The sequence below is a fragment of the Oncorhynchus nerka genome, linkage group LG26 (genome assembly GCF_034236695.1).
Source record: "Oncorhynchus nerka isolate Pitt River linkage group LG26, Oner_Uvic_2.0, whole genome shotgun sequence".
Lineage (NCBI taxonomy): Eukaryota > Metazoa > Chordata > Actinopteri > Salmoniformes > Salmonidae > Oncorhynchus > Oncorhynchus nerka.
In genome coordinates this window covers 33161783-33428858 of record NC_088421.1, presented here as the reverse complement: position 1 = coordinate 33428858, position 267076 = coordinate 33161783, and the positions used below count along the sequence as shown (strand labels likewise).

Below are 267076 nucleotides of genomic sequence, written 5' to 3'. Positions count from 1 at the left end.
AAATATATATAAAATAAAAATACAAAATAAAAAATAAATGAGCTTTTTGTCTTGATTTAAGGTTAGTGTTAGGCATTAGGGTTAGCAGTGTGTTAGGGTAAAGGTTAGAGTTAGGTTTCAAATCCGATTTTATGACTTTGTGGCTGTGCAAGCTAGTGACCACTGCAGAGCTGTCTCCAGAACAAGATTCGTGACAAAAAACAGTAACCTGTGCAAAATGACAGGTAGCCTAACACGTTTAGGGCCAACAGAGGAAACATTTTGATAAAGGCCTCTGCGGCATCAATAACAATATATAGGCTATTTTTTTAGGCCTAAATATTGTAGTAGAAAAAAACACAAAGATTGTAGTTTATCACAAACTAAAAGTGCAACAATTGTAGCCGACTCACTTGAGTTCCTCCTCCTCAATGAAGCCGCTGGCGTCGTTGTCCAGGATCCCGAAGACTTTCTTCACCTCCGCGGGACTCTTTTTGGTCAAGCCACACTGCTGGAAGAACTTCTTGCAGTTGAAGGAGTCCGGTGCTGATGGGGTAAGGATGACATGAGAAAAAAATGAACAGGCGTGTTCGGCCTTAGCTCTGGTACAGGTCGTTAACGAGGAAGTGGAGGTAGGGCTTGTGGAAGAACGCGAACACGAACCCTAACCTTTACCCTTTTAGCCACCTATCCACCTAGCTAGAATTCATTACATATCATATGTTTTGCGAATTCCTAACATATTGTACATTTTGCAAGTTCGTAACATACTGCTCGTTTTGCAAATTCGTAACATATAACACGAATTGCAATTAATAACATATCATATGAAATAGTTGATGGACATCCGCAAATGAATGCATACAAAACGAAACGTAACACATCACTCTAAATGGAGTCTCAGATTTACACAAAGAATAATATGAAATGCTCTGAGACCATGTTGCAGCTGATTCAAATAACCAACTAATCTGTTTAGTCTAGTCTTGTTCACTCATAGGCATATCACATTTTGATTTATGCAAAAACTCCATTTAAATTAAGACAATTGTTTGCATTATAATTCTTCCTGATACATTTAGGGACAAAAACTGACAGAGACAACTGCTATCTATTCTGTCCTAAATGCTTTGAGGGTTTCGTGTGAGTCTACGTAGCCTACATGTGTTTTCTCTAAAATAGGCCTCATTTTGATCCACCTAAGTAGGCCTATACTTCTGTTTTTTGTTTGACATCAACAATGGACTACCTTATTTGACTTTATTTAGTGAATCTGCCCATGGCCTAGGCTACCACTAATGCGGTGAAGGAATCTAATGAAGAAAGCAATAATGATATGAGTGGAAGATGATACCTTGGCAGTCCTTCATAGCAGCGTCTATGGCATCAGCGGAAAGGATAGATGAGAGCGACATTTTAATCCTGTCGAATGAACAAAAGTGGTGAATTATTAACACATTTAGTCAGGTAGACTAAACAGCAATGCATACTTCTTATTTGAAGACAAGGCATCGGTTTGACTGGTGCAGAATATTATAATTATTTGGATAGCATCTTTTAAGCACAGTTTCAGAGGCCTATAAAACATAGGCTATATGCGTGTCATAACTATTGGCTAAGGTCTATTGATTTAGCTCATGCACATAACAGTTGTGTTGACATATTTTCTCAGTAATTCCCCAGAGCCTATTGCTTGATCTGAGCTAGGTAGGCCTACTCCAAATAACACTACTGGCAAATTATCTTTAGTCTGCCCTCAGACTCATCTTGGTCGGAATCAATATACTGAAACACTGTAAAAGTATTTGCTAAAACGGATAGCAAAGAATGAATTAGATACTTCCTTAAAATAAAATATGGCACAACTTTGTCTAATACGCTGTTACCGCATCCTTTGCCTAAACATTAAAGCCAAGTAAACTTCTAATTATAAACACAAACGAAGTGAATGATTAAAAAAAGACAACAGTCTATATCTCTCAAAGTGGCAGAGAATGACTGCTCTGAGTTAAGTTCAGAGCGCAAAGTCAACTTACCGCGTTGAGGTTCTTGCCCGGTCGTTGATCCAAAAGAGACGAGTAAAGGCTATGCGGTGACTGGTGTCCGTCAGAGACGATTTATATAGGTCTGATTGAGGTGACAATAGGGAATGCTTGAATTACCTGTCTGAGTATCAAATTTTAACTGCCCGCCCCTGATCAAATTTCTTCTCTAACTAATTAACCTTTACCCTTTATAACGCCCATGGGAAGGAGACTGACTACTGTGAACATCAGTAACGCCCTTGTAAATGGCAAATTAAGTCATCAGTGCATTATTCTATATCCCCTCCTCCCACCCACACCTAACCCAGTCCTCCTCCCCCTCTCCTTCCCTTCTCGAATTATAATACAGTACTATGGTACAAAAATGTGCAGTCTCTCTAGCCCTGTTTATACCTGGTGCTAACATGCGCCCTTTGTCCTGATCTTGTCCACATTCCGATTTTGCCCACATTTTTACACAGGATGATTAAAAGACAGGCACGCATTGGGTCTGGATATCAATCAAGTATTAACAGATCTGCATGGTCAGTCTAGTCTGTTCACAATGCAAACACAGTGGAGGGTACACTGGGTAAGGAAGAAGGGATAAGAGACACATTTTATTCAAATGTGTTGACGCAACACACTTTGATCAGATAGTTATTGGATCATATTGATCAGATCACGAAACTAACATAGCGCAAGGTGTAAACAAGGCTAATCTCTGTCTGTTGTCTTCTCCCTCCCTATCTCTCTATCTCTCTCCTCTCTCTCTCTCTCTCTCTATATATATATATATATCCCCCTCTCTCTCTCTCTCTCTCTCCCCTCTCTCTCTCTCTCTCTCTCTCTCTCTCTCTCTCTCTCTCTCTCTCTCTCTCTCTCTCTCTCTCTCTATATATATATATATATATATATATATATATCCCCCCTCTCTCTCTCTCTCTCTCTCTCTCTCTCTCTCTCTCTCTCTCTCTCCTCTCTCTCTCTCTCTCTCTCTCTCTCTCTCTATATATATATATATATATATATATCTCTCTCTCTCTCTCTCTCTCTCTCTCTCTCTCTCTCTCTCTCTATATATATATATATATATATATATATATATATATATATATCCCCCTCTCTCTCTCTCTCTCTCTCTCTCTCTCTCTCTCTCTCTCTCTACAAGCAGTCACAGAGCTGGTATTTGTGTCACACATACAGTATATTGTCCTCAGTGAAAAGGGTCATTCAGTGAGAACGCAAACTGCATTCAGAGAGAAGTCAAGTTCCAATAAACCAGATTCAATTATAAAGTGTATAACTGGGTATGTGGATATTGGATGTTGAAATCATTGTGGAGGGATACAGTGTGGCCATTGTGTGGTATAGTAGCCCACAGCCCCCTGAGAATGAACCCTCTGGTCCAAATCCCCTGCAAATCTGTCAAAAAATGTGCCCTCATTTGGACTTAAACAGACCCAATTTTTCATTCCCTGCTACTCTGTTGGACCCACCAGATGGGGTTAGATTATCCCCTCCAAATCTAATAATACTCAACAACAGATACACACACACACAACAGGGGTTGTCTATCACGAAATGTCATCATGACAATTTATTTAACCTTCTCTCACACTATTGGCCGGACGGGGTAAATATTGAACTATCATGGAACTGTCCAGCGTTCTGATTAAAGGACACAAGGTTTTTTTTCAATGTCCCACTTGATTCTGCATGATGATTTAATGTCAATTAGGGTCCATACACACATGCACGCACGCACGCATAAACTCACATACACACATGCACGCACGCACGCATAAACTCACATACACACATGCACGCACGCACGCATAAACTCACATACACACATGCACTCACGCACGCCTAAACTCACATACACACATGCACGCACGCACGCATAAACTCACATACACACATGCACGCACGCACGCACGCATAAACTCACATATACACATGCACGCATGCACGCATAAACTCACATACACACATGCACGCATGCACGCATAAACTCACATACACACATGCACGCACGCACGCATAAACTCACATATACACATGCACGCACGCACGCACGCATAAACTCACATACACACATGCACGCACGCACGCATAAACTCACATACACACACATTTGCCTATGGCATCTGTGTTGGAATAGAGTTTTGGGAAATGGAGAGAGAGAGAGAGATTGCATCTTTTCTATTGAGGTCACCCAGGCCATCCCTCAGATATAAATGGTCACACTTCTTCAGTATCATCACTGTAGCTGCTGGCGACCCATAGCGATAGGAGATCTAACAGAGTGATCCATTTAGAACAATGCTTATCTTTGCAATTCTTCACAGTATTATTGAAGCAGTGAAATGAAATACTGCATTTGGGCAGCCTGTAAAATGTGACCAATGGCAGAATGCCTATACCTTCAGAGGACAACCCTGAAACAATGTCACTGTATGTGGAAGTAAACGGAGAGGTCTGCAGAGAGTGCATTAACCCTATCCCTTAGAGGATACCCTGCTTCTGGACTGTGGAGAACAGCTATTATTCATCATTGGACAAGGGGAAAGTTGAAGGTGTGCAACCTGCATGTGGGCTCACTTCTCACTGTAAAGGCGTACATGTGTTAGTGTTAGGGAGAGAGTGCACTGCATAGAATGTCATCAGTGATACAGATGGCATCTGATTTGTGTCCTTTTAAATACAACATCTGCATAAAACGAATTATTTATCAAAATCATATTCTGTTATGATTCTCATCGTTAACGTTTTGAAACAAAGTCTGACATTTAGTCTTGACAATTCCCCGTGTTTAATAACAAGTGGCACCACTCAACCAGAAATATGACACCTTTGAGGTCGGGATATCGCTAAATATCCCCTATAGCCGGAGGCAGACAACAATCATTAACCAACTCCAGCTTGCAAGCAGTTCAATTCCGTGAAGAACCGCGGCGCGCGCGGGTGGGGATTTATAGACTACAGTACTTGGCACCTGCCCACCACAGCTTCAGCAGCGGAAGCAGGCAGCGGTCGAGCGCATCAGCTAGCGACCGCGCGAGCCCTACCCAGACCGCAGGCGTTAGTGTGTTGTGCAAAGTAGGTGGGTAAAGGTCGCTCAAGGACAGGTCAAGTGAACCTTATTTAAACGTACCATGCATATATAGGCTGAATATTCCAGGTAAAAGGCACCTTTAGACTGAGTGTTCTAGCCCCACGATTATTACATTTGTATGTATTGTACTTTTTGTGCACAAATTAATTGCATGACTGCTGAAGTGATCGAGTGGGCACGTGCGCTTAAACGGTAGGAGTAGTAGTAGTAGGCTGGGTCACTGATCCTTTAGGACATGTTAGGCTTGTATTTTCACTGTTTAATATTGCTGCATATTTGGTGGGAGAGTTGGTGTGGATAGTGTGTAGACTATATTCTGCGCTTCCACTAACGCATGAGGAGAAAACATTTCCCTTGGGACCACTTTATGGTCATTTTAATATAAATGTAGTTCATTGATTCAAGGTTTGTAATTAAAATCATTAGAACTAATCCTGCAGGTCGCTCACTCACAGTCTGACCTTTCAAATAATTTTGTGACTTGGCGCACGAACGAGAAATCGTGCGTCTAACGTCTCCATGTCCAATGTCCGAAACCTCTTTCTAGGATTTGGGGCTCCAGCGGCAGATGCACGAGGGGAAACTCAATAGGCTCTCCCTGTCCCTGGTCGTATGTGAAAGAGAGACTGATGAGGACACCGGATCGAGTGGTGCGCTTTACCGACAGGCGGTGATGTCATGCGCCATTCTGATACCTCATCGCCTATACGGTTACTGGCCAGTAATTTATTCATTTACATTTGCTAATTTTCCTTACAAGCTTACGTACCGACATGGGTTGGCTGCAGGGGCAAGCCTTCTCATTGTCCCAGGGCGGGAAAGAGATGCTCCGTTGCCACGGAAGAAACGGTTGTGTGTTGCTTGTTGGGTTTAATCATATAGAAAATTGTGTAGACATATCATATGCAGTTCCAGATAATAGGCTAAATTCATTAATTCTCTGAATTCAGTGTATTATGATTACATGAAATTTTGAACATGGTTCTGAAATTTCTGATCGCAGGGGGTTCCGATAGCCGCTGTCCGTGGTGCTAAGTCATATTTCAATGTTATTAGCGCTATTTTATGTTTGTTTGCACTGGCTTTTCCCTCGTGACAGTATAACTATATTGCCAAATGCCCAATATCAAAAGTAAATGACTAATTCAGACAGCTCTGCCTGACATGGTTATAGTAGTCTAAGTCAATGGCAGTTCGTTTTCCCGTTTTGTGGGTGTATGGTTTAAAAAGCTGCACGAGATGTTGTTTCATGGTTCGTTCTCGGTTTTAATGTGACTCTTCAAACATACATCAGGGGCCTGTGTTATATAATATGCCTACTGATGGTTTGTCGGGACTGATGGTTTCTACGGTTGTGGCTAGATTGAGTACAGCTTCATCTAGTTGTAGCGTCGGGATCACAGTTGTTGACAAGTAGCATTTTAGCTAAGCCTAACCCATACCCTTTAATGACATTCATTCTCCTATCCTGATGCGTTAGTTATCTTAACCTTCTGCGTTGGTTCTCCTAACCTGCTACGCGAAGTCACTTCTTTCCGTAGTTGGGTTAGGTTTAGCTAAAATGTTACAGTTGTCAATGAATCATCAGTCCCGACAAACCATCAGTATCGCAGTACCTGTTCAGGAGAGCGTGACATTACAGATAACGTCCAGATAAAAATTTAATCTATTGAGGGAATCGTATCAGCTTTCATGATTATTATATTCATTATATTATATTTCACTACCCTGAATACACCTCAGTACGCACCTCTGGCTATATTTAGGGGAAACGCTGCCGTGGGAAGATGACTCACTGTCTTTGTGTTTGCCACCATCTAGTGGACTCCTAACGCCAACGCATGGACTATACTCCCATGTGGGGCTGCTAAAGGCTGTCAGTAGGTCAACTGTAATACCGCACATCAAGCCATAGAGACGCATTTGATGAGGGCTTTATACATACATTGATTGACTAAAAACATGATAAAGCTTATTGAAGCATGGGTTTTGTCCATATATACTGTATGTATGCAGACTCTAAGGCAATGGTTTTGTCCATATATACTGTATGTATGCAGACTCTAAGGCAATGGTTTTGTCCATATATACTGTATGTATGCAGACTCTAAGGCAATGGTTTTGTCCATATATACTGTATGTATGCAGACTCTAAGGCAATGGTTTTGTCCATATATACTGTATGTATGCAGACTCTAAGGCAATGGTTTTGTCCATATATACTGTATGTATGCAGACTCTAAGGCAATGGTTTTGTCCATATATACTGTATGTATGCAGACTCTAAGGCAATGGTTTTGTCCATATATACTGTATGTATGCAGACTCTAAGGCAATGGTTTTGTCCATATATACTGTATGTATGCAGACTCTAAGGCAATGGTTTTGTCCATATATACTGTATGTATGCAGACTCTAAGGCAATGGTTTTGTCCATATATACTGTATGTATGCAGACTCTAAGGCAATGGTTTTGTCCATATATACTGTATGTATGCAGACTCTAAGGCAATGGTTTTGTCCATATATACTGTATGTATGCAGACTCTAAGGCAATGGTTTTGTCCATATATACTGTATGTATGCAGACTCTAAGGCAATGGTTTTGTCCATATATACTGTATGTATGCAGACTCTAAGGCAATGGTTTTGTCCATATATACTGTATGTATGCAGACTCTAAGGCAATGGTTTTGTCCATATATACTGTATGTATGCAGACTCTAAGGCAATGGTTTTGTCCATATATACTGTATGTATGCAGACTCTAAGGCAATGGTTTTGTCCATATATACTGTATATACTGTATGTATGCAGACTCTAAGGCAATGGTTTTGTCCATATATACTGTATGTATGCAGACTCTAAGGCAATGGTTTTGTCCATATATACTGTATGTATGCAGTATACTCTAAGGCAATGGTTTTGTCCATATATACTGTATGTATGCAGACTCTAAGGCAATGGTTTTGTCCATATATACTGTATGTATGCAGACTCTAAGGCAATGGTTTTGTCCATATATACTGTATGTATGCAGACTCTAAGGCAATGGTTTTGTCCATATATACTGTATGTATGCAGACTCTAAGGCAATGGTTTTGTCCATATATACTGTATGTATGCAGACTCTAAGGCAATGGTTTTGTCCATATATACTGTATGTATGCAGACTCTAAGGCAATGGTTTTGTCCATATATACTGTATGTATGCAGACTCTAAGGCAATGGTTTTGTCCATATATACTGTATGTATGCAGACTCTAAGGCAATGGTTTTGTCCATATATACTGTATGTATGCAGACTCTAAGGCAATGGTTTTGTCCATATATACTGTATGTATGCAGACTCTAAGGCAATGGTTTTGTCCATATATACTGTATGTATGCAGACTCTAAGGCAATGGTTTTGTCCATATATACTGTATGTATGCAGACTCTAAGGCAATGGTTTTGTCCATATATACTGTATGTATGCAGACTCTAAGGCAATGGTTTTGTCCATATATACTGTATGTATGCAGACTCTAAGGCAATGGTTTTGTCCATATATACTGTATGTATGCAGACTCTAAGGCAATGGTTTTGTCCATATATACTGTATGTATGCAGACTCTAAGGCAATGGTTCCTAACCTTTTTCAGTTAATGTACCACCAACTGAATTTAGCTCTGCAATGGTTTTGTCCATATATACTGTATGTATGCAGACCCTGGTTTTGTACCCCCATGTGCATGGTTTTTACCAGTAGGTCTAAGGCAATGGTTTTGGTCTCATGAGTCTTCTAAGGCAATGGTTTTGTCCATATATACTGATGTATGGCTAAGGCAATGGTTTTGTCCATATATACTGTATGTATGCAGACTCTAAGGCAATGGTTTTGTCCTAGTACAGACCTAAGGCAATGGTTTTGTTGGGAACTCTAAGGCAATGGTTTTGCTCTACGGTACTATATCGAACATAATTGGAATCACTTGAACCCCCAATCATTGTCTCTAGTCTAGGATAGGATGTCAATTATGGATGAATATATTGTTTAACTGTATGTATATATACTGTATGTATGCAGTAGAACATTTATGTTACCTATTTTCATGCATTTTACCAGTATGAGTCTTCTCAAGTACCCCCTGGAAAAACTAAATTGGTGCTTGGCCATGCTGTCATTTGTTTTATTGACTTTTATTGTCTCTAGTCTAGGATCTGTCTTATGGATCTATCTCTTTGTAGAACATTTCTGTTCTCTGTCATCTCTGTATCTCTCTCTGTCTTCATCTGTCATTTGTTTTATTGACTTTCTCTGTCTCTCTCTCTCTCTCTCTCTGTCTCTCTCTGTATCTCTCTCTCTGTCTCTCTGTATCTCTCTCTGTCTCTCTCTCTCTCTCTGTATCTCTCTCTGTCTCTCTCTCTCTCTGTCTCTCTCTGTATCTCTGTCTCTCTCTGTCTCTCTCTCTGTCTCTCTCTCTGTATCTCTCTCTGTCTCTCTGTCTCTCTCTGTCTCTCTCTCTGTCTCTCTCTCTCTCTGTCTCTCTCTGTATCTCTGTCTCTCTCTCTCTTGCTGTCTCTCTCTCTGTCTCTCTCTCTCTCGCTGTCTCTCTCTCTCTCTCTCTCTCTCTGTCTCTCTCTCTCTTACACCTCTGTTTGTGTGTGCCTGTGTGCCTTTGTGTGTAAACTTGTACTTGCACAATGATCGTCATGCTTTTTTTAATCAGCAAAACATGACAAATAGACTATGTGTCATGAATTATTATGTATAATTATTAGCGAATAAAATGGCAGGCGTTTTCTCAATTACAGTTCATATAAAACGGTTCCATTTATGGGTGTGAAGTTAAACTTATGGCATCTGAACTCAGATAAACACATTTGATTAATTAAATAGGAAATAATACAAAGACCTTTTATTCCAAAAGAATATTGATTATTTTTTTATCTATCGTCCGTTCCTGAAAAGTGCATCATAGATTTTACAGCAAAATTCATATAAGACATGAACACATCCGCGCTACATTCACAATCATCATTTTGGACAGTGTGCCGCACAGGAGGAAACTTCTTGCAAGCAAATGTATAAAAAGTATTTATATTCAGATGAAATGGGGAGGTCTTGGGCAATATTGTTCCTTCAGGTGAGTTCTTGGTCAGTTGTTCTTTATTGCTTAACCAATACAGCGAACTCTGCAAAAGAAAAATACAAGCATTAACCCTTTCCAGTGTCTTATAACATGAATTGACTTTCTTAGGCCTTAATATAGATTGACACCAGATCATAAACATCGTTATTAATATTCAAGCAGCGGTGAAAAAAGTGCCCAATTGTCATACTTGAGTAAAAGTTTAAAAAAAAGTAAAAGTGAAAGTCACCCAGTAAAATACTACTTGAGTGAAAGTCTAAAAGTATTTGGTTCTAAATATACATAAGTATCAAAAGTAAATGGAATTTGTAAAATATACTTAGGTACCAAAAGTATAAATAATTTCAAATTCCTAATTTTAAGCAAAGCAGATGGTACCATGTTCTTGTATTTAAAATGTACAGATAGCCAGGGGTACACTCCAACACTCAGACATCAATTTGACAGAATATGAATTTGTGTGTAGTGAGTCAGCCAGATAAGAGGCAGTAGTGATGACCAGGGATGTTCTCTTGATAAGTGCATGAATTGGACCATTTACCTGTCCTGCTAAGCATTCAACATGTAATGAGTACTTTTGGGTGAAGTAAAATGTATGGAGTAAAATGTACATCATTTTCTTTAGGAATGTAGTGAAGTAAAAGTGAAAGTAGTCTAAAATATTAATAGTAAAGTAAAGTACAGATACCCCCAAAAAACTACTTGAGTAGAACTTTAAAGTAGTTTTACTTAAGTACATTACACCACTGTATCCACTGACATTGGTTAAGCATTGATTATCCCATGTATGCTGTGTTTCGTACCATCAATTCCAATCATGCCATCACCATCGGCATCACCAGCCTTGAGGAAAGCCTTTGTCTCTGCATCGGTAAGTACCCTGGCCTTGGGGCAAAAGTTCTGAAGGAACAGCCTAGAGAAAGAGACACAAATATTAGTTTAGTTTCATTTGAATGTATGCAGACCAATGCACCAATGCACCCTGACTTTTACAATGCATGCCCACGGATATAATTGGATAAAGTGGACAGTCTCCTGCATTGGTTTAATAATCAATTGTCTGTTATTTGTACTGTAATGGTGCATGGCTCTTACTTCAGCTCCTCCTCCTCAATAAAGCCACTTGCATCCTGGTCAATGACCTTGAAAGCCTTCTTGACGTCGTCGGCGGACTTCGAGGCAAAGCCAATCGTATGGAAGAAGGTCTTGAAGTTGAAGGAGTCGGCGCCTGTAACGCAAATATGAAGAATATATGCCTATTGTGTAACCTGCAAGTAAACACACAATGCAACTACAGCCTAGAGAGGTAATAGTGTGTTCATATAGCTAATTTCACATTTATCATACAACATACTTGTGTTGAAAGGGCTTTTTAGGTGGAGGGGGAAGTAAACAAACTAGGGCCTACCTTTGCACGCTTCCAATGCGGCTTTGATGTCAGCCTCCTTGCACAGATGGGCACAGGCCATTTTGAGCTGAATGTTGAAAAAAGGGAGAAATTGTTACTTTAATACAACTTTGATTTAGCATTTCAACGTTCTGTATTTAGCATTGCATTTAATCTACAACATGTTTGAGAGGTTATTACCAGGCAAGTACTAAACTATTATTATATTGTGCAATACCAGGGCACAACAAATAATGATAAAAAATAGGAACAAATCACCAAACACTCAGACTTTCTACCAAACAAAATTTCAGCACGACTCAACCCATCTTATTTAATTTAAAATAGATAATCCACTTCATTACGCAGGATGTCAAACAAATATTTCAAACCGACCAGCCACTGTTTACCAACATCTGGCTGGTGGTCTTTTGATAAAAGCAGAGCCCCTTTCACCATCCGTGTGATTATAACGCAATGAGACAGATCAAATCAAATGTGTCAAGCTGCCCTCAAATGTGTCTGTCTCAACCAATGGGTGTAATTTGGGAATTCATATCAAATCCAATTGAAACGTTTTTAGTGGTTCCCAAAAGGAAAGCCCTGATAGTTAAGGCTGCACATGTTGGTCTTTGATAAAGATGTTGATGTGCATTCCAAACGTTCCATCTGAGAAACTGATTTGCAATTGTCCAAATCCGTCCCGCTCCGGGGTGCGTCCAAATACAGAAACAAAATCTCAGCCTTTGGGTGTTTTGGATGACACAACGGCGTGCAGTCCCACGTAAATTGTAAAGAGCGCATATGATAAAATGTACAGCAAAAGCCTGGATGCTGTTGCAATTTTCTGGATCCTGGATTCCTGTACTTCCTTCGCACCGCACTGAAACTCACCTCTGACGTCTTTGGTGAACGGTTGATAGAGAAGACTTCAGGCGACTGCAGCGAGTGGTGTTCCCATCGATACTGCTGACCTTATATACTTTCACTCAACCGAAATTCGAGGCATAATGTAACCGACACCGGAGGGGGTGGGGGGATTGTCCACTGGCAAGAGATCCGATCTATTTTAAGTTTCATAAATGAAGATGCTTAAAAGGTGCGTTTGAAAAAAGTCCATAATATCCCCCATTGCTATGAATATGTTCTGCTGAGTGACAGGGATGGAATCGACGGTTGCTAAAAAGATTCTGACCGTTTATATTGAGAGGTTATTGTAGCCTATGGATATCAACGCGGTCATTGGTGAAGTTTCTAAGGAGGGTTGTAGTGTTCATGTAATATGCATGCATATGCTGGACTTGAGAGGTCTGTTTAAAACGATGTTGTGTTACTCTGAATGTCTTTGTAAGAGTTTCCAGTCATTCGTTGCATTAAGGTGAAGTATTGGATGTGCGTAAACCGTGTTGGTTTAGAGAAAATATGGTGCTTTTATGATTTAATATTTTCATATTATAAGAAATGAGGCTACACTAAACTTTTAATATTTTACATGAGAGCAATTTACTTGCAACATTCTTATGATTGCCTAGATTTTATCATGCAATGTCTCGTGAAAGCAAATTTACGCATGATCCCAATAATCTTCCACATTCATTGGTGTATCCCGGACTAAACGTGCATAGCCAAAAAGTGTCTGCCGCTTCTGTAAGCCTATAAATGTAATACGATCATGTGGAGTAGCCTACAGTAAGTTGTACTATACTTCATGTCTAGCCTATACTGCACGCTCAAGTCCTTTGCATTTGTATATTTTTGTTACCATTTATATCGCTCAGAGTACTTGGAAAATAAAGGAAAATATGACCCAAAACAAACGTCGATATACTGTGTATTACTTTCACATGGTTTGGCTACTGGATAGAAAACAATGCACCATTCCACCATAATGTTTAACTGTTCATTACGCAGTTTTACAGCAAATGTATGTTAAAGATTATAGCGAGCGTTATATTTTTTCTGCAGGTGGCATCACTGTCCTATCTTTGACTGGAGGTGGGGGCGGGGATAAACTATCACGACACCTATTTTTCTGTCTGGAAAATGAATTGATTGCGGCACGCTTATGTCGCAAAAGTGTTGCGTGTTGTATTACCGGATACATTACTTAGTTGGGTAGTTACTACTGAACACAGTCTGTGTACATGTTTTGACTGTTAAATGAGAGGATATGGAATTAATTATCTTAGATAAGCTATAATAGGACAATTGTTAGTTATCTACTGTAAATTATTTACTGTAAGTAACTTTTAATTATATGTCAAATAAACAACCTACAAATATATTGCAAGATGTGCCACAAGTTTTCAAAATGTATGCAGATAAACACAATCTGACATGACTGAAAATACCACCATCTCCTTAAGTATTTATAAGGGAACCCCACACACTGGTTACACTGTATTTAACATGTATTTAAAATGTCCCGCTGACTCAACATAATGACACAAGGCTATTCTTGGCCATTCTGTTGCAGTGTCAGTTTTCTCCTGCACGTTGTCCCGTTCACCAAAGAGGAAGTGCCATCCAGAGAGGGAGGATCCATGAGGGGGCAGCAGGCGGGCAGACCTGCAAGGCTCTATCAGAGTAATATGAAATATATCCTCTGCAAATCCCTTAGGAAGTATACCAGTGATGCCCAAGGACTTCCCCCACACTAGAAGCATGCCAGGACCTGGTCCAAATCCTACAGGACTCCCCTCTCCGATCTGGGCGTTATTAAAACAGGTGCACGTCTCTCTCTCTCCCCTCGTAACCCCTCACACTAGCAATGACCTCATAGATAAACACACAGGATACATTTGAAAACTCCTCAAATGTTCCCTCAAAAGCCTGAGTTCCAGATCTGTTTGTGCTGTCTTGGTGTGATAGTGACATAGGAGTTCACAAGACAGCACAAACATTATAAATCTGGAACTCAGCCTTATTTCTCACCACATTGGTTTCGAACGCATCGAGGGGCAAAGCTGGAAAGACAATGTTTACACCAAAATAGTATTTATTACTGGGTTTTCACTATTCCTCGAAAGTGTAGATACGATTGTACAATTTTCACAAGCCATTTTCAGATCATTATAACACATCCAAATACCATTAACAATACACTATAAGGACATTGTGCTCCATGTTGAGAAATATAGTCTGCATAAATAAATACAAATATGAATTTAGCTGAAAGTTAGTGATTTTGGTTCCGTGAAAAGCGGTGGATCTTGGTCAATGGACAATTATGCCTTTACAAGGGCAAGAAACTCTGTGGAATGTGGATAGAGTAAAATTATCATTAGTATTGTGCAAAATATGCTCAACCAAGAATATTGACCTTATAGTTCATGTTTGAATAATATGATGCAGTCAACAAATCAGAAAATCAGTGTCCGCCTGCTGCAGTTGTACTGAAAAAAAAAGACAAAAACCTCTTGCTCTTATACACACAAGGCAGTCAATGTAGCAAATCTCCTCTAGTGTTGTTTTTCCTTGTTAACATCATGTGGTCAGGAAAAACTCTGGGTCCCAGCTATATGTCCAATTTCTTTGTTACCAGTACACCAATATATCATCCCTGCAGTGTCCCTCAACCATGATGAGCTGGGTTAAAGTTCTCTTACTGTCAACTCCAATCTTGCCATCACCATCCTTGTCTGTGAGTACTCTGTCGCCGGCAGAGAAGTTCTGCAGGAACAGCCAGAGAGAGAGAGATGATGGAGGGAGGGATGTTGGTTTAGTGTAGCTTATAAAACGTCTACTCAGACCAGTATTACTGTTCCAGCTGGCTGATTGTTACTTAGTGTAATGCATTTTGCACAGAGAATTTTCAACCAACATTTTCTTGGTGATACTTCCTCAATTCCCGACCATGAAGACAACGCATGTCTTTTAAACTTCCATGTCTAGTTGCAGGTGGTTCGTTTGAATTTAGAAAATGCTCCATTATTAAACAAAATCCTTTTTTTGCTCCATAAAGTAATCCAGCAATGTGTAAGACGCCACCTTTTTCAAATCTTCTCTCAGGTGCCGCATGTCATGAGCGCAACTCAGAAATGAAGTGTTGCGTTGAATGACACTCACCTGTCTTGATCAATGAGAAGATTTGAAATAAACAAGATGGCGGCACACACATTGTTGAATAACTTCATGCAGAAAAACCTGAAACGTTTTATTTGAAAACATATCCAAACATCTGGGATGCGTACAGAGTCATTCCCCACCCCCACTTCGCCCAATCAGATCATGTCTCCCTGATTCTACTCCCTGCATACAAAAACCTACTGAAGAGGGAGCCACCAACAGAGAGAATGGTGAGACAAAGGATGGATGGAGCAGACTCAATTCTCTAGGAGTGTTTTGAAAACACAAACTGGAATTACAATGTGACACACAATGCAAGCAGCAAGGACTACAGGCTATTACAGACTACAAAGACAAAGCCAGCTGTGTGATTCCCACCAATGCCTCTCTCCCCGATGAGCTCAACAAATTCTATGCTCGCTTTGAGGCCACCAACACTGAGCCATCCAAGAGGACCCCTGCTGCTCCGGACGACCAGGTTCTTATGCTCTCCGAGGCTGACATAAGGGAAACTCTCCAGAGAAGGAATACTCAAAAAGCTGCAGGACCAGACAGCATCCCCGGCCACATCCTCAGAGCATGGTCTGACCAGCTGGCAGGCATCTTCACAGACATCTTCAACATGTTCCTATCCCAGGCTGTAGTCACCACATGCTTCAAGTCAACCACCATCATTCCAGTGCCCAAGAAAACCAAGGTGACATGCCTAAATGACTACCATCCTGTTGCACTCACCCCATCATGATGAAGTGCATCAAGAGGTTGGTCATGGCCCACATAAAGGCCAGCAGGCCAGGCCCACTGGACCCACTCCAATTTGCCTACTGATCCAACAGATCCACGGAAGATGCCATTGCTATCCATATGACCCATCTGGACAAAAGGAACACCTACAGTATGTGAGAATGCTCTTCATTGACTACAATTCAGCATTCAACACAATTGTTCCCTCCAAGCTCATCACCAAACTCAGGGCCCTGGGTCAGGAAACCACCCTCAGCAACTGGATCCTGGAAGGTCTGTTATGGAAACTGCTCCGCTCTCGACTGCAATGCCCTTCAGCAGGTGTTGAAGACGGCCCAGTACATCACAGGTACTGTACTCCCACCCATACAGGACATCTACTCCAAGCGATGCCTGAGGAAGGCCCTCAACATCATCAAGGACCCCTCACAACATCATCAAGTACCCCTACTATTCTATTTTATTGTTTTAAAGTTTTATTGTTTTAAAGTTTTGTAAATATTTGTATTACTGTTTCTTTAGCCATTTACTTTCTGCTATGTTTGCTGCAGTGTTGACAGGTGAACCTGCAGGTCAGCATTTAATTCACTGTGGACTCCATGTATATCAGTTGTACGGTATGATGATGAATAAACCAACTATAACGCCTCAAATGTGTACCAAATATACAAATGTGTTATTGGAAATTGTAAATAGTCCGGTGGCCATTTGATGAATTGTTCAGCTGTCTTATGGCTTGGGGCTAGAAGCTGTTAAGGAGCCTTTTGGTCCTAGACTTGGTGCTCCGGTACCGCTTGCCGTGCGGTAGCAGAGAAAACTGTCTATGACTAGGGTGGCTGGAGTCTTTGACAATTTTTAGGGCCTTTCTCAGACACCGCCTGGTATAGAGGCCCTGGATGGCAGGAAGCTTGGCCCCAGGGATGTACCGGGCCGTACACACTACCCTCTGTAGCACCTTATGGTCAGATGCGGAGCAGTTGTCATACCTGGCGGTGATGCAACCGGTCAGGATGCTCTCAATGGTGCAGCTGTAGAACTTTTTGAGGATCTGGGGACCCATGCCAAATCTTTTCAGTCTCCTGAGGGAGCCCTCTTCACGACTGTCTTGGTGTGTTTGGATCATGATTGTTTGTTGGTGATGTGGACAAGGAATTTGAAACTCTCGACCCGCTCCACTACACTACAGCCCTGTTGATGTTAATGGGGCCTGTTCGGCCCTCCTTTTCCTGTAGTCCACGATCAGCTCCTTTGTCTTGCTCACATTGAGGAAGAGGTTGTTGTCCTGGCACCACACTGCCAATTATCTGACCTCCCTATAGGTTGTCTCATCGTTCTCGGTGATCAGGCCTACCACTGTTGTGTCGTCAGCAAACTTAATGATGGTGTTGGAGTCGTGTTTGGCCCCGCAGTCGTGGGTGAACAGGGAGTACAGGAGGGGACTAAGTACACAGCCCTGAGTGGCCCCAGTGTTGGGGATCAGCGTGGCAGACGTGTTGTTGCCTACCCTTACCACCTGGGAGCACCCGTCAGGAAGTCCAGGATCCAGTTGCAGAGGGAGGTGTTTAGTCCCAGGGTCCTTAGCTTAGTGATGAGCTTCATGGGCACTATGGTGTTATCTGTCTATGCTGGTGATATATTGAGCATCTGTTCTGGCTCTATTATGCACTGTAGAAAGTATACTATACAACGAGTACTTTGTGAAACACACAAGTGAAACACAATCTGACATAGTAGGTTTGAAGTGAAGAAAAATTGGACCTGCTGATTTTTGTTGACAAACTGGTATAATTCGTACCTGAGCATGTAGCCAGAGCTGCGTCACATCAGCTGCAGTGAGAAGTGCGGCCATTGTCTGGGAAATTATAATGTTCTTACATTTAACTGTTAACACTGTCAACACTATAGGGGTCACATTTAGACGTTGTTTTCAAGAGTGAATAACCCACGAGGTTACATTAAGGTTCAAATTAAGATGAATAGAAAGACAAGATATATATTTTTAACGTTTTTAAATGAGTTTTATCATATTTTATTTGCCACTGTGGGAAGAAATAGATGCCAACTCTGTAAATCGATCCAAACGTGTGCGTCATGCGCACAACTCCAATTTGGCGCAAAACATGCAGTGCTAGTTAAACAGGCTTCACAGTCGGTTCGGCCACAGATTTGGTTTGACTAATTACCAATTTCTCAATCTTTTCAGCGTGTAGAAGCATTTATAATGTAATCTTTTTTTTCATCACTTTGACAAATTAGTGACATGTGGGGAAATAATGTTTTTAAAGCTACATTACATTGTAGCCCTTTATATTCACACCTATATGGATTGAAAATTGCACATTTGGGCACTGATAAACTCCTAAACTGGAAAGCAGTGGCTGTACAACATGCTATACATGACGTCAAAGCTCTGACTCTGCGCTTCACAGCACTGTATGTTTTTATTTGACTTTGACTGACAGCTGTTCTGAACTTGTGTTGGAACTTGAGCACCTCATACGACAGTTGCAGCCTGGCCCCATCACTCCCGCTAATTGGGAAACTTTTGCAAATGTTTTGTTGTCTGAGTGAGGAAAATGCTGTAAATTATGAAGACTCTATGTATTTTTGAAAGATGAGACGTTGAAGATTATAATAAATACCACTGTCATATAAGCAAGCCAAACACCCATGAGTCCAAATGTGCACTTCACATTTTCATATCCTAAAACCCATGTCACATACAGTGTCAATGTTTCTGATCACTTTGTTTGATGCACAGTTAGAATATGAGATTTCGTCTTACCCTGCGTTGTTCTGAACATAATGAGCCTATGTTTGTCTTTTGTGAAGAAAATTAGCCGCGGAACATGCACCAGATAGCACTAATGACTCCTTTCAAAGCGCACCAAAATTATGATATTTTTCCCTGAATTGCATTGTGAAAGCCTAAAACTGTAATATCGTGTTGGCAACAGAACGTGCTTTTAAATCATGCCCGCCTGACCCAGATTGCAATTTATAATGGACTGTTTTTGGATTTCGTAAACAACAACAGTAATTGTGTGATGGCAGGGATGCAGGGTTGTGTTCCTCACAAAATAACTATGTGTACTTGCTCTAGGAGAGCTTTAAAAAAGCACGTTATAGTTGAAGACTCTTCTTTGAGTAAAATGACTTAGGAACTGTGCACAATTTGGAGAGGTGTGTGTCCACCTGGAGACACCAGGTTGTCCTTTCACTCAAACCTTGTCATTTATTTGTCTTATTTTGCACCTAACCCGCATTTTCCAGGAATGTTCGTGTCATGTTACTGAATGTATCCATAGTATTTTCAGATTTCGTTATCAACAAATGCCGCGAGAAGTACAGTACATGTAAAATGCACATAAAATCAACAACGTAATGTTTGGATTCAGTCTTGTGTCAGTCAGGTGAACCGTTGTGTCTAATCATTTCCCATCATTTTCAAACTGTTCCCTTTCAATTGCTACCATTGTTATGCATATGATTTTCATATTTCTTCTGCAATAAACATTTCAATTTATCCCTATTCATATAAGCCAATAATTATAGGCATACTGTTTATGTGGTAAATATAGGCTACTATTTTTTGGGTTTGCTTGTAATACGAGTGTGTGATATGAGTCAGTAAATGGAATTACATTCACGACATCTGTAACAGAATCACCCTCTATTTCACGTCTATCAGAGGCAGGTAGACAATGACCCCCATCTCAGGAAACACAACTTTTCAAGGCATAGCTTTTGGTGATTATCTCTTTTGAGTAACATCTGGCATTTGTAAAAAATAAAACTATTAGTTATTCCATTACTCTTTATTTTTTCTCTATTTGAAAGGAGGAGCTTTACAAGCCTCGTTTTGTTTTTTTACCTCTCCATACACGCTGCACGTGTACTTCTCTTTTGTCTTCTAATTATCATAATCTTATTGTTTTGCAAATAAATAAAATAAAGAGGAGAACAAATCAGTGACTAATGATTATAACGGATGGTAAGAAGCTCAGTGTTATCCACCTTCACAACTGCTGTCCATAAATGATCAAGTTTGCCTCTGCTGAAAATTGTCCCTAAAATGTTTTTGATCCATTTTTACTGAGAGGTCCAGTGCTCCATGTAAGATTTTGGTTCCATATTCACTATTCTGATGTATTCCAATTCAATGCCCCCATCTGAGATCCCTTTGCGCACTGAAGTTCCTTCGGAGAGCGCACATCCTACTCACCTTTACGCTGCGTGAAGGCAAGTGAAAAACAGTGGATAACTCGAGTTGGCTGGCCCTAACCCCCTTCCTTCTGTTTTGTATTACCGTGACCCGGTGCGGTGACCCACACCATTTATAGGACTTTGAATCCCCGTTACTATATCAGCATCGGTTTTGCAAAAAAAATGCTATTTTTAACATAACAAATTAGGTTGTTCAGGGGCTCTGAGTTAGGGCCACGTGTGTGAGTGCCTAAAGACGTGGCAAGGTCATAGCCGCCTTGAAACCAAAGTAGGCTAGGGAGTGACTTCATTGACCAACCATTCAAGCATCTGGGCAGATAAAAGAACATCTGTTGTTTGGGGATATCAATTCTCAGTCGCAGGCCAACCCTATTGATACAATGTAAAAACATTTTAAGATCATAAAGTTACAAAATATTTGGTTTCTGTTTCCAGGGTAGAATGTCAATATCATGATAGCCTATTAAGATATGTTGCTAAGGGTAGACCCATGGTGGAAAGGAACACTTCAGCTCTTCATGACTTCATGCTTTTTCGTGATTGATCTAATTGATTTATTAATTTACACAAACACAGCTAGGCATATTATGCACGAAACATTTTGATATAGTCACTGTAATATGCATTCTGACCCTTCTGCGACTCCCCTGCATAGAGGACCATTAACAATTCCACGCGGGTTAACTGTCCACAGATTCAGTAAATACATTTTTAAATTAAGCCTCTTACCACCTGATCCTTCTTTATAGGCAATGAGTTTATATAATGCCGGCAACCTTTACGCCCATGTGTGTGAACTAGGCCTGGCTACAAAGGTTGAATGCTATGCTCCTACACCAGCTATATAGACACTCCGAACAGTTTATTAGCTCTCAAACAACTTCACCTTGACATCGTGTTTATACCTGGATGGAATGGTAGAAAGAACGCCTTCCTTTCTCAATGCGACACTGCACTAACGGGAATAGCATGTCACCTGTGTGGTGTTGGATATAGAGTATCCGTCAGTCCGTTGGGAGACGAAGACAGATGGAGAGGGTATGAATGGAATTCGACGTGAGTGTCCTCCATCACCTTTTACCGCCTGAGAAAGAAAAGCCTTCGATCAATACAACTATTTACGAAACGGCTAGTTTTGATTTACATTTGGTTGAGTTGTCAACTAAAGTGGAAATCTGTCCTTTGGTCTGATGAGTCCAAATTCGAGATTTTTGGTTCCAACCGCCATGTCTTTGTGAGACACAGAGAATGTGAACGGATTATCTCCGCATGTGTGGTTCCCGCCGTGAAACATGGAGGAGGAGGTGTTGGGGTGCTTTGCTGGTGACACTGATGGTGATTTATTTATAATTGAAGGCATACTTAACCAGCAGGCTACCACAGCATTCTGCAGTGATACGCCATCCCATCTGGTTTGTGCTTAGTGGGACTATCATTTGTTTTTCAACAGGACAATGACCCAACACACCAGGATGTGTAAGGGCTATTTGACCAATAAATAGAGTGATGGAGTGCTGCATCAGATGACCTGGCCTCCACAATCACCCAACCTCAACCCAATTGAGATGGTTTGGGATGAGTTGGACCGCAGAGTGAAGGAAAAGCAGCCAACAAGTGCCCAGCATATGTGGGAACTCCTTCAAGACTGTTGGAAAATAATTCCAGGTGAAGCTGGTTGGGAGAATGCCAAGAGTGTGCAAAGCATAGATCAAGACAAAGGGTGGCTTACTTTGAAGAATCTAAAATCTAATATATTTTGATTTGTTTAACACTTTTTTTGGTTACTACATGATTCCATATGTGTTATTTCATAGTTTTGATGTCTTCACTATTATTCTACAATGTAGAAAATAGTAAAAATAAAGAAAAACCCTTGAATGTGTGTCCAAACTTTTGACTGTTACTGTATATCTCTCTATTATGTGTGGAAATACTTTGGAACAGATTTCGGCCCGCGGGATGCCAGTTGGGGAACACTGCTATAGGCTCCAGCCTACTCAAATGACTATATGTAGACTATAAGTGTAGCCTATAGGCTATAGCCTACCCAAACATTACGCATAATTGTATGCATATATCAAAATGAATGCTGTCGGCTTTTTCGTTTACAATAGATAATACAATGCTATATTTTATTCACATGATTCTTCATGGGCAAAGGCAGATGTTAACACATCTATTGAAATAGGCATGTTTAGGTCTGACAAGTATTCATTTAAATTATCTCCAGCAGAAGGCGGTGTTAGTCCTGATATGGACACGCCATACGGGGAACACAACATTGCATGAGTTTATCAAATGTTTTTATAATTTTTTCGACATATTTTGTTTTGCTTACATCTAACCATATTTAACCTGTCTGGCCTCATTGCAGACTGACGTATCACTGTCAGTACAGTATAAGTCGATTAAGATGTATTTAATTGATGCTTACAATAGGCTACTCATCTCATTGTCTTGATGAATGATCTCTCTTGTCGCCATCTACTCAAGAGGTTACCGTCACTTTGTGATGGACTGTAGTTGGCATCGTCCGGACTCCGAGTCTTGTCCATGGTTGCGTGCTGTAGGCACGCAGCCTCTCGCTTGCTTTATACTGCATCGGAAATGCAGCCTGCACAGGCCATGGGCACTTTGCTTATATCATCACATTTAGAGCTGCGTTGTCTCTTGTAGGCCCATGCAGAACACACAATTAAAATGCACTGGGGTAATCAGGCTAATAGCTTAGACCCAAATACGCACTGAAACGCTAACATAACCTTGGGAACTGTAGTAAGACACACGGACATCATATCTACGTTTTACATCCTTTATTAAACCATACCAGTTACCCAATGGATAGACTGACACTGACTTATACACCTAATATCCACAGCTACGAACTTATGTGCCAAGATGCACCATCAACCGGGGAGAGGACCAGCAGGCATGTAAATAGAGTCGCTGAGGTGGGCATTTCCCTCCAGACTTGCTGAATCTGGGCGTTTTGGGTTCCAGACGTTGTAAAAAGTACCAAAAGAAAGGAAAAAAGAGACAGCCCTGATGAGGAGTGAAAGCTTCATTTCAGCAAAGCGCAGAACTCTGCAAGGGAACAGAGAAACAGAGCGATGACAAAGAGATATAGTGATCACCTGACGTGTGACCTCACAGCCAAATCACATTGAAAAAGCTTGCATTTATTTACAGTTTCTTCCACTATGCCTTTGCAGCATTCCTTCCTTCCTTCAGATGCAATATCCCCTATCATCTGGAATAATATCAAATATAATGATATAATACTGATGAAGATTAAACTATTATCAAGATGATATTTTGTGTCAGCATTGGACAGTCCCTCTGTTGCTCTCCTGTCAGTTGTGTGTAGTGCTTATGTGAGTGTACTGTAACCTGTACCTTCCATCCCTATCTTTCCATCCCCGTCTCTGTCTCCTGCTGCTAGGAGAGATCTGGTCTCAGCATCAGTCAGCTCCCTGGCCCCTGAGGAGAAGTTCTGCAGGAATAATCTGGGGATCGACAAACAAAGAGAGGAGAAGGAGTGAAGAACTACACCTACATCTCATGTGCCATTGCTGCTTCATTGTATTGATATATAATGTATAGATCAAAGATCTTACTGAGGTACAGTTCATATTAGGAAATCAGTAAACTGAAATTAATTCATTAGGCCCTAATCTATGTATTTCACATGACTGGGAATACAGATATGCATCTGTTGGTCACAGATACTTTACAAATAAAGGTAGGGTCGCGGATCCGAAAACCAGTCAGTATCTGCTGGGACCACCATTTGCCTCATGCAGCACAACACATCTCTTTCACATAGAGTTGATCAGGTTGTTGATTGTAGCTTGTGAAATATTGTCCCACTCCTCTTCAATGGCTGTGCGAAGTTGCTGGATATTAGTGAGAACTGGAACACAATCAGTTGATCCAGAGCATCCCAAACATGCTCAATTGGTGACATATCTGGTGAGTATGTAGGCTATTGAAGAACTGGGACATTTTCAGCTTCCAAGAATTTTCAACAGATCCTTGCGACATGGGGCCATGCATTATCATTCTGAAATGTGACGTGATGGCGGCGGATGAATGGCATGACAATGGGCCTCAGGATCTCGTCAAGGTCTCTCTGTGCATTCAAATTGCCATCGATAAAATGCAATTGAGTTCGTTGTCCATAGCTTATGCCTGCCCATACCATAACCCCACCGCCACCATAGAACACTTTGTTCACAATGTTATCATCAGAAAACCGCTTGCCAACATGACGCCATACAAGCTGTCTACCATCTGCCTGGTGCAGTTGAAACCGCGATTCATCCATGAAGAGCACATTTCTCCAGTGTGCCAGTAGCCATCGAAGATGAGCATTTGCCCATTGAAGTCGGTTTTGATGACAAACTGCAGTCAGGTCAAGACCCTGGTGAGGATGACAAGCAGGCAAATAAGCCTCCATGAGAAGGTTTCTGACAGGTTTTGTAGAAATTCTTCAGTTGTGCAAACCCACAGTTTCATCAGCTGTCCAGGTGGCTGTTCTCAGACAATCCCTCAGGTGAAGAAGCTGGATGTGGAGGCACTGGGCTGGCGTGGTTACACGTGGTCTGCTGTTGTGAGGCCGGTTGGACGTACTGACAAATGTTCTAAAACGACGTTGGCTTATGGTAGATAAAGGAACATTAAATTCTCTAGCAACAGCTCTGGTGGACATTCCTGCAGTCACCAGGCCAATTGCACACTCCCTCAAAACTTGAGACATCTGTGGCATTGGGTTGTGTGACAAAACTGCACATTTTAGAGTGGCCTTTTATTGTTTAATCAGCTTATTGATATGCCACACCTGTCAGGTGGATGGATTATCTTGGCAAAGAATAAATGCTCACTAACAGGGATGTAAAGACATTTGTGCACAAAATCTGAGCTAAATAAGCTTTTTGTGCGAATGGAACATTTCTGGGACCAACCCCTTCATGTGCACCTCCCTCCCTCCACACACACACCCTCCCTCCCTACCTCCCTCCGCACACACACACACACACCCTCCCTCCCTACCTCCCTCCACACACAGCCACCCTCCCCAACTCATATCATACTTCAGCTCCTCTTCCTCTATGTATCCACTCTGGTCTTGGTCCAGAACTCTGAACACCCGTTGGCCCTCTGCTTCTGACTTGCTGGTCAGTCCCACTTGTGCAAAAAACAACTTGAAGTTGAATGCGCCTGGAGCTAATGGAGAGATGGGGAAAGCGATCAAGAGAAATGCGGAGAGATGTCGAGAGGAAGTGAAAGAGTGTGAGGAAAGAGAGATCCGACAGCATGACAAGAAGAGAGAATGGAGAGGGGGATGAATAGAGAGATGTAACATTCTCTCATGTGCTCAAATTACTTTCATTTGACTACTACAGACATTCACGATCACAAACACAAACCCTTTAGCATTTTAATGCCACTGAGCCCTGCCAATAATACGGTAGTTAAGGACATTATTATACAATCTAAACACACAGATTCACAGAACACCTCAGGGAACCCATTCTAATGTGAACGTGTGACATTATGCTACAGACCAAATGTTTAAATCAATACATTTTTATTCACAGTTTATGCAGTTACAGAGAGTCACTCAGGTCATTATGAAAACCAAATGACTCATAAAGAACAGAGAAAGAGAATGATGGATCAAGTCTGTTTTGAATAATATATTATACACCACAAACAGTTATGCTGATGATATACTGGAACGTGAGTATACAAGCATTTCCATGTGGGTGTATTCTGGATGGTGTGCTTGAGTCTGCCCTCTGAAGCAGATGTAATGTGTAGCTAAATAATTAAATGCTGGTGGGCTGCAAATGAAGCCTGCTTGACTGGCTTGATTTAGTCTTCTCTTCAATGCTCAGCATAAACACTGGTATCTGGGTGGTAACTGCTCTGCTGCTCCCCAGCCCCCTGGCTGCCTGGTTACCTGGATCCACCCTCCAACCTTCCCCCAATATAGGACCGCCCCTGGGAGTGGGACTCTTGGGTGTGTGTGTGTGTGTAATGGCGTGTTCACGTGTTTGACTCACCTTGACAAGCCTTGACGGCAGCCCTGATGTCCTCCTCTCTCAGCAACCCTGTAAACGCCATGGTTCTCTGTGCCTGAGGGACACGTGCTTACAAGAGGGAAACACATCACAATAAATGGAAGTGACACAGTGTGTTTTCCTGACACAAACAGTCAAGGTGTGTTTTTTGTAAAGCATCAGACAAATCCCTCATCAGCCTATCCTCCTTTAGCTTCAAGGTACTATATAGCTACTGTTTCTATGGAATTTATTCAATGACAATTGCTTGATTTTTCAAGCTGTGGCACTATGAATAAAACACTAAATACATTTTGCAAAACAATTACAAATTTGTCCAAAGTCTTGACGATGCAACTTTAAGGACAATATTTTGTCTCCAAGCGAGACCGTGGGAGGTCTGCGTCTGCACATGTCCTATTTTTTGTCTCCGAGCGAGACCGTGGGAGGTCTGCGTCTGCACATGTCCTATTTTTTGTCTCCGAGCGAGACCGTGAGAGGTCTGCGTCTGCACATGTCCTATTTTTTGTCTCCGAGCGAGACCTGCACATGTCCTATTTTTTGTCTCCGAGCGAGAGAGGTCTGCGTCTGCACATGTCCTATTTTTTGTCTCCGAGCGAGACCGTGAGAGGTCTGCGTCTGCACATGTCCTATTTTTTGTTGCATTAGACCAAATTACATTGATCACCTTTAAAAACCCTGAGATGCACAAAAACACTCATGAATACACAGAAAGATACATCAATCCCTATAGAACTGCAATAAATAAATAAATCAAGGCATAATATATCTCTAAAGCCTGGCTGGTACTAACCGTTATCTGGGTGAGGTGCTGTCCGCTCTGTAAGCCAGTGATGTGCAGATCTCTGCCTCTCTTGGTTTTTGCCTATTACCCAACACCACTCTCCTCCTGCAGCTTTGTGATCCAGAAAGCAAACATGACGTTTCTCTGTCCTCAAACCCTAGGAGATAACATCGCAATTGGAACTCCTCCTCCCCCTTCATTAGCTAATCAGAGCAGAACATTTTTCACAACTATTGTCAACTAACTTGCAGGGGGTAGAGCTTACAACCCAGCCTGTCAATTGGCTTGATAGGAATAAACAATGCCAAACTATCCCATGGTCCATTATTGCATAATGGGGGTTTTCCATGTAGAAATATTAAGGGTTGACTATGATCCACAATGATGAGAAAAGATGCTAGGTTATATTTATCTCTTTGGGGAGATAAAAGTCCCAGTCAGAATTTCACATTTTCTACAGATGTGAATGGAAAGAACCTGGGTGCCTCTGCAGAGTACAGTCCACTTCAGAGTCAACATCTACTCCATGTTATGCATTTTGTATGGATTATTAATAACCACAAATGATACATCTGAGTGAGTGTAAAGTAACAAACATGACATGGAATGAAAACACAGCAGTACAATTAGGGTCTTCAAATACTTAATGTGTTCAGTCCATAAACCAACAAGTACACTGAATACTGTCAACACAGGATGTGTCATTAATAACAGATTTTAAAACTCCCATCACACCTTCTTACTATAGGCTATAGAAGCAGAGTTTCTAAGGTTCAGTCAAAAGTAATCAATGTTATCCCTTTGCTTGGATATGAAGGATGTGTCCAACTCCTTACCTGGCTCCCCCTGCCATATTCGACATAGATGCAAAACAAATTGATGTGAAAACATAATGTAGGCCAATAGGTCTACTTAGCTATATTGTGGCTTATGTGCCATCTTATCTCATGTCAACTGGTTTCAGTTCAAATTGTTGCTATTGACCCCTTTATTATTTATTTCTTTGTTGCAGTTTTTTTTGTACTGGTTCTATGCACACCCATTTGACTCCACCCACAAGCTCACATACTACACTGACACTCCAGCACACACATACTACATAAACTCACACATACTACACTGACACTCCAGCACACACATACTACATAAACTCTCACATACTACACTGACACTCCAGCACACACATACTACATAAACTCACACATACTACACTGACACTCCAGCACACACATACTACATAAACTCACACATACTACACTGACACTCCAGCACACACATACTACATAAACTCACACATAATACACTGACACTCCAGCACATAAACACATACTACACATAAACTCACATAAATACTACACTGACACTCCAACACACACATACTACATAAACTCACACATACTACACTGACACTCCAGCACACACATACTACATAAACTCACACATACTACACTGACACTCCAGCACACACATACTACATAAACTCACACATACTACACTGACACTCCAACACACACATACTACATAAACTCACACATAATACACTGACACTCCAGCACACACATACTACATAAACTCACACATACTACACTGACACTCCAACATACACATACTACATAAACTCACACACATACTACACTGACACTCCAGCACACACATACTACATAAACTCACACACACTACACTGACACTCCAGCACACACATACTACATAAACTCACACATACTACACTGACACTCCAGCACACACATACTACATAAACTCACACATACTACACTGACACTCCAACACACACATACTACATAAACTCACACATACTACACTGACACTCCAGCACACACATACTACATAAACTCACACATACTACACTGACACTCCAACATACACATACTACATAAACTCACACATACTACACTGACACTCCAGCACACACATACTACATAAACTCACACATTTACATTACATTTAAGTCATTTAGCAGACGCTCTTATCCAGAGCGACTTACAAATTGGTGCTTTCACCTTATGACATCCAGTGGAACAGCCACTTTACAATAGTGCATCTAAGTCTTTTAAGGGGGGGGGTGAGAAGGATTACTTTATCCTATCCTAGGTATTCCTTAAAGAGGTGGGGTTTCAGGTGTCTCCGGAAGGTGGTGATTGACTCCGCTGTCCTGGCGTCGTGGGGAGTTTGTTCCACCATTGGGGGCCAGAGCAGCGAACAGTTTTGACTGGGCTGAGCGGGAACTGTACTTCCTCAGTGGTAGGGAGGCGAGCAGGCCAGAGGTGGATGAACGCAGTGCCCTTGTTTGGGTGTAGGGCCTGATCAGAGCCTGGAGGTACTGAGGTGCCGTTCCCCTCACAGCTCCGTAGGCAAGCACCATGGTCTTGTAGCGGATGCGAGCTTCAACTGGAAGCCAGTGGAGAGAGCGGAGGAGCGGGGTGACGTGAGAGAACTTGGGAAGGTTGAACACCAGACGGGCTGCAGCGTTCTGGATGAGTTGTAGGGGTTTAATGGCACAGGCAGGGAGCCCAGCCAACAGCGAGTTGCAGTAATCCAGACGGGAGATGACAAGTGCCTGGATTAGGACCTGCGCCGCTTCCTGTGTGAGGCAGGGTCGTACTCTGCGGATGTTGTAGAGCATGAACCTACAGGAACGGGCCACCGCCTTGATGTTAGTTGAGAACGACAGGGTGTTGTCCAGGATCACGCCAAGGTTCTTAGCGCTCTGGGAGGAGGACACGATGGAGTTGTCAACCGTGATGGCGAGATCATGGAACGGGCAGTCCTTCCCCGGGAGGAAGAGCAGCTCCGTCTTGCCGAGGTTCAGCTTGAGGTGGTGATCCGTCATCCACACGGATATGTCTGCCAGACATGCAGAGATGCGATTTGCCACCTGGTCATCAGAGGGGGGAAAGGAGAAGATTAATTGTGTGTCGTCTGCATAGCAATGATAGGAGAGACCATGTGAGGTTATGACAGAGCCAAGTGACTTGGTGTATAGCGAGAATAGGAGAGGGCCTAGAACAGAGCCCTGGGGGACACCAGTGGTGAGAGCGCGTGGTGAGGAGACAGATTCTCGCCACGCCACCTGGTAGGAGCGACCTGTCAGGTAGGACGCAATCCAAGCATGGGCCGCGCCGGAGATGCCCAACTCGGAGAGGGTGGAGAGGAGGATCTGATGGTTCACAGTATCGAAGGCAGCCGATAGGTCTAGAAGGATGAGAGCAGAGGAGAGAGAGTTAGCTTTAGCAGTGCGGAGTGCCTCCGTGATACAGAGAAGAGCAGTCTCAGTTGAATGACTAGTCTTGAAACCTGACTGATTTGGATCAAGAAGGTCATTCTGAGAGAGATAGCGGGAGAGCTGGCCAAGGACGGCACGTTCAAGAGTTTTGGAGAGAAAAGAAAGAAGGGATACTGGTCTGTAGTTGTTGACATCGGAGGGATCGAGTGTAGGTTTTTTCAGAAGGGGTGCAACTCTCGCTCTCTTGAAGACGGGAGGGACGTAGCCAGCGGTCAGGGATGAGTTGATGAGCGAGGTGAGGTAAGGGAGAAGGTCACCGGAAATGGTCTGGAGAAGAGAGGAGGGGATAGGGTCAAGCGGGCACATACTACACTGACACTCCAGCACACACATACTACATAAACTCACACATACTACACTGACACTCCAACACACACATACTACATAAACTCACACACACTACACTGACACTCCAGCACACACATACTACATAAACTCACACATACTACACTGACACTCCAGCACACACATACTACATAAACTCACACATACTACACTGACACTCCAGCACACACATACTACATAAACTCACACATACTACACTGACACTCCAGCACACACATACTACATAAACTCACACACTACACTACACTGACACATACTACATAAACTCACACACACATGACACTCCAACACACACATACTACATAAACTCACACACACTACACTGACACTCCACTACACATACTACATAAACTCACACACTACACTGACACTCCAACATACACATACCATAAACACACACTACACTGACACTCCAACACACACATACTACATAAACTCACACATACTACACTGACACTCCAACACACACATACTACATAAACTCACACATACTACACTGACACTCCAACACACACATACTACGTAAACTCACACACATGCATAATGATAACACTCACACACACACTGCTACTACGCTGTTATATATCCTGATTGCCTAGTCACTTTTATCACTAGCTACCTGCCAGTACATACTGTGTTACCTCAATTACCTAAACTACCTCGTACCCCTGCACATTGACTCGGTACAGGTACTCCTTGTATATACCCTCGTTATTGTTTTTATTGTGTTACTATCTACTTTTTTATTTAGCAAATATTGTTCTTACTTTTTAAATCTGCATTGTCGGGTATAGGCTCGTAAGTAATCATTTCACTCTAAAGTCTACACCTGTTGTATTCGGCGCATATGACCAATAAAATGTGATATGATAGGCATACCTTTCCAAGACCTTTGCACCCCACTAAGAAATAACAATTATAGGGGAAACACTGGATGTATAGCCTACAAGTCCATTAAATCAGGCAGGTAGAGTAGTTAATCTTTCATAAAGCACCGGAACATTGCTCGCATACCTCACATGTCAAGTGACTGGTCTAAAAACGCATCTCTCTTTACGTTTGACACAAAGTAATGGATGTGGACAGGGAATTCGAAGAATGATAGTGATTGGTCATATCAGTACATTAATACAGATTAATGGGTTGTGATTCGCTATTGTATATGTCTCAATATGCACGCCCCCATGCTATGACGTTGTAGGAACATGGCGCCTCTGAGGAGAGGTGGTGCCTGACAGTTTGGACTATTGATAAAATATTACGTGTGAATAAATGTAGAGCACTGCCGGCAAAGCGTATTTATCTAAATATTATTGTTCTAGAAAAGTAATAGACATTTTCTATTTTTCATGGATAATGAAACGGCATTGTTTGAGGCATTGATAGCTCATGTTAGCTTGTCGTTGCTATTGACGCTAGCCAACGCGTTTAGTCATAATACAATGTTTGCGGTGCGGGCATTTTCATTTAGCCTGTAGCTATAGCTATATATTTAACTTATTATCAATGAAATTGACATTTTATTTCGTTTATTAGTATTTAGTTATAATTTGACGATTTTGGATTCTCATTAGCTAGTTAGCTAGCTAAGCTAAAAAGGATGGGGAACCGTCATGGATTTGTGTTGTTGCTGGCGACTGGAATTTTTCTGTCGGCGTTATTTCTGGCCGAAGGTGCTCCGCTTCCGTATTCTGACACAACAGGTAAGATGACTAAATATATTTTGTTTACCATGTCACTGAATGAACTGTTACCACCAGTTATTTCCAATTAGTTTCAGGCAAATGCCATCATGCTAGTTAGTTACTTAGTAAGAGGAATAGTGTAACAAGCTAGTTAACTAGTAATCCATATCGCGCTAGCGACTCGCTCAACAAGCTAGCGCCAGGAAGATGGGCAGCTATTTAGATAGTTAGCATTGGCAAGCTAACTGGCTAGTTAACGTTCAACATAGCCAGACAGCAACCGCTGAGGGACACGAAGGGGGTATTTTATTGCTTGTTATAGATTTGAGACGCGTTGAGCTAACGGTAGTATGTCAATGCAATGTAGATGAGCTATTTTAACTGACTTGCTAGATTTTAAGGGTAGTAAACTCAGTACTCACCATACACCTGGCCAGTCCATTTACAACAGTTTTATCCAGTGCAGTTGTGCTTAGTAGTAGTAGTATCAGTTCATAACACAATTTGCCTTCAACAGTTCGCTCCTTGCTTTGATAGTTTGACAACTCTAACACTGGTTCTGATGAAGTGATTCACCGAATGGCAATGTGTGTTGACAACCATAACATCTGAAGTATAACTGGAACATCATTTAAAGTTATGTCTGATGAACCAAACTAGCCTTATCAAAGAAATACAGTGCATTCGGAAAGTATTCAGACCCCTTGACTTATTCCATATTTTGTTACATTACAGCTGTATTCTAAAATGTATTACATGTTTTTCCACAACAATCTACACACAATACCCCATAATGACAAAGCAAAAACCGGTTTTTAGAAATGGTTGCAAATGTATAAAACATTCAAAACGAATACCTTATTTACATAACTATTCAGAGCTTTTGCTATGAGAGTCAAAATTGAACTCCGATGCATCCTTTTTCCATTGATCATCCATGAGATGTTTCTACAACTTGATTGGAGTCCACCTGTGGTAAATTCAATTGATTGGACATGATTTGGAAAGACATACACCTGTCTATATAAGGTCCCACAGTTGACAGTGCATGTCAGAGCAAAATAAAGCCACGAAGGTTGAAGGAATTGACCATAGAGCTCCGAGACAGGATTGTGTTGAGGCACAGATCTGGGGAAGGTTACCAAAAAATGTCTGAAGCATTGAAGGTCCCCAAGAACAGTGGTCTCCTTCATTCTTAAATGGAAAAAGTTTGGAACCATCAAGACTCTTCCTAGAGCTGGCCGCCTGGCCAAACAGAGCAATTGTGGGAGAAGGGCCTTGCTCAGGGAGTTGACCAAGAACCCGGTGGTCACTGTGAAAGAGCTCCATGGTTCCTCTGTGGAGATGGTTGTGCTTCTGGAAGGTTCTCCCATCTCTGAAGCACCACCAATCAGGCCTGTATGGTAGAGTGGCCAGACGGAAGCCACAGTAAAAGGCACAAAACATCCCAGACCATTCAGACCATGAGAAACAAGATTCTCTGGTCTGATGAAATCAAGATTGAACTCTTAGGCCTGAATGCCAAGCATCACGCCTGGAGGAAACCTGGCACCATCCCTATGGTGAAACATGGTGATGGCAACATCATACTGTGGGGATGTTTTTCAGTGGCAGGGACTGGTAGTCAGGATCGAGGCAAAGATGAACAGAGAAAAGTACAGAGATCCTTAATGAAAACCAAATCAGAACCTCAGACTGGGGCGAACGTTCACCTTCCAACAGGACAACGACCCTAAGCACACAGCCAAGACAACGCAGGAGTGGATTTGGGACAAGTCTCTAAATGTCCTTGAGTGGCCCAGCCAGAGCCCGGACTTGAACCTGATATCTCTGGAGAGACAAGAAAATAGCTGTGCAGCAATGCTCCCCATCCAAGTTGACAGAGCTTGAGAGGATTTGCAGCGAAGAATGGGAGAAACTCCCCAAATTAAATTTTGTTAGTCACATGTGTTGAGTACACTTTGAAGGAGAGTTTGTTGTCCTGGCACGACATGGCCAGGTCTTTGACCTCCCTATAGGCTGTCTCGTCAGTGATCATACCTACCGCTCATCGGCAAACTTAATTATGGTGTTGGAGTCGTGCCTGGCCGTGCAGTCATGAGTGAACAGGGAGTACAGGAGGGGACTGAGCATGCACCCTTGAGGGGTACATGTGTTGAGGATCAGCATGGCGGACGTTGTTACCTACCCTTACCACCTTGGGGCGGCCCGTCAGGAAGTCCAGGATCCAGTTGCAGAGGGAGGTGTTTTTGTCCTTAGCATATTGATGAGCTTTGAGGGCACTATGGTGTTGAACGCTGAGCTGTAGTCAATGAATAGAATTCTCACATGGGTGTTCCTTTTGTCCAGGTGGGAGAGGGCTGTGTGGAGTGCAACAGAGTCATCTGTGGTTCTGTTAGGGCGGTATGCAAATTGGAGTGGGTACTTCATTGCTACTGACATGAAGTGAGTGTAATGAGTCAGTAGTCATTTAAGCAGGTTACCTTAGTGTTTTCGGTCACAGGGACTATGATGGTCTGCTTAAAACATGTTGGTATACAGACTCTGACAGGGACAGGTTGAAAATATCAGTGAAGACACTTGCTAATTGGTCACTGCATGCTCACAGTACACATCCTGGTCGTCCGTCTGGCCCTGCGGCCTTGTGAATGTTAACCTGTTTAAAGGCCTTACTCACATTGGCTGCGCAGATTGTGATCACACCAGTTGAGCATGTCTGGTATGCTCGTGTCACTGGGCAGCTCTCGGCTGTGCTTCCCTTTTGTAGTTTGTAATGGTTTGCAAGCCTTGTCACATTCGATGAGCCTTCGGGCGCTGGTGGAGTGCAATTCTATCTTCTTAGTCATGTATTGACACTTTGCCTGTTTGATGGTTTGTCTGAGGTGATAGTGGGATTTCTTATCGTACAAGTTAGTCCCGCTTCTTGAAAGCGGCAGCTCTACCCTTGAGCTCAGTGCTGATGTTGCCTGTAGTTCATGGCTTCTGGTTGGGGTATGTACGTGCGGTCACTGTGGGGATGACGTCATCGATGCACTTATTGATTAAGCCAGTGACTGCTGTGGTGTTCTCCTCAATGCCATCGGAAGAATCCCAGAACTTCTGCTTCATCTGATCGTTTTTTAAAAATTGACCGAGTCACTGGTGCTTCCTGTTTTAATTTTCTGCTTGTAAGCAGGAATCAGGAGGATATAATTATCGTCACATTTGCTAAATGGAGGGCAAGGAAGAGCTTTGTGCGCATCTCTGTGTGTGGAGTAAAGGTGGTCTAGAGTTTTATTTAAAAATTTTTTTATCCTTCTTTCTTCCCCCCTCTGGTTTACATTTACATTAACATGCTGATACAAATTTTGTGAAACAGATTTGTTTCCCTGCATTAAATTCCGCGGCCACTAGGAGCTGCGCCTCTGGATGAGCGTTTTTCTGTTTGCTTTTGGCGGAATACAGCTCATTGAGTGCGGTCTTAGTGTCAGCATTGGTCTGTGGTGTTATGTAGACAGCTACGAAAAATACAGAAACTCTCTCTCTAGGTAAGTAGTGTTGTCTACAGCTTATGAGATATTCTACCTCAGGCGAGCAAAACCTTGAGACTTCCTTAGAATATCGTGCACCAGCTGTTTACAAATATGCATGGTCCCCCCCCCACACCAAACGCCACTGTTCTATTCTACCAATACAGTGTATAACCAGCCAGCTGTATGTTGATAATGTTGTCGTTCGGCCATGACTCCGTGAAGCATAAGATATTACCGTTTTTAATGTCCCTTTGGTAGTTTAATCTTCCATATAGGTCGGTCGATTTTTATTTTCCAATGATTGCACGTTAGCTAGTAGAATGGAAGGCAGGGGGGGTTTATTAGATCGCCTATGAATTCTCAGGAGACAGCACGATTTTTCTCCATCGTCTCTTCATGCAAATGACGGGGCTTTGGGCCTGTTCCCGGGAAAGCAGTATGTCCTTCACGTCGGACTCTTTAATGGAAAATGAAAATAAATCTTCTGCCAGTTCGGGGTGAGTAATCGCTGTTCTGATGTCCATATGTTTTTTTCGGTCATAAGAGACGGTAGCAGCATCATTATGTACAAAATAAGTTTAAAAAATAAAAAAATAAGTTATGAACAAGAAACACAATTGGTTGCTGACGTTTTACGTGTTCCTAATCTTCTCTGGTGCTGAAATAATATACAATACAGGTGTGCCAAGCTTGTAGTGTCATATCCAGGCTCAAGGCTGTTATCGCTGCCAAAGGTGCTTCAACAAAGTACTGAGTATGTAAATGTGATATTAAAGTTTATTTATGCATTTGCAAGCATTTCTATAAACCTGTTTTTGCTTTGTCATTATGGGTTATTGTGTGTAGATTTATTTAAGGAAAAAAATAATTTAATTAATTTTAGAGTAAGGCTGTAAGGTAACAAAAGGTGGAAAAAGTCAAGGTGTCTGAATACTTTCCGAATGCACTGTAAACGCTGGGGTCATTGTTATGGGATCTATTGACTGATGAGCAAGCAGAGTCTGTCATTACCAGTGTTTGACTTGGGCAGGACCTAAGCGGAGCAGAGTACCAGCACCTCAAATGTACAGTTGAAGTCAGAAGTTTACATACACCTTAGCCAAATACATTTAAACTCAGTTTTTCACAATTCCTGACATTTAATCCTCGTAAAAATTCCCTGTTTTAGGTCAGTTCGGATCATCACTTTATTTTAAGAATGTGAAATGTCAGAATAATAGTAGTGATATATTTCAGCTTTTATTTCTTTCATCAACTTCCCAGTGGGTCTTTAGTTTACATACACTCAGTTAGTATTTGGTAGCATTGCCTTTAAATGGCTTAATTTGGGTCAACATTTTCAGGTAGCCTTCCACAAGCTTCCCACAATAAGTTGGGTGAATTTTGGTCCATTCCTCCCGACAGCTGGTGTAACTGAGTCAGGTTTGTAGGCCTCCTTGCTCGCACACACTTTTTCAGTTCTGCCCACATATTTTCTATGGGATTGAGGTCCAGGCTTTGTGATGGCCACAAGGCTTTGTTGTCATTAAGCCATTTTGCCACAACTTTGGAAGTATGCTTGGGGTCATTGTCCATTTTGAAGACTCATTTGCGACCAAGCAAATGTCAAGTTGAATTACTGGACCAGACTCCAATGAGTTGGACACAGGCTTGCACCTAGCAATCGGTAGGCTACGTGTTACATAGTTTTAAGGCACTTTGACTTATAATTTAAATTAGAATAACGATTGAGCCTACTTATCATTTGCTGCCTGAATAAATAATTAACTTAGTTTATTTAAGAACTCATAATGGTGAAATAGGCATGTTATTCTTTAATTAATGCATAAGTGATGCGCTTATAGCGCACTACATGTTGATGATCATGTTAAATGTATGTTAATATGTAGGTGTAATAATCCTATATAATGTTGGAGTAGGGCTGAGTGATATGGCAAATAAATTATCACTATCTATATATTTTTTTCATTCGATAACGATAATTATCACTTTGTTAACCTCTTGCCTCTACTTGGGACGCTTGCGTCCCAACTAGAGCTCTGGAAATGCAAATGCGCTACGCTAAATGCTAATAGTATTAGTTAAAACTCAAAAGTTCATTAAAATACACATGCAGGGTATCAAATTAAAGCTACACTCGTTGTGAATCCAGGCAACAAGTCAGATTTTTAAAATGCTTTTCGGCGACAGCATGAGAAGCTATTATCTGATAGCATGCACCAATACACTTCAACACAAAAGCACAGCAGGGGACGTAAACAAAATAATTAGCATTTCGGCGTTACACAAACCGCACAATAAAATAGAAAACAGTCATTACCTTTCACCATCTTCTTTGTTGGCACTCCTAGATGTCCCATAAACACTATTGGGTCTTTATTTCGATTAAATCGGGCCATATAAAGCCAAGATATCGTTATATGTAGACTGTGTGATAAACGAAAAAAACAGCGATTTCACAACGTAACGTCATTTTTTAAAATTCAAAAAGTAGACGATAAACTTTCACAAAACACTTCGAAATACGTTTGTAATGCTACTTTAGGTATTAGTAAACGTTAATAAGCGATAAAAATCATCCATAGGCGATGTCAAAATCATTAGCTGTCGTCTTTCACGAGAGAGCTCTTCCGGAATGATCTGGGCGGAGACCGGAGGTAAGTGGTGCCCCTGTTTCGGTTCAACCAAGAATCAAAGAGGATTCAATTCACAAGACTCTAGACAACATGGGGATGCTGTGGGAGTTGAATGCTCGGTCTTATCTAATTCGGCTCACTGTTAACAATTGCTGGAAGTGGCGCAAGGATATTTATTTCCATTTTCTGTGATCAGGTTTTCCTGCGCTTTCCGATGTAACGCACGTTATGTAATAGCCACAGTCGTGATTTAACCAGTTTTAAAAACGTCCGAGGGTTTCCTATCCACACATTCTAACCATATGAACGTACTATATTCCTGGCATGAGTAGCAGGGCGCTGAAATGTTGCGCGATTTTTAACAAAATGTTCAAAAAAGTAGAGGGTAGGAGCAACAGGTTAATCAAATAATGTTTAAAAGGTGCATATCTGCTTCAAACTCAAGAATGCCTTAAACCATGGTTAGAGCGTTGGGCCAGTAACCGAAATGTTGCTAGATCGAATCCCCAAGCTGACAAAGTAAAAATCTGTCGTTCTACCCCTGAACAAGGCAGTTAACCCACTGTTCCCCGATAGGCTGTCATTATAAATTAGAAGTTGTTCTTAACTGACTTGCCTAGTTAAATAAAGGTTACATTTTTATATATTATGTTAGTTACCTATAAAATTATACTTGAAGGAAAATTGTTCCATGTTTGCGGCCAGGGAGCACGTACTTGAGGTCAATTAAATTGATAAGCCTCTTGAAACGTTCCTTTTCGACTGTGCTAATGTCCTTAGATATGCAATGCATAATAGCATTTGTGATGTCTTTGTCTTTTCAATGTTTGCTTGTAGGGCATAAACGTTGTCTGTGTTGACTGCTTCGGGCAAACATCCCTAGATTGGCTGGTGCTTGAGGGGCATTTATCAATACCGTGCTGCAAACTCAAACTTCCTGCATGTTCCAAAGAGTGATTTTGCTTCAGATGTTGAAAAAGGTTTGTTGTATTACTAGACTTTGTAGCCACCTGTCTACTGCACAATTTGCACCGAACATTGCTCTGCTCTTTGTCGGACTTCAAAAAGCCAAACCACTTCCAAATTACTGAAACAGTGTAACCCTTTTTATCAATAATTTCTTCGTTTGAAGCTTCTCCTTCTCCATGGCTATCACTGCCACTGTTTTTGACTACATCACTCATTTTTCGTGCTTAATAGTGGCTACTCCATCACTCAAGGTGCTAAGTGGTTTTTAGTGGGCGTATACCTCTCCACGTGCATATTGTCACTTCTCAGCACATTCCTGCTGCATCACAGAGGTGAAATGGACTGCTGGACCTAATTATTCTATTTCGACATTATCGAAAATTAATAAACGTTTTTATATCGTTATTGAGGGAAGTAATTACCTCTTATTGATTCATCGCCCAGCCCTATGTTGGAGATATGTTTCATTTGGTTTTGTATTCAGTTAGCACAGTATGTATTCATTGTTTCATATGACCTCATTTTTACAAGTGATGTCCTCTACCTTGACACTTGTTTTAACAATGCCTGGTGACATTACCAAGTTTTCACCGAAGCGTTTGAATGTTGTGATTCATAAATGCAAAATCTGGCCCCCAAAAAAATCACAATTAGAGATTTTGTCCAAAGCGTGCAGCTCTAATAAATAGGCTAAACTATTGTCATTTCAACAACCATTAGGCCTCACAATGTAGTAACAAATGATTGATCACTTATGTTGTGATGACATATTGGTAATTTCCATTGTTGTAAAGAATTCACACAATTCACTTGGTGACGTAAGAATTCAACAGTACAGTGCTTGCTATGTAGCAGCACAATATGCATTAGCAGTGCTTGCACATTTATGACATAACTGAGTGAGACTCGTATGGACGTGATAAACAACCACACAGAGGAGAGCAGATGAATGGCCTCCCTTTTAAACCTTGCATTGTGCTTTCCTAGAGCACTGGACTCACTGATAATGACTAGGATATGAGTAGCCATATGGGAAAAAGGTAAACGGTGCGTGCATTGCATTCTAGTGATGCCCTTGTAGGCTAATATGTAACCTCAAACATCCCATTATCAGCACAGGTGAATCATTTACCTTGGCGTTGTTTTAGTTTTATTACAGTTCACCACACAACATACAGTAAGATGTGGCGCAATGTTGGTTTTACTGATGGAGACAAGGAAACTGCTAAAATTAACTCCTATGGTTTGCACAAAACCATTTAAGCAACAGAGATCTTGTTCCAAGAGGGTGTTGAATGTGTCTTCTGTAACCAAGAAGCTTGATCTAGACACTTAGCTAGCCAATTAGCAAACCAAATGCATAGCTGGAGCCCTGAGCTAGAGGTCTTCACAGCCCCAAAAAGTTGGACCCATTCCGAAATGGACCTGGAGCTTTCCCACCCAGACCTGATATGCATAAATATATTTTAAATATAGAGACACGTTCCGAATAAACCCAAGGACAACTAGACCTGTTCCTTATAGACCTGGTCAGATCCAGACCCGGTTCGATCAGTTCTGAGTGAGGGACGCAGCAGAAAAGCCTAAAAAATAAATAAAAGCTACTTTATTAACTGGAGTTGATAAAGTGCGAGGGGGGGGGGGGGCTGCTCCAGCAGGCGGGGGGAGGTGCTGCTCCAGAAGGTGGGGGGAGGGGCCGTACTCTTAGGGAGTGAAGCAGGTACAGGTGGATCCGTGAAGATCTCTTCCCTGAGCTGGATGTAATTTATTTGACACATCTTGACACATCTTTCATGATATCACACTTGCAAGATACAACCTTAAAGCTACACTTGTTGTGAATCTAGCCAACGTGTCAGATTTCAAAAAGGCTTTTCGGCGAAAGCAAACAATGCTATTATCTGAGGATAGCACCCCAGTAAACAAAGAGAGAGAAGCATATTTCAACCCTGCAGGCGCGACACAAAACGCAGAAATGAAGATATATTTCATGCCTTACCTATGACGAGCTTCTTCTGTTGGGACTCCAATATGTCCCATAAACATCACAAATGGTCCTTTTGTTCAATTAATTCCGTCGATATATATCCAAAATGTCCATTTATTTGGCGCGCTTGATCCAGAAAAACACTGGTTCCAAGTCGCGCAACATGACTACAAAATGTCTCATAAGTTACCTGTAAGCTTTGTCCAAACATGTCAAACTACTTTCCTAATACAACTTTAGGTATTTTTTAACGTAAATAATTGATCAAATTGAAGACCGGATGATCTGTGTTCAATACCGTGCATTTCAGGTCACGCGCCTCTAACAAAGAGTACACTAGACTGGAGCCTCATTCTGAACAGTGTTACGTCTTCATTTCTCAAAGGAATAACCTCAACCAATTTCTAAAGACCTTTGACATCCAGTGGAAGCGATAGGAACGGCAGGAAAGTCTATTAGAAATATGGATTCCCAATGAAACCCCATTGAAAAGAGTGACCTAAAAAAAAAAACTGAACCGTTTGTCCTTAGGGTTTTGCCTGCCAAATAAGTTCTGTTATACTCAGACATGATTCAAACAGTTTTAGAAACTTGAGTGTTTCCTATCCAAATCTACTGATAATATGCATATCTTAGCTTCTGGGTCTGAGTAGCAGGCCGTTTACTTTGGACACGCATTTCATCCGGACGTGAAAATACTGCCCCCTGTCCCAAAGAAGTTAAAGGGTATATCGCCCAAGCCTATACCGTTCATGGCTTTTCAACAGTCCGGAGTACCCAGCACATCATGCCACATTCAGCATCTGAACAGTTCCTTTATCATAGGGATGAGTGAGGGGGCCACAAAGAATCTGACCCCCCTTAATTTGTTTGTTTGTTGATTTAACCTTTAACTAGGCAGTTAAGAACAAATTCAACAAAAGGCCTCCTACGGGGGCTGGGATTAAAAATACAAATGTAGGACAATACACACATCACAACAAGAGACACAACACTACATAGAGACCTAAGACAACACTCGCGAGCAAAACATTTCAACTGCCCCCCTCTTGACAGCAGAGAGAGAAACTAACATTTCAGTTTCTTGGCAATTTTTTGCATGGAATAGCCTTCATTTCTCAGAACAAGAATAGACTGACGAGTTTCAGAAGAAAGTTCTTTGTTTTTGAGCATGTAATCGAACCCACAAATGCTGATTTACATTTACATTTAAGTCATTTAGCAGACGCTCTCATCCAGAGCGACTTACAAATTGGTGCATTCACCTTATGACATCCAGTGGAACAGCCACTTTACAATAGTGCATCTAAATCTTTTAAGGGGGGTGAGAAGGATTACTTTATCCTATCCTAGGTATTCCTTAAAGAGGTGGGGTTTCAGGTGTCTCCGGAAGGTGGTGATTGACTCCGCTGTCCTGGCGTCGTGAGGGAGTTTGTTCCACCATTGGGAGGCCAGAGCAGCGAACAGTTTTGAGTGGGCTGAGCGGGAACTGTACTTCCTCAGTGGTAGGGAGGCGAGCAGGCCAGAGGTGGATGAACGCAGTGCCCTTGTTTGGGTGTAGGGCCTGATCAGAGCCTGGAGGTACTGAGGTGCCGTTCCCCTCACAGCTCCGTAGGCAAGCACCATGGTCTTGTAGCGGATGCGAGCTTCAACTGGAAGCCAGTGGAGAGAGCGGAGGAGCGGGGTGACGTGAGAGAACTTGGGAAGGTTGAACACCAGACGGGCTGCGGCGTTCTGGATGAGTTGTAGGGGTTTAATGGCACAGGCAGGGAGCCCAGCCAACAGCGAGTTGCAGTAATCCAGACGGGAGATGACAAGTGCCTGGATTAGGACCTGCGCCGCTTCCTGTGTGAGGCAGGGTCGTACTCTGCGGATGTTGTAGAGCATGAACCTACAGGAACGGGCCACCGCCTTGATGTTATTTGAGAACGACAGGGTGTTGTCCAGGATCACGCCAAGGTTCTTAGCGCTCTGGGAGGAGGACACAATGGAGTTGTCAACCGTGATGGCGAGATCATGGAACGGGCAGTCCTTCCCGGGAGGAAGAGCAGCTCCGTCTTGCCGAGGTTCAGCTTGAGGTGGTGATCCGTCATCCACACTGATATGTCTGCCAGACATGCAGAGATGCGATTCGCCACCTGGTCATCAGAAGGGGGAAAGGAGAAGATTAATTGTGTGTCGTCTGCATAGCAATGATAGGAGAGACCATGTGAGGTTATGACAGAGCCAAGTGACTTGGTGTATAGCGAGAATAGGAGAGGGCCTAGAACAGAGCCCTGGGGGACACCAGTGGTGAGAGCGCGTGGTGAGGAGACAGATTCTCGCCACGCCACCTGGTAGGAGCGACCTGTCAGGTAGGACGCAATCCGAGCGTGGGCCGCGCCGGAGATGCCCAACTCTGAGAGGGTGGAGAGGAGGATCTGATGGTTCACAGTATCGAAGGCAGCCGATAGGTCTAGAAGGATGAGAGCAGAGGAGAGAGAGTTAGCTTTAGCAGTGCGGAGCGCCTCCGTGATACAGAGAAGAGCAGTCTCAGTTGAATGACTAGTCTTGAAACCTGACTGATTTGGATCAAGAAGGTCATTCTGAGAGAGATAGCGGGAGAGCTGGCCAAGGACGGCACGTTCAAGAGTTTTGGAGAGAAAAGAAAGAAGGGATACTGGTCTGTAGTTGTTGACATCAGAGGGATCGAGTGTAGGTTTTTTCAGAAGGGGTGCAACTCTCGCTCTCTTGAAGACGGAAGGGACGTAGCCAGCGGTCAGGGATGAGTTGATGAGCGAGGTGAGGCAAGGGAGAAGGTCTCCTGAAATGGTCTGGAGAAGAGAGGGGATATAGGGTCAAGCGGGCAGGTTGTTGGGCGGCCGGCCGTCACAAGACGCGAGATTTCATCTGGAGAGAGAGGGGAGAAAGAGGTCAGAGCACAGGGTAGGGCAGTGTGAGCAGAACCAGCGGTGTCGTTTGACTTAGCAAACGAGGATCGGATGTCGTCGACCTTCTTTTCAAAATGGTTGACGAAGTCATCTGCAGAGAGGGAGGAGGGGGAGGGGGAGGAGGATTCAGGAGGGAGGAGAAGGTGGCAAAGAGCTTCCTAGGGTTAGAGGCAGATGCTTGGAATTTAGAGTGGTAGAAAGTGGCTTTAGCAGCAGAGACAGAAGAGGAAAATGTAGAGAGGAGGGAGTGAAAGGATGCCAGGTCCGCAGGGAGGCGAGTTTTCCTCCATTTCCGCTCGGCTGCCCGGAGCCCTGTTCTGTGAGCTCGCAATGAGTCGTCGAGCCACGGAGCGGGAGGGGAGGACCGAGCCGGCCTGGAGGATAGGGGACATAGAGAGTCAAAGGATGCAGAAAGGGAGGAGAGGAGGGTTGAGGAGGCAGAATCAGGAGATAGGTTGGAGAAGGTTTGAGCAGAGGGAAGAGATGATAGGATGGAAGAGGAGAGAGTAGCGGGGGGAGAGAGAGCGAAGGTTGGGACGGCGCGATACCATCCGAGTAGGGGCAGTGTGGGAAGTGTTGGATGAGAGCGAGAGGGAAAAGGATACAAGGTAGTGGTCGGAGACTTGGAGGGGAGTTGCAATGAGGTTAGTGGAAGAACAGCATCTAGTAAAGATGAGGTCGAGCGTATTGCCTGCCTTGTGAGTAGGGGGGAAGGTGAGAGGGTGTGGTCAAAAGAGGAGAGGAGTGGAAAGAAGGAGGCAGAGAGGAATGAGTCAAAGGTAGACGTGGGGAGGTTAAAGTCGCCCAGAACTGTGAGAGGTGAGCCGTCCTCAGGAAAGGAGCTTATCAAGGCATCAAGCTCATTGATGAACTCTCCGAGGGAACCTGGAGGGCGATAAATGATAAGGATGTTAAGCTTGAAAGGGCTGGTAACTGTGACAGCATGGAATTCAAAGGAGGCGATAGACAGATGGGTAAGGGGAGAAAGAGAGAATGACCACTTGGGAGAGATGAGGATCCCGGTGCCACCACCCCGCTGACCAGAAGCTCTCGGGGTGTGCGAGAACACGTGGGCGGACGAAGAGAGAGCAGTGGGAGTAGCAGTGTTATCTGTGGTGATCCATGTTTCCGTCAGTGCCAAGAAGTCGAGGGACTGGAGGGAGGCATAGGCTGAGATGAACTCTGCCTTGTTGGCCGCAGATCGGCAGTTCCAGAGGCTACCGGAGACCTGGAACTCCACGTGGGTCGTGCGCGCTGGGACCACCAGATTAGGGTGGCCGCGGCCACGCGGTGTGGAGCGTTTGTATGGTCTGTGCAGAGAGGAGAGAACAGGGATAGACAGACACATAGTTGACAGGCTACAGAAGAGGCTACGCTAATGCAAAGGAGATTGGAATGACAAGTGGACTACACGTCTCGAATGTTCAGAAAGTTAAGCTTACGTAGCAAGAATCTTATTGACTAAAATGATTAAAATGATACCGTACTGCTGAAGTAGGCTAGCTGGCAGTGGCTGCGTTGTTGACTTTGTAGGCTAGCTGGCAGTGGCTGCGTTGTTAACACTACACTAATCAAGTCGTTCCGTTGAGTGTAATAATTTCTACAGTGCTGCTATTCGGGGGCTAGCTGGCTAGCTAGCTGATGCTCCAGATACTCAACTAGTCTAAAGAAGGCCAGTTTATTGCTTCTTTAATCAGGACAACAGTTTTCAGCTGTGCTAACATAATTGCAAAAGGGTTTTCCAATGATCAATTAGCCTTTAAATCATAAACTTGGATTAGCTAACACAACGTGCCATTGGAACACAGGAGTGATGGTTGCTGATAATGGGCCTCTGTACGCTTATGTAGATATTCCATTAAAAATCAGCTGTTTCCAGCTACAATAGTCATTTACAACATTAACAATGTCTACACTGTATTTCCGATCAATTTGAGGTTATTTTAATGGACAAAAATGTGCTTTTCTGTCAAAAACAAGGACATTTCTACGCAACCCCAAACTTTTGAATGGTAGTGTATGTATGAGACACACAGTTTTTTTGGGGGGGGGTGGGCTTCCCACGGTCTGCCTTTTGCCCCTCCCTGCCCCTGTCACAATCAGAAAGGGTCTCCCTGTAGGCCTAGTACTGTGGCCGTGCTGGCCATGGCCTTCCACCCGACTGAGCACTGATTTACTGCCCATAGATGACCTGGGGCACTAGGGGGATCCTACAGCTGCCGTTACAATATTCTCTACTATGTTTCTGGAGATACGCCTGGGGTTTTAGTCAGGCTTTGCTCAACTGCTACTCTGTCACATGTATTTAAAATCGAGATGCTTAAATTTCACTTCAGTTTACAACCAATTACATGGGGTGACCAGAGTAGGCTACATTTAAGAGCTACTGTTATGGTCCCTGCACAACACTGAACAGCTTTACAAAGCTACATGTTTAAAGTGGTGTATTAATTTATAGATTGACATTGACACAATAACCTATGCAGTCCTTATAGTATGCATACAGGCAAATTAGATTGAGATTGAGCCTAAAACATGAATGTGCATAATGTATGGTCATATTTAGTCTTGATGTTATAATGGAGGTTATTAGGATGTGGTCCACTCCTTCCAAACAAATGATCATACTTGTTCCATGATGACATCGGGAGAGCAGGGGACCTGTCATCAAGGGAGATGTCATTTGTTGTGAAGCAAGTCTGGTCTAAATGGGAAATGACCTAGGTTAACATCATGCATGGTCTGGTGGTCACACTAACCTAAATAAGTGGTTTGATGCATTGCCTTGTATTGCAGTACGTCACATGATAATAGTTGGGTTGGGCTACTTCACCATAGACAGTTTGCGATCTAGGCCTAAAGCAGACAAAACCATCCTCTTTAGTGTAGGAACCCAAATCATGTTGTGTCATCAGCTGTAGGGACTGAGTGCATTGGAGAGTTATACCCCCTGTGAAAATGGGTCAGCCCCTCTGCGAACAAAGATCACTAAAATATGCAGGGAACCGAAATAAGATCTGTCAACTCCCTGTGTACTGGACTGTGGGCCCTACTGAGAAGCAGTTGGATAATTTGGTGGCGGTGCCAAGTCATAATATAAACCCATGACTCTAAGGCTAACGGAGGGAGAGCTGATCCCTATGCTGCCGCCAGTGTAGCGCTGCCTGGCTCTCGCTGCTCCTCTGTCATCACACGCGTACAGCAGGCCAGGGAGACGTACACGGCCTGGAACCCCCTAGAGCGTACGTGGTTGGTGGGTGTTTGCACTGACTGCACACTGGCTGTAGTTTGTGGGTGACACACCACACCAAACATGCTCGCCATAAGGAATTTGCAATAGTGGATTAGACATGGGGGAAGACATTTTATGGGCTAATAGTAAACAAGCCGTGCTTGAGCTTCCAATAACGTAATCACACTTTGTACCTTAAGTCAAGGTGTAGGCTCCTGACTCTGATTGGTTAGACTGTAAACAAGGAAGGAGAAAATAGTTTGAAACATTCCTTGACATATTAAACAACAACTGTTTTTGTTCTGGTTTATCATTAGCCAACGTTGTGTTTTAAAGGGGAAAGGTACAGTGCATTCGGAAAGAATTCAGACCCCTTGACTTTCCCCACATTTTAAAAAGGTTACAGCCTTATTCTAAAATGGATTAAATTGTCCTGCCCCCCCAATCTACACACAATACCCCATAGTGACAAAGCAAACACAGATTTTTAGGAATGTTGGCATATATATCACACACACACACCTAAGTATTCAGATCCTTAACTTTGTTGAAGCACCTTTGGCAGTGATTACAGCCTCGAGTCGTGTTATGTATGTGTGTGTGATGCTACAAGCTTGGCACACCTGTATCTGTGGAGGTTCTCCCATTTACTCTCTGCAGATACTCTCTGCAGATCCTCTCAAGCTCTGTCAGGTTGGATGGGAATGGTCACTGCTCAGCTATTTTCAGGTCTCTCCAGAGATGTTAGATCGGGTTCAAGTCCGGGCTCTGGCTGGGCCCCTCAAGGACATTCAGAGATTTGTCTTGAAACCACTCCTGCGTTGTCTTGGCAAGGTACTAAGGTTCCTTGTCCTGTTAGGTGAACCTTCGCCCTAGTCTGAGGTCCTGAACGCTCTGGATTAGGTTTTCATCAAGGATCTCTGTACTTTGCTTTGTTCGTCTTTTCAGTCCCTGCCGGTGAAAACATCCCTACAGCATGATGCTGCCACCACCATGCTTCACCGTAGGGATGGTTCTGGGTGTTCTCCAGATGTGACGCTTGTCATACAAGCCAAAGAGTTCAATCTTGGTTTCAACAGACCAGATAATCTTGTTTTTATGGTCTGAGAGTCCTTTAGGTGCCTTTTAGTGAGGAGTGGGTCAGGCTAGAAAACGGACTATGGTTACTGTCAGATAAACTTTATGACATTCTTGAGTGAGGCAGCCAAGTTCTGGTGTTTCCAAAGACAAAGGCCTATGACTCAAATTAAATAGCAAGAAACAGTCTAAAAGCTAGATCAACCAAACAAAGCTGAACTTCGTCACTATTCATTCATGAATTCTAGTCACTTTGATTTTGAGCACGCAATGTGTAGCCTGGTCCCAGATCTGTTTGTGCTATCATGCCACTGGAGTTGTCCCAGATCTGTGTGTTATGTCAAGGCTAAGAAAGCATCTCCTTTTACAGATTCCCCAGTACAAACCTCTCTTCTGCAGCACCCTTCTCCAGCCCTGGCAGCTAGGCTACACCGTTTCCTCTCACTTCACTGCACTGACTAGCCTACAAAATGTATTTGTCAGGTGGGGAAAACACTTGTGTTGTTGACCTATACTCAGGATGTATGTAGATGTAGAGCAACATCACCAGGGCCACTGTTTGGATGGCAGGCCCCTGAATATTTTATTCACCATTCATAAATGTTTCACTGCTTCCTCGTGGCTGTCTTTTAGCACTGTACCACAAACGTGTCTCTCTCTCTCTCTGTGGATTATATAAGACACGAAGACATATTCAATTGTTTAGTGCAGTGTGGAAAATCACTTTCACTGACCGACAGAGTGGTGTTCTTCTGTTAGCTATTTTGTATGTAGCTATGACTCTCAACTCCGGTGGGACCACGGGTTCGGACCGGAGTGTCACCTCTTGTTTCTGTGACCTATAAAAGTGAGGTTAGATATGAAGAGGCTGTGTTCGTTGATAGGCTTGCGTGCAGTCGTGCACTGCTAGAGCTACTAGCTTTCTGTGCCAGGCTCATGCCATGCTAGATCTGAGAGGAAATTATCATTAGACACTGCCCAGGAGGTTTATGACGAGGTGGCATCAATAGTCTGTGGCTCACTCAATGTCCTTGTCACATGCAGAAGGAAAGGAAGCCACTCAAAACAGCATCTGTAGATCGGATTGGTACCTGACCACTGTCTCTGCCTCTGTCATTCACCACTACAGTGGTTCTCCAACTGGCGTGCCGGCAAAACACAACAAGATGAATCTGAAGCTTAAACCAATCTATTGTCAATGGCTTTGTAACTGAGATGCTTTTTCATGTGCTTTCAGTTGTAAATGAAAGTGTAGTAAACAAGGTTACACATGTACTAGAAGGGAAGTTCTGTCATTTGTATTAGCAATGTATACTGAACACAAATATAAAGGCAACATTCAACAATTTCAAAGATTTTACTGAGGTAAAGTTCAGTCAAGGAAATCGGTCAAATCAAATCAATTCATTAGGCCCTAATCTATGGATTTCACATACTGGGAATACAGATAGGCAACTGTTGGTCACAAAAATCTTAGTGGATGTGTATCAGAACCAGTCAGTATCTGTTGTGACCACCATTTTCCTCATGCAGCGCAACTTATCTCCTTTCCATAGTTAGTTGATCAGGTTGTTGATTGTGGCCTTTGAAATGTTGGCCCACTCCTCTTCAATGGCTGTGCGAATTTGCTGGATATTGGCAGGAACTGGAACACGCTGTCATACACGTCGAACCAGAGCATCCCGAACATGCTCAATGGGTGACATGTCTGATTTATGCAGGCCATGGAAGAACAGGGACATTTTCAGCTCCAGGAATTGTGTATTGTGCATTATCATGCTGAAACATAAGGTAATGGTGGTGGATGAATAGCACGACAATGGGCCTCAGGATCTTGTCACGGGATCTCAGTGCATTCAGATTGCCGTCGATAAAATGCAATTGTGTTCATTGTCCGTAGTTTATGCCTGCCCATAACATAACCCCACCATGGTCACTCTGTTCACAACGTTGATATCATCAAACCACTTGCCCACATGACACCATACACGCTGTCTGCCATCTGCCCAGTATAGCTGAAACCGGGTTTCATCCGTGAAGAGCACCCTTCTCCAGCGTGCCAGCGGCCATTGAAGGTGAGCATTTTCCCACTGAAGTTGTTTATGACGCTGAACTGCAGTGAAGTGAACACCATGGTGAGGACAACGAGCACGCAGATGAGCTTCCTTGAGACAGTTTCTGACCATTTGTGCAGAAGTTCTTCGGTTGTGCAAACTCAGTTTCATCAGCTGTCCTGGTGGCTGGTTTCAGACGATCCTGCAGTTAAAGAAGCTGGGTGTGGGAGGTCCTGTGCTGGTGTGGGGTTATATGTGGCCTGCTGTTGTGAGAAAGTTTGGACGTACTGCCAAATTCCCTAAAACAACATTGAAAGTGGCTTATGGTAGAAATTCATATTCAATTCTCGGGAAGTAGGACATTCCTGCAGTCACCATGCCAATTGCAAGCTCCCTCAACTTGAGTCATCTGTGGCATTGTGTTGTGACAACTGCAAATTTTAGTGGCCTTTTACCACCTCCAGCACAAGGTGAACCTGTGTAATGATCCTGCTGTTTAATCAGTTTCTTGATATGCCAAACCTGTTGGATGGATTATCTTCGCAAAGAAGAAATGCTTACTAACGGATATAAACACATTTTTTGAGAAATAAGCTTTTTGTGCCCTTGAAACATTTCTGGGCTCTTATTTTAGCTCATTAAACATGGGACCAAATCTCCACATGTTGCATTTTAATTTCTGTTCATTATAAAATGTTTCACGTCCTGACTGTTTGACATATGCTTACACAGTCGCTTCAGAGTGGAAGGACACAGTAAGCAAACACTGATTTACGTAGAACTCACGCCCAGTGTTTGCATGTTTCTGTTTTGCCTGTGGTTTAGTCTACTTGCATACAAGGTGCCCTTAACACATACCTGTAGGCCTACTGGGCAATTACATGGTAACTGAATTATGCGTTGACTCAGATTTTTCAAAGTTTAATAAACCATACAACTCTTTGCACAATAACTACTTTGACCAATTTACACAGAGCATTTTAAAAAACACTGCAAAAGCTGTGCAGATGCAAAGTTTGGTAACAATTACGGTAAAAGTTTTTTTTTTATGCAACCACGTTCTCCAAAACCCTGTTAAATATCTGCTCAGAATTTAGATTTAAAGACTTCTGCAGAAAGGCTGGGGTGTCAGCTATGACATGACACTGAGTTTGAAAACATGCATATTGGTTTTTGAAGAACTAGGTTTACATAATTGAATTACAGTATAGGAATTACATCACGGGCCCCTGATCTGTAGTATACAGAAATGCATAATTATGGATATGAATTTCATTCGCTTCACGGTTGAATAGGTACACAAAGGTAGAAATATATATTTGGGTGTTATTCTACACATTGGCTATTGTAATGAGCTCCGTCCCCAAACACCGCCACATTTGGTTGATCCAGACCAAATCTGAAACAATCAGACATCTGTTTCACAAGTTTGGACATCACAGTAGAGATCAGTAGAGTGTTTAGCTCGGTGCAGTTCTGTACTGTGCTGTCCAAACTTGTGAAACAGATGTCTGATTGTTTCAGATTTGGTCCAGTCAGAGTGAACTGACTAAATTTCAACTACTTTTCAATGTCCATGTTACTTCTGCAAACTTGTATTATCCTCATGAGCGAGAGAAACTCAAAAATATCTTAAAGATATGTATGTTTTTGGAACAAAATTACAAGGCAATGTTTCTTAAACTTACAGAAGGAAACGAATTTGTCCAAAACTAAATATGTGTTAATATTAGTTGGCAGGGGTCTTTAATGATTGTGTTAGGTTGTATTTATGTTGTACATTTGTAGGATGGTAAATGGTTCAAACATTTATATATGCCTTAATATCTCAAATATACACTCTTAGTGTTCATTTGACATCCAATTTGACATTCTCCTAAGAACTTCACATGTTGGTTCTCATGGGTCCTTTACATGGAGATGCTCTACTACTACTACAACACTCTCTGGCAACATAAGCCATTCAGTAATTGTGGGTTAGGCCTATCTTGGAAGTCACTTATTTTAGTAGGCTAGTCTTATTTGGTTGTAATACTTCCTTTTCAAAAGGCTACTGTTGGTGTTGATAGATGGAGAGGATATGTATTGGTTTCCATGGAGACTGGCTGCTGCTAATGGTAGTAGCCTATAGCTAAGGCTACTGTAGTATCAGTTGTAGCGTGGTGAAGTGAACCTAAAATTATGGCTGACACATTGAATCATATCTACTGGTCCCCAAGGCGCTGCACTGATGAGTCTGACTGGCCTGATTGAGTTCTCTGTGTACGGCAACACCAGTTGTTTGACCACTGATGCTACTAGGGTTTCTGTTGGCCAGCTCTCCCAGGCTATTTCCTCTGGCTTATTAAAGCTCTAGGGCTCACTTCATTTAAAATGGTAGTGTGTAGTTAAACACGGAACCATGACAATCCTACCTAAACTAAGTGCATAGGCTATCCATGGTCAAAAGTGGACTCTTATGTTCCCTTCCTCATCTAATTTCCTCAATCTACTGATGTAAAATAACTGGAGAGGTGAAGGCAAAATACCCAGTAGGCATCTTCCATATTTCTTTCACCTGTCCTGTGTGTATATAGTGCTATATCATCATGACAGGTAGGTGATGAGGAGATGATGAAGCCACTTCAGGATATTGACATAGTGAGACAGGAGTATCTGACACAGGGCTGGGGCAGCAGTCAGAGGGTAGCCTGTGTTCCAGATAGAATGTGTGGAGAATCAGATTACTGACATAGAATCATTAGCCTATATCTGGGCTCTCGAGTGGCGCAGCTGTCTAAGGCATTGCATCTCAGTGCTAGAGGCGTCACTACAGTCCCTGGTTCGAATCCAGTCGGTATCACATCCCACCGTGATTGGGAGTCCCATAGGGCGGCACACAATTGGCCCAGCGTCGTCCGGGTTTGTCCAGGGTAGAATTTGTTCTTAATTGACTTGCCTAGTTAAATAAAGGTTACATTTAAAACCTTTACATTTAAATTATTTTTTTAATATAACCTTTAACTATCATGCTGGTGTGGTACTGGTTACTGAGATTGTAAACACTTCTCCATCTTATATGATAGTGCAGGTCTGTATCAGGTCTAGATGAAGTGTATCAGGGATGAATGAGTTGGTGTCCGTAGTTGTTTGTGAGTGGTTTGTTGTGTAAACATGTATTTTTGGAGGAGGATGGTGGTGGTGATAGGGGTCAGTCAGTCCAGCCTCTGTTGATAGGGCTGTGGTGACAGAGTGGTGAGGGGGTGGAGAGAGGATCTTGTCAGCACACTTGACATCTGAACTGCTGGCCCAGCATCTCCAGCAACCAACACGTTTTACTGCTCTGTGTGGACCATGTCAGCCAGTTGATGTACTAATGGGAAGGAGGGTGAGTGGGGAAGGGTTTGAGGTGGCATTGAAATGGTCAAAGAGAAATAGACCTCTCAAGCCTCAGCTTGTTCTGGCCTCTGAGTTATTGTAGAACGTGACACCGGAAACAGGATGTGATCATCATAAGGAAACACCTAGGCCTATATGAATACCAGGCATCGCAATTGAATGTACATTTAGCTTTTTTTGTTAATGTCCATTACTGGCGAGGAACACAAGCCTATCAAATAGAGGCATATCTGCGCTTGCAGCGCTGCATAACACCATTCACTGTCCCAGTGGCATGTACAATACTTATTCTTGATACAGCTTGAACTTTTGAGCTGCTCAGCACAACGCTGTATGGCAGAACTAATATTATTTGACCTGTCTGTTTTCAGGGGAAACTGCAGGTGGCCAGCCGTCTGTCTCTCTACACCTCTCTGTGGTTGTGTCACTGAGTGCCCTGCTTGTCCTGGTGGCCCTGCTGGTGAACTGTGTGACCTGCTGCAAGGAGCGGGAAGTCAATTTCAAGGTGAGATTCTCAGGCACCTGACAACACGTATTAGGCTTAACCTCTCTGGGATATGTGGACGCTAGCGTCCCACCTGGCCAAAAGCCAGAGAAAATGCAGAGCGCCAAATTCAAATAAATGACTATAAAAATCAAACTTTCATGAAATCACACATGCAAGATACCTAATTAGAGCTACACGTGTTGTGAATGCAGCCAACATGTCAGATTTCAAAAAGGCTTTTCGGCAAATGCAAACGATGCTATTATCTGAGGATAGCACCTCCGTAAACAGATAGAAGCATATTTCAACCCTGCAGGCGTGACAGAAAACGCAGAAATAAAAATATAAATCATGCCTTACCTTTGACGAGCTTCTTCTGTTGGCACTCCAATATGTCCCATAAACATCACAAATGGTCCTTTTGTTCGATTAATTCCATCGATATATATCCACTTTAGTGCGTTTGACAGCAGCTCTTCGTAATACTTCAAGCATTGAGCTGTTTATGACTTCAAGCCTATCAACTCGGGATTAGGCTGGTGTAACCGATGTGAAATGGCTAGCTAGTTAGCTGGGTGCTCGCTAATAGCGTTTCAAATGTCACTCGCTCTGAAACTTGGAGTAGTTATTCCCCTTGCTCTGCATGGGTAACGCTGCTTCGAGGGTGGCTGTTGTCAATGTGTTCCTGGTTCGAGTCTAGGTAGGGGTGAGGAGAGGGACGGAAGCTATACTGTTACACTGGCAATACTAAAGTGCCTATAAGAACATCCAATAGTCAAAGGTATATGAAATACAAATGGTATAGAGAGAGAGTCCTATAATTCCTATAATAACTACAACCTAAAACTTCTTACCTGGGAATATTGAAGACTCATGTTAAAAGGAACCACCAGCTTTCATATGTTCTCATGTTCTGAGCAAGGAACTTAAACGTTAGCTTTTTTACATGGCACATATTGCACTTTTACTTTGTTCTCCAACACTTTGTTTTTGCATTATTTAAACCAAATTGAACACGTTTCATTATTTACTAAATGTATTTTATTTTTGTATTATATTAAGTTAAATTAAGTGTTCATTCAGTATTGTTGTAATTGTCATTATTACAAATTTAAAAAATTGTCAGATTAATCGGCATCAGCGTTGAAAAATCATAATTGGTCGACCTCTACTCTGTAGGCCATTAATTTGAAATTGTTTACATTTTTTAAATTATACCTTTAAAAAAAAAAACTAGGCAAGTCAGTTAAAAACAATTTCTTATTTACAATAATGGCCTACCGGGGAAGAGTGGGTTAACTGCCTTGTTTGGTTCACAGGCAGAACGACAGATTTTTACCTTGTCAGCTCGGGGATTCAATCCAGCAACCTTTCGGTTACTGGTCCAATGCTCTAAGCACTAGGCTACCTGCCGTGACCCAGATTTTAGAACCCTTGCTTTGAGATATTGGCTATGATTAATGTAAAAAAGGGATATTTCACCAAAATTAAATAAGGACATTGGTTTCCTAAGCAGTCTATGGTCGAAGTTTGAAAAAGTAAATCCATACTTTGGTTTAGTTTCCCTGGCACTGTTTCCAAATGCTAACGTTTTAGCATTTGTGGCACAAATCCAAATCCCATTCAAGTCATGATATTAGCATTTTTCTCACATGTCCAAGTAATACAAAAGTATCTCAACTAAATGTTAGTCACTTAGATGATTTGAACATGATGTGCAAAAAAATGCTAATATGATAATTCTGTTTTGGTCCAGTTCAAGGATTAAACATGTTAATCTCGCTCTGCCTCATCCATATGTAACACACATACAATTATACCGTATACTGGTGTCAGAAGTAGGATCCCTGTGTTTGGTCAACACAGTTGTACTATTGTGTTTTTCAGGAGTTTGAGGACAATTTTGAGGATGAGATTGACTTCACCCCTCCAGCTGAAGACACCCCCTCCATGCAGTCCCCTGCTGAGGTGTACACCCTGGCAGTGCCCCCTGTGGCCCTGCCTGGACCCCCCCATCTGGAGACACCCCCCCGTATCTCAGGTCAGGGGTCAGACACCCTTACTTTTCTTAGATGCGTAGTCCTACCAGCACACTACACATAGGACCAAGATTTTTTTTATCCTGCCATAACTTGGCATACAGTATCCAGGGTTGTGTTTATTAGGCACCAAACCGACTGAAACAGGAAGGGACTTCCTGTAAACGCACATAAGAAATTAAACTTTTTTTATTTCCTGTTGTGAAACATTTTCAAATTTTCAAACCTAATGAATGTGACCCAGCTGTCTTACTGTATCAGTCAGGCGGAGTTGATAGCGTCATCATTCCCTTTGGACTTTCTCCTCTGCTTTTTACAGGTTGATTGGGATGAGTCTTGTCCTGGAGGCAGAGTAGAGCAGTTTCCGTTAGATGAACCAGACACAAAGTAAAAATGTATAAAAACAAAAATGTGCTTTTTGGTTGTAATTTAAGGTTACGGTTGGGCATAAGGTTTGCTGTGTGGTTAGGGTTAATAACATTTTATGACTTTGTGGCTGTGCCAGCTAGTGACCACTCTGCGGAGCTGCCTCATACATAAATCATCCCAATAAATGCCAACCTGCCTGCTTTTTTTTTTACACTTTAATTGGGACAGTGTCATGCACTGTCTAGGGACAACAACACATCTAATGATCTGGCAGCCTATATCCCTGGGTTTAATACTCTTTCCTCACATGACAAGCCGTATATCAGCCCTGCTTCCAGCCAGTGACATTATAGTGAGTTTATCGTCTGTAAACGTCATCACATGCTCCTTTGAAGTAGACATAAAAGCTCAACTTTATTATGGCCTCCATCAGCCGTTGAGTATTTATGTCATTCTCTTAGTAGGAGTGTTTTCTCTGCTTCTCGTATGCAGTGTGATAGCCTTTGAGCTGTGCCAGTCAGTCATTGCATAACAGGACTGTGCTACATTCTCAGTAGCTCCCCCTTGGGTAGTGGACAGGTGCTAGTCTCCAAACACTCCCAGATGCTGTTGTATCAGGCACACACGATGTTGTGAGAGCGACTCATTCACTTTTGGTTCAATGCATATGGCCAGGGCTTATGTCTTTACTTTATTATGGATTTGTGACTTAATTTGATGGCTAGATGGGATCACTCCATTTAAAGGAGTGATAGGGTGATTATCATAGGGGCTCTTTGAAAAAGAAAATGTTCAGCCCGCGAAGATCAAGATTAGGTCCACAACTGATGCAAAACCATGACTGCATTATCGCACAAAGGCTGTTTCTGTCTGGGGAGTAGGTCAAATCCTTGTAATTTTATCATGTACTATTGTAAAGGATTTACTCAAACGCTTAGCCAGATTATTTTAGTCTCTAAGAGTACCCCCCCACTGATTCATATGAAGACAGGATGGGGCCACATCTGTCTGAGGTGCATATAGGCCTAGAGTTTATATTCTACTTCCTGGTCCGTAATGCATTCGGGGCTCTAAATTAACATTTTTTTATTGGTAGCAGTGGTCCTCTCAACTGAAAAATGTTAGGAAGCACCACATTAAATTTATGAGCACCAGAAAATAAGATTTTTTAAATTGATTGAGATACAGCCTATATTTACAGCCTACACTGTAAAGACATTCGTTTTTTATAAAAGCTAAAATGTTGATAAGTCATTTGTGGAATATTAGTTTTTTTCTACATTGTGTAAAACCAGTACATTTAATTGTACACACTCTTTAAAAATGTCCCATTTGCAATGATGTCATGCAAGATATCTGTCATTCATTCATTGTTATGATCATTGATCTTCTGAAGTAGCTATCCCTTTTCCTTTCTGTGCTACAAAATGTTTGGATAAACTGGCACAGCGGTCTAAGGCACTGCATCTCAGTGCAGGAGGCATCACTACAGTCCCTGGTTTGAATCCAGGCTGTATCACATCCGGCCGTGATTGGGAGTCCCATAGGGTAGCGCACAATTGGCCGAGCGTCGTTTGGGTTTGGCTGGGGTAGGCCGTCATTGTAAATAAGAATTTGTTCATAACTGACTTGCCTAGTTAAATAAGACTTTTAAAAAAAAGTTACCAGGTTGTTAGCTAGCTCGCCAATGAGGTGACATGACTGAACAAATTATAAATGGTTAGTGAATAGTTTTACAATGGCATGGTTTGAATGTAAAATGTGGTTCCCGCTATAGGAAGATAGAAATGTTTAGGCGGTAATATTGGTCAGATCTTTTGACCTTGTTGGGCTACAAGCAAGCAGTTTTTTTCTGTAGTAATGGTGCAACCATGACGCTATCAAATCAGATTGTTTTCTCTAGCACTCGGAAACAACGGTACGGCGAAGCCTTATCATTAGGCTACAACAGTTATTATCTGGGAGATCTTTTCCAAGTCGCACAATGCTCCCAAAATAACATCTCTGGCTGCACAAAAAATAGTTTGTCACATATGTCACCAAATTAGTTTCACTTTAGAGCTCTGAATACTTTTGATGTGAAGTCCCCTCAACAAGGTTTGTTGACCTGATTGTGTAGGAAACCCATGCATAACGTCTGTGTTGGTTTAGTTAGCTAACTTGGCTCAGTGAAGCCACATCTGCCGGCTGTTTTCCTCATGTACTGTAAGACATTTCTAAGTAGATTCAGTGGCATGTGACAGAAATACTGACCCTTGGATATTTCCTTCTGTACTAGTTCCATATGGGCTCTGTGTAAGGTCAAATGTTAGCCTCAGTTTACATGCTCAGGCTTCATATGGGAAGGAAGTAGATTAACATCTTAATGTATGAAGCTTTTGTTTAAACACTCCTGTACCTTTTTCCTGGGAATCCATAATGTGTAACACTGCTGTTGTTTTGCAATGAGTAAATACAGTTCGAACATATCCTGGCCTGAGCATCTGATCTGAATAGAATCCTGCTACTGTGTTTAGATAACTAACACAACTGCTCCAGTTTTCTGTATTGATTGAACTCATGCCCTGGCTGCATCTCTTCACAGAGGAAAAACCATACAGATTAACATTTGATATCATGCAACAGCCTATTTAAATAAAGGTTAAATAAATAAAAATAGAAAAAACAAACGGGTGCCATTGTGTCACCATGGTTTGGTCTGGGACCAGAATGCTGCGTACTACGACATACCTGCAGATCACACACACACACACTAACTCTGGGTTCTTTTTTGTTGGCCACCGCAGTGGGATCCACTGGCCCTCAGGTGGTCCGTCACAGTCTCAGCTACATCCAGGAGATTGGGAACGGCTGGTTTGGCAAGGTAAGACATTTCTTCCTGACGAAGGTCGCAAAATTCTGTTACCTTTCCCAAAATTCCAACCCTACTCCAGACGCTTTAGTCAGTTGTCTCCAGTAGCCTGTACAGTGTGTTTGAGAGGGAGCGACTATTTCACCCCGGGGTTGAGTTTTGGTGTACGTAATAACAAAAGGAGACAGCTGCTCACTTCGTCACAGTTGAAGCTCATTCTCAATGAATCAACATGGTAAATATGACTAGAGTAGCCCCTCAGCCTCTGGTCCTACACCACCTGGCAGTGTGTTCTATGTTGTGATTAATGCTGTCTCTCCATGGCTCCCCTGGCTTTCACCCATCCCGTAGCTACACCCCCCCCCCATCTCCAAGCTACACCCCCGTCATTCCCTAGCTACATCCATTCCCTAGCTACCCCCCATCCTTCCCTTGTTTTCAGAAAGACCTGCCTTCCTGCAGACTACCAGTGTTTTGGCTCGACCCTTAACATGCTTCCTGTGTGTTTCCTTCCCTGCACTCTAACCTGTGTGTGTGTGTCTAGGTCCTCCTCAGTGAGATCTACACAGACCCGGGTGGGGCCAAGGTGGTGGTCAAGGAGCTGAAGGCTAACGCAAGTGCCATGGAGCAGAATGACTTCTTGCAGCACGGAGACCCTTACAGGTGAGCTACTGGCATGTCTGCTGGGAGAGGCTGAAAAGAAGGGGCATTTTGGACATTTATTTTATTGTCATGGCAATTTCAGGGTCATTTTCAGATTTTCAGGAAAATTTTGCCAAAGGCCCAGTTCCAACAATTGGCTAAATGGAACACACCAGATTAATTTAGAAAATGCATTATAGCAAGAATCGAAATAACAGAGTAACGGATCTGTCAGTACTTGAATAAAGTAACTAAGGTATTATAATGACCGCTACGCCTGACTTCTCCTAGTGGAGCAGCACCCTCTGCCTTCTAACTTGGACACTGCAGAGTGTTCTTATTTCACTAGACTTTAGTAACAAAATGGGACTGGAAGAGATGCCAGCTGTAGTCCTCCAGTATTCACATCAGTGATATAGACTACAGTAGATTGTCTTAACCGGTGTTTCTCTTCATAGAGTTCTGGTGCACCCTAACATCCTGCAGTGTCTGGGCCAGTGTGTGGAGGCTATCCCCTTCTTGCTGGTCTTTGAGTACTGCGAGCTGGTGAGTGTCCTCAATTACTATCATTTATGTTTGCATGAGTCAATATACAGTACCTATTATAGTTTATCAGTGAACCCTTTTAAAAGTCAAAACATCAGAACATGTTTTGGATGAATCCCACAGCTGCCACCAAATGATATGTCAACATGCCAGGCATTTTTCTTAACTCATGATCCGAGTGGAAGGGAGTAATTAGACCATCCTGTCGGTCTGACTGTGGTAAGCTCCGCTTGTGGGCAGCTCACACTCCAGTTCCAACGCCATCCAATAAGTAGACATCATTTAGTCTCCCAATCACCTGGCTTTACAAGCACCCCCCTTCCCGGTTTAGCCGTGCATCTTAAATTAGCTTGCCTATCCGTCTTGGGTTATTGGGGAGCTACACTCCGTCAATGCTGTCCATCATGGCCTGATTTATCTAGTGTTTTTCTTGATCTATTCTGGGCCCCTCTTGCCCCTGTGCCCAGGACCAGAGAGCTGCATAGCAGCAGGTTTCATCAGGGACCTGTCTCAACTCACATTCCCTCCGTCCCTCCCTCAACCAGCAAACAGGCTCCATTTACCCCCCATCTGCCCACTGAGCCCAGTCCCACATCCTGCTGTGTTTGTGTGTTTTCTCTCCACACCGGCAATATGTTGGTCCTCATAGTGCTTTTTTTGACAGCTCGTGCTGTGTGCGCGTGTCAGAATGTTCAGTCTTGGTAGAATATACATTACCCTGTTGATTAGGTCCTGCCTGTCTTTAGGATTAGCTGGGAGTTTCAGAGGTATTTATTTCTATGTGTTTCCGTTCCCCCTCTTGGGGTTAGTGTTTCGGCTGAGTCTGTTTCGGGATGACAGGCTGTAAGTCAGGCATGTGAATGGTATGTTCTGATTCAGTTCGGCCAGAGCTCATTTTTCAGTGCATCTGAAAGGCTGTTACCCGCAGTGGCACCAGCCCTCGGTTTAGTGTGTGTACGCGTGTGCTTGTGTGTAAGTGGGGCGTGTTTGATATAGTGTGTGTAAGTGGGGTGTGTTTGATATAGTGTGTGTTTGATATAGTGTGTGTTTGATATAGTGTGTGTTTGATATAGTGTGTGTTTGTCTTGAATGTGTTTACTGTTGGGCTTCGTGTTTGTTTGCATAGATGGAGTTTTACTTTGTGTGTGTGTGTCAGACTTTGTGTGTGTGTACATGTGGGAGCCCTCAAGTGACCCTAACCCAGATTTAGACTCTATGAATCAGACCCTAACCCAGATCTAGCCTCTATAGATCAGACCCTAACCCAGATCTAGACTCTATGAATCAGACCCTAACCCAGATCTAGCCTCTATAAATTAGACCCTAACCCAGATCTAGCCTCTATAAATTAGACCCCAACCCAGATCTAGCCTCTATAAATTAGACCCCAACCCAGATCTAGCCTCTATAAAGGGAGGAGGGATGCCCCCCATATCTCTGACAGAGCTCTCTCTCTCTGCCTGGTACTGTGCCTTGTGACTGACTGGCTGCTACTATAGCAGAGGCCTCTGGTTGTAGGAAGGGGCTGCCTTAATCGACATCCAGAGGACGGAGATGGGGTTTGGCTAATGACTTAATGTTATTGTGGTCGTTAAACAACTTCAGGCTGGAGAGGAGGGTGTGAGTGGACCTTGTAACTGAGCAGGTCATCTTGGCCGGAGGTATTAACTTGATGAGGTAGCTCAGCTCTGATGTCTCTGCAACAGTTTTTGCATCTGGTCTATGGAGGAGCTTTGAGGACTTCTTATTTTGTCAGGTATGGGTGGGGTGATTTGCACCTTTTTTATTGTTAAATTATGTAGGTGTCATGATATTTGTATGGAAAAAATAAAAAACTTCATATCAAACATTGGGGTCAAAATGATTTACACTCCTGTTTTCAATACTTTCCAATACCTCACCTTGCTAGCATAATGGCACTGAGCATTTTTCTAAAATGTTTTATGAGTTGGAGAAGACATTGGCAGGGATCTTAGACCATTCCTCCCTACATAATCTTTCCAGATCCTTGATATCCTTTATCCAACCACAGGTTTTATAGTAGTTTCAAGGCTGGAGACTGAGATGGCCAGTGTAAAATGTCACTTTTGTAGCCAATTAACCATTTCTTTGTTGATTTTTAATGTGTGCTTGGGTTATTGTGTTGCTGGAAGATCCACTTGCAGCCGAGTTTCAGCCTCCTGACCGAGGCAACCAGATTTTGGGCTGAAATATCCTGGTACTGGGTAAAGTTCATGAAGCTGTTGACCTTAACAAGGGCCCCTGTGGAAGCAAAATAACCCCATAACATCAAAGATCCACCACCATATTTTACAGTAGGTATGGGGTTCTTTTCTGCTCATACATTCTCATTTCAACACCAAACCCACCACTGGTCTGCGTGGCCAAAGTGCTCTATTTTCATGTCATCTGACCAAAGTACCAACCAATCCAAATACCAATGCCGTTTAGCAAACGTTTACATTTGTTGGATGACATGAAAAGGGAGCTCTGGGGGAGAAGTTGCGGAGGGGGTCCCCCCAGAGAATTTTTATATTGAAAGATTGAGAAGCTCTGTTCTGGGGACTTTTTACTCCAAAGCGAATGAAAAATAAAATAATGCTCACGCCGTCTAAAATATAATGAGCCTAATAACATACTGGTAAAATTATTTGTTTAACATTTTTATTTATTTATTTTATACAAATTGGACCATTGTGAATATAGCCTATGCATGGTCCATATTTGTATTTATTTATTTTATACATATTGGACCATTGTGAATATAGCCTATGCATGGTCCATATTTGTATTTATTTATTTTATATTTTGGTCCATATTTGTATTTATTTATTTATTTTATACATATTGGACCATTGTGAATATAGCCTATGCATGGTCCATATTTGTATTTATTTATTTTATACATATTGGAACATTGTGAATATAGCCTATGCATGGTCCATATCTTTTAGGAATGCTATTAGCAATAAGCATCATCACCTGTAGGCCAGCTGAAAACAGCATAGTGGCTATAAATAGTCTGAATCTTGTGTTTGCTTATCTGCATTTATCCTATTGATCTAATCATTAGTTAGATCCCAAATGTGATCTTTTAATTAGTTAGTATCTTATTGATGAATTTGATGTTCCAAAAACATGCATAAACACAGCGAACATTATGTAGGCCTGCCTACCTGTTAGGGTAACTTGAGGTCATAAGCCCCCTGCCTGCACTTCTTACAGAAACCACGTCATGTCACCATTTACCCCCCCAACACTATCCCTGGTGGCCACTAGTCTTGCTCAGCAACAAATGTAATCGGTCACATCACAATTTTGAGTCACTCCCAAAAAAGATATTCCAGTGGGGCTGTGTTTTACCCCAAGTTTCCTTCCCATTGACCTGTGTTACATTCTGCCCCACACTCCCCTATGCACTCACAGTGAATTGTGGCATGCTAATGTTCTTAACCATGCCACTGCTAAAACTCTGGGTTTACAATGGTGCAGTTTACACATTTTGAAGATAAAAAGTAGGAATGGAAAGCTCTTTTAAACAAATGGCATTAAAACTGCTGTTGCATTAAGAATTGGCTGCTTGTCCTTCCTATAACACTGTCAACTTGAATGCACCATGAGAGGAACATTTATCTAGCAAAAAACACACAACAACAAGCAGACTAGGTAAATATATCAAATATTCTACTGTGGGGCTGTCTGGATTTTCTAGTCATTAGTCATTGTATTTGCAGAGAAAAAGTAAATGTGGACTGTTATAGCATCTTCAAAGTGCGCCTTGGCAGAAAGATGCTATATATTTTTAGTGTAGCGGCAATGACTTTGCAGTGCCACAGCTAAATGGTTGCAGCGGAAACACTGCCTACTGTAAATTATGATGGTGGACGTTAATGTTTTGGGGAAATTTTTCTTCCACTGTTCCTGGGGGCCCTTGTTAAGGTCAACACGGCATCATGAACTTTACCCAGTACCAGGATATATTTGTCAAAAACCTGGTTGCCTCTGCCAGGAGGCTGAAACTTGGCCGCAAGTGGATCTTCCAGCAAGACAATAACAAGAGTTATGGTGGTTCCGTCAGTAGTCTGGTCTAAGCTGCTTGTAGTCAGTCAGGGCACAGAGAGCTCTGAGTAAACACGGCTGATCCATTACCTTGAGTCGTGTGGATTGACAGTTTTACCGAAAGCTGCCTGTATATTGTATGACCCCGCAGAGTGGCTGTGTTTTCACTACCACATTCCACAGGAGTCCTCTTAGCGCCGGGTGACACAGCGGTCACCTTCTCCAGAGCTCCCCCACCGTGGTGGATCTGATCCCCATACATACCTGGTCCTGCAGCCCTTTTCACTGACTGGCTGTATATAGAAGGACCTTATTGGAGTAGATCCTATCCTTGTCAAGGACCCAGTTGATCTGACTGGCTTTGTATAAGGGACCGATCAGAATGGATCCTGGTGAAGGACCGCCTGGGGGCTAGAGGGATATCATGTGGTGTTCCACAGGGCTCCATATCCATATTGGGGCCTCTACTGTTCCTCGTATTTGTAGGATAAATGACAAAGTAGCAGAGGGTGTGTGTAGCTAAAGTCCTTTGAAATGATACATTATAATGCCCCCTTCAGTGAAATTCCATCCTGGATTAGTGGCGCAGCGTCAAAATAAGGGTGTGGCTTTGTCTATTGTGGTCTTTGCTCAATGTTCTTTCCGTCGTTTGTTTTTCACAACACTTTTTTATTTTAATGGTAAAAGTCTTACCAATGTGTTGTGAAGGTTTTGTCCTTTAAAAGGAGGCTGCACTATGTTGAGAGATGTAGGTGAGAATGCAAGCCTTTCATGGCAGTTCTCAGAGCTTTGAGTTGCCTGCAGGGTGTGAACCACAGCCACTGTTGACACAATAGTACGAGGCAAGCCCCTATTACCTCAGGAGGAGCCTTGTCAGTGAATCCATCAACTCAGACTCATTATCCCAACGTTACTGATCTAAACTGACAGATGAATGCCTTGTACTCATGCCACCTCGGCCTAACCCACATAGTGACGGTTTGTACCACTACAATCAGAGGTCTCTGGTGGGTTGGTGGTTAGTTACATTCTGGCATCAGCCTCAGCTGCCCTCCCCAACATCTGAGGGGTGGGAATTAATTTTGCCACCCTCAACCTATTTCCCCAGACTGTGGGACTCGTTATTCTCACACACCCCTGGCCTGCCCCGTTCACCTCCTCTCCCAAACGGAGCTTTTGACCGTGTGCCCAGAAATGTGACCCTGCCATTCGGCAAGAGTCGATCCACCCCACTGGACGGATTTTGTATTTTAAAATTGCCATGACACAGCATATAGACCTAGGCGTATTAAACAGCTGGGCCCTTATTTGGTTCTACTCCCCCATCAGCAGTAAAACCCTGCTGGGCTGGAGAGAGCTATGCAGTTGGAGGGAGTCTACTGCCCCTGTGTGGATGACTGCTTACAATGCACCTTCAGATAGTCACTCAAGTCCATATTACAGGAGGTTCAAGTTGTGATGTTTCTGTGTGCCGTTTTATATTAAAATAAGGACTAAGCAAATGCTGTTTTGGCATTGAAACTAGTACACAGGTGTTATCTTGTGCATGTGTCTCCATTTCAGGGGGACCTCCGGAGCTACCTGTCTCAGCAGGATTGGATGTTCCGAAATGCTGAGCTGCTGCAGCTGCAGAAGATGGCCTGTGAAATCGCTGCTGGTGTCACCCACCTCCACAAACACAACTTCCTGCACAGGTAGCACTTCTGCTCTGGCTCCGTTTACACCAGTCAGTCACAACTAGACACGGCTTTAGCTAAGGGCACAGCCTTAGCTAAGGGCACAGCCTTCAGATGTCAAACGAGAGTCGTGTTTCAAGGAATTAAGACTTCATCAAACATTTTGCGTAGTACTGTCTGTTTTTACATCTTCCAACTTAAAAATGTTGAGTTACGATAGTATCAGACATGTGATATTAATGTGTCTTTCTCTATCAAATGAAATATGTGGTTTTGGCCTCCCTCATGGCAACTTTCTCTTATGGATACGTACCCCTACTCCCAAGCCAACACTGATCCTAAACAGGGACACTGGGCCTATCCAAAAAGGAGAGTGCTGCAAGGGCCTGTTTGGTTGAACGTTTTACCCGGCAGTGCAGGACATGTAGGCTCCGCTCAGCCCATCCACATGCTCTGTTTTGCATGCTCAGAATAAACCCAAAGGGCTCCAATTACCCAGCTCCCACGCATTGCCACAGTGTCAACTATCAGCCTGTCAGAGGGATATGATGATTCTGCTGTTTGTGTGTAAATGGATAGCCTCATGTTGGCCATTTATTATCCTGTGTTACAACTCAAAAGGAGCCCAAGTACGAGATTCCACCGTTAACAGGGTCGTAATGACAGTCGTAATAAAAAATAGTGCACCGCTTTTCTTTTGGTTGGGTTGCAAAGTTGATTTACTACCAAGGTGTGATGCCCCGCCCACAAAGTACCCGACACAGGGCTGTGGCTAGCACGGTGCCACAAAGCCTTCTGGGACGGTGGCAGTGGTGTGAACTGAAACTATAGCCAAGGCTTAGGGTCTGTGGTCTGAGCCCAGCATGTTATTGTGATGGGGTGGCCACAGCAATAAGATGGCGGTCCAGGAGAACCACTCTGACTGACATTACATAACAACCCTGGGGAGAAATAGCATATGGGGCAGTAGAGGAGAGGGAACTGTGTTCCCCAGTTTTTCGACCAGTGTGACATTCATTAATTTGGTAATTTTACGCAAATGATAGTTTCACTTGACTTGAAAAAAATGAGCAAAATCAGTTGATCTCCTTTTTTGTTGTTGTAAGGTCTTTGTTTTTAACTCGCTAGATCTCTGAACTATATGGATTTTCTGTCAGAGGTTAAGAATCTGCTGATGTGTCTGCACCAAACTGCCCCCATGCCATTTGCCTTGTAGGGATACGACTTTGAATCTGATTCTCTCTCCCTGATCTTCCAGTAGTACTGTAATGCACTGTGTTCGCCAACAGCAGGGAACATCCAGGACAGAAGAGGTTTAAAATATCTCTCAATTTATCTTGCCGATGTTTCAGTGGGCCTGACAGTAGCTCTCGGGGTGTACGAGCACAGACCACTAGTGTCAGCGATGTCCACGGATAGACGGGGTAAAAGAGACGCGCTTGGAACGGGTTGGTGGTGAAATGTTTCTTGGGCCTGGTGGAAACCAGAGCCTCTCCCTCCATGAGGGTCCCAGTCTGAATGAGATACCATCTGTCCACTCAGACAGCCCTGTCCCCCATTATCGCCCTCTCCTGTCCACCCTGCCTCACTGCCACTCTGCCCACCTGTGAGTGTTCTTCCCTGGGAACAATATCCTGGTGCTGTATGAGTGAGTGGGGAAAAGCTCCAGCATCAGTGATTTTGTTACTAGGGGCGGAACAGAAGCAACTGGATGAGGTTTCCTCTAGTGATGCAAGCTATAAGTCCAAATGTGTTTGGGTCTAAAGCCACTGAAGAGTCCAGTCTTTGTCTGGCCCTGCCCTGACCTGGGTCTGTGGTGGTTGGATTTAGAGTCAGGTTGAAGGGGTCCTTAATCACCTGAGACATGGCATTTAATCATATTAGGGTGAGGAAAATGTAATTATTCAAAATTTGTCACTGGGATATTATGTCATCTTGTCATAGGCCTGTACAGTGTATTTAAGGCATGAAAATATACTGTGGACTGTTTATTAGGTACACCACCCCAAAAATACTGGCCGTGGCTTGCTATATAAAGCAGGCAGACCGGCATCAAGGCATTCAGTTACTGTTCAATTAAATGTTAGGTCACTAGTTTCGCCTATTCTAAGTGACTTTGAGCATGGTAAGATCGTCGGTGCCAGCCGTGTCGGTTCCAGTACCTCAGAAACAGTTGGTCTCCTGGGCTTTTCATGCACGACAGTGTCTACGGTTTACGAGAAAGGTGTGACCAAAACAACCATGCAGTCCTGTGGGTGAAACAGCTAGTTGATGAGAGGGGTCGAAGGAGAATGGCAAGAGGCGTGCAAGCTAACAGGCGGGCCACAAACAGGCAAATAACGGCGCAGTACAACAGTGATGTGCAGAGCGGCATCTTGGAATGTACCACTCGTCAGTCCTTGTCATGGATGGGCTATTGCAGCAGATGACCACACCGAGTTCCACTCCTATCAGCTAAAAACAAGAAGAGTCTCGTAAACACTAAACCACCAAGACTGGACAATTTGAGGAATGGAAAAACAATGCCTGGTCTAACGAATCCTGGATTTGGCATAAGCAGCATGAGTCCTTGGCCCCATCCTGGCACAGGCTGGTGGTGTAATGGTGTGGGGAATGTTTCCTGACACACATTAGGTCCCTGAATACCAATTGAGCAACATTTGAATACCACAGCGTATCTCAACATTGTTGCTGACCAGGTACATCCCTTCATGGCTACAGGGAGGTCCGACCCGGTACTCGATGGGTGTACCTAATAAACTGGCAACTGACTGTATATTCCACCCTTTCAATTATTTATTTCCATTGCATGATCACATGAGAGCAGCACAGAGCCAATCTAAATGTCTCTTGCAGCAGCACGGAGTTCCATCTTTTTCCCAAATGATTGATGAACAAGATAAGGTTCAGAGTATTGTTTTCTCTTCAGAGACTACAGTTGTGTGAACTGCAGTGTTTATCCCAAACCGCTTACTTGTGTTCAAACTTGGGTTGGGCCGATATATGATGACATTGATGATATATTGTGATACGCAAGACTATATTTAATTTGAACTTTACAAATCTAAACTGTGCAGTTTAATCAGTTAGTCTGTGCAATATGTTGAAAAGAAAGTCTAAATGAATTAAGTCTTTCTTCGCCACACAAATATTATTGAATGAGAATGTGACTAATATTGTAAATAAGCACAAATTGCACAGTCTGGAGTGATTTTAGTCATTAACGACACAAAACGATTATGTCAGATATCGCGATATTTGGTGTAGCGTGTCGTAGAAGAGTTCTCCCCAAGTATCGCCCAACCCTAGTTCAGAGGGAACAAATGAGAGCTATTTGTTGGATGTAGTGCTGGTAGACTCAACTGGGCCTGTGGCTTGGCACCAGAACAACTGGACCAACTGCCTATTATTTGCAGCCCTGTGATCCATTCACCGTTCTATGACCAACACCAGACCATATTGAACACACAATAAACTCTGTAAATCCTCATGCTTTTGAATCTTCTTTAATCGGTTTCCCTCTCCTTTCTCAGTGACTTAGCCCTGAGGAACTGCTATCTGACTGCAGACCTGACGGTCAAAGTGGGAGACTATGGCATCGGCCCCTACAGATACAAGGTACCAGGGAATTTTCCATCCTGTTTTCCTTCAAATGGAATCAGGGGGATTTTGTTTTACTTTCAGGTGACAGAAGGAAGTGGCATCTGTATGTGTGCTGTTACAATAGTTTCAGTTTAGGTTCATTAACCTATAACCCTTTTCACAATGCTGAGCCCAGCTGAACAGAGAGCTTACACATCCACCAAGTTTCAAAGGATGTCAAAGCCACTACTGTACAGTAGTATAAGGCCTAGTCCGTGTAGTCAACACAATAGTGTAAAAGTGGTTTATTAAGGGGAGGGTAAGTGCTTTCCAGTAGGGGGTTTATATACAGCCTTTGAGCCCAGTCTGGCAGAACTCTGTTTTACCAAAGTGTAACTCCCTACTGCGTTTGTCCCTGGCCTGACTGTCGATAAGGCTAGCTCCGCCCGCTGCATTCCTCAAATAATGTTGAGCTCTCTATTTAGCACGGTCAACAAGTGTGGCCAGAGGTGTTCTGGCTGTATTTATGAGCTTGATTAAGTACTTACTAGGAACTCTGAAAACAACTCAAAGTACAGTCATGTGGGTTAGAACTGAAGGAAAGGCTACCAAACATCCAAATGCTTCTTCGAAAGAAGCCTTGGCAAAACACATCACTGAATTGAATGGGGAAAAAAGGTGAATGTGAGCCTACTGGTTGTTTGTAGAACTATTCTGAGATAGACATCCTATTAAATTACACTTATGTGTTCTGCATGTAATTACATGGATGCCCCATGCTTGACTCTTTCCCTCTCATGTCACAGGAGGATTACATCATCACAGAGGACGACGAGTCGGCGCCCCTGCGCTGGATGGCCCCGGAGCTGGTGGGGGAGCGCCATGGGGGCGTTATCACTCTGGACCAGACCAAGCCTGGCAATGTGTGGTAGGTACCTCCACCTGGTCACTGTGCAATTTACAGGCGGTAGGTGACACCTTCAATGGGGAGGACAGGCTCATAGTAATGGCTGGAACAGAATACATTTAATGGCCTCAAACACATGGTGTCTGTGTAGTTGATTCCATTCCAGACATTATTATGAGCCATCCTCCCCTCAGCAGCCTCCTGGGCATTGTGCTTCACTGTGTTGAATAAAATAAACTCATTAACACAGTGAGTCAACCTGTGTCCTGTTGTGCTGTTGCTGAGCAGTAGGTCAGGGTCTCATTTGAAGATGATAGACTATCTCTGATTCTTCTGTCCAGATAGCGCCTCTCTGAGAGTGTAAATCTTAGCAGGCACTCAGTCTAGCTGACTTCTAAAGGGAAGAAGACGCTGACCCTGCACTCTCACTCGGCAGCACGGCAACACTGGAACCTATCCCTCCTGGCCCCTCCCTTATGACCTCATGGCCCCGTGCCAGTCCGTGTCACAGCTGTAAATCACAACGTTGCATAAGGAGGCTCTCGTTGCAGCACCACATATACCCCTAAATAAGGATATGTTTAGTTCACAGAATATGGGTCATTCCACCAATAGTGCATTTTGGGTAGTGTAGGATAAGTGTACATATTAAGCCCATCAACATCTAAGTTTAGACATTTCTAACATATACTGCCCTAATCTTCATAGGAAAAGTGGAGATACAATGAAATATACATTCCTAATTTTTATGTTTGGACTGGGCTTAATGGCTACTGAATGTACCATTATAAGCCCACCTCTTAAATTATCAATTTTAATTCATTTCCAAATATTCAAAACTGACATTTCTTATGTAAAATTGTATTATATTAATCCCCCCTAAAGTTATTAAAATAAACTGATCATTACTATTCATCAGGAGGGTGTCCAGTCGTATCAACAGAGCTCAATGTGGACTAAGTTTTTGTTCTTGCCAACCACCCGTACACAGCTGATTCAACTAATAAACTAATCATAGAGTTGAATCAGGAGTTAATACTCTGTTAGAACAATAACCTGCACACACACTGGTCCTCTGTGGATAAGAATCCATGCACAAAGAGCAATGGTTTATCTGAAAACTGATTCACATTTCCTGTACTGCTATTCTTGTTAATTAGTTCAACTTGTTTGTCTGAAGACGGTTTCAAATCTACCTTTCTACTGTTGTATTACAAAGGGACAGCTGGTGGACCAAAACACGGAATGACCTGGATGAATGAAGGTCAACAATATGCCCCCACCCAAAAGTCATCATCTTGTCCCTCTTATGTTGTCCTTTTTGTCCACTACTTGTAGGCCTGATTTCCCTCAACCCTGATCTTATTCTTCTCTCTCTGCATCAAATGTCTTGGAGAGAGTACAGAGGTTTAATTGTTTCTAATCTTGATAAAGGCACCATGGTTAGATGCTGTAATCTGAACAAAAGCCACATGTTAATTGAATATTAGGAATGTAAGCTCACTATCCCCATGTGTTTCAATGCAAACCGGCTTAATAGGAACCACAGTGATTTATGATGAAACAGAATAGTAACATCTACTCTTAATATATCTGGAAACCAATGGTTTGGGTTATAAATATACACTATAGACTACAATATTATGCAAAGTTAGTATTGATCATATTGAACAATATGTAATTATTTCCATTGTATAGAAGGAGTGATTTGTCTGCCACTGTACTCATTAAGCCCACTTGAGAGAAAAAAAATGCATCTGTAATATTTATTTAACAGGAAAATAGGACAAAATACATTTAAAAATGGAAGCTGTGAATGCCTGGTCTATTATAGAGGTTAAACAAAAACATTAAGTAGCAGGGTGGACTGTTTGATCTTTAATTGACCATAAATCCCCTTGTGACCGGGGGGTGGAAGCTTGTGTGCAACACTGAGTGGGAATTGAATGCAAGCTTCACAAAAACATTGAAATTGTCTAGCATATCTATGGGTGACAGGGTTGATGTTTTCCACCACAAAACACCAGATAATGGGCAAAAAGAGTAGCACCAGCTCACCTGCTTTTACGCTAGGATTTGACTATTTGTTTAGAAAAAATATTTTCAAAGGAATAGTTTCACCATATTAAAACGAGAGTTCAGTTCACATAACAGGGTTCACCTTAAAATGAATGACAAACGTAAATGAATCACGTGAAATAAATATGAATCCTCAGAAAACAACTAGGGCTTTAAAATGATAACTTGGACATTTTTGAATAGACGCAAAAGGAACTCTAGTCGTGGATTGACCCATGCACTGACTATACAAAACATTAAGATCACCTGCTCTTTCCATGAGACTGACCAGGTGAAAGATATGATCCCTTATTGATGTCACCTGTTAAGTCCACTTCAATCAGTGTAGATGAAGGGAAGACAGGTTAAATAAGGATTTCTACGTCTTGAGACAAATTAGACATTGTGTGTGGCATTCAGAGGGTGAATGGGCAAGGCAAAATATTTAAGTGCCTTTGAACAGGGTATGGTAGTAGGTGACAGGCGCACTGGTTTGTTTCAAGAACTGCAATGCTGCTGGGTTTTTCACACACAACAGTTTCCTGTGTGTATCAAGAATGGTCGAGAGGCGAAAGAAACGCACACCTGGCTAGCGGAGTGGAACACCAAAACAATAAAGGAGAGCCGCACACTCTAGGAGCTCAGATGTAAAAATGTCATGTCCAACTTTGACAGCCAAGCGGTAGAATCAGGGTATAATGAATGGTCTACCACCCAAAGGACATGCAACCAACATGGGCCAGCATTACTGTGGAACGCTTTTGATAACTTGTCAAATCCATGCCCCGACAAATTGAGGCTGTTGTGAGTATAAAACGTGGGGGGCAACTCGGTGTAATCTTTCACTTCGAGGAATATTTGTGTTTTGGGACCTGTTTTTGATTATTTTTATTAAGAACATTATTAATTGTGATGTGAATATGGTTATTACGCTGCAATATGAAAATACACCCCCCCATCTCATTGAGCATTTAATCACAGACCCATGTTGCCACCATGCACATGGGTACAGTAGGTTGATTTGATTTAGGTTGTGAGTTGTAATTATCCCTCCACCAGTCATAAGTGTTTCTCTGATCCCTGTGTTTGCAGGGCCTTGGGGGTGACTCTGTGGGAGCTGTTTGAGAACGCTGCCCAGCCCTACCCTCACCTGTCTGACCGTGAGGTCCTGAACCACGTCATCAGGGAACAGCAGATCAAACTGTTGAAACCACAGCTGGAGCTGCCCTACTCCGACAGATGGTCAGTCCCGCTCTCTCCAATCATACTACACATGACACCAACTGATTCTAGCTGGACTACATGTTATATATGGAGTGTCTCCTGATTTGTTACAAAACTTAAATACTTTACCATAAAGAGAAGTGTATGAATTGCATACTTGACATTGAAACAATATGTTCTGCTATGAAGTCAAACTGTAATTAAAAAGCCTCGGCTCATGCCATAAAGATAATACCTCAACTCTCTCTCCTGTGCAGGTATGAGGTGCTACAGTTCTGCTGGCTGACTCCAGACAAGCGGGCCACGGCCGAGGAGATCCACCGGCTGCTCACCTACCTGCGTATGCAGGGCCAGAAGGATGTGGAGGGCGACTTCCAGCAGCGCTGGGACTCCCTCAAACCCAACCCTGTCACACGCCAGACCACCGTCAGCCACTCCTCCTACCCCATTCTGGAGCAGTTCGCAGATGACGCCCTGCGGGCCGAGGTGGACGAGGTGCTCACCGTCACTGAGACCAGCCGTGGCCTGAGCTTCGAGTACGTGTGGGAAGCGGCCAAGCACGACCATTACGACAGCAGCAGTGGCCATGGACGCTCGGCCATGGACACCACGCTCAACTATCACAGCATGTTCTTCCCCGTGCCCAGCGAGGACATTCAGGCCCACTTTCCAGACCCCGCAGCCCCCAGGACGGGGGGCTCCGACAGCAGGAACACCCATTCGGCAATCCCCGGGATCCTTCCCGTGTTTGACGCTCACAAACCAGCCAATGGAAATGAGTACTACATCCAGTTGGAGGAGCAGGGGGAGAGCACCGTGGAGGAGAACAGGGGTCCGGCGGTAGACACAGTTTCAGACAGGCAGAAATTTGTCACCCTCCAAGACGTCCGCTTGGATGAGTCCAGCACCGATGCAGACTTCTTCCACCACAGCATAGACTCTAAGGACTCGTACCTCCAGGACAGCCACATCTGGTCGTCCAGTGAGCATGACAGCCCCTTCCACACCAACATCTTCAGCGAAGGAGACTCCAGACAGGACTCCCATTCCTGGAACAGGGGCTTCATGGAGCTTCCAGAACTCAACGGAAATGGTTTCCAGAGAGTGGAGTCTGTAGAGGGGCAGGCCCAGGGAACAGAAAAGTGCTTTCGGAATTATTTTTAGGGGAGCGCCATTCAGAGGTCATCCTCCAGGACTCTTTAGAGGAGGCAGAGGGGGAGCGAACCCCGGATGTGATGAGGCTACTGAACACTGAGAAACTAGCGGACAACTTCATGTTCCTCAAAGAGAAGAGCCTGATGAAGGAGGGCTCTGGTTTATCAGGGAAAAGTAGTGGGAGTCAACAACTGGACCTCCTCCAACCTGGTCTGACCCACATCCCCGAGCACAGTTTCAGAATGAACTCTTGGGATGATGATGAGACCATAGATGGCATAAACGTAGCAGAGATCCCCATAAAACCTGTGGAGAGCAACATGTCCCCAGCAGAGGAGGAACTTTTTGACTTTATGAGTCCCAGTTTTGTGGATTTCCTGCAACCTCTAGCAGACCCTAAAACACTGGTGCCTTCAAATACACTGGTAACAGAGGACATCTGTAGCAACCAGCTGCCAATTAGAGAACTGCTGCAGCAGTCCTCTAATATGATGGACTCTGCTTTTGACTTTACCTCTGAGAGGGCTGAGGTCCCTGTTATTAGTTCAGCAAATATCCACCAGTCTCCCACACTCCTCTCTGAAAGTGCCACTACAGACCCCCTGTGTATGGATGCCAAAAACCCCAGCCTTGAAGACCGCCTCAGAGCCTCAGAGGATGACTGTGTTGAATCCATAGGAATCAAAGAGCCAACAGACGACCCGCTAAGCTCTCCCCTAGTCTATGTCAGTGAGATTGCTGTTGACAATGGCCTGACCAGTGAAGGCTTTACCAGTGATGATCTGCTGAGCGACCTGGTTGAAGATGATACAGAGGCCGAAATGGACACCGTCCTCTCTGAGCATGAACATGACAACGAGCACGACAGGTCCTCTCTGCTGGTCTCTGGTCCTTCCATGGACCAGATCAGCCAGGACAGCCTACTGGAGGACAGTGTTTCCACCACTCTGCCCACTGTGGAGAACTCAGCCGAGACACCAGACTCCCTGGACAACAGCCACATGCTGGAGGAGTCTGTCGAAGAGCTAAACACCCCGGCAGCCCCTCACAAGCTCCAGCCCCCGTACAAAACAGCCGACAGCGGCTACGAGACAGAGAACCTGGAGTCTCCAGAGTGGAACTCTCAGCCCATCATCAAAGACCACTTCTCAGAGGAAAACGGTCTGAGTTTGGCCGAGGAAGAGGAGGAGGAGGAGCCAGCAGCGGCTACCATGCTGGTTCCCCCTGAAATCATTGTCTCGGAGGTGGAGACTCAGGACGGTGAGGACCAGCAGGCAGAGTCCATCGCCCCTGGCGAGGAATCTTTCATGGGAAGCAACTACAGAGACTCTGCTTACTTCTCTGACAACGAGTCCGAGCCCGAGAAGAAGTTTGAAGAAGCCATCTCGCCAACTGTGGACATCAGTGGCTGTGTTTCTGGAGGTCCATCTGTTCTTCCTGAAGTCACAGAGGTGGAGCATGTAGAATCTTCTGCTGGGTCACAGTCTCCCATTGCTCGAGAAGCTCTGGTTGATATCGGAGTGGAGAAGACCGAGCCTCAGCCCCTGGAAGGGACAAGTCTCCCTGTGCTGATCCTCACCACAGAGGAGGACTGGGAGAAGACTTCACCTGTGTCCATTGACGGCAGTGTGGACGAAACCGGGACACTGGAGGTCTTCCCTGACTTCAGGACTCACAGTCACTCAGAGTCCAGCGGAACTTCCGAGGACCTGGAAAAGCCTCCATTGCCTGCTGTTGCTACCTCAGCAAAACCTTTTCCTGAGAACATACCGGTACACGCTAAGCTAACCAGGACCTACGCCAGCGAGATCACCCCCAAGTTGAAGGAGCCCGACATGGAGGGGAGGTACCTGGGCAGGCGGGACGGCTCTGATGGGCAGGAGGACGGAGGGGAGGCAGACGAAGAGGACGATAACAGCGATGACTCAGATGATGACATGCGGGCGTACCGGCTGCACAGCTCCAGCGAGGACAGCGAGGACGACACGGTGCACCCGGTTCCCGTTATAGTCTCGGATGACAGTAGAGCACGGAACCTCAAGAGCCTGCTGAAGGTCACCCCCAGTGCCAAACCCTCCATGCCATCAGGGGGCAGTGATTCAGACAGTGCCAGTAGAGCTGTGTCGTTCTTCGACGATGTCACTGTTTTCCTTTTCGACCAGGTAGAGTACCCACTTGTCAACTTTTGCATGCACACAGACATTGTTTCACTTGTATCTAACATTTACAGTGGGGAGAACAAGTATTTGATACACTGCTGATTTTGCAGGTTTTCCTACTTAGGTCTGTAATTTTTATCATAGGTACACTTCAACTGTGAGAGACTGAATCTAAAACAAAAATCAAGAAAATCACATTGTATGATTTTTAAGTGATTAATTTGCATTTTATTGCATGACATAAGTATTTGATCACCTACCAACCAGTAAGAATTCCGTCTCTCACAGACCTGTTAGTTTTTCTTTAAGAATCCATCCTGTTCTCCACTCATTACCTGTATTAACTGCACCTGTTTGAACTCGTTACCTGTATAAAAGACACCTGTCCACACACTCAATCAAACAGACTCCAACCTCTCCACAATGGCCAAGACCAGAGAGCTGTGTTAGGACATCAGGGCTAAAATTGTAGACCTGCACAAGGCAGGGATGGGCTACATGACAATAGGCAAGCAGCTTGGTGAGAAGGCGTTGGTGCAATTATTAGAAAATGGAAGAAGTTCAAGATGACGGTCAATCACCCTCGGTCTGGGGCTCCATGCAAGATCTCACCTCGTGGGGCATCAATGATAATGAGGAAGGTGAGGGATCAGCACGGCAGGACCTGGTCAATGACCTGAAGAGAGCTGGGACCACAGTCTCAAAGAGAACCATTAGTAACACACTACGCCGTCATGGATTAAAATCCTGCAGCGCACGCAAGGTCCCCCTGCTCAAGCCAGCACATGTCCAGGCCCTTCTGAAGTTTGCCAATGACCATCTGGATGATCCAGAGGAGGAATGGGAGAAGGTCATGTGGTCTGATGAGACAAAAATATAGCTTTTTAAACTCTACTCGCCGTGGTTGGACGAATAAGGATGAGTACAACCCCAAGAACACTGTCCCAACCGTGAAGCATGGAGGTGGAAACATAATTCTTTGGGGAGGCTTTTCTGCAAAGGGGACAGGATGACTGCACCGTATTGAGGGGAGGATGGATGGGGCCATGTATCACGAGATCTTGGCCAACAACCTCCTTCCCTCAGTAAGAGCATTGAAGATGGGTTGTGGCTGCGTCTTCCAGCATGACAACGACCCAAAACACAGCAACTAAGGAGTGGCTCTGTAAGAAGCATCTCAAGGTCCTGGAGTGGCCTAGCCAGTCTCCAGACCTGAACCCAATAGAAGATCTTTGGAGGGAGCTGAAAGTCCCTATTGCCCAGCGACAGCCCCAAAACCTGAAGGATCTGGAGAAGGTCTGTATGGAGGAGTGGGCCAAAATCCCTGCTGCAGTGTGTGCAAACTTGGTCAAGAACTACAGGAAACGTATGATCTCTGTAATTGCAAACAAAGGTTGCTGTACCAAATATTAAGTTCTGCTTTTCTGATGTATCAAATACTTATGTCATGCAATAAAATGCAAATGAATTACTTAAAAATCATACAATGTGATTTTCTGGACTTTTTTCAGCAAAATCGGCAGTATATCAAATACTTGTTCTCCCCACTCTACATCAAAACAACAATGATACAAATATTATGGCTATGCATTAGAAATGGCTTGAATGTCATGTGATATTGACGTTTTTTTTGTTGTACCATTCACAGGTTCTCTCTGTGCAATCTAGACCTAGTCTAAATGTTATGAGAATGTACTTTAACCATTGCACTTATTGGTCTCCCCATCTGTAGGAGACCCCACCAAGGAGCTGGGAGACCATTCGTCAGGTTCCAACAGCCAGGTGTCAGAGTTCAGCAGCCCTGTGCCCACGGCCAGCTACCTGAATAGGTTCACCAACTCCACAGAGAGCTCCACAGATGAAGAAGGTAAGTCATCACGATACAGCCAACGTCCATCAGCATAATCAAGGAAGAACCTAAAGGGCTCCATGAAACCTACCTGACAATGTAATACAAATGCAGATGTTTATAGTTTGAACATTTGCTAAAAAAAAATTGTACCTTTTGGTAATTTAGGGGGGGCTCTTTTGGCAATTTAGGGGGGGCTCTTTTGGCTCATGAGTACCTCCAGTGGCAAATGTTCCATATTGCCTCTTAATTGTACCAAATCAAGGTTATAAACAGGTCTCTCTCCCCTCAGGCGGTGGGTTTGAATGGGATGACGACTTCTCGTCCCCGGAGCCCTCGGTGTTCCTCTCCAAGGCAGCTTCGGACCTGGCCGTGTCTAAGACAATGTCCCCTTCGTCTACGGCCTCGCACTACTTTTCCCCTCCCCCTCCCGGGGGCTGCACCCCGGAGCCCAGCTGGAGCAGCTCCAACTACTCCCGCTTCTCCATCTCCCCGGCCAGCATCGCCAGCTTCTCCCTCACACACCTCACTGACTCAGACACCGAACAAGGAGGCAAGTGGGAGTGCACAAACACAAACAAACTACAGAAAACAGACAGGCATGTGCTTTATCTACTTGTACATAGTAATTGAATAGGATCTCTATGATCTACCCTCTCTAACTCTGTATTTATGCCCCCCTCCCTCAGGAAGCAGTGAAGAAGGAGATAAAGACTAAGGTGCATGTGGAAGGGACCGTTTCCCCCCACAACGTCAGGTGAATGTAGGAGAGCTCAACATGCAGGCTAAAGACGGACGGATGATGACACGGTGTTATGAAGGCCGTGGATGCTTCTCTTCTCAGGCAGAACTACACCCCCGCCCCAAGAGGTGGCCATGAAGAGAACTTGAAACAGACTGAGCCAGAGGCTCCAACAGCCAACAACGCCCTCAACAAAATCCCCTTCCTTCCACCAAAAGCCTCTTGGCCTTGTTCTCTTCTCTCCCCCCTCCCCCATCAGTGCAATGCAGCAGGAAGAACAGACAAAACTGACCTAACTTTGTTTGCTTTGAGACTTGTCGAGCGCATTCCAAGTGTTTGGTTAATGTCCTCTCCTGAGGGGATTCTGTTTCACCCCAAAAATACTTTTATTTTGAAGCCCTGATTGAACCACAGCCCCTGTGTCTGCAATCAAATAGGAATAATGAGCTCTTTGGATCAGGCGAACTAAAACAGCAAGGCCCTTGGGCGTAACACTGCGCATTAGCACCTTTGCTACATTGTACGATTATTACAGGAGTTGCCTTTTGGAAATGTATTTGTCAGGTCTACTCATCAAGTGTGTATACTTCAACTGGAGATGATCAAGACTGGAAGAGGTATATTAGGAATTTAAGGAACCAAGTTTTGGTGATTGTCCATGAGCCCCTGCTTGGTTGCTATAGGAACAGTCAGTGTTCTAGTGAGAATGTTAGTGTTATGGAACAGGTCTGACAGCATTAGTTCATTCAGTTAAACACCATCAGTAGAAGAATTGGATAAGGGAACATTGTCACGGTTTGAATTAACAGTATGGGACTTCAAGGTTTGTCCAATTTCTTCAATCAATGGGTCTTATCGTAGTGCCTATTTCATACTGAAAAAAATATCCTCACTCCAGGAATCACATGATTAAGAAGGCAATACATTTTGTCCTGACACAAGCCTAGTGACTGAGTTTGCATTAGGAGACACAGGAGTAAAAAGCTGGTTTGAATTGTTGATGTTTTGTGAAACAAATGTGCAATGAGTACCTTTTGATTCATTTTGTGGGTCTGAGTTTAATAGGAGCAGCCAGTAGGGATGTGTTACTGTCCCACACGGCACCCTAAAGGGAATAGGGTGCTATTGGATGCAGATCATTTCTCTGGTACTGTACAGGGATCTTACATTAACTCAACCAAGACAGACATGCCTGTTCTGTTTGGTTTACTATGTCAAACCAATTCTACACGGGTTATTCTCACTAACTACTGCATGTGAAACAGCCAAGGTAAGGATTGTTGCCATGGCGCCACTCCACGGACTGTCTCCGGTATCATGTATATAAACAATTATTTAGCTGGATCAGCAAGGTGAGCTTTCTGTTCCTGTAGGTCAAACCCTTCTTCCAGACTCAATGGGTTCTACACAGATGAAACCATGTATAGCTCTTGGTTTAGTGACCTGTCAAGGTTTCCCCTGATTTAAGTCCTCAGATACATAAACCTTTTCCTCACCTCCAGTGTTCTAGACGAGGTTAACGTCTACTACCAGCAGCCTGTGTTCTTTCAGTTAAACTTCAACTGTATTTTATTTAAGGAAATCCTGTTTTATTCTACAGTATATACATTTGCTTAATCTTGCACATTTGAGAAGGCTAACTTAATGAACTGTACTGATGTATATAAATGTTTAATTTTGTCTGTACATGGGGAATGATGTAATCAAGTCCTAGGTATGAGGTTATTTTGTCATTTAAAGAGTAACATATCACGGTAAGTGACAACGGTTAAATTAAAGGTGCTACACAAGATTGAATTGTAATTTCAGAAAATGTCCATATCTGCTGTAACAGTAGAATGATATGTAACGGCGACTACCCTGCTAGCGTTTTGATTGCTGTGGAGTTCGTCTGAATGGGAAAGCTGTTCTGACTACCATCTAGTAGGAATCACTAATTCTGGTTGCTCAATTTCAGTTTGAAATATTTTCATGGACCAAAAGCAAGTTTTGGTCCACCAGCTTTAAAGATATTTGAAAATGTAGATGGTACACTTCAGTGGTTGTTGTAAGTGTAGAATTGTAAACAGTCAGAACAGCTTCCCATTTTGACAAGCTGCCACTCCGGCAGGTACATAATACTATTCCACTATTAGCGCCAGACACTTCCTAAAATTACATCAAAACTCTTATTGTGAAGCAGCTTAAGACAAACAGGAAAATCTATTCTGTCCATAACTGTAAATTTTACAAATTGTAATATTTTTACTTCATATTGATGATCATGCTTAGTGTATTTGAATGAAATGTTGAATATGGAAATAAATGCACATTTACTTCTATAGCTTGTCTGATAGGATTGATGGTTGAGTAACACATTGTGCTCAACTAGCCAATCTTGGTAGAACAAAATGTTAAATAGATCTTTACATAACATTTAATGTTTGTACAGGTATAGTGAAACTCCAGGCCCATACAAAGAACACCAAGGTTGCAGAGCTGTTTTGGAATTTATTTCAGTTGTCGGTCCTTGTAAGAGAATATTCACAGCTTCAACAGTCAAGGCCACAGGAATTCAAACGTGCGCAGACATTACGCTGCACTTCTAAAGGTAGCTGACATCACCTAACATCCAGGAAATTGTCATAAGTGTAATGCAATGTAGGCACAGTGCTGTTTGAATCCCTGCCTCAGTATCTGCATGGAATACTGAAGTAATCCACCAGGGACACGTCATAACTAGAGCCTGGAGCTTCTGCAGATCATGTGACGTGAGCAGAACTCCTGGTCCTATTCATAACATTCTGGATGTTAATACATAACACAGCAAATAGATGCTATTCAAGTCTGTATTGTTTTTAACCATCTGAGGAAAAAAAATCTGGTTGTAAATGGATTAAATAATCCTTGTCATGGAAGCCCAGAGCTATGACTATAGTTGATATTTTTAGTTCTGAAGAAAAAGCTACTTCAACCACTCCATTGCAAACATCATGCAGGCCAAACCAAGATGACAGTAAACAAATTCCAAAGCATACATACAAGGTGTGTGTCAACTAGGCAAATGAGAAAGCAAAATCATACAAAGCAAGACTACACAGAGGTCCAAGGGAGTGGCGTGTGTTGGTATGGGACACAGGCTCTGTTCCATTTCTCACCCTAACCACTTCTAGCACCTGCCACTAAAGTTCAGACCGTGGAATGGATAAACTGACAGAAGCACTAATACTTTCAGTGCTGGGTCAAAGGTGGCCAACATGTTTCATCCCAGCACTAAGTGATTTAAATCTCCAACCAATTCATGCTCTTTACATTTAGACCAACATTACCATGTTTGTGCTGGGTTGTATTGGAAATGGAATCAGGCACACAGGGCTGTGGGTAGAGATGGAGGGGCGGGTTAGTAGAGACCCTACAGACCCACAGAGTTCCCGTTCTCCTGTGACAGAGGTATTCTGGCAGGAAGTGGGCTACAGGGGGTGGTGTCAGTAAGGACTGGCCTGGCAGGGAGTGGGCTACAGGGGGTGGTGTCAGTAAGGACTGGCCTGGCAGGAAGTGGGCTACGGGGGGTGGTGTCAGTAAGGACTGGCCTGGCAGGGAGTGGGCTACGGGGGGTGGTGTCAGTAAGGACTGGCCTGGCAGGACGTGGGGTGGTGTCAGTAAGGACTGGCCTGGCAGAAAGTGGGCTACGGGGGGTGGATCCAGTAAGGGCCGGGGTGGCACGTAGAGCCTCTGTGGAGTTCCCTCTCACACTGATGTGCTGCCATCCTCCCTGAAAGACAGCGTTCCTCACATTAACTTACCATCTTAACGGAGGCATTTCAGATACTGCACAATGTCTGGCCCATAGGCCTGATAAAAAGTTATGATTTATTTTGGGAAACTGATGTTTTTGGAGCAGACATCAAAATCAACACCAAGTTGGTAATGACTCACCCCGATGCCGTAGTCCCAGGACTGGCCCTTGGGCTGCATAGGTCCCACCCCCAGCCTGTGACAGACAGCTCCAGGAACAGACAGCTCACTGGGGCAGCCTGGGACCCAGTCTGCTATCACCCACACCTAGACAACACCACAGGACCAGGTATTGAAGTAGAAAATAAGTTAACTTACTTACCACTAAAATTAGCATACACAAAAAAAAGCGTACTGACCTGATCTAGAGGTCCGACTGAGACTTTGGTCACGTTGTTGGAGAGGAGCTCCCAGGCTGAGCCCTGGGGGTAGCTGGGAGTCAGGCCCTGTCTGTACCACAGGTTACCTACACACACACCAGGGGAGAACAGTGGTCAGGAGAGAGTTTCCTAAATATTCCATTAGTTAGGAAACATTGATCCTGCTTGTTGTTTCATCCATCTAGGGATTACAGCTGAAAATGCAGATGGAAATATACGTTTTCCTTATCCAGGCACATTTACATTGATGTGGACAAATGTTGATTAATGTGCACTGTCCCTGTCAATTAAATCAACATTTGTCCATCATTGACTTACCAGAGAGCAGCTCTCCTGCAAAGCAAGCATTGAAAGAGCTGACCCACAGGTTGTGACTACTCACTGTTTTCGTCCACGGCGTAGACAGAGGTTCTCCCTACAGACAGCTGTCTGAGGCTCTGTTTGGGTGGGGAAGGGATGTGGTACCAACACTCTCCTGCAGGACAATGACAAAGGACAACTAAAACTAGTTGACTAACTACAATTAGGTTCAGTACGGGCCAGGAAATGGGAAACATTAAACCTAGTCCTGGACTGAAATATACTTTCAATTGAAAATCTAATTTGATTTGTCACATGCACCAAATACAACAAGTGTAGATCTGACTTACAAACCCCTTAACCAACAATGCAGCAACAAAAAAACCAAGGCTATATACGGGGTTACCCGTACAGAGGCAATGTGCAGGGGTACAGGTTAGTGGAGCTAATATGTACATGTAGGTAGGTGTAAAGTGACTATGCATAAACAATAAACAGCGAGTAGCAGCAGTATGAAAAAGGGGGGCATTTGGTTAGCTGTTCAGCAGTCTTATGGCTTGGGGGTAGAAGCTGTTAAGAAGCCTTTTGGACCTAGAGCTCCAGTACCACTTGCCATGCGGTAGCAGAAAGAACAGTTTATGACTGGGGTGGCTGGAGTCTTTGGCAATTTTTAGGGCCTTCCTCTGACACCGCCTGGAATGGAGTATAATGAGTGGTATGCTTTTAAGTCCAGTACTAGCCTTACAGTGATCTGTGTCTAAGAAACAGGCCATTATGTGCCTTCAAAAATAAATGTATTTGTAGTTGTCCATTTCAGTCATAGAGCACTGTAAGCCATCCGTATCTATCCAGCATCTCAGAAGGACCTCCCCAGCATTTGGGTCTCACCTGCAGGGTTTCTGGCAGACACTGAGCCCCTGTAGAACACAGCTCTGTCCCTGGCAATGGCCCACACCTGGTGACCTCCCCCGATGGAGATGGACTTGAAGGGCTGGTCAGTACCCACGTGGAGCCACGAGGAACCCTGGGATGGTCAGAGATAGCATGAACAATCAACAGGACAGCACCACAGAACGTAATAGAATATTAAATATGTTTGTTTTTAGTATTAGCAACAAAAAGTTGTCAAAAGTACATGGACATGCATTTGAATTCGTGCGTTCAGCTATTTAAGCCACAACGGTTGCTGACCTGTGTATAAAATTGAGTACACAGCCATGCAATCTCCATAGACAAAGACAGTAGAATGGCCCATACTGAAGAGCTCAGTGGCTTTCAATGTGGCACTGTTATAGGATGCCACCTTTCCAACAAGTCAATTAATACAATTTCTGCCCTGCTAGAGCTGCCCCGGTCAACTTTAAGTGCTGTTATTGTGAAGTGGAAAAGTCCAGGAGCAACAACGGCTCAGCCACGAAGTGGTAGGCCACACAAGCTCACAGAACGGGACTTTGAGTGATAACACGTAAAAATCGTCTGTCCTCGGTTGCAACATTCCCTACCGAGATCCAAACTGCCTCTGGAAGCAACATCAGCACAAGAACTGTTAGTCTGGAGCGTCATGGAATGGGTTTCCATGGCCGAGCAGCCACACACAAGCCTAAGATCACCATGCCAAGCGGCAGCTGGAGTGTTGTAAAGTTCGCCACCATTAGACTCTGGAGCAGTGGAAACACGTTCTCTGGAGTGATAAATCATGCTTCACCATCTGGCAATCCGATGGATGAATCTGGGTTTGGCGGAAGCCAGGAGAACATTGCCTGCACAAAGGCATAGTCTGGGGCTGTTTTTCATGGGTCAGGCTAAGTCCCTTTGCTCCAGTGATGGGAAATCTTAATGCTACAGAATACAATTACATTCTAGACGATTCTGTGCTTCCAACTTTGTGGAAGGCCTTTTCTTGTTTCAGCATGTCAATGCCCCAGTGCACAAAGCAAGGTCCATACAGAAATGGTTTGTAAGAATTGGTGTGGAAGAACTTGAATGGCCTGTACAGAGCACAACACCATCGAACACCTTTGGGATGAATTGAAATGCAGATTGCGAGCCAGGCCTGACACCCGACCTCACTAATGCTCCTGTGGCTGAATGGAAGCAAGTCCATGCAGCAATATTCCATCATCTAGTGGAAAGCCTTCCCAGAAGAGTGGAGGCTGTTATAGCAGCAAAGGGTGGGGGTGGGGACCAACTGCATATTAATGCCCATGATTTTGGAATGAGATGTTTGACAAGCATGTAGTGTACGTCCTAGACTCGTAACGTATTCAATTGGGAACGTGAGAAAGCTGGATGCTGAGGTTTGGTCAGAATGCATTGTAAAAAAAGACTGAAGAGGGTGCTGCATTCTGTTATATAGAAGAATAACAATGAACATATTTGTTCAAGCAAAGAGGATGTTATTCTGTGATGTAGTAATGAGTGTCTTTAGTTAAAGTCCCAGGTTGTAAGTTTGGGGGTGTTCCTCACCGCAGGGTTTTGGGGGGTGACCCCCAGGCGACACAGGACGTCCCCCTTGTCACTGAGGCCCCAGACTGAGACCTGCTCCATACTGCTCTGAGCCAGGCACGGCAACACTGTGATGTCACTTAGGAGGATGGGCGGGACTTCCTGCCATGGGGCAGTCAGGGTGATTTTACACTTCCTGTGTGGAAACGAGAAACATCATCATCCTCTTCCTAATGAAATGTTTGAGTGAGTGAGACTATACCTGACCCAGCGCAGACTATACCTGACCCAGCGCAGACTATACCTGACCCAGCGCAGACTATACCTGACCCAGCGCAGACTATACCTGACCCAGCGCAGACTATACCTGACCCAGCGCCGACGCCTGACAAAGTCCTTCAGGCTCTTGTTGCCATGAAACGTCCTACATGACAGAGACACAGAACAGTCAATCAACACACTACTTTTTCTAAGATGAGTGTTGGCCATTATATAAGGTTGATGAAATATGAATGGACATATGCATCTTACACAGGGAAGTCTGCTGCATACTGCCACCCCTCTTTGTCTGTCCCTCCTGAGAAAGCCAAGTCCACAGCCCACTCTGTCACCTGGCAAAGCAGAGACATGTTCATGTTGATGGAGCGGGAGAGTACAACATTAACAACTCAACATACAGTTACATTAAATACAACATTGGGCTGTGTGTTAGCTGTAATAAGAGGTTTGAGGGACTAGGACGACCTACCCAGCTCCACTGAGGCGAGGGAGGGTGGGTGGTGGACTTGGTGCACTCTGTAAAGCCGTGGTCATCACTCCACGGGAACCGGTCTGTGGGGAGAAGCCTGCAAGGGTGGCAAAGTGTATATTACACACACACACACACGTAGAGGAGCAGTCGGAAGTGTCTAGGACATATTATTACAACCCAGCCAACAGTCACGTGAGACAGATAGTTGTACTTGTCTGTGTATCCAGTCACGGGGTTCCATCGCTGGTTCTCATAGATGTACACAGTCCTTCCATCTGTCTGTGTGTGCAGGATACGCCTGTCTCCTACAAACACAGGAAAGGCACAACTCTGCTATAATAAGTCTGATGTTAGAAGTTATTCATCAGTAATAATTGACTATCTAGTTCTCTAATACAGTACTTTGAATTGTTACTTTATCCCTGCAGTTTGTTCTATTTTAATACACATTAGCTATAACTGTAGAAGCAGGTTGAAGATGACAAAGGTTAAAACAAGAGGACTGTAATATCCCAGAACGGTTTTTTCTAAAAGCTTCCACATGGATTCCAAACTTGTCGTAATCTTTGTTACCGTCAACCTACTGTAGGTCGAAGGTAAAGAAGCTTAAAGTGTGAATATGAAAGAAGCTTACAGGGTGGACTAGCAAAGGCCCGGTCTAAGGCAGGGGTGAACAACTGGAGTCCTCAAGAACCGCACTCAGTGTTGGCTACATTTCATCTTTAATTAAGGTCAATCAATGACTTAAGCTACATGGAAGAAATGATTGAAAACCATCACAGGCATGTTCATTAAGGGAAAATGTTTTTTTTTTCCAAAGTAAATTGAAAATAAGTGTTTCTTATTGGACAAGTCTGGGTAGTCCGTTTGGTGCCTAATGAACACAACCCAAGACTGTAGTGGCCTGGGAGACTGAGGGGTCATTCATTACCCTGAGGGGGCTCTTCCTCAGCAGCGCTGCCCGAACCAGAGTAGACCCAGGCGGTGCCGTCATACCCGATCCCCCACACCACACCCAGACTGTTAGACTCTACACAGCGCAGGTGGCCCGGGACCTGCAGCCAAAACCTGTACCAGGACCAGACAGTACAGCTAGCGGTTAGCGGCCAGACAGCGTTAGCGTCACAGGAGGCTGACGAGGGGAAGATGGTTCATAATAATAATAATAATAATAATAATATTGGGAAGGGGGTGGTGTCAGACACATGGAAACCATGTGCTTGATAACATTCCACTTATTATGTTCCAGCCATTAGTATGAGGCAGTCATCCTTAATTACGGTGCCACCACCCACCTGTGGTTAGCATACAGCAAAAGACACTAGCACCAATTGTTAGCAATAAGACAGAAGTTAGAAGTTAGCACTATGCTTCAGATTACCAGAGATCAGATAATTGGTTAGTAGTAGCTAATAGATCTACGTCAGGTCAGTTATGTTAGCCAAACAACAGGGGACATCCCAAGTGTTAGTTATATGGGTGCAAGAACAGAGAAAAGAACAGAGGTACATGGTTGGTTGGCTTCAAAGCAGTGAAGGAACATGCTACACTGTGTAAGTGGCTGTCATTGTTGAAAAGAGCAAGGATGAAAAAAAGGAGAGAACTGAGTGAGGAGGAGACACAAACATAACAGTGTGCGGCATGTCGGTAGAGGTAAAGCTCAGTGCGCGGCATGTCGGTAGAGGTAAAGCTCAGTGCGCGGCATGTCGGTAGAGGTAAAGCTCAGTGCGCGGCATGTCGGTAGAGGTAAAGCTCAGTGCGCGGCATGTCGGTAGAGGTAAAGCTCAGTGCGCGGCATGTCGGTAGAGGTAAAGCTCAGTGCGCGGCATGTCGGTAGAGGTAAAGCTCAGTGCGCGGCATGTCGGTAGAGGTAAAGCTCAGTGCGCGGTATGTCGGTAGAGGTAAAGCTCAGTGCGCGGTATGTCGGTAGAGGTAAAGCTCAGTGCGCGGTATGTCGGTAGAGGTAAAGCTCAGTGCGTGGTATGTCGGTAGAGGTAAAGCTCAGTGCGCGTGGTATGTCGGTAGAGGTAAAGCTCAGTGCGTGGTATGTCGGTAGAGGTAAAGCTCAGTGCGTGGTATGTCGGTAGAGGTAAAGCTCAGTGCGTGGTATGTCGGTAGAGGTAAAGCTCAGTGCGTGGTATGTCGGTAGAGGTAAAGCTCAGTGCGTGGTATGTCGGTAGAGGTAAAGCTCAGTGCGTGGTATGTCGGTAGAGGTAAAGCTCAGTGCGTGGTATGTCGGTAGAGGTAAAGCTCAGTGCGTGGTATGTCGGTAGAGGTAAAGCTCAGTGCGTGGTATGTCGGTAGAGGTAAAGCTCAGTGCGTGGTATGTCGGTAGAGGTAAAGCTCAGTGCGTGGTATGTCGGTAGAGGTAAAGCTCAGTGCGTGGTATGTCGGTAGAGGTAAAGCTCAGTGCGTGGTATGTTAGAGGTAAAGCTCAGTCAGCGTGGTATGTGCTGTACAGAGGTAAAGCTCAGTGCGTGGTATGTCGGTAGAGGTAAAGCTCAGTGCGTGGTATGTCGGTAGAGGTAAAGCTCAGTGTGCGGTATGTCTGTAGAGGTAAAGCTCACATCATGTCACAGGGCAAGGTGTGTGCCGGGGCCTCCAGACAGGGAGAGGGCTCGTGGACCATCACGTCCCCCTTGGAGGTGACTGACCACAGGGCCTGTCGGGAGGGGGTTCCCCTGATCCCTCTGGCCTCGCAGCAGCACCCAGCCAACAGGGACAGCTGCACAGGAAAGACAAAGACACACCTTCAGAGATATGGCCAATGGTACAGTCCAGATGGAGAAAAGTAATATTACTGGACTACATTTACTAAGTGGTTTTAGGTAAAGGCTTTACATTGCATGTGGACAACAGTGAAACTTTCTAGAGTATCTGGTATCCCCTCTTATGATAAGTACTGTGGCTGTGCCCCACATGGCACCCTATTCCCTATGTAGTGCATTACTTCTGACCAGGGCCCATAGTGCCATTTAGGACACAGCCCTGATCTCTCATCTCTGGCAAGGCTACTTCAATTGGGAAGCTACCTTGAAGGATGTTGTAAAATGTGTTCGATTTAAAAAAAAATCCAAAGTCATGTAAAAGATAAAAAAATAAATAAAATGGCATTAGAATATCTATCCATTCAAAACATGTGCTGTTTATATCTGAATGGAAGCCTTTCCAGACCTACCCAGTCAGCCATGTCCTTCTCAGTCTGTGCAGCCAGGATCAGCGGCCATCTTTGTTTTGTGCTATCTGACGTGTACACCGCAAAGGCATGATGGGAGTTTTCCTTGAGCACAGGAACCAGCACCGTCACATCACTTATAAACACATGGAGGTACTGAGAAAGATAGTGAAACGGAGGGAGAGAGAAGATACTTTCTGACCACGGACATCCAATCTACAAATTAAAGTGATTCAACAATTCAAAGCAGTACAGTAGCATAGCGGTATATTCTGAGTAGTAGGCATCTACTCTTTAGATACTGTAGGTGAGAAAGGCCTTGGCTCCACAACATGGCTTTCACCTCTCCAGTCATTTCTATTCAGTGATTACTTCAATGAAGAGAGGAAGGATGGATGCATGTCTACGGAATTTGAGTGTCATTGAGTCTCCCTCACCTTCTTCTCGTCATACTGGGTGAAGTAGATGAAGAAGATGGCATCCCTCTTGCCATTGACGTTGGTGGACTGCTCCAGGGCCACGCCCACATCCACCCAGCGATAGGGCTTCCAGTCCCTCCACCAGCGCATGCTGCCCTTCCTCACCCACACAGACTGACCCGTACACAGTGTTCATTAGACAACTCCATTTAAAAAGTCACTGTCCCTACTTCTAGCACCACCTCAGCAAAATCATGACTCCTAAAAAAATGAGCAGTAACGTTAATAGTTTAACAGTCTTACCGCGCTTCTCTCCACTGGCTCCTTACTGGTGGTGGTCTCGACCTTCCTAGCCGCCGAGGCTTCTGGTTCAACAGGGGCGATGGACAGGGCAGTGGAGCATGGGTCTGGTACACACAGATAACAGACAGGATAGAATAACACAGTGGAGCATGGGTCTGGTGCACACAGATAACAGACAGGATAGATAAACACAGTGGAGCATGGGTCTGGTGCACACAGATAACAGACAGGATAGAATAACACAGTGGAGCATGGGTCTGGTGCACACAGATAACAGACAGGATAGAATAACACAGTGGAGCATGGGTCTGGTGCACACAGATAACAGACAGGATAGAATAACACAGTGGAGCATGGGTCTGGTGCACACAGATAACAGACAGGATAGAATAAACAGTGGAGCAGACAGATAACAGACAGGATAGATAAACACAGTGGAGCATGGGTCTGGTGCACACAGATAACAGACAGGCTAGAATAACACAGTGGAACATGGGTCTGGTGCACACAGATAACAGACAGGATAGAATAACACAGTGGAGCATGGGTCTGGTGCACACAGATAACAGACAGGATAGAATAACACAGTGGAGCATGGGTCTGGTGCACACAGATAACAGACAGGATAGAATAACACAGTGGAGCATGGGTCTGGTGCACACAGATAACAGACAGGATAGAATAACACAGTGGAGCATGGGTCTGGTGCACACAGATAACAGACAGATAGAATAATACAGTGGAGCAGACAGATAACAGACAGGATAGAATAATACAGTGGAGCATGGGTCTGGTGCACACAGATAACAGACAGGATAGAATAACACAGTGGAGCATGGGTCTGGTGCACACAGATAACAGACAGGATAGAATAACACAGTGGAGCATGGTCTGATAACAGACAGGATAGATAACAGACAGGATAGAACAGGAACAGTGGAGCATGGGTCTGGTGCACACAGATAACAGACAGGATAGAATAACACAGTGGAGCATGGGTCTGGTGCACACAGATAACAGAACAGACAGGATAGAATAACACAGTGGAGTCATGCACACAGAACAGGTCACAGTGCACACAGAACAGACAGGATAGAATAAACAGTGGAGCAGTGCACACAGATAACAGACAGGATAGAATAACACAGTGGAGCATGGGTCTGGTGCACACAGATAACAGACAGGATAGAATAACACAGTGGAGCATGGTCTGGTGCACACAGATAACAGACAGGATAAACAAGTGATTTAAGAGTTTGATAGAGATATCAGGACAAGGATTTCCTTAACCATGTGACTTCACCAGGAAAAAGTCCTAGAATTATCCTATTTAATTAGTTCAGTAAAGTTAGGCAGAGCGCAGACACACCGGTACCATTGTCAAACGTTTACCTGCCTATCTCTTTAAGTGTTCACACAGACACTACCTAGCAAGATGACGAAGAAACAATTTAATTCACTCTCCATAATCCCATACTGCCAGTGCCAGCCCATAGCCAAATTTTTAGCTAGCTAGTGTTAGAATATTCGCTAGCACAACATAGGCTAAGATTGCGCCGACGGATGGCGTCTCACCTCGAGCTCCTACAAAACATTGCAGGTTTTACTTTTTTTGGGACATTTATCCTGCTGAATAGCCTCCACTAGTCAGCTAGCGGCTCATCCGTGGACGTTTTTTTGATGGCTCCCCCACATGAGGGTTTGTGCTCTCTGATTGGCTCAAAGTCAAGTTGTTGACCACTGACGATCATTGTGATTCTACAAGTAGAATTGGTAGGTTCGTCGGTACCGGGTCAGCACGCAGCAGGTACCGCTTTTGTTCTAGCAAGAGAAGGAATGGCCTCCCACTGTGATAAGTACCTATCAGCAGTGAGATTCTAGGTGCGTTTCATACTTTAGGTAGGGGTCTGAAATGCTGATAGGCTGGTGAGTGTTCCTCCGTACCTGCAGGCCTGAGCCAGGTCATCTGAGCTGTATGGTCCACATCACAGCCTCCGCCAGAGATCCAGGCCCATACAGGCCCGTCCTCCTCCCCCAAACCCAGAGAGGGCTCCAGACCCAGGGGGTAGGTGGCCACTGAGGTGGGGGGTCCCACGTCCCCTGCCCTGCCAAGAGAAGATGCCTCTCCCTGGGGGCTCTGAGCTGCGTCCAGGTCCACATTGCACATCGGGGCTGGGGTGGCCTCGCTGTCCTTCCCCTGGGGTGGCTTTTTGGGGGAGGGTGTGGGGGTCCTCAGGGGCTCACGGTCAGCCACCAGGCTGGAGATGAAGCTGTCACTGGTGGGGATGAAGGCTTTGGGGGTGTCCTGTGGCCTTGGGGGGTTGGTGGTGAGGAGGAGCTCTGTGTCCCCTGAGTCCTCACAGGTCAGAACAGAGCCATGGGAAGCATTGGTCACCTGTCCCCCGAACTCACAGGCAGCACTGGACAACAGAGACAGAAGGGGGGGGTACCACTCATATGAGTATAAATGCGCCACTCATAAAGACACACATACAGTATGTTTGTGACAGCCAAAGAGTTCAGTAAATCATTTGGTAACATGACAGACAACTATCAAAATAAAACTGCATATCCGTGTACAGTAATTGTTAAGCATAAATGTAGTCTTAAGAACATATACACCAGCGTTCCCCAATTGGCGGCCTGCGGGTGGTTTTATCCCCCCCAAGTTCTGTGCAATAAATAAAACACCTGTGGCTAAATCTAATTACATGGCTATTTATTTTGAGATGTCAGCATACAAAATATATCAAATCTAATACAATGCAAAAACACTGGAAAGTGAGCATTCTCTGTGTGTACTCCGTATGCAACTGACCTGGGTTGGACCATCTCTTTGCTGTGACCCCATTGGGCAGAAACAGGTATCCAGCCCCTACCACTGGGCTCCGATGGGGTGACACCCTTCCTGAAATACAGACCACGGTCCTCTCCAACTCCCCACACCTTTAAATGATAAAACATTTATAGTGGCTTATTCATAAACAAAGTGTTATCCTCAACATCACACCCCCCATTGTGGCTGGACTACTTATTCATTCTTATAAGTCTATTTTTGTTGGCACAAAACTACCTCCATCCTTACATTCATTTGTATGGGTTACCTTTAGATGAGTCCCCTGACACCATGCTCTTGAGTCTCCCCTTTCTACAGTGGGATCATAGTAGTTTGTAGCCCAAACGGTTTGGCCGCTACAGACAAACGTTGTCACATCTGCGTTGAGTCCCATGACACTTGTAAGAACCCCATCGTGTTCGTGAGAGTCTCCTCTTTCTATAGAGTGGTCATAATCATTTATAGGCCAAACCGTTTGGATGCTACAGAGGTTTTGGCGAGAAGACAGATTTTCAGGATGTCTCCTGGTCTGACAGAGCTGTGGCTCTACCACTTTCCACCGCAAATGCAGAAGGACGACAGCAGGAATGAGACGCAGCCCATGCAGATATTTCTTGCATAAATTGACAGATTTTGATGGGGACTTTTATTTTATTGTGTTACTTAGATTGATGCACCAACACATCAATAGTCTCTAGGGGGTTGAGCGTCAAGTTGGTTATATGCCAGAGAACAGTTGAACACAATACAGTAAAAATACAATATGGATACAGTAAAAACCAATATAGATTGACCCAAAGGCCTGCTGTCAAGTGCTACTTTAAAAGGCCATTTAACCCTAGTGCCATCTAATACAAGTGGCATCCAGAACTCTGGGACAGGACTGAAATATGGGCTATGTTGTATTGCCCTACTCAAATTAGCTTGTGTCCAATATGGCACTTAGAATATAGGCCAAGGATATATAAGGCTGGGTTGGGACCGCTGGTTAGAGTAGCGGAGAGAGGCTCCTGTTTCAGAGAGGGGGAAGTAAGAGACAGGAGAGGGGGGTGGAGACAGGAGTGGAGGGGGGTAGGAGAGGGGAGACAGGTGAGTCATTGGGGAAGGGGGGAGACAAACGAGAGACAGGAGAGGGGGAGGAGAAATTAGGCTTTGGCAGTATACCGTATATACTCCGGGATGGTTTTTCAATACAGTTATTATTCAATAACTATTTAAAATGTCTCAATACATTTGAATATTTGTAGCTATTTTTAAGTAGATACCTGAGTTATTCAGTACTGTGTAGCACAAACCAGGTGATCTAGTTACAGTATGTATCAAATTCCCAACTGACAGTTTGTCAGCAAGATATCGTAGAACTATTAAGTGAACCATCTAAATTGTGCTAAATCAGTGGTCACCAACCTTTGAGTCAAGACCACCTTATTTTTTAAAACATGACTTAACGTAAGCCGTTGAAACATTAACCAATTAACAACAGTTCTGTAGCAAAGAGGTGTGTTCAGTAAGCTATAGGCCCAATACATTATCACTGATTATTGGCTTGAATTGTCCTGCCAATGTTGTAATTAGGGCGGCAGGTAGCCTAGTGGTATGAGTGTTGGACTAATAAGCGAAAGGTTGCTAGATCGAATCCCTGAGCTGACAAGGTAAAAATCTGTCCCACTGTTCCTAGGCCGTCATTGTAAATAAGAATTTGTTCTTAACTGACTTGCCAAGTTAAATATAAATAACTTCAAAATGTTAGGTACTGTATATGATCACACTGGTAATAGATCACATTTGTTGTATTACTCAACTTTTTTACTAGACTGATAGCCTGCATTTGACAGTCAGTCAAGTGAGAGGCAACGGTGAGGCTGCCTCTCACCTGACTCACTGTCCCTCCACTCTCGCCCTCTCCCTCCCCCCTCTGCTGAGAAAAGGGGACAGTCTTCCAGCTGATAGCGAAACTAAAGTCACATTGCATTATTTCTGCTTCATGCACCAAATTTGTTACTCCTGACCAGAGAAAGTGAAATATTTATTGATATTAAAAGAGACAAGCCGCTAATAATAACAAGGCAAGCTTATAGAAACACTTAGCTGTACTCCTTCATTACAGCTGCAGTGCTGGTTGTAGTGTGAGTGGAAGTAGGGAGAAAGCACATTTTATGGCTTATAGAAACACTTAGCTGTACTCCTTCATTACAGCTGCAGTGCTGGTTGTAGTGTGAGTGGAAGTAGGGAGAAAGCACATTTTATGGCTTATAGAAACACTTAGCTGTACTCCTTCATTACAGCTGCAGTGCTGGTTGTAGTGTGAGTGGAAGTAGGGAGAAAGCACATTTTATGGCTTATAGAGAAACACTTAGCTGTACTCCTTCATTACAGCTGCAGTGCTGGTTGTAGTGTGAGTGGAAGTAGGGAGAAGGCACATTTTATGGCTTATAGAAACACTTAGCTGTACTCCTTCATTACAGCTGCAGTGCTGGTTGTAGTGTGAGTGGAAGTAGGGAGAAGGCACATTTTATGGCTTATAGAAACACTTAGCTGTACTCCTTCATTACAGCTGCAGTGCTGGTTGTAGTGTGAGTGGAAGTAGGAGAAAGCACATTTTATGGCTTATAGAAACACTTAGCTGTACTCCTTCATTACAGCTGCAGTGCTGGTTGTAGTGTGAGTGGAAGTAGGGAGAAGAAACACAGCTTTTCCTTCATACAGCTGCTTATGAGTGGAAGTAGGGAAACACATTTTAGCTGTACTCCTTCATTACAGCTGCAGTGCTGGTTGTAGTGTGAGTGGAAGTAGGGAGAAGGCACATTTTATGGCTTATAGAAACACTTAGCTGTACTCCTTCATTACAGCTGCAGTGCTGGTTGTAGTGTGAGTGGAAGTAGGGAGAAAGCACATTTTATGGCTTATAGAAAAGTGTTGAACAACTTAAACTTCCTCATAAAAACAGCAGTTATTTGCTGTATTCGTTGACTCTCTCGCTAGTCATGGTTTTAAAATCTGACAATAGCAACTTTGCTGAGCGTTTCAAGGCTTCTTTTACACCGTCCATGGCGAAAGGAAACTGTGCAGACACGGTCATGTGCCATCTGATTGGCTAGAGGTGGGTCAACAGGTGCACTTTATTTGCCCTCTGGGCCTGCCGGATTTACACCTTCAGACACATAAAATGGTTCCAAATGGGAACACTGCCTTCCTGGCACTAGGGCTGCTGAATCAGGCGCACCTACCGCCCGCCAACAGCATGAAAACTAATTTAAAAAAATAGGAAAGCAAGGCTTTATCGTTGGCTTTTTTACAGAGAAGTTTGGTGATTGACTAGGAACGCTTTGGAGGTCGACCAGTCCAATGTTATCAACCGGTTGGTGACCACTGTGGTAAATGTTCTGCAGGTGAATGCACCAATTTGTAAGTCGCTCTGGATAAGAGCGTCTGCTAAATGACTTAAATGTAAATGCAGTTGTGCATTTGGTTTTCTAATTTAGTAGTAAGTTAGCTTCTTTCAAAAATCAAGCGTTGCTTGGTAACAGGTGAGAATCTCCTCCTGGATCAAGAGCCTTGCTGTCTCATCTTTGTTTTGTTACTTGTATAACTTTGAGCTGGGATGTCTGTCCTGCAAATTCTTTAGGTCAGAGACTATAAAAATGTTCGCAACATGCTCGTTAGCATTCTCTATGGGATTTTATATTTACTTATTAGCATTGCTAACCTTTGGATTACAAAGGTATGACAAGCTGGAGCGAAAGGTGGAAGGAGAGAGAGAGAGACGGGAGAAAGGAGGAGAGAGAGAGAGACGGGAGAAAGGAGAGAGAGAGAGAGAGACGGGAGAAAGGAGGAGAGAGAGAGAGACGGGAGAAAGGAGGAGAAGAGGAGACGGGAGAAAGGAGGAAGGAGACGGGAGAAAGGAGGAAGGAGACGGGAGAAAGGAGGAAGGAGACGGGAGAAAGGGACGGGAGGGCAGAGAGAGAGAGGGAGAAAGACTCAGAGGAGAGCCAGAGACCTCCACCCTGACATTAACAGGGAGAAAGGATGGGAAGGAGACGGGAGGCTGGGAGGAAGGAGACGGGAGAAAGGAGCGGGAAGAAAGGAGAAGGCTGAGAAAGGAGGACCTGAGCTAGGGAAGAAGGGGGAGGAGGTGAAGGCTGGGAACGCCAGGACCTGAGCTAGGGAAGAAGGGGGAGGAGGTGAAGGGGCAGACGAGGACTTGAATGGTATGTGAGCAGGATCTAATTATGCTTAATCAAACAGACATGAGAGAATGGCACTGTAATCAGAACTCGGTTGTCACAGAGGATGAGAGCCCCACGCCAAACATCTAAGGTTCTAACCAGCACTCTCCATTAAGAGAGGAGAACAAGCAAGTCTTAGAAAATAGGACAACAAGATACTGATCATTACAAATGTACCTATGTAAATATAACAGATTTGTTTTTGTCCTGATGTGTGTTGTGCAATGATGCATATAAACCCTGGATTGCTGATGCTATGTATTGGCTATTGAGAGACATTGAAGCCACCGGTATGAATGGTCATGAATTGGTACTCCCCAGTAGGAACAGTGCCTCATGGGAATTAATGAAATTCTACAGTATTTCAATTGAAAGGTTAAGGACAAAATTACATGCATTTAATTATTTTGTTTTAGTGGGGACAGTAACCGCAAACTAATTTACTTTAAGGGAATTAAAAAAATATATATTTATGTTAAGCCTACATAATATCATTTTTAAAAGTATGCATTAAGGTGTCTAATAGAATAATGAGGCAAAAACGAATGTAGACATTAATAAATGCATTTCTATACCTTCCAAAATATTTTTTACAATGTGGGGGATTGGCAAAATGGAGGAACGGTGGCTTCAACACAGCACTCCCTATTAGTCATCTAGTGCATTTAAATCCCCTGTGTCGTCTCACCTGGTCATTGAGTCCCACATCCACCATCATCATCTCCCCACCGATGCTGATCCATCCTGAGCCACAGGGGTTATGGGAGTTCACCCCCCGCCGAAACCACACCTGGACACACACACACACACTTTATAGATCTGCTCTGTAGGGTAGGCTACGGTACTGCTCTACAGACTACAACGGGGCCCAGAGTGCTTCCTGGTTAGGAGACAAGTTCAGGAAGGGGTGGATGTTGTCTCACTTTGTAGTCCTTAGTGACAGCCCACACCACACTGACCCCCACAGCAACATGGATGGTTCCGCCCTCGTTTACTGGGGGAGAATCCACCACCACCCAGGAGGAACCTGATAGGGTAGTAAAGAAACTATTTGTACTGTCATTGTGTAAAATCAATAAAAAGACAAAAAATAAAGTTGACCTAACAGGGTTCTCTGGAACTCAGAGTCAAAAGCTTGTGAAGCAAAGTTAGCCAATCTCTCTAGTACTACCAATGGTTTTAGAGGAAACCTGGCGTATAGGACAAAAGCCTAAAACATGCCAAAAGAGCACACATTTTACCTGGCTTCTCATCCAACAAGTCGTTGTCTACATGATCCCTTCCACATAGCCAAATACATCATCAGTATACTAGAAGATGATTGTGTGGACCTAATATCACCCCATACCTGTAGGGCTGTCCAGGCAGACGCCTGTACGGACCAGTAGCTGTCCGTCCCAGAGTACAGCCCAGAGCAAGTCCCCTGGTCCGGCAGAGATCTGGGCCACCTCCCTGGGGGCCTCCACCTGCTCCCAGCACTGGCCCTCGGGGACCTGTGGCAGGATGCCACTCCTGAACCACACCTAAGAGAGGAAGCAGCTCCGCCATGGTTAGTCTGAACTGTTCCGGACTCAGCTTTCCCTGGGCCTTAGTCGTTATCACTATCATGAGTGTGTGTCTACATCACCACTCAAGACTTGCGTTAACTCAAGTCTTGAGGGTGGCAAGAGTTCAGACATTCTGGTTGAAATGCAAATTAAGTTCAGTTACTGTGTGCAGATTCTCACTATAATTTGATGATTAAGAGATGATGAAACAACATTTAGTGAAGGTAGGAATGCAAAGCATTTGCATATAGGCACCTCATATGACTAACTTAGAAAACCGCTGCTTTGAAAGTCTCACATTCACTGATGTAAGTGACGTTGACCTCAGTCCATTATATTTATAGTGGTGTAAATGGAAGATCTGTTCAAATATTATCCCTATAGAGGATAGTATGCTGAGATTCCTGGAATAGCAGATCAAGACTGGACGTAAAAGAGGAAGAACAGTCTAAGACCAAGTTAAGCAATGCATTGACAATGGATGGAGTAATGCTGCCCTCTAGTGGCCAAATGTTTGAACTGCACAATGGTCTTGTGTGCTGTATTTGACACCTCACCAAGTTGCCAACACTGAGACTATGTTATGTTGTCATCATTAATGTATGCAGGCCTGAGTGTGCGAGTTCGTACAAAACATGAAGGTGAACAACATTCCATTTGAAAGGTATTGTTAATGTGTGTGAAGAATCGGTTTGTATGCAGGTGTATTAAGGCACAGGAAACATCATAGCAGAAGAACCTGTGATGGATCAGCCACACTGACCTGTCCTTGTTGGGACACACCCCACAGGAAGTGATATCGCCCGGGTTGGTCACTCATCTCCCAGCCTCCACAGCTAACGTCACTGAGGGGGAGAGGGGGCTGCTTGGGGTGGTCCAAGGGGATCTGAAGGGGTTCAGTCAGGAGAGGAACTGTTAAAACGAGAGTATATTTACTGGAGGTATTGTAATACCTACAGGAGTGCATGTAGCCTTCAGTGGGGGATCTCCTAGCCTGGTCCTAGAACGGTTTGTGCTGTCTTCCCAAATTCTATGGTCATTGTCACATGTGAGTTGGCAAGACAATTAGGTGAAGAGGACCAAATCAAGTCATGTTGTGGGCCAACATACTGTACCTTGGTCCAAGAGCCTCTGGCTTTGTATATCCTGTCTCTAATCCATCGCCTGCGACAAACACACGAGTTCCACTTCTTCTCCCTGGAGAAGTTAGCAGGAAAGTCCACTGCATACTCCCAGCCCTAAACACACAGATGCGCACACTCACGCATACAAAACGCACACAATTAAGCTGACAAGTAAAAGAGTTCAGAGGTCAGCAGTTGGCCCGACTCAATCAACAGCCGTGTGTTTTAATGAATCCAAGGCTTCTGAGTGCACTACTTTTCAGTAGGCCCTATAGGGCTCTGGTCAAAAGTAGTGCACTGGGGAATAGGGTACAGTTTGAGATGCACTCCATAGCTTCATTGAGCACCTCAGTCTGCTACCCCAGACTTGTTGTGTAATTGTTGGCATTCCAACTTCCAGTCTCTCACCCCAGTTTCAACGGGGTCTCCTCCAGCGCAGACCTGGTCCACGTACCAGTCCCCCTCCCACTCCCAGCTGTTTGAGGGCAACAGGAAGCTGTGCAGTGGCTGGGCGGTCCCCCCTGTGAGGTCACTCCAGGCCCAACGGTCAGTAGGCAGCAGCACGTCAGTGAAGCCGTCCACTGGGTTCCACCTCTGAAACCAAACAAACAGTTTGGTAAGGTAGAATTGAACATACAGACACTAAGCAAGCATGTGCAGGCACGCACACACACACGTTTAAATAAGTAAATGTTGGCAGAGGTGACATGGCATTATCACAATACCTGGTTCTCATATGTCTCCTCTCGATAGCGAATTGGCACCTCCCCAGGGTCGATATTGAGGTAAACATGGTGGTCACAGCCAATTCCCCAGCTGCACCTCTGTCCAGCCGTAACACGCTTTAGCTCCAGGAGGGTGTCCTCGTCACGCTCCCAGCGCCCTCTGGTGGTGGATAGGCTGTACACCTTCCCGTATACGTCCACTGCCCATAGGAGCGAGCTGGACATGATGCGGCCTGATGATAAACACGGAGGCAGTGGACGTATACGGGATAATTATAATCCTCTCACCACACTGGCCCGGCCATTACCGTAACACAACATGGCTCTGTGCTGAGCGTTGTCTAGACTCTTAATGGACTGATTAGATTAGCCACAGTTAGAATAATGAGCCAGATATTTCACCGGTTGTATAAATCTGAAGCATGAGGGTAGCGTTTCCACTCCACCAAAATGTGGTGATGTGAGGAAGCCAAGGCAGTGGGAGAAGATGGAGGGAGACGGATTTTGGCCAGCATTCTGCTAACTCTCTCATTGATTAAACATTTGATCGGAATACAGTCCAGAACACAAAACTAAAATCTGTTAAGAACAGAGTGGACTAAGTTTTGTAGAGTTATTGCACTCTTGCACTCCACATAGTAGGCGTTCCCTGACAGAACAATGCAAATATACGCTAGAAAACGCCAATAGGACCTCGCTAGCTCGTGCTTGGCTCTGCTCACCACCTTGTTTGTTCTGCCCACTATGATTCATTTGCTCCCATTGGAAATGACAGTCTGGTCTATCTTGGGTTAGTTATACAGATCTTTGGCTTAGCGGTCAGCAGATTTGTTTTCTACACAGTCAGTTTTTTATTCCAGTAGCCTACCTACTAGCCCACGAATGTGCTCTTAAGTGTTGGCGAGCCTAACGTTACTCCTTAAGGTCCAAGTACCTTGTTTATTATCTGGAGGTAGACTGGCTCTGGCAGCCGAAACAGCCATGTGAATCGATTCTCAATTGTGATATGGTTCTAGAAACATAAAGCCATTTACTTTCATATCAAAAATAAAATTTTTTTAGAAATGCAAAATATACACTTACTGTACACTTGTTTTAAACGGCTTTATCACAGTTGAAGCCTCTAGTATTTTTCAGTTGTAACACGTTTCTCGCAGCCTTCTTCCGTTGGGCCTACACACAAGTGTTTGGAGCACACTACACAGTTAATTACCACAGGTGGTCGCCTTCATCCCCGGTAAACACGTGCTGCAACGTGGAGATACGGCCGTGTGGGAACACTAAACACTATAAATACTGGGAATGGGAAAATTGGATGTGTCATCGGTCCCAATGATATGCTGTCAACGGTGTGGGCAGGCTGCTTAAACATTTAGAGTAGCCTGGTTGTGTGGATTTCATAGCCTATGGCACCGAGGAATAACAGAGTAAGGAACGGCTTGCACCTGAATAACGAAAACCGATCAACGGTTGTCAATGGACACTGATAAGACGCCTCATGATATCAGACACCCAGGTGCGTTAAAACCGGACACCTGCCATGCATGTTGATGCGCCCCAGCCTGGAATGAAATTCAATATCAATAGGAAAATTGAAATAGGAATATTTCGGGCAACCGACTGTGGTTTGAGGTGATGACAAACAGCAAAACATAACTTCAATGCATCTAGTCCTGTCCTGCAAAGTGTCACTGACTTGATAGACTCCACTTTCGTCCTGTCCCCGAACACATCATCCAATATTCCGTTACAACAGCAATATAGAGGTTCAAATGCCCTACTTACGCTCTTTGCCCGTTTTTGTAGGTTTAGCTGCATTTAGTGGGCCAAATCATCCACCCAATTATTCTACTCTATCCGCTTTTTATTCCCATTCTGAAGGTATAACGTCTCGTTCCAAATCCACAACAGGAAATGGAGGAACTGTTACTCGGATTGGCTGACATTCTGCAGGTGTCCCGAATCTCGTCTTTTGATTGGACAAACTGCGTGGGCTTGTATATTTTTCCGACGGCTACAGCTGTTTGACGGAGAAGTGGAGAGACGCGCACATATCGCCTACTACCGGAATCTCAATTATTGATTCCGCACAAGTTAGGTGTAAATAATTAAACAGTAGGTAGGTTTTAGTTGACTCAATAATTATGTATCATAATCACGATATTTGCATGCCCAATGTCTTCAAATAGACCATGGGGCAATATGTGTTATTGTTAGTGAGCTACTACAGTGACATGAGAGTTATTATGTTTTAGGCTACACTCTTTATCAAATTGGGAGGCGATATCAATATCTTTATAGGAATTGTGACAACACAAGAAAAGGGCAGTGGAACTGGCGTCGAGGTCCAGAGTTGAGTTTGAAGGCCATATAACCTTGATATAGGCCTAGTGTTGCCACTCTGCATGAAATTAATTCAATAGGGCATGCCTATTATGTAGAAATAGAATAAGCATTATATTATGAGCTGTATGCCTAACGTTACATTTGGTCATACAGCATGTAATCATTGTTGTGCAGAAGATGATTTAGGTGAGATAAACCAATACTGTTGTGTGGGTCTAATTTAGTACAAAGTTTGAATAATAGCCTAATATGCATACATTTTCCAATACTAGAGAGAAGTTCTTGCTACAGCACAGCGCTGGAGGTTTATATGTTGATGGATTGCCTCTTTAAGAAGCGCTGGGTGCGTTTGAGTGGTAAGGCTAAGGCAGTGGTCAACCTTTTCTATGTCAAGATCACTTTCAAAATGTCAAAATGCCGAGATCTCCGCTCTGATTTTTTATTTACATGACTTAAAAAATGTAAGCCTATGCAACATTAACCAATTAATAGCAGTACTGTAGCAATGAGGCTGTGCGGTAAGCTATAGGACCAATACATTATCACCACATACTGGCTTTGCTTGAATTTGCCAGTGTTGTTCTGGACATTTAAAAAATATATATATTTAAAAATGTGAGGTAGTGTAAATGATCACACCGGTAATAGCGCCATTGTTGTATTACTTGTGAGGCACAGCTGAGTGAGCATGCATTTAAACAATTAGCTTTTTATTTTACTGGGCTTATGGTGCCTGCATCTGATGGTCAGTCTCAGCGGAGGGAGAGAGCAGCAGACTGAGGGTCCGTTTCTCAACATTCCTCCGCTCTCCCTTTCCTCCACTGGCCAAAGAGACACTGTTTTCCAGCTGATGGCAAAACTCGAGTCGCACCACAATATTTCTGCCTCATGCACAAATTCATGTTGTTACTCATATGAACAGAGAACGTGAAATATTCCTTGATATTAAAAAAGACCCAAGCCACTAATAATAATAAAAAAACAACCCAAGCCTATAGATACACTTCCCTCCTCATTCATTACTGCTGCACTGCTTGTTGTAGCGTGGAAATAGGAAGAACGCGCATTTTATGGGTTATAAAAGTGTTGAATACAAAGTGTTGACAGTGCTGAGTAAGAACTTGAACTCACTCATAAAAACAGCAGCTCTTTGTTGTGTTCGTTGACAGTCTCTCTATAGTCCTTGTTTTAAACGTTTTGAAATCTCACAGTATCAATTTTGCCGTAGCATCCTAAAATGCTGTGCAGACTCGGTCATCTGAGCAATCTGATTGGCCAGCGGAGGTATAGTGCACTTGATTTCCTCTCCAGGCCCACCAGGAAGGTAGAGTTTGTACCTTCAGACACATGAAATGACAACAGTTTGCCAACCCGGCGCGCAGGGCAGCTGAATTGGCTGCACCTACCACCAACAGCCCGAGACTAATAAAAGAAAATAGGATCACAAGGCTTTATTGTTTTTTTTTTTTTACAGAAATGTTTGGCGATCGAGAAGTCGATCGCGATCGACTGGTTGGTGACCACTGGGATAAGGCAACCGACTGTAGACGAAATTCGAGGAGTGAAGTCTGGGGAATTGCATCTGCGAAAGCCGAAAGTTGGACACTAATGTGATTTTCCAACAGCAAGGCTCAGATCAACATGACAGTGTTGCCATTATTTTAAAAGGTTTTCTTTATAATGTTGAAATAAACATGTATCTAACCCTCATAGCACACACTCATCAACTGAAATCATCATATAATATTATGTGTGTATATTGTACAGTCAATTAATGAGAGAGAACCTCAAATATCCCATTTATTTGTATACTGTAAAACTTAAATTACACACAGCCACAAATAGCCACCTGTCCCTTTTAATAGCCAGCAGGGCAACTTAACACATTAGAGCAAAGGTCTAAATTAATTGCTTACTAGTTCACCATAAATATTTTGAGGTGTAATGTTTGATTTGTTACATTAAACTAAATTAAATTAAATTAAATTAATTACATTAACTAAATCAGTAAGGACTTTTGCCCTCTTGTGGCGAAAGTAAGAACTGCCGAAAATGCACAGTCAAAGATGATAATTATTCTGTCAAGGACATTTTATTTTTTTTAAAAAAAATAGAGGCAATTTAAGACAAAAGAAACGTGACAAATTGTGTCAATTATAACACATTAGTGCAGGATATTAAGATTGATTAAAATGCTGGAAGTGAACGCTGGAATTAAACAATTAACTATGCAAATATGCAAAAGCAGTGTGCCTGGTTCAAATAAGCACCTGTTGTGTTCAGTAATTTAAGCAAATAAACACCCGGGCTATTAATTGAAGTTTTATGGTATATCACCTGTACACACAACTTGTTAAATATAGGTTCCTGTTTCAGTCATGTCTTTGAACACGTTTGCATGGGTAAAAAAACAACAACATCCAAATGATTGGTTGACCTATATGCAGGCGATGGTTGCATGAAGTTGGTGAAGAACAAAAACGTGCAATCAAAACTTCATAGGCACAAGTCAGACAATTTGTACACCCAGAATGCAACAGACTTTGGTCACCGACTTGACAAATGTGATCTGCTCGAACGCGCCCCCTTTCTCCGCACATAGGCGTTCCGGAGCGCATCACATGATTTGAGTCTTGTGACAATCCAGACAGAAAGGGAAAACGAGTTCACAACTGTTTTTTGTGTGCTCTAGAGTGATTGGAGAGGTTCTTTTGACAAAAAATGACATAATGAGGTGATAAGTTGGCGATATTTTAGACATTTCCCTCTTTTTTAAATAAGCATCCTCCCTTTAGACTGAACAGTCCGCGAGTGTTTCGGGTGGTGCAGTCAGGGACAAAGTTGGCACATGGAGAGAGGCGATAACTTAAATTTTTGCGCGTCGTGTTTTCTTCGTTTTTTTTTACCCATCCGTGCCTGCAAAAGTCGTATGACTCGAGGCAACACCGACTAAGTAAATCCAATTTGTGTGGGAAGAAGAGGGCCAGCCAAGGCAAAGAAAGAGAAAGATAACTTGAGGACGCAAAAGATATGGACAGCAAACCTCTTCTCCAAGACCGTCCTCCCGCTTATGCTAACGTCGTCCCGGGGGCGTATGAATATGGCCAGCAGCACAATTATGGAGCTATCCCCGCCCCAACCCCTGCACCCCCGGGCTTTCAACAGCCGCCGCCATATCAGTACCCCACTGGCCCAGGCAAGTAGATCACATTGTAGGGTTGTTACCTAACGTCCAAAGCCAGCTCCTGAACTATGACGTCGTTACGCGCCGATGTGCTGGAACCGCCATAACGTAACTTTTTTATTTTAAGTTGCATGAATTTGCTGACATTTATAGAGTAGCTTCCACACTGTAGACTGTAATACCAATACACATTTGGGTGGATGCTTATATTTATCATATTTCACACATGTACAAGTGTGTATTAGAGTTGTCTATGCTCTGTACAGGGTACTGGGTTCGTTATTCTACTAGTGGCAAATACTGTATAATCCCTTGCCTCTCTTGGCTGACTGAAACGGAAACTGACTCATGACTTCCCCTTTGTAGTTCAGATCTAGCCTAATTCAACCTCAAACTCCTCTCCCCTTGTCCTACCACAGGGTTCCAAGAAGGCCCCAGTGCACAGATGGGCCCAGCCATAGCCCAGCAGCCCTACCCTGGTACATACACCATCATCCAGCCCTCCGTGGTGGTGGTGGGTGGCTGCCCAGCCTGCAGGTGAGACACCAGCCCCCAACAACACACACATAGTGGGGAAGCAAACCGTATGTTGGGAGGGGGCACAGAATTCAGTACAACAGTATTGTATCTATGGAGGGGGCACAGAATTCAGTACAACAGTATTGTATCTATGGAGGGGGCACAGAATTCAGTACAACAGTATTGTATCTATGGAGGGGGCACAGAATTCAATACAACAGTATTGTATCTATGGAGGGGGCACAGAATTCAGTACAACAGTATTGTATCTATGGAGGGGGCACAGAATTCAGTACAACAGTATTGTATCTATGGAGGGGGCACAGAATTCAGTACAACAGTATTGTATCTATGGAGGGGGCACAGAATTCAGTACAACAGTATTGTATCTATGGAGGGGGCACAGAATTCAGTACAACAGTATTGTATCTATGGAGGGGGCACCGAATTCAGTACAACAGTATTGTATCTATGGAGGGGGCACAGAATTCAGTACAACAGTATTGTACATTTAACATTACATTTAAGTCATTTAGCAGACGCTCTTATCCAGAGCGACTTACAAATTGGTGCATTCACCTTATGACATCCAGTCGAGCAGCCACTTTACAATAGTGCATCTAAATCTTTTAAGGGGGGGGGTGAGAAGGATTACTTTATCCTATCCTAGGTATTCCTTAAAGAGGTGGGGTTTCAGGTGTCTCCGGAAGGTGGTGATTGACTCCGCTGTCCTGGCGTCGTGAGGGAGTTTGTTCCACCATTGGGGGGCCAGAGCAGCGAACAGTTTTGACTGGGCTGAGCGGGAACTGTACTTCCTCAGTGGTAGGGAGGCGAGCAGGCCAGAGGTGGATGAACGCAGTGCCCTTGTTTGGGTGTAGGGCCTGATCAGAGCCTGGAGGTACTGAGGTGCCGTTCCCCTCACAGCTCCGTAGGCAAGCACCATGGTCTTGTAGCGGATGCGAGCTTCAACTGGAAGCCAGTGGAGAGAGCGGAGGAGCGGGGTGACGTGAGAGAACTTGGGAAGGTTGAACACCAGACGGGCTGCGGCGTTCTGGATGAGTTGTAGGGGTTTAATGGCACAGGCAGGGAGCCCAGCCAACAGCGAGTTGCAGTAATCCAGACGGGAGATGACAAGTGCCTGGATTAGGACCTGCGCCGCTTCCTGTGTGAGGCAGGGTCGTACTCTGCGGATGTTGTAGAGCATGAACCTACAGGAACGGGCCACCGCCTTGATGTTAGTTGAGAACGACAGGGTGTTGTCCAGGATCACGCCAAGGTTCTTAGCGCTCTGGGAGGAGGACACAGTGGAGTTGTCAACCGTGATGGCGAGATCATGGAACGGGCAGTCCTTCCCCGGGAGGAAGAGCAGCTCCGTCTTGCCGAGGTTCAGCTTGAGGTGGTGATCCGTCATCCACACTGACATGTCTGCCAGACATGCAGAGATGCGATTCGCCACCTGGTCATCAGAAGGGGGAAAGGAGAAGATTAATTGTGTGTCGTCTGCATAGCAATGATAGGAGAGACCATGTGAGGTTATGACAGAGCCAAGTGACTTGGTGTATAGCGAGAATAGGAGAGGGCCTAGAACAGAGCCCTGGGGGACACCAGTGGTGAGAGCACGTGGTGAGGAGACGGATTCTCGCCACGCCACCTGGTAGGAGCGACCTGTCAGGTAGGACGCAATCCAAGCGTGGGCCGCGCCGGAGATGCCCAACTCGGAGAGGGTGGAGAGGAGGATCTGATGGTTCACAGTATCGAAGGCAGCCGATAGGTCTAGAAGGATGAGAGCAGAGGAGAAAGAGTTAGGTTTAGCAGTGCGGAGCGCCTCCGTGATACAGAGAAGAGCAGTCTCAGTTGAATGACTAGTCTTGAAACCTGACTGATTTGGATCAAGAAGGTCATTCTGAGAGAGATAGCGGGAGAGCTGGCCAAGGACGGCACGTTCAAGAGTTTTGGAGAGAAAAGAAAGAAGGGATACTGGTCTGTAGTTGTTGACATCGGAGGGATCGAGTGTAGGTTTTTTCAGAAGGGGTGCAACTCTCGCTCTCTTGAAGACAGAAGGGACGTAGCCAGCGGTCAGGGATGAGTTGATGAGCGAGGTGAGGTAAGGGAGAAGGTCTCCGGAAATGGTCTGGAGAAGAGAGGAGGGGATAGGGTCAAGCGGGCAGGTTGTTGGGGCGGCCGGCCGTCACAAGACGCGAGATTTCATCTGGAGAGAGAGGGGAGAAAGAGGTCAGAGCACAGGGTAGGGCAGTGTGAGCAGAACCAGCGGTGTCGTTTGACTTGCAAACGAGGATCGGATGTCGTCGACCTTCTTTTCAAAATGGTTGACGAAGTCATCTGCAGAGAGGGAGGAGGGGGGATTCAGGAGGGAGGAGAAGGTGGCAAAGAGCTTCCTAGGGTTAGAGGCAGATGCTTGGAATTTAGAGTGGTAGAAAGTGGCTTTAGCAGCAGCGACAGAAGAGGAAAATGTTGAGAGGAGGGAGTGAAAGGATGCCAGGTCCGCAGGGAGGCGAGTTTTCCTCCATTTCCGCTCGGCTGCCCGGAGCCCTGTTCTGTGAGCTCGCAATGAGTCGTCGAGCCACGGAGCGGGAGGGGAGGACCGAGCCGGCCTGGAGGATAGGGGACATAGAGAGTCAAAGGATGCAGAAAGGGAGGAGAGGAGGGTTGAGGAGGCAGAATCAGGAGATAGGTTGGAGAAGGTTTGAGCAGAGGGAAGAGATGATAGGATGGAAGAGGAGAGAGTAGCGGGGGAGAGAGAGCGAAGGTTGGGACGGCGCGATACCATCCGAGTAGGGGCAGTGTGGGAAGTGTTGGATGAGAGCGAGAGGGAAAAGGATACAAGGTAGTGGTCGGAGACTTGGAGGGGAGTTGCAATGAGGTTAGTGGAAGAACAGCATCTAGTAAAGATGAGGTTGAGCGTATTGCCTGCCTTGTGAGTAGGGGGGGAAGGTGAGAGGGAGAGGTCAAAAGAGGAGAGGAGTGGAAAGAAGGAGGCAGAGAGGAATGAGTCAAAGGTAGACGTGGGGAGGTTAGTCGCCCAGAACTGTGAGAGGTGAGCCGTCCTCAGGAAAGGAGCTTATCAAGGCATCAAGCTCATTGATGAACTCTCCGAGGGAACCTGGAGGGCGATAAATGATAAGGATGTTAAGCTTGAAAGGGCTGGTAACTGTGACAGCATGGAATTCAAAGGAGGCGATAGACAGATGGGTAAGGGGAGAAAGAGAGAATGACCACTTGGGAGAGATGAGGATCCCGGTGCCACCACCCCGCTGACCAGAAGCTCTCAGGGTGTGCGAGAACACGTGGGCGGACGAAGAGAGAGCAGTAGGAGTAGCAGTGTTATCTGTGGTGATCCATGTTTCCGTCAGTGCCAAGAAGTCGAGGGACTGGAGGGAGGCATAGGCTGAGATGAACTCTGCCTTGTTGGCCGCAGATCGGCAGTTCCAGAGGCTACCGGAGACCTGGAACTCCACGTGGGTCGTGCGCGCTGGGACCACCAGATTAGGGTGGCCGCGGCCACGCGGTGTGGAGCGTTTGTATGGTCTGTGCAGAGAGGAGAGAACAGGGATAGACAGACACATAGTTGACAGGCTACAGAAGAGGCTACGCTAATGCAAAGGAGATTGGAATGACAAGTGGACTACACGTCTCGAATGTTCAGAAAGTTGAGCTTACGTAGTAAGAATCTTATTGACTAAAATGATTAAAAATGATACAGTACTGCTGAAGTAGGCTAGCTGGCAGTGGCTGCGTTGTTGACTTTGTAGGCTAGCTGGCAGTGGCTGCGTTGTTGATTCGGGGGCTAGCTGGCTAGCTAGCAGTGTTGATTACGTTACGTTGCGTTAAAAGAACGACAATAGCTGGCTAGGTAACCTAGAAAATCGCTCTAGACTACACAATTATCTTTACACAATTATCTTTGATCAAACAAATCAAAGTACTGTAATGAAATTAAATGAAAATGTGATACTATGTAAGCTAGCTGATGTAGACGTTGGTGGGCGTTAGTGTCTCCTACGTTAGCTGGCTGGCTGCTGGGCAGATACAGTGTTGATTACGTTACGTTGCGTTAAAAGAACGACAATAGCTGGCTAGGTAATAGAAAATTAGACTACACAATTATCTACACAATTATCTTTGATACAAACTGCTATGTAAGCTATGTAGCTAGCTAAGAAGAAATTGCTAAGATTAGACAAATCAAACCGTTGCAATTATCTATAATGAAATGTAAAGAAGAAATTGCTAAGATTAGACAAATCAAACCGTTGTACTATAATGAAATGTAATGAAAAGTTATACTACCTGCAGACCCGAAGTGCGGATGCGACTGCTCACTCCAACCCGGAAGCCCTATTGTATCTACGGAGGGGGCACCGAATTCAGTACAACAGTATTGTATCTATGGAGGGGGCACCGAATTCAGTACAACAGTATTGTATCTATGGAGGGGGCACCGAATTCAGTACAACAGTATTGTATCTATGGAGGGGGCACCGAATTCAGTACAACAGTATTGTATCTATGGAGGGGGAAGTGTCTGCATTTCTGGCAGCCTTCAATTCAGTCATATTGTTTTATTATATTTTAGTAAAGTAACCTTTGACTGCTCAGTTCAAATCACATTTTATAGGTCACATACACATTTAACAGATGTTATTGTGGGTGTAATGAAATGCTGGTCTTCCTAGCTACAACAGTAGCTAACAATTCACAACAATACACACATCTCAAAGTAAAGTAATGGAATGAAGAAATATATAAATATTAAGAGGAGTTGGTTGACATCACAGGATGCACAACATATGATGTCACCAGGTTATGTTATGGTCTATCTTTTTGAGAGAGAAAAAACATAGAAACCTGCTGTTGTCACATATGTTGACATGCTGGAGATGACCAATGAGTTGGGAAAGTGTTGAAATGTTCCATTAAGCTGTTGTCACAGAGCTGAACTCTCTGAAAGCCACAGGGGGGAGTAATGCTATAACAAGCGTGTAACTAAGGTGATTTAGAAGGAAGAACATTGTTTGAAACCTTGAGATGAACTACAGTTGAAGGGGGAACCAGATTTGTAGTCGGTGCATGTGACAAATACAATTTGATCTGATTTGGGAGAAGGTGTAGGGGTCTGCCAAACCAAGACCAATCAGTAGGCTAATCTGCCATCAAGGAAAGCCTTTTCACTGTCCATCAATAGTGTTCCTGTGTTGAACATGTGGTTTCCATGTGTTAAATGACTTATCTTCTGCTCCATCTGTGTCTAAAGGGTGTTCCACAGCATAGCTACATGTGAGTGTCATGGTAACAGCATTACACTGCACTGTAGGCAGGCGGGCAGGCAGGCGGGCAGGCAGGCGGGCGGGCCTAGCACACGCTAAAGCTGCTGCTGTATGGTAAAGCTTCATTTCGAGAGTGACCGCACTGGTTTCAATTTGTCTGATACAACATCCTCTGTGTCCGCTGCTTGGAACACAGACGTGTGACAGGAGAGAGGAAGTTGATTGACTGTATGATGCTCTTGAAGGTCAAACGTTATCATGAGTCAACTTGGTCTTGTATGAAAAATGGTCAGGGTCGTGTTCTTTAGGTCATACAATGGAAAACGTTTGTCCTAATAAACATTTAAATGTTTTGCAACGGAAAAGGAGTGTTTCTTATTGGACAAGTCAAGGTAGTCCGTTCCTGTTTCTGTTTTATTCCGTTTGGTGCCTAATGAACATGACCCGGCAGCTGTAGTGTCCGTCTTGTGTTGATTTAGTAAAAATAAAAAATAGATCACATTTAGTGTTTTTAAAATGAACATAATAGTCTAATTGATGATAGAATAAACTAATGGCACGTTTACATTGAGACTTTAAACCAGTGTTTGGTGTAAATACAGACTTGTTTTCACTTCTGAGGCCTGGACCACAAAGTCAAATAATAGAGCCTGAATTATAGGAGTGTTAGATTGACAGTAGAGGGGCTTGTTTTAGTTTGTCACCACTAGATTGACAGTAGAGGGGCTTGTTTTAGTTTGTCACCACTAGATTGACAGTAGAGGGGCTTGTTTTATTTAGTTTGTCACCACTAGATTGACAGTAGAGGGAGATGGCTTGTTTTATTTAGTTTGTCACCACTAGATTGACAGTAGAGGGAGATGGCTTGTTTTAGTTTGTCACCACTAGATTGACAGTAGAGGGAGATGGCTTGTTTTAGTTTGTCACCACTAGATTGACAGTAGAGGGAGATGGCTTGTTTTAGTTTGTCACCACTAGATTGACAGTAGAGGGAGATGGCTTGTTTTAGTTTGTCACCACTAGATTGACGGTAGAGGGGCTTGTTTTAGTTTGTCACCACTAGATTGACGGTAGAGGGGCTTGTTTTAGTTTGTCACCACTAGATTGACGGTAGAGGGGCTTGTTTTAGTTTGTCACCACTAGATTGACAGTAGAGGGAGACTGCTTGCTTTAGTTTGTCACCACTAGATTGACAGTAGAGGGGATTGTTTTAGTTTGTCACCACTAGATTGACAGTAGAGGGAGATGGCTTGTTTTAGTTTGTCACCACTAGATTGACAGTAGAGGGAGATGGCTTGTTTTAGTTTGTCACCACTAGATTGACAGTAGAGGGAGACTGCTTGTTTTAGTTTGTCACCACTATTTGCATTGCCAGGTTCACTAAAGTGTTCTAGTCCAGTTTGTGACCTTGGCACACTCTGATACTCAGCTGATAAGCAGTGGGAGGTGCAGGCCAGGTGCAGGCAACACACACACACACACAGCAGGAAAAACGTCAAAGTCCACACTACATTTGCGCTCCACCTGTTGTTGCTCACATATTTCTTCTGTCCACCATTTCTTCTAGAAACGGTTCTAACTAGAGGAAGTACAGCTACAACTGGAAGTTACCTTTTTTCGTAGCAGGTTAGGAGAATTAGGTTAAGGTTAGGGAAAGGGTTGGGGCTGGCTAAAATGCTCTCCTAACCTGCTGTAAAAAGTAACTCCTGGTAGCTGCACTCCCTCTAGTCACAAGACTGAAATACAGTGTTTGTCTGATTGGAACACACCATGATGTGGTTGTGAAGGGCCAGTAGGTGTATGATGTGGTTGCGATGGGCCAGTAGGTGTATAGTGTGGTTGTGATGGGCCAGTAGGTGTATGATGTGGTTGTGAAGGGCCAGTAGGTGTATAGTGTGGTTGTGATGGGCCAGTAGGTGTATAGTGTGGTTGTGATGGGCCAGTAGGTGTATAGTGTGGTTGTGATGGGCCAGTAGGTGTATAGTGTGGTTGTGATGGGCCAGTAGGTGTATGATGTGGTTGTGATGGGCCAGTAGGTGTATAGTGTGGTTGTGATGGGCCAGTAGGTGTATAGTGTGATTGTGATGGGCCAGTAGGTGTATAGTGTGGTTGTGAAGGGCCAGTAGGTGTATGATGTGGTTGTGATGGGCCAGTAGGTGTATGATGTGGTTGTGATGGGCCAGTAGGTGGTGTATGTGGCCAGTAGGTGTGATGTGATTGTGATGGGCCAGTAGGTGTATAGTGTGGTTGTGATGGGCCAGTAGGTGTATAGTGTGGTTGTGAAGGGCCAGTAGGTGTATGATGTGGTTGTGATGGGCCAGTAGGTGTATGATGTGGTTGTGAGCCAGTGTGGTTGTGAAGGGCCAGTAGGTGTATGATGTGGTTGTGATGGGCCAGGTGTAGGTGTATGATGTGGATGTGGTTGTGATGGGCCAGTAGGTGTATAGTGTGGTTGTGATGGGCCAGTAGGTGTATAGTGTGATTGTGATGGGCCAGTAGGTGTATAGTGTGATTGTGATGGGCCAGTAGGTGTATAGTGTGATTGTGATGGGCCAGTAGGTGTATAGTGTGATTGTGATGTAGGTGATGTGGTTGTGATGGGCCAGTAGGTGTATGATGTGGTTGTGATGGGCCAGTAGGTGTATATGTGGTTGTGTGGGCCAGTAGGTGATGTGTGGTTGTGATGGGCCAGTAGGTGTATGATGTGGTTGTGATGGGCCAGTAGGTGTATAGTGTGGTTGTGATGGGCCAGTAGGTGTATGAGTGTGATTGTGATGGGCCAGTGGGTGTATAGTGTGATTGTGATGGGCCAGTAGGGTGTATAGTGTGGTTGTGATGGGCCAGTAGGTGTATAGTAGTGTGATTGTGTGCCAGTAGGTGTATGATGTGGTTGTGATGGGCCAGTAGGTGTATGATGTGGTTGTGATGGGCCAGTAGGTGTATGATGTGGTTGTGATGGGCCAGTAGGTGTATGATGTGGTTGTGATGGGCCAGTAGGTGTATAGTGTGGTTGTGATGGGCCAGTAGGTGTATAGTGTGATTGTGATGGGCCAGTAGTGTGGTTGGTGTAGGTAGTGTGGTTGTGATGGGCCAGTAGGTGTATAGTGTGGTTGTGATGGGCCAGTAGGTGTATAGTGTGGTTGTGATGGGCCAGTAGGTGTATGATGTGGTTGTGATGGGCCAGTAGGTGTATGATGTGGTTGTGATGGGCCAGTAGGTGTATGATGTGGTTGTGATGGGCCAGTAGGTGTATAGTGTGGTTGTGATGGGGTGTGGTTGTAGGTGTATAGTGTGGTTGTGATGGGCCAGTAGGTGTATAGTGTGGTTGTGATGGGCCAGTAGGTGTATAGTGTGGTTGTGATGGGCCAGTAGGTGTATAGTGTGGTTGTGATGGGCCAGTAGGTGTAGTGTGGTGTGATAGTGTGGTGTGTGATGGGCCAGTAGGTGTATATTGTGATGGGCCAGTAGGTGTATAGTGTGGTTGTGATGGGCCAGTAGGTGTATAGTGTGGTTGTGATGGGCCAGTAGGTGTATAGTGTGTTGTGATGGGCCAGTAGGTGTATAGTGTGATTGTGATGGGCAGTAGGTGTATAGTGTGGTTGTAGGTGTATGGGCCAGTAGGTGTATAGTGTGGTTGTGATGGGCCAGTAGGTGTATAGTGTGGTTGTGATGGGCCAGTAGGTGTATAGTGTGACTGTGATGGGCCAGTAGGTGTATAGTGTGATTGTGATGGGCCAGTAGGTGTATAGTGTGATTGTGATGGGCCAGTAGGTGTATAGTGTGGTTGTGATGGGCCAGTAGGTGTATAGTGTGGTTGTGATGGGCCAGTAGGTGTATAGTGTGATCACTACAGTTCAACAGCTAGACATATTTGGGTCTATACAATGTAGATTTCCTCTAAGGGGGGTTGACAGATGCATTGGACGTGATGCTAGTCAGCCAACACGTGGAGTCATAAGACCAGACAGTAGTTCCTGCTAGCTGTTAACCCCTGCAGCTCTGTTCCTTCTAGTAGCCACTCTGTTCAGGGGAACCCACAGTTAACTCTCTCCATGTGATTCCCCAGGTCACACAGTGAGACCATATAACAGTGTTATTATTATGTTCACGGCTCCTACATCTAATAGCACTGCATCTCCAACACGATTACCATGGGAACCTAGAAAGCCCAGAGTCACAATGACTGCTAGAAAGTATAGGCTACTTATTATTCTCTGTCATTATTCGTTATTTGTCCTGTGGTGACTTGACACACAACAACAACAGAATGGTTCAATCTCTACACCAATAGGTGCTCCTTTTCCTGCTCCTGGTTTTTGGGAGGTGGGTGCATTGACCAGAGTTTTCTCAGTCCTAAAAAATGCTTTCTGGGGTGGATGGGAATTTAGTTGCTAATTGATGAGTTACATTATTTTTTGCTTGAATGTTGTTACGTATATGATCATTTTTAAATAACTTATCTCATAAACCACACAAATCCTTACTTATTGGCAAACATGTTTTTGCTCAGGTGGCCCTTTTTTGCTGGAGAGCCTCACCAGAGGAGAGCATCACCAGAGGCCAACATTCTATCTCTTTAATATTTGCCTTCATCTTTTTTCAGAGTGGGCGTGCTGGAGGATGACTTCACCTGCCTGGGGATCATGTGTGCCGTCTTCTTCTTCCCCCTGGGGATCCTCTTCTGCCTGGCACTGCGCCAGAGGAGATGCCCCAACTGTGGCGCCACCTTCGGGTAGAAGGACCAACCTGTAGCTCGTCCTCTCAGCCCAGCTGGATTTTATAACTTTGTTGTTTATAATTGTTACACACTGAGAATGCCAGGTATTTTCTATACAAGAATTAAGTAGTCGCCACAATGAACTTCTAGCCAGCCATTAACTCTGATATGATAGAGGTGCATGTGAAAAGCTACATTTGTACATGGTAGAATATACTTTGGTAGTATTATCTAGTGAAGAAGCCTGATCTTTGTCCATCTACTGCTGGTGCCTTTTATTACGCTATAGAGCAGGAAACAGACAGGGGCCATATTCCACAAAGCGTATCAGAAAATATCCTGGATCCTGTTTTAAGACAAAAAAAGCTCCCAGCTCCCAGTAGGTTTTATGAGGAGAAGTTACTGCTCAGACAGACTCTGAGCCAGGAGAAAAATCACCTCAAAAGTTTCTCCGTTGGTAATCACCACAGTTTGAGGTACCGCATAAGAAGGATAGTGATGATGCTCATTGACATTGTTGCAAATGATGAGGAATAACCAATCAGGACGAGGCACTGACAGCTGTACAACACGCTTCAGACAACTACAGGGAATGTTTCAGCGGTCAAACGTGTGATATCATCTGCCTGACACATCGCTCTGTCTACTTTTCATTTAGTCTAATATGTGGCTTTACACATGTTTAGAATAATGTGATGGGAATATTGCACTGAATCAGTTTGACAGTTAAAATATGAACGTTATGTCAGCACTCTTCTGTTCAACACATCTAAGGCATCAAGTCACTTGCCGATAATGTTGCATAAAGTGTTTCAAAAAGGTCTAGTTTTACCCAACACAAAGTTAATATAGGCTGTAGATGCCCAACCCATAGACACGGCTAGTTTTACCCAACACAAAGTTAATATAGGCTGTAGATGCCCAACCCATAGACACGGCTAGTTTTACCCAACACAAAGTTAATATAGGCTGTAGATGCCCAACCCATAGACACGGCTAGTTTTACCCAACACAAAGTTAATATAGGCTGTAGATGCCCAACCCATAGACACTAGTTTTACCCAACACAAAGTTAGTTTTACCCAACACAAAGTTAATATAGGCTGTAGATGCCCAACCCATAGACACGGCTAGTTTTACCCAACACAAAGTTAATATAGGCTGTAGATGCCCAACCCATAGACACGGCTAGTTTTACCCAACACAAAGTTAATATAGGCTTAGATATAGGCTGTAGATGCCCAACCCATAGACACGGCTAGTTTTACCCAACACAAAGTTAATATAGGTTGTAGATGTCCAACCCATAGACACGGCTAGTTTTACCCAACACAAAGTTAATATAGGCTGTAGATGCCCAACCCATAGACACGGCTAGTTTTACCCAACACAAAGTTAATATAGGCTGTAGATGCCCAACCCATAGACACGGCTAGTTTTACCCAACACAAAGTTAATATAGGCTGTAGATGTCCAACCCAAAGACACGGCTAGTTTTAACGTGATATTGCGCTCCAAAGGGATAACTTTAAATGACATGTAGGTTCATGAAATAATTGAAAGAGAACTGTGTGATGGTTTATTACCTAGTGGTTGTAAGTATGAAGGCTGTCATGTGAATGAAGCCCTGTGAAATCATTGTCCAAAGTACAAGGTACATTATTATGGGTTGATCGTATAGAAATATCAAACATTCTTTCAACTCCAAAGCAACAGCCTGTCTATGGCGCAGGAAGCACTGCCCTTTTCTATTACCAAGACCCCTGTTGGTAACTCTAAGCTGGTTAGGACAGCTCACGGGGTCTCCTAAATATCTCTTGACTAGGTGGGGGACTGTTATGACTAAAGAAGCTTCCTGCATAGCTTTTATTGTTACCCATAAGAGTAGGAGTAGAATGTCTCTTAGCACCTACGACCAAATGTTTTACTCTGAGATGCTTTGTGGATACGGCCCCAAGGCGCATATTCAACAAGTGCATCCGAGTAGGAGATCTAGGATCAGGTCCTCCCTGTCCATATAAACCTTGTGCATTATGATTTAAAAGCCAAACTGATCCTAGAGGCTCTTTGTGATATAGGCCCAGAAAGGGATTGTGATCATTATGTGGCTCAAGATGTGGATCAATAACAAATCATTTACTTGATAGAATTCCTTTGTTTTGTCATGTTCAATCAAACGGAGGCACAAGTAGATTTTGTGCTCAATGTTAAATTCCAATTGCGCCACACCTGGGAATTGTTCAGTTCTGCCACTTCTGAAGCGCCTTCTGTTTCATGTAGTCACATTTTAGGATGAATTATGTATTTTTTAAAGGAGACTCATTACTTTGGGAAATGGTGCGTCACTGTACAGGTATATGACTATAAGGAAATGACCCATGGAGCGAGAGCCTCTTTAAGCAACCCTTTTCAACCTCTGTTTTGAAGCCTTTGAGAATGCTGCCCCCACTCAGTCTGGGCCAGTGTCGCAGAGAATATCTTTTCCCAGCTCGACTCTGGCTGGGGGAGGGTTTTAAACGTAACACTGAGACATCAGCTGTCCCGAACTGAGACATGGAAAATTTGTCATTGAGCTGTTGTCTGTTCTGGTTTCTTTTTATTCTGGGGCCATGTCATATTTTCACAGGTATGATTATGATTGATGGCTTTTATATAGGTCTGCAGACCTCAGCGTTTCTTATTGGACAAGACCAGGTAGTCCCTCCCTGTTTGTCCATTTTCTACCGTTTGCTGCCTAATGAATAGGGGTCTCTGTTCCAGTATCCTTTAATGTAACTATAGCATACCACTTAGAATGCATACCATGTAAAAATGTACGTTCTAAGTAGTGTGTAAATTTGGACATAGGTTGAAGCGCCCTACACAGGTTCTGCAGTTCACCCAGGTCAAGTCGGGCACCACGTCTTTGACCTACAACCAAGCAGACTCAGCCAAGGGAGGGAGGAAAAGCATGCAGACAGTTTTTTGCATAATACAAGCAGGTTGACGTGTGTAATCTCTTGATAATCTGTAGCCATTTTAGTATTCTTCTCAGTGACAACTCAGCCTTCTGCAATCCTCCCAACAATAGACAATCAACGGAGAATGTCTCTATGTACCCATATGTCTCTACCACCAGTAGTGTATTGTCTGTCATGTAATAAAATGGGGTCATATATTGGGGGGTGTATTTTCCATGGATCTGCTTTGAAACACTACGCACGCCATCATGATGAGGTCCTTCTTTCTAAAAGAGTTATGGTAAATAAAGAACCATGAGTGCGGTACATGTCTCTGCTGATCTTTTAACTTTTCCTGGCCCGTATTCATAAACCGTCTGGAAGTAGGAGTGCTGATCTAGGATCAGGTCCCTCTTTCCATATAATCATATGGTCTAAACAGCTCAACTGACTCTAGATCAGTGCCCAATCACTTTGTAGAAGACAACCCTGTTCCTGTTCAATTCAACCCCAGTTGTAACTATCCGGATTCAGTTTTTCAACCAGTTAATTAGAATCAGAGCTGACATCCAGAGTTGAACATGAACGTGATCTCTGCAAACATCAGGGAAATTGCCTTTAAAAGGTGTATTAACAGTGTGCCTTGGCTTGAAACCTGGCCTTTCTAGTCATGAAGTAACTGTTATATATTATTGGTCATAACATTTATAATTCATCACGACAAAGAGTTGAAATGAGAAGAGAAGCAAAATATACTGAACAAAAATATAAATACACAACATGCAACAATTTCAAAGATTTTACTGAATTCAAGTACATATGAGGAAATCAGTCAATTTAAGTACATTCTTTAGGCCCTAAACTATGGATTCCACATGACTGGGAATACATATATGCATCTGTTGGTCACAGATACTTTAAAAAGGGTAGGGGTGTGGATCAGAAAACCAGTCAGTATCTGGTGTGACCACCATTTACCTCATGCAGCGCAACATCTCCTTCGCATAGAGTTGATCAGACTGTTGGTTGTAGCTTGTGAAATATTGTCCAACTTCTTTTCAATGGCAATATTGGTGGGAACTGGAACATTCTGTTGCACATGTCGATCCAGCACGTCCCAAACATGCTCAATCGGTGATATGTCTGGTGAGTATGCAGGCCATGGAAGAACTGGGACATTTTCAGCTTCTAGATATTGTGTACAGAACCTTGCGACATGGGGCTGTGCATTATCATGCTGGAACATGAGGTGATGGTGGCAGATGAATGGCACGACAATGGGCTTCGGGATTTCACCACGGTATCTGTGCATTATCATGCTGGAACATGAGGTGATGGTGGCAGATGAATGGCACGACAATGGGCTTCGGGATTTCACCACGGTATCTGTGCATTATCATGCTGGAACATGAGGTGATGGTGGCAGATGAATGGCACGACAATGGGCTTCGGGATTTCACCACGGTATCTGTGCATTATCATGAGGTGATGGTGGCAGATGAATGGCACGACAATGGGCTTCGGGATTTCACCACGGTATCTGTGCATTAAAATTGCCATCGATAAAATGTAATTGTGTTAATTGTCCGTAGCTTATGCCTGCCCATACCATAACCCCACCGCCACCATGGGACACACTGTTCACAACATTGACATCAACAAACCACTCGCCTACACGATGCCTCTGCAGTTGTGAGTCCGGTTGGGCGTACTGCCAAATTTTCTAAAATTAGGTTTGAGGCTGCTTATGGTAGAGAAATTGACATTTTATCTGGAAACAGTTTTGGTGGACATTCCTGCAGTCAGCATGCCAATTGCACGCTCCCTCAAAACTTGAGACATCTGTGGCATTGTGTTGTGACAAAACTCCACATTTTAAAGTGGTCTTTTATTGTACCCAGCACAAGGTCCACCTGTGTAATGATCATGCTGTTAAATCAACTTCTTGATATGCCACACCTGTCAGGTGAATGGATTATTTTGGCAAAAGAGAAATGCTCACTAACGGATGTAAATACATTTGTGCACAACATTTGAGAGAAGTATGTTTTTTATGCATATGGAACATTTCTGGAATATTTTATTTCAGCTCATGAAACATGGGACCAACACTTTACATGCTGCGTTTACATTTTTGTTCAGTGTAGATTTGTTTATTTTCATACAGCAACGTTCCAAACTCAGGGAGTAGGCAAGGCAGACCAAAGAAACATGATAAAATTAGCCACTAGGTTGAAAATGCCTTCCATGAAGCATGAAGTTAAAAGCAAAATGGCTGCACGGTCTATGGGAAGTTATGAGTTCCATTTAACCATCTCCTTTTAACAATGCATGTCCACAGCACTACTGGCTCATATTCATTAGGAAACAATAAGAAACATTCCCTCAAAGGTTTCAGTCTGCTTTCTTCCGTTTGGTGCCTAATGAACATGACCCGGGCTACTTGAATAACAGACAGGTGAGAGACGTTTCACAGAATGATTACTGTTGGTATATAGAGTCAAGGTAAACAGGTCTCACATCTTCCACTAGTAACAGCAGCACTGTATGAACACTTAACTGAAAAACCAATCAGCAAGATGACAATGACACACTCAACCAATCAAATTCATTGTACACTTCTTGGAAGGAGTTGAGGGGAAAAATGATGTGCGCTTCCCTTGAATGAGTATACTTATATTCGACAGTCACTAGCAGTTGGTCTTTAGTAATGATAGCAACAATGCAATTTTACATATCATATTCGAGATATATCAACAATAACGAGCAACACTACCATAAGGACCTCTGTAAATTGTGATGCATAGGTCCTGTATTGCATACATTCATTTATCTACTGCCCTATGGCAACTAAAAAAAATTGACGAGTGATTGAAGCAAAAAAAAAAGAGTCATAAATACATTCTGATATTTCAACGGCCCAATCTCAGGCTTTCCTCGACTCCTTTTCACACACGCCCAGCGAGAACGCATGTAGTATGTCGCCACTCATCATCACCGACAAAAATAGGTCTAGAAAATCTATATATGTGCATCTGTTTACATAAATAAATCCTCCCACCTTCTCAGGGAGAGTGTTTGCAGCAGTAGGGCAACTGTATTAGACAATGTCATTTCTAATGGCATCTGTAGTAGTGAAATTACTGGATCTTCAGCACAGCAGCCCACAGTGTCAAGTTGTCCCGTACACTAGTGTCCGGCCCTGGGTCCATCCGCCTGGAGGAGGGGGGACAGCATGGGGTGATGCCCAGCTGGAGGTGCCGCTCCTGTGTAGAGGTGGACAGGAGGGTGGGTCTGGAGGTTTAGATGGCTGGGCCTGAGCGGTCATTGGTGACTGTGGGACGTAGCTTGACTGCGGTGAACGGGTTCCCTCCCCTAAGGAGACAGACGGGTTAATGCTGGTGTGATGATTTTATGACACTTGGGCCCTATTTGAACCAACCTAACACAATGATAAATCTTAGCACTGGTGATAACGTTACAGCTGTGGGGTGGGTCAAAAATACTTTAGCTATTTTCACAACTGGAATTATGGACACAGTAGGTGGCAGTGGCACGAACAGGCTGGGTCAATCAGAACGTGCTCCATGCCTAAATATGTGTTGCTTCAAGTTTGGTATTTTATGTGTTATGTTGTCATCAACTCCAGTTAGAATGTTAGTCTGTTATAGCCTAGTTCATTAAATAGCCTGCCCCATATTTGCTAAATATATTAAACATGTTTGCAGTCCACATTGTTCTAGTTGCATTGCTTCAATATGGAAAAACATAGTTAAACATAGGCTATAGCTGATATAGGGGCTAGGCCATTTAATATAGGGGCTAGGCCATTTAATATAGGGACTAGGCCATTTAATATAGGGGCTAGGCCATTTCATATAGGGGCTAGGCCATTTCATATAGGGGCTAGGCCATTTAATATAGGGGCTAGGCCATTTAATATAGGGGCTAGGCCATTTAATAAAGGGGCTAGGCCATTTAATAAAGGGGCTAGGCCATTTAATATAGGGGCTAGGCCATTTAATATAGGGGCTAGGCCATTTAATATAGGGACTAGGCCATTTAATATAGGGGCTAGGCCATTTAATATAGGGGCTAGGCCATTTAATATAGGGGCTAGGCCATTTAATATAGGGGCTAGGCCATTTAATATAGGGGCTAGGCCATTTAATATAGGGGCTAGGCCATTTAATATAGGGGCTAGGCCATTTAATATAGGGGCTAGGCCATTTAATATAGGGGCTAGGCCATTTAATATAGGGGCTAGGCCATTTAATATAGGGGCTAGGCCATTTAATATAGGGGCTAGGCCATTTAATATAGGGGCTAGGCCTGCTGTTAATTGCAGTCTGGACATGGACATACCAAAGATTAAATTCACCAGGCTATTGATAAGGCCTAAAAAGACAGTGTATAAAATTAAACAATTTGTTATAATAGATGTAGAGTCCCCTGTTTTGGGGACCTGAGTGGTTCTGGTACCGGTTCCAACCGACATTTATAAATGGATATGTGGACACCATAGATTGAAATATGTATTTTACAGTTATAAGGAAATCTTAGTCGTTGATAAATTGACAATACTATATTTAGAAAGCATATAAGTCATTTCAAGCCTTATTCATACCGTTTTGTTGAATAGGAAATACATCACATTAAATATTTCATATTTGTATCATATTTGAACTGTGTAATTGAGCTTGTGGACTGAGAAGTGACTACACCTCAGCAATTTATAACTACATTTACCAGAAAGGGGAGATTTGAACCTTACTTAGAGTCTGCAGTATTACTAGTTATTGTTTATGGCCCTCTCATACTAAATAATTACTTCTGGAGGAGATTACATTACAGCTTGGTGAATCTCTTTAATACGTTTGGTTTAGAATCAGATTAAACAAAACACTATACAGTTGTTTTTTAAATCAAAAACAATATTTCTAAATAATATTGGGTCAGAAACATATAAATCGCTTCTCTCGTTCCATGGCACTGTTTGCACACGTAGCCCTAAATATCTTTACGCATAACATTCGCACGTCTATACAAAATATTAGGCTCCTGTCAATCGTATCGTTGCTTATGTGCGAGGCAGATTTTTTTTAAAGATCCACTTGTTGATATTGCATTATAGGACGACTAAATAGTTTGGAGTGTGTCTTTGGTAATCGGACAAGGGGGCGTTCTTTGAAACTGGATGGATAGCCATCTGAACAAGTCGAAATGCAGATATGTGAATTGTGAATAATAAAAAAGCATGAGGGCATAAAATGTCAAAGCCCTCTCAGTAGACCATTTAAAACCTCTTTATTCATAGGCTACTTTTGGGTAATTGCCAGGATAAAAGACACACCTATGTGATGCTGGTATTCCAGCGTTGATTAAGGGGAGGGGACGATATGCTTGGTTTTTAATTAAATTAAAGCAATCGTTTTTTTACGTTTCTAAACACGAGATTCACCGGCACAAAAGGCACATCTCTCCTTCCATGGGCTCTCTGTGTCATGGTTGGATAGGCTGTGCTTCCACTCTCTGTGTGTCATGGTTGGATAGGCTGTGCTTCCACTCTGTGTGTCATGGTTGGATAGGCTGTGCTTCCACTCTCTGTGTCATGGTTGGATAGGCTGTGCTTCCACTCTCTGTGTGTCATGGTTGGATAGGCTGTGCTTCCACTCTGTGTGTCATGGTTGGATAGGCTGTGCTTCCACTCTGTGTGTCATGGTTGGATAGGCTGCGCTTCTACTCTCTGTGTCATGGTTGGATAGGCTGTGCTTCCACTCTCTGTGTCATGGTTAGATAGGCTGTGCTTCCACTCTGTGTCATGGTTGGATAGGCTGTGTGTCATGGTTGGATAGGCTGTGCTTCCACTCTCTGTGTCATGGTTAGATAGGCTGTGCTTCCACTCTGTGTGTCATGGTTGGATAGGCTGTGCTTCCACTCTCTGTGTCATGGTTGGATAGGCTGTGCTTCCACTCTGTGTGTCATGGTTGGATAGGCTGTGCTTCCACTGTGTCATGGTTGGATAGGCTGTGCTTCCACTCAGTGTGTCATGGTTGGATAGGCTGTGCTTCCACTCTCAAAATCCCTGCCATTATCATCTGCGTTACTGTTAAGACCTGCTTTTTGGGGATCTTAAAACTTCCTATTAGTGCTATATGAAAATTATCACTTTTGCACTTGTTTTTAAGGACACACCTCTAAAATTGTAACCCCTCCCACTTCAGTGCAAGGGAGCTGATGGTAGACAGGTAAATTGCTGAACTTGGCGTTAGGGCTGGAAAATGCCAGTGTACCTGCTTTTACATGACGAAATTGCAAATTAACGTGCATTTGACACTTGCGCCTCCTTAGCGCCAAAAATAGAACCCTTGCGCTCTGTATGTGGACTACACTGTGGGTAGAGTATATGACTGACTATTTGAAAGAAAGATTGCATGTCCACACGCTATTGTGAGTTTAAGATAGATGTGTTAATATTATCTTCATGATGCATGACTTACCCGAGGAAAAGAGGCGTCTTCCCAAACCCATTCAGTTGGGTTCCCTGTAAACAAACCCAAGAGACATTAGACCAGATATATTGTAAGTCACAAGACCCATTCACTCTCCATGATGGAATCCAACCCAACAATAATTCATTCACTCTCCATGATGGAATCCAACCCAACAATGATTCATTCACTCTCCATGATGGAATCCAACCCAACAATGATTCATTCACTCTCCATGATGGAATCCAACCCAACAATGATTGATTCACTCTCCATGATGGAATCCAACCCAACAATGATTCATTCACTCTCCATGATGGAATCCAACCCAACAATGATTCATTCACTCTCCATGATGGAATCCAACCCAACAATGATTCATTCACTCTCCATGATGGAATCCAACCCAACAATGATTCATTCACTCTCCATGATGGAATCCAACCCAACAATGATTCATTCACTCTCCATGATGGAATCCAACCCAACAATGATTCATTCACTCTCCATGATGGAATCCAAACCAACAATGATTCATTTACATGCAAAAATATAATTTCCATACCAAATGTACCACATTTCTGGGACTTTTTGCATGTGTTGCCCATGGAGACCACACCACAGACCACCCCTCCTCAGACAGGTTTTGTAGGGCAGACTGGTGAGTGTTGTGACTGACAAACAGAGACGACCTGGGTTCAAATGCTATTTCAAATCTTTCAAATACTTTGAGTGAATGCTGGAGTCTGCCTGGAGTGACAAATGGTGTGGTTCGCAACTAGACTATTGAGACGTTTATGTCGGTTCCATTGCAACAGGTCCTCTCAATAGATAGGTGTTGAACCCAGGTCTGGAGAGGAGAATGCTTCAGCACCTCAGAACACTGACACTGGAAAATGGCTCTTCTGGAAGGGACAGTGTATCCCAAGACCAGGATGGGGAAACACTGTCCTATTGTACTGTGTAGAGATGGGTGGGTTGACTCATAACCTGCAATCCCTGTAGTTGTATTGGCGGGGAGGGGTGGGTTTAGGGTCATTCAATATTGGGTGGGTTGAATAAAGAGAAAACAATGCATTAAAAATCCATAAATGTATCATTTTTGTAGAATTCTGAGACCAAAAGGACAATGTCAGAGTTGAATTCAATAAGAGAAATGCTGTGAAAGAACAGCAGGCCAGAACAGTAGTCTAATGTTGGGGAAAGATGTGTGATGACTGAGGTCACAGTCACAACACAGGGACTTCAAAATTGCACATCTTGGGAACTGTACCGTTCAAGATGGGTTAGATAGAATAGTAGTATAAGTGAAATCTGAACAGAGTGTAGGTCTATAACCTCTCACATAGCTTTAATATCAACTCATAGAATTAAGCATTTCTTACAGTGAAATGATACAGCAAATGTACAGCATCATAAAAGCAGGTAGTATTTCAACCACATAAAATATGCACCCAAGCTGAACTGAAATCTTATTTAAAAAAACGTTGGGTCTTTATAACAGCTTTCAATTTTCTTAAAACTGGAGATATTGCATTTTTCCCCCGGTCCCTAAATGTCTTCGCTTTGCAAGAGAAGTAACTTTCCCCTGTCAACTAAATTGAAGCCTTCATTCTATTGATTTATGACATTCTGGTGAGCAAGGGTTTATTTAGTCTTCTAGGGCAACAACTACTGACAGAAGAGAAGCTGCATGTATTTAATTATAGACAACTTGACAAACAGCCTACCAAAATGTCCGAAATTATAAGCAGAAACATAGGCCTATTCAAAAAGGCCAGTCAAAGAATTGTTCCTCACATTTTCTATATTTGCGGGTTAGGATTGAGTGTGGGCCTCAGATTTTCACTTTATCACATATAGTCAGGAGGTTGCGGATGGGTTACTAGCAATTCGGGTAGGTGAACAAACTGCTGACCCACGCATCACTGGTAGTCTCTCACAGCTGTAGTGCTGGGATGCCACCAGTAGAGGACAGCATTGAGCCTACAGAACAACTAGAGAGGGGTAGGCAGGCAGATGTAGCCAGACACACATTGACCTTAGTGACTGCTGTCCTAACATCCTCTTGACATCCTGGACAGATGTGTAGTTTTAATCCTAGTCCTAATCAGACTGAGTGCAGGGTGTCAGCACACACACACACACAGACACACGTCATTTCTCTCGATACTTTCTGATACATTCCTGTAGTACCTCTGCTCTCGCTACGTCAGTCTCTTCTCTTTCTGTGTCTTTAATCCGTTTCTCTGTATTCATCTGCCTCACTTTCTACACAAAGGGCAGAACCAGCAAGGAAGCATTTTTCTCATGGTGACAGAGCATTCCTGTGTAACCCCCACCCCTCCCTCTATCCCACCCTCTTCTCCTTCTAATTCCCTCCCCTCATTCGCTCCCTGCAGACAAATCTGATGAATGGGGAAAAGACTTCTCCCTTATGGCACTGGTCATACCAGCACAATAAAGACCTGGGTCCTGGAGTTTGTAACAGCAGAGTTGTGGGTTTGATTCCTGCAGGGGCCACATATACTGAATGTGTTTAGCGTCTGTTAAATGACCACATTATCAGTATTAAACATGACAAACAGACCTAGTCGTGTCCCAAATGAGATGAAGAGAAGTGAGTGATCCCAGTTATGAAGTAACTATAATCCCATTCACAAGGATAGAGCTATACATGGCTGGTAGTCTGGAATGAATGACTCACCACTATACCATCCCAGCCTCCTTCAAAGACAGCCCTGGAGGTGTGTGTCATATACACACACACACAACAATCTCTTGTCGCATACACACCTACACACAGTCCAGTCACGACACACACACCTACATACACAGAGTTACTCCACTTGTCGTGCTCTCACCTACACACAGAGAGAAACAGGAAGTGTTGTTCAGACTCACCTACACACAGAGAGAAACAGGAAGTGTTGTTCAGACTCACCTACACAGCTAGTTATTCTTTTCATTGTATGGAAAAACATTCACAGCATGCTATTCACCTACCCCCCACCCCCACCCAGTCTTCACCTACCCACACCCCCACCCAGTCTTCACCTACCCACACCCCACACCCCCACCCAGTCTCACCTACCCACACCCCACCCAGTCTTCACCTACCCACACCCACACCCCCACCCAGTCTTCACCTACCCACACCCCCACCCAGTCTTCACCTACCCACACCCCACCCCCAGTCTTCACCTACCCACACCCCACCCCCAGTCTACACCTACCCACACCCCACCCAGTCTCACCTACCCACACCCCACCCCCAGTCTTCACCTACCCACACCCCACCCAGTCTTCACCTACCCACACCCCCACCCAGTGAGTGGCGCAGCGGTCTAAGGCACTGCATCTCAGTGCAAGAGGCGTCACTACAATCCCTGGTTCGATTCCTGGCTGTATCACATCCAGACGTGATTGGGAGTCCCATAGGGCGGTGCACAATTGGCCCATCGTCGTCTGGGTATGGCCGGGGTAGGCCGTCATTGTAAATAATAACTTGTTCTAAACTAACTTGCCTAGTTAAATAAAGGTTCAATAAAACAATACAACAATGTCTTCAGGAAGCACTGTAACTAGCTGGCTTACAATTTGAGCTACAGAGGCATTTGGTATGTTATGAATTTTGAGATATGAATTATGAAAATATTTCAAGCGAGGGGTTTGTGCACAACCCTGCCTACTACACAAACCTCATCCTGTGTGTTCACCTACACTCACCCCACCTCTCACAGTATAACTGAACACATGACTCATAGATAGATTCCCCATCTCCACAGAGTGGGGCTTTGTCCTAAATGGCCCCCTATTCCCTATCTAGTGCACTACTTTTGACCCGAGCACTGGTCAAATGTAGTGGACTATATAGGGAATATGGTGCGGTTTGGGAGCATCCCAGAGCAGTGTCCACCACCTCAACCCCTGCTCTATCTCTGTGTGTTGTTTGATGAATGGGAGCAGAGCAGGCTGGTGTAGTCCAGCACTGTTAAATACAATGTGTTTCATTGGTAAAACATGTTACTATCGATGTTCCGGAACTGATTGTCTGTCTGGCTGACTCATACAGCATGAATGGAGGATAAGTACCTACTAGAATCAGAATCACACACTGGGAGAGAGATGGGGGGCTGGGACAGAGAGAGAGGGAGAGAGATGGGGGGCTGGGACAGAGAGACAGAGGGAGAGAGATGGGGGCTGGGACAGAGAGACAGAGGGAGAGAGATGGGGGCTGGGACAGAGAGACAGAGGGAGAGAGATGGGGGCCGGGCCAGAGAGACAGGGAGAGAGATGGTGGGCTGGGACAGAGAGGGATAGAGATGAGGGGTTGGGCCAGAGAGACAGGGAGAGAGATGGGGGCTGGGACAGAGAGGGAGAGAGATGGGGGCCGGGCCAGAGAGACAGAGGGAGAGAGAAAGAGGGAGAGAGATGGGGGGCCAGGGCAGAGAGACAGAGGGAGAGAGAAAGAGGGGCCGAGACAGAGGGAGGTAGGGCATGGATTGGGGGACAGAGAAACAATGAAAGAGACAGAGAGAAAGTTGAAGAGAAAAAAAAAGAGGGAGAGACATTGAAAGAGAGAGGGAAGTCAGACAGGGAAGTCAGACAGGGAGAGAGAGGGGAGAAGCAGAGAGAGAAAGAGAAAGAGAGAGAGAGAGTGTCAGGTTCCAGGTGTCAGGTTCACCCAGAGTGGAATCCAATGGAGGGCTGGGCCGGAGCCGTGCCACCAGATGTATGTACACGGAGTGTACAAAACATTATGAACATTTCCAGGACAGACTGACCAGGTGAAAGATATGATCCCTCATTGATGTCACCTGTTAAATCCACTTCAATTAGTGTAGATGAAGGGGAGGAGACAGGTTAAAGAAGGATTTTTAAGCCTTGAGACAATTGAGACATAGATTGTATATGTGTCATTCAGAGGGTGAATGGGCAAGACAAGAAAATTTAAGTGCCTATGAACAGGTTATGGTAGTAGGTGCCAGGCGCAATGGTTTGTGTTAAGAACTGCAGCGCTGCTGGGTTTTTCACGCTCAACAGTTTCCTGTGTGTATCAAGAATGGTCCACCACCCAAAGGACATCCAGGAAACTTGACCAAAAAAAATCTGTGGGAAGCTTCAGAGTCAACATGGACCAGCATTCCTGTGGAACGCTTTCAACACCTTGTAGCGTCCATGGCCAGACGAATTGTGGCTGTTCTGAGGGCAAAATATTAGGAAGATGTTCTCAATGTTTTGTACACTCAGTGTACACTGATAGCCAGGCATAATAATGGCCACACACACCCACACACAGCGCACGTGCACACACACACGGCTGGACTCGGGACACAGCAGAGTGTAGCCTAATGAATATTTAACCGCAGTGAAAGAAAAGAGAAGTTGAGAACTGTATGGTCTTTCCCAGACTTCTCCATTCAACCTCTCACACAGGAGGGCCAAACATCACAAACCACAACCTGCCCTCTCTGGGTCACCACTGACCTGTACAGCCACGAGGGCAGCAGCTGCCTCCTGTCGCTATTTCTATGTGTTTGTGATGAACGGGATTTCCAGCCTGTAGGTACAGCTAATTACACTCAAGTAGTCTCTTGTGACGGACGTCATGGAGTAGTGGGAGATGTGATTCTGGGTGCTGACGGACGTCATGGAGTAGTGGGAGATGTGATTCTGGGTGCTGACGGACGACATCATGGAGTAGTGGGAGATGTGATTCTGGGTGCTGACATTACACTAAAAGTAGTCTCTTGTGACGGACGTCATGGAGTAGTGGGAGATGTGATTCTGGGTGCTGACATTACACTCAAGTAGTCTCTTGTGACGGACGTCATGGAGTAGTGGGAGATGTGATTCTGGGTGCTGACGGACGTCATGGAGTAGTGGGAGATGTGATTCTGGGTGCTGACATTACACTAAAAGTAGTCTCTGGTGACGGACGTCATGGAGTAGTGGGAGATGTGATTCTGGGTGCTGACATTCTGTAGTCTCTTGACGGACATCATGGAGTAGTGGGAGATGTGATTCTGGGTGCTGACGGACATCATGGAGTAGTGGGAGATGTGATTCTGGGTGCTGACATTACACTAAAAGTAGTCTCTTGTGACGGACGTCATGGAGTAGTGGGAGATGTGATTCTGGGTGCTGACATTACACTAAAAGTAGTCTCTTGTGACGGACGTCATGGAGTAGTGGGAGATGTGATTCTGGGTGCTGACGGACGTCATGGAGTAGTGGGAGATGTGATTCTGGGTGCTGACATTACACTAAAAGTAGTCTCTTGTGACGGACATCATGGAGTAGTGGGAGATGTGATTCTGGGTGCTGACATTACACTAAAAGTAGTCTCATTAGTGACGGACATCATGGAGTAGTGGGAGATGTGATTCTGGGTGCTGACACACTAAAAGTAGTCTCATGGACATCATGGAGTAGTGGGAGGGAGATGTGATTCTGGGTGCTGACATTACACTAAAAGTAGTCTCTTGTGACGGACATCATGGAGTAGTGGACGTCATGGAGTAGTGGGAGATGTGATTCTGGGTGCTGAGATGTGATTCTGGGTGCTGACATTACACTAAAAGTAGTCTCTTATGAAGGACATCATGGAGTAGTGGGAGATGTGATTCTGGGTGCTGACATTACACTAAAAGTAGTCTCTTGTGACGGACATCATGGAGTAGTGGGAGATGTGATTCTGGGTGCTGACATTACACTAAAAGGAGAGCCAGGGTAGCGAGGGTTAAATCACATGTCACATCGAAGAGGAACTGGCGGCCCCAGGACCAACTGAACACAATGGAGAGCTTCTCCATGTCTTTTAGGGGGTTTAAGGAGTCTGGCTTCAATAGCTGTTTCTGCTTTAGTGAAATGGCATGGAGGGATCCTGCATATCTTTACATTAACTTGGACTTTCACTGCTTGCTTGGTTCTCTGTAGCATTTTGCACAAGGAAAACAGGAGTTGTTTGACCAGAGTTATCTTCTCATCCTCATAAATACACACATGTACATGTTATAGCTTGCACAAGTTTAAACAGGAGACAGAGTCTCTCTGTTTGTATGCCTTCAGCCAAACCAACGCCAGCAGGTGTTTAGGCTTCTTACCATAAATTTCCATTCAGCCAGGATCGGGAAGCACAAACAACCTCGGATTGGCCTTTGCACTTTGAAAACCCACAACTTTGACTGATGGCTTTGAATACATGCAAAAGCAAGAGTTAGTTGAGAGCATTGCTAGAGTGTAGGTTGAGCATTAGACACGCATGGCGTGACCCACAATGCATTGTAACTACTTTACACCTGCAGGTATTGCCAACACTTCTCTGTCATTCAAAACTACTGTATTTTAGCTTAAACAACCTCCAGGCTAGGCCCAGCCCTGTCCTACTCTACCGCAGCCCCTTAGTGGGACAGAGGCTCCCAGACGCAAGGGTGTCCAACAGTCCGGGAATGTATTAATATACTGTATTACTATATTACTATACTATATTACTATACTATACTGTATTAAAATACTATACTATATAACTATACTGTATTAAAATACTATACTGTATTACTATACTGGCTCAAGGGGAAATCCTCTTATCCATGGTCTTATACAATGCTATGATCTGTTATACTGTACCATACAGTAAAATCTTATCCTATCCAATACAGGTTTCACAAATATGAGGAGGCATCAAATACTGTATAGACAACTTTTAGGGAATTAGGATGTGCTAATGGTTTGATGTGGCTTGTAATCAGTAAGTGCTGTTATTAATTGTTTATTAAGTATTGTTACGGTGTTATATAGGTGTTATTAAAATAAACATATTATGTGCAGACAGGAAGCACATGTAAACATCAGCCAACTCTCCTGTTTACACAACTGACAATGGAGAAGGACTGAAATGATCCAGAACCGCAGATAAGGTCAGGTACTTAGTACTATACAGTCACTAGCTATCAGCTCTGGTCAGGTACTTAGTACTATACAGTCACTAGCTATCAGCTCTGGTCAGGTACTTAGTACTATACAGTCACTAGCTATCAGCTCTGGTCAGGTAGCTAGTAACCGTATAGTACTAAGTATCAGCTCTGGTCAGGTAGCTAGTAACTGTTATAGTATCGCCTCCTGTCTAAGTATCAGCTCTGGTCAGGTAGCTAGTAACTGTATAGTACAAAGTATCAGCTCTGGTCAGGTAGCAAGTAACTAAGTATGTATTAGTACTAAGTATCAGCTCTCTGGTCAGGTAGCTAGTAACTGTATAGTACTAAGTATCAGCTCTGGGCAGGTAGCTAGTAACTGTATAGTACTAAGTATCAGATCTGGTCAGGTAGCTAGTAACTGTATAGTACTAAGTATCAGCTCTGGTCAGGTACTTAGTACTATACAGTCACTAGCTATCAGCTCTGGTCAGGTAGCTAGTAACTGTATAGTACTAAGTATCAGCTCTGGTCAGGTAGCTAGTAACTGTATAGTACTAAGTATCAGCTCTGGTCAGGTAGCTAGTAACTGTATAGTACTAAGTATCAGCTCTGGTCAGGTAGCAAGTAACTGTATAGTACTAAGTATCAGATCTGGTCAGGTAGCTAGTAACTGTATAGTACTAAGTATCAGCTCTGGGCAGGTAGTTAGTAACTGTATAGTACTAAGTATCAGATCTGGTCAGGTAGCTAGTAACTGTATAGTACTAAGTATCAGCTCTGGTCAGGTAGTAACTGTATAGTAGTACTGGGCAGGTATAGTCACTAGTACTATGTATCAGCTCTGGTCAGGTAGCAAGTAACTGTATAGTACTAAGTATCAGCTCTGGTCAGGTAGCTAGTAACTGTATAGTACTAAGTATCAGCTCTCAGATCTGGCAGGTAGTTAGTAACTGTATAGTACTAAGTATCAGATCTGGTCAGGTAGCTAGTAACTGTATAGTACTAAGTATCAGCTCTGGTCAGTATAGTAGTATCAGCTCTGGTCAGGTAGCAAGTAGTACTATACAGTCACTAGCTAAGTATCAGCTCTGGTCAGGTAGCTAGTAACCTGGTATAGTACTAAGTATCAGCTCTGGTCAGGTAGCAAGTAAGCTAGTATCAGCTCTGGTCAACTGTATAGTACTAAGTATCAGCTCTGGTCAGGTAGCAAGTAACTGTATAGTACAAAGTATCAGCTCTGGTCAGGTAGCAAGTAACTGTATAGTACCAAGTATCAGCTCTGGTCAGGTAGCAAGTAACTGTATAGTACTAAGTATCAGATCTGGTCAGGTAGCTAGTAACTGTATAGTACTAAGTATCAGCTCTGGGCAGGTAGCTAGTAACTGTATAGTACTAAGTATCAGCTCTGGGCAGGTAGCTAGTAACTGTATAGTACTAAGTATCAGCTCTGGTCAGGTAGCTAGTAACTGTATAGTACTAAGTATCAGCTCTGGTCAGGTAGCTATTAACTGTATAGTACTAAGTATCAGTTCTGGTCAGGTAGCTAGTAACTATATAGTACTATGTATCAGCTCTGGTCAGGTAGCATGTAACTGTATAGTACTAAGTATCAGATCTGGTCAGGTAGCTAGTAACTGTATAGTACTAAGTATCAGCTCTGGGCAGGTAGCTAGTAACTGTCAGGTAGCTAGTAACTGTATAGTACTAAGTATCAGCTCTGGGCAGGTAGCTAGTAACTGTATAGTACTAAGTATCAGCTCTGGGCAGGTAGCTAGTAACTGTATAGTACTAAGTATCAGATCTGGTCAGGTAGCTAGTAACTGTATAGTACTAAGTATCAGCTCTGGGCAGGTAGCTAGTAACTGTATAGTACTAAGTATCAGCTCTGGGCAGGTAGCTAGTAACTGTATAGCTCTGACTGACCGTGTGTACAAAGAGGAGGAGGGAGAGGGGGCGAGTGCTGCTTGCTGCCCGGGAGGACACTCCTCTTGGGGAAGTCGCTGTAGTCAGGTGGGGGGAGGACCATGGAGGAATCATCTGTCTCTGTGTCCTGGTGGAGCAGGTTCACCACGCTCTTACTGCGCATGGGAGGAGCCCCCACACTGTGGAGAGAGAGGGGGAGAGATAGAGAGAGAAAAGAGAGAAAGAATGAAGGAGAGAGAGGAGGGAATTCTGATCAGCAAAGGTCATCAGACTAGGAGAGTAGAGCAAACACTATGAGACAACAAGTCTGGATGAAACCTCTGTGTGTGTGTGTGCGTGTGTGTGTGTGTGTGCGTGCGCCTGCCTGCTTGAGTGGTCCCCTTACCTGTTGTTATTCACTATTGGCTCTGAATATGCCCGGCAATAGGATGATGGAAACCATCCCCTCCTGGAACACAGACAAACAGAGAGAGAGAGAAAGAGAGAGAGGCAGGTGATTACACTCACATCTCCCCAGCTTTTTCCTACAGGCCCCTGAATAACCCTCAGACACTCCTAATACATTGACGTCCACACTGAAGTACACAATCCCCTGGAACCTGCTTCTCTACACACCACTCCATCATGCAGTAGCTTAATAGAATCCCCTTTTCAGGATCCTGTATCATCAACCTCTCTATAGCTGTCTAACAGGTGGTGAGAGAGAACTGAGGCCATTTATGGTAGAATAAGGTAGATAATCATCATAGGCCTCTGAATGGACAAATCATTGACTCCATACAAATCCCTGTGAGAAATGTTAATATTTGTCCATTTGTTCACTGGGCTTCAGAATGGGCAGCTGGGTGTGGCCAGTGTTTAACTAGAATACATAAAGGCTGGGGTACTGTATCAACTTCCATCTTCCCTGTTAAAAGCACCACAGTGAACCATGCTGTAGGGTTTAGGTAGTGATCACATTTCACTAACCTGATCTGGAACCAGGCCAACATTTCAGTCACATGTCTCTCATTCTCTCAGTCTATTGTCTCAAAGGGTATCAAATAATCATAGATGATAGATTTGTGTCATATAGCCTTGTGAACATAATGAATATATGATTCATTATTCATGTTTTCACAGGATATTAATTAAATGTATTTCATTTCTGGCCATGACACTCTTCATCACACTATGGTGGTGGAGGGATACATGTGGATGTTATCAGTGTGTGTTGCTAGGTGACTGACCCAGATCCATCACTCTGGCTGAGGTGTGACAGATAGGTGTCTCATCAACTCAATGACATCACACTGCAGGGACCTCCACAATAACCCTACACTGTATCAATGGCACATATCTAGGTAACATCCCAAAAGCCACCATATTCCCAAAAGCCACCCTATTAGTACACTGCTTTTGACAATATAAGAGTCCATCATCTGTAGAATCTGTAAAGAACATGTACAGCATCACGTCAGGAATACAACACCTTTAGAAAGTTCATTTTGAGCCTTGATTCAGCAAAAACATCAGAGATTCATTTGGCTGTGATTTTCTCCTTTCTCTACTTCTTTCCCCCTCTCCCCCCACTCCTCCCCTCCTGTCTCCTCTGTGTCTTTCTGCCTCCAGCCATGTGCTGATTGTATTCCCCAGTGTGTGCCGGCTCCCAGGCAGCTCTTAACGATCCCAGAGCACGGCGCCCAGCCAGCTCCACCTGGAGTGGTCCAGTTAAGGGGAGCTCAATCAAATCAACATCTAATCAGGACCGGAACTACCACATGCACACAGCAGCTGGCGGTGTGTGTATAAATGCATGTGTGTGCGTTAGGGCTGGGCGGTATACCATATTTTACTATATGCAGGTATTGATGCACGAAACGGTTTGGGTTTTTACTTTACCTTCTATAACAGTATTTGAATGTTTGGTTTTGTTAAATGTGATACGCATCTTTTTTGTTAAAAATGCAACATTTCAAAGTTCATTTTTATAGTTTACTCTGCTACTTGAGTCATAGAAAACCCTCTCTCTCTAAAACTGGTTAAATCTCTCTCCATGCTGTTTACGACAAATACCTCGAAAAAGTCCCACTCCTTCACTCAATGTATTGAGCGCAGAAAATTTGATGCTGTTTGACCATGAGACACTTTGTTCAGTCTGCATGGTCAATGCAGCCCTTCCTGTTTTGCAACAATGTTTGATGACAAACGATGATTTGTTTCCACTTTGATTTTAATATAAATACCACAAGCTTTATAATTACAATATTAGTTTGTGTTTTTACATCTCTAACAGCTAGTTTGTAAAATGGAATTTCTAGTTAGCTGGTGATGTTTAGCTAACTAGCTAATGAAAGTACTGAGTCAGTGTATTTTTGGGGTGCTTCTCAGAGCTAACTAGCAGACTAGCTAATACAGCCTGATACCAGCATTTACAAACTGAGTCAGAGCAAACGTAGCTAGCTAATTCAGCCTGATACCAGAAGTTTGAGTTTTATCAAAACTATAGGTGGCGAGCTGATCAGCCACAGGAACCAAACTAAGAAGTTTTAAATGTGATAGCGTATGTAAAGTTCATTTTTATAGCTAGCTAATACAGCCTGATACCAGAACTGAGTCAGAGCAAACGTAGCACTCCTTCAGCTAATGCACAGCCTGTTTACCAGAACTGAGTCAGAGCAAACAGGCAACAAGTTAATGACAGCCTGTTACCAGGACTGAGTCAGAGCAAACTATAATTACTAATATTAGCCTGATACCAGAACTGAGTCAGAGCAAACGTTAGCTAGCTAATATAGCCTAATGACCAGACTGAGTCAGGCAAACGTAGCTAGCTAATACAGCCTGATACCAGAACTGAGTCAGAGCAAACGTAGCTAGCTAATACAGCCTGATACCAGGACTGAGTCAGAGCAAACGTAGCTAGCTAATACAGCCTGATACCAGGACTGAGTCAGAGCAAACGTAGCTAGCTAATACAGCCTGATACCAGAACTGAGTCAGAGCAAACGTAGCTAGCTAATACAGCCTGATACCAGAACTGAGTCAGAGCAAACGTAGCTAGCTAATACAGCCTGATACCAGGACTGAGTCAGAGCAAACGTAGCTAGCTAATATAGCCTGATACCAGGACTGAGTCAGAGCAAACTGCTAGCTAATACAGCCTGATAACAGAACTGAGTCAGAGCAAACGTAGCTAGCTAATACAGCCTGATACCAGAACTGTGGAGGCTTAAGTCAGAGCAAATCAAAGAGGAATAGGCAAAGCATGAATATGTTGGCTAATACAGCCTGATACCAAGACTGAGTCAGAAACAAACATCACTTTGGTTCCTACAGCCTGATACCAGGACTGTCAGTCAGACCACACTATTATGCTATTATTTAGCTAACCACAGCATTCTATTTCCATGATACCAGAACTGAGTTTTGAACAAGCAAACATTTGGTTAAAAATAAGGCCTAGTAATATTGTGGCAGTGTGATACCAAATGAGTGCAGGGATCAGAGCAAAATGATTTTAGGTTGAATACAGCCTATAAAGGACAAATGGAGAAAGACCCATTGAAATCATTTAGAATATATGTGTTGTCTTACAGCCTAAACCAAACTAGAACTTTCATTCATCAAAAACAGAAAATACCGTCAAAAATGTAAAAAATAATATGATAGCCTATTGCCCAGCCCCAGGACTGAGTCAGAGCAAACTGCCTGGTTTTCTCCAGCTAATACAGCCTGATATCAGGACTGCAGGGTCAGATGCAAACGTCAAAGCTAGCTAATACAGCCTGATACCAGGACTGGGACCTAGGGCCCACTCCTCCCCTCCATTGTCCCTGTAGTCTGGAGAGAGAAGGGTTAATACACAGACATGTACACAGGTCCATGCATGCACCCACATACAAACACACACACCAGCGTCAGCGGGGAGGACATGCGAACACACACATGCATACAAACACACACACAAACACACACACACACACCTGCCACTCTCAGTCTCTCTGGTGACTGAGTTTGTTGTGGGTGTGTCCTCAGTGAACATACTGAGCTTCAATGGGACTGGTCGAATATGAGTCAGAGCGGACCCTAGCTAATACAGCCTGATACCAGGACTGAGTCAGAGCAAACGAGAAGGGTTAATACACAGACATGTACACAGGTCCTGCATGCACCCACATACCAGGACTGAGTCAGAGCAAACATGCATACAAACACTACAAAACACACACACAGCCTGATACCAGGACTCTCAGTCAGAGCAAACGTGTGTCCTAGCTAATACTGGCCAAGCCTGATACCAGGAACTGGAGTCAGAGCAAACAGGAAGGGGATAGTATGAGTGCTAGAATGTACAGTTGTTAGTAGTTAACCTGCCATTGGACATTAGTAGTTAAGCGTTGATACATTAGTAGTTAACCTGCCATTGGTAGTGGTACATTTTTTGTTCTACCTTTATTTAACTGCAAGTCAGAGAAAACTTCTTATTTACAATGACAGCCTGGAACAGTTAACTGCCTGTTTCAGAGCAGAACGACAGATTTTTACCTTGTCAGCTCGGGATTCGATCTTGCAACCTTTCGGTTACTAATCCAACGCTCTAACCATTAAGAGCCATCTAGTGGTTAAAACCTGCCACTGGTAACGTTAGTAGTTAACCTGCCACTGGTACATTGAGTTACTGCCAGGACTGAGTCAGAGTTAAACTGGTACATTAGTAGTTAACCTGCCACTGGTACCAGGACTGAGTCAGAGCAAACAAAGAACATTTATTAATCAAAACAGAAAATACTGTCAAAAACCTGCCACTGAAAAATAATATGATAGTTTTGGCATTATAGTTAACCAGCCCTAGTAGTGTGTGTGTGTGTGTGTGTGTGTGTAGTGTGTTGTAGTTAACCTGCATCACCATTAGTAGTTCCTGCCACTAACTTACATTAGTAGTTAACCTGCCTGGTCTTAGTAGTTAACCTGCCAGTTCTCCATTAGAGTTAACCTGCCCTCTCATCAGGTAATGAGCAGGGTGATGATGTCTCCCTCGTCAAAGCTGAGCAGCGTAGAGTTGGTCCCAGAGGTGTGGGGGAAGATGGTACATTAGGACCCTGGGTCTCTTCACAATGTTGTTGAGTCCTGTGGCCACAGACACTGACCTGGGACCTAGTTAACCGCCACTCATTAGTAGTTCCTCCCCTCCATTGTCCCTGTAGTCTGTTAACCTGCCACTGGTACATTAGTAGTTAACCTGAGAAGGGTTAAGTTAGCTGCCACAGGCATGTAACACAGGTCCATGCATGCGTTAGTAGTTAACCTGCCACTGGTACATTACAGTTAACCTGCCACACATGAGTAGTTAACACCAGCGATTCAGTTAACCTGGGGAGGACATGCAGTTAACTGCCACACTAGCAGTTAACCTGCCACACATTAGCAGTTAACGCATACGTACATTACAGTTAACACACATTACAGTTAACCTGCCACTCATTCAGTTAACCTGCCTCTGGTGACTGAGTTTGCCACTGGTGGGTGTGTCCTGCCACTGGTGAACATACTGGCCAATGGGCTGGTCTGTTAAGCCTTCAGTGCTGGGGCCACTGGGGTGGAACTGTTGTACCCCGGAATATGGAGTTGAACCTGCCACTGACCATAGGAAGTGGAACACAGGAAGGGGATAGTATGAGTGCTAGAATGTACAGTTGTTAGTAGTTAACCTGCCATTGGTACATTAGTAGTTAACCTGCCACTGGTAGTGGTACATTAGTAGTTAACCTGCCACTGGTAGTGGTACATTAGTAGTTAACCTGTCACTGGTAGTGGTACATTAGTAGTTAACCTGTCACTGGTAGTGGTACATTAGTAGTTAACCTGTCACTGGTTGTGGTACATTAGTAGGTAACCTGCCATTTGTAGTGGTACATTAGTAGTTAACCTGCCACCGGTAGTGGTACATTTGTAGTTAACCTGCCACTGGTAGTGGTACATTAGTGGTTAATCTCCCACTGGTATTGGTATATTAGTAGTACAGGTATTACAGGTTTTTACCATTTCATTATTATGATTAAATCAGTGAAGCCAGTGTCATCACAAGGTATCTGTGCTGTGTTCTCTCGCTCTCTCACATTGAATCAGAATGAGATATTCTAATTAATTAATTGTTTTCTAAATGGTTAATGAATGAGTGACTGCCTTCTCACCCTACTCTGTCTCTGGGAGATGGGGGAGGCCTGGGGGTGATGGACACTGGGGTGCGAAGACCCTCAATCATAGACATCACGCTCTCGGGCACGTTGGTGGCATCGCCACACTTGTCCTGCCAGGTGGGCAGCTTCCCGAAAAGCATGTCTCTGGCCTGGGGTCAGAGAAGGAACAGCAGCAGTTATAGTACTGTAGAATGGAGCCTTAGATTTGTGATTTGGTACCCCGCTAGACATTTGTATAATAAACGTGGTACACAGATGGTGGTTATGGTAAATTCATGGAAATAGTCAGTGCGATCTGGTTCCAATTCCACCCCTAGCCTCTAGCCCACATCCCCTTAAAACCCCCATCATTTTAATGGATTGAAATCATGTTCAGGTTTTCTACTGACTGAGAACCTAGGAGGCACTGTAGCATAGTTCCAATACCTTGTCGTGGAAGGCAGCGATCTGATAGGAGAAGGTGCAGTGTTTGTCCACCAGGAAGCAGAAGCGTCTCTTCTCCTCCAGCAGAGCCTCCTTGCAGCCGTCGGCAATGAACTTCTGCATGTCCATCTGCCCTGACCTCAGCGTCTCCAGGCACTGCACAATACAACAGGCCAATGACATGCTGTTATCTCAACTGCAACGACCAATCATACGCAAATATCTTGCTGCACTGACCAATCACATGCTCTCACCTCACTGCAAAGACCAATCACATGCTCTCACCTCACTGCAAAGACCAATCATACAGTCGTGTCTTGCCACATAAACATAGCTCAGCCAATCAGAGCTGCCTAGCACCGTAGGTATCAGGAAGTGAAAGGGCATTGTGAAGAGAGGAGCAGAGATATAGGCTGGACGTTCTAATCTCTGTGTGGCAGGTAGAGACAGAGATACAGAGAGGTATTGTAGGGATACTGTACAAGGGAATGGAATGGGTTTTATTATCTAACATGGCTGACAGAGAAGAATAGATGAGGGCTAGGGAGGTGACAGTAGCAGACATGCTGACAGAGAATAATAGATGAGGGTTAAGGACGAGCAGCAGCAAGATATACTGTGTGTCTAGGAGTCTGAAAGTACATTCAAACTAGGCACGTGATCTGGACAAGGTCAGTCGAAACACTGAGTTTGTATGAGTTTGTTTTGTGTGTCTTTTGCTGCATTTACATAGGGAGCCTTTTTGGCACTAACTGGTCTTTTGACCAATCGGATCAGCTCTGAAAAAGATCTGATGTGCAATGATCTGATGTGATTGGTCAAAAGATCAGAATTGGGCTGCCTGTGTAAACACAGCCTAGGAGTCTTATCTGAAGGCACATTTAAAAACTTGGCACAGGATCTGAACAAGGTCAGTCGAAACATTTAGTTTGTATCGCTGACGCTGAATTAAAAATGTTTAGTGGGAGTGAACAAAGAGCGTGCAGACAATGACACAACCTTCCTTTGTGTGTCTTATCTTCCATCACAGACATGGGCCACTCAGAGGTCAGGGATCAGAGTCTCTGATCTATGTGGGTGTGAATGGCTCTGATAACTTTGTCATTATGGCTAAGTTTATGATCTCTCTACTCCTTTTCACTGTGTTTCTGTGGCTGGCAACTGTCAATATTTACAATCAATACAGTTCTATTGATTTGATTGGAAATGGAACTGAATGGGAGACCAATGAGCATACAGCAGAGTGAGTTGCGATGTAAATATTGATCCTTGCTATCTGGGATCGTTGGTACGTCCCTACCCCATTGAAGTTGACATGTAAAATGGTAAGGGTTAAGGTTAGGGTTTAGGGTCGGGATGTCCCAATGATCCCGGGTAGCACTAACCTGTAAATACTTGGTACAACAATGACAAAAACAAAGACTAGTCAACAGACGTGTAAAATGGATGCCACTATGTGTTGAATTACCAAAGTAGTTTATCTACTGTAGACTGAAGTATAATAGCGGTCTTTAAAGTGTGTGCACTGAAACATATGACATTGTTGTAGATACAGAGGAAAGCGTATCATTGGATTTATTGTTGGGATGAGTATTGAGATGATGTGTGTGTAGTTCATTAGAACTAAGACATACATGCTATTGGGTCCTTGAGCCATATCTCTTAAATGGACCTTGGTATTTATCTTGATTACATTTCATATGATCATACAATGTCCCTGCAGCTCAAATCAATCTAGGTACATGAATCTGTAAGGAGAACACAGAAAAAAAGAGCATTGATTCATTGAAGATTTCAATCAAAGAAAGCTTGACTCAGTTGCTTGCATGTGACATAGCAGCCAGTTTGCAGTATGAGTCTTGGGAACTCATTCACCCAGAAACACCTGGCATAACAACAGACTTGCACATGTGACAGGTGGCTAGAGATATACTCTCACACACACACCCTGTCCTACACCCTGGACACCCCCCACCCTCCCACAGTGGTCATGGTAAACAAGAGTGAGAGCGGCCAGTGAAAGTCGTCATGTTGGTGGTTAGAGCAGCGGGCTAGGAGCCAGAGGGTCGTCGGTGAAAATCCTGAATTTGAAGGAGAATCTGGTGGGGAGGGAGATGGCAACCGAAGGGTTGCGGGTACGAGTATCCTAGAGCCAACCCTGTGTAAAGTCAATCCGTTTCAATATGCTGTTTACCTACTGACATAACACACACACAGTTAAAGGTGGGGGACAGACTAGGGCTGCACGAGTGAGATCCCCATCTCGTCATCACAACACTGCAAAATCACCTTGCAGCCGTACAGCACAGTATGTTACCTGTAACAACACCATGTGACAACACACGATTCAATGTAATCTACCCTCCACACACTCTTTCACCAGCTTCCTGTCCCTATTGGAGATCTTGAGTCAGAGGAAATGGGAAAAGGCTTCCTATGGTAATTTGTTGTGGTCTCCATCCAATTACAGGTCTGTATAATGAATTCAGGGTTTCGTTCAGGTCAAAAGTAGTTTATTATAACTGGAATAGGGGGTCATTCTGGATTGGTGTGTATTATTAGGTATTACTGCACTGTTGGATTGGTGTGTATTATTAGGTATTACTGCACTGTTGGATTGGTGTGTATTATTGTGTATTATTAGGTATTACTGCACTGTTGGATTGGTGTGTATTATTAGGTATTACTGCACTGTTGGATTGGTGTGTATTATTGTGTATTGTTAGGTATTACTGCACTGTTGGATTGGTGTGTATTATTAGGTATTACTACACTGTTGGATTGGTGTGTATTATTGTGTATTGTTAGGTATTACTGCACTGTTGGATTGGTGTGTATTATTGTGTATTGTTAGGTATTACTGCACTGTTGGATTGGTGTGTATTATTAGGTATTACTGCACTGTTGGATTGGTGTGTATTATTGTGTATTGTTAGGTATTACTGCACTGTTGGATTTGGTGTGTATTGTTAGGTATTACTGCACTGTTGGATTGGTGTATTATTGTGGTTATTACTGCACTGTTGGATTTGGTATTATTGTGTATTGTTATTACTGCACTGTTGGATTGTGTGTATTAGGTTATTACTGCACTGTTGGATTGGTGTGTATTATTGTGTATTGTTAGGTATTACTGCACTGTTGATTGATTGGTGTGTTATTATTGTGTATTGTTAGGTATTACTGCACTGTTGGATTTGTGTATTATTGTGTATTATTAGGTATTACTGCACTGTTGGATTGGTGTGTATTATTGGTATTACTGCACTGTTGGATTGGTGTGTATTATTAGGTATTACTGCACTGTTGGATTGGTGTGTATTATTGTGGTTAGGTATTACTGCACTGTTGGATTGGTGTGTATTATTGTGTATTGTTAGGTATTACTGCACTGTTGGATTGGTGTATTATTAGGTATTACTACACTTGTGTATTATTGTTATTGTTAGGTATTACTGCACTGTTGGATTGGTGTGTATTATTGTGTATTGTTAGGTATTACTGCACTGTTGGATTGGTGTGTATTATTGTGTATCGTTAGGTATTACTGCACTGTTGGATTGGTGTGTATTATTGTGTATTGTTAGGTATTACTGCACTGTTGGATTGGTGTGTATTATTGTGTATTGTTAGGTATTACTGCACTGTTGGATTGGTGTGTATTATTGTGTATCGTTAGGGATTACTGCACTGTTGGATTGGTGTGTATTATTGTGTATCGTTAGGGATTACTGCACTGTTGGATTGGTGTGTATTATTGTGTATCGTTAGGGATTACTGCACTGTTGTATTATTGTGTATCGTTAGGGATTACTGCACTGTTGGATTGGTGTGTATTATTGTGTATCGTTAGGGATTACTGCACTGTTGGATTGGTGTGTATTATTGTGTATCGTTAGGGATTACTGCACTGTTGGATTGGTGTGTATTATTGTGTATCGTTAGGGATTACTGCACTGTTGGATTGGTGTGTATTATTGTGTATCGTTAGGGATTACTGCACTGTTGGATTGGTGGTATTAGCTAGAAATTACTGCACTGTTTTGCTGTATTATTGTGTATCGTTAGGGATTACTGCAAATATTGTGTATCGTTAGGGATTACTGCACTGTTGGATTGGTGTGTATTACAATTTTATTTGGTTAAAGTAGTGCACTATTTAGGGACTAAGGTGTCATTCTGGTCAAAACTTGTGCACTATCAGACAAGGCAAGTGTATGCACATAAGAGCACACTCAGTCACACACGAGGACAGTAACACAGCGACATGCATACAGGATCTCTCTCAAAAAAAAGAGGCCATTTTGCAATTTGCTTCACAATTTCCTAATTTCCCAGACCCCACCTCCTAGACTTCCTACAAGAAAAGGGATTACACCATTGTTTGGTGTGTACCTGTGACATTACGCTGGCCTTTCCCATAACATCACTTCCTCCTTATCATGAGTAATTGTCAGCCTATTATTGTGTATCGTTAGGGATTACTGCACTGTTGGAGCTAGAAATATAAGCATTTTGCTGCACCTGCGATCACATCAAAATGGGATGCCACCAACGTCACCTCCTTTATTGGGAGTTAAAGTAGTGCACTATTTAGGGACTAAGGTGTCATTCTGGTCAAAACTTGTGCACTATCAGACAAGGCAAGGAGCCATAAGAGCACACTCCTCCTTATCATGGGAGCCATAACGTCACCTCCTCCTTATCAGGGAGCCATTGCATCACAATTTCCTAATTTCCCAGACCCCACCTCCTAGACTTCCTACAAGAAAAGAGACACACCATTGTTTGGGTGACCTGTGACAACGCTGGCCTTTCCCATAACATCACTTCCTCCTTATCATGAGAGCCATAACGTCACCTCCTCCTTATCATGGGAGCCATAACGTCACCTCCTCCTTATCATGGGAGCCATAACGTCACCTCCTCCTTATCATGGGAGCCATAACGTCACCTCCTCCTTATCATGGGAGCCATAACGTCACCTCCTCCTTATCATGGGAGCCATAACAATCACCTCCTTATCATGGGAGCCATAACATCACCTCCTCCTTATCATGGGAGCCATAACATCACATCCTCCTTATCATGGGAGCCATAACATCACATCCTCCTTATCATGGGAGCCATAACGTCACCTCCTCCTTATCATGGGAGTCATAACATCACCTCCTCCTCATCATGGGAGCCATAACGTCACCTCCTCCTTATCATGGGAACCATAGCATCACCTCCTCCTTATCATGGGAGTCATAACATCACCTCCTCCTCCTCATCATCATGGGAGCCATAACATCACCTCCTCCTCATCATGGGAGCCATAACATCACATCCTCCTTATCATGGGAGCCATAACATCACCTCCTCCTCATCATGGGAGCCATAACATCACATCCTCATCATCATGGGAGCCATAACATCACCTCCTCCTCATCATGGGAGCCATAACATCACATCCTCCTCATCATGGGCGCCATAACAATCACCTCCTCCTTATCATGGGCGCCATAACAATCACCTCCTCCTTATCATGGGCGCCATAACAATCACCTCCTCCTTATCATGGGAGCCATGACGTCACCTCCTTATCACCGACACGTGCGTGCGGAGCTATACTGCAATCATTGTCCCTCCATGTACTGAGATAAAGCCACAGATAAGGTATCATGCCCAGGGACCTGAAACTCGACCAGGATAATTCAAATATTCCTGCGTGTGTGTGTTCCTGTGTGTGTGTGTATACAGTGGGGCAAAAAAGTATTTAGTCAGCCACCAATTGTGCAAGTTCTCCCACTTAAAAATATGAGAGAGGCCTGTAATTTTCATCAGAGGTACACTTTTACTATGACAGACAAAATTAGATTTTTTTTTCTCCAGAAAATCACATTGTAGGATTTTTAATGAATTTATTTGCAAATTATGGTGGAAAATAAGTATTTGATCAATAACAAAAGTTTCTCAATACTTTGTTATATACCCTTTGTTGGCAATGACAGAGGTCAAACGTTTTCTGTAAGTCTTCACAAGGTTTTCACACACTGTTGCTGGTATTTTGGCCCACACCTCCATGCAGATCTCCTCTAGAGCAGTGACGTTTTGGGGCTGTTTCTGGGCAACACAGACTTTCAACTCCCTCCAAAGATTTTCTATGGGGTTGAGATCTGGAGACTGGCTAGGCCACTCCAGGACCTTGAAATGCTTCTTACGAAGCCACTTTTTCATTGCCCGGGCGGTGTGTTTGGGATCATTGTCATGCTGAAAGACCCAGCCATGTTTCATCTTCAATGCCCTTGCTGATGGAAGGAGGTTTTCACTCAAAATCTCACGATACATGGCCCCATTCATTCTTTCCTTTACACGGATCTGTCGTCCTGGTCCATTTGCAGAAAAACAGCCCCAAAGCATGATGTTTCCACCCCCATGCTTCACAGTAGGTATGGTGTTCTTTGGATGCAACTCAGCATTCTTTGTCCTCCAAACACGACGAGTTGAGTTTTTACCAAAAAGTTCTATTTTGGTTTCATCTGACGATATGACATTCTCCCAATCTTCTTCTGGATCATCCAAATGCTCTCTAGCAAACTTCAGACGGGCCTGGACATGTACTGGCTTAAGCAGGGGGACACGTCTGGCACTGCAGGATTTGAGTCCCTGGCGGCGTAGTGTGTTACTGATGGTAGGCTTTGTTACTTTGTTCCCAGCTCTCTGCAGGTCATTCACTAGGTCCCCCCGCGTGGTTCTGGGATTTTTGCTCACCGTTCTTGTGATCATTTTGACCCCACGGGGTGAGATCTTGCATGGAGCCCTAGATCAAGGGAGATTATCAGTGGTCATGTATGTCTTCCATTTCCTAATAATTGCTCCCACAGTTGGTTTCTGGTGTCCTTTGACAGCTCTTTGGTCTTGGCCATAGTGGAGTTTGGAGTGTGACTGTTTGAGGTTATGGACAGGTGTCTTTTATACTGATAACAAGTTCAAACAGGTGCCATTAATACAGGTAACGAGTGGAGGACAGAGGAGCCTCTTAAAGAAGAAGTTACAGGTCTGTGAGAGCCAGAAATCTTGCTTGTTTGTAGGTGACCAAATACTTATTTTCCACCATAATTTGCAAATAAATAACTGTAAAATCCTACAATGTGATTTTCTGGATTTTTTTTCTCTCATTTTGTCTGTCATCGTTTAAGTGTACCTATGATGAAAATTACAGGCCTCTCATCTTTTTAAGTGGGAGAACATGCACAATTGGTGGCTGACTAAATACTTTTTTGCCCCACTGTGTGTGTGTGTGTGTGTGTGTGTGTGTATGTATGTATATATATATATACATATATGTGTGTGTGTATATGTGCGAGTGAAACAGGGGTGTGAAATGTAATAAATGCAACCATCCTGGTTGACACAATACATCTGTCAAGGCTAAATAATGGCTGTTGCTATGGACACATATCTTTAGTTCTGTGGAAACAGGTAGGAAAGAAAGGCGAGAAAGAGAGAGAGCGAGGGAGGGAGATAGGGAGAGTGCGAGAGAGGAGAGAGGGAGGGTCAAGAGAGAGAGAGTGCGTGGTGGGGGGGGGGTCAGGTAAATTACCAGTGTAATTATTGGTCAATGAAGAGACAGTTCCCAGGAAGTGTTTAGCTGTACTGGTGAGTCATCTACAGCTAAGCCCCTGTGTCTCAGCCCAGACGTCAGGCCATCTGTCTGTCTGCCCCAGAGAATGACTGGCATACAGACAGAACGACACTCAGATCACTAGGGAGTCTGACTCAGAACACTGATCCCTCAGAAGCCTGAACAGACAGCAAAACAGGGAGATTGGCCACATGGAGAGAGAGACCGACAGAGAGAGAGGAATGAGAGAGAGAGACCAACAGAGAGAGAGGAATGAGAGAGAGACCAACAGAGAGAGAGGAATGAGAGAGAGAGAAATGAGAGCGAGTAATTGAATTTTATTAGGATCTATTTTAGTTCTTATTTGGACTAATCTCCCAAAAGACCTTAAATATTCAAATACAATTTATAATACAATCACATTTTCAGGTATACCACACTGTTGCAAACAGACATAATACACTGACATATTGACCAGATAAATACTCTAACAGTCTGAAAGGATAGATTGATTCATTCATATACCAAAGTCCTGCACAACCTTCCAATTTATTATATTTAAATGGTTCTAAAGTATTGTTTGAATATATATACTGACATGTTTCTGGTTTGCTCAGATTAATAATTACATTTGTTTATTGCTCTCTTTATTGCTCAGTCTGGATAACACACACAGAGTCGGAAGTTTACATACGCTTAGGTTGGAGTCATTAAAACTCATTTTTCAACCACTCCACACATTTCCGGTCCAACAATTATTTTCACTTATAATACACCATTACAATTCCAGTGGGTCAGAAGATTACATACACTAAGTTGACTGTGCCTTTAAACAGCTTGAAAAATTCCAGAAAATAATGTCATGGCTTTAGAAGCTTCTGATAGGCTAATTGACATAATTTGAGTCAATTGGAGGTGTACCTGTGGATGTATGTCAAGGCCTACCTTCAAACTCAGTGCCTCTTTGCTTGACATCATGGGAAAATCAAAAGAAATCAGCCAAGACCTCAGAAAAAAATTGTAGACCTTCACAAGTCTGGTTCATCCTTGGGAGCAATTTCCAAACGCCTGAAGGTACCACGTTCATCTGTACAAACAATTGTAAGCAAGTTTAAACACCATGGGACCATGCAGCCATCATACCACACAGAAAGGAGATGCGTTCTGTCTCCTAGAGATGAACGTACTTTGGTGCGGAAAGTGCAAATCAATCCCAGATCAAAAACAAAGGACCTTGTGAAGATGCTGGAGTATCTATATCCACAGTAAAACGAGTCCTATAAAGGCCGCTCAGCAAGGAAGAAGCCACTGCTCTGAAACCGCCATAAAAATGCCAGACTACGGTTTGCAAATGCACACGGGGACAAAGATCGTACTTTTGAGAAATGTTCTCTGGTCTGATGAAACAAAAATTGAACAGTTTGGCCATAATGACCATTGTTATGTTTGAAGTAAAAAAGGGGGAGGCTTGCAAGCCGAAGAACACCATCCCAACCATGAAGCACGGGGGTGGCAGCATCATTTCGTGGGGGTGCTTTGCTGCAGGATGGACTGGTGCACTTTACAAAATAGACAGCATCATGAGGACGTAAAATTATGTGGATATATTGAAGCAAAATCTCAAGACATCAGTCAGGAAGTTAAAGCTTGGTCGCAAATGGGTCTTCCAAATGGACAATGACCCCAAGCATACTTCCAAAGTTGTGGCAAAATGGCTTAAGGACAACAAAGTCAAGGTATTGGAGTGGCCATCACAAAGCCTTGACCTCAATCCCATAGAAAATGTGTGGGCAGAACTGAAAAAGCGTGTGTGAGTAAGGAGGCCTACAAACCTGACTCAGTTACACCAGCTCTGTTAGGAGGAATGTCGTGGCAGAATCAGAATCCTTTAGGTAACATTTATAAATAAGAGGTTTTATTAATTAATTTTCATAAGTTATAGCATGCTTATGTGGGAGAAAAGTTACTTGGGCCCAGAGAGGGGAGAGGTCAGGTTAGTCTTATCTGTGAATGTGTCTAACTATTCCTAAACCATGTGAAGGGATGGTGTGATTAATGGGGAACCAGTTAGGTGGCTCCACAATGTCTGTGTGCCAGTCACTTCTCTCTGTAAGCTTGTCCAGGAGGGGTTGTATTTTTATGGGAGTATCTAGAAATTGACAATTGATATATGCCATTGGATGAGGTAATGTCTCGGTCCTAAGTGGTACCAAGAATGAGATAAGAGCTTCGTTTAGGAGACCAAACTGAACGATAATTTATAGCTAATGATATAAATTATGGGATACTCTTTTTTTCTGGTAAAAGGTTCTTTGTGTAATGTTCCTAAGATCTGTTATTCGTCATGTGAGTTTTGATGGGTGTGTCTTGGCTATACATGATACTAAGGACTATTTTGTAAGCACTCTCAGAGAATTCATTTATGGACGCTGAATTGATCTGAGAGTCACAGGGCTATGGTGAAGCTCATATAATTAAAGATGGGCTTTATGATAACTCTGACTTGTGTGTGGTTTGCTCTCTCATGATTTGGTAATACAGGAAATTTCCACGACAGGAATTTGCCAAAATTCACCCAACTTATTGTGGAAGGCTACCCGAAACATTTGACCCAAGTTAAACAATTTAAAAGGCAATACTACCAAATACTAATTGAGTGTAGGTAAACTTCTGACCCACTGGGAATGTGATGAAAGAAATAAAAGCTTAAATTAATTAATTCTACTATTATTCTGACATTTCATATTCTTAAAATAAAGTGGTGATCCTAACTGACCCAAGATAGGGAATTTTTACTAGGATTAAAATGTCAAGAATAGTTCAAAACTGAGTTTAATGTATTTGGCCACGGTGTATGTAAACGTCTGACTTCAACTGTAGATGGTGGACAATATATTCCTAGTATTTACTGAATGTCTGTCTGAATACTGTTGTGAATAGAGTTTTGCCGCTTTAAATGGTGTACATTGTGAAATAAAATAAGCATGTTTTTTTTCAATTATCTTGTTGATTGATGACCAACCAAGAGCATTGAGCATGACTACACCAGAATAACCATATCTCCACCTCAAAACAATCCTTGCTGCTTTGTTCTGTGCAATCTGCAGCCTCCTAATTTCACTTTCTGGTGCATTTCCAATTAATGCTTGGGTTGTTAGCTTATTAATGCTTCCAGGGAAAGTATTTAGCTTTCCTTCTGATCATGCATGCATGCAGTTTTTTTTAAATATATATATTTTACATAGATGAGTTATTTGACAACCATGATAAGCGGTTGTCTAGCTGCACCCCTAGTAGTTTGGTTTCTGCCACTTCCTCAATTTGTACTCCCCCCATACTTCATTGTATCCTATGCTGTGTTGGCCTTTTCCTGGTGGAACAGACCAATATAACCTTGGATTTCTTGGTGTTCACAACGAGTTTGTTCCGGCAAACCCACTCCCTGATATTTTCCAGATCTACTTGTAAAGCTTGCTGTACCCGTTGAACCGATTGTCTTGCTGTATAAATTGTAGTATAATCTTCAAATATAGTAACTTGAGTTTCAGATAAGGCATAAGGAAGGTTGTTGGTGTATATTAAGTAAAGAAGTGGCCCAAGGCGGCTGCCCTGTGGTATACCACAGTTTAAATCATGAGGCGTAGAAAATGACCCATTGATATAGATGGACTGTTTCCTGTCAGTTAGATATGATTGTACCCACTTCAATGCTGCCTTCTTAAACCCATAATGCAATACTTTTGTCAAAAATATTTAATGATCCACTAAATAAATTAGATGATTAGATAGATGTACCAAGTATGCCCTGAACTTTATTCCATACCTTATTACAATCATTTTTACAATCATTAAAATCATTTTTGTAAAATAACGTTTTACGAAAATAAATACATTTGTGGCCTGGTCAAACCCCGTGCATAAGTCATCCAGATAGGACACCGTAGAGCTAGGAGGTCTTTACACACATCCTACCAATAAGGATGCCTGGTGAGGCAGATGTACTTGAGTCCTTAGTGCCTCTATTTGACATACATTAAGGTCATCCCTCCTCTTAAAAGGTATATGATTCTGAATGTACAGTGCTACACCCCCACTATTCCTGTCCCTTCTAAGTAGACATATATAAATGTTCATCATTTACAGATGCATCTGAATGCGTTTCGTCAAAGTTAAAATATGAATATTATTTATGTTGACCAAGTTAAAAACCTGATGTGTTTTGTTAGGAAGGCTTCATACATTAACCTGAGCTATATGCAGCCCTTTCCTTGTCAGGAGGAGATCAATAGAGCATGTATTCGTTATAGTTGAAGTTGTCATGATACACACAAACTCAGATTTGAACATTGGATTAAAATAGCGTCCCGATACAGTTGCCCGTTGATGTGAAGTTTATCCATCACCAAGGAGACTTGTTGAGTCAGACAATGCTTTTCCTTCATGATGGGATACAGTTTTTTCTCCTTTCATTGATCTCCGTGGGCAAGTGATCATTCATTCCAAAATCAATGTTTCGGAGTTCTCTGCCCTTGTTCTTCCCCCATTTCCTTAAAATGTTAAAAACATGCAATAATAGCCCAGGGCCCATTCCCAGAGGCCTTACCCATTCTATGGACTCTGGAGAAAGTGGCATTATGCACAACATCAGTGGGCAGTTTCAGTTGAGTTGACAGTGTCCTCACAGCCTCTGCTGTTGTCTTTCTCCGGTATCCCTGAAAAGATGAGATTGTCCCGCATTGATCGACACTGTACATCAAGCAAGGTTTCTTTAAGTTGTTTGTTCTCCCTTTGCACCACCTCCACCTTGCCATGAATATAGTCTACAGTACCTTTCAGCACTGTGTTCTCTTTCCTTAGATCATCAATCTGACGTTGGCTGAAATCTAGACTGGCACATAATGCATTAATGTCCTCTCGTAGGTTATCCAAAATATCAAGTATGGCCGGCCTTTCATTGATGGATTCAAACAAGTCAACATCCTTATTCATAAACCTCTCCCGACTCTCCACGTGCGCCCTCTTGCTTGGGGAGGTTTTATGACATCGTTGATACCACTTGGCCAACTTGGTTTTGGTTTGTATTGTTGATTGGGTTTGTTGTCCTTAACAGTGATTGAATCCTCTGAAACCAGCGACATGTTTCTTTGAGTTTGTAAGTATCTCTCGTCAATGAATCGTTCAAGCTCTTCAATAGTTACTGAATCATCCAACTTGTTTGCAGGCAGAAAATAACAAAACAACGGATGCATCTTTCTGGACCGGTACAGGACGTGGTAGATACACCCAATATAAATGGACTCCAGCTATGGACTCCGGTCAAAAGTAGTGGGTGCGTGCGTTTTCGCGTGCGTGCATGTCTCTGAGCCTGGGTGCAGTCTGTTGATAGTCTTGTGACCAAACCAGGGATCTGACTCTGTCGACAGTTGTCCGGTTATATTAGAGCTGATCCAGGACCAGATTCTGGGGTTCTACTCTCAAGGTCAATGTTAGATCTACTGTAGCCTGTTCCCAGATCTGTAATACCAATATTTATCTATACAGATGAGCCATCTTAATTTCACCCTGCTTCTCACAGCAGGAAAATAATCTTGCAGCAACAGGTAATATGAATTATTATGTGAAATATAAGTGATGGACATTTTTGTAGGGGTTGACATATTTTTTGTTAGGGCAAATCAAGTCTGAAATGTTAAAGTGGAAATGACAAACTTTAGAAGCCTTTTTAAACCTTAAATACAATTAAACTACAATTTGTATGTCCTGCTGCGCAGGGAAATTCTCTGTGACAGAGCACCAACCTACTGTAGCCTGGTCCCAGATCAGCAGGTAAAACAACTCATCTGAATATTGTTATCATGCCGTTTCAACTTCATGCATCTGTACTGCACGTGCCTCAGTAGGTTAAAGCACATACCTGAGATCAGGGCCCATATTCACAATGCGTCTCATAGTAGGAATCTAGGGTCTAATTTCGGTCTTAAATCAGAATGCATCTGATTATATATGGACAGGGGGACCTGATCCTAGATCAGCACTCCTACTCTGAGCGCTTTGTGAATACGGGAAAAAGCTAGTTTCTTCTCACAGCCGCTGTGCCCCAGCTGGGGTGGAGCGCCCTAGAGCCTGATGAGAGAGACTAGGACCAGGCTAGCGTGTGGAGCGCCCCAGAGTCTGATGAGAAAGACTAGGACCAGGCTAGCGTGTGGAGCGCCCCAGAGTCTGATGAGAAAGACTAGGACCAGGCTAGCGTGTGGAGCGCCCAGAGTCTGATGAGAGAGACTAGGACCAGGCTAGCGTGTGGATCACCCCAGAGCCTGATGAGAGAGACTAGGACCAGGCTAGCGTGTGGAGCGCCCTAGAGCCTGATGAGAGAGACTAGGACCAGGCTAGCGTGTGGAGCGCCCCAGAGTCTGATGAGAAAGACTAGGACCAGGCTAGTGTGTGGAGCGCCCTAGAGCCTGATGAGAGAGACTAGGACCAGGCTAGCGTGTGGAGCGCCCTAGAGCCTGATGAGAGAGACTAGGACCAGGCTAGCGTGTGGAGCGTCCCAGAGTCTGATGAGAGAGACTAGGACCAGGTTAGCGTGTGGATCACCCCAGAGTCTGATGAGAGAGACTAGGACCAGGCTAGCGTGTGGAGCGCCCTAGAGCCTGATGAGAGAGACTAGGACCAGGCTAGCGTGTGGAGCGCCCCAGAGTCTGATGAGAGAGACTAGGACCAGGCTAGCGGGTGGAGCGCCCTAGAGCCTGATGAGAGAGACTAGGACCAGGCTAGCGTGTGGAGCGCCCTAGAGCCTGATGAGAGAGACTAGGACCAGGCTAGTGTGTTGAGCGACCGAGAGTCTGGTGAGAGAGACTAGGACCAGGCTAGCATGTTGAGCGACCGAGAGTCTGATGAGAGAGACTAGGACCAGGCTAGTGTGTTGAGCGACCGAGAGTCTGATGAGAGAGACTAGGACCAGGCTAGTGTGTTGAGCGACCGAGAGTCTGATGAGAGAGACTAGGACCAGGCTAGTGTGTTGAGCGACCGAGAGTCTGGTGAGAGAGACTAGGACCAGGCTAGCATGTTGAGCGACCGAGAGTCTGATGAGAGAGACTAGGACCAGGCTAGTGTGTTGAGCGACCGAGAGTCTGATGAGAGAGACTAGGACCAGGCTAGCGTGTGGATCACCCCAGAGTCTGATGAGAAAGACTAGGACCAGGCTAGTGTGTTGAGCGACCGAGAGTCTGATGAGAGAGACTAGGACCAGGCTAGTGTGTTGAGCAACCGAGAGTCTGATGAGAGAGACTAGGACCAGGCTAGTGTGTTGAGCGACCGAGAGTCTGATGAGAGAGACTAGGACCAGGCTAGTGTGTGGATCACCCCAGAGTCTGATGAGAGAGACTAGGACCAGGCTAGCGTGTGGATCATCCCAGAGTCTGATGAGAGAGACTAGGACCAGGTTAGCGTGTGGAGCGCCCCAGAGTCTGGTGAGAGAGACTAGGACCAGGTTAGCGTGTGGAGCACCCCAGAGTCTGGTGAGAGAGACTAGGACCAGGCTAGCATGTTGAGCGACCGAGAGTCTGATGAGAGAGACTAGGACCAGGCTAGTGTGTTGAGCGACCGAGAGTCTGATGAGAGAGACTAGGACCAGGCTAGTGTGTTGAGCGACCGAGAGTCTGATGAGAGAGACTAGGACCAGGCTAGTGTGTTGAGCGACCGAGAGTCTGGTGAGAGAGACTAGGACCAGGCTAGCATGTTGAGCGACCGAGAGTCTGATGAGAGAGACTAGGACCAGGCTAGTGTGTTGAGCGACCGAGAGTCTGATGAGAGAGACTAGGACCAGGCTAGCGTGTGGATCACCCCAGAGTCTGATGAGAAAGACTAGGACCAGGCTAGTGTGTTGAGCGACCGAGAGTCTGATGAGAGAGACTAGGACCAGGCTAGTGTGTTGAGCGACCGAGAGTCTGATGAGAGAGACTAGGACCAGGCTAGTGTGTTGAGCGACCGAGAGTCTGATGAGAGAGACTAGGACCAGGCTAGTGTGTGGATCACCCCAGAGTCTGATGAGAGAGACTAGGACCAGGCTAGCGTGTGGATCATCCCAGAGTCTGATGAGAGAGACTAGGACCAGGTTAGCGTGTGGAGCGCCCCAGAGTCTGGTGAGAGAGACTAGGACCAGGTTAGCGTGTGGAGCACCCCAGAGTCTGGTGAGAGAGACTAGGACCAGGCTCTCTCACCAGACTCTGGGGCACTCCACACGCTCCACCCCAGCATACAGCAAAACAGTGAACACCATCATGTTCATGAGAACCTCCCCTTTCCACAGTTGGGTCCCATTAGTTTGTAGCCAAAACGGTTCAGACGCTACGAAACAGAAGTTGGCACATCGACGGTACCGACTTCAGACGAGTCTCCTACTTATGGGGGTCATAGAGCAAAACGGAGAACACCATCATGTTTGTGGGATGACTTGTGGTCTGACAAACACCACTCTAGCTCTGCCACCTTTCACCGTAGATGTGGAAGTGCGTCACTAGAGGAAGCGGTGGATTGAGATGCATCCAATGCAAAATATCTCTAGCTTAAACGGACAGATTTCTATGTTTTTCTTTTGTTATTTAGGATAGATTGAAGCACCGGTGCGTCAATAAACTCTAGGGGGTTAAACAGTACTTTAACTTTACCTCAGAATGTATACTAATGACTGTTCATAATTTGGGTCTTTCTCGTCCTATTCGGCAGCAGACTGTCAGAGTTGTGACTAAAGCAGTAGCGGTGCGTGGATAAAATCACTGCAGAATCCAAGCCAGAAGAAAATGCCATATTACAACATATGTGTTGTGATAATTGCGTTGTTTGCTCTATAACCTGTTAGTTCATGTGCCTTGACACTGATCTACAGGCCGAGACTATGAGAAGACACAGTGGCAGAATAAATTCAACCACACTTTTGTTTCATCACAAAACTGGAGAGCAACCTCTGTCTGGCGAAGTCCACAAAGCATACTGCATGTAACAAACAGCTACATTACCTACATATTGGTCAAGAAAGTTATTGTTTCCGACATTTTTGGACAAAAAGAAAACAGGATATTTCTCCACTATTCCAGCACCATTTCAACACCATCAAATCACCTCTGCTTAGTCTAATACAGTGACAACTAAAAGATACCAAAAACAATTGAATCCAATCAACGTGAGCTAAATATGATGTGGCTGTCTATGGTTCTGATGTGTGTGTGTGTGTGAGCGTTCGTGCAAGTAGAAAAACATGTTGACTCACCCTACTTGTGGAGAAACACCAATGCCATTCTGCTCTCTTTAATGTTCAGGAAACGGTCTATGACTCTGTCATACAGTACACGCTGTTAGTTTTTGTTGTCCTAGGCTACCTGGCTAAAATGCTTGCTCTCTAGACTAACTTCCTTTCATGGGCAACGTTAGCTAGTTAACATTAGCCTTCTACATCTAGCTAGCTACATATTGAATGTCCATCTCTCAGTCCAGGGGCACAATGTATGTTATGGTCGGATCAGAATTGTAGTTGTAAGCATTGGCCAGTACGGAGAATTAAGTAAAACCACAAGTCCAAATCCTTATCTCCATCCATGGCTAATTTAGGAAAGGGACAATTTTAGCTAGCTGGCCACCGAAGGACAACTGCACAACAAGGTGCAACAATTCAAGTTGTTTTTAATCGATTACATATTTCTCTGTGATAGGAACAAAGCCAAATCAAAACGGGCTTCCCTTGACACTTTTTTTGTTGTGCGCCAGGACTATTCACAGTTGAGCTCACTCAGTTTAGCTCAATGCTGATTGGCTATTATTTTATACTTTTTTTATCAAGGGAGGCCAAATGCTCGCTGGCTTCCCTTACATTCAATGCTACGGCAAAAATGTCATACTCTATGACCAGACAGCATCAGATAGATGGCCTACACATACAGAGGCAGAGGGGAGCCGTTTCGCTTACTCGGATGCAATGAAAATTAGGAAAGCACAGAAAGACGAAACATACATTATTTAATGTTTTTTCATTTATTTTGGGGTACATTTTTGTGGGAAGCCTTGGTATCCATGAATACACACCACTGGACTAAAGAGGTGTATCTTTCTTTGTCTCAGTCTGAAGTGTGTGTGTGTGTGTGTGTGTGTGTGTGCGCGTGTGTGTAGGAGGCACCGACTGGATCTTCCAGTATAACAACATGCGTGTGTGTTGGTGGGGGAGGGAGGAGGCACAGTACAGAGAGGTGTATTAATGGAACTATCCAGAACACCAAACAACACATAACACACACAGCATACTCATGCATGAGGGCATTGTCTGGAGACTTGGATAATGTTACATTGGGTATGATCGACACTGTCTCGTATGTCGAAGGTGTGTGTGTGAGATTGAGAGCGAGAGTGTGAGTGTGTATGTACAGGTGTGTGTGTATGAGGGCGGCAGGTAGCCTAGTGGTTAACAGCATTGGGCCGGTAACTGAAAAGTCTCTGGTTCAAATCCCCAAGCTGACTAATTGAAAAATCTGGCGATGTGCCCTTGAGCAAAGAACTTAACCCTAACTGTTCTTGTAAGTTGCTCTGGATAAGAGCATCAGTTAAATTACTCAAATGTGTGGGGCAGTCCTCACCTCACTCTCCTTGTTTTCGTACTTGTTGGTGTTCTTGCCCTGGCTCTTCCTCCTGAGTTTCTTCAGGTCAGACTGTGACCTGTCCAGAGAGTCCTGCTTCATCTTGTGCTCTGTCTGGTACCTCTTAAAGGTGGCCTGGATGGGTGGGAGGGAGAGGGGAGGTGGGGGGAGCACCCATGAACACCTGGAACCATCTCTAGACAGTACAAGTAGCATTATAGCAAGTAGATTTTCCTTTTCGAAAAAAAAAACCTTTCAGTAATATCATTAAATGTAATGTCACTAAGTATTAAAATTCTTTGTTTTTAGTTTCATTGATTCAATGGTAATTAGCCTTAAATGCTTTGTTTGATTATAGGCATTAGTAGAAAGGGTGGACACAGGGATTAAACCCCGGTCTCTGCTGGGGAGAGATGTACATGTGCCATATGCTGTGAGCGTTACCACTTAACCACGGCTCTGAACGGCATAAGTCATTGTTGCATGTTTATCCTATTCCCTTCATAGTGAACGTACTACTTTTGGGAACTGGTGAAAAGTAGTGCCCCATAAATGAATGTGGTCACTGATGTAGGTAGGCAGTAGACAGGATTCTGTAGTCATTGTGATGTAAGGTAGGCAGTAGACAGGATTCTGTAGTCATTGTGATGTAAGGTAGGCAGTAGACAGGATTATGTAGTCACTGTGATGTAGGTAGGCAGTAGACAGGATTCTGTGGTCACTGTGATGTAAGGTAGGCAGTAGACAGGATTCTGTAGTCACTGTGATGTAGGTAGGCAGTAGACAGGATTCTGTGGTCACTGTGATGTAAGGTAGGCAGTAGACAGGATTCTGTGGTCACTGTGATTTAAGGTAGGCAGTAGACAGGATTCTGTAGTCACTGTGATGTAGGTAGGCAGTAGACAGGATTCTGTGGTCACTGTGATGTAGGTAGGCAGTAGACAGGATTCTGTGGTCACTGATGTAGGTAGGCAGTAGACAGGATTCTGTGGTCACTGTGGTGTAGGTAGGCAGTAGACAGGATTCTGTGGTCACTGTGGTGTAGGTAGGCAGTCGACAGGATTCTGTGGTCACTGTGGTGTAGGTAGGCAGTAGACAGGATTATGTGGTGTAGGTAGGCAGTAGACATGATTCTGGAGTCATTGTGATGTAGGTAGGAAGTAGACAGGATTCTGTAGTCATTGTGATGTAAGGTAGGCAGTAGACAGGATTCTGTGGTCACTGATGTAGGTAGGCAGTAGACAGGATTCTGTGGTCACTGTGATGTAGGTAGGAAGTAGACAGGATTCTGTAGTCATTGTGATGTAGGTAGGCAGTAGACAGGATTCTGTGGTCACTGATGTAAGGTAGGCAGTAGACAGGATTCTGTGGTCACTGTGGTGTAGGTAGGCAGTAGACAGGATTATGTGGTGTAGGTAGGCAGTAGACATGATTCTGGAGTCATTGTGATGTCGGTAGGAAGTAGACAGGATTCTGTAGTCATTGTGATGTAAGGTAGGCAGTAGACAGGATTCTGTAGTCATTGTGATGTAAGGTAGGCAGTAGACAGGATTCTGTAGTCACTGTGATGTAGGTAGGCAGTAGACAGGATTCTGTGGTCACTGTGATGTAGGTAGGCAGTAGACAGGATTCTGTGGTCACTGTGGTGTAGGTAGGCAGTAGACAGGATTCTGTGGTCACTGTGGTGTAGGTAGGCAGTAGACAGGATTCTGTGGTCACTGTGGTGTAGGTAGGCAGTAGACAGGATTCTGTGGTCACTGATGTAGGTAGGCAGTATACAGGATTATGTGGTGTAGGTAGGCAGTAGACATGATTCTGGAGTCATTGTGATGTAGGTAGGAAGTAGACAGGATTCTGTAGTCATTGTAAGGTAGGCAGTAGACAGGATTCTGTGGTTACTGATGTAGGTAGGCAGTAGACAGGATTCTGTGGTCACTGTGATGTAAGGTAGGCAGTAGACAGGATTCTGTATTCTGTGGTGTAGGTATGCAGTAGACAGGATTCTGTGGTGTAGGTAGGCAGTAGACATGATTCTGTGGTCACTGATGTAGGTAGGCAGTAGACAGGAGTATGTGGTCACTGATGTAGGTAGGCTGTAGACAGGATTCTGTGGTCACTGATGTAAGTAGGCAGTAGACAGGATTCTGTGGTCACTGATGTAGGTAGGCAGTAGACAGTATTCTGTGGTGTAGGTAGGCAGTAGACAGTATTCTGTGGTGTAGGTAGGCAGTAGACAGTATTCTGTGGTGTAGGTAGGCAGTAGACAGTATTCTGTGGTGTAGGTAGGCAGTAGACAGGAGTATGTGGTCACTGATGTAGGTAGGCAGTAGACAGTATTCTGTGGTGTAGGTAGGCAGTAGAATGTGGTCACTGTGATGTAGGTAGGCAGTAGACAGTATTCTGTGGTGTAGGTAGGCAGTAGACAGTATTCTGTGGTGTAGGTAGGCAGTAGAATGTGGTCACTGTGATGTAGGTAGGCTGTAGACAGGATTATAGTTCCAGGGATGAGGCATGGGGGGCAGTTCAGTGATATTTCCATGAGCAGGAGGGAAGACCGTTTCCATAGAATCACATAAGCACACACATTCATACAGTACAGTACTTACTGTCATGTATTTTACATCCATGTCTGTCTTCCTCTCCAATTCAGCTATTATCTCGCTGTGAAACCTCTTAAACTGCAGGTGAGGGGAAAGGGGGATGAGAGGGGGAGAGACGGTGAAGGGAGAAAGGAGGGGGAGGCACACTGATTAGAGAAGGGACTGTTATGATGGAGTGATGGAGGTGCGTCAGTGGAAAACAATACAAATAATGTTGGGAGGGATTTGAGAGCCATCCTTGAGTTGTGTAAGCAAAGGTGTTTGTGTGTTTGTGTGTGTGTGTGCACGGTTGTGTGCCTGTGTGCAAGAAAGAGAAAAGATTCAAGGCTATATGAGTGAGTCATAGCCGAAAAGTAAAGCAGGGATGCCCTCCTCTCTCTCTCTCTCTCCCTCTCCCTATATCCCTCTCTCTCCCTATATCCCTCTCTCTCCCTCTCCCTATATCCCTCTCTCTCCCTCCCTCTCCCTATATCCCTCTCTCTCCCTATATCCCTCTCTCTCCCTATATCCCCTCTCTCCCTCCCTCTCCCTATATCTCCCTCCCCTCCCTCTATCCTCCCTCTCCCTATATCCTCTCTCTCCCTCTCCCTATATCCCTCGCTCTCCCTATATCCCCCTCCCTCCCTCTCCCTATATCTCTCTCTCTCTCTCCCTATATCCCTCTCTCTCCCTCCCTCTCCCTATATCCCTCTCTCTCCCTCCCTCTCCCTATATCCCTCTCTCTCTCCCTCTCCCTATATCCCTCTCTCCCTCTCCCTATATCCCTCTCTCTCCCTCCCTCTCCCTATATCCCTCTCTCTCCCTCCCTCTCCCTATATCCCTCTCTCTCCCTCCCTCTCCCTATATCCCTCTCTCTCCCTCCCTCTCCCTATCTCCCTCTCTCTCCCTCCCTCTCCCTATATCCCTCTCTCTCCCTCCCTCTCCCTATATCTCTCTCTCTCCCGCTCTAATCAGTATGAGGAGGAGTGCAGGCATCTCTTACATCACCGAAGCCTTGTGGTGGCAAACCGACGGTCAACGAAAACCCCACGTCCTCTCACAAAGAATTAGAGACTGTCCCTGCAACCCACGTCTCCTCAGTCCTCTCAAACAACAACCCTGTTAGCTGCTGCTTCAAATCTCTAGGTGCTTTAGTGCAGAGTTTCCCAACTGGTGGCCCCTGGGCCGAATTTGGCCCGCGGTTGATTTTATTTGGCCCGCCAAGTTTTCTGAGCAAAAATATTTTTAAATATAAATCAGCTCCAAGTGATTTTAATTTGGGAAATCTGTTCCCAAGTAGTCCCTCGCATAATAGCCACGTAATCCTATACAAATGTAAGCAAGGTTTGAAATTATTATGTTTTAGTCAAATATTATATCTGTTTGGGCTTCTTGGGTCAATTTGCAGTCCACAAATGATTTGTAATTATGTAAAAATCTGCCCGCGGCTGGATATAGTTAATGATCCCTCCTTTAGTTAAACTGCTCTGCCTTCCATAGACACGCCATGCATGACAATGCCTCCAATCTCCAACTCTTTAATGGAATGAAGGAATTCATATTGTGACTCACACTTTGACTAAACTAAAGCTGCTCTCCGATACAGAGTGGATCTAGGGAAGAGAACAACAGTGACTTCTGGGGATAGAACCAGGCAGATATAATGAATAAAAATGGGAAAAAGCCCCTCAGATCATGGCAATTTGACTGCATCCTCTCTCATGGGTACACTCAATATGGCTGACCCATCATGGAACATTGACTTGAATGGGGAGCCCTGTTCTAGTCATTATATTTGTATGGATATAACTACAGGGAGAAGTAGCTTTGTTGTCTCATGAACCAGTGTGCCAGTGTAGGTAACAGAGAAGGGAACAGGGTTTGAATTACAGGGGTGTCACTACCAAGGGGTGCTGCTGCCTCTACCACATGGGTGCTGAGTGGGCAGGCTGGACCCTCCCCCTAATGGTTAGGGATAAGATTTGGGGAATCTGATCATAGATCTGTGGTAAGAGCCGGAAACATACAAACAGTGACAAAATGCTCTACCTCTCCCCCTGGTTAACCCTTCACCATGGGCTCCCTTCACAGTTAGGCAGGTTTAGAATCAATATACCAGTTGACATGCATGACAACAGTAGTGTCAACACACCCCAGAGGTTCTTGTTCCTCCAACAGGAGCTCATATCTAGAACGTATTCATGACCTGATGACAGCACAGACAAGTTTACATGCTTCCAACTTCTACCTTCTCAGATGAGAAGGTTCCTCAACATGCATACGTACAGGGTAAGGTAGGTTACTTTCTAAATGTAATCCGTTACAGTTACTAGTTACCAGTCCATGATTGTAATCATTAACGTAACTTTTGGATGGCCCAAACTCAGTGAAGTAATCTGATTACAGTTACTTTTGGATTACTTTCCCCTTAAGAGGCATTAGAAGAAGACAAAAAGGATCCATCAAACGCTTCTGGATTATCATCATAGTGGTCTCTGACCTGTGGTCACTGTCTGAGGTGGAACAAACGTAAACTCCCTCCTGCTGAATTGAATGTCATTGAGAGAACAGAAAGGTGCCATAATGTTTTTTTCACAAACATCCTTTCTGAATTTAAAAGTCAATACAAGAAGTAATCATCTAGTTTTTCAAAAGTATCTGTAATCTGACTACAGTATATTTTGCTGGTAATGTAATTGATTACAGTATTCTTTGTAATCAGATTACAAGTAATTGATTACATGAATTAAGTGTCTCCCTAACCTTGTATACTTATGAGGATAAACATTTTTTATAGTTTGTAGAATAAGTAATTGTATGCCAACCATAACTACAGGCCTTGACAAGTGTGACTGTCATCAACAACAGTTCCCAGAGGCCCCGTCACAGGGCATGTTCAGACCTGCTCCCGTCCTATAAACAGGCTGTACACAATAACCAAACAGGTGCAACTTTTCCTCTAGCTTCTATTTGTTTTCTTCTCTTCATCTTTGCTTTTTCTGTCCCTTGATGTTACATAAAGAGAAACACCATCATGTGATTACTAATGGAGAGAGTTGAAGAGGGAAAGAGAAAGAGAGATTTGTGTTTGAGAGGAATTAAAAACGGTAGAGAAAAATAGAGGGAGAGAGAGAGAGAGAGGGCACACTGGGCGAGGCAAGTCATGCAGGGAATTAAACAATAGATGACGCAAACACTCGTGTACACACACACACACCTTGCAGAACCCCCCCCCCACACACACACACACCTTGCAGAAACCCCACACACACACACACGCACAGTACTCACATTCTCCTCTAGCTCAAGGTGAACTTTCCTGTGGACCTCGGATATCTCCATCAGCACAACGCCTGTGGCGAGAGAGAGACATGCACTGATTGGCTGCTTGGCTCGTGGGGGAAAACAAGATTAGGGTTTTGGTCAGATTCTCTACGCTTCTCCTGAAGTGTGCACTATTTGACATTATCTACCCTTCTCCTGAAGTGTGCACTATTTGACATATCTACCCTTCTCCTGAAGTGTGCACTATTTGACATATCTACCCTTCTCCTGAAGTGTGCACTATTTGACATATCTACCCTTCTCCTGAAGTGTGCACTATTAACATATCTACTCTTCTCCTGAAGTGTGCACTATTTGTCATATCTACTCTTCTCCTGAAGTGTGCACTATTTGACATATCTACTCTTCTCCTGAAGTGTGCACTATTTGACATATCTAATCTTCTCCTTAAGTGTGCACTATTTGACATATTATCTACCCTTCTCCTGAAGTGTGCACTATTTGACATACAGTGGGGCAAAAAGGTATTTAGTCAGCCACCAATTGTGCAAGTTCTCCCACTTAAAAAGATGAGGCCTGTAATTTTCATCATAGGTACACTTCAACTATGACAGACAAAATGAGGGAAAAATTAAAGAAGTAGTTACAGGTCTGTGCGAGCCAGAAATCTTGCTTGTTTGTAGGTGACCAAATACTTATTTTCCACCATAATTTGCAAATAAATTACAAAAAAATCCTACAATGTGATTTTCTGGATTTTTCCCCCTCATTTTGTCTGTCATAGTTGAAGTGTACCTATGATGAAAATTACAGGCCTCATCTTTTTAAGTGGGAGAACTTGCACAATTGCTGGCTGACTAAATACTTTTTTGCCCCACTGTATTATCTACCCTTCTCCTGAAGTGTGCACTATTTGACATATCTACCCTTCTCCTGAAGTGTGCACCATTAGATATGGACTGGTGGAAGGAATATGGTGGAAACAGGTAGTCCGTACGATGTACATAGTCTCAAATGGTTGCTTTCCTTCATGAAAGAGAAAAGACATACAGTAAACATCCCTCTGACAAGTGCTGAACTGACAAAAAGGTGGGGAATGGAAACAATGTTGACAACGCCGACAGAACAGTGATTTATTTGTGAGACACTGTCACACTCATTTATCATGTTCAGAGTAGAGCACACCGAAGAAATGTGTTGCAAATGGAAATCCGTCGTTATTGGACAAGCTCAGTTTGTATCTCCTGCGGTTCAGTTCATTTCAACACATTTTCTCCCTACTGAATACAACCCAGGATGGCTTTAATTCAGTTGTAAACTAAAATGGACCTTATTAATATTTGCTAACGTTGAGGAAACAGTGTGTCGTTACCACCTGCAGTTAGATCATCAAAAACAGCTCTAACTGCAGGGAACCAAAAACAATATCACGCTTTGCATGTTACTCAACAGCCAATCAAAAATGGATTAAAACGTAATAACACCATAAAGCAACTGGAAATCGTAACACCCAATTCATGCAGGTAGCCTAGTGGTTAGAGCGTTGGGCCAGTAACTGAAAGGTTGCTGGATCGAATCCCAGATCTGTCGTTCTGCACCTGAGCAAGGCAGTTAACCCACTGTACCCCGGGTGCCGAAGACGTGGATGTTGATTAAGGCACCTCTCTGATTCAGAGGGGTTGGGTTAAATGCAGAAGACACATTTCAGTTGAAGGCATTCAGTTGTACAACTGACCAGGTGTCATCCCCTTTTCCTTTCCTTAATAAGGATCCACCCACATGGCACTTCTGAGTGATTATCATAATATGTGTTGCTAATAAATGGATGAAAGGACATTGTTTTACTGATGCCTCTATCGTAACACGTTAAATCAAGTGACTCATCTTACACAGAGAAACCTACAGTAGCAGTCAAAAGTTTGGACACCTACTCATTCATGGGTTTTTGCTTTATTTTGAACTATTTTCTACATTGTAGAATAATAGTGAAAACATCAATACTGTGAAATAACCTATATGGAATCATACAGTAACCCAAAAAATGTGTTAAAGAAATAAAAATATATTTGATATTCTTCAAAGTAGCCACCCTTTGCCTTGATCACAGCTTTACACACTGTTGGCATTCTCTCATTCAGCATTTCAATTAACAGGTGTGCCTTCTTAAAAGTTAATTTGTGGAATTTCTTTCCTTCTTAATGTGTTTGAGACAATCAATTGTGACAAGGTTGTGACAAAGTAGGGGTGGTATACAGAAAATAGCCCTATTTGGTAAAAGACCAAGTCCATATTATGTTAAGACATGAAGGTCAGTCAATCTGGAACATTTCAAGAACTTTGAAGGTTTCTTCAAGTGCAGCCGCAAAAACCATCAAGCACTATGATGAAACTGGCTCTCATGTGGACCGCCACAGGAAAGGAAGACCCAGAGTTCTCTGCTGCAGAGGATACGTTCATTAGAATTAACTGCACCTCAGATTGCAGCCCAAATAAATGCTTCACAGAGTTCAAGTAACAGACATCTCCACATCAACTGTTCAGAGGAGACTGCGTGAATCAGGCCTTCATGGTCGGATTGCTGCAAATAAACCACTACTTAAGGACACCAATAATAAGAAGAAACTTGCTTGGGCCAAGAAACATGAGTAATGGACATTAGACCGGTTGAAATCTGTCCTTTGGTCTGATGAGTCCAAATGTGAGATTTTTGGTTCCAACCGCCATGTCTTTGTGAGATGCAGAGTAGGTGAACAGAAAAATATATTTGTTTAACACTTTTTTCATTACTACATGAGTCCATACTTGTCATTTCATAGTTTTGATGTCTTCACTATTATTCTACAATGTAGAAAGTAGTAAAAATAAAGAAAAATCATCCTTGAATGAGTAGGTGTGTCCAAACTTTTGACTGGTACTGTACATCAAACTCAATATAATCAAAGCATATAAATCAGCAGGAAGTAAGGGATTCCTTTGTTAATCCCATGCGTATCTCCTGAAACCATCATGTCTATATCTGAGTAGCTACTAACCCATGGAGGAGTGTGTGAGCCCTGTGACTAGACCACTTCCTGGACTGTAGGCCTACACAGTATGGCATAAACCTGGGTCATGTTCATTAGTTTTAAAACGTTTCCAGATGGAAAACTAAAATGAGCATTTCCAAGTCCAAGTATAGTCCCTCCTTGTTTCAGTGTGTTTTCTTCAGTTTGGTTCCCTTTTGAGCAGGAGCCAAGCTGGTCCTCCCTCTGATTAGGCCACCTCCTACTCTGTATGTCAGACTACACAGTAGGCTATATGATGTTCATCTGAGGAAAGCTTTGACTGTCTGTCTGGAGAGAGATTTTCCATTCCATGTCACCCCCAGGCTATAGGCTGTCTGTCCCACAGAGCTAGCAGAGAGACGTGGTCAGAAAGCTCTGATCAAACACCACAACAGAGTAGTTTAATAATAGAAAACAATAGACAGAATGTTCCATACTGGGACACAATGGCAGGGGAGAGGAGAGAGGGCAGAGGTCGACTGGTTCAGTGCATTAAATACAGTAGTGACACACTATACAGGAAGAGAGTTTTAGTGTGGGACTGAACGAATGATGAACGAACTATACACTACTCATCCAGGATTTCCATATTATTCAACTGTGTTTGTTTACAGCAGGTAGTGATGGCTCTGCTCTGAGAGAAATACCCAGAAAGGAAAGTGCTGTTGTGACAGTATGTGACTGATCATTGATCAAACAAACCCAACCCAGGCGTTTCTGTAGGGTTTGACATGAAGCAAGCTTTGTTCACTTACTGTTGAACATTGCATAATGAAGATGAGTCATAATCACATGGCTACACATGAACAGTCAAATGCATTTCATTTCAACATCATTACATGTTCCAAGATAATACATGTGACTAAATGTCTCAATATACCAACAATTAGTACACAGACTTATACATTTCATGAATGTTGTATTCACATGTTATGAATACATAAACTGCTGTGAAATGGTGGAACATACAAATAAACACTGTGTCATATGAGCCAGGCCCAGCTCCACTCGTTATTAACCCCTGGATTACAATAGCTAAACACAGGCCCAGCTCCACTCGTTATTAACCCCTGGATTACAATAGCTAAACACAGGCCCAGCTCCACTCGTTATTAACCCCTGGATTACAATAGCTAAACACAGGCCCAGGTTATTAACCCCTGGATTACAGCTAAACACAGGCCCAGCTCCACTCGTTATTAACCCCTGGATTACAATAGCTAAACACAGGCCCAGCTCCACTCGTTATTAACCCCTGGATTACAATAGCTAAACACAGGCCCAGCTCCACTCGTTATTAACCCCTGGATTACAATAGCTAAACACAGGCCCAGCTCCACTCGTTATTAACCCCTGGATTACAATAGCTAAACACAGGCCCAGCTCCACTCGTTATTAACCCCTGGATTACAATAGCTAAACACAGGCCCAGCTCCACTCGTTATTAACCCCTGGATTACAATAGCTAAACACAGGCCCAGCTCCACTCGTTATTAACCCCTGGATTACAATAGCTAAATACTGTCCTAAAACAGTTCCACTCCCTGTCCCAGTGTGTGCCCTAAGACACTTCCACTCCCTGTCCCAGTGTGTATCCTAAACCACTCCACCTCTCTGAGTCTCCAGCCCCACCCTGCCCTGTGGGCTGTGGCTGGCATACTCACCACAGTTCAAACAACATCGCTGACTAAAGGGCACCAGAACATCCTGGTCAATGTGTCCTTTGTCAGGACATGGAGGGAGAGAAAGAGGGAGGGAGTGTGGTAGATGAGACGGAAACAGATAGTGGGGTGGCACTAGGAGAAATAGGAAGGAGAGAGAGAGCGAGAGGGGCCTGTGCAGGGAGAGAGAAAGCTCTGTGAAAGAAGCCTGTGCATGGCACCATGTTCAGACCCCTGACCTACCATTCAACTTATCCCATTGTTAGTGTCACTTAAATCCAAATATCTCTCACCACAAAATAATTCACCAGCAAAGTATCCATTGACAACACAGCTCCTTCATCTCAGCTAAACTGCTGCTACAATACTTTGAAAATGTAGCTCGCAATGTCCTACTGATTACCACGTTGACTTTTTGTATAACTAAGTTTCAAGAAGGAAAACGTTTTGATGCTGATCCTAAAACTAAGTGGAGCCTGGAAGACATATATTTTGCATATATTTTGCAGTAACAACAACTCATAATTTGTTTATATGCAGTGTGTATGGACAGAATGTTGCCAAGCAACAAGTGTAGCACATGAGGATGTTTAAAACGTACTTATCAGCCTCAAGTGTCCCGCTTGCGTCGCCTCATTACCTAGCTTTTGAGGTGGCGCAATTGGACATACACAAAATAGTCCAAGTTGGTGAGGTGAAATGAAAAAAATTTAACATGGAAAAGTGGTGTGCATATGTATTCACCTCCTTCTCTGTGAAGCCCCTAAATAAGATCTGGTGCAACAAATTACCTTCAGAAGTCACATATTTAGTAAATAAAGTCCACCTGTGTGCAATCTAAGTGTGACATGATCTCAGTATATATGGGTTAATATACATATACACCTGTTCTGAAAGGTCCCAGAGTCTGCAACACCACCAAGCAAGACACCATGAAGCCCAAGGAGCTCTCCAAACAGGTCAGGGACAAAGTTGTGGAGAAGAACAAATCAGGATGGGTTATAAAAAAAATATCCCAAACTTTGAACATCCCATGGAGCACCATTAAAATCATTATATATTTTTTTTGAAAGAACATGGCACCACAACAAACCTGCCAAGAGAAGGCCGCCCACCAAAACTCATAGACCAGGCAAGGAGGGCAATAATCAGAGGCAACAAAGAGACCAAAGATAACCCTGAAGAAGCTGCAAAGCTCCAGAGGACATTGGAGTATCTGTCCATAGGACCACTTTAAGCCGTACACTCCACAGAGCTGGGCTTTATGGAAGAGTGGACAGAAAAAATCCATTGCTGAAAGAAAAAAATAAGCAAACACGTTTGCTTATGGAAGAAGGTACTCTGGTTAGATGAGACTAAAATCGAGCTTTTTGGTCATCAAGGAAAACGCTATGTCTGGCGCTAACCCAACACCTAACACCATCCCACAGTGAAGCATAGTGTTGGCAGCATCATGCTGTGGGGATGTTTTCCCCATCGGCAGGGACTGGGAAACTGGTCAGAATTGAAGGAATGATGGATGTGCTAAATACAGGGACACTTTTGATGGAAACCTGTTTCAGTCTTCCAGAGATTTGAGACTTAGACAGAGGTTCACCTTCCAGCAGGACAATGACCCTAAGCATACTGCTAAAGCAACACTTGAGTGGTTTAAGGGGAACATTTAAATGTCTTGGAATGGCCTAGTCAAAGTCCAGACCTCAATTCAATTGAGAATACGTGATATGACTTAAAGATTGCTGTACACCAGCGGGCCCATCCAACTTGAAGGAGCTGGAGCAGTTTTGCCTTGAAGAATGGGCAAACATCCCAGTGGCTAGATGTGCCAAGCTTATAGAGACATACCCCAAGAAACTTGAAGCTGTAATTGCTGCAAAAGGTGGCTCTACAAAGTATTGACCTTGGGGGGGTGAATAGTTATGCACGCTCAAGTTCTGTTTTTTCCCGTCTTATTTCTTGCTTATTTCACAATAATAAAAAAATTGCATCTTCACATTCGAAAAGTATTCAGACCCTTTGACTTTTTCCTGATATTGTTATGTTACAGCCTTTTCTGAAATGGATTAAATCGTTTTTTTAAATAGTCTACATGCAATACCCCATAATGACAAAGATAAAAACAGGTTTAAAAAAAAAAACGTAAATATCACATTTACATAAGTATTCAGATGCTTTACTCAGTACTTTGTTGAAGCACCTTTGGCAGCGATTAGAGCCTTGAGTCTTCTTGGGTATGACACTACAAGCTTGGTACACCTGTATTTGGGGAGTTTCTCCCATTCTTCTCTGCAGATCCTCTCGAACTCTGTCAGGTTGGATGGGGAACGTCGCTGAAGAGCTATTTTTAGGTCTCTCCAGAGATGTTCTATCAGGTTCAAGTCCAGGCTCTGGCTGGGCCACTCAAGGACATTCAGAGACTTGTCCAGAAGCCACTCCTGCGATGTCTTGGCTGTGCGCTTAGGGTCGTTGTCCTGTTGGAAGGTCTACCTTTGCCCCAGTCTGAGGTCCTGAGCGCTCTTCATCAAGGAGCTATCGGTACTTTGCTCCGTTCATCTTTCCCTCGATCCTGGCTAGTCTCCCAGTCCCTGCCATTGAAAAATAAAGTTCTGAATCTATATACATTTTACAGACACAGTATATTTTATTAGTCATCTTTAGTTTTTAGTACCACCCTTCAGCTCCACTTAACCCCTCCCATCTATCTCTGTACACCATCCATTTTCTATTTTTAACTGTGCTGTGATGGTTCACAAAAGTTCTGAACCCTTCTATTCTCATAGTGTCTACAGACTGTAAATTAAGGATTTTTTTGTTGTTGCTAAAAGTATTATATTATTCATCTATTGACTATGACTTTTCAAATCACCCAGTAGTGCACTTCTTTTTTTTTTTTTTGGTGCAAATAAATAAAATCTCAAGCCTAAACTTTCTGGTGTCGACTCCCATTGCTGAGTATCGAGATTAGATTTCGCCAGGAATTGACTCCTAAGATTCAGTATTTTGTTCAGTATTTTTGGAACGCAGGAGACTGTATTTGCCGTATTTCCGCACACTCGCATCTTTCATTGTGAGCTAGCAAGGGACAGAGATAGAGAGGAGGGGCACAGTATAAGCAGGTTGGCCATCAGGCAGACGGAGTCAGAACCATGTACTAGGCCCATCTACTGTTGAAGTCGGAAGTTTACATACAGTTGTGGCCAAAAATATTGGCACCCTTGCCTTGCCAGTAACTCACAATTTTCTCTAAAAATAAGTTGAAATTGAACAAAGTATTTGGTATCCACAATTATTTATTTTACTGTAAATATTACAGAACCTTTGTTTTTGATGCAGAACTTAATATATCCATTTAAATCAGAAAATAAAGAGGAATGGCATTGACAAAATTATTGACACCCTAGACTTAATATTTGGTAGCACTGCCTTTGGTCAAAATAACTGCAATCAAGCCCTTCCTATAACCATCAATGAGCTTCCTGAACCTCTGTACTGGTAGTTTGGCCCACTCCTCTTGTGCAAACTGCTCCAGTTCTCCCAGATTTGAAGGGTGCCTTTTCCCAACTGCGGTTTTCAGACCTCTCCACTGGCCACTTCAGAACAGTCCAACGTTTTGTCTTGAACCATTCTTGGGTGCTTTTTGATGTGTGTTTGGGGTCAATGTTCTGCTAGAAGACCCATGACCCAGCTTTCTGACACCGGGTCCAACATTGTGCTCCAAAATACCTTGGTATTCTCCTGATTTCATGATGCCATGTACATGTTCAAGGAACCCAGCGCCAGAGGCAGCAAGCAACCCCAAAACATCAATGACCCTCCTCCATGTTTGACTGTAGGGAAGGTGTTTCATTTCTTTGAAAACTTAATTTTGTTTTCTGTAAACATAGAGATTGTGTGCTTTACCAAATAGCTCTATTTTGGTCTCATCTGTTCACAAAACCCAGAAGGGTTTTGGCATGTTCAGGTGTGTTTTGTCAAATTGCAGCCGGGCTTTCTTATGTCTTTCTCACAGCAGTGGGGTCCTCCTGGGTCTCCTACCATATAACCCCCTTTCATTGAGTTGGTGGCAGATTGTGCTAGTTGAAACTGTCGTACCTTGTGTCTGAAGATCAGCTTGAATTTGTGTGGTACTTGACCAAGGTGATTTCTCTACAATTCAAACAATCCTTCGCTGCACAATTCCATCAAGGTCTCCCTTGCGGCCACCAGGGAGGTGGGAGACAGTGGTGTGGGCCACAAACTTCTTGATAAGATTATGTACGGTGGACACAGGAACATCAAGGTCTCTCTTGCGACCACCACCAGGGAGGTGGGCGACAGTGGTGTGGGCCACAAACTTCTTGTTAACATTATGTACGGTGGACACAGGAACATCAAGGTCTCTCTTGCGGCCTCCAGGGAGGTGGGCGACAGTGGTGTGGGCCACAAACTTCTTGATAACATTATGTACGGTGGAAACAGGAACATCAAGGTCTTCTTGCGGCCTCCAGGAGGTGGGCGAACAGTGGTGTGGGCCACAAACTTTTGATAACATTATGTACGGTGGAAACAGGAACATCAAGGTCTTTTGTGCCACCCCAGGAGGTGGGCGCCAGTGGTGTGGGCCACAAACTTCTTGTTAACATTATGTACGGTGGAAACAGGAACATCAAGGTCTCCAGGAGGTGGGCTTACAGTGGGTGGGCCACAAACTTCTTGATAACATTATGTACGGTGGAAACAGGAACATCAAGGTCTCTTGCGGCCACCTCCAGGGGAGGTGGGAGACAGTGGTGTGGGCCACAAACTTCTTGTTAACATTTATGTACGGTGGAAACAGAACATCAAGGTCTCTTCGGCCTCCTGGGAGGTGGGCGACAGGGTGTGGGCCACAAACTTCTTGATAACATTATGTACGGTGGAAACAGGAACATCAAGGTCTCTGGAGATGGACTTGTAATCTTGTGTCTGACCTCAGATAACTCTGTTTTCTTTCTTTCATCCATGTTTGTCAGTACACACAGTTAAACAAAACAATGAGTCATTTTCTCTATTTAAACTGGTTTAATATGTGAGTTTTATACTGCAGGCACCTTCAACTCACCTTAGGTGAGTTCAATTCCAAAGTAAATGAGAATCATCTTATTTTAGGATTTCTTTGTGGAATTAGCAAAGATTCAGTAAATTATTAATGTATTTTGTTTTGTTCAACTGCACACTGAAGACATACATATGTGGATACCAAAATATGTTTTGATTTCAACAGTTTTCTGGAAGAAATGCTGCATTGTTTGAAAAAAGTGCAGGGGTGCCAATATTTTTGGCCACGACTGTACATTTAGGTTGTAGTCATTAAAACTCACTTTTCCACAAATTTCTTGTTAACAAACTATAGTTCTGGCAAGTCGGTTAGGACATCTACTTTGTGCATGACAAAAGTCATTTTTCCAAAAACTGTTTACAGACAGATTATTTCACTTATGATTCACTGTATCACAATTCCAGTGGGTCAGAAGTTTACATACACTAAGTTGAGTGTGCCTTTAAACAGCTTGGAAAATTACAGAAAATGTCATGGCTTTAGAAGTTGGATAGGCTAATTGACATAATTTGAGTCAATTGAGATGTACCTGTGGATGTATTTCAAGGCCTACCTTCAAACTCAGTGCCTCTTTAGTTGACATCATGGGAAAATCAAATGAATCAGCCAAGACCTCCACAAGTCTGGTTTATCCTTGGGAGCAATTTCCAAACGCTTGAAGGTACCGCGTTTATCTGTACAAACAATAGTACGCAAGTATAAACACCATGGGACCACGCAGCAGTCATACTGTTCAGGAAGGAGACGCGTTCTGTCTCCTAGAGATGAACGTACTTTGGTGCAAATCAATCACAGAACAACAGCAAAGGACCTGGTGAAGATGCTGGAGGAAACAGGTACAAAAGTATATCAACATAACCTGAAAGGCCGCTCAGCAAGGAAGAAGCCACTGCTCTGAAACGCTATAAAAAAGCCAGACTACGGTTTGCAACCGCACTGGGGACAAAGATCATACTTGTTGGAGAAACGTCCTCTGGTCTGATGAAACGAAAATAGAATTGTTTGGCTATAATGACCATCGTTATGTTTGGAGGAAAAAGGAGAGGCTTGCAAGCCGAAGAACACCATCCCAACCGTGAAGCACGGGGGTGGCAGCATCATGTTGTGGAGGTGCTTTGCTGCAGGAGGGACTGATGCACTTCACAAAATAGACGTCATCATGAGGACGAAAAATTATGTGGATATATTAAACCAAAATCTCAAGACATCAGTCAGGAAGTTAAAGCTTGGTCGCAAACGGCTCTTCCAAATGGACAATGACCCCAAGCATACTTCCAAAGTTGTGGCAAAATGGCTTAAGGACAACAAAGTCAAAGTATTGGAATGGCCATCACAAAGCCCTGACCTCAATCCCATAGAAAATGTGTGGGCAGAACTGAAAAAGTGTGTGCGAGCAAGGAGGCCTACAAGCCTGACTCAGTTACACCAGCTCTGTTAGGAGGATTTTGTTTTTCAAAATTCACCCAACTTATTGTGGGAAGCTTGGGGAAGGCTACCCAAAATGTTTGACCCAAGTTAAACAATTTAAAGGCAATGCTACCAAATAATTGAGTGTATGTAAACTTCTGACCCACTTATTATTCTATATTCTTAAAATAAAGTGGTGATCCTAACTGACCTAAGACAGGGAATTTTTACGAGGATTAAATGTCAGGAATTGTGAAAAACTGAGTTTAAATGTATTTGGCTAAGGTGTATATAAACTTCCCACTTCAACAGTATCGCAAATTTGGAATGCTGTATCTCCCAATTTCTTGGCTTGCAACTTCAGTGAAGCAGGACCTGTCTATCATCAATCAATCAATAGGATATTCTACAGGCAACAGACTGAACACACACTCGCATCATTACCAAAAAGAAGAGCAGGGGTGTAATCATTAGTGCAAACAGATGGCAACTAAAACAAGAGTTTCTATTGGACAAATTCAGGTAGGTCCTTCTCAGTTTCGTTCCGTTTGCTTCCATTCAGAAACGTTTTGCAACAGAATCAGTGTAATGAATACGCCCCAGGCAAGCCAGCATGAGGGAGAGAGAGGAGAGGGTAAGCAGAAAGAACCATGGGGCGCATATGTCTTAGTAATCTGCATCTTGCATTGTCTTGTCATGCATCCCTCGCAAATACACCTAAGTAGTTGTTATACTTCAACTACACAACTTTCCCCATGGCCTTTATTGCCTATTGTCTAGTTAGTCTATAACACAGAAAATAATGTGTTTGTGATAACAGCACTGTGATTTTGTGGGTGAAAAAACAAAACATCCCTTTTCGGTAAAGGGTTTTTCACAACATTAAGAAACCCCTAAATGGTACCTTATTCCATATGCAGTGTACTTTCTGGGGAATAGGGCCCTATGGGGGCAGCAGGTAGCCTAGTGGTTAGCGCGTTGGGACAATAACCGAAAGGTTGCTAGATCGAATCCCTGAGCTGACAAGGTAAACATGTCATTCTCCCCCTGAACAAGGCAGTTAACCCACTGTTCCAAGGCTGTCATTGTAAATAAGAATTTGTTCTTAACTGACTTGCCTAGTTAAATAAAAAGGTTAAAAAAATGTAAAATAATAAATGGGACATAAGGCTAATTTCAGTAGCAGCCATAAACAGAAAGATTATGTGGGACTATTCCAGGATAAGGAGACTATTCTGTGATGAGGAGATTGGATCAGTAATGGCTGCAGGAAACAAATGCAAATTAGACAGATGACTGTACATCAATATGACTGCAGTGCTCAGTGATATTCATTACAGGTTAGGATGGGAAGTCTTGAAACAGTCACTGGCTTTCTAAAATAAAGCAACATGAATATATCATTTGTTTGAGCAGATTGGTGTCCAGGCAAGTTGAATGCCAATAAGTTACATTTTTGAAGTCTTTGTCCCAAAGTGTTTGTCCCAAAACATAACTTACACAACTATATACACTGAGTGTACAAAACATTAAGGACACCTGATCTTTCCATGACAGACTGACCAGGTGAATCCAGGTGAAAGCTATGATCCCTTATTGATGTCACCTGTTAAATCCACTTCAATCAGTGTAGATGAAGGGGAGGAGACGGGTTAACGAAGAATTTTTAAGCCTTGAGACAAGTGAGACATGGATTGTGTATGTGTGCCATTCAGAGGGTGAATGGGCAAGACAACATATAAGTGCCTTTGAAAGGGGTATGGTAGTAGGTGCCAGGTGCAACAGTTTGTGTCAAGAACTGCAATGCTGCTGGGGTTTTTCACACACCAGTTTCCCGTGTGTCTCAAGAATGGTCCACCACCCAAAGGACATCCAGCCAACTTGACACAACTGTGGGAAGTATTGGAGTCAACATGGGCCAGCATCCTTGTGGAACGCTTTCGGCACCTCGTAGAGTTAATGCCCAGACGAATTGAGGCTGTTCTGAGGGCAAAAGCGGGTGCAACTCAATATTAGGAAGGTGTTCCTAATGTTTTGTACACTGTGTATATTTAAGCAATAAGGCCCGAGAGGGTGTGGTATATGGCCAAAATACCACGGTAAAGGGCTGTTCTTATGCACGAAGCAATGCAGAGTGTCTGGATACAGGCATTAGCAATGGAATGAATATTGGCCATATACCACAACCCCCTGAGGTGCCTTATTGCTATTATAAACTGGTTACCAATGTAATTAGAGCAGAAAAAATACATGTTGGTATACAGTCTGATATACCACAGCATTCAGGGCTCGAACCACCCAGTTTATAATCTGCAGTATGCAATAGATAAATAATCATAATTTACATCTGATAACATCTGGAATGTACACACAAACACACTCACTCCAAGTTGTTTGGGAAAAAGCATCTCTATTGCTTGCATGCAAATCGTCCCACAGTCCCTCCGATGTTTTTGACTGCAGGGAAAAGAATCCTAGCATCAACAGCAGGTGCCACCTGACACATTGCAAAACATGGGTTATCTAAATGGGTTGTTAGCCATTCAAAACACTGGAGCAGACGGCAGTGTGTGTGTGTGATGGGACAGTGGGAACGTTCTCCCAACGTTGTCCCAGCGAGACAACATCCTACTTCACAACACTGGGGTGGACAAAGGCACCATCTGGACGGGCTTTCAGATAATCTGGCCATCCATGGTGACAGGACAGAATAGGAACGCTGTCCAAAAACAAAACTACATTTTTCACAGTGAGACTAACAACTTGCCTCACAGCACTGGTTGAGAAGGAGCTGCCTGGCAGACACATGAGAGGTGACACTGTGCATTGCTGCACTTCAGTTTACTTCTCGAGTTTCAAACCATCCAGAGAGTTGGGTTACATCTCAGAGACAGTGAGACAGAGAGTTGGGTTACGTCTCAGAGACAGAGAACAGAGAGTTGGGTTACATCTCAGAGACCGTGAGACAGAGAACAGAGAGTTGGGTTACATCTCAGAGACAGAGAACAGAGAGTTGGGTTACATCTCAGAGACAGTGAGACAGAGAACAGAGAGTTGGGTTACATCTCAGAGACAGTGAGACAGAGAACAGAGAGTTACATCTCAGAGACAGTTGGGTTACATCTCAGAGACAGTGAGACAGAGAACAGAGAGTTGGGTTACATCTCAGAGACAGAGAACAGAGAGTTGGGTTACATCTCAGAGACAGTGAGACAGAGAACAGAGAGTTGGGTTACATCTCAGAGACAGAGAACAGAGAGTTGGGTTACATCTCAGAGACAGTGAGACAGAGAACAGAGAGTTGGGTTACATCTCAGAGACAGTGAGACAGAGAACAGAGAGTTGGGTTACATCTCAGAGACAGTGAGACAGAGAACAGAGAGTTGGGTTACATCTCAGAGACAGAGAACAGAGAGTTGGGTTACATCTCAGAGACAGTGAGACAGAGAACAGAGAGTTGGGTTACATCTCAGAGACAGTGAGACAGAGAACAGAGAGTTGGGTTACATCTCAGAGACAGTGAGACAGAGAACAGAGAGTTGGGTTACATCTCAGAGACAGAGAACAGAGAGTTGGGTTACATCTCAGAGACAGTGAGACAGAGAACAGAGAGAGTTGGGTTACATCTCAGAGACAGTGAGACAGAGAACAGAGAGTTGGGTTACATCTCAGAGACAGTGAGACAGAGAACAGAGAGTTGGGTTACATCTCAGAGACAGTGAGACAGAGAACAGAGAGTTGGGTTACATCTCAGAGACAGAGAACAGAGAGAGTTACAGAGACAGTGAGACAGAGAACAGAGAGTTGGGTTACATCTCAGAGACAGTGAGACAGAGAACAGAGAGTTGGGTTACATCTCAGAGACAGTGAGACAGAGAACAGAGAGTTGGGTTACATCTCAGAGACAGTGAGACAGAGAACAGAGAGTTGGGTTACATCTCAGAGACAGTGAGACAGAGAACAGAGAGTTGGGTTACATCTCAGAGACAGTGAGACAGAGAACAGAGAGTTGGGTTACATCTCAGAGACTGAGACAGAGAACAGAGAGTTGGGTTACATCTCAGAGACAGAGAGAACAGAGAGTTGGGTTACATCTCAGAGACTGAGACAGAGAACAGAGAGTTGGGTTACATCTCAGAGACCGTGAGACAGAGAACAGAGAGTTGGGTTACATCTCAGAGACAGAGAACAGAGAGTTGGGTTACATCTCAGAGACAGTGAGACAGAGAACAGAGAGTTGGGTTACATCTCAGAGACAGTGAGACAGAGAACAGAGAGTTGGGTTACATCTCAGAGACAGTGAGACAGAGAACAGAGAGTTGGGTTACATCTCAGAGACTGAGACAGAGAACAGACAGTTGGGTTACATCTCAGAGACTGTGAGAGAGAACAGAGAGTTGGGTTACATCTCAGAGACTGTGAGACAGACCAGAGAGTTGGGTTACATCTCAGACAGTGAGACGGAGAGTTGGGTTACGTCTCTGAGACAGAGAACAGAGAGTTGGGTTACATCTCAGAGACCGTGAGACAGAGAACATAGAGTCGGGTTACATCTCAGAGACAGAGAACAGAGAGTTGGGTTACATCTCAGAGACAGTGAGACAGAGAACAGAGAGTTGGGTTACATCTCAGAGACAGTGAGACAGAGAACAGAGAGTTGGGTTACATCTCAGAGACAGTGAGACAGAGAACAGAGAGTTGGGTTACATCTCAGAGACAGTGAGACAGAGAACAGAGTTGGGTTACATCTCAGAGACTGAGACAGAGAACAGAGAGTTGGGTTACATCTCAGAGACAGAGAACAGAGAGTTGGGTTACATCTCAGAGACAGTGAGACAGAGAACAGAGAGTTGGGTTACATCTCAGAGACAGTGAGACAGAGAACAGAGAGTTGGGTTACATCTCAGAGACAGTGAGACAGAGAACAGAGAGTTGGGTTACATCTCAGAGACTGAGACAGAGAACAGAGAGTTGGGTTACATCTCAGAGACAGAGAACAGAGAGTTGGGTTACATCTCAGAGACAGTGAGACAGAGAACAGAGAGTTGGGTTACACATCTCAGAGACAGAGAGTTGAGTTACATCTGAGACAGTGAGACAGAGAACAGAGAGAGTTGGGTTACATCTCAGAGACAGTGAGACAGAGAACAGAGAGTTGGGTTACATCTCAGAGACTGAGACAGAGAACAGAGAGTTGGGTTACATCTCAGAGACAGACAGAACAGAGAGAGTTGGGTTACATCTCAGAGACAGTGAGACAGAGAACAGAGAGTTGGGTTACATCTCAGAGACAGTGAGACAGAGAACAGAGAGTTGGGTTACATCTCAGAGACAGTGAGACAGAGAACAGAGAGTTGGGTTACATCTCAGAGACTGAGACAGAGAACAGAGAGTTGGGTTACATCTCAGAGACAGAGAACAGAGAGTTGGGTTACATCTCAGAGACAGAGAACAGAGAGTTGGGTTACATCTCAGAGACTGAGACAGAGAACAGAGAGTTGGGTTACATCTCAGAGACTGTGAGACAGACCAGAGAGTTGGGTTACATCTCAGACAGTGAGACAGAGAGTTGGGTTACGTCTCAGAGACAGAGAACAGAGAGTTGGGTTACATCTCAGAGACAGTGAGACAGAGAACAGAGAGTTGGGTTACATCTCAGAGACAGTGAGACAGAGAGTTGGGTTACATCTCAGAGACAGTGAGACAGAGAACAGAGAGTTGGGTTACATCTCAGAGACTGAGATAGAGAACAGAGAGTTGGGTTACATCTCAGAGACAGAGAACAGAGAGTTGGGTTACATCTGAGACAGAGAACAGAGAGTTGGGTTACATCTCAGAGACAGTGAGACAGAGAACAGAGAGTTGGGTTACATCTCAGAGACAGTGAGACAGAGAACAGAGAGTTGGGTTACATCTCAGAGACAGTGAGACAGATAACAGAGAGTTGGGTTACATCTCAGAGACAGTGAGACAGAGAACAGAGAGTTGGGTTACATCTCAGAGACTGAGACAGAGAACAGAGTTGGGTTACATCTCAGAGACTGTGAGACAGACCAGAGAGTTGGGTTACGTCTCAGAGACAGAGAACAGAGAGTTGGGTTACATCTCAGAGACAGTGAGACAGAGAACAGAGAGTTGGGTTACATCTCAGACAGTGAGACAGAGAACAGAGAGTTGGGTTACATCTCAGAGACAGTGAGACAGAGAACAGAGAGTTGGGTTACATCTCAGAGACAGTGAGACAGAGAACAGAGAGTTGGGTTACATCTCAGAGACAGTGAGACAGAGAACAGAGAGTTGGGTTACATCTCAGAGACCGTGAGACAGAGAACAGAGAGTTGGGTTACATCTCAGAGACAGAGAACAGAGAGTTGGGTTACATCTCAGAGACAGTGAGACAGAGAACAGAGAGTTGGGTTACATCTCAGAGACAGTGAGACAGAGAACCTAGAGTTGGGTTACATCTCAGAGACAGTGAGACAGAGAACAGAGAGTTGGGTTACATCTCAGAGACTGAGACAGAGAACAGAGAGTTGGGTTACATCTCAGAGACTGTGAGAGAGAACAGAGAGTTGGGTTACATCTCAGAGACTGTGAGACAGAGAGTTGGGTTACATCTCTGAGACAGAGAACAGAGAGTTGGGTTACATCTCAGAGACAGTGAGACAGAGAACAGAGAGTTGGGTTACATCTCAGAGACCGTGAGACAGAGAGTTGGGTTACATCTCAGAGACCGTGAGACAGAGAACAGAGAGTTGGGTTACATCTCAGAGACAGTGAGACAGAGAACAGAGAGTTGGGTTACATCTCAGAGACAGTGAGACAGAGAACAGAGAGTTGGGTTACATCTCAGAGACAGTGAGACAGAGAACAGGGTTTAATGATATTAAGAACAGTAAGGACTACTGTGTCTTGTTCAAACCTCCATCTTCATTAGGTCAACTGTGACAGTGACTGTTAGCAATGTCAACCAGAAAAGGTCACGAGTCTGGGTGTTTGGCTTCCTGGATGAAAGAATGAAAGGACAGTCCTTCATGCTGACATTTGAACCCTGGAGGTGGAGGGAGGAAGCAGGAGAGGGAGGGAGGGGAGGAGGTGAACGTGGAGGGAAGAAGCAGGAGAGGGAGTGAGGGGAGGAGGTGAATGTGGAGGGAAGAAGCAGGAGAGGGAGGGAAGGAAGGTATGAGTCAATCCTCCACTGACTCAAGAGTCTCTGGTTTCTGGGCTGATCAGCTCAGGTTTCTATGTGGCAGCTCAGTAGACTCCAGATATTCCACAGGTTACAGAGGCACGGAGGGAGGCCTGACTGATGCAGAGACTGCTGCAACTCAAGGTTTATCAGGCTCCGACAGGAAGGCTCTCGCAACATGCACCCTCATCATTGACCGACCGGTAGGACATTGGTCCTTACAGCTTTTCCATGAATTTCGACTTTAACGTTCCAAGATAAAGGCTGAGGAAATAGGACTTAGTGGTTATGGGCCGACACTCAGAACTTTTTACATACAGGACCTGGAAAGGAGTAGTTGCTGCCATATTCATTTCCCAATATGACAACTCAATAGAAGTCAATGCAGGAACTTAAGATGTGAAAGATAATTTCCACGTGAAGTTAGAGTACATGCCCAGTTCAATTCCTGAATTTATGTTATTTATTTTACCTTTATTTAACTAGGCAAGTCAGTTAAGAACAAATTCTTATTTTCAATGACGGCCTAGGAACAGTGGGTTAACTGCCTGTTCAGGGGCAGAACGACAGATTTGTACCTTGTCAGCTCGGGGATTTGAACTTGCAACCTTTCGATGTACTGTAATTCAAATAGAGAGGGCCTCAACTTTGGATTATACTATACATTAAATCAGAGTTCTTTGTATTGATCGCATTGGTCCTGACAAGCCAGTTGGTGAAGAGTAAAGCCACATTGTTCTCAGAGGCAGCTGCATGTGGTGGTCACTGGTTAAGCATTACAGAGCGGTCTGCTATACAGTACATTAAGGAAAGTATTCAGACCCCTTCACCTTTTCCACATTTTGTTACCTTGAGGTCTTATTCTAAAAATAATTAAATGTTTAAAAAAATCCTCATCAATGTACACACACAACCCCACAAAGACAAAGCGAAAACAGGTTTTCAGAAATGTTAATGCAAATTATTTCAAAATAAAAACAAGAAATACCTCATTTACATAAGTATTCAGACCCTTTGCTATGAGACTCGAAATTGAGCTCAGATGCATCCCGTTTCCACTGATCATCCTTGAGATGTTTCTACAACTTGATTGGAGTCCATCTGTGGCAAATTCAATTGATTGGACATGATTTGGAAAGGCACACACCTGTCTATATAAGGTCCCACAGTTGACAGTGCATTTCAGAGCAAAAACCAAGCCGTGAGGTTGAAGGAATTATCCGTAGAGCTCCGAGACAGGATTGTGTCGAGGCATACATCTGGGGATGGGTACCAAAAAATGTCTGCAGCATTGAAGGTCCCCAAGAACAGTGGCCTCCAGCATTCTTAAATGGAATACGTTTTGAACCACCAAGACTCTTCCTAGAGCTGGCTGCCTGGCCAAACTGAGCATTTGGGGAAGAAGGGCCTTGGTCAAGGGTGGTGACCAAGAACCCGATGGTCACCCTGACAGAGCTCCAGAGTATCTCTGTGGAGATGGGAGAACCTTCCAGAAGGACAATCATCTCTGCAGCACTCCACCAATCAGGCCTTTATGGTAGAGTGACCAGACGGAAGCCACTCCCCAGTAAAAAGGCACACAACATCCCACTTGGAGTTTGCCAAAAGGCACCAAAGGACTCTGAGACCATGAGAAACAAGATTCTCTGGTCTGACGAAACCAAGATTGAACTCTTTGGCCTGAATGCCAAGCATCACGTCTGGAGGAAACTTGTCACCATCCCTACGGTGAAGCATGGTGGTGGCAGGATCATGCTGCAGGGATGTTTTTCAGCAGCAGGGAGACTAGTCAGGATTGAGAGAAAGATGAACAGCGCAAAGTACAGTGAGATCCTTGACGAAAACCGACTGGGGTGAAGGTTCACCTTCCAACAGGACAAGACCCTTAGCACACAGCCAAGACAATGCAGGAGTGGCTTCAGGACAAGTCTCTGAATGTCCTTGAGTGGCCCAGCCAGAGCCTGGACATGAACCAGATCGAACAACTCTGGAGAGACCCGAATATAGCTGTGTAGTGATGCTCCCCATCCAACCTGACAGAGCTTGAGAGGATCTGCAGAGAAGAAATATAGGTATGCCAAGCTTGTAGCGTCATACCCAAGAAGACTCGAGGCTGTAAAATTGTAGCGTCATACCCAAGAAGACTCCAGGCTGTGAGCTTGTAGCGTCATACCCAAGAAGACTCCAGGCTGTAAGCTTGTAGCGTCATACCCAAGAAGACTCCAGGCTGTAAGCTTGTAGCGTCATACTCAAGAAGACTCCAGGCTGTAAGCTTGTAGCTTCATACCCAAGAAGACTCCAGGCTGTAAGCTTGTGGCGTCATGCCCAAGAAGACTCCAGGCTGTAAGCTTGTGGCGTCATGCCCAAGAAGACTCCAGGCTGTAAGCTTGTAGCGTCATACCCAAGAAGACTCCAGGCTGTAAGCTTGTAGCGTCATACCCAAGAAGACTCCAGGCTGTAAGCTTGTGGCGTCATACCCAAGAAGACTCCAGGCTGTAAGCTTGTGGCATCATACCCAAGAAGACTCCAGGCTGTAAGCTTGTAGCGTCATACCTAAGAAGACTCCAGGCTGTAAGCTTGTAGCATCATACCCAAGAAGACTCCAGGCTGTAAGCTTGTAGCGTCATACCCAAGAAGACTCCAGGCTGTAAGCTTGTAGCATCATACCCAAGAAGGCTCGAGGCTGTACGCTTGTAGCATCATACCCAAGACGACGCAAGGCTGTGATCGCCGCCAAGGGTGCTGCAACAAACTACTGAGTGAAGGGTCTGAATTCTTATGTATATGTAATATTTCAGTGGTTCATTTTTTTATAAATATATACACATTTACAAAATTGTCAAAAACCTTGCTTTGTCATTATGGGGTATTGTGTGCAGATTGATGAGGAGAAAAAAATATGTAATACATTTTAGAATAAGGCTGTAACGTAACAAAATGTAGAAAGAATCAATGGGTCTGAATATTTTCTGAATGCACTGTTTATAAACAGCTGTATTCACACTCAGTGTTCTGGGTTAACAGCCTTCATTAGGCTAGATTAGACACATACCAGAGGACTCTATACACCCTGCACCTTTTCCCTGACTGTCCCCGACTCAGACACACAGGGGGAGGATTAGGGCCAGCGGTCAGTGTGACTCAGCTGGGTGGAGAGGTCAAAGTCTCACCTATAACTGGTTCCCTTTCACATGGATCAGTTACAGGACCAGGAGGAGTAGAAACTACAGACACATACCCAGAACTGCTACTGACTGCCTCTGACTGGGTTCTCTACCGCAATCCTTTATTTGGATTTCCCCTGAGGGGAATTCTATTGAATTCAATTGTACACTATTAAACAAACTGGACAATGGAAACACATACTGGGTTGCTGTTACTGCTCTGGACAAAGGCAAAGCAGCGGAAGGTAGTTGCAATGGAGGACAGCAGAACCCTAACAGCACAGCTTTACCAGAGACAGCAGAACCCCTAACAGCACAGCTTTACCAGAGACAGCAGAACCCTAACAGCACAGCTTTACCAGAGACAGCAGAACCCCCTAACAGCACAGCTTTACCAGAGACAGCAGAACCCTAACAGCACAGCTTTACCAGAGACAGCAGAACGCCTAACAGCATAGCTTTACCAGAGACAGCAGAACCTAACAGCATAGCTTTACCAGAGACAGCAGAACCCTAACAGCACAGCTTTACCAGAGACAGCAGAACCCCCTAACAGCACAGCATTACAGAGACAAAGCCTAACAGCACAGCTTTTTACCAGAGACAGCAGAATGCCTAACAGCACAACAGAGACAGCAGAACCCTAACAGCACTTTACCAGAGACAGAAGACTAACAGAGCTTTACCAGAAGAAACCCCTAACAGCACAGCTTTACCAGAGACAGGAGAACCCTAACAGCACAGATTTACTACCAGAGACAGAAGAACCCCTAACAGCATAGCTTTACCAGAGACAGAAGAACCCCCTAACAGCACAGCTTTACCAGAGACAACAGAACCCCTAACAGCACAGCTTTACCAGAGACAGAAGAACCCCTAACAGCACAGCATTACCATAGACAGCAGAACCCCTAACAGCACAGCTTTACCAGAGACAGAACCCCTAACAGCATAGCTTTACCAGAGACAGCATAACCCTAACAGCACAGCTTACCAGAGACAGCAGAGACCCTAAACCAGATTTAACAGAACCCCTAACAGCACAGCTTTACCAGAGACTGCAGAACCCCTAACAGCACAGCTTTACCAGAGACAGCAGAACCCCTAACAGCACAGCTTTACCAGAGACAGCAGAACCCCTAACAGACATGAACCCTAACAGCACAGCTTTACCAGAGACAGCAGAACCCCTAACAGCACAGCTTTACCAGAGACAGCAGAACCCCTAACAGCACAGCTTTACCAGAGACAGCAGAACGCCTGACAGCATAGCTTTACCAGAGACAGCAGAACACCTAACAGCATAGCTTTACCAGAGACAGCAGAACGCCTAACAGCACAGCTTTACCAGAGACAGCAGAACCCCTAACAGCATAGCTTTACCAGAGACAGCAGAACCTAACAGCACAGCTTTACCAGAGACAGAAGAACCCTTAACACAGTGTAGGCTGCTGAGGGAGGACAGCTCATAACAAGGGCTGGAAAGGAGAACATGGAAACCGCAGCACCCTACATCCCACAGCTATGGTTTTACTCCAGCAGCAACCAGCTGAGGTGCTGCAGCACCCCTACATCCCACAGCTATGGTTTTACTCCAGCAGCAACCAGCTGAGGTGCTGCAGCACCCCTACATCCCACAGCTATGGTTTTACTCCAGCAGCAACCAGCTGAGGTGCTGCAGCACCCCTACATCCCACAGCTATGGTTTTACTCCAGCCAACCAGCTGAGGTGCTGCAGCTACATATGGTTTTACTCCAGCAGCAACCAGCTGAGGTGCTGCAGCACCCTACATGCTGCAGCAGCCCAGCTGAGGTGCTACATCCCACAGCTATGGTTTTACTCCAGCAGCAACCAGCTGAGGTGCTGCAGCACCCCACATGGTTTTACTCCAGCAGCAACCAGCTGAGGTTGCAGCACCCTGAGGTGCTCCCACAGCTATGGTTTTACTCCAGCAGCAACCAGCTGAGGTGCTGCAGCACCCCTACATCCCACAGCTATGGTTTTACTCCAGCCAACCAGCTGAGGTGCTGCAGCACCCCTACATCCCACAGCTATGGTTTTACTCCAGCAGCAACCAGCTGAGGTGCTGCAGCACCCTACATCCCACAGCTATGGTTTTACTCCAGCAGCAACCAGCTGAGGTGCTGCAGCATACATCCCACAGCTATGGTTTTACTCCAGCAGCAACCAGCTGAGGTGCTGCAGCACCCCTACATCCCACAGCTATGGTTTTACTCCAGCAGCAACCAGCTGAGGTGCTGCAGCACCCCTACATCCCACAGCTATGGTTTTACTCCAGCAGCAACCAGCTGAGGTGCTGCAGCACCCCCTACATCCCACAGCTATGGTTTTACTCCAGCAGCAACCAGCTGAGGTGCTGCAGCACCCCTACATCCCACAGCTATGGTTTTACTCCAGCAGCAACCAGCTGAGGTGCTGCAGCACCCCTACATCCCACAGCTATGGTTTTACTCCAGCAGCAACCAGCTGAGGTGCTGCAGCACCCCTACATCCACAGCTATGGCTCCAGCAGCAACCAGCTGGTGCTGCAGCACCCCTACATCCCACAGCTATGGTTTTACTCCAGCAGCAACCAGCTGAGGTGCTGCAGCACCCTACATCCCACAGCTATGGTTTTACTCCAGCAGCAACCAGCTGAGGAGCTGCAGCACCCCTACATCCCACAGCTATGGTTTTACTCCAGCAGCAACCAGCTGAGGAGCTGCAGCACCCCTACATCCCACAGCTATGGTTTTACTCCAGCAGCAACCAGCTGAGGAGCTGCAGCACCCCTACATCCCACAGCTATGGTTTTACTCCAGCAGCAACCAGCTGAGGTGCTGCAGCACCCCTACATCCCACAGCTATGGTTTTACTCCAGCAGCAACCAGCTGAGGAGCTGCAGCACCCCTACATCCCACAGCTTGGTTTTAGCTCCAGCAGCAACCAGCTGAGGCTATGGCTGCAGCACCCCTACATCCCACAGCTATGGTTTTACTCCAGCAGCAACCAGCTGGAGGTGCTGCAGCACCCCTACATCCCACAGCTATGGTTTTACTCCAGCAGCAACCAGCTGAGGTGCTGCAGCACCCCTACATCCCACAGCTATGGTTTTACTCCAGCAGCAACCAGCTGAGGTGCTGCAGCACCCCTACATCCCACAGCTATGGTTTTACTCCAGCAGCAACCAGCTGAGGTGCTGCAGCACCCCTACATCCCACAGCTATGGTTTTACTCCAGCAGCAACCAGCTGAGGTGCTGCAGCACCCCTACATCCCACAGCTATGGTTTTACTCCAGCAGCAACCAGCTGAGGAGCTGCAGCACCCCTACATCCCACAGCTATGGTTTTACTCCAGCAGCAACCAGCTGAGTAGCTGCAGCACCCCTACATCCCACAGCTATGGTTTTACTCCAGCAGCAACCAGCTGAGGTGCTGCAGCAGAAATTCCACTCAAAATAGGCTTTGTATGTTGCTCGTGTGTGACAGTTGTGTTGGATAAATACGATAGCCTACATAACCACTAACGAAAATACACACGCACCAATTTAAATCAACTAAATTATGCAAATCAACCTGTAAACTAACAAGCGTGACATCAAATGTGTTTGGACTGGTATTTCCACCAATAAAAATGAATACTGAATATTGTTCTTTCTCCCTGTCAATTTGGCCAGCAACAATTTTATTTATTGTCTTTTCGTTTATTTTTATTGGCCAAAAGCCAGCAATTACCAGCTAACGGAAACCATGACACACACACACAGCTTTCATGACATTTCTGGACTTTTTGGAGTGTACAAATTTGATCATTAAAAATCCTATTTTCCCAAACCCTGAATCTAACACCTAACCCCAAAACCCCTACCCTTAAGCTTAAAATAGCATTTGAACAAATTCAGGACATTCAGGTGAATTGATAGGACATTGAGGTCCTGATAATGTAGGAAGACAAGTATAGCTCAGTCTTACTGTGCAGCAGGATTTAATCAGCAGCTTTCCCCAGCGCAGCAGGGAAGCCCAGACAGTACCACACACACACACACACACACACACACACACACACACACACACACACACACACACACACACACACACACAGTGCTGAAAATGAGCATCCAGATTCAGGGGACAGATGTGGATCCTTGCTGTGCTAAAGTGTATTGGTGTGATCACTGGGCAGAGCAAGTCAAATCAGTGCAGTTTTCCTCCATGGGATTGAATCCCAGTTGGACGTGTAGTATATTTAAGGTGTATGGGTGCCACTTTACTGGAGCTATTGGCTGGCTGGTGACCACGTTGGAGTAAAACTCATGTACATACAGTACAGTCCAGCCAAAGCTCAGCTCCACAGCTGGGTTTGTGGGAGGCATTGGGATGGGAGGGACTATCGGCACCATCCCCCTCGCCAAGGGGACAGGTGATGAATCTACAAAGATCAATAAGAGATCCAAAAGAGGTCTACCAAGGGTCTCAATGGAGTTAAATCTGAGACGTTCAGATATGGACTGTAACATGGCCAGGGAGGTAAGACTTACCCAACTCCCTGGAGACAGGAGAGACCGCAGCATTCTCTCCGATCTTAGAGACCGCATCAAAGTACACCTTTCCAGCCAGGCTCATCGCTGTAAAAAAAACAAGTATGGCTTTACTAAATGTGGACATGCAGAGTGTAAAAGAACTACTACACAAGCACCCTGAATTTAAAATCAGACCTACTGTTTATTATACACATAATACATCTTTCAACAATGAACCCCTCTATGACTAATGCATGAGATAACTGAAGATAAATGTTGGTCAGAGACTCGTTCTGGTAACCAAGTAACCTGCCATGGCAATAGGATACAGAACAGGACAGTTCAGCAATAAGACGGCTGCTCACCTGCCACTGATTTCTCATAGCTCTTCCCCAGGTTGACCAGGTTCCTGAGCCCAGGGTTGAACTGTTCCATTACATTCTGGGAAGAGGAGAGAAGATGGGTAGTTGGGTTAAATGGGGTCACATCAACATGAGATATTCTCAGCCTTTTCTCACTTTCTCTCTTTAGTGTTTGTTAGTGAGTGAGTGAGTGAGTAGGTACACCATTCACACGGCTACAGAGGGTGGGACTCAGCCCAACGCACCATTGGGTGCACACTGCCTACCCTACAACACCAGGTGTCACAGGAAGACCAAGAAGAACCTCAGGGATCTCAGGCACGGCCTGTCCTCCCCACTTACATCACTCTGTATAAGAGCATCTTGGCTAAAACTGACACACTGGCCAATAGCTTCTACCCCCAGAGCATCAGGTTGCTGAACAGCCACCACTAGTCAGCTCCTTTCTTTTTTTTTTACCTTAATTTAACTCGGCAAGTCAGTTAAGAACAAATTCTTATTTTCAATGACGGCCTAGGAACAGTGGGTTAACTGCCTGTTAAGAAACTAGCTCCCTGGTACACAGAAAATACCCGAGCTCTGAAGCAAGCTTCCAGAAAATTGGAACGGAAATGGCGCCACACCAAACTGGAAGTCTTCCGACTAGCTTGGAAGGACGGTACCGTGCAGTACCGAAGAGCCCTTACTGCTGCTCGATCATCCTATTTTTCTAACTTAATTGAGGAAAATAAGAACAATCTGAAATTCCTTTTTGATACTGTCGCAAAGCTAACTAAAAAGCAGCATTCCCCAAGAGAGGATGACTTTCACTTTAGCAGTGATAAATTCATGAACTTCTTTGAGGAAAAGATTATGATTATTAGAAAGCAAATTACGGACTCCTCTTTAAACCTGCGTATTCCTCCAAACCTCAGTTGTCCTGAGTCTGCACAACTCTGCCAGGACCTAGGATCAAGAGAGACGCTCAAGTGTTTTAGTACTATATCTCTTGACACAATGATGAAAATAATCATGGCCTCTAAACCTTCAAGCTGCATACTGGACCCTATTCCAACTAAACTACTGAAAGAGCTGCTTCCTGTGCTTGGCCCTCCTATGTTGAACATAATAAACGGCTCTCTATCCACTGGATGTGTACCAAACTCACTAAAAGTGGCAGTAATAAAGCCTCTCTTGAAAAAGCCAAACCTTGACCCAGAAAATATAAAAAACTAATCGGCCTATATCGAATCTTCCATTCCTCTCAAAAATTTTAGAGAGGGCTGTTGCGCAGCAACTCACTGCCTTCCTGAAGACAAACAATGTATACGAAATGCTTCAGTCTGGTTTTAGACCCCATCATAGCACTGTGAAGGTGGTAAATGACATTTTAATGGCATCGGACCGAGGCTCTGCATCTGTCCTCGTGCTCCTAGACCTTAGTGCTGCTTTTGATACCATCGATCACCACATTCTTTTGGAGAGATTGGAAACCCAAATTGGTCTACATGGACATGGTCTGGCCTGGTTTAGATCTTATCTGTCGGAAAGATATCAGTTTGTCTCTGTGAATGGTTTGTCCTCTGACAAATCAACTGTAAATTTCGGTGTTCCTCAAGGTTCCGTTTTAGGACCACTATTGTTTTCACTATATATTTTACCTCTTGGGGATGTTATTCGAAAACATAATGTAAACTTTCACTACTATGCGGATGACACACAGCTGTACATTTCAATGAAACATGGTGAAGCCCCAAAATTGCCCTCGCTAGAAGCATGTGTTTCAGACATAAGGAAGTGGATGGCTGCAAACTTTCTACTATTAAACTCGGACAAAACAGAGATGCTTGTTCTAGGTCCCAAGAAACAAAGAGATCTTCTGTTGAATCTGACAATTAATCTTAATGGTTGTACAGTCGTCTCAAATAAAACTGTGAAGGACCTCGGCGTTACTCTGGACCCTGATCTCTCTTTTGAAGAACATATCAAGACCATTTCAAGGACAGCTTTTTTCCATCTACTTAACATTGCAAAAATCAGAAACTTTCTGTCCAAAAATGATGCAGAAAAATTAATCCATGCTTTTGTCACTTCTAGGTTAGACTACTGCAATGCTCTATTTTCCGGCTACCCGGATAAAGCACTAAATAAACTTCAGTTAGTGCTAAATACAGCTGCTAGAATCCTGACTAGAACCAAAAAATTTGATCATATTACTCCAGTGCTAGCCTCTCTACACTGGCTTCCTTTCAAAGCAAGGGCTGATTTCAAGGTTTTACTGCTAACCTACAAAGCATTACATGGGCTTGCTCCTACCTATCTCTCTGATTTGGTCCTGCCGTACATACCTACACGTACGCTACGGTCACAAGACGCAGGCCTCCTAATTGTCCCTAGAATTTCTAAGCAAACAGCTGGAGGCAGGGCTTTCTCCTATAGAGCTCCATTTTTATGGAACGGTCTGCCTACCCATGTCAGAGACGCAAACTCGGTCTCAACCTTTAAGTCTTTACTGAAGACTCATCTCTTCAGTGGGTCATATGATTGAGTGTAGTCTGGCCCAGGAGTGGGAAGGTGAACGGAAAGGCTCTGGAGCAACGAACCACCCTTGCTGTCTCTGCCTGGCCGGTTCCCCTCTTTCCAATGGGATTCTCTGCCTCTAACCCTATTACAGGGGCTGAGTCACTGGCTTACTGGGGCTCTCTCAGGGGGTGCGTCCCTGGAGGGGGTGCGTCACCTGAGTGGGTTGATTCACTGTTGTGGCCATCCTGTCTGGGTTGGCGCCCCCCCCCCCCCCCCCTTGGGTTGTGCCGTGGCGGAGATCTTTGTGGGCTATACTCAGCCTTGTCTCAGGATGGTAAGTTGGTGGTTGAAGATATCCCTCTAGTGGTGTGGGGGCTGTGCTTTGGCAAAGTGGGTGGGGTTATATCCTTCCTGTTTGGCCCTGTCCGGGGGTGTCCTCGGATGGGGCCACAGTGTCTCCTGACCCCTCCTGTCTCAGCCTCCAGTATTTATGCTGCAGTAGTTTATGTGTCGGGGGGCTGGGGTCAGTTTGTGATATCTGGAGTACTTCTCCTGTCCTATTCGGTGTCCTGTGTGAATCTAAGTGTGCGTTCTCTAATTCTCTCCTTCTCTCTTTCTTTCTCTCTCTCGGAGGACCTGAGCCTTAGGACCATGCCCCAGGACCACCTTACATGATGACTCCTTGCTGTCCCCAGTCCACCTGGCCATGCTGCTGTTCCAGTTTCAACTGACCTGAGCCCTAGGACCATGCCCCAGGACTATCTGACATGATGACTCCTTGCTGTCCCCAGTCCACCTGGCCATGCTGCTGTTCCAGTTTCAACTTCCACCTGACTGTGCTGCTGCTCCAGTTTCAACTGATCTGCCTTATTATTATTCGACCATGCTGGTAATTTATGAACATTTGAACATCTTGGCCATGTTCTGTTATAATCTCCACCCGGCACAGCCAGAAGAGGACTGGCCACCCCACATAGCCTGGTTCCTCTCTAGGTTTCTTCCTAGGTTTTGGCCTTTCTAGGGAGTTTTTCCTAGCCACCGTGCTTCTACACCTGCATTGCTTGCTGTTTGGGGTTTTAGGCTGGGTTTCTGTACAGCACTTTGAGATATCAGCTGATGTACAAAGGGCTATATAAATACATTTGATTTGATTTGATTTGTTCAGGGGCAGAACGACAGATTTGTACCTTGTCAGCTCGGGGATTCAAACTTGCAACCTTTCAGTTACTAGTCCAATGCTCTAACCACTAGGCTACCCTGCCGTCCCCACGGACATTTATCATTGTTACAGTGGTAAATAAGTGTATATTATCATTTGTGTTATTGCCCCATTCACTTCTCTTGACCTGCACTGTTGGAGCTTAAGAATTTCCCTTTACCCTGTAATGACATCTGCTAACCTGTGCATGTGACTAATAACCTCTAAACTAAACTAATACAGTTAGCTCTACAGACTATGACCAAAGCAGCCAATGATTAACCAGAGATTGACAAAGGCTCTGGCTTTCATCTGCATTCCAATGGCAACACTGCCATTCCTCTGACTGAGAAAGAGACACAAATGGAAACAGAATATGGGAGTAGATGAGAGAAAAAAGAGAATCAGAAAGCGAGAGAGTGATGCATGTTATTATGCATGTTTAGAGATCATTTCCAATATCAAGAGGCTTTTTTTATGGACAGCTCCAATTGATTTCAATAAATCAGGAATGCAAGTTCTCTCTCAGAAGTCTCTGTCATATTTTCTTCATTTTCCCAGAAGCCTCCATTCAATAAAATTACAATGGATTTGATTGATATGGATCCTTGGGGACCAGTAACGTCAGCTCTGTTATCATCCTATATAATTGATTCTCTGCGGGATCATGATCATTGTCTCAGGGGTCTATCTTCCTGTACACACTTCTTCTCTTCTCTCTTATTTGATAGCTTTCTTATTTGTTAATGACATGCCCTGTTACATCATGTTTACATACTGGTTGGAAAGATACGGGTGAGTTACACCCAAGAATCCGGGAAATTATATATAAAACCATAATAGCATATCAGTACAGTCTTGTCTATGAACAAAGCAGGAGGAGAAGCCAGTGCAATGTAAAATGTTATGGCTATTCAGTCACACAGTAAACAGTAGACTACACAATGAAAAGTAGACCGTATGCAATTCACTGGTGAGTCAACTGATCTGGCAGTAAACTTCTTATTTTATGTATGTATGTTATAATACAGAGGCAGGTTATAATTCATCCATTACTACGCTCAAGCAGGTCTCTATTATTCAGAAGGAAATAAAATCCTGCATAATGCTGCTTGGCTCCCAGGTAATATTTTAAATAGGACCATTTCGATCCTCTTTTGCATGTACTCACATCATATTAGGAATAAAGACCATGTTAATAAGCAGTCAGGAGCAGCTCAGTTGACTTGCCTACCACTGAGACCTAACTGGTGATGTTGGAGTAGGAGAGGGAGGCTGTCTAATCTTACCACAGTCAAACCCTGCAGCTAAATAATTAAACCTGTGGACACTTTTCCCTCCGTTTCATCATCACCTCAAGGAGAGAGAGGAGCTAAAGGGGGGCTGTTCTGTTCCTGTTCTGACTGTCTCAGGGGACCAAAGTCTAACTCAGTCTAACTGCTCTCTGAGGTGGACTTCAACGCCAGTGAGAGGCACATCAAGGCATCCACTTGTTCCTTCTTTCTTTCATATCGCAGAGAGAAAGCACACCTCAACAACCTGTCGAGTGTGTGCACTGTGAGGGTGCAACACTTGACACCAAGCAGAGCGAGTTACACAGTAATAGCTCATTAATCCTTAAGAGTCTAATCCGTGTGTGTGTGTGTGTGTGTGGGGGGGGTTCTATTAAGTGAACATATGGAATTGTTTTAAAGATGGTCATACCAAGGATCATTTAGCTATTAGATTTGAAATCTTTTTAGCTTTCCTCTTAGTTTTGCTTTTCCTCAGGGTGCTTTTCCTCAGGGTGCTTTTCCTCAGGGTGCTTTTCCTCAGGGTGCTTTTCCTCGGGGTGCTTTTCCTCGGGGTGCTTTTCCTCGGGGTGCTTTTCCTCGGGGTGCTTTTCCTCGGGGTGCTTTTCCTCGGGGTGCTTTTCCTCGGGGTGCTTTTCCTCGGGGTGCTTTTCCTCGGGGTGCTTTTCCTCGGGGTGCTTTTCCTCGGGGTGCTTTTCCTCGGGGTGCTTTTCCTCAGGGTGCTTTTCCTCAGGGTGCTTTTCCTCAGGGTGCTTTTCCTCAGGGTGCTTTTCCTCAGGGTGCTTTTCCTCAGGGTGCTTTTCCTCAGGGTGCTTTTCCTCAGGGTGCTTTTCCTCAGGGTGCTTTTTTCTATTTCAGTTTGTATTGTTATTCTTGAGTTTTTATCCTCTTACGTAGTACATTTGTATTGTCTTATGTTTTGTCCTGTGAAGCGCATTGCGTTGCATTCCTGTCTGAAATGTGCTATAGAAATAAAGCTTGATTTCATATTAGGACCCCTTTAGGTATCAAAACAGATATATTTGATGAAACACTGAATTTGGCCTTACTGCTATTAGCCCATCGAAACGCATTGAATAACAGATTCAGACATGGCAAAATAAATCATCAGGAAGTTTGTTTTGAAGTGTCTGTCCTTATATCTGAGAGATAGAAGAGATATAAGAAAGATAAGGAAATAATTGGTATTGTATTTTTACCCATATTTAACCCCTTTTTTTGGGACACTAAAATAATTCCATACATTACAATTAATTGTTTAACTGGTACCAGGTTACATTCAGACGAGTCTTGTAAGCTTTCTTGAAATAAACGAAGAACACCATCGTGTTCGTGAGAGTCTCATCTGTAGGCCAAACCATTCGGACACTACAGATGTTTTTGTGAGAAGAGCGATTTTCAGGATGTCTCATAGTCTGACAAACACAGCTGTAGCTCGGCCACCGATATCTCTGGCTTAAACAGGCGGATTTTGTTATTATGTGGGGGTGCGGACATCGACTCTAGGGGGTTAATTAATGGGTATGACTAAAAAGTGTTTTTCCAATGGCTTTGACAAGTGTCAAATGAATCCATTGATGTGGATACTGTAACACTTAGGGTCATTGTATTGTGATAGAACACTAAGTAGCATTTCTCATACTCAAATGTAGAAAAAGGGACCCAAGACAGAGACGGAAAAAAACACCAAAAAAGACAGCTTTCCCAGCAATAGATGTTATACCACCTACTCATCTGTCAAAATGAGAGGCCATTAACTGACACAGCTGGTGTGTGGTCAATGTACATTAGTGAAGTAATGATGGGATAAAAAAGGATTAAATGTGGTGGAGAAAACAATGAGGGGGAGTACTTCTCTGCTATTCTGCTTTCTATTCTGTCTATTCGCTATAACCACCCAGACTCAGACCCTGCCTAATGACAAGTGTAGCCGATGAAACCATGACAATACATCACTGCTGGGCTACACTATGAAAAAGGGCATAGTTAGGACAACCCTTATTCATTATCCCAGTGAACTTAACTGTATAGGCTACAGTCTTAAGTAGACAGTAGGCTACTTGAAAGCTTGCTCAATGATGCTAGGCACAAGAGGTGTAGGCTAACTGAAGACTCTCACGACAGAAATGCTTTGTGCCTCTACATCAGGGATGGGCAACTGGCAGCCTGCGGATCAACTCTCCAAATGTGGTTGTGCATCACCAGATCGCTTGTTATGCCAGTCACTTGATTAGCCAATGTCAGCTAACATTGTTTTAGATTGGTAAATGAATCTAACGGCAAGCTATCTAAACTTGTAGTAGGCTAAGCATGGTGGAATTACCAACCGGGGGTCCCATTGATCATCTGATATAATTAAATACTGCAAACATTTGTCCCCACCCAATGGCAAAATGTGTACAATTGCAGGAAATTAACTCAAACTTTTTAAAAATGATCTTTGGCTAGGGCCGCTCTGACTGCATGTGTGGATATGGATGTGGGTACGCAGACCCATGAGCCACTGCGGACCCCACCTGCTTCAAAGTTGCCCATCTCTCCTCTACATAATGTTCTTAGTAGCCTATGGCATGTGTGTCTACTGTACATGCATAGCATAGTACAATAGTACACTTCATGACCAAAAGTATGTTGACACCTGCTCATCGAACATCTCATTCCAAAATCATGGGCATAATATGGAGTTGCCCCCACCGCTGCTATAACAGCCTCCACTCTTCTGATAAGGCTTTCCACTAGATGTTGGAACATTATTGCGGGGACTTGCTTCCATTCAGCCACAAGAGCATTAGTGAGGTCGGGCACTGATATTGGGCAATTAGGCCTGGATCGCAGTTGGCGTTCCAATTCATCCCAAAGGTGTTCGATGGGGTTGAGGTCAGGGTTCTGTGCAGGCCAGTCAAGTTTTTCCACACCGACCTCGACAAACTATTTCTGTATGGTCCTCGCTTTGTGCACGGGGTCATTGTCATGCTGAAACCAGAAAGGGCCTTCCCCAAACTGTTGCCACAAAGTTGGAAGCACAGAATCGTCTAGAATGTAATTGTATGCTGTAGGGTTAAGAGTTCCCTTCGCTGGAACTAAGGGGCCCAGCCAAAAGCATGAAAAACAGCCCCAGACCATTATTCCTCCTCCACCAAACTTTACGGCTGGCACTATGCATTTGGGCAGGTAGTGTTCTCCTGGCATCCACCAAACACAGATTAGTCCGTCGGTCTGCAAGATGGTGAAGCTTGATTCATCACTCCAGAGAACGCGTTTCCACGGCTCCAGAGTCCAATGGCGACGAACTTTACACCACTCCAGCCGACGTTTGGCATTGTGGATGGTAAGCTTAGGCTTGGGGCGGCTGCTTGGCCATGGAAACCTATTTCATGAAGCTCACATCGAACAGCTCTTGTGCTGATGTTGCTTCCAGAGGCAGTTTGGAACTCGGTAGTGAGTGTTGCAACCGAGGACAGAGGATTTTTATGTGCTACGTGCTTCAGAGGTCCAGTTCTGTGAGCTTTTGTGGCCTACCAGTTCGTAGTTGAGCTAGAAGTTTCCACTTCACAATAACAGCACTTACAGTTGACTGGGGCAGCTCAACTGTCGACAACGGGTGTGGCTGAAATAGTCTAATCCACTAAATTGAAGGGGTGTCCACATACTTTTGCATGTGTAGTGTATATCTAGTCTCTCTGGCTATAGGCCTACAATATTTGGGTGACACAAGTAGTGAGCAACCTGTTATCAACACCACTTTCGGAATTCAGGCAACTGAGGAAGTTATTACCCTACATAGTAAAACAACATTGCAGGTGTTTATATGGGAGGTGTTTTCACGGGGAAAGCCCGACCATTTATGGTATCTCATAAAGGTTCATTCACAGTTCATTATAATACATTGACTCAAGCAACTCATACGGTCGTTTACCTTGTATGTACTTTCGGTGAGCTTGTTCACTTCTTCAGGGTCCCTCGACATGGTTATATCCCTATCAGCGCCCGTTAAAAACAATACAAATGTCCAGAATAAACTCCCCAGACAGAATAAATATGTGACACTATCGACTCATTGAATTCTTCATAACATGGCGCGCTCCATATAGACTGCCGAGAAAGATCCTATTTACCTGTCTTTCCCTTCTACAGTAGTCGATCATGAAAAAGAGAGAGACAATTTCTTCCGAAGGCAAAAGTGAAGTGCAAACGGCGCGTTCTCAAAGGACGGCCTGGGGTAAAAGCTGAGCTGTCAAACTTCTGCTTCGATTAACAGTGAGTCGGTTGGTGGGAAAGGTAGGCGGGCAGGGTGTTATTGTTCGACGTCATTCATTAGTGCTATGAAAGGTGACCGTGGACACTGGCAGGTGTAGGGCGCTCCCTGGAGGCGACCAATGTCCAACCACGTGGGCAGAATATGTATAGTCTATGGAATAATTATAATCCATATCCTATTTATCAATACAAAGATTAATAATTGAAAAACACCAGACACCATTTATTTAGGCTACCCTTCCCTTTCTTTCACACTAATTCCCTGCCCGCAGTCTCGATAAATTGAGAAACAAAACTTTATCAGGCTCAAACCGGTTGCTGCAATTTGACATAATATTGTGATGGGTCGTTCGCAAACGAACGGATCTTTTCGCATCGGATGAAAGAACCGTTCATTTGGCTACCTGATTTGCATATTGCTACTAGTTTTAGTTTTTCAGGCCATCTAATAATTTGTCCGGGTACAAATGTATTTGAACACGCATTTCACGATCTGACATAATGGTAGCATAACTTCTGGGCGGTACATTGGAAAGTTGCATTTTCTTTCATTGTACTAGGTGAATGTATACGCATATTGGGCTCCCGAGTGGCGCAGCGGTCTAAGGCACTGCATAATTAGTCCCCGGTTCGAATCCAGGCTGTATTGCATCCGGCCGAGATTGGGAGTTCCTGCCTCGTCCAGGTTTGCCCGGGGTAGGCCATCATTGTACATTTGTTCTTAACTGACTTGCCTAGTTAAATGAAGGTTTTAAAAAAACTAAAAACGAAGTTTGTTAGCCAAATGTTCCGGCTCTTTTACTTGAAGGGAGCCAGAAGTCTAGAAAAAGTTTATCCTTGAAGTGGTAATATAACATTTACAAGTGAAGCGAAGATTGATATCACGAAGAACTACCACAAGCCACATAAATCACCATAATAATAACACAAGTGTTACAGCAGTGCCTATGTCGAACTCTGATTCAGGACATCCTCGTGATTAGCCTACAATCAACAACGTTGATAAGCAATAAAACGGGAGGGAATTCGCCTTCGACAGCATGTAATGGTCCGTCTGACATGCAGTGAAGAATCACTCGATGAATAAAGTCAGGATAGTACTAGCGCAGGGCCAAGGGCATCTAATCCATAATATGTTGCCCCGAAAACTGTCCAATCGGTATCTGCTGTCCCTGGCTGGGATATTACCACAACAACATACAGTTCCATCACTATCCAACAGATGTCAGTCGCTGCCACGTTTTTACAGTTCAATTCAGTGCCTGATGATGGTAGGAGAGGGTGTGTGGGAACATTACAAGCCCAATACAAAGTCATCTGATTTTAGAACACTCAACCTTTACATGGCATGATATAAATGTCATTTCTGGCCTTCCCTTGTTGGATGTTGCTTGCCTAGAAATGTATTATTTTTCCCCTATGATGGATTTGCTATGACTATTACATGCATTGCATCACTTTTGGGCCTGTGATTTGACAACCACTAACAAATCTATTTGGTTCACTTACCCTCAAATCAATGAGGGGAACAGAAATGCCATGCATATAGATTTTAAAAGCAAATTTACAGAACCTTTGCCTGTAAATGTCAGTTCAAGTCGAAGCCTGGAGTTTGTGCCTAGGGAGAGCCCCAGAGCAGATAGGATAGAATGTGATATGAGTCCAGGGCCTCTGGTTCTATTTGGACTATTGTATTCCCACACCGCCATTTTGCCTTCAGATGACAATGTCATGCTTTATTATTTCCTGAATCGATATTAAAGTTGGAATCCGTGAAACTGACACGTCCGTTTGCGATATTACAACAACAAAGCCGTTACTTCACACAACGAACCCTGTTCTTTCCCCCTCAGACATCATTTCAAGCGCGATAGAACAGCTGACTATGTACTCGGCCTACAATCATTTTTTACCAAAACGCTGGATGATCATCTCCTCTGTTTGAAAACAATAACAAATCAACTTTCTCTGATCTCTCACACACTCAGTTTGAATGGGAAAGATGTCTCTCCATTTGTGTAATTACTGGAAAGTCCTTGAGGCGCAAATACCTCAAGGTTTTTGTTAATTTGGTATGGAATGCACCTCTGGAATGACTAAATCAGTTAGCATGACATCATGAAAGCCTTGACATTCTGGTTGATGTTTTTCAAAGTTATAGGCCTATGAATAGATATTATCAATAGCGGGTTGCCTCAGTGTAGATGTAACAGCTTTACGATCAAAATGATTATACTGCAGTACTGCACATACAGTTTGGCTGATATGGGATACTATACTGTATATACAGTAACAGTCAAAAGTTTGGACACACCTACTCATTCAAGGGTTTTTCATTATTTTGTACTATTTTCAACATTGTAGAGTGATAGTGAAGTCATCAAACTATGAAATAACACATATGGAATCATGTAGTAACCAAAAAAGTGTTAAACAAATCAAAATATATTTTGTATTTGAGATTGTTCAAAGTAGCCACCCGTTGCCTTGATGACAGCTTTGCACAATCTTGGCATTCTCTCAATTAGCTTTATGAGGTGGTCACCTGAAATGCATTTCAATAAACAAGTGTGCCTTGTTAAAAGGTAATTTGAGGAATTTCTTTCCTTCTTAATGTGCTTGAGCCAATCAGTTGTGTTGTGACAAGGTATAGGTGGTATACAGAAGATAGCCCTATTTGGTAAAAGACCAAGTCCATATTATGGCAAGAACAGCTCAAAATAGCAAAGAGAAACAACAGTCCATCATTACTTTAAGACATGAAGGTCAGTCAATCTGGAAAAAGTTTCTTCAAGTGCAGTCGCAAACAACCATCAAGCGCTATGATGAAACTGGCTCTCCTGAGGACCACCACAGGAAAGGAAGACCCAGAGTTACCTCTGCTGCAGAGGATAAGTTCAATAGAATTAACTGCACCTCAAATAAATGCTTCACAGAGTTCAAGTAACAGACACATCTCAACATCAACTGTTCAGAGGAGACTGCATGAATCAAGCCTTCGTGGTCAAATTGCTGCAAAGAAACCACTACTAACAGACACCAAATATAAGAAGAGACTTGCTCTGGCCAAGAAACACGAGCAATGAACATTAGACCAGTGGAAATCTGTCCTTTGATCCAATGAGTCCAAATTCAAGATTTTTGGCTCCAAATGTCGTGTCTTTGTGAGACGCAGAGTAGGTGAATGGATGATCTCCGCATGTGTGGTTCCCAACGTGAAGCACGAAGGAGGAGGTGTGATGGTGTGCGGGGTACTTTGCTGGTGACACTGTCAGTGATTTATATTGGCTACCACGGAATTCTGCAGCGATACGCCATCCCATCTGATTTGCGCTTAGTGGGACTATCATTTTTTCTCTCAACTCTCTGGTTGAGAGAATGCCAAGAGTATGCAAAGCTGTAATCAAGGCAAATGGTGGCTACTTTGAAGAATATAAAATATAAAAATATATTTTGATCTGTTTAACACTTTTTTGGTTACTACATAATTCCAGATGTTATTTCATAGTTATAATGTCTTCAGTATTTTCTACAATGTTGATAATAGTAACAATAAAGACAACCCTTGAATGAGTAGATGTGTCCAAATGTTTGACTGGTACTGTATATATATATATATATATCATTTGATTGTCACATATACCAGAGAGGTAAAATATATGTACTTTTCTCAGTTAACAAATAGCTCATTATTCACAATGATAAGTTAGATACTGTAAGTTACAGACCAGTTTATGACTGTTAGAATTGAAGCTGATGAGCTTATTATTAATTGTTCAACTTCTATACTAACACTCCAAAACAATTCCATTCACTGCATTTCCAAAAACGGTATAGTCATACTAGAAGTGATGTATTTTTCTGTGAAAACCATTTGCAACTCCACAGTACTGTTTTATGAGTTTAGGAACAGTAGGGTTCCATAGTTTTGTCCAAGCCAGCTGGTGATCTCCACACCCTCATTTTCTTCTCCCTCTCTCATTGTTCACATCTTGCTGTCTCACTGAAGGACACATTTCCATCAGTGCTGAGTGAATAGACACTGACAGTGGTGCTGATAGTGCAGGAAGCAGTCAGCTTTCAGAAGAGCGCCTCGCTATTGTTAATCCAGCAAGGCCGCCTAGCTCCTATTGACATGTGATTTTCTTGCCTTTCTTCACATAAATGTTTGACAAAGCAGCAAGGAAACAGTGAAGGAAACGAAACCTAGGACGAAACTGCATATTGTTTATGTGGCAACTAGTATCCAGTCAGTACTGGAATTAGCCAGTCCTGAAATATTTGTGTGATTTACGCAATGCACCTACCCATACACCCCTCCCAATCTCAGTCCTAGTTGGTCAGAGTGTGTGCAGGTGTTTGTTCCAGCCTAGCACTAACACACCTGATTCAACTAAAGGTGATCCAGATTGAGGCCATTATAAGTTTCTCATTCTGATCAGCTATGTTGAGGCAACATCCTGCACTCACAGCAGCCCTCTGAGTATGGAGATCTCTGTCTTAGACTGTGTCACCTTTTGGTCCATTTGTAAACTGCCTCAAAATGATCTAAATGAAGGAATTGCTAAATTGAGTGTTCTAATATTTAAGTCTTGCAACCCGTTCCCAACCCAGTCCAATGTGAGGAACACCAAGCATCAGGATACATCGTACTGTACCTCCAGCAATGAAAACAGTGAGATCTAGTTAGTACGAGATGAACTGAGCTGCAAGCATAACACAGGCAGCAAGCAGCAACCCATTATGCTTGGATCTATTTCTGCTGTCTGAGTGATTATTAAACCACTGGCAAAATACAGATTTTTGTTGAACAGGGAATACATTAAGGCAATGTATCTATGCTCTGAGAACACTTGGTGCGGCAAGTGCATAGCCCATTCGATTAGAGTTCACCTGTAGACACGAGAAGCTGTTCTTCTGAGGTCATTTCAAGGCACAGCATTGAAGTAAATATCATATTTAATTCGCTTTTTGTGTCTCTGTGGTTCAAGGTGTGTACTTACCTCTCTAGGATGCTCAAGGTGCTGTTGTTTTAGTATAAACATTTTCAAACGTCACTTTTTTGCCTCCTTCAAACTTGTGTGCCTTACATATTCTCGAGAAGAAGGTGACCCTGAAGCTATTTTGTATTTGTCTGTGTTATAAAGCAGTGGCTGTTTTTCTTCTGTGGTTTCCTAGATGCAGTATCCTGTTCAATTACTAACCTTGAATACACCCATACAATAAAAGCGTATCGAAAGAGTTCTGTTCATACCACATCTGAAATGAATGTATGCGTATGAACCAGTTAGGGATCAATCAAATCCCCATTTCATTTATTGAGCATTGATTTATTCCCTGCCAGACTGTTTCAAAGCTAGCCAGGGTGCCAGACTATTTCTACATTCATCAATGCTACATCCATTCCATAATTTCCATGTCCACCCAGACAGACTGGCCCTCTCCCACGTAGACCACTTCAAAGCCACAATGTTGTAACACGTTGAGTAATCTGAGATTCATTCTTATCGATGAACAATATTTTCTCACAGAAAAATGGCATGTGTAGGATGACTTGTATTGATATTCAGAAGCTAAAACATCTTGCACCAATGCACACAGACAGCCAGCCGGCCAGTAGGGGCATACAGCCCCAGCCTCTGTGATTGCTTTGATAATATTGTAGTGAGAGCCTTGCAGTGTGAACATTTCATAACATGAGTGAACTAACGCTGAGGGAAAGTCCACTGGGATCCACTCTGGTGGATGAGTCTGGGGCTCTGCCCCGGCTATATACAAGCTCTCATAGAAACAACCACAGAGAAAATAAACCAAAAACGGTATTTTCAAATGCATTTAATAAACAAAGCATGTAGTCATTTTTCTCCACAAGACACCACCACCTCACTACAAAGGTATGCTCTGCCAGATGTAGGGCTTGTTTAGTTAGATTCATTTGGGGGTATGGAAAGCCTCAACTCGTCTCCTTCTTCACTCACTTCCTCCCATCCCTCCGTTCTTTGAGGTAACCACTGATCTAACACAGCCCAATAGGAGACATAGAGTCATTGAACTGTGTTTATACTTGTGTTCTAGTCATGGGTCATCCTATGTACAGTAACTACTCTATATGTACAGTGCCCTCGGAAAGTATTCAGACCCCTTGACTTTTTCCACATTTTGTTACATTACAGTCTTACTCTAAAATTAAAAAACAATACCCAATAAAGACAAAAGGAAAACAGTTTTTTTTTTAATTTTGCAAATGTATTAAAAAATAAAAAGATAAATACCTTTTCAGACCCTTTGCTATTAGATGCTAAATTGAGCCCAGGTTCATCCTGATTCCATTGATCATCCTTGAGATGTTTCTACAGCTTGATTGTAGTCCACCTGTGGTAAATTCAATTGATTGGATATGATTTGAAAAGGCACACACCTGTATATATAAGGTTCCAAAAATTAAGCCATGACGTCAAAGGAATTGTCTGGAGAGCTCCGAGACAGGATTGTGTTGAGAACAGATCTGGGGAAGGGTACCAAAACATTTCTGCAGCATTCAAGATCCACAAGAACACAGTGGCCTCCATCATTCTTAAATGGGAGAAGTTTGGAACCACCAAGACTGTTCCTAGAGCTGGAAGAGTGGCCAAACTGAGCAATCGGGGGATAAGGGCTTAGGTCAGGGAGGTGACCAAGAACCCAATGGTCACTTTGACAGAGGTCCAGAGTTCCTCTGTGGAGATGGGAGAACCTTCCAGAAGGACAACCATCTCTGCAGCACTCCACCAATCAGGCATTTATGGTAGAGTGGCCAGACGGAAGCCATTCCTCAGTAAAAGGCACATGACAGCCTGTTTGGAGTTTGCCAAAAGGCACCGAAAGGACTCTCAGACCATGACAAACAAGATTCTCTGGTTTGATGAAACCAAGATTGAACTTTTTGGCCTGAATGCTAAGCATCACGTCTGAAGGAAACCTGGCACCATCCCTATGGTGAAGCATGGCAGCATCATGCTGTGGGGACTTTTTTCAGCGGCAGGGACTGGGAAACTAGTCAGGATCGAGGGAAAGATGAACGGAGCAAAGTACAGCGTGATCCTTGATGAAAACCTGCTCCAGAGTGCTCAGGACCTCAGACTGGGGCGAAGGTTCACCTTCCAATAGGGCAACGATCCTAAGCACACAACCAAGACAACGCAGGATGCCCAGCTTCTGTGTGCTTGAGTGGCCCAGCCAGAGCCCGGACTTGAACCTGATCGAACATCTCCGGAGAGACCTGAAAAAAAGCTGTGCAGCAATGCTCCCCATCCAGCCTGACAGAGCTTGAGAGGATCTGCAGAGAAAAATGAGAGAAACTCCCCAAATACAGGTGTGCCAGGCTTGTAGTGTCATACATAATATGACTCAATGCTGTAGTCGCTGCCAAAGGTGCTTCAAGTTTCTAGCCACGCCTATTGCTTACAGGTTTATACAATCTAGCACACAGCCATGCAATATCCATAGACAAACATTGGCAGTAGAATGGTCTTACTGAAGAGCTCAGTGACTACCAACAAGTCAGTTCATAAAATGTCTGCCCTGCTAGAGCTGCCCCGGTCACTGTTATTGTGAAATGGAAACGTCTAGGAGCAACAATGGCTGAGCCGCGAAGTGGTAGGCCACACAAGCTCACAGAACGGTACCGCTGAGTGCTGACGCGCGTAGCGTATAGAAATAAATCATCTGTCCTCTGTTGCATCACTCAATAAGGAATTGCAAACTGCCTCTGCAAGCAGCATCAATACAATAACTTCCATCGGGAGCTTCATGAAATGGCTTTTCATGGCTGGGCAGCCACACACAAGCCTAAACTCACCATGCACAATGCCAAGCATCGGCTGGAGTGGTGTAAAGCCTGCCACCATTGGATACTGGAGCAGTGGAAATGCGTTCTCTGGACTGATTAATCACGCTTCACTATCTGGCAGTCAGACGGAGGAATCTGGGTTTGGTGGATGCCAGGAGAACGCTACCTACCCCAATGCATAGTGCCCACTGTAAAGTTTGGTAGATGAGGAATAATGGTCTGGGGATGTTTTTCATAGTTTCGGGCTAGGGCCCTTAGTTCCAGTGAAGGGAAAGCTTAACAATATAGCATACAGTGACATTCTAGACGATTCTGTGCTTCCAACATTCTGGCAACAGTTTGGGGAAGGCCCTTTCCTGTTTCAGCATGACAATGCCCCTAAGCACAAAGCAAGGGCCATACAGAAATGGTTTGGCGAGATCGGTGAGGAAAACTTGACTGGCCTGCACAGAGCCCTGACCTCAACCCCATCGAACACCTTTGGGACTGCGGGCCAGGCCTCATCGCCTAACGTCAGTGCCCAACCTCACTAATGCTCTTGTGGTCTCCGCAGAAATATTCCAACATATAGTGGAAAGCCTTCCCAGAAGTTATAGCAGCAAAAGGGGGACCAATTCCATATTAATGCCCATGATTTTGGAATGAGATGTTTGACGAGCAGGTGTCAACATACATTTGGTCATGTAGTGTAGAGACTGAAAGCTCGTTGTGATATTTCTTAATTTCTTAATTTTTACTTTGTGGATTGTGTGTGTATTGTTGTGTATTGCTGGTTATTACTGCACTGTTGGAGCTTCTGTAGACACATAAGCATTTTGCTGCACTTGCGATAATATCTGCAAAACTTTGATTTGACAGCAGGTGTTCCATAACAGCATGATACACCAATCCAGTCATGTCAGATCAGTGATTATTCCAACAAGTAATTGAAAATGACCCTAGAGATCAGTCTCCAGAAGGAATTGCCTTAAAGGAGAAGTTAACTTCATAGACTCCAGACACTTAAAAAAAAGCAATTTCACTTGTTTTTGAGAAACTTACCCCAACCAGTGATACACACTTAACATGTAAACAAGCATGACTGTCAGTCACTCTGGATAAAAGTGTCTACTAGATGGCACTTATTATGTCATTATTACTTCCTCATGCTCGTTCTGCAGTGTCAGGGCTTAGATAAAACATCAACAAACATGTCCTTTCAGAAATGGCAACACTCTCAGTATAGTGATGCAGGTCTTTAGATGTTGCACACATGCAGTTGTGTCATTATTAACTTTTTCCGCAACGTTATATTCCATTTTGTGCGACTTAAGAGCTTTCCCCTGTCATCTGTGATATTTATCTGTGTTGCCTGAGCATGCGCACACGGAAAACAATGGCTTGAGTCGCACAAAATGTAATATTACAATGCGGATAACATTCATAAAACACAGTTAGATTGACACAATTAAATTATACCATCGACTTCTAGTCATTGCGCGAGTGTTAGCGTTGGCTCGCGAAACTACCTCTTTGCCACAATCCCAAAGTATCCCTTTAACATTAAAGGAGATTTCGTCAGTGAGGTAGTTTCACGAGCCAATGCTAACTAGCGTTAGCACAATGACTAGCAGTCTATGGTGTCTGCTATGAGGAAGTAGATAAAGGGCCAAATTCCCAAAGTATCCCTTTTAGCACGTTGGGGCTGCTTGGGAATGCAGGTTTAAACCAGCAGGGTGCAGATTCTAGAGTTAAATAGAGTCAAGCACGGCTGCAGCACACTTCCATTGTACACTCTTAGAAAAAAAGGTGCTACCTAGAACCTAAAGGTGCTACCTAGAACCCTAAAAGGGTTCCCCATAGGAGAACCCTTTGAAGAATGCTTTTTGGTTCCAGGTAGAACCCTTTTGGTTTCCATGTAGAACCATGTCTACAGAGGGTTCTAGATGGAAACCAAAAGAGCTCTTCCCGGAACCATAAATGGTTCTACCTAGAACCAAAAATGGTTCTCCTATGGGGACAGCTGAATAATCCTGAATAACCCTAAATGCCTGCCTTGTCGTAGCCTATAATCTATGTGCATGTGACAACACGGAGGTGAATCCGTTTAGATGTTTCATCTGCTCCACAGAGATATGATAATTACAACACTTTACATGGAAATCCTCCTGGAATTTGGTCTTTTTGATCGTGTCAACCAAATCTAGAGTCACAGACAGCTAGCTGTATCGAACGGATCCTCAGCAGTGTTTTCAAACTTGAGAGGGAGCTCTGTCTGTCTGACTACAAAGAGTTCATTGATCATTGAGGAGTCCTGAGACCATATTCATGAAGTGTCAGTAATGCTGTTCTAAGATCAGTTTGGCTTTTAGATCATAATGAATTTGATTAAATTAACAGGGGGGACCTGATCCTAGATCAGCATATGTGACTTTTTACGAATATGAAAGGGTCTTTACACTATTAATCGCTTCCCTTTCCGCCATTCATGCAGACGGCGACCGCTTACTAATTCTGAGAGCTTGTTTTTCCTCATAGGCTCAGGCTAATTGCTGTGGTCCAATACCCATAGAGATAGCTTATGTTCAAAGCAGACGTGTGACAGACAAGGGACACTTGTTGCGTTTCAAGTCTTACCTCTCTCTCGTTTGATCACATGTTGCTTTGACGGCAGGAGCGGAACACATGACAAAACTCTCTATGTGAACAATGCACGTTCTTCATTTAACTGTCTGACAGGGTGTGTATGTGTGCGCGTATCTCTTTCTGTGTGAGTGAGTGAGAGAATTTCAATAGAACACTGTTCTTGAATGTTTTTGACATGTGTATGGAATATTCTGCTTGTACTGGGGTGAGCTGAGGACCTCACTCTCACACACAGATGAGATAGATAAGAGATGAGGTAGTTCACAGTACTCCAGATGTAAGGAGCCACCTACAGAGATATACTCCCACTGCTGCTCCCTCTTCCATAGAGATATTATGTCAAGAGCAGCCTGTGTGATCCTTCTCATTGTGGAAGTGTGCAGATAGTCATCAGAGGAGTCATCACAGATAGTGAATGGGGAATCAGGGAGAGCACACTCTGTGGGGTTTGTTAAGAGGAAGATAGAGGAAGCGAAGATGTACTGAAGGTGTGTGGGTGTTCGGGTGGGAGAGGAGTGTGTGTGTGTGTGTGTGTGTGTGTGTGTGTGTGTGTGTGTGTGTGTGTGTGTGTGTGTGTGTGTGAGAGAGAGAGAAAGTTCAGGTGACATGTTTACATAGAACACTCTTTTGGGCAGCCTCTCCAAAGCTAGCGGAAATAATAAATTAAATTCTGCCACTTTGAACCTCATATAATCTCCAGCACCAAACCAGTGTCTACATATGTGAAAGTAGAGAGTTGTGATCTGTGGTTCAAAAGATAAGAAGGTCCTAAAAAAAGATCTGTCTGTGACATCACAGGGTAGCATTAAAAGTCAAAAACAGTTATTTTCAAAACCTGTATCGAATTTCTAGTCCAAGGCAGGGCATTGTCTTGCTCCCCACGTCACTGTGAATCTCATAGTGTTTGAAAAACACTGTTTTTAAAATGGTTTAACTCTTGATGATGTCATCAGGTAGAACTTTTTCACTTTTTTCTACAAAACTAAACCATTTGCCGTTTTCACAACTCTGGTATTGTGCTGGAGATAATGAAAAGGAGGTTGAAAGGTGGTGGAGTTGCCTTTTAAGTCCCGAAGCTCTTTCGCAGACCTTTAAATAGATCGTGCTGTGTTGCGCAATACCTGGCCCATTGACGTCAACAGCAGAGATGGGACCTATTGTAGAGACAGGAGAAGATCAACATAGTAATGGCCTCCAGCTCCAGGTCATCGTGCTAATTTGAGGCTCATACCTTGACAAGAGAATCTGTTATTAATGGCAGTGAAAAGTGTAAATTGAACTTCATATATGTTAGTTAGATTACTTGTTGGTTATTACTGCATTGTCGGAACTAGAAGCACAAGCATTTCGCTACACTCGCACTAACATCTGCTAACCATGTGTATGTGACAAATAACATTTGATTTGATTTGATTATAAAGTGCTGTGTAGGTTCCATTTCAATTCCACACGGGAGATGAGTAACACCACACAAGGGGCTGGAAACCTTTCTTCAGCTGGTGCTGAACAAACCAACCAACACTCAAGCTACATACTGTACTACCTTGAGAAAAACAACTTCCAGAATAAAGTACAGCCTACCAGTTATTCATTATGTACAATCTGTTAGCGTCAACTTCAAGTTGCCCTTGAGTTTCCTGGAGGAGCCTTGGCATCCTGACTGAGTCAGACTTACCCCCTCACATCAATCATGGGCACAGTGGGCACCGTGAGGACATTGAAGATTGGATGATGGGCATCAACACAGCTGTTACAATCTGTGCCTGTCCACACTTCCATTTGTACATACTGTGCCATGTTTCAGACATCTGCCTCAATGTTTGCTTTCCATAAAGCCTGACTGAAATATATTCTAAAATTACAATTACCAGGCACTCACTTGTTTTGACTTGCATTTCACTGTGTGAGAATGTGTTGTTTATAGTGTTAATTTGTGCATAGTAACTCCTTACTTCTACATCAGTGACAAGCACCTATAGTTCTTTCCACAGCTGTAGAGACAATGTATTTACCTAAACACACATGTATGACTGATGTACTCATATACGGTGCATTTGGAAAGTATTCAGACCCCTTGACTTTTTACACATTTTGTTATGTTACAGTCTTATTCTAAAATTGATCAAAAATGTTCCCTCATTAATCTACACACAATACCCAGTGACAAAGCAATACCCAATATCCCATTTACGTAAGTATTCAGACCCTTTACTCATTACTTTGCACCTTTGGCAGCAATTACAGCCTTGAGTCTTCTTGGGTAAGACGCCATATGTTTGATCAGGTTCAGGGCTCTGGCTGGGCTACTCAAGGACATTCAGAGATTTGTCCCGAAGCCACTCCTGCGTTGTCTTGGCTGTGTGCTTAGGGTTGTTGTCCTGTTGGAAGGTAACCTTTGCCTCAGTCTGAGGTCCTGAGCGCTCTGGAGCAGGTTTTCATTAAGGATCTCTCTGTACTTTGCTCCGTTCATCTTTCCCTCGACCCTGACTAGTCTCCCAGTCCCTGTCGCTGACAAACATCCCCACAGCATGATGCTGCCACCAACATTTTTTTTTTATTTAACCTTCATTTAACTAGGCAAATCAGTTAAGAACAAATTCGTATTTACAATGACGGCCTACCAAAAGGCGAAAGGTCTCCTGCGGTAGACGGAGGCTGGGATAAAATATATATATATATAAATATAGAATAAAACACACATCACGACAAGAACAACCCAGGGATGTGTGTGCTTTGGGGACCTTTAACAGAATGTGACTGGCAGAACGGATGTTGTATGTGGAGGATGAGGGCTGCAGTAGATGTCTCAGATAGGGGGGTGTGAGGCCTAAGAGGGTTTTATAAATAAGCATCAACCAGTGGGTCTTGCGACAGGTACACAGAAATGACAGTTTACCGACAGGTACACAGAAATGACAGTTTACCGACAGGTACACAGAAATGACAGTTTACAGAAGAGTATAGAGTGCAGTGATGTGTCCTATAAGGAGCATTGGTGGCAAATTTGATGGCCGAATGGTAAAGAACATCTAGCCGCTCGAGAGCACCCTTACCTGTCGATCTATAAATTATGTCTCCGCAATCAAGCATGTTTAGGATGGTCATCTGAATCAGGGTTAGTTTGGCTGGGGTGAAAGAGGAGCAATTACGATAGAGGAAACCAAGTCTAGATTTAACTTTAGCCTGAAACTTTGAAATGTGCTGAGAGGAGGACAGTGTACCGTCTAGCCATACTCCCATGTACTTGTATGAGGTGACAACCTCAAGCTCTAAACCCTCAAGAGGTAGCAATCACACCTGTGGGGAGAGGGGAATTATTCTTACCAAACCACCAGACCTTTGTTTTGGAGGTGTTCAGAACAAGGTCAAGGGTAGAGAAAGCTTGTTGGACACTAAGAAATAATTGTTGTAGAGGATTTAACACAAAATCCTGGGGAGGAGCCAGCTGAGTATAAGACTGTTCATCTGCATATAAATGGATGAGAGAGCTTCCTGCTGCCTGAACTCTGTTGTTGATGTAAATTGAGAAGAGCGTGGGGCCTAGGATTGAGCCTTGGGGTACTCCCTTGGTGACAGGCAGTGGCTGATTTTCTGACTTTATACACTGCACTCTTTGAGAGAGGTAGTTAGCAAACCAGACCAAAGAACATGCTTCCACATAGGGATGGTGCCAGCTTTCCTCCAGACATGATGCTTGGCATTCAGGCCAAAGAGTTCAATTTTGGTTTCATCAAACCAGAGAATCTTGTTTCTCATGGTCTGATAGTCATTTAGGTCCCTTTTGACAAACTCCAAGCAGGCTGTCATGTGTCTTTTACTGAGGAGTGGCTTCCGTCTGGCCACTCTACAATAAAGGCCTGATTGGTGGAGTGCTGCAGAGATGGTTGTCTTTCTGATAGAGCTCCAGAGTTCCTCTCCACAGAGGAACTCTGGAGCTGCATCAGAGTAACCATTGGGTTCTTGGTCACCTCCCTGGCCTAGTCCCTTCTCCCACGATTGCTCAGTTTGGTCGGGTGGCCAGCTCTAGGAATAGTCTAGGTGGTTCCAAACTTCTTCCATTTAAGAATGATGGAGGCCACTGTGTTCTTGGGGACCTTCAATGCTGCAGCCATTTTTGGTATCCTTACCCAGAGCTGTGCCTCGACAAAAATCCTGTCTCAGAGCTCTACAGACAATTCCTTCGACCTCATGGCTTGATTTTTGCTCTGACATGCAATGTGAACTGTGGAACCTTATATAGACAGGTGTGTGCCTTTCCAATTCATGTCCAATCAACTGAATTTACCACAGGTGGATTCCAATCAAGTTGTAGAAACATCTCAAGGATGATCAATGGACACAGGATGCACCTGAGCTCAATTTCAAGTCTCATGGCAAAGGGTCTGAATACTCATGTAAATGAGGTATTTTTGTTATCGCTTTGTATTGTCTGTATATTGATGAGGTAAAAAACAAAACAAAATGTGTTTAAAGTCAAGTGGTCTGAATACTTTCAGAATGCACTATATGTGCCAAAACACCTACAGCACACACACACACGCACACACACACCCTACATCCACCACCTCCACATAACATCCACTATTTGAACAATCACCAATGCCACATTCATCACCAGCCACACATTACCAGGCAAAGCACATGCATGGAAGCCAAGCTGTTCCACACAGCCACATGGTACCTCTCTCTCAACCAGAGCCCATAGGAGGAACATATAGGACTGTGAGAGTGGATTGACCTTGTGCAGCTGGAAGTTGATCTTGGGTAAATCACAGTACCTGTGTGTCTCTGGCTCTCTGCCATCCATCCGCTCACTACCGTGCATTAAAATGATCTCATCTCACCTTGATGAAAACGCAGGTTGACATTTATTGGGATGGAAGCATGTCCTGGAGACAGAGCTGACTGAGCGGTTTCTGTTCGATGGACCAGCCGCAAAGTTAAAATTGGCTATGTCGTAAAGAATGATTTAAACTAAAATGAGCTTTTTGGTCTTAATTTAAGGTTAGTATCAGGCAATGAGCTGCCTCTAGTACATGAGTCATCTCAATAAATGCCAACCTGTGATGAAAACCTGCAGTGATGTCACGTCACAAGGATCAAATGCTCTGTATTTTATCATGTATTATTCCCAGGTATCACATGGTTTTTATGTATATGGTTATAATAGTAGTTGAGGCCTTTCTTTCCAACCATAAATTACGTGGTCATCATGAGTAATTATTTTTCTGACCCAAACTAATCACCCCTACAGAATGAAAGAAAACCTTATATTTTACAGTATATACAGTACCAGTCAAAAGTTCAGACACATCTACACCTGCATTGCTTGCTGTTTGGGGTTTTAGGCTGGGTTTCTGTACAGCACTTTGAGATATCAGCTGATGTACGAAGGGCTATATAAATACATTTGATTTGATTTGATCTACTTATTCCAGGGTTTTTCTTTATTTTTACTATTTTCTACATTGTGGTTGAGAGAATGCCAAGAGTGTGCAAAGCTGTCATCAAGGCAAAGGGTGGTGTCACGACTTCCACCGAAGGTGGCTCCTCTCCCTGTTCGGGCGGTGCTCGGCGGTCGTCGTCGCAGGCCTACTAGATGCCACCAATCCATTTTTCCTTTTCGTTTGTATCTGTCTGTATTGTTCCTATTAGTTGATTTCTGGGGGTTTATTTACCTCCACTGCCTGCTAGTCTGTGTGCGGGATTGTTTGCTGTGGTATCTTTATTAGGGGTGCGTGTCTGCACCACGGGGCTTTCTTCTACACGGCAGTTTGTACCGGTTGTGTTTAGGAGTAGAGGTTTCTCCTCCGTGTGTATCATTTATTTCCCTGTGGGTGGCGACCTCGTTTGGGCGTATTCTCCCCCATGTTGTTGCTGAGTTGGGACGTCTTAAATAAACGATTGTGCCACTGGGACCTCCTTGTTCTCCTGCTCCTGATTCCTGCACCTCCCTCCTTTAAGTAGGCTCTTAGCAGGTGGCTACTTTGAAGAATCTCAAATATAAAATATATTTAGATTTGTTTAACACTTTTTTGGTTACTAAATGATTCCATATGTGTAATTTCATAGTTTTGATTTCTTCACTATTATTCTACATTGTAGAAAATAGTACAAATAAAGAAAAACCCTTAAATGTATATATTATAGAATTTCTATGACCATGTCTATCCATCACCCACCCTTTCTATAAGCTTCATCCTGGTCTTTTGCTCGGGGGAAAACTCTAATTTACGGCTTGATACTGAGTGAGATGGGTCCAGGGCTCTGACCGACCAGGGAGCTCAGGAAATTCACATTCATAAACAGTTGAGCAGGCTCTATAAATAAACACTTAAATGGCTTCACGGTCGGGGGCAGATCTGTTTCCTGATGAAAGTCAGATGATCTGTAAATGTCACAGCAGAGAGAGGGCTTAACCGTCCTACGGCAAGTGTGTGTGTATGCCCTTGTGTGTGTGTGTGTGTGTATAGACGGTGTATCCCAAGTTGACCCCAGGGCAGTGTATTGGTAATCTCCTCCTGGCTCTGGGCAATAAGCACGGTGGGTGGGTGGGTGAGTAAAATGGGTGTACAGAACAGTCCAGTATTTAGTGATATAGATCCAGTGATCTAGTTAATGCCCTTATCCGTAGCCTACCAGGCATATGTAGTATCCTCAGCCTCCCAGCCTAGAAGGCAGATATAGTATCCTCAGCCTCCCAGGGGGATGTAGCATCCTCAGCCTACCAGGGGGATGTAGCATCCTCAGCCTACCAGGGGGATGTAGTATACTCAGCCTCTCAGGGGGATGCAGTATCCTCATCATCCCAGGGGGATGTAGTATCCTCAGCCTACCAAGGGGATGTAGTACCCGCAGCCTCCCAGGGGGATGCAGTATCCTCAGCCTCCCAGGGGGATGTAGTATCCTCAGCCTTCCAGGGGGATGTAGTATCCTCAGCCTTCCAGGGGGATGTAGTATCCTCAGCCTCCCAGGGGGATGCAGTATCCTCAGCCTTCCAGGGGGATGTAGTATCCTCAGCCTTCCAGGGGGATGTAGTATCCTCAGCCTTCCAGGGGGATGTAGTATCCTCAGCCTTCCAGGGGGATGTAGTATCCTCAGCCTTCCAGGGGGATGTAGTATCCTCGGCCTCCCAAGGGGATGTAGTATCTTCGGCCCAACAGGCAGATGTAGTGTCCTCGGCCTACTAGGCAGATGTAGGATCCTCAGCCTACTAGGCAGATGTAGGATCCTCAGCCTACTAGGCAGATGTAGTCTCCTCGGGCTCCAATGCAGATGTACTGTAGATCCAATAGTTTCCACAGAGAGCTAGAGGATCACACTACGCTTCTCCATCACTCATGTACTGTATTAAACTGTCATGACGTTGGCCTGGGGGTAGGTTTATGACAGTCATAAATACATCTTCACCCCTGTTTCCTCTCTCTACCCTATGGATGTGAAATTTGAAAACCCCATGATTAACATAGAGATTCTGGGAACATCAGAAGGTGGGGGGAAATTAACTATACTCTGGTAATCCGACCAATTGAACATATGCGGTGGTACTTAATGAATATGATGTCAGTTAGGTTGTCATCTGAGACATTCTCCTCAATGATAGGATGACATAAACTCTACAGTGGAAAGTCTACACATCAGAGTTATCGGATTCACATGGAATTGTTGTTCAATTTAAATGTTTAAATATAAAATTATTGGTGAAGAGATGAAATGTAATTGAGAGATTTGGGTTTTCATAAGGTTAGGTCTCTGCTCAATCAGTGGCCCGCCCCTGTGAAGAAACATGGGTTATAAAACTTTTCGGACACACCCTTCTCGCTCCACTATATAAAGCCTTGACGAAGCCTTGACGAAAATGTAACCTCCTGTTCCAAGTATGTGAGGTCTGCAGCCTCTGTGTTAAAAGGACTAACATGTCAACTACATAACTAAGCCAACCTCAGCGTGAGCTTTGGTTGCGAATGGTATGAACTTTGAACTCTTATTCACTACAGAAGTGATACCTCCTAGCCGTTGAGTTAGCAACAGCAGCTGCAAACGCTAGAAAAGAACAGACAGAGTATCCCATCTACCACACAACAACTTTACTACAACGTGTGCAATTGACCACCAGAGATCATTATTCAAAGGACAAAGGACTCAGTTTGGCAACACGGCCTTCCATCTACCACCAACCTACCGAAGCACAGCTCAGAGTAAATATTTATTGCATTTTCCTTTTCCAAATGGGCGGTAATTTAGAATGCATAAGATACTGTATTTACGATAGCACAGCTTCTCTCTTTGTCCCTCCAGTCTTCCCGCTCTTTCACTCATTTACATTACATTTAAGTCATTTAGCAGACGCTCTTATCCAGAGCGACTTACAAACCCAGCCCCTTTTCCTTTGTGTAACCAGCTGTCATATCTGTTCCGTAATCAAGGTATTATTCATTCTTTGTATATGTAATTCTGTATGATTAGTTAGGTGTTTAGTAAATAAATAATGAAACCCAATTTTTGTATTGCTGATTCAACTTGTTAGCCAAGGTTCGTGAAGATAACAAAGAATTTACAACTTTCAGATGAGACTGAATTAAGGTGACGATTAATATTGACTGCTATTGATGTAAAATATTACTAGGTCTTTAAGAGTTTATTCGGAAGATAACAGCTCTATAAATATTATTTTGTGGTGCCCCGACTCTCTAGTTAATTACATTTACATGATTAGCTCAATCAGGTAGTATTAGGATTTTATAGAATAGCATGTCATATCACTTAATCCGGCATAGCCAAAGACACGACACTGTATAGTCTTATATCTCCAGATTAACATTTGTTGACTTTGAGTTGATTGCCTCAGTGTGGTGACCCTTGGCTGTTACATTACATTACATCATAATGCAACAAAACATGTATTGATATTTGTTGCAACGGCAGCGTAAAAAATAAATGTCACAAATTTGAGTATTGCCTATAATATTGGTTGCGTGGTTGTGGTCAGACAACACAGGGACGTTTTTGAGAGGTGCTATCTAAGATAAGATCGTACTTTATTTATCTCCCAAAGGGGACATTTGTTTCCCCCAGCAAATACATAAACATATAAATACAAACTAGATACACTACAAAAGACACACAGACACTAAAATATGTTATCAAGATGTTACAGAAATATGTAAATGACATGTGAATTAGATTTGTGTGCACTTCATGGAAAACAACATTTCATCCTTTTTCTCTTTCTCTGTAAGAAACCACTCATCCTGGCTTTAAAATCCTCCTCATATTGTCTGTCTTTGTTCCAGGTAATTATGATCAAAGTGGTGCAGTATCAAAATCCGATCAAATATCAAGAAATTCTATTTCCGATATCATATGGACCAATGGTTAGTGATTAAAATGGCAGCGTTTTGAAATAGCTGAAATACAAATAGAATCTTCCAATGAGGCCACAACATGTTCATTGTTAGGCTGTGTCTGTATTGTTGGCTTGGGCTACAGCTGACACATTTATGAAGTGTTGATGAATGTGCATTACTTATCAAAGTAAGGGTCCGACATGTTCTCATTATAAATGTTCAAAATGATGACATTTAACTGTTGTAGTTACTTATATGTCACCCAAGCTGACATGTTATTTATACAGTATGTCACTGTTACAATGTGTTATTAGTGAGAGAAAAACATCTAAATTGAGACATCTGCACAAGTTAAACCTTTCATTACCCGCCATTACACAGTACTATCTTTTGAATTACAATGTTGAGGCACATTAATGTGTTTTAAAGCGTAATGTTGATGTATTTCTGGTTTCATGCCTTCTGCTTCCCTTTTTGCTTTTGAACACAAACGAACAAAATACGAACAGCTCAGATAAAAGAGGAGGGGCTTATAGGCTCATGAAAAAACAAAATGGCAGCCAGATGGAGAGAAGACCAGGGCAAAACTCTGAAGAGATCTTTATGAATCCTCATTTCATGAGAGCTGTTGAGGCCAAAGAGGGTGTGTGGGTCTGCCTAATAGTCAGAGAGATCCAAGTAGCCTAAAAAACTGCAGCAGTGGTCTGAAATGAGATTTTATCTCCCGGTCACGAAGCAAAGCACTGGGTCTCGTCTAGTCCGCGTCTCTTCGTCTCCTGAGAGGACTGTCTGAGAGCTCTTTAATTCTTTAATTGAGCCCTTTAATTCTCCATTCTTCACTTAGCAGTGATGGGATGCGTTACCACCAATGATCAAATATGCCCGACACCGGTTGGCTTTAATTACAGGGTTTAGACTTGGATGCACCCAGCTTCACACACTCCAACACAACCTTGGGCTACGTTGAAAATGCATAGCGCGAACAGCCAACATCATGGGTGTGTGTGTGACTCTGTGTCTGTGTGAGTGTGTGTTGTATGTGAGTGTGTAGGAGCAGAATACAAAGCTTTAATAAACTATCTACCAAATAATTGTGAGCCTCGGGTGCCAATGTCATCCGCAGAGCAATATACGTAGCCTACTCTCTATCCATTGTGCTGGGAAGTGGAGTGGGGCAACTGGCCTACTGGGTAATAACATTGAGTTAAACCCTTTCAAATGATGCACTTTTAGCCTGAAGTAGGTGTCATTACATCTGCATCTACGCTAGCACTTATTTCATTAAATTACTTGCAATTCCTTCCTTTAATACTGTACTATCGTGACTTGTGCTGAAACTCCCTAAGTCTATTCCTACGTGGGAAAGAGTCAGTAGCTGATGCATAGTGTTTAAACGCAATAATAGCAGTAGCACTTCCCCACTCTCTCAAAGATCCAGATGAATCATTTCACTGTTGGGTACAAAGATGTATATATCTCCCTCTACACTTGTGAGATGTATTAGCTACATGCCAATCTGAATTACATTAGTGTAGGTTTGTGTAGGTAGTGTTGTCGTTTGTCACAGAATGTGTCACAAAACCCAGTTTTAAACACACCAGTAGAGTATGCATCTAGCAACAGTTGGGAAAGAAGGAATAAACCTGGAAATAATATTTTAAGATGGAAAATTAGCTCTTTCGCTACTGGCCGGCCAGTCATATAGTAGACAAGTAATATGTCACCGTATATTACATATCGCTACCTACAATAGTAAAACGTCATTATTTTGACACATTCTTATGAGACCATATTGGAAATCTAAGTGTAGTCGAATTATCCACCTTAATTCTCAAGCAGAGTGTGCTCCCCCTCCATCTCCACAGCACTTGTCAAAAAGCTACAGTTTACTGAACGACTATTTCCATCCTCTTGTTTACAGTCAGTAATTGGGCTTGATTTACAATGCATTCACAATGTGACCCCCTGGGGTGCCGCGGCAACACATGAATTAAGCAATAGTGCCAACCGTGACAGCTCAAGCAGAGAACACGGAGAGAGGAGAGCTCTCGAACGCAACACAACGTGCCCTACATTACCGCTGCTGCTTCCCATAATCCACTGAGGCCCATTTTTCATTTCCACCTGGAAGGCTGCCAGCCAGAGGATTTCTCCGCTGTTGATAACATTCCACGGATGGATGGATGGATGGATGGAGAGGGAGAGAGAGAGAGAGGGGGTGGATGGATATATATATAGAGAGAGAGGGGATATATAGAGAGAGAGAGAGCGGGGGATAGAGAGAGAGAGGGGGGGTGGATATATATATATATATATATAGAGAGAGAGAGAGGGGGGTATATATATATATATATATAGAGAGAGAGAGGGGATAGAGAGAGAGAGAGCGAGAGAGAGCATCCATTCATATCCTCTGGGTTCATACTCATTGCACACAACATGACACCTCTCCTGACTTTGTGTGCCTGTAGTCGACAAGCGCAACAAATAAGACCGGTGTTACAAAGTATACAATCGCATTCTGGCAGTTTACAAGAGACGGCAGGGTAGCCTAGTGGTTAGAGCATTGGACTAGTAACCGAAAGGTTGCAAGTTCAAATCCCGAGCTGATAAGGTACAAATCTGTCGTTCTGCACCTGAACAGGCAGTTAACCCACTGTTCCTAGGATGTCATTGAAAATAAGAATTTGTTCTTAACTGACTTGCCTTGGTAAAAAAAATGAAATATGTGTTTGGTTATGATTAATCTGTATTGATAGAAGGGAAGGCAGTTTGAGTAGCCACTGACCCTATGTAATCTTAACAGGACAGAGGTACTCACATGGGTCTATATATATTCCTACTACAGTGAAAAAGCCGACACTTTAGTATAGTTTGATTACAAGGAGGGTTTTTAAATAGGTTGCATTATCTTTGATGTCTTTCAATAGTATAAGGGAGATCCATTCTCCCCTTTCTCCCTGCACCAGCCTCCACTGCACTCCGCAGCTGACCCATGATTCTATTCAACACTTGAACTCTTTCTGATGTCACGATTTTCAGGCAATTGTTCGTATTTGGATTTGGAATATTTTATTAGGTGCAAGAGGACATCCAACCACACTGCATGGAGACACAGAACATAAAGGATGAAGATGAGGTTAAAGCAACCACACTGCATGGAGACACAGAACATAAAGGGTAGATGAAGATGAGGTTAAAGCAACCACACTGCATGGAGACACAGAACATAAAGGGGAGATGAAGATGAGGTTAAAGCAACCACACTGCATGGAGACACAGAACATAAAGGGGAGATGAAGATGAGGTTAAAGCAACCACACTGCATGGAGACACAGAACATAAAGGGGAGATGAAGATGAGGTTAAAGCAACCACACTGCATGGAGACACAGAACATAAAGGGGAGATGAAGATGAGGTTAAAGCAACCACACTGCATGGAGACACAGAACATAAATGGGGAGATGAAGATGAGGTTAAAGCAACCACACTGCATGGAGACACAGAACATAAAGGGTAGATGAAGATGAGGTTAAAGCAACCACACTGCATGGAGACACAGAACATAAAGGGTAGATGAAGATGAGGTTAAAGCAACCACACTGCATGGAGACACAGAACATAAAGGGTAGATGAAGATGAGGTTAAAGCAACCACACTGCATGGAGACACAGAACATAAAGGGGAGATGAAGATGAGGTTAAAGCAACCACACTGCATGGAGACACAGAACATAAAGGGGAGAAAGATGAGGTTAAAGCAACCACACTGCATGGAGACACAGAACATAAAGGGTAGATGAAGATGAGGTTAAAGCAACCACACTGCATAAAGGGTAGATGAAGATGAGGTTAAAGCAACCACACTGCATGAGACACAGAACATAAAGGGGAGATGAAGATGAGGTTAAAGCAACACTGCATGGAGACACAGAACATAAAGGGTAGATGAAGATGAGGTTAAAGCAACCACACTGCATGGAGACACAGAACATAAAGGGTAGATGAAGATGAGGTTAAAGCAACCACACTGCATGGAGACACAGAACATAAAGGGAGATGAAGATGAGGTTAAAGCAACCACACTGCATGGAGACACAGAACATAAAGGGGAGATGAAGATGAGGTTAAAGCAACCACACTGCATGGAGACACAGAACATAAAGGGGAGATGAAGATGAGGTTAAAGCAACCACACTGCATGGAGACACAGAACATAAATGAGGGGACACAGATGAAGATGAGGTTAAAGCAACCACACTGCATGGAGACACAGAACATAAAGGGTAGATGAAGATGAGGTTAAAGCAACCACACTGCATGGAGACACAGAACATAAAGGGGAGATGAAGATGAGGTTAAAGCAACCACACTGCATGGAGACACAGAACATAAAGGGTAGATGAAGATGAGGTTAAAGCAACCACACTGCATGGAGACACAGAACATAAAGGGGAGATGAAGATGAGGTTAAAGCAACCACACTGCATGGAGACACAGAACATAAAAGGGTAGATGAAGATGAGGTTAAAGCAACCACACTGCATGGAGACACAGAACATAAAGGGTAGATGAAGATGAGGTTGAAAAGCAACCACACTGCATGGAGACACAGAACATAAAGGGGAGATGAAGATAAATGGAGACACAGAACATAAAGGGTAGATGAAGATGAGGTTAAAGCAACCACACTGCATGGAGACACAGAACAGAACATAAAGCAACCACACTGCATGGAAGGGGAGATGAAGATGAGGTTAAAGCAACCACACTGCATGGAGACACAGAACATAAAGGGTAGATGAAGATGAGGTTAAAGCAACCACACTGCATGGAGACACAGAACATAAAGGGTAGATGAAGATGAGGTTAAAGCAACCACACTGCATGGAGACACAGAACATAAAGGGGAGATGAAGATGAGGTTAAAGCAACCACACTGCATGGAGACACAGAACATAAAGGGTAGATGAAGATGAGGTTAAAGCAACCACACTGCATGGAGACACAGAACATAAAGGGGAGATGAAGATGAGGTTAAAGCAACCACACTGCATGGAGACACAGAACATAAAGGGTAGATGAAGATGAGGTTAAAGCAACCACACTGCATGGAGACACAGAACATAAAGGGTAGATGAAGATGAGGTTAAAGCAACCACACTGCATGGAGACACAGAACATAAAGGGTAGATGAAGATGAGGTTAAAGCAACCACACTGCATGGAGACACAGAACATAAAGGGAGATGAAGATGAGGTTAAAGCAACCACACTGCATGGAGACACAGAACATAAAGGGTAGATGAAGATGAGGTTAAAGCAACCACACTGCATGGAGACACAGAACATAAAGGGTAGATGAAGATGAGGTTAAAGCAACCACACTGCATGGAGACACAGAACATAAAGGGTAGATGAAGATGAGGTTAAAGCAACCACACTGCATGGAGACACAGAACATAAAGGGATGAAGATGAAGATGAGGTTAAAGCAAGGTTAAAGCACACATGACACAGAACATAAAGGGGAGATGAAGATGGTTAAAGACACTGCATGGAGACACAGAACATAAAGGGGAGATGAAGATGAGGTTAAAGCAACCACACTGCATGGAGACACAGAACATAAAGGGGAGATGAAGATGAGGTTAAAGCAACCACACTGCATGGAGACACAGAACATAAAGGGGAGATGAAGATGAGGTTAAAGCAACCACACTGCATGGAGACACAGAACATAAAGGGGAGATGAAGATGAGGTTAAAGCAACCACACTGCATGGAGACACAGAACATAAAGGGGAGATGAAGATGAGGTTAAAGCAACCACACTGCATGGAGACACAGATGAAGATGAGGTAAAAGGGGAGATAAAGCAACCACACTGCATGGAGACACAGAACATAAAGGGGAGATGAAGATGAGGTTAAAGCAACCACACTGCATGGAGACACAGAACATAAAGGGTAGATGAAGATGGGTTAAAGCAACCACACTGCATGGAGACACAGAACATAAAGGGTAGATGAAGATGAGGTTAAAGCAACCACACTGCATGGAGACACAGAACATAAAGGGTAGATGAAGATGGGTTAAAGCAACCACACTGCATGGAGACAGAAAATGGAGACACAAAATGGAGACACAAAATGGAGACACAAAATAGAAATGATATTTGCTGAACTGAAAGATAGACGTTGTAATAAAAGAATGTTAGTGCAATGATGTCCGAGGTGAAAAACAGTGTTGTTTTCAGTAACTTCTCTGTGGTTGTAACATCCCAAACGGACGTGGCTGTTTCACCATAAAGGACTACAGCTTCATGGTTTGAATCATCCGCAAACAAAAAGCACATTCGGTGCTGAAGAAAAGGCCATTGAACATTTTAAAAGAAGGTGTCCTTCTTCCAATGAAATAGTGACTCAGTGCAGGGAACCACATTAACTCATGAGCAGAAATGATAATAAAATACAATAAATGAAATCTTCTCTACAGAAATAAAAACCAACATTTATATAACACATAAAAGGACATTGATATGTAGAATCATTTTTAAACATTCTAAAATGATAGGTGTGTACCCCTTTAAAACATTACTGCATTATATCATTCTCAAAGGCCATCAGAAATGTTCTGAATCCCACTGTTCTGTTTTTACAAACATATATCTTTCCAAGATGTCCCAAAGGAAAGGAAGAGACAAAGGTCCATTTGTTTCCTAACATCAGGTTAGTCCTCTGCATTCTCCATAACCAGATAAGGGTTGAATTGACAGGCATTGTGGTTTTGTGTTGCAGCAAAACAAGTGTGAACAGTGTTGGAGAAGCAAACTGGACACACATGTATCTACTGCACCATGTTTCAAATCACTGTTTAAATGGACTGGAATGAAGCACAACATTCATTCAGAACATGGTTCTTTTTTCTTATCTCTAAGGAAATTAAAGACATTTTCTTTATCTTCATTTAATCCAAGATGGCGTAGCAGTCGGACGTGTGTTTTGTCTTGTCCCGTCCTGTATAGTGTAAATATAGTTTTTCCTCGTTTTTTTCTGTATATATTTCGTACATATTTTAATCCTCATGCCTTTTGCACACATTGTATATAGACTGCCCATTTTTTTTCTACTGTGTTATTGACTTGTTAATTGTTTACTCCATGTGTAACTCTGTGTTGTCTGTTCACACTGCTATGCTTTATCTTGGCCAGGTCGCAGTTGTAAATGAGAACTTGTTCTCAACTAGCCTACCTGGTTAAATAAAGGTGAAATAAAAAAATAAACAGAAACAGAGCAAAGTGTTCCAGTGCTTTGTCTTGTTCCAACCAGAAACATTCAGATCTCTCCTCATCTTTAGTTTCACAGTCTTCATTTTCGTAGCGTCTCTCTGGCTTATAGAAAAATGCCTCTATATTATACAATGCAACGGGATAGTAAAATAGCTCACATTCATCTTCTCATTCGTTTGACAAACATGATATTTACTATCACAGATTATGGATAAAATCCTTCCTTGAAGGTCATCCAGTCCCTGGCTTCCCATTCCAACCCACGCTCCCCCAGTGTGGCACACAGAGCGCTGAATTCCCGGCTTCCCGCCAGTCCTCTGCAGCTTTCCGACTTTGCTTTTAACCTGCCTGGGCCGGCCGCTGCACAAAGCTGCTTGGGATGGCAGCTGCTCAAGGGGAGGAGAGGTATTAGAATAGATTTACAAGAATGTGAATGTCCTCGTCACTAATCTCTAGGGCCTTTTACACAACGAGAGCGTGCACACACCCACACACACACACAAACTGCTATTACAGTAAACACACCCACCTGTGCATGTACATATGCACACACATATACACACATACATGCATGCATTAACTTTGGCACTCAATACTCTCAGTGACAAGTCAAAACACATGCACACGTTTAAAATGACTCCACATGAAGTCAATGGTCTATTCCACAGTTGCCTTAACATCCTATACTCATCAATATCCCTCCCTGGAACATGGGGGTTCTTTTTACTGCAAAGGAACACAAGCTCACATAACGTACCGGAGAAGTTTGCCATGCAACTCACAAATAGCTGTCCACACAACACAATAAAAGCTTCTATGGGTTATATATTAGCTCACATTCACTGAGTACAGTACAGTGCTGGATTATCAGTTTGAAATGCCTTAGAGAGGAGCTGTGTTCAAACATGACTCAGTCTAAAGGATCTCTAGCTAAAGGAGTAAAAGACAGAATACGGAGTATAGAGTCCTCAGTCTCAAGTGGGTTCTCTGTAAAATCCTCTAGTTAGAATCACGTTGGAATGGGCATGAACTGGTGAGCCATGTGCTAAAGCATGGAAAATCACAGCAAAACACATTGGGAAAACAAGAAGTTGACCCATTTACTAGATCTAGGTCTGTAAACAAAGGCAATACCCGTTGAGCCCTTTTTCCTCCTTGAGGGGTGTTTCTGAAGCAGCACAGAGAGCGCGGAACCAGAACCACCTCTCAAGCCTCCAGAACCTTCGGAACCCAGTGTCATAACAACGTTACACATCCAACTCCTTTACGGTTCGAACATACGGTCCTCGCAGATCTCCAACGCCGCCTTGGATGCTCCTCCCATGACTTCCACGTTGGTGTCGATCCATGGAACAATGTTCCCGGGCATGTAGGAGGAGCAGTTGGCCATTCCCATGATGTCCACAGGCCGGAGGACCCGGTCCCACATGTTGAACTGGCTCAGCTCGCCAACGAAGGCCTGGGTGGCGTCGAAACGACCCCCCACCATGTCCTGTAGAGGAAGAGGGACTGTGTTTAAAATCCCATCGGTATACAGAAACGTCATAGCCTGGGTGATTCATCGTTTCTGCCTTCAACAAGAATTTAAAGACATCAACAATTTTGCCAAAGCTGGAAGAGAACGACAATTCAAATAAATTGTATAGTACGTCTGATAGAAACTGTCTTAATAGCGTCAGTGTTCTGTACTACATGGCTGTAGAGATAGTAAGGTGCTGTCATGGAGATATCTGTTGGAGTGTCACACTAACAATGCTCCCAAGGGTGCGCTGTCACTGGTTAAGGCAGGCAGAGAGGTGAGGTAATGATAAAGGAGTGTTGATAGCGTGACAAGAGCCTTGCCTCCCCCTTCTCCCCTGTTCATCTCTCCCTCTCCAGGGGGAACACACACACCCTCCCACTCTCCCTCTCCGGTGGGAGTAGATCAGAGCCTGGCTGAGCCTCACCTGTTCCTGTCCCAGGATGATCACCCCTCCAGGTTTAATTGGGTGCCAGGGGGCCAGGTTCTCCCCGGTGCCCAGCCTCTCCCCGTCCTGGTACGCCTCCCAGAAGCCGTCCCGCGTCGTCCAGGTGATGCATATGTGGTGCCAGCGGCCGTCGCTCACCGACAGGGGCAACTGGGCCACCTGGGTAAGAAGGGTGAGATGGGCAGTACAACGTTAGATGGGATTCACTTTTAATTGTAAGCCGCTCTGGATAAGAGTGTCTGCTAAGTGACTCAAATATAAATGTTGAATACTTATAGGGCAAAGAGGGTAAGAGGGGCAAGGGGGGTAATTCATGTTAGAGGGGCTATACTAACTGGGGCAATAGGGGCAAGAGAATACCTGTGTTTATTCTGTTGAGCCTTTAGTCTTTGTGTGGTGAATCTTAATTTGCACTTAAGTCCAATTTTCACTTAGTCATGCATGGATGTCTATGGGAAACTTTAAAAAACATTCACTCAAGTGAAGGATAGGATTCCCCTTAAGAGCTTATTGTAGACTTTACTATCAGGGAGAATATCCCAGGGCAGATAGGGCAATAGAGCTCAAGTTGAACCGTACAATCTGCCGTTAGAGGCAAGAGAGCACAAGTACTATATATCACTGGGGCAGATGGCACAATGAAGCTTTGACTGAGACACACAACACAGGACCAAATGGAGCAAGACAACACCAGCACTTTACAAACAGCTTATAAACAGTAAAGTGACACAGGGACAATATACTGTACAAATCGCAGTCATATGGGATTGCACTTCGAAAACAAGAGCAGAAAGAAATAGCACAGGTTACGAAAGGTTACAACATCAGCGCTTTACCCAGACTTTACAATGACATCATGGTCCACAGAGGATTCAGCATAGTGGAGAATGGGAGTGGAAGTCATTAGCTTTATATAGAGGTTCTATATGAGCCATAGAGACCATAGAGACCATGAAATGCAGAGGCTACTGCCAACTATTTCCTGTCTGCTCTTAATCCCTCCCATGAGAAACTAGACGCTTGACCTCCAAAGGTGTTCCAGCATATCACATTTACACTAAAGTCAATCAGACAGAGCATTGATACTGTGGACCTAATTACTGCCCTCTAGTAATATCCCTGAGCCTTAGTCAACCTGAGGACGTTAGGTCTGATATCATAGCCGGAGCCAGGAGTTTCTCCCTGACCGTGTGAGCTGGAAACAAACACAGGAACTGTTGTTTACATAGGGCCCGGCAGATTAAACAGTTGCAGAATGTCTTTTAGTCCACACCAATATTTCAATAAACATTCTCTAATCAAAGCTCTGACAAAGGCTGTGAGGCCCAAACATTTGCAAAAAATAAACAACAAGTGATGAGGGAGTTTATTTTCTATGAACAATTATTCAACATTTCCTAGAATGCACCTGCAAGCAATCCTTAAAGGTGTGAGGGCATTTCACGTTTTAGATCCGACAGGTGCAGAAAGAAATTCAATAAAACCACCACCTCCGGGTATTGACTAAACCCAAACCAACCACTACATCAAAAGATGTTTTAACTTCACTCTTGTCCAATAGGCAGCCAGCTGCTGCGAAAGTATTGATAAAAGCAGTTCAATGTGGATACATTGTGGCATTAGGAAAGCTTTAAAGGACTGGTTCAATATTTTTTTACCTAATCTGTATTTTGGATGTAAATGTTATCTTATAGAGGGGTCCAGACACTTTTTTGTGTGATTTTACTGATTTTACTCTGTGATTTTACTCTGTGATTTTACTCTGTGATTTTACTGATTTTACTCTGTGATTTTACTTGGTTTTAAGAAACATACGGTCCCCGGAATAGACTTTATCAATGCTCGTTCTGCAGAATGGGGGCTCCGGAATAGACTTTATCAATGCTCGTTCTGCAGTATGGGGGCTCCGGAATAGACTTTATCAATGCTCGTTCTGCAGTATGGGGGCTCCGGAATAGACTTTATCAATGCTCGTTCTGCAGTATGGGGCTCCGGGAATAGACTTTATCAATGCTCGTTCTGCAGTATGGGGCTCCGGAATAGACTTTATCAATGCTCGTTCTGCAGTATGGGGGCTCCGGAATAGACTTTATCAATGATCGTTCTGCAGAATGGGGGCTCCGGAATAGACTTTATCAATGCTCGTTCTGCAGTATGGGGCTCCGGGAATAGACTTTATCAATGCTCGTTCTGCAGAATGGGGGCTCCGGAATAGACTTTATCAATGATCGTTCTGCAGAATGGGGGCTCCGGAATAGACTTTATCAATGCTCGTTCTGCAGTATGGGGGCTCCGGAATAGACTTTATCAATGCTCGTTCTGCAGTATGGGGCTCCGGAATAGACTTTATCAATGCTCGTTCTGCAGAATGGGGGCTCCGGAATAGACTTTATCAATGCTCGTTCTGCAGTATGGGGGCTCCGGAATAGACTTTATCAATGCTCGTTCTGCAGAATGGGGGCTCCGGAATAGACTTTATCAATGCTCGTTCTGCAGTATGGGGGCTCCGGAATAGACTTTTTATCAATGCTTTATCAATGCTCGTTCTGCAGTATGGGGGCTCCGGAATAGACTTTATCAATGCTCGTTCTGCAGAATGGGGGCTCCGGAATAGACTTTATCAATGCTCGTTCTGCAGTATGGGGGCTCCGGAATAGACTTTATCAATGCTCGTTCTGCAGAATGGGGGCTCCGGAATAGACTTTATCAATGCTCGTTCTGCAGAATGGGGGCTCCGGAATAGACTTTATCAATGCTCGTTCTGCAGTATGGGGGCTCCGGAATAGACTTTATCAATGATCGTTCTGCAGTATGGGGGCTCCGGAATAGACTTTATCAATGCTCGTTCTGCAGAATGGGGGCTCCGGAATAGACTTTATCAATGCTCGTTCTGCAGTATGGGGCTCCGGAATAGACTTTATCAATGCTCGTTCTGCAGAATGGGGGCTCCGGAATAGACCTTATCAATGCTCGTTCTGCAGAATGGGGGCTCCGGAATAGACTTTATCAATGCTCGTTCTGCAGTATGGGGGCTCCGGAATAGACTTTATCAATGATCGTTCTGCAGTATGGGGGCTCCGGAATAGACTTTATCAATGCTCGTTCTGCAGTATGGGGGCTCCGGAATAGACTTTATCAATGATCGTTCTGCAGAATGGGGGCTCCGGAATAGACTTTATCAATGATCGTTCTGCAGTATGGGGGCTCCGGAATAGACTTTATCAATGATCGTTCTGCAGAATGGGGGCTCCGGAATAGACTTTATCAATGCTCGTTCTGCAGTATGGGGGCTCCGGAATAGACTTTATCAATGCTCGTTCTGCAGAATGGGGGCTCCGGAATAGACTTTATCAATGATCGTTCTGCAGTATGGGGGCTCCGGAATAGACTTTATCAATGCTCGTTCTGCAGTATGGGGGCTCCGGAATAGACTTTATCAATGCTCGTTCTGCAGAATGGGGGCTCCGGAATAGACTTTATCAATGCTCGTTCTGCAGAATGGGGGCTCCGGAATAGACTTTATCAATGCTCATTCTGCAGTATGGGGCTCCGGAAAAACAACGGCTCCAAAAATACCCAAGCAAGTCCTTTTAGGAACGACAAACCTCTCAGTATAGTGATGCAGGTCTTTAGATGTTATACACATTACATGATGCATTTCCAAACTTTATCCGCAAAGTTATATTCCATTTTATGCAACTCGAGCGGTTTCCAGCTGTGCTACACAGAGAAGTATGTTTCTCAAAGACAAGTGATCTTGCTAAAGTATCTGGATCCTTCTAAAGTCATGTCATTTACATCCAAAATAGAGATACTGTTCTATAATAGTGAACAAATCCTTTCACTCCTTACAGAAGGCAAAATAATGAGATGCAACAGGAATGTCGAATGGATTTGATCCAGGGAAGATATTCTCTCTATCTTTAATGAATCTCATTTTGGAGCACTAGAGCATTTGCACCAGATGAATGGTGTACCATTGACAAAAGAACATGGTGTAACATTGTCACCATACAGACCTGGGTCATGTTAGTTTTAAAACATGTTGAAATGAAAATTAGTGTTATATTCATGGTTTCATCTTCTCTCACACATACACTCTCTGACCCTCTCTTTCCTCCTCTCTCACACTCACTAACACTTTCATTGGTTCCTCTGTTCTCTGGTGCTGTATTGGCTCCTCTGTTCTCTGGTGCTGTATTGGCTCCTCTGTTCTCTGGTGCTGTATTCTCTCTCTCTCTCTCTCTCTCTCTCTCTCTCTCTCTCTCTCTCTCTCTCTCTCTCCCTTTCTAGTGTTTGTCTGACATACACACATGTATAATGCATGGTGAAACCAGAACTGTGGGGAAAACTGGCTCTGCCAATAAACCAGATGCCCAACACAAACCCAAATCCAACCCCACAACTGAAAAAACCCACCCTACTTCACTTCAGCCAAACTCTATTCCCTCTGAGCCCCTAGGTTCAGTCATCCAGCAGTAACGCACAGAAAAAATAACTATCAGTGTTGTCTATTCAAACACCACGATTGCCATGGTTGTATTCCTTTGAAGACAGAAACCGATTAAATATTAATTGTAGCTTCTTTTTGAGCACGTTGGAAATGGTCTTCCTTCAAAAAGCATTGCTTAACAAGGGGGGAAAGTGTCTGATTCTCTGTATTAAATGTAAATATTGAAGCGACCTAAAGCCAACCTAGGACCCTCGACAAGAGGTGTGGTCCTCTTGGTGTAACGGCCATGGTGTTGTGTTGATAGTCGCTGGGCCCAGGTTTAAGAACCTGTTGGGTCTACCCCTGAAAACAGACTGGAAGGACTACAACATGACTCCATTTCAGTTCCTTTTCTGTGCTGGCTTGATCGTTCTGTGTCTATTCAATCGTCACAGTTTGTTTTTGTAATATAAAATGCACGATGATTCATGCTCAACTGTAACCAAGTTCTTTAGAGTAAATTAGTCTTTCGTCGCCATAGCCCAGGAGTTGTTTTTGTCATGGACTATCAATAAAAGACTTGGACTTACTTTGTCGTTGACCAACAGCTCTATGGGGTTGTTGCCCCACTCGATGAGCACGATCTCATTGGCCTGTCCTGGCACCCCGTAGGAGAAGGGGGTTCCTATACCAGGGCTGGCGCTGGACTTCAGCCACATACACACTGTGAAGGCATACATCTCAGGGAGACTCTTCTTGATGCGTCCGTATAGGTAGTTGGTGCGCAGGGGGAGAGACACCTTGAAATCCTCTGGGGACTTAAATGCGTTGTTACCTGAAGACAAACAGAGATGTGAAAATGATTAGATAATGTTTAGATAGAGGTAGTATCCATCACTTTCATCGGTCATGACCTGCACTGTTCACATACACCACCGTGTCTGAGTCTGCCCACATAGGGGGCTCGTATTGAACCAGCTGTAAGGGTCGATGTTGGACTGTCGTAAATTGGCTGTAAGGGTTCGATGTTGGTGATGGTCATGGTGATGATGACAGCGGCGGTCGGTGCCGTTTAAGATGAGGGAGGACAATTTTTTTTTTTTAATTGGACTTATTTATGTTACAGCATATTAGATGGCTGTCATTCATATTCCATTCACCCAGTTCAATGTAACATCCATAGGTTTAAGCTACTAAATTATGCTCACATTTTCCCTGTACTACACACAGCCATCATGACGTTGCTACAACCTAGCCTTTGAATTCAAGTTTACAACATACAGTAGGTGCACACAGGTCGAGAGAAAGATTGGAGTTGACAGACAGTGACACATTCAATACAGCCTTGCACAATCTTGCCTGTATCTAACTGATCTAGGGTGTAATCATTAGTCTAACAGTTGCAAACGAGAGTTTCTATTGGACAAATTCAGGTATGTTTACCTCCGTTTTGTTCCGTTTGCTTTATTCTGCGGAATGTTAACTTTCATAGCCATATACAAACATCTTGTTGCATTCCTTCTCACATCTACGTGCTCTCCTCCTCTCACCTTTTCCCTTCGCTTGTGGACTTCAATGCACAACACATCATCTGTCTGTGATCAGGCGAAAAAAATATTTCCAAGCCAAACATTCATATCATAACCACTGCACACAGCCTACTTCGTTGTCACCATCTTAGCTAATGTAAATAACGCATTAGTAAACCTGCTACAGTCATGCAGTACAGTGGACAGGGTCGCAAAAAATGAGTAAAACCAAAAGGTTACCTTGACTTGGAAGAGTTCCAGTGTTGGATAGTCATACCCAGCTAGCTAATACTGTAGCATCCCCCTGAGTCGGGTGTTTGAGTAGGCTAAACTAGCTAGCTGCATTTGCAAGTATAAAAAAATGATCACCCATACGTAAAAAAATGGTCACCCATACGTAAAATGTATACACGCATGCCCGTAACATGTGGATAGGCACTGGTTAGTGGAAGTATAGCAGCCTGTATTGTTTTCAGTCTTAATTGAAACATTGAGGAGGTGTCAGTAAGACAGCATATTGTATACACATCTGTTACAATGAGAGTGAGAGAGAATCAGAGACAGTCTGTCTTTCTGGAAGCAGTGAGAAGAGAGTGAGAGCCAAAGAGAGAGAAACACAGAGACGAATGCAAGAAAATAATGAATTAGAGGGAGAGAGGGGCAGAATCAAAATGAGAAGACTCGGTGCATGGAGAGAGCCTGATCAATGACAGACATCAGATGGTCAGACGGTCTCCGCCTCCCCACCCAAATCTCAGCATAAGTCTCTGCTGCTATAATAACAGCTATTGGGGATCCCGAATAAATGAAATAATGTATGAGTGTTGTAGTATCCAAAATAAGGAGGAAGAGGCAGTCACAGTCAGAATGTGAGTGGTTGGGTCTGTAGTCAAAGGAGGATCGAGAGGGATGATGAGGTTCCTGAATTTCTCTCCAGCTATTTTCTGATCTCCAACAGAGAGAGAAAATAAGCAAGGAGAGGCAGAGAGAGAGAGAGAGAGAATGGATGTGAGAATCAAAGAAAGAGAAACAGCAAGAGAAGGCCACAGAGAGAGGATGCAGGGGGAGGTGAGTTTTTGGGGCCCTGCAAAAATAGAGGGAGAAAGGGAGTGAGGGTGGGAACGAGGGGAGTGAGGGGGAATAAACCCCCTACTCTCCAGCTCTGTGATCCCCTCTAGTCCTGGGTAAATAAAGCTGTAGAGTGAGAAAGAGTAAAAGAACAAGATAGAATGAGGAAAAACAGAGGGTGAGAATGACAACTACAGCTTCCTTTACTTCTCTCCAGCTCTGTGATCCTCTGGCCTGAGTAAATAAAGATGGAGACTGAGAAAGAGTGAGGATGAGAAATAGTAAGATTGAGGGAGGGTCAGTGAGACCATATTCCTTACTTTTCTCCAGCTCTGTGATCCTCTCCAGCAGTGAGGTGAGGGTGCTCTCGGTACGCTGACGGTGGGCAGCTGTCTCGTTGTACAGCTGGCTCTTCTCTTCCTCCAGCTCGGCCACCTTCCTCAGAAGCTGGCCCTCTAGGGCCCCCAAACGGTGCTTCAGCAGCTCCCGCAGCTCCGCCGGTAGGGGCCCCACTGCAGTCCCACCCGCACCTGCTGCTGCTGCTGACGTGTTGGCACGCAACTGCTGCTGCTGTGGTGGAGGGAGGAGAGAGAGAGTTAATCCCCTATCCAGACGTTCTGTCGTTCAGTCACAGGTTGTGTTCTGCTGTGGTGGAGGGAGGAGAGAGAGAGTGAATCCCCTATCCAGACGTTCTGTCGTTCTGTCGTTCAGTCACAGGTTGTGTTCTGCTGTGGTGGAGGGAGGAGAGAGAGAGTTAATCCCCTATCCAGACGTTCTGTCGTTCAGTCATAGGTTGTGTTCTGTTGTGTTGGAGAGAGAGAGTTAATCCCCTATCCAGACGTTCTGTCGTTCAGTCATAGGTTGCGTTCTGTTGTGTTGGAGAGAGAGAGTTAATCCCCTATCCAGACGTTCTGTCGTTCATTCACAGGTTGTGTTCTGCTGTGGTGGAGCGAGGAGAGAGAGAGTTAATCCCCTATCCAGACGTTCTGTCGTTCAGTCACAGGTTGTGTTCTGCTGTGGTGGAGGGAGGAGAGAGAGAGTTAATCCCCTATCCAGACGTTCTGTCGTTCAGTCACAGGTTGTGTTCTGCTGTGGTGGAGGGAGGAGAGAGAGAGTTAATCCCCTATCCAGACGTTCTGTCGTTCTGTCGTTCAGTCACAGGTTGTGTTCTGCTGTGTTCAGAGTGGAGGTAGGATCAAGGAACAGGGACAATATACTGTATATGTTGGGGAGGTCCTTTCAGGGACCCGTTGTAGTAATAATTAAGTGCATCACCCCAAACACAAAAACAAACACACACAAGCACACTTTTGAAAATGATTCATTTGAATTAGACCTGCTTATTTATGAGGGGTCTAACCCCAGAAGATGAAATTTGCCTTTGATTTTTTTGTCATGTATTAAGCATATATGTGGAGAGAGAGAAGGAAAGAGAGAGAGAAGGAAAGAGAGAGAGAAGGAAAGAGAGAGAAGGAAAAGAGAGAGAAGGAAAGAGAGAGAGAAGGAAAGAGAGAGAAGGAAAGAGAGAGAAGGAAAGAGAGAGAGAAGGAAAGAGAGAGACGAAGAGAGAGAGAAGGAAAGAGAGAGAGAAGGAAAGAGAGAGAGAAGGAAAGAGAGAGAAGGAAAGAGAGAGAAGGAAAGAGAGAGAAGGAAAGAGAGAGAAGGAAAGAGAGAGAGAAGGAAAGAGAGAGAAGGAAAGAGAGAGACGAAGAGAGAGAGAAGGAAAGAGAGAGAAGGAAAGAGAGAGAGAAGGAAGAGAGAGAGAAGGAAAGAGAGAGAAGGAAAGAGAGAGAAGGAAAGAGAGAGAAGGAAAGAGAGAGAGAAGGAAAGAGAGAGAAGGAAAGAGAGAGACGAAAGAGAGAGAAGGAAAGAGAGAGAAGGAAAAGAGAGACGAAGAGAGAGAGAAGGAAGAGAGAGAGAAGGAAAGAGAGAGAAGGAAAGAGAGAGAGAAGGAAAGAGAGAGAAGGAAAGAGAGAGAAGGAAAGAGAGAGAGAAGGAAAGAGAGAGAAGGAAAGAGAGAGAGAAGGAAAGAGAGAGACGAAGAGAGAGAGAAGGAAAGAGAGAGAAGGAAAGAGAGAGAAGGAAAGAGAGAGAGAAGGAAAGAGAGAGAAGGAAAGAGAGAGAAGGAAAGAGAGAGAAGGAAAGAGAGAGAAGGAAAGAGAGAGAGAAGGAAAGAGAGAGAAGGAAAGAGAGAAGGAAAGGAGAAGGAGAGAGAAGGAAAGAGAGAGAAGGAAAGAGAGAGAAGGAAAGAGAGAGAAGGAAAGAGAGAGAAGGAAAGAGAGAGAAGGAAAGAGAGAGAAGGAAAGAGAGAGACGAAGAGAGAGAGAAGGAAAGAGAGAGAAGGAAAGAGAGAGACGAAGAGAGAGAGAAGGAAAGAGAGAGAAGAGAGAGATGGAAAGAGAGAGAAGGAGAGAGAGAAGGAAAGAGAGAGAAGGAAAGAGAGAGAGAAGGAAAGAGAGAGAAGGAAAGAGAGAGACGAAGAGAGAGAGAAGGAAAGAGAGAGAAGGAAAGAGAGAGAGAAGGAAAGAGAGAGAGAAGGAAAGAGAGAGAAGGAAAGAGAGAGAAGGAAAGAGAGAGAAGGAAAGAGAGAGAGAAGGAAAGAGAGAGAAGGAAAGAGAGAGACGAAGAGAGAGAGAAGGAAAGAGAGAGAAGGAAAGAGAGAGACGAAGAGAGAGAGAAGGAAAGAGAGAGAAGGAAAGAGAGAGAAGGAAAGAGAGAGAGAAGGAAAGAGAGAGAAGGAAAGAGAGAGAAGGAAAGAGAGAGAGAAGGAAAGAGAGAGAAGGAAAGAGAGAGAGAAGGAAAGAGAGAGACGAAGAGAGAGAGAAGGAAAGAGAGAGAAGGAAAGAGAGAGAAGGAAAGAGAGAGAGAAGGAAAGAGAGAGAAGGAAAGAGAGAGAAGGAAAGAGAGAGAAGGAAAGAGAGAGAAGGAAAGAGAGAGAGAAGGAAAGAGAGAGAAATATATATATACAGTTGAAGTCGGAAGTTTACATACACTTAGGTTGGAGTCATTAAAACTCGATTTTCAACCACTCCACAAATTTCTTGTTCACAAACTATAGTTTTGGCAAGTCAGTTAGGACATCTACTTTGTGCATGACACAAGTCATTTTTCGAACAATTGTTTACAGACAGATTATTTCACTTATAATTCACTGTATCACAATTCCAGTGGGTCAGAGTTTTACATACACTAAGTTGACTGTGCCTTTAATCAGCTTGGAACATTCAATAAACTATGTCATGGCTTTAGAACCTTCTGATTGGCTAATTGACATAATTTGAATCAATTGGAGGTTTACCTGTGGATGTATTTCAAGGCCTACCTTCAAACTCAGTGCCTCTTTGCTTGACATCATGGGAAAATCAAAAGAAATCAGCCAAGACCTCATAAAAAAAATAGTAGACCTCCACAAGTCTGGTTCATCCTTGGGAGCAATTTCCAAATGCCTGAATGTACCACGGTCATCTGTACAAACAATAGTGTGCAAGTATAAACACAATGGGATCACGCAGCCGTCATACCGCTCAGGAAGGAGACGCGTTCTGTCTCCTAGAGATGAACGTACTTTGGTGCGAAACGTGCAAATCAATCACAGAACAACAGCAAAGGACCTTGTGAAGATTCTGGAGGAAACAGGTACACAGTATCTATATCCACAGTAAAACCAGTCCTATAAAGGCCTCTCAGCAAGGAAGAAGCCACTGCTCTGAAACCGCCACAAAAAAGCCAGACTACAGTTTGCAACTGCACATGGGGACAAAGATCGTACTTGTTGGAGAAATGTCCTCTGGTCTGATGAAACAAAAATAGAACTGTTTGGCCATAATGACCATTGTTATATTTGGAGGAAAAAGGGGGAGGCTTGCAAGCCGAAGAACACCATCCCAACCGTGAAGCACGGGGGTGGCAGCATCATTTTGTGGGGGTGCTTTTCTGCAGGAGGGACTGGTGCACTTCACAAAATAGATGGTATCATGAGGAAAGAAAATGATGTGGATATATTGAAGCAACATCTCAAGACATGAGTCAGGAAGTTAAAGCTTGGTCGCAAATGGGTCTTCCAAATGGCCAATGACCCCATCCATACTTCCAAAGTTGTGGCAAAATGGCTTAAGGACAACAAAGTCAAGGTATTGGAGTGGCCATCACAAAGCCTTGACCTCAATACTATGGAACATTTGTGGGCAGAACTGAAGAAGTGTGTGCAAGCAAGGAGGCCTACAAACATGATTCTGTTACATCAGCTCTGTCAGAAGGAATGGGCCAAAATTCACCCAACTTATTGTGGGAAGCTTGTGAAAGGCTACCCAAAACGTTTGACCCAAGTTAAACAATTTAAAGGCAATGCTACCATATACTAATTGAGTGTATGTAAACTTCCTACCCACTGGGAATGTGATGAAAGAAATAAAAGCTCAAATAAATAATTTTCTATTATTATTCTGACATTTCACATTCTTAAAATAAAGTGGTGATCCTAACTGACCTAGGAGAGGGGATTTTTACTAGGATTAATTGTCACAATGAATTGTGAAAAACTGTGTTTAAATGTATTTGGCTAAGGTGAATGTAAACTTCCGACTTCAACTGTGTATATATATATATATATATATATATATATATATATATATATATATATATTCAGTTAAAACAATTACATTAAAGCGCAATAGGAAATAAATAGGTTTACATTTCTCCCTCTCTCTCTCTATATATATATATATATCAGTTTTATTCCACACTGTGCAATCATGTATTATATCTACTAACGACATAAAGGATTGGTGCTTATAGATAAAGGCTACATCAGCCGCAAACGGATTGCACAGTTACAATAACATACATGACCTCAATATTATCAGAGAGATACGGCTGCATCTCAAATAGTACCCTCTTCCTTGTAGTGCACTTTAAAGGTAACAGGGTGCCATTTGGGATGCAACCAGAGATATGATCATCATGAAGCCACGTGAGACCAGCACACTCATTCCCTGACACCAGATAAAAATGCTATCTGTGTGATTGTGATTGTGCCAGGGGCTGCCACTCCCACATGACTTTGATTGTGACGACAAGATAATAGATTCATGAGATTAATCACTTTAACTAAGCAAGCTGTGGGCATCATAGAATTAGAATAGGATTATATGGTGGGCATACCCACAATAGGCCTTTTTTTCATTGTCTGTTTGCTGCGTAGATAGGACCTCATCCATGATACAGTGGATACAAAGCCAGGGGAAATGTTTGTATGATTTGTGACATCAATTGCAAAAGCAGTTGGAAAAATGACAAGACTGCGTGTGGTGCCACATGGAAAAATGAATATGAATTATTGAAAATACACATCTCTGCTCGACTTCTCCACGGATGGTGCCTGACACTTTTGACACCAATTTATGTGCGCTGATTGTCTATTCATATCAGCTGCTTTGATTCATCAAGGATAAGCAGCATGCTTCTGACATACTACACTACATTAGCCTTTGATGTTGAGGAAGAGTAAGTGGGGAGTCTTATTGTGCAGGCTACATTCAGTATCAGACATGGCTGATGTGGTGGGTGCTACACATGTGTGGTGAAAAGGTCAAAGGGCTGAGTAACCTCCATACACAATGTCAGAGTGAAATGTAAAGCATGATCATTATCATTTACTGTAGCTATATCCACAAACATCCATATTCATAAAGGGGTATATTCATATATATTAACCTCCATACACAAATGCTACAGTGTATAATGATAAAACATGCATTTGACCTGAATGATATAATTGACTGTAGCCACTACAGCCTCGTTATCTCACCTCCAGATTCTCCAACCGACCCTTGAGCCCCTGCATGGTCTTTCCCAGCTGGTCTATAGTTTCCGTGGGGTCCCTGGGAAGGTCTCCCATTGTGTTCTTACTGTAGTCCTTCCGCCTGGAGCTCTGGCCCCTGGACCTGCTCGCAGAGTCCTCCGCGGCCGCCTCGCAGCGGGCCAGTTTGGAGTTCAGCTCCTTGATAGTGCCCTGCTGACTCACGATAGTCTCCTTCTGCTGGAGGATGTTCTCCCGGAGTTGGAGGATGGTGTTCCGTAGCTCGTCCTCCACGGGGCTGGTGCTCTGCACGCGGTTACCGTTGGGGTCGAACGAGCAGCTAGGGTCGGCGCCCGCCGGGATGGCGGAGCAGAAGAAGCGGCTACCTGTCGCATCCTGAGCGCGCACCGTGCGTCCACTCATTAGGTATAAAAGTCCAACTAAGAAAGCCAGCATGCCGGATACGAGCACAGATTCCCTGTAAGTTTGGAAAACGCCTCCTCACGAAATCAACGTTCTTCGTTGAGTCACATCGATAGGTTAAATAGCCTGGGATAAACTCTTGTCTTCAACACCAAAACGCACAATAATATAAATCAGATGGTAGACATAGTTCTGGACTTCGGAACTGACACGAGATCATTTACTGAAGTCAACAGAACTTCAAAACCATTTAGATTAATTGTTTGAGAGCTGCAATCAAATACTATCATAAGCCATCCAACCACATAATGATAAATGCCCTAGTCGCAAATGTCATAGAGCAATCCGTTTTCCCTCTCCAAACCTAAATAAAGTAATATCAAGGCAATTCTAATTTTTCCGAAAGAAAGTTACTATCCTGGTAAAAGGTGTAGAATTGATTCTGGTCACGAAGTTGTTGCAGGTTGTTGGTGCTCGGAAAGGTTTCTCTCCACACAGTCCATGGTGCTGAAAAGACAGCGACCTAGCTTCAACAGATTAATATGGGGCGCGCGCGCGGACCGGAGCGCTCCCGCTCATCATCATCTGTTCATGCTCGCTGAGATTCGGAACACGTCATCATCAGATCCCAGCACAGACGAGTCATGCTTTGCCTTGTGAGATCTGTTCGATCTGTTTGTGAAAAGAGTGCGCAGAGTTTCACAAGTGAACACCATCCGGTTCGGGTTGGAAATTAAATTAAGGTTTCTTGTCAGTCCATAGCCTCTTACAGCACACATGTATTTTCTAACGGTGTACTAATGCAGTGAATATGAATGTTTAATAGAATTGAGTACTCAGGGAGACTTCTTTCCCCCACTTGAATGGCATGGTCAGACAGTGAGTAGGCTATAGGTTGTAGTGATGAGTCCAGGAAGGCTAGCTATATGTAGACCTAATGTGTAAAATGTCACAATTTTTCTGCTGGAGTATGTAGTTAGAGCTGCCAGGTGCCAGCATAGCCCCTGGAAGTAGAGGTGCTGAGGGTGCTACAGCACATTGACAAGAAAACATTCATAAACCCCCAAACTACTTCCTGCAGCTATGTGTGCCAGTCTGTGATCAATTTAACTAGAGGCTGTACTTATCTTCCACACAGGTGTGGTTCATGAGTTAATTAAACAATTATCATCCTGTCTCAGTCACCAGATCTCAACTCAATTGAACACTTATGGGAGATTCTGGAGTGGTGCCTGAGACAGCATTTTCCACCACCATCAACAAAACATGAAATTATGGAATTTCACGTAGAAAAATGGTGTCTCATCCTTCCAATAGAGTTCTAGACATCCCAAGGCTGAACATGATTGGTGAGCTCACGAGCAGAGAAGAGTGAAAGGGAGAACATTTCCTTACGTCAGATAGCGCAACGATTCCTCCTGCACGGATCTGTCTCGTATCTCGCAAAGACTCATGGGATTGATCAAAAGTAGTTGGGCTACAATGTGCTTTCTAACACTCAACAATTTGACTTAGGTGACATCCCCTAATGAACCCCATCTCATCCTCAAACAGACTGAGTTCATCTAAACTTAAGCAGTTCATCTGTTAATAATGTTGATGTGTTTTTGGTGAGGATGTCTTAGTCGCAACGTCTTACATCTAGCTAAAGGGTTTTGTGTATCAAGGATCAGTATTTCTGAAGTTTGGCAATATGCACGAAAGGTAGCTTAAATTTGTCCAACATTAGCTTGCTAGCTGATCCAGTCACACTAGCTGAGCCAGTCACACTGAGCCAGTCACACTGCCTAGTGCTGCACACAAAATGCTGAATGCTTCCACCAATCAGTTGAGGGATGAGCTTCGGGTAGAAGTGACGTCATCTGACGTAAGACAAAGGACAGGCAACACCGACAGGATCAGCAGGGGATTGGCTGCCACTGTGACTCTGTGACAACCTTATCCAGATGAGGTAAAGAACACTATCTGCTCTCTCTCTTCCTCTTTATCTCTCTCTCTCTCCCTACCTTCTCTCTGCAGTCTTTTTCTCTCTCTCCCTCTATCTGATCTCTCTGTCTGTCTCTCTGTCTCTCCTTCTCTGTACCTGCCCCCCCTCTTTCACTCTATCTTTCTGGAAGTGAAGTGGAGAGGAAGTTCAGCAACTCTTGGAGGACATTCTGAATGGACCACTGAGACAGAGATGGGATGACAATGTCAACTTTGTCTCTCTTCTAAAGTAGCTCCTTGATATTAAGTGGTGGCGGTAAAACCTTTTCCCCAGAAAGCTTCACATTCATTCATTATGTAATCCCATCTTGGATGTTTTTTGTCTTTTGATACAACTAGTTATTTTTTCTTTTCTTTTGTAAAACCCTATGGATTTCACATGAACTTTGATAATTCAGTAATGCATATTTTTCCTATGTAATTGCCTCAAGTAAGTTTGTTTCAGAACTATTCTGATAAACTGTACTTTACTTTTGTGTGTCTCAAATGACCAACAGGGAGGATCCAACTCTGTTTTGAGGTCATACTCACACCAGATGACAGTCTGCTACAAAGTTTCCAATCAGCAAAGAGCCGTGCACATTTTCTGTGTTGGAACAATCACCCCCTACTACTTCCTGTTGCTCACTACCTGTTGGTCAATGGTCATGACAGATAACTAGTGACAGTAGCAGCTCTGTGACTGTCTCTGGTCCAGCTGAGCTGTTATCGACAGATAGTGACAGGTCTCTCAAATCAACCCTCTGACACACATAGGCACGCAAACATAGGCACGCAAACATATGCACGCAAACATATGCACGCAAACAAATGCACGCCCACAAACCTGGCTGAAAGCACTGGACTGGCAAGCACACACATGAACGCAGGGAAGCACACACATGAAAGCAGGGAAGCACACACATGAACGCAGGGAAGCACACACATGAACGCAGGGAAGCACACACATGAACGCAGGGAAGCACACACATGAACGCAGGCACACACATGAACGCAGGGAAGCACACACATGAACGCAGGGAAGCACACACAAATGGATACATACACACCTATATAAAAGTCTTTACAACTTTGATTATACGTTGTTGGGTTCTGAGATTATGAAAATATATTTATTCATGTCATTGATGGAGTGCTGAGGTTTAGAGAGTCTACACCAGAAGTTAATGGTTATAGGAGGAAGGTATATATAACTATAATTCCACTATAATTGAGAATTTCAATAAGCATTTCTCTACGGCTGGCCATGCTTTCCACATGGCTACCCCTACCCCGGTCAACTGCCCGGCACCCTCCACAGCAACCCGCCAAAGCCCCTACCATTTCTCCTTTACCAAAATCCAGATAGCTGATGTTCTAAAAGAGCTGCAAAATCTAGACCCCTACAAATCAGCCGGGCTAGACAATCTGGACCCTCTCTTTCTAATATGATCTGCCGAAATTGTTGCAACCCCTATTACTAGCCTGTTCAACCTCTCTTTCGTATCATCTGAAATTCCCAAAGATTGGAAAGCTGCCGCGGTCATCCCCCTTTTCAAAGGGGGTGAGACTCTAGACCCAAACTGCTACAGACCTCTATCTATCCTACCCTGTCTTTCTAAGGTCTTCGAAAGCCAAGTTAACAAACAGGTTACTGACCATTTCGAATCCCACCATACCTTCTCCGCTATGCAATCTGGTTTCAGAGCTGGTCATGGGTGCAGCTCAGCCACGCTCAAGGTTCTAAACGACATCATAACCGCCATCGTTAAGAGACATTTCTGTGCAGCCGTATTCATCGACCTGGCCAAGGCTTTCGACTCTGTCGATCACAACATTCTTATTGGCAGACTTGGTTTCTCAAATGATTGCCTCGCCTGGTTTACCAACTACTTCTCTGATAGAGTTCAGTGTGTCAAATCGGAGGGCCTGTTGTCTGGACCTCTGGCAGTCTCTATGGGTGTGCCACAGGGTTCAATTTTCGGGCAGACTCTCTTTTCTGTATACATCAATGATGTTGCTCTTGCTGCTGGTGATTCTCTGATCCACCTCTACGCAGACGACACCATTCTGTATACGTCTGGCCCCTCCTTGGACACTGTGTTAACTAACCTCCAGACGAGCTTCAATGCCATACAACTCTCCTTCCGTGGCCTCCAACTGCTCTTAAACGCAAGTAAAACTAAATGGATGCTCTTCAACCGATCACTACCCGCACCTACTTGCCCGTCCACCATCACTACTCTGGACGGCTCTTATTTAGAAAACGTGGACAACTACAAATACCTGGGTGTCTGGTTAGACTGTAAAACTCTCCTTCCAGACTCACATTAAGCATCTCCAATCCAAAATTAAATCTAGAATCGGCTTCCTATATCGCAACAAAGCATCCTTCACTCATGCTGCCAAACATACCCTCGTAAAACTGACCATCCTACCGATCCTCGACTTCGGTGATGTCATCTATAAAATAGCCTCCAACAGTCTACTCAACAAACTGGATGCAGTCTATCACAGTGCCATCCGTTTTGTCACCAAAGCCTCATACACTACCCACCATTGCGACCTGTATGCTCTCGTTGGTTGGCCCTCGCTTCATACTCGTCGCCAAACCCACTGGCTACAGGTTATCTACAAGTCTCTGCTAGGTAAAGCCCTGCCTTATCTCAGCTCACTGGTCACCATAGCAGCACCCACTCGTAGAACGCGCCCCAGCAGGTATATTTCACTGGTCACCCCCAAAGCCAATTCCACCTTTGGTCATCTTTCCTTCCAGTCCTCTGCTGCCCATGACTGGAACGAATTGCAAAAATCTCTGAAGCTGGAGACTCACATCTCCCTCACTAGCTTTAATAAGCACCAGCTGTCAGAGCAGCTTATAGATGACTGCACCAGTACATAGCCCATCTGTAAACAGCCCATCTATCTACCTACCTCATCCCCATACTGGTATTTATTTATTTATTTTGCTCCTTTGAACCCCAGTATCTCTACCTGCACATTCATCTTCTGCCGATCTACCATTCCAGTGTTTAATTGCTATATTGTAATTACTTCGCCACCATGGCCTATTTATTTCCTTAACTTACCTCATTTGCACTCACTGTATATAGACTTTTTGTTTTCTTTTGTTCTTTTGTTCTACGAATTGCTACGCTTTATCTTGGCCAGGTCGCAGTTGCAAATGAGAACTTGTTCTCAACTAGCCTATCTGGTTAAATAAAGGTGAAATAAATCAATATAAATAAATATAGTGTGTGCAATTAAGCTTGGAATGTGTTGAGTGCAGGGAAGTGATTGCATGTGTCACGCATTGATAAGGGGAGAGAGCCATGGATTAGTGATTGAGGGGGGTTGAGGTCAGGTCAGGTCATCTTAAGGGAGAAATAAAAGTGTATGGCCCGTATCACTAGTGTCCTGCCTAGCAGTAAAGAACAATGTTTGTACAGATGGGTAGGAGGAGACTCAGCCAATGAGGAAGGGTTGAATATCAGTGCTTGTGTGAAAAGGTTTTTGTCTAATGCAGCTGTATTGATCCTCTTGTTAAGCTTTCATAATGGCCGTTGTGTTTTTACTCTGACAATTAGAACCTAACAACGTGAATGAATAATCTATCTTTGATGTCAAGCTTTCACTTTCTCAGAAACAACAACAGGATTAATGTGAAAACAACACGACAGAACACACACCTCCCTCACACACCGCCCAGAAGTGGGGAACTAACCGAATACAGATTAAAGCACAATTTGCTCTTTTACATAAACTACAGAGGGGACCTGATGACACAAACACACTAGGTTTGGTAACTACTTGAGCACGTGTGCATCAGTCATGGCATTTTTATACTGCCATCACATTGGTTGTACTGTAGTTAGTAGGACAGCTGCACTGAGAGATAGATAGATTTTTCAAAAGGCTGCAGGGGTCTTTGATGTTGAATATGGCATGGAACCGAGGCAGCAGCAGCGATACGTTAACGCTACCTTTCTGAATGCCAGGGAAAAACAACACTGTATCCTTGTTTACTGAGAAGACTGGATAATTATCAAGGGTGTCGTGTGTATACAGCGTTCACCTTCAAAGATCAGTCTGGACGTTGCTTTCAGAGTTCAGAAAGGAAACACCACGTGCACAATTCACCATTTATTCGGAAAGATTACATTAGTCGGAGTTAGACTGCTCCTTCAGAGATTACATTAGTCGGAGTTAGACTGCTCCTTCAGAGATTACATTAGTCGGAGTTAGAATGCTCCTTCAGAGATTACATTAGTCGGAGTTAGACTGCTCCTTCAGAGATTACATTAGTCAGAGTTAGACTGCTCCTTCAGATATTACATTAGTCGGAGTTAGACTGCTCCTTCAGAGATTACATTAGTCGGAGTTAGACTGCTCCTTCAGAGATTACATTAGTCGGAGTTAGACTGCTCCCTCAGAGATTACATTAGTCTTGGAGTTAGACTGCTCCTTCAGAGATTACATTAGTCGGAGTTAGACTGCTCCTTCAGCGATTACATTAGTCGGAGTTAGACTGCTCCTTCAGAGATTACATTAGTCGGAGTTAGACTGCTCCTTCAGAGATTACATTAGTCGGAGTTAGACTGCTCCTTCAGAGATTACATTAGTCGGAGTTAGACTGCTCCTTCAGAGATTACATTAGTCGGAGTTAGACTGCTCCCTCAGAGATTACATTAGTCTTGGAGTTAGACTGCTCCTTCAGAGATTACATTAGTCGGAGTTAGACTGCTCCCTCAGAGATTACATTAGTCTTGGAGTTAGACTGCTCCTTCAGAGATTACATTAGTCGGAGTTAGACTGCTCCTTCAGAGATTACATTAGTCAGAGTTAGACTGCTCCTTCAGAGATCACATTAGACTTGGAGTTAGACTGCTCCTTCAGAGATTACATTAGTCTTGGAGTTAGACTGCTCCTTCAGAGATTACATTAGTCGGAGTTAGACTGCTCCTTCAGAGATTACATTAGTCAGAGTTAGACTGCTTTACATTTACATTTAAGTCATTTAGCAGACGCTCTTATCCAGAGCGACTTACAAATTGGTGCTTTCACCTTATGACATCCAGTGGAACAGCCACTTTACAATAGTGCATCTAGGTCTTTTAAGGGGGGAGGGGAGAAGGATTACTTTATCCTATCCTAGGTATTCCTTAAAGAGGTGGGGTTTCAGGTGTCTCCGGAAGGTGGTGATTGACTCCGCTGTCCTGGCGTCGTGAGGGAGTTTGTTCCACCATTGGGGGGCCAGAGCAGCGAACAGTTTTGACTGGGCTGAGCGGGAACTGTACTTCCTCAGTGGTAGGGAGGCGAGCAGGCCAGAGGTGGATGAACGCAGTGCCCTTGTTTGGGTGTAGGGCCTGATCAGAGCCTGGAGGTAGTGAGGTGCCGTTCCCCTCACAGCTCCGTAGGCAAGCACCATGGTCTTGTAGCGGATGCGAGCTTCAACTGGAAGCCAGTGGAGAGAGCGGAGGAGCGGGGTGACGTGAGAGAACTTGGGAAGGTTGAACACCAGACGGGCTGCGGCGTTCTGGATGAGTTGTAGGGGTTTAATGGCACAGGCAGGGAGCCCAGCCAACAGCGAGTTTCAGTAATCCAGACGGGAGATGACAAGTGCCTGGATTAGGACCTGCGCCGCTTCCTGTGTGAGGCAGGGTCGTACTCTGCGGATGTTGTAGAGCATGAACCTACAGGAACGGGCCACCGCCTTGATGTTATTTGAGAACGACAGGGTGTTGTCCAGGATCACGCCAAGGTTCTTAGCGCTCTGGGACGAGGACACAATGGAGTTGTCAACCGTGATGGCGAGATCATGGAACGGGCAGTCCTTCCCCGGGAGGAAGAGCAGCTCCGTCTTGCCGAGGTTCAGCTTGAGGTGATGATCCGTCATCCACACTGATATGTCTGCCAGACATGCAGAGATGCGATTCGCCACCTGGTCGTCAGAAGGGGGAAAGGAGAAGATTAATTGTGTGTCGTCTGCATAGCAATGATAGGAGAGACCATGTGAGGTTATGACAGAGCCAAGTGACTTGGTGTATAGCGAGAATAGGAGAGGGCCTAGAACAGAGCCCTGGGGGACACCAGTGGTGAGAGCACGTGGTGAGGAGACGGATTCTCGCCACGCCACCTGGTAGGAGCGACCTGTCAGGTAGGACGCAATCAAGCGTGGGCCGCGCCGGAGATGCCCAACTCGGAGAGGGTGGAGAGGAGGATCTGATGGTTCACAGTATCGAAGGCAGCCGATAGGTCTAGAAGGATGAGAGCAGAGGAGAGAGAGTTAGCTTTAGCAGTGCGGAGCGCCTCCGTGATACAGAGAAGAGCAGTCTCAGTTGAATGACTAGTCTTGAAACCTGACTGATTTGGATCAAGAAGGTCATTCTGAGAGAGATAGCGGGAGAGCTGGCCAAGGACGGCACGTTCAAGAGTTTTGGAGAGAAAAGAAAGAAGGGATACTGGTCTGTAGTTGTTGACATCGGAGGGATCGAGTGTAGGTTTTTTCAGAAGGGGTGCAACTCTCTCTCTCTTGAAGACGGGAGGGACGTAGCCAGCGGTCAGGGATGAGTTGATGAGCGAGGTGAGGTAAGGGAGAAGGTCACCGGAGATGGTCTGGAGAAGAGAGGAGGGGATAGGGTCAAGCGGGCAGGTTGTTGGGCGGCCGGCCGTCACAAGACGTGAGATGTCATCTGGAGAGAGAGGGGAGAAAGAGGTCAGAGCACAGGGTAGGGCAGTGTGAGCAGAACCAGCGGTGTCGTTTGACTTAGCAAACGAGGATCGGATGTCGTCGACCTTCTTTTCAAAATGGTTGACGAAGTCATCTGCAGAGAGGGAGGAGGGGGGAGGGGGAGGAGGATTCAAGAGGGAGGAGAAGGTGGCAAAGAGCTTCCTAGGGTTAGAGGCAGATGCTTGGAATTTAGAGTGGTAGAAAGTGGCTTTAGCAGCAGAGACAGAGGAGGAAAATGTAGAGAGGAGGGAGTGAAAGGATGCCAGGTCTGCAGGGAGGCGAGTTTTCCTCCATTTCCGCTCGGCTGCCCGGAGCCCTGTTCTGTGAGCTCGCAATGAGTCGTCGAGCCACGGAGCGGGAGGGGAGGACCGAGCCGGCCTGGAGGATAGGGGACATAGAGAGTCAAAGGATGCAGAAAGGGAGGAGAGGAGGGTTGAGGAGGCAGAATCAGGAGATAGGTTGGAGAAGGTTTGAGCAGAGGGAAGAGATGATAGGATGGAAGAGGAGAGAGTAGCGGGGGAGAGAGAGCGAAGGTTGGGACGGCGCGATACCATCCGAGTAGGGGCAGTGTGGGAAGTGTTGGATGAGAGCGAGAGGGAAAAGGATACAAGGTAGTGGTCGGAGACTTGGAGGGGAGTTGCAATGAGGTTAGTGGAGGAACAGCATCTAGTAAAGATGAGGTCGAGCGTATTGCCTGCCTTGTGAGTAGGGGGGAAGGTGAGAGGGTGAGGTCAAAGAGGAGAGGAGTGGAAAGAAGGAGGCAGAGAGGAATGAGTCAAAGGTAGACGTGGGGAGGTTAAAGTCGCCCAGAACTGTGAGAGGTGAGCCGTCCTCAGGAAAGGACCTTATCAAGGCATCAAGCTCATTGATGAACTCTCCGAGGGAACCTGGAGGGCGATAAATGATAAGGATGTTAAGCTTGAAAGGGCTGGTAACTGTGACAGCATGGAATTCAAAGGAGGCGATAGACAGATGGGTAAGGGGAGAAAGAGAGAATGACCACTTGGGAGAGATGAGGATCCCGGTGCCACCACCCCGCTGACCAGAAGCTCTCGGGGTGTGCGAGAGCACGTGGGCGGACGAAGAGAGAGCAGTAGGAGTAGCGGTGTTGTCTGTGGTGATCCATGTTTCCGTCAGAGCCAAGAAGTCGAGGGACTGGAGGGAGACATAGGCTGAGATGAACTCTGCCTTGTTGGCCGCAGATCGGCAGTTCCAGAGGCTACCGGAGACCTGGAACTCCACGTGGGTCGTGCGCGCTGGGACCACCAGATTAGGGTGGCTGCGGCCATGCGGTGTGGAGCGTTTGTATGGTCTGTGCAGAGAGGAGAGAACAGGGATAGACAGACACATAGTTGACAGGCTAGAGAAGAGGCTACGCTAATGCAGAGGAGATTGGAATGACAAGTGGACTACACGTCTCGAATGTTCAGAAAGTTAAGCTTACGTAGCAAGAATCTAATTGACTAAAATGATTAAAATGATAGAGTACTGCTGGGGTAGGCTAGCTGCGTTGTTGACACTACCCTAATCAAGTCGTACCGTTGAGTGTGAAGTTTCTACAATGCTGCTTATCGGGAGCTAGCTGGCTAGCTAGCAGTGTTGGTTACGTTACGTTGCGTAGGAGAACGACAATAGCTGGCTAGCTAACCTAGAAAATCGCTCTAGACTACACAATTATCTTTGAAACAAAGACGGCTATGTAGCTAGCTATGTAGCTAGCTACGATCAAACAAATCACACCGTTGGGACTGTAATGAAATGAAGTGAAAAAGTGATACTACCTGTGGAGCGACGCGGAATGCGACCGGAATGCGAAAGTTCTATTCAGTAGACGTTGGCTGGCTGTTGGCTAGCTAGGAGTGTCTCCTACGTTAAGGACGACAAAATAGTTGGCTAGCTAACCTCGGTGAATTAAGATAATCACTCTAAGACTACACACTCTAAACTACACAATTATCTTGGATACGAAGACAGCAAAGACAACTATGTAGCTATCTAATACTACACTAATCAAGTCGTTCGGTTGAGTGTGATAGTTACTACAGTGCTACGGTAGCCGGTGAACGTATGCTAGCTGCTAGGCAGATAGGAGGGCGACGAAATACAATAATAACGCAATTATCACTCTAAGACTCCACACTCTAAGCTACACAATTATCTTGGATACGAAGACAGCAAAGACAACTATGTAGCTAGCTATGTAGCTAGCTAACACTACACTAATCAAGACGTTCAGTTGAGTGTGATAGTACTACAGTGCTACGGTAGACGGTGAACGTGTTGGACAGATAGGAGACGACGAAATACGATAATTACGCAATTATCTTTGATACAACGACGACTATGTAGCTAGCTAAGAGGAAATTGCTAAGATTAGACAAATCAGACCGTTGTACTATAATGAAATGTAATGAAATGTAATGAAAAAGTTATACAACCTGCAGACCGAAGCGCGGATGCGACCAGATCGCTCCTTCAGAGATTACATTAGTCGGAGTTAGACTGCTCTTCAGAGATTACATTAGTCGGAGTTAGACTGCTCTTTCAGAGATTACATTAGTCGGAGTTAGACTGCTCCTTCAGAGATTACATTAGTCGGAGTTAGACTGCTCCTTCAGAGATTACATTAGTCAGAGTTAGACTGCTCCTTCAGAGATCACATTAGACTTGGAGTTAGACTGCTCCTTCAGAGATTACATTAGTCTTGGAGTTAGACTGCTCCTTCAGAGATTACATTAGTCGGAGTTAGACTGCTCCTTCAGAGATTACATTAGTCGGAGTTAGACTGCTCCTTCAGGGATTACATTAGTCGGAGTTAGACTGCTCCTTCAGAGTAGTTTACTGACAGAAGCAAGCATCATATAAAGATGATCAAATAACTACAGGCATTGAGCACGATATGCTATATCAAATCCCCAGGAAGAAACCCAGAAAACAGCAAGCATAGCGAGTAACAGCTCGTTACTGCAGCAATGGCAAAGGCAGCAAGAGACACCAGCGCATGCGTGTGCTTGACATCCGGCATGGAGGAAGCATGTGTAATCTGGGCAACTTTAATACACCCCATGTACTGTAAGTAGCACGTAAGAGTGGGAATCCAATTGATGCAATATCAGCTGATGAGTTCAGCAGACGCCACCACACTCAACTTTCCCATCTGAACTGGCTCCTTTCATTACAGGTCAAAAATAATGTTTTTATTCAATATCCAAAACATACAATATACTTGCAGTGAAGCCGCTCAACAACTACATCATACCAGTCATCCAACAGACTCCCATTCAACAACTACACCATACCAGTCATCCAACAACTACATCACACCAGTCATCCAACAGACTCCCATTCAACAACTACATCATACCAGTCATCCAACAACTACACCACACCAGTCATCCAACAGACTCCCATTCAACAACTACATCATACCAGTCATCCAACAACTACATCACACCAGTCATCCAACAGACTCCCATTCAACAACTACATCATACCAGTCATCCAACAACTACACCACACCAGTCATCCAACAACTACACCACACCAGTCATCCAACAGACTCCCATTCAACAACTACACCACACCAGTCATCCAACAACTACACCACACCAGTCATCCAACAGACTCCCATTCAACAACTACATCATACCAGTCATCCAACAACTACACCACACCAGTCATCCAACAACTACACCACACCAGTCATCCAACAGACTCCCATTCAACAACTACATCATACCAGTCATCCAACAACTACACCACACCAGTCATCCAACAACTACATCACACCAGTCATCTAACAACTACATCACACCAGTCATCCAACAACTACACCACACCAGTCATCCAACAACTACACCACACCAGTCATCCAACAGACTCCCATTCAACAACTACACCACACCAGTCATCCAACAACTACACCACACCAGTCATCCAACAGACTCCCATTCAACAACTACATCATACCAGTCATCCAACAACTACACCACACCAGTCATCCAACAACTACACCACACCAGTCATCCAACAGACTCCCATTCAACAACTACATCATACCAGTCATCCAACAACTACACCACACCAGTCATCCAACAACTACATCACACCAGTCATCTAACAACTACATCACACCAGTCATCCAACAACTACACCACACCAGTCATCCAACAACTACATCATACCAGTCATCCAACAACTACATCACACCAGTCATCCAACAACTACATCATACCAGTCATCCAACAACTACACCACACCAGTCATCCAACAACTACATCACACCAGTCATCCAACAACTACATCATACCAGTCATCCAACAACTACACCACACCAGTCATCCAACAACTACACCACACCAGTCATCCAACAGACTCCCATTCAACAACTACACCACACCAGTCATCCAACAACTACACCACACCAGTCATCCAACAGACTCCCATTCAACAACTACATCATACCAGTCATCCAACAACTACACCACACCAGTCATCCAACAACTACACCACACCAGTCATCCAACAGACTCCCATTCAACAACTACATCATACCAGTCATCCAACAACTACACCACACCAGTCATCCAACAACTACATCACACCAGTCATCCAACAACTACACCACACCAGTCATCCAACAGACTCCCATTCAACAACTACATCATACCAGTCATCCAACAACTACACCACACCAGTCATCCAACAACTACACCACACCAGTCATCCAACAGACTCCCATTCAACAACTACATCATACCAGTCATCCAACAACTACATCATACCAGTCATCCAACAACTACACCACACCAGTCATCCAACAACTACATCACACCAGTCATCCAACAACTACATCATACCAGTCATCCAGTCATCCAACAACTACACCACACCAGTCATCCAACAACTCCCATTCAACAACTACACCACACCAGTCATCCAACAACTACACCACACCAGTCATCCAACAGACTCCCATTCAACAACTACATCATACCAGTCATCCAACAACTACACCACACCAGTCATCCAACAACTACACCACACCAGTCATCCAACAGACTCCCATTCAACAACTACATCATACCAGTCATCCAACAACTACACCACACCAGTCATCCAACAACTACATCACACCAGTCATCTAACAACTACATCACACCAGTCATCCAACAACTACACCACACCAGTCATCCAACAACTACATCATACCAGTCATCCAACAACTACATCACACCAGTCATCCAACAACTACATCATACCAGTCATCCAACAACTACACCACACCAGTCATCCAACAACTACATCACACCAGTCATCCAACAACTACATCATACCAGTCATCCAACAACTACATCATACCAGTCATCCAACAACTACATCACACCAGTCATCCAACAACTACATCATACCAGTCATCCAACAACTACATCATACCAGTCATCTAACAACTACATCATACCAGTCATCTAACAACTACATCACACCAGTCATCCAACAACTACACCACACCAGTCATTCAACAACTACATCATACCAGTCATCTAACAACTACATCACACCAGTCATCCAACAACTACATCACACCAGTCATCCAACAACTACATCATACCAGTCATCCAACAACTACATCATACCAGTCATCCAACAACTACATCACACCAGTCAACCAACAGACTCCCATTCAACAACTACATCACACCAGTCATCCAACAACTACATCACACCAGTCATCCAACAACTATATCATACCAGTCATCCAACAACTACACCACACCAGTCATCCAACAACTACATCATACCAGTCATCCAACAACTACACCACACCAGTCATCCAACAACTACATCATACCAGTCATCCAACAACTACACCACACCAGTCATCCAACAACTACATCATACCAGTCATCCAACAACTACACCACACCAGTCATCCAACAACTACATCATACCAGTCATCCAACAGACTCCCATTCAACAACTACATCATACCAGTCATCCAACAGACTCCCATTCAACAACTACATCATACCAGTCATCCAACAGACTCCCATTCAGAGCGACACACAGAAGCATCCAGGATCAATGCCCTGCTCAAGGGCACATCGACAGATCTCCCACAAGGCTAAAAACGGGGACCCGAACCGTCCAAGCTCCCCCAATAATTCCCCAAAAGCTGCCCCCCCACCATCCGAGACCCCTCCCACAGTCCCCCCCCAAGAAAAAAAAGAAAAAAATATATAATTCTATAATTCCCCACCCCCAAGAACCCCCCCAATGCACCAACAACCAAGAACATTAACTAAAGAGAAAAAAGAAAAAGACAAAGGAAAACAGAAAACAACAATGCAAAAAAACAAAGGACATCAAGTACAACTGAAATCATAACAGCAAGGCCAACTGTATATGTTTGAGGGCGTATCTGGCACTATTTACATGCGTGTGTGTCCGTGTATGTGTGTATTTCAATGAGAGTGTGTGTATATGCATGTGTACAAACACCTGCCTCAGGCAAACCAGCATTAACTGTAAAAACACTGCCCCTCAGTATCATTCCAACTTACTTTTTATTATGTTTTATTTTGACTTTATTTTTATACTTTTATCTTTGACCATCATTCTATCTCCCGCCCAGCAACTCCACTCCCACTTGTCTCCAATTCCACATCCCAACCCTCAGTTTCCCTCAGCCCATCCCACCCCTCAGCTTCCCTCAGCCCATCCCACCCCTCAGCTTCCCTCAGCCCATCCCAACCCTCAGCTTCCCTCAGCCCATCCCACCCCTCAGCTTCCCTCAGCCCATCCCACCCCCAGCTTCCCTCAGCCCATCCCACCCCTCAGCTTCCCCCAGCCCATCCCCCCTCAGCTTCCCTCAGCCCATCCCAACCCTCAGCTTCCCTCAGCCCATCCCAACCCTCAGCTTCCCTCAGCCCATCCCACCCCTCAGCTTCCCTCAGCCCATCCCACCCCTCAGCTTCGTCTCAGCCCATCCCAACCCTCAGCTTCCCTCAGCCCATCCCACCCCTCAGCTTCGTCTCAGCCTATCCCAACCCTCAGCTTCCCTCAGCGTATCCCACCTGTCTCTGCTGGCCACCTACTTTGGATTTCTATGCAACATATATCTTTAATGTACAATTTCAATCTAATCGAATAGAATCCACAGATTGCGAGTTGAAGATAAATACTTTTACTACGAGTATTAGTATTTTAGTAAATGACTCTCCAGATCTCCTAACAGTACTATTTCTAGGGTCGATTTTAGATCAATGTTATGCATTTTCAGCCATTCCTGAATCTGAAACAGAAACAGGCCACCTGAGGGAAATACCAAAATAAACGGTCTATTGATTCTGTATCCTCACAACAAAATCTGCAGAGCTTCTGTGATTTTATGCCCCAAATATATAAAAAAAAGTGGCAAGAATTCAATATAATAATTTTTGCTGAAAAGCACAAAGTGTTACCCATTGTACCTTTATTTAACTAGGAGTCAGTTAAGAATACATTCTTATTTTCATTGACAGCCTAGGAACAGTGGGTTGACTTCCTTGTTCAGGGGCAGAACGACAGATTTTTACCTCGTCAGCTCAGTGATTCAATCTTGCAACCTTTCGGTTTCTAGCCCAACGCTCTAACCACTAGGTTACCTGCCGCCACAAATATATCAACTCATACACCCTGTACGATGGAATTGGTACATCAAAACCCTCTTCCCAACTATTTTGCAATCTGTATGGCATAGTTGTCAACATCCTGGTCCTCAAATGAAACTGGTATACTTTCCTATTTATGCTATTTTTGTTCCACCAGATTTGATCCTTTATATTGGGCAAACAGACCAGTTCCCTACCTCCTCCCGCTGCCACCTGCCTCCATTTTTGGGGTAATGCTGTAATCAATTGATTGTGCTCTGATTGAGCAGACCTTCCCATACAATTATGATTACCCCATGAAAGACATAACTCTACCGTTGCAATTTACAATATCATTTAACAAAATACCCTTTTCAAACATCTTTCCCATAAATACAGGTATTTTATCAACCAACACATTTGAGTTCAGCCATAATATTTTTTGTAATATTTGAATTTGTAGCCAGCTCTGCAATGCTTGTTTGAAAAAGGGAGATACTTTGAAAAAAGTATCATTTTCAATTAATCGAAAATGAGACATGGCAGTCTACACAAAGGCAAAAAGGCCATTTTTAAACAATGGATGAGCTTTTCTTAGTAATCTACTTGAGAACCATTTAGGGTTTGTCACGAACCGGCTCAAAGCCCGTAACAAAGGGAGACAACGTGGAGATAAGGAGTAGCAAAATATATATTTATTAACTAAAGCAACTAAGGAAAATATACAATGGTGTGTGTAATCAGTAATCAGTAGTGTAAGAGAGTGTTTTGCATGCATGAATGTGATAATGCAGGGTGTTGAAAGGTGCCAAAGCAAACAAACAAAAGGCCACCAAGAACCACAACACAATCTACAAAGGTGTCTGCATGGAGAGAGTCTCCTCCATGAAAGTGGAAGAGGTCTATTTATCCTGGGAGACACCTGGCCCAGGTGTTTCCCATGTAGCTGACGACCCTCTCAACTCCGCCCACCGGCATCCTAATAAGGAAACAAGAACAAAGACAGAATACGGCAGACAGAGTGGGAGGGTCGTCACATTCCCCCCCATAAAACCGGGGACCAACAAGGACCCCGGAACAACATACCAGCCTCCCGCGTCCCAAATTGACACAGGCCTCCCGCGTCCCAAATTGACACAGGCCTCCCGCGTCCCAAATTGACACAGGCCTCCCGCGTCCCAAATTGACACAGGCCTCCCGCGTCCCAAATTGACACAGGCCTCCCGCGTCCCAAATTGACACAGGCCTCCCGCGTCCCAAATTGACACAGGCCTCCCGCGTCCCAAATTGACACAGGCCTCTGCGTCCCAAATTGACACAGGCCTCTGCGTCCCAAATTGACACAGGCCTCTGCGTCCCAAATTGGTGAGGGGTTATGTGTTCACACCTCCACCTGCCCCAACCAACCTCCTCCTCCTCAGACCTCAGCAAACTTTGCGCATAGGAAGCAATATTTAAGAGGAAAGAAGAACACAAGACCAGGAGGGAACAGACAGGAAACATAGAACATGACAACCCGAAACAATGGTCAGTCATGTAAACATTCAGGAACATGGCACAAAAGACCAACAGCTACAAACTCCAACGAAAAGAACATCAGGGTCCTTAATTTTTACAACTCCCAACGAAACAGAATTTCACTAATTTCAATCATTTAAGCTTGTAGTGTTCAGCGATCTTCAACAGCTGTTCTTAAGTACATAATTATAACAGGTCCTCTGATGGAAAGCGAATGAACTTGTATACATGAGACACCATAGTCATAAGTAAATAATCTTGCTCAACCCCTCTGCTGAGCACATCAGACCACAACCAGAGAAATGACAATCACCCTGAGCACCACAGAAGAGAGATGAGATACGGAGCTTCCCCAAAACCTACAATAACTCAACCCCAGTCTTCGTGCAGATTTGCGGTGGGTATTTACGGCAAGTTCCACTACCCTACACAATCTCCTACCGAGGTACACAGCCGATTTACTCACCTCCTCAGACTGACTTCCCAACAGAAAGTAGAACAAGAGTTTCCAGGCTAGGCAGGGCCTGGAAACTAACCATTATCTCTCTCCAACGCAGCACACAAACCAAACAACAAAGGCAACCAATACTGGGCCTATCAAACTCAACCACAATATGCAAACCAAACACGTACCTCCACGGTCTCCCAAACCAATAGTTCAAAGATCCCGGATGAGCCCCCACTTGTCACGAACTGGCTCAAAGCCCGTAACAAAGGGAGACAACGTGGAGATAAGGAGTAGCAAAATATATATTTATTAACTAAAGCAACTAAGGAAAATATACAATGGTGTGTGTAATCAGTAATCAGTAGTGTAAGTGAGTGTTTTGCATGCATGAATGTGATAATGCAGGGTGTTGAAAGGTGCCAAAGCAAACAAACAAACAAACGGCCACCAAGAACCACAACACAATCTACAAAGGTGTCTGCATGGAGAGAGTCTCCTCCATGAAAGTGGAAGAGGTCTATTTATCCTGGGAGACACCTGGCCCAGGTGTTTCCCATGTAGCTGACGACCCTCTCAACTCCGCCCACCGGCATCCTAATCAGGAAACAAGAACAAAGACAGAATACGGCAGACCGAGTGGGAGGGTCGTCACAGGTTCAAATAAAACGTTTGAATAAGTGAAGCTTTTAGAGAGAGGTTTAGTTGCTTTTAAATGTAGTAATCTCAACCCACCCAATTCATATTCAATATATAGATAGGCACGCTTTATTTTGTCTGGTTTATCGTCCCAGATAAAGCAAAATATTGTTTGCTCATATGATTTGAAAAATGAATCGTCAGGAGTATGCAGACATTGTTAAGAATAAAACTATGAAGGACCTCGGCGTTACTCTGGACCCTGATCTCTCTTTTGACGAACATATCAAGACTGTTTCAAGGGCCGTTTTTTTCCATCTACGTAACATTGCAAAAATCAGAAAATGTCTGTCCGAAAATGATGCAGAAAAATGTATCCATGCTTTTGTCACTTCTAGGTTAGACTACTGCAATGCTCTACTTTCCGGCTACCCGGATAAAGCAATAAATAAACTTCAGTTAGTGCTAAAAATTTGATCATATTACTCCAGTGCTAGCCTCTCCACACTGGCTTCCTGTTAAGGCAAGGGCTGATTTCAAGGTTTTACTGCTAACCTACAAAGCATTACATGGGCTTGCTCCTACCTATCTTTCCGATGTAGTCCTGCCGTACATACCTACACGTACACTACGTTCACAAGATGCAGGCCTCCTAACTGTCCCTAGAATTTCTAAGCAAACAGCTGGAGGCAGGGCTTTCTCCTATAGAGCTCCATTTTTATGGAATGGTTTGCCTACCCATGTGAGAGACGCAGACTCGGTCTCAACCTTTAAGTCTTTACTGAAGACTCATCTCTTCAGTAGGTCCTATGATTGAGTGTAGTCTGGCCCAGGAGTGTGAAGGTGAACGGAAAGGCACTGGAGCAATGAACCGCCCTTGCTGTCTCTGCCTGGCCGGTTCCCCTCTCTCCACTGGGATTCTCTGCCTCTAACCCTATTACAGAGGCTGAGTCACTGGCTTACTGGTGCTCTTCCATTCCATCCCAAGGAGTTGTGCGTCACTTGAGTGGGTTAAGTCACTGACGTTATTTTCCTGTCTGGGTTGGCGCCCCCCCTTGGGTTGTGCCGTGGCGTAGATCTTTGTGGGCTATACTCGGCCTTGTCTCAGGATGGTAAGTTGGTAGAAGATATCCCTCTAGTGG

At 44.0% G+C, this 267076-nt stretch overlaps 8 protein-coding genes and 1 long non-coding RNA gene across 10 annotated transcripts; 3 read left to right on the top strand and 6 right to left on the bottom strand.

Annotated features, from left to right (window-relative positions):
• Positions 1-369: 369 nt before the first annotated feature.
• Positions 370-2250, bottom strand: LOC115119599 (parvalbumin, thymic CPV3-like). The gene is made up of 3 exons (XM_029648447.2): positions 2016-2250; positions 1334-1401; positions 370-525 (listed from the first exon to the last, which is right to left on the bottom strand). Exons 2-3 carry the CDS (start codon positions 1392-1394, stop codon positions 389-391), a joined length of 198 nt encoding a protein of 65 aa, XP_029504307.1. The 5' UTR covers positions 1395-1401; positions 2016-2250; the 3' UTR covers positions 370-388.
• A 7760-nt stretch (positions 2251-10010) lies between these two features.
• LOC115116487 (parvalbumin beta 1) lies at positions 10011-12647 on the bottom strand. Its single transcript, XM_029644971.2, has 5 exons — positions 12541-12647; positions 11668-11734; positions 11355-11487; positions 11063-11172; positions 10011-10302 (listed from the first exon to the last, which is right to left on the bottom strand). The coding sequence occupies exons 2-5, from the start codon at positions 11726-11728 to the stop codon at positions 10277-10279; spliced, it is 330 nt and encodes a 109-aa protein (XP_029500831.1). The 5' UTR covers positions 11729-11734; positions 12541-12647; the 3' UTR covers positions 10011-10276.
• A 10836-nt stretch (positions 12648-23483) lies between these two features.
• pvalb5 (parvalbumin 5) lies at positions 23484-28735 on the bottom strand. 2 transcript variants are annotated; one of them, XM_065010462.1, is made up of 5 exons: positions 27565-28735; positions 26754-26826; positions 25779-25911; positions 24082-24191; positions 23484-23769 (listed from the first exon to the last, which is right to left on the bottom strand). In XM_065010462.1, exons 2-5 carry the CDS (start codon positions 26812-26814, stop codon positions 23747-23749), a joined length of 327 nt encoding a protein of 108 aa, XP_064866534.1. In that variant the 5' UTR covers positions 26815-26826; positions 27565-28735; the 3' UTR covers positions 23484-23746. The 2 variants fall into 2 exon arrangements, with proteins under 2 accessions (XP_064866534.1, XP_064866533.1); XM_065010461.1 differs by having other exon boundaries at positions 26754-26840; positions 27565-28727.
• A 3650-nt stretch (positions 28736-32385) lies between these two features.
• On the top strand, positions 32386-83327 carry lmtk2 (lemur tyrosine kinase 2). Its single transcript, XM_065010460.1, is given in 16 exon segments — positions 32386-32904; positions 55033-55166; positions 57036-57189; positions 60343-60419; positions 60952-61070; positions 61508-61595; positions 67218-67348; positions 70864-70948; positions 71719-71840; positions 74970-75119; positions 75359-76248; positions 76251-78418; positions 79053-79056; positions 80151-80282; positions 80557-80817; positions 80954-83327. Coding segments are annotated over 16 exon segments (4647 nt in total). The 5' UTR covers positions 32386-32801; the 3' UTR covers positions 80983-83327.
• A 149-nt stretch (positions 83328-83476) lies between these two features.
• tecpr1b (tectonin beta-propeller repeat containing 1b) lies at positions 83477-104933 on the bottom strand. Its single transcript, XM_065010458.1, has 26 exons — positions 104797-104933; positions 104095-104184; positions 103012-103244; positions 102695-102880; positions 102278-102400; positions 101926-102048; positions 100964-101138; positions 100539-100642; positions 100304-100405; positions 95372-95499; positions 94498-94973; positions 92554-92657; positions 92269-92424; positions 91835-91987; positions 91224-91381; positions 89588-89724; positions 88868-88961; positions 88654-88750; positions 88437-88516; positions 88273-88329; positions 87927-88101; positions 86349-86484; positions 85543-85635; positions 85140-85246; positions 84922-85047; positions 83477-84757 (listed from the first exon to the last, which is right to left on the bottom strand). Exons 3-26 carry the CDS (start codon positions 103234-103236, stop codon positions 84398-84400), a joined length of 3675 nt encoding a protein of 1224 aa, XP_064866530.1. The 5' UTR covers positions 103237-103244; positions 104095-104184; positions 104797-104933; the 3' UTR covers positions 83477-84397.
• LOC135564705 (uncharacterized) lies at positions 104298-107069 on the top strand. The gene is made up of 2 exons (XR_010461226.1): positions 104298-104527; positions 106832-107069. It is a non-coding gene; the product is annotated as an uncharacterized LOC135564705 (long non-coding RNA).
• Positions 107070-107943: 874 nt separating this feature from the next.
• bri3 (brain protein I3) lies at positions 107944-120114 on the top strand. The gene is made up of 3 exons (XM_065010459.1): positions 107944-108553; positions 108961-109078; positions 118949-120114. Exons 1-3 carry the CDS (start codon positions 108388-108390, stop codon positions 119079-119081), a joined length of 417 nt encoding a protein of 138 aa, XP_064866531.1. The 5' UTR covers positions 107944-108387; the 3' UTR covers positions 119082-120114.
• Positions 120115-122735: 2621 nt separating this feature from the next.
• baiap2l1b (BAR/IMD domain containing adaptor protein 2 like 1b) lies at positions 122736-204739 on the bottom strand. The gene is given in 20 exon segments (XM_065010457.1): positions 122736-125376; positions 128502-128545; positions 133889-133896; positions 138335-138513; positions 138720-138782; positions 142022-142049; positions 143307-143325; positions 143327-143407; positions 143409-143521; positions 143866-143908; positions 143911-143953; positions 144497-144545; positions 144548-144662; positions 144940-145092; positions 163165-163299; positions 165771-165842; positions 169035-169096; positions 195110-195196; positions 195457-195532; positions 204362-204739. Coding segments are annotated over 20 exon segments (1494 nt in total). The 5' UTR covers positions 204413-204739; the 3' UTR covers positions 122736-125303.
• A 27036-nt stretch (positions 204740-231775) lies between these two features.
• Positions 231776-247512, bottom strand: nptx2a (neuronal pentraxin 2a). Its single transcript, XM_029654540.2, has 5 exons — positions 246593-247512; positions 241107-241356; positions 238780-239024; positions 233737-233916; positions 231776-233282 (listed from the first exon to the last, which is right to left on the bottom strand). Exons 1-5 carry the CDS (start codon positions 247037-247039, stop codon positions 233055-233057), a joined length of 1350 nt encoding a protein of 449 aa, XP_029510400.1. The 5' UTR covers positions 247040-247512; the 3' UTR covers positions 231776-233054.
• Positions 247513-267076: the final 19564 nt, after the last annotated feature.

Bases quoted from the DNA above. Each gene is read 5' to 3' on its own strand.
- bri3 (XM_065010459.1), top strand. From the start codon at position 108,388: ATGGACAGCAAACCTCTTCTCCAAGACCGTCCTCCCGCTTATGCTAAC. The intron at 108,554-108,960 runs GCAAGTAGATCA...GTCCTACCACAG, and splicing joins TCAGTACCCCACTGGCCCAG to GGTTCCAAGAAGGCCCCAGT. The intron at 109,079-118,948 runs GTGAGACACCAG...ATCTTTTTTCAG, and splicing joins GGTGGCTGCCCAGCCTGCAG to AGTGGGCGTGCTGGAGGATG.
- LOC115119599 (XM_029648447.2), bottom strand. From the start codon at position 1,394: ATGTCGCTCTCATCTATCCTTTCCGCTGATGCCATAGACGCTGCTATG. The intron at 526-1,333 runs GTATCATCTTCC...TTACCCCATCAG, and splicing joins TGCTATGAAGGACTGCCAAG to CACCGGACTCCTTCAACTGC.
- tecpr1b (XM_065010458.1), bottom strand. From the start codon at position 103,236: ATGTCCAGCTCGCTCCTATGGGCAGTGGACGTATACGGGAAGGTGTAC. The intron at 92,658-94,497 runs GTACGGAGGAAC...TGTGTGTACCAG, and splicing joins GACCTGGCTCAGGCCTGCAG to ACCCATGCTCCACTGCCCTG. The intron at 86,485-87,926 runs GTGAGGAACACC...TGACCATCCCAG, and splicing joins TCACCCCCCAAAACCCTGCG to GGTTCCTCGTGGCTCCACGT.
- nptx2a (XM_029654540.2), bottom strand. From the start codon at position 247,039: ATGCTGGCTTTCTTAGTTGGACTTTTATACCTAATGAGTGGACGCACG. The intron at 233,917-238,779 runs GTAAGTCCAAGT...CTTCTTACCCAG, and splicing joins AGCTGTTGGTCAACGACAAA to GTGGCCCAGTTGCCCCTGTC. The intron at 233,283-233,736 runs GTGAGGCTCAGC...CTTCCTCTACAG, and splicing joins TCATCCTGGGACAGGAACAG to GACATGGTGGGGGGTCGTTT.
- pvalb5 (XM_065010462.1), bottom strand. From the start codon at position 26,814: ATGGCGTTTACAGGGTTGCTGAGAGAGGAGGACATCAGGGCTGCCGTC. The intron at 25,912-26,753 runs GTGAGTCAAACA...TCTCTCCATTAG, and splicing joins TGCCGTCAAGGCTTGTCAAG to CTCCAGGCGCATTCAACTTC. The intron at 24,192-25,778 runs GTATGATATGAG...GTCGATCCCCAG, and splicing joins ATAGAGGAAGAGGAGCTGAA to ATTATTCCTGCAGAACTTCT.
- LOC115116487 (XM_029644971.2), bottom strand. From the start codon at position 11,728: ATGGCCTGTGCCCATCTGTGCAAGGAGGCTGACATCAAAGCCGCATTG. The intron at 11,488-11,667 runs GTAGGCCCTAGT...TTTGCGTTACAG, and splicing joins CGCATTGGAAGCGTGCAAAG to GCGCCGACTCCTTCAACTTC. The intron at 11,173-11,354 runs GTAAGAGCCATG...CTCTTTCTCTAG, and splicing joins ATTGAGGAGGAGGAGCTGAA to GCTGTTCCTTCAGAACTTTT.